At 36.5% G+C, this 246,809-nt stretch overlaps 2 protein-coding genes and 1 long non-coding RNA gene across 6 annotated transcripts; 1 reads left to right on the top strand and 2 right to left on the bottom strand.

Annotated features, from left to right (window-relative positions):
- The first annotated feature begins 15,695 nt into the window (after positions 1-15,695).
- Positions 15,696-236,520, top strand: Ppat-Dpck (Bifunctional Phosphopantetheine adenylyltransferase - Dephospho-CoA kinase). Of its 4 annotated transcripts, XM_081740327.1 has the most exons (8): positions 15,696-15,937; positions 21,823-22,375; positions 172,509-173,298; positions 184,387-184,535; positions 195,813-196,013; positions 206,034-206,288; positions 219,513-219,695; positions 236,191-236,520. In XM_081740327.1, exons 3-8 carry the CDS (start codon positions 172,599-172,601, stop codon positions 236,446-236,448), a joined length of 1,746 nt encoding a protein of 581 aa, XP_081596453.1. In that variant the 5' UTR covers positions 15,696-15,937; positions 21,823-22,375; positions 172,509-172,598; the 3' UTR covers positions 236,449-236,520. The 4 variants fall into 4 exon arrangements, with proteins under 4 accessions (XP_081596453.1, XP_081596455.1, XP_081596454.1 ...); XM_081740329.1 differs by lacking the exon at positions 21,823-22,375; XM_081740328.1 differs by lacking the exons at positions 15,696-15,937; positions 21,823-22,375 and adding an exon at positions 145,083-145,239.
- On the bottom strand, positions 107,618-114,824 carry LOC145671944 (uncharacterized). The gene is made up of 3 exons (XR_014128592.1): positions 114,170-114,824; positions 110,270-110,438; positions 107,618-108,375 (listed from the first exon to the last, which is right to left on the bottom strand). It is a non-coding gene; the product is annotated as an uncharacterized LOC145671944 (long non-coding RNA).
- LOC145671692 (zinc finger MYM-type protein 1-like) lies at positions 139,745-140,776 on the bottom strand. The gene has a single exon (XM_081740891.1). It carries the CDS (start codon positions 140,774-140,776, stop codon positions 139,745-139,747), a length of 1,032 nt encoding a protein of 343 aa, XP_081597017.1.
- Positions 236,521-246,809: the final 10,289 nt, after the last annotated feature.

Here is a 246,809-nt window from a genome sequence, read left to right as displayed (position 1 = left end):
AGGGGTCTTGTCCTTCACAGCTGGCCTGCCCCTTTCTCATTGGCAGTTGCGAGTCAGGTTTTCCGAACTGTTTACTTGTTCTCTCGAATTCGGAGACCCTTCACTGTTACTGCTAGACATCTGTCTAGATCCATCATTTTCTTCTACTCGATCGTTATTATAACTATTATTGTTATTGTAGTATCGATTTCCATTATTTCGATATCGATTTCCTCTTCCTCTAAATCGTCGATTTCGATTATTACCTCGAAACGAGTTCTGATTGTAATTATAATTATTAAAGTTCTGAGAATACTCCGGGTTCCTCTTTTCAGTCTGCTATCAACCGTTTTATTCTGATTAAAGTTTTGATTAGTTTTTATAACCTTCGCCTGTTTAATAAATGATCTCTTCCTAGAGGGAGGTTCAAACTCGGTACGCGGACCAGTAATCGAAGACAAGTTCCCAATCTGAATCATCAGATCAACTAAGTTCTGACTTGGATTAACAGATAATAATCTTACGTCATCGTAAGGTAAACTTCCCAAAATTAAACCTGAGAGTTCCTGAAAGTTAGGATTTTCGGTAATGTTATAGTACATTTCAACCAAGAAAATTCTAGCAAAGAGGAATATTTATTTTTGTCATACTTTAAAGATTGGAGATATCTTTTCTGCATCAGGTCGGTTTTCTCATTACAATACTGACTTTTGAATAGCCGGATACAGTCATCAAAAGAACGGCTTTCATGTAGGACAGACTGAATCCAGACTTCAGCTCCATCTCGCAAGCAACTTTGAAAAGCTCTAATCTTTTCAAAATCCGAAACGGAATATCTATCTATACAACGTTTGAAATTTCTGAGGAAAGCTCTAGACGCACCAGGACGAATTTCTCCACCAAAAGTAGGAAAATAAGTAAGATCTTTTAATGAGATCTGTTTAGATTCATAATCATATTGCTGACCAAAAATCCTAGACCATATAGAACCATTGTCAAAAGGACTTAAGTTGGACACATTATAGAAAGGTGTAGAACACTGGCTCAAAGGATTGATTGGATTACTAATGGAACTACCACAACTGGGTTGACTAAATGATGAGTATTTCGGGGTCGAGTGACTCGCATTCCAATTAGACATAGTGTAGACCGGAGAAATACTATTGCCAAAAACAGGCACGGTATTTCTACCAGTACTTGGAAAAGTATCGAAATTAAACGGGGACTTCATCGTCGGAACATTAGGGATAGGTTTAGAAAACCAAGAAGTATTAGTTGCTGTAGTAGCGCCATTAAATAACATTCCATCCGAATGTGAAGTCGGCCGATCACTATAATCAAACTTACTCTTTTCAGCAGACGTCCTATCCTTTCTGACATCTGTGAAACAAACTCTTTTAGGAGCAACACTATCGTCTCCCACTTCGGTCTCCATTTATTTCTTTCGAAACCGGAAACTTCGCTCTAGCTTCTTTAATTTCCTTCTGAAGCTGCTCATAACGAAGCTCGAGTTTTTGTTGCAAAACGGAGACTCTTTTAGTTAAGCTTCTCTGTTCATCACAAACCGATTCGAGAATAGTGGCAGTAGTTTCATAGCCTTCTTTAATCGAAGTTATCTCCTTGCTATTAGTATCAACTAATTCACGCAAATTTTGCAATTCACCTTGTAATTCTTCCGTTTTTTGATTTACTTTCAAGAGGTCACTCTCGACAATTTACAGTCGAGCCTCTTGTTCCAACTGGGATCCAGTTATTACATTTATTTGTTCGCGTAGTTTGTTCGATTCCTCGACTATTTCTTTGTGTACTTCTAATTTGACTTCGTTAATTTTCTCAGCTAAGATCAAAATTTCATCATGCTGCCTATCGAACTTTTCATTAAGCTTTTCGTTTTGTTTGACCAGTTTCTCATTCATATTTTGTAAGAATGCAAACAAACACGTTTCCATTGAACCCTCTGATCCACCAATAGGGGACGAAGTAACTACAAGGGGTTTCAGAACATCTTGTTCTTCGTTTTGGTTTGACTTAACCAAGCCACCATTTTCAAAAGATTTTTCGATTTTCCCATTTTCATTTGAGGGTTGGCAACCCTGACAAATCCATTGGTACGAATCCCGACTTACTAATTCAAACATAATATCGGATTCTTTTATCCCGACACAACGGAAGTGATACCATCGGGTACACTTTTCACACATGACTGAATCTTCCCGTTCAGCAGTTTCGGATGATACAGACTTAAAACTTTGATTACAGCACGCGTATTCTCTATCGGAATCGGAGCTAGCAACACTGCCCCCAACTGAAATTCGCTCAGACGTTGACATATTAACAAGTACACAACACTATCACAAAATATATCACTCAATATATATGTATATATCAGTACAATAGAATACTTCCCTTGGGAGAAACCAACACCAGTGCACGTCACCGAACAGTCTGCCTCACTCTCATTTTCTTTCTCTTCTCTCTCTCTCTGTTTTTTTCACTCTCCTTCCATCCACAATCCTACCGTCAGAAAAATCCTTGGCTGGTTCGCCAAAAATTGTAACAACTGCTACAATCTAAAAGCCTAGTTCAAGGGAAGTTTTATTTTTACCAATACGTAACGACCACCTCCCTTGAACTCACCTTCTTGATCCCTGATTCGAAGTCCTAGCAATTTCGAAAGGAATCGAGAAGGAAATCTATCGCGCAACGGAAAAATAATAAACGAAAACGGAAACAAAAGGAATGAAGAACCAGAAACTTACCTCCGGTGGATGCAGATTAGAATCGAGAGTAATAGCTCCACTCAACTCCTTTAATAAAGCTCATCTTAAACGTGTATGTATATATGAATATTTTACCTTAGTTATATTAAGTACTTTGGAAAAGAAAAAATTTCATTTTCAAATACGATTTATTAACAATGCTTCAACTCAGACTGGTGTGGTAATTAACCACACTACTACAATTAACGTAAGGTGCCAGTATATTCATTATAGTAGCATAACATTGTGGAGAAAAAAAAACTTTCAAGAGAACACATTTAGAATTCTGTCTGTCAATTTCATATCCAATTTGTTTACAATATCAACCATTATCAGATTTTATTGTTCACTTTTTTTTTAATAATAGAACTGTCCATAAACCAATAGTCGAAGTAGATTGTACTGTAAGGGTTAGAAACTATTACCTGCTCACTTCGTCACACCACTTAAGAGAAACAACTATATTACAGTCACAGAAAGCTAGATAAAGTTTAAGAATTTCACATCACTCGTCATAGGTACGACATAATAACAGAACAGAATGATTCTCGCCTGAGCGAGCGTCAGCTGAAAGAAGTGTTACCGCTTCCGGTTCAGTTTAGGTGCCGAAACACAATCAATATAGGAACGGAGGTAATATTTACTGACATCCCCGTTCGGCAGCTCCAACCATGGGCGCATTTTACTATCAATTATAATGTCATACAATTTATACGAAGTCAAATATAGTACACCTGACGGCTTAATCACCACTTCAGCATAATAGAACTCCTGTTCACACATTTCGCATAACTTCACATGCCGTAGCAACTCAAATGATAACATGTACAGTCGAACATTCACTGGGCTGACAACAATAACTAATGACTCGGACGTTTAGTAGTAATAATGTTCCCTGTCGGGCGGACAAGTTAATTGGACAGTAATAATAGACAATACTAGACAATCTGGATTATGTAGACAATGGACAAGATAGTATATAACACGCTTCGTAGAGGACAGTTGGATGAGACTTTGTGTATATATCAATTAGACAACATTGGACGAATGGACGAGATATACGTATATTCTTATAGACAGACAGTTACTGAACAGACAGCAATTCGACATAACGTAGCTGGGAATATCAGCCATCTAAGCAAAAGACACAATGTTCAGCTCGTTTAATATAGCATATGATAACCCGAAGGCGGACAAACTTATGGAGAAATATAGATGCTATTCAAACAATCTTTGTAAAATGGCAACCTTACCAAAGAAATCGTTTGGATTTTTCACATATAACAAGAAGCACTGATAAATACCATCAATATATATATTATTATACTCAAATTGGAACTATAATAAAAAATATTTATGTGATCTTATAATACAATTAACCCAACACTTGATAAACTTCGCAGTAGAGAGAGAGAGAGATATTAACACGTGTGGACTACGTAAAGAGAGGGCTGGCTAAGACTATTCGGGGCCGCGCACAGGCTAGGCCCCTTTGGGAGGAGGTTTCCCCCATAGGAACTCCTTACCCGGACATCGTGTCGTGTATACGATATACCTGTAAACTATACATTTTAGCACTCACAAATATTAATTTGTACTTCTAAAGAACACTAGCACTTTCGTTATCTTAACTCTAATAAACAACTGCAGGTTTTATTTTTAACTCTGATAAACCACCGTAGTTAATACGAAGAAAGAATAGTTTCATTCAGTATGTTCGTGTTCCAGAATAATTTAAGTGAACTAAATATATATCCGTTGACTTTAGTAGTTCTAGTTTTACTACTAAAGTTTCCAATAAAACAAGGTTAAGTTCACTTTACTTCAAGGCTCCCATGCGGAACAGTCATTGTAGATAAAGTTAGTCACGTTACCTGAAGTGCCGCTACCAGAAGAAGAAATAATTAATTTTGCGCCATTGTTCAGCTTACACGATAATCACCATGTGCGTGATCAACTTCCACTTTCGTATCCAAATTATTCACCTTTCGTCCACAATTTAGAGAAAGCCATATCTCTGTCGGCAACTATGCTCTTTAGAGAATCTTATTATATAGAATAGGACGACGAAATAGCTTCTAATACATCACAAATTACATTTCTTTTCACGAAAGAAAGGAAGCTCGAAACACTAGATCTGTCCGGCGTAGTTTAGAGTACACAGTATATATAAAGACAGTCATTTCACCGCGTTGCTTCTCTCTCATTCTCTCTATTGGAAATTTCGGTGTAATCTTTATTACAGCTTTATTAAATGAAATAAAGATAATTTGCATAAAATATAGACATTCATAAACAAAATATATAGTAAGAAAGAAAACTACAACCTTAATTTGAACTATAAATCAACGTTATAAACTGGCCTCATTCCGTAATGCTCCTATGCCTGTATATTCTTCTACTATGTATTAAGCAAAAAAAGAAGAAGAACACTAGCAAGACAACTCAACGAAAAGATATAAGATGAAGAAGAACTCTATAAGACAAAACAGTCTCAAACGCAGTATCTTTAATAAGAAAATACAGAGACAATTCTTATCGATTTATTCTGTTTCGGTTACAAGTGGATTTTATCGCAAAGTAGACAATCAAGATAGAAAGGACATATTGTGTTTATCGCTTGACGAGATAATTAAAAACCAGCAAGAAAACTGTGTGCCGTATCCATCACACACCAACGCAAAAATTGGAATTCTGCTGTTATTATGAAATAATAATAATAATACTATGAGTAATATACTCCCGAATTTATATTGGGCCTATTAACTTGTCTGTAACAAACAATGTATGTTACATTTACATTTATAAAGAACAATATAGGCTGATCGTGAATGTATATATAATGAAACTGCTAACAACATAGTATTGTCTCTATAACATCTCTTAGGTTTTTGCACCTGGTTATGTTTAAGCTGTTCACAAATAAAATGTATTTGAGGTGAATCACAAGACTGAAGAACAGAAATCAACTTCATCTATTGTGTTTAATACTACTTTTTTCTCAAGAAATTTCATTAAATCTTCTAAAATTTAGAGAACTTAGTTTTTGTAACCCTTTTGGAAGTAGAATTTTTCGCACTTCTGTTTGATGTACATATATATTAAACTCTAATGTATCGAATACTACAAGAGATCCTAAAATACAAGGTACTTTTTTTGTAAGATCAATATAACAAAATGATGTTTTTTGTGCACTAGTCACACACGCCCAATTTTCTGGAATACTCTCTTTATTATCAAGGAAGTAACACACTACATCTTTCCTTGAATTTATCGCCGTTTTAGCCACATATTCTTTATGTTCTACAATACTTTGTCTGATAGCTTCTTCCATGCGATCCCGCTCTTTCTCTTCCAACCTTTTTGATGTACCGGGAGTAGAGGAAAGATATTGTGGCAAGTTGGAAAAAATACTTGGCACTGCTCCTTCCTTGAACTTTGGTATTTTTTTCTAGGAAACACTTTCACTTCACCACCCACAACAAATGTATCGTGACGAATTATGTTAGATTCATGAAAATGTTTTATACATATCACTGGATTTTTTATCCTGATAAAATCGGTAGGTATTTTCCTAATCCATTGACTTCTTAATGGCTCTGAATTTGGGAGCAAAAAAGTGGTAACAGTGGAATCACTTTGCTCACTTTTATAATTAGACTTGCATCCACTCACGCTACAGTGACGAGGCATGATGATGGCAAGCAGATAGCCCACATAAATTCCTCGTTCAATCTATAAATAAAATTAAACAAGCGTCAGTGAAACATCTAAATACGATTTACAAACACGTGTATTTAGTACATTTTAAAAAGGAATATTATTAATATTACACGAACATACATATTTACTAAGTAAATCAGTCTTTTGAAGAAGAAAAAAGGCTGTTGTGTTATAAATGGCAGTAAAAATAATTAGTGATAGATTACATGACCGGTAACCACACAAATTTCTCGATGCCAGATCAATTGTCAATGATATACATATGTAGGGTCTCCCAGACAACATGCTACACAGCTTGTGGGTAGATTCTTCTTTGACCAAACTGGTTTAGTTTTCTTAATACCATTTTCTAGACCACGACTTCGTTTGTAAGATACAGGGTTGCCAATTGCGAGGCACCATTGACTATCAAAAATAGTAATTGCAATTGAAAACTGGGCAACAATGGTGATAATATATTGCAGCAAGGTGCTGTGTATACAATTAGTGCAATGAATACATGAAACATCAGTGACACGGTATTAAGAAAATCAATTTATTCCAAAGAATCTACCCACAAGCTGTGTAACATGTTATCTGGGACACCCTATATATATATTAATCATACATTGGAATATAACACCAAGAACTGAGCCATGAGTTATTTTAAACATACTCAGTTGCGCTCTTCTGATACATATGCTGATATAAGGGTTGGAAAAAACTGTTTTTTTATTTAAAAAAACAAAAAACCCGTTTTTTGTTTAAACCAGCCTTTTTGGTTTAAATAATTTGCTCTATGTATTTACATCCCACATGGACAGAAATAGGTTTGCTTCGCCTTGATGTTATGCAACAACCGGGTTATACTGGAAGGGGTCACGTAAGCTTAAGGCGGAATCCAAACCGCTTCTCGGCTTACATCCGAGACAAATTGTCCTCTATTTGAACTTGAAACCGCGACTAACTGGCCACAAATGCGATATGTCTGCCGACTCACTCGCGAAGGACTCCTGATTAAAAAAAAACATGTTGTACTGTTCTTTTAACTGTCAAGAGTCATTTCAGAAACTCAGAACACAAGTTAAACCAAGACAGAATTGTATATGGTCAATTTCAAAGTACTGAAGAGTACAGAAAAACAAATTTAGTCCACGTTAGTTCACTACGACTTTTATTAGTCGAAGTTAAGGAAATACAACGACTTAATTTGCATATCAGTAAGAAAAGTGAATCAAGATACGCATTATTTGAACCTACTTTGGCTCTGACTCATTTATACATAAATAGATACCAAATATACTTCTGATTTCAATAAATGCCTCTCGAAGGTTTGTAAGACCCCCCCCCCCAAAAAAAAGTACAGCATTTCGATGTATTTTATCAATAGTAAACATTATTAAAACGAAGCAATATTTAGATTTTTTCTTTGATTGCAATTGCATAACAATAATAACAAACTATAAAAAAAAATTACAAAAGAAACATTCATAACACAAAAGTTGCTTTTGTAGTATAATCTATTTGAGTAATGAAAGGGCCTGAATATAATAGGAGTTGTATACGGGAGTGAAACGTGATAACCCACAAATGTGCGTTCATCAAGATTTTACGAACACTTACACTTTTACGAATTTTTCGTTTTTTGGGTTAAACCAGTTTTTTTTTTCAGCTGGTTCAAACCAAGGTTTAAACCAGCCAATTCTCTGGCTGATATGTTCCTACAACATAACGTAGTATGAAATTTAAGAACGATTTGTTACATTCAGAAATAGACCTTGTAAATATAAGGAATTAATTTACGTTTGCATCAACTTGTGACGTGAAATTAATTAATTAATAATCACATGATTGGAACTGATTTTTAGTTTTTAAAAACTGAATATATATAATGGCACACCAACAAAGTATCCAGGTAGTACTCAATTTACGGAAACTGTTAGTGGGTAAAGAAGGAATAACATATTTATTGGTGTGGAAAACTTGTGTGCAATAATACGAAGTATTGTCATAGCTTACAGAAAGAGGTAATTTAAATCATATGTGCACGAAAGGCGTGTCTGTTTCAAGGCAAGACTTTAACAAGTAATTTGTATCGGTGGATTTCAGTTTCATGCGCATTCCCACAATCTCTTCGCGCCTCCTGAGTTGCGATAAGTACCATCGTGCTCAGTTTTTACCCGGATTCGAATCAAAACAAGTTTTCAAATTTGCATGGCGGATGTGGAGCGCGGTAATTTTGGCACCGGAAATTTTGGCACCAGTAGTTTTGACATGGTAATTTTGGCACCAGGAAACGAAGCAAACGGAAATTTTGGCACCATTTATAATTGAAGTACAGAAAATGTGAGAAAATGCTCTGAATGCAATAGATATTTAAATTCACATGTTATTAACTAGGACTGTTCCAGCACGACGAATCAAAGCAGTGACGAATGTCAATGACAAAATTTCTTTCTCCTGTAAAATTTATTTGCCTATAACTTTGGAATTGATGGACTGATTTGAGAAGTTTTCTGTAATTTATGGAAAACTGTATCTTCTTTGAGTTGCTGAAGACTGCACTATGTTCACTGCACTGGATTTGTATTATACTTTCAAGTGCAAACAGTAACAGCTGATTCGAACCATGGAAATTGAAGTTCAGAGAAAAAAAAATAGAAAATATTCTGGATATAATAGATATTTACGTTTACATGTTAATGACTAGAACTGTATCAGCACGAATAATGAAATCAGCGACGAATGTACAAACACCAGTAAAAGGTAATATTGGTAGCTTTATTAGGTATTCAAAGCAAGTCAAAATGGAAATTATTGAACTCAAGAAAACTTAAATACACACTTACGCAAGAAAAATTAACAAATCAATAAACGAATTTCAATAACACATGGTTTGCAATAATATATGGTTCACAATAATCCCATTTGTAAAACATTGCACCTTTTCTTTACATCTTTAACTTTTGTTGTGCACAACATTAAATAAAACAGCATGCAAAAATTCTTGTATGCTCTTTGTTCCAGCATTGTAGGCGAAGCACAAATTTTGAAGTCTTTTCTGCAAATGCTCATAGATCCGCTTCGTCTTCTTGGCTGGACGCTCCCCTACAGCAATCTGCAAAAGCAGTGTCGAGACAATGGCTTCATCCTGCTAGATGCATTGGATTAATTTCCAGATTGACGGATGAGAGACTCCAACCAGATGTTTGAACTTGTTATTCCAGGACTCGCACATGTTGTTTGTTCTCGGTTCGCTATTAAGTGTGACGTCGTGAACATTCCATCCTCCTGGAGTTTTCCATACAAGTTCTTTTCCTATGTTAAAATTTCTTCCGCGAATATCTTTCGAATGGACGGACAGCTTTAAGTGCAATATTCAGCAACTTAAAGCAGATATAGTTTTCGGTAAATTTCAGAAAACTACTCAAATCAGTTCATCAATTCCAAAGTTATAAGCAAAATAAATTCTACAGAAGAGAAAGAAATTTTGTCGCTGACTGTACATTCTTCACTGGTTTGATTCGTCGCGCTGGAGCAGTTCTAGTTAATAACATGTAAATTTAAATATCTATTACATTCAGAGTATTTTCTCACATTTTCTGTATTTCTATTATAAATGGTGCCAAAATTTCCGTTTGCTTTGTTTCTTGGTGCCAAAATTTCCGCCTTTCGGTGGATGTAGATGTCGCTAAAGTGAGTTCAAAAGAAACATCGTTTAGTACTAAAAAGTGGTTTTACCACAAAAATAATTTATTGATACAGGGTATCGTGTTGCCCTCATAATCCGCGACACAATTTGTCACCAACAACGTCATGAAAGGCAGTGAATATTCCAGAGATGATTATCCACGTAATTGCTTTCGTTCAACTTACTGATATACATGAATAATCAAACTAGAACTTAAAATTACTGAATGGACAGTAGCCTACGGAATTCTACCAATATTCGTTGTATTACTAACTCTGGTTTGATGTTTCTAAGCACCCTTAGCACTAATTACTTGTATCGAAAAAGAAAAGAAAAACATATTGGTAAGGTGGACTAGCAAAACAGGACTATGCCACAGTGGAACGAAAAAAATATCTACACCAAAATTTTCATTTCTTTGTCATTTTGTAGCTATTAAAATGTTAAAAGGACAACGTTATCTTAGTATACAAATGCAGTTAATTTGCAAAGTCGATAGTATGAATTAAGATTTTTTTTCTAAGTCTGATAGTAGTGGAGGGAAGTACCTAAAGTTAAGCCGTTTAAAATCAATAAATCGTATCTGGGAGTGAATACACATGGGAAAGTAAGTACGTTATGGTGGAACTATTTGACAAGGCGAAAGGCGGCTGAATACAAGCAAGGAACGAAATACAAGTAAGTGTATGTTAAGTTTTGGAAAACAGCCGTCTGCAATGGTCGCAACGCCAATTGTGTGTAACTTAAGGGCAGGAAAAAACTAACCCTGCGGGACTTCTAACCCCTTTCGCTCGCTCACCTACGTTTCGTAGCAGTTGTGGCCAAAATCTAGTGAAAAAATAGAAAAAAATCCGTCCATAAATATAAATTTGGTAGAGCCGTCTGCTAAAGTAATACTCTCTAATCTAGTCCACCATAACCTAACTTTATCTAACCTAATAAAAACAAAAAATAGCGAAGTTATAAAACTATATCATAACCTCAATTAACCTAGCCTACCGTAATCTACTAACTGAACCTAAGCTAACCCAGACCTTAACATAACTTAACGCAGTATCGTAAACTCCATTCAACTTTAAGATATAAAGAGAAAGTAGCAAAATTGTAACAATTTCTTAGAAAAAAGCCTGACCAGCTAAAACTACTTGAAGGCCAAATTTTCAAGGCACCACGTACGTTTTGATCATTTGAATCCACTCTAGACTTCGAAACTATTTCTGTAGATTTTTCCATACCACTGTCATTACTTTTATGGCCTTTTTCTCGTTGAATAGGTCCAACTTTTAAAGGCCTCCAAACTTGTGACTTTGCTCCCTTGTACTCGTACAACAAATAATACCACTTGTATTATAGTGACTACTTCCACGCGTGACTAGGCGAACACTTCAATAGTATCAAAAACTGTAATCATTTTTAACTTCCAAACAATATATTTTAAAACTAATTCTAACCAATAATTACCATTAAAATTCATATATTCACTGCCGCACTTCTTTCCTGTAATGTTGTCGGTTTTTGCTATATTCTGGACCTACTCAACGAGTCATAACCCCCTTTTATTTTCATCTCATTGACCAAAATTTCATTTTCTTTACTGTTTCACTTTCACAATAAAGCAACGTTTTCACTATGAATTAGCGAGAACAAAAACTAATATTGAGTTTAAAAAATATACATTTATATTGAAGTGGTTTTCTGTAAGGACTGCTCAATGAAAACGAGTTTCAAATCTTCACCAAAACAAGATTATAAAATAATAATCAAGTCATAAGAATGATTTTTGATAGAAGTTTTCGTAAGATTCATCCAGGAATTCGAGTTTAAGAAGAACAGTAGTAATCTGCTTAAATACCAGGTCTTTCAATATACTATCAAAAGTACAAGAAGTAGCTAATTATTATATACAATTTTCGTATTACACAATATTATCTAAACCCCAAATATCTTGCCCACTTGCAACTAAATTGCCCACTTTGAAATTCTCAAAAATTTGCAACAATACAATGTATCTACATCCAGCTACTAATGCAGAAATAATAAAACTGGTGAAGAAGATGAAAAGTAAATGATCAGCTGGCGTAGACGGCATGCCGCCAAGTATTGTAAAGAAAAGCATTAAATATATTGCTGACCCTCTGTGTTTCCTTATAAATATGTCGTTCTCAAGTGGAGAATTCCCTAGTATATTAAAAATTGCAAAAGTAAAACCAATATATAAAAAAGGCGACAAATCAGCGCTTGAAAATTATAGACCTATTTCGCTTCTCTCAATTTTCTAAAAAATCTTAGAAACCACAATGTGTGTCCGGCTAGCATCCTTTTTACTTAAACATGATCTAATAACACACGAGCAACATGGCTTCCTACAAGGGAAATCAATGGAAACCGCAATATATAACTTCGTGGAAAGTGTACATAAAAGTTTAGATATTAAGGAGAAATGCATAGGTGTTTTTCTGGATCTTTCGAAAGCATTTGACTTAGTGTCACATAGAAATCTTCTCTCAAAGCTACAAGATTACGGAATAAGAGGCATTGCATCCAAATGGTTTCAATCGTATCTGAAAAATCGGCAGCAAGTAGTGGAAATTACATATAATAACAGGGATTCAAACCAAGCTACACACTACATATCACAGAAACAAGAAATAACATGTGGAATGCCACAAGGATCCGTATTAGGGCCACTATTATTTTTGATATATATTAACGACCTACCAAGTAATATTGCTCCAGCAGAAGCATCCCTTTATGCAGATGACGCTAATATTATAGTAAACGGTAAAACAAATGAGGTTATTGAAGGTAGTGCAAACGAAATCCTTTGTAAACTGTCTCACTGGGTTAAAGAAAATAAGCTTATATTAAATATTGAAAAGACACAAGCAATCAATTTTCATCATATGCGCAACAAACATGCACAGCCTAAAAACATTGTAATTCAAAATAACGAGATAGAATATGTAAACTCAACTAAGTTCTTAGGAATTTGGATAGATAAAAATCTCTCCTGGGATGTGCAAATAACTAAGCTTAGTAAAAAATTAAACCAAATATATTTCTCAATTAAAGTACTTAAAAATGTTTTAAGAGAGTCTACTTTAAAAACAATTTATTTTGGATTATTCCAATCGAATTTAACATATGGTATTATATTTTGGGGAAATACACACAAGGCCAAAGTAATTTTTACGATACAGAAACGAATAATAAGAATGATGGCAACTGCTAAACCAAAAGATCACTGCAGACCAATATTTAAAAAACTTCGTATACTTCCAGTATCCTGTTTGTATATTTTAAATCTATTGATATTTGTAAAGAGACACCTACAAGGTATCCTTACGCGTGTAGAACAGCAACATGATCATGATACAAGAAACAAACAAAACTTTTCTATTGTAGAACACAGAACAGTATTATATGAAAAAGGGTGTAAATACGCGGGTATCATGCTTTACAATAAACTTCCGAAAGAAATAAAAACTCAGGACTCCGTCGCTAAATTAAAAAAAAAACTCCAGAAATATTTATTACAACATTGCTTTTACTCGGTAGAGGAATACATGAACTGCTAAGTGAATAGAAATGTTACATGATGTACAGTAAAGCAATGTCGCTCGCTTTTAGCATTAGATATTTGTTGGACGATTTCTAAATACACTGCAAGTAATAATTGCTAAGTTTATTTTTAACAATGACGTCATGTAAAATGTACAGTGTAATAAGATGTAAGAAGTAAGGCTTAATAATTAACCTAGTGTGTGTAATTTTCACTATTATTGTTTCTTTTACTTTTGTATTCATGTATAAATGACGTGTCCACTTCATATGCATTGTATTACAGTGCCAAATGTATGAAAACAGGACGAAATAAATACAATACAATACAGCACTATGTAAAACTCACGATTTGGAAGAAATTTAAGATTATTTAAGTATTAAATACAGTACCAAATAGTCGTCTATAAAATCTTATTAATATCAAATAAGTACACATGTGAACACAACCGAAACCTCAATCGTCGTCAGGTATCAACTTAACGGCCTACAAAAAACTATTATTAAATTACAATTTGAAACTTACCTTATCTTCAAGTTCTTCAAGAATGTTTCCTATTCTTGCAGTCAAAAATTGAAAATGTTTTTATTACAATTAACTTAAACACAATTCAAATCAAGCGCACTTCCATTAGCTCATAATGCACTATCAGCCATTATCGGACTAAGATTCTGACGTCATCTTCCAACGCCGTAGCCTGTTTTTCTCGCCAGCCTCGGTGTGTTGCTCCGGTTTTGTCAACTTAAGATCTCCCATGTGATCTGTGCTAGGGACTACGGCATTGGCTGTGGTAGTGGGTGCCTCGTGTCTGGTGGAACTCCGTGAGGAAGAAGGCTAAGTGGAACTTGTTATACACCTACACTACAGTTACACTTTCTGTTACATTTACACGTACATACCTTCCCTTCTTTTTTAGACGCTTTCCTTTTTCATTTTACACTTCCCATTTATCCTTTTTTTTTGCCCTGTTCATCTCGGCTTTTCGCCCTTTTTCCCTGTCTGAACATCTTTCCCGATTTTGACCTTCCTGACTTTGACTTTTTTCCTGACTTGTGCCATTTTTTCCCGACTGTGAGCTGTATTTTCTTCTATTTTGTTTTTGAATCATAAATCCTCTGTTTGAGGTACACATTTGACAATTTAGCATTTAAAGCACATTTGACTAGTAAGATGGTGCACCTACATATTTGACTGATAATCAGCGTTGCCAGATCTACCACAATCATGCTAGATCTAGCATAATTTGCATGACTTTAGCATCTAGCATCTTGCATATTCTAGCTAGCATAATTCAGCAAGTTTATCAAAAAGCCGTAAAACCTGGAGATGAGAAAGAAGTTGGTCGTGGGAAGAAAAAGAACGGGAGAAATGTATCTTCTTCCATTGATTCATACAGTCCGTAAACAGTCCGATATATATTCATACAAGCAGTCTTATTTTCCGAAGTAAGTTAGAAACGGGTTTGGGTTTTTTTTTTTTTTTTTTTTGTTGCTCCACCCAGGGTTTTCTAATCCTTTAACTGAGAGGCATGGGCGGAGCTATGGGGGCCATTCTCCCCTGAACCTGTTTACTTCACCATCTTTATTTCTGACTTCATGACAATCATTATTCCTGAAATGAAAGGTCCGAGACCGACCAAAAGTCTGCCTCCCCCCAGCAGACAATTCTCAACTCCGCTTATGCTGCGAGGTAATTTTCTTTCAAAATATGTAAACAAACACTTTGCATTCATTTATACGATATATCCGCCATTGAGCCTGGCAACGACTGCACTAGTTTAGTAAAGTTAAAGCTTTGGTGCGTGAAGTATTGAGTTCTATCCACGCATTCTTGCGCTCTGAGTATTTTAAGTTACGTTATCGTGTTTCAACTTCGTTTTTTTTTCTCTTTCTTTCAAAACTCTTGAATTAATAATTATGCGGACCTAGCATAATTTGACCGAATGTAGCATAATTTCGATCAGGTTTTGGAATCATTCCGAGCTGTGAGTCTGGCAACGCTGCTGATAATAGTCATACGACAAGACAAGACATGAATATACTAAGAAATAGCCAGAAACAGGTTGAAAACAGGAACGACTTCATCAATTTTAAGAGTAAGATTTGTGTTGGGGTGTATGCAAAAGCATTTTTTCTCTTTCTATGCGAAATTTCAGCCACAGTTTTGCATGGTGCTGAAACAAAAGCATCCCTGTACATGCAACCGAGAAAAAAGAAGTTTCGACTCAACCTAAAGAGAATAATGGTAATAATGACTTTTGTTTCTGTTACAGGAGTTCTGCTTTAATTTTGTTAGTATAGAAACGGAATCTATTTAGTTTTCTATGAAGTCGAAGTTTTCCTTTTTCTAGCCACTTCTGATTTTTGCTGTTTTTCGCGTGTGTATTTATATACTAAGCTTTGTTGGCGAATATTTTTAACACCTCGTATATTCTTTGAAATAGCCTATCATCTTAAATTAGAGATTTAATAGTACACAGTAAAAACACAGTAACAAAACATAGCGAACTCAAATCAATATTCTGTACCGGTATACGTATATGCTATCCCATACACTGGCAACCTTACAATTTTTTCGGAAGTCTATTACTTTTTCTGAAAGTTAGGGACGGTACCAACCTAATTTGTTTATAACAATTAAATAATTATTATGTTTATAATATCAGTAGTAGGGTCAAATTTAGAAAATCCACTTGCATATAAACTGTTTCAGTGGTGTAAAGGTATGTGGAATTTCTATAGACACCTAGCTGTTTTCCTTCATATTTACTCGCATAAAAATATTGTAAGTAAACATACATTTATGCGTAGTCTCTAAATAGAATAAAATGATAATAAGTGAAATTAATATCGTTCATTTTAGAGAATCATCTGGAGACGACCTGAAAAAAAAACTAATTTTATTTTGAAATCAGGATGTAACACAATGCAATTTTCCTCGTGTTTGTACATAAATTCCCGGCATATTCCCATTTTTAGGAACATTCTTGAAAAATATTTGCCCGGGAATTTACCACCATTATGGAAACTAGTGTCTAAAACGAACCAACTTATGTTAAGTGGCCAATAAAAAGCACGAATGCCACCTAACCGAGTCAAGACAGGAACGCAGCAGGTGGTGCTAGTTATGGATAACTTTCTGGGAAGATATTTTACGGGAAGATTCCCAAAAATGGGAATTTTCCGGGAATGTATGTACAATCTCGAAGAAAATTGTAATCTCTTACTATAATAACATTTCAAAATTAAATTTGTTTTTATATCACAGTATATTATTACTGTTGTCTCTAGAGCAGTCTTTTTAAAATGTATATTCTGGAGGGTATTATGTTATTTTATTAATATATTTAATTATATTTAGGGACCACGCATAAATGTATGTTTATTTATAATATGTTCTAGTGATGGGCAGTAAGAATATTCCCGCTGGGAAGGAATTTAAAAAATAGGAATGTTCCCGGGTTTTTTCCCTGGCCTATAAATTCCCGGGAAGGATTTTTTTCCATTTCTTTATCTTGCAAATTATAACAACCGTATGACTAATTACATTATTTTAATATATTATGATTTACTTCTAGGTTTTAGACAATTTGCAGGTTAAAAAGTTTAAAATTATTTTACTGTACTTTATATAACTAATAATATGAGTTTTTAAGTTCCATTTCCATGTACACTAAAAAAGTAGGGTAATCGTTTAGTATCGGGGGCCCAAAACTAGCAAAAAGTAGGACGATTTACGGAAGAATTGAGTTGATAGTGGTGTTAAAGTAAATAAAGTATCGAACACATTTTTTAGGGTAGATGGGGATTTGTACAAACAGTAAAGGTAAGTGAAAGTAATTTATGTGAGATTAGAAAGTGAATTTTTGGTAACAAAGATAGAAAACAACGTTGCCTGCGGGGCTCTAACCCGTCTACAGTCACTAACGCTCGCTCGGCAATGCTGTCTGAATTTAATGTTGGTAACGTAATTTAACGTTTGAAACTATAAAACAACCGCATCGGAATAGAATATCGCCAAAAAAAAAAAAAAAAAAAAGTAGGTGCCAAATCTGCCCCGCAAAGCTAAACAATATCCAAAAGTAGCAAAGTACTAGTTTTCAAATTATGAAAAGGAACCATTTTGTAGAGTAATGTAGAATTACGTAGAAAGAGAGACGAAGTACTATTAATAACCCTAAACCACCATTATTAATAGAAGTCGGTCTGCCTCCTGTCTCTGTCTCGGATTTCTCTTACATTTCATGTGAATTAACGCATGAAATTTCGAGAAATGGGCAGGAGGAAAGATCGTGTGTGGCAATATTACATGCAAAATTATAAAGATGAGAAAGTATATGCGAATATATAGTTATGCGCAGTTGTTGACAAAATAGTGAAACATGTCTCTTCTGGTAGTTACCCAACCAATTTGTTTTATAAAATTAAAAATTTAATATGTTCATAACATCAGTATTAGTGTCAAGTTTGAAATATCAACTTACGTGTAAATTTAAAGTATTGACGGTTTAAAAGTATGTACACTTGCTGTACCATTTTTGGAACATATTTACTTTCATAGAACATAGTGTAAATAATTATCCATTTATGCGTACTCTTTAAATATAAGAAAATATTAATAAAATAACATCGTTCAGAATACACATATTAATGACTCCTCTTTGGGACAACAGTAATAATATGCTGTGATATGAAAACGAATTAACTTTGAAATCATAATATAGTAATAGAATGTAATTTTATTTGCGGTTGTACATAAATACTCGGAAAATTCCCATATTTGGGAAACTTCCAAGGAATATTTCCATTTTTGGGAATTAACCCATCAATAGGTGCCTCCGAGCGACAGCGAGGGGTACTTCCGTAGAGAGCAAGTGCGTTACTGACGGGATACACGCATAAACGAGAACAGTGGAATAGCAGCTGGAATATAGAATACTTTCATTATTACTCAAAATTTATTTCAATATGCTCTCCATTGAAAGTAATTACTTCCTTTTACATTCTTATTCCGTCACAAAAGATGTTTCACGTTGTAGTTTACCTACAAATTTTCTAGTGGGTAGAACCGCCTGCTGGACTAAACTGCGAACTTGTGCTATGTGCCCACCAACAGCACTGATGTTATAGAACCGTCTTACGGAGGGCGAATCTCGTGATACTGCGTGGCACATAAGTGTGTTCGTAGAAGCAAGATCATTGCCAGTTTTAGTATAATCGCAAACAGTTATATTCCGCATTTTTTTAAATATTACGGTAAAATAGATTTTAAACATTTTGCCCATTCATCTAAACAGAAATATTTTCCTATATTAAATCATTTAGATCTCGGAACCTACAAAATCAAAAATTATGAGTTATACATATCTGGAAAGTTTTACGTTTTCTTTTTACTTTAGTGTATTACATTTTATCTTGCAACAATATTTCAATAATGGAAAATGCATTTTATATTATAAAATTCACAAAAAATGAACGGTTAATGACATGTACATGCAAAAAGGAAGTTTATGGACTATATTCTACTTACTGTATTTATTTATAGTAGTTTTTAAAAGAAAATCACCATTTTCACTCCAGTAAATTGTACATATTTATGATATGAAATATTTTTCATAAATGAAACAATTCAAAGCAAGTTTCTTTATAAATTACTACTTTTGTGGTGGAATTTTATGAGAGATGTGTTTTCCTGAGATGAGTCTGGTAATTGCATATCTTCCGCATGAGTCTCCTCATTTTAATAATCAGTTGATCAGGAATATTTTTCATAAATTAAAAGTAAATAGTTTCCTGGTGGCAGTTTTGTTGTCCAATATGCAAAAGTTTTCTAAAACCATTGAAACGCGTTAAATACCTATATATCAAAAAGATTACCGACAATTTTGCTGATCTTCTCTTCCAAGTTTAGCGGTATGATATCCTGAGACATATTTTCTCGCCATTTTTGCCTAAGACAACATACACATCGCTATGGGATAGGAACATCCACAGAATACTGAGGAGCATTTGCGCATCATCTAGTAACTAAATTTTCATCTATTAAATGTAGTATATAATCCAAGATTGCTAATTGCGTAAAATTATAAAAGAAAACATAAAAAAATAAATGTGAAATAAGTCTTTAACGTCAGTCTGTAAGTGCGGCCACTTCGTATATATACATGATTAGCACTGAGTGCTAGTATATCATGCGAGTAATTAACTGTAGCAGTGATAAGTTCAGAAAATTTTTCCTACACAATAAAAGAAATACTATGAGAGCACTTGTAACCCTAGTCGAGTCCCATCGGAAAGAATCCCACAGGGGCATTTCGTAGCTTCAGCTTGAACATTCGGTTTCAAAGGTAAGAGACTTCTTTAACGGTTGGGGGCGCGGTGGCTCAGTGGTAGAGCGTTCACCTCTGGTGCTTGGGGTCCCGGGTTCGATCCCAGCACCCGCCAGGTGAACTTTGTGGTGGACAAACACCGTGCTCGTGGGTTTTCTCGGGTTCTTCCGTTTCCTCCCGCTTTCTTCATTCCACCATTTCACTCATCTCTCATTATCACCGTCTCCTTTAGCATAATCGGCATAACCGTGAGACGTAAAACTCTAAGATTTCATTTCATTTTTTCCTTTAACGGTTTAGAGGGAGATTGTTTGACAACTATGATAGAAGGTACCAAAAGTCACGTCTGACTGAAACTAATATTTATAAAAGGAGAACATCATCATTTTCTATTGTTTAATTGTAATGTAGAAAAATGACAGATTTCTGCATCCAAATAAGAAGGATAACCATTTAAATTGCAAAGGATTTACTGGTAATATTTTTTTAGTAAAATGAATCTATTAAAAAAATTTTTTTAAGTAAAATTTAATATTTTTTGCACGTTTTTATTTCACTTGAAGTTTCAAAAGAAATGTAATTTGTCATTTGCATATATACCGATAGAACTGTTTGGTGTTAAGATTTGGTGATATTGATTGTAAAGTTTTAAATATCGAGAAACATTACTACATCCCGAAACTAAAATACCATAAGTGCAAATATCTTTTTATGAAAAGTTTCAGTTCAGTAAAAGTGCCGTATACGTACGGTCGTACTGTGTTTATTTTTTCGTTAATTTAAGGTAGATGTACGCTGGACTAAAAAGTTAAGTAGGTATATGCTTTTTTACATCCCTATATAAAGCTCTCTAGATGCTTTGTTTGTAGTCTGCTTATCTTCTGCACGAAAGACCGGTTCATTTTTGCTAGGAAGCCATGCAGTTAGTATCCAATAGTATCCAGTAGGTCCATGTTTCATATAACATTGGTACAAAAATGGACACTAAACAACAATGCAGCTAATCAATCAAGATATGCGATGTTACTAGAAAACTAACATAACGAATATCCAGTAATAATTAAACGCTGAAAAACAGAAAATAACGAAAACATGCAAAGACAACAAATTTAAACATGTAATAATAAGGACAAAATGAGTTTAACTAGAAATTTCTAATGCCACGCGCATTTAGTTAAAGACAAAAGGCCGTGAGAACAAGTAAATCTATCTTTAAATATTGCGGTACGTGCTAAAAATATAACCTGTTTCTAAATGGAAAATTTGTATAAAACTGCTTTCCGTATTTTATTTAAGAAATATAAAATAGTAACGTAGCAAAGCATGTTTTCGTTTTGGCGGGTTTTTTTTTCGTCAGTCAACATTGATCGTACGTTGAGAATTCCTAACTTTACTTTTAAAAATAAGATACAAAAACGAGAACCGTACTTCGATAAGATGTACCTATGTATAGTAAATATACAATAATATACATTAAAGATGATATAGGCTTATAATATACATGTATTTAAAGTAGAAGAAACAATACTGCAGGTTTTGCTTTAAGAAGGAAGAAAAAAATTGAGTATTGATCAATTATTTTCTATTTAGTTATGAGTATTTAAATATTTGTTATAAGTAGGAGCAAAATCTTGGATATTTTAAAATACTTGTTTCAGAACTTTTTATATCCCTAGTCTGATTCCAAACCTTTTCAGCGACTTATTGAATTTCAATTAAAGTAGAAATTACTGTTGTTTTATGAAGTCCCGCTTATATTTTTTCAAAGAGATAAATAATATTTTTTTATTATTGTTTTCAGATTTTTTTTTTGTTTGTTTCTTGAACATTCATTGTTAAAGGTTTCAAATTCCCAACCTGAACAGTTTCTATGCTATCAAAATGTCTTTTTCTTATTCCAACTTTGCTTGCAATAAATTTGGAATCAAAACAGAAAGTGATGCTTTTAAAGTTGAAATAAAAACAGAAAACGAGTTAGTTGAAGAATGTAATTATAAACAGTGTACTAGTAATACTAATGATCATAAAGATCCTCTTGCAATATGTGTGGAATATACGGAACGAGAAAGTGCAACGAAAGAAGAGAATATTGGTTCAGAAAGTAATGAGGATCAAAATTTATCAGATTGCAAGCTAACTTCTAAAACAATATATTTGAACAAGAGTTTATCAACAGCTGATGTGAATGCTATGAGTTTTCACAGTAACATCAAGCCAAAATCTTCCGATTTTACACACAACACAGAAGAGTCAGGCAGTTACATGTCTCGCACTATTGAAGATAAGAAGGAACAGGAAGAAGACAATCATGAAAATGGTAATCAAGAATCATATAGCAATGCTCCGGACCTGAGGTACGTTTAAATGCGTTTATTTCATCAGAGTTTTTCTTTTTCTTTCTTTTTTGTATATTTTTTTCAACACTTGCAGTAATTCATTACATATTCTTTTCTCCATTAGCTTTGTTAATAAAATCAAAATTATTTGAAGGCATAAGTGAACGCAACCTAACGCATAACTTTGTGAGACGTGAGACAGTTCAACACTGAAAAAAGTATGAAAGTTTAACGATAAATTGCTATAAACCTCCTCCTTTAGTCAAGCTTTGGGGGTTAGATTTGAATACTGACACGTTTATGAATAATTTCAAGCACAATTCTTCTCATAAACGAGTGTTCATAAGTAAAATGATCACTCAGTATATAAGCAATATATAACTTGGTGTCAAGCCTCAAGACTACTTGTTAGGAGTCTTCTGAAACACTAAGTGCAATAGAAAGTATATTTATTTTGCGGGTAGAAAATTCGATAATACGTTTATTGTAGTTAGCAGTACCTTACTGGCTTATCTATAACTTTCCCATCTCAGTCAAAATACTTTGAAGATACAAAAGCTGAAAGTTTTGTATTTATTTATCGGTTTTGAAAGTAACACTATTTCATATATAGAACACCCTAGTAAATAAGAATGCCTCATACAGACCACTGAAAGAAATTATTGACTTCTTAATTTTTTTAACGTTAGAGAACTTTTTCATTTATTATTATGATAGTTATTTTATTGATTTTATTGATTATATCACGAACGAAATCCTAATAGATTAACCAGAAATTCAGGTTTTTAAATACTTTAATATATGGCTTAACTAACTTCACTGCATAAAGTTCGTGTCTCAGAGGTTTATATCTTACAATGACGATTCTTATCATATGACCTACTACCGCTGGCAATGCTTATAGATAAAAGGGCTTTTCTGCAATTTTTGTGTAATATTCTCCGTAAAATAGCCTTAAGAAAGGCTTTCACTTGTTCCTTGAACACTGACTTATGAGGGCCATGGTGGCTCACTGGTAGAGTAATCACCTCCGGCACGCGGGGCTCATGGTTCTGTTCCAAATCCCGACAAGTAGTATGAACACCGTTTACTTGGATTTCTCGGAGTTAGTCCTTTTCTTCCGCTTTCGTCATTCCAAATTGGCGTTCGTCTCATCCTCATCTTCTCTCTGAGCCTGAGTGCATAAATATGGAACATTAAATTTTAAAGTGATCAAGAAAAGAGAAACCAAGAGAATTAAAATTCGATTATTGTCGATATATCCAATAGCATGAAAAAGAGAAGGAAGATGTGAATGATCTTTTTAACTATTATGCTGATTCGATTTTTTCAAACGAATAGAGTGTTTGGATACTTCGTACCACTTAGGTCAAGGCAGCAATATTTCATCTATAACGAAATATCATCAAGTCATAATTTAAGGTTTCATGCTTCTTGTTTAATGGTAATTCGTTAATATCATTGTATAATAAGAAATACTGTAAACGATGCGTATAGTAGTTTAATGAAATGGCAGAACACACACGCATACACTATTATTATAGTGTGCGATGTAATCCGTTTACAAAATAATTATTATATTCTTTGAATGATTTACAGTAAACAATTGATTTACTCAAATTTAAGATCTTCAGGTGAGAAATTAAGTTTTATTTTAAAGAATGTTTGTTTTGTATCTGTTCCCTGAGGAACAGTTCTAGTGTTATTTGCTAGAAGTGGGTTAATGGATAGTTGGAATAACCGAATGTATGTCTGTATTCTGCTGTACACGGGAGGAATGCAAGTTCTGTGTAGCTCAAGATCGTAAGAGATGAATATGGATTATATGAAAATATTCGTGGTTAAGTTTACAGCTATCAAGGGTTCCTGAGCTCTATGCTGAAGTAAAACAGTTTTTAATAGTTAAGAGAACATGGAAAAAATGAAATTATCTAAAAATTTCGGGTATAATGAATGACTTGTGTAGGAAATGATACAACTTTGCTACAAGCAGGTTTGTCTCTTGCGTTTATGCTAGGTATAACCAATATTCAATCCTGCTTATATCATATTGTCTGATCTGCTGTTGCCGTTGAGGAAGGGGACGTTTCAGTGATTATCCATGGGGGTCATTCCTTGTGTATTTCTTACTCTTTGTTTAATTTCAGACTCTTTCCTTTTTCTGTGTTTTATTGATGACATCACTAAAACTAGTGCTATATTTCATCTTTGGGTTGCTGCACACATTTCCTGACATAAATTTTGGTCAATTTTAGATTAGAGGGGTGAGTCGCATTCGATATGCCTCCGATTATTTTGTATTTCTCGTTACTGTTGTAATCAATAACAATTTCTGCCTCTAATTACGCAAAACTAATCAGATATCTTATGACATGATCTTTTGCATATTTGGGAATCAAAAATCATCATGTAATTGGCCAAGTCTTTCTCTGTGATTTTTAAAACAATGCTGTTTCTTATTCGTTGTCCGCTTACTTCTTGATATTTAAATTTTCGTATACTTTTGAGACGAGAACTTCGTGCTAGCTTCCGATTTATAAATCATCCCATAAGGCATTAGGCTACTTGTGTTTTAAGATTGAATTCATTACTTTTCCTTATGCAACAACGAAGTTTTGAACGATACTTTTTGCTGTTTTCATGTTTTTCGAACTACACTGGAACTTCTATAGTGACGTGTGTAGTTGTGAAGGTTTGTTGAGAAACTGCTTTTCAGCTTACCGAACACATGACTGGTGGTCTAGGCTTTTTAGGCACACTCTTGTCAGCTCTAATATATAATACCACTATTTTATATGGGAATGGTGAGATAGTACTGACAAAATACCAATAATGCACGTTGTACATGGTCGGAGATATGCACCGAGGAAATTTTTGTATGTTTTTGAAAGTGCTAAAATTTCCTCCCCAGCGCACACTGGAAATGATCACTCGTTGTCACAAATCCGAAAATGTAAAGCAACGAATTTAATATCGCAATGACACCCGAGATATTGCCAACTTCTTTCCGAGATTTTGTTCTCCACCAAGGATTACGAGCGTTGGGAGTTGATGTTAATGTTTCTCACTTAATAAGAGTACGTGCTTCTTTAAACAAAGTTAAAAGAGGTTTTAAAGTGTGTTTTTTGAAACTACATAGTGTATTACATATTTCCACATACATAGTATGGTTAGTATACATATGTGTGTGTGTGTGTGTCTGTCTGGGGGGTATAAGTTTGTCTGTATATATGTGATACATTCTGTCTTAAAAATTCCATAATCATATAGGCGTTTTCTGTTTTGTGATAATACTGTGCTCAGTTGGAAATCTTACATCAGTAAAGCTGAATTCTCTTCTTTTTTAATATACAAGACGAGACAATTGAATGGAGAAACCAAAGTCACATAAAACACATGAATATTTTTCCCAAGCGGCAATCTGTAATAAGACCTTAATGTATTGAAACTAACCGGATGTTTGGCGCCACCCCTTTTAGAACGGAATGAAACTAGAGAAAGTCTCAAGAAAGTACTTTCCCGTTTAAAACGAGACTGCTTCAATATCTTCAACACAATTATAAGGTAATAAGATCTTTTCAAAAATTAATGAAGTCTACATTTAAAAAAAAATAAAATTAATGATTTACTGAAATATTGTATTGATATTTGTTAATTTTGATATCGTAATTCTACGCTTATAGGAATTTATACTTACCAATTTGTATTCAGTATACATTGGAGTGCGAGAAGTGTCGCTCGGATTCTTCTTCCGAATGAGCACATCTTGTTGCAGGCCTTCCTCTTACCATTGTCACCGGTAAGGTACAAAATGGTTCAGATAGTTTCCCTTGAATTGTCCGTTCAATATTGTAACTTCATTAGACCTGAAGTGCACAAATAAATGTAAATAAATAAAATAAAGTAAAAACAAGCAAGCAGGTTCTGTGGAAACTTTCTGAAGTAGAATTCCTTCCGTCATTGCTGAGTATGGTACAAACTATCTTCATTGACATCGTATTTTCTTCCTGACCTATAATAGTCAGATGTTCATTTCAAATGTTGCAACGGACCAATTCAGGGCCAGTTGCTGGTTTGTTATATATTTGTATTATTATTTTAAATATATATATAGATATCAAAGTTATCTATCTATCTATCTATCTATCTATATATATATATATATATATATATATATATGTGGGTCCTATATCAGATAAAACGTCCAGTGCTTATAAATCTGAAATGGCTGAGAATAAGATGAAACAAAAACTGAGATAGGAAAATGTCATAGGGCGCATCACATGGTGCTGTCGTGGTGACCCTCAGAGCCCTCCAAGGGGGCCCAGGGGCCAACTTCAAATTTTCAAATGGGAACATGTATTGAATCATACCCCATTCAATAGTCCTTGAAATACGAAACAACTTTTGTAGGAAACAATTTTCGATTTGGGGCACCGTTTTCAGAATGGCCGCAAAAAGTCCTGTATCAGTTTGAAGTTGGCACCTGGGCCCCCTTCACGGAGTTTCCTGAGGGTCACCTCAACAACACCACTTGATATGCTTTATCATCGTTTCTATCTCAGTTTTTGTTTCATCTCTCTATTCTCAGCAGTTTCTGATTTAGGCATATAAGCACTGGACGTTTTATCTGATACAGACCACTTTTTGCGGCCATTTTGAAAACGGTAGCCCAAATCGAAAATTGTTTCCTACAAAAGTTGTTTCGTTTTTCAAGTACTATTGAATGAGGTATGATTCAATACGTGTTCCCATTTGAATATTTGAAGTTGGCCGCTAAGCCCCCTTGAAAGAGGGCCCTGGGGGTGTCCACAACAACACCATGTGATGTGCCCTATGACATTTTCCTATCAGTTTTTGTTTCATCTTTTTATTCTCAGCCGTTTCGTATTTATAAGCACTGGACTTTTTATCTGATATAGGACCCACTTTTTGCTGCCATTTAAAAACGGTGGCCCAAATCGAAAATTGTTTCCTACAAAAGTTGTTTCGTTTTTCAAGTACTATTGAATGAAGTATGATTCAATACGTCTTCCTATTTGAAAATTTGAAGTTGGCCTCTGGGCCCCCTTGAAGGAGGGCCCTGAGGGTCACCACAACACTATGTGATGCGCGCTTGACATTTTCCTATCTCAGTTTTTGTTTCATCTTTTTATTCTCAGTGGTTTCGGATTTATAAGCACTGGACGTTCTATCTGAAACACCCTGTATATATATATATATATATATATATATATATATATATATATATATATATATATATTGACAATCCAATCACTCTGTGCCTGATTTGGGGATGCTTTTAGAGTGAAACTGAGCGCCTTCCACTCACCATCTAGAATGAGTGGGAATATGATTTTATATTCGTGTGCGAGAGGTTAACTTAAGTTTTTATACCAACTGGGGATTAATACAAGACAATAATAAAACATTACTTCATTCGGGTAATAACAATTATATTTCTCATATATAAACTTTCAGACTGTAAGTGTTGTGATGTCTTAACTACGGATAATCGGAATATTTGCCAGACGAGTATTGCTATGATCGAGTATTGAGCCTTTGAGCCCTGAATAGGAGTTGCACATACCTGCTGGTTTCTGATGTTGCTCCAATGATGACCTAGGTGATGGACGTAGTTTCTCCAAGTTGATACTCCCAATCACTGGTTGACGTAGACGAGCATTGAGTTTGGTATTCTCCCAAATGCTAATGAAGACTCGAAGTTCTCAGTGGATACAATAATGTATTCTAAGATGACTGGCCGTTGACTATCATTTGACTGTCCTGCTGTCTTTGACTAAACTCTCAAAGACTGATCATGTAGATTACTAAGGACTAGTTCTCGCTGTTTCTAAAGACTGTTCCAAGACTGTGTCGAACTCTCTTCAACTTCCTAAGACTCCTCTAGACTGATCCTGAAACCTCTCGTCCTCCAGTTTTGTTCAACCTGGTCCAACTCCTGTCGTCTGCTGGACGGCACGTGCAACCCCCTTTCACTTGGAAAAACAAATTCTTTCCATGGGTCAAGACTCAAAAACTGCAACTCTCGACACACTCTGATTTCTCGATTCTAAGCAATTTCCTCATATCCGTGAATTTGTGAAATGTTCACAAAAGCTTACAATCTCTCTTTTTACAATGTACAGTATTTGGCCTATGCAAGAATTGACGCATTGTCTGCATTGCCTTCCTGCATTGGCAGACTCTCAGTGAAACATTTTATTCACATTCTATTTACAACATTTCGCTGACTGTTGGATAATAATATTCCGCAGCTTGCATTATACTTAATTTGTAACACTTATTTACCTTAACCTTAATATTCTATAAAATGCAATCTTTGCAACATAAACATTGATTAAAATAAAATTAAAATTATACATAATTTTCTATTTGAGAAACGAATACTGCCACATGTCCCCCCTCAAAATCTTGGTTGCTTCGGAAACCAAACTAGACCTCATAAGAGGGCGTTATTTTCATGATCTCCCTGTAGATATATAATATAAAACGAGTAATGAAACATAAATATGAACTTGAAATTGAGTAGGACATGTGTAAATATGTAGATTAATAATATAAACAATAATTGATTTTTCTTCACCCAAAACATTAACATTATAAATATATTTTAATCTTTAATCATTTTCTTAATTAATAAAATTATATGAAGCAAAACTTCTGAAATTGTATTCACAAAAGTATACGCTCACGGCATCTAGTGAGCTGTTACAGAACTATTTGATGATCATCACAAGTACTCTGTGCAAACATAGATACATGTATGTTCATTTGTAGATACTCTGAATTGCAATTAAGCTTTTTCAGGTGTTATATTTCAGGAATTTTCCATTACTTTTGCTGTCCATACGTGCCAACTCACGCATTTACTGGCAGTATTAGTAACGGTTGATGACTGTTCATTCCCCTTGTCATGTACTTCAGAATCTAGAAAACAAAACTTTTTAACACATTATTAAAACATATACACTGATGTTATCATTGTAGCACTTAAAAAAAATTGAAAATATAATTGTTTTATTTTCATCATAAAAACTAAACACTGAAATTTTAATGTTGAGGAAATAAAATTCTGCTGTAGTGCATTTGCTACACTGCGCTAGTTCCAGGTTAGTAACTGCAAACTCAGCAAGATTCAATCAAGGTTAAGATTATTTCCGCTCCAACGAATCTGTTTGCGCGTCGGTTCGGTTCGGTGAACACTGGCTGTTAATACGCACTACGAAATTTTAGTAATTTCGCCCAAATTATTGTATTTTCACAACACAATGACATCACATGGGAAGAAAAACTCTCTGTTGATGTCCTTCGGGCACTCGGTTTTTCCGTGTTTGTCGAAATTTCCAACAAAAACGTCGGTTTTCGTGGTTTCACTGTGTCCCATTAATGTATTAGTGTGTGCATCTTCTTCTTTCGTGGTGAGGTTCATGTGTGTGTTCTTCCATTCAGTTTCAGTGCTCTTACTACAACCTGCATTACTACGATCTGGCAAATTACTACAAATAGTGATATCAGTGCTTTGTGATATAGTTTTAAGTGTTGGTTTATTCTTATTCAATATTGTGGCGTAGAGTGGAGAAACTTGTGAAAGTACGTAAGTTTCTGACTCATCTCTACCACTTACTTCTAAATCTATAGTCGATCTTACATTATTTTTACTATTTCTTACACTATTTTCGTATTTTCTCTCTATCCTATTTAATCTTACCAAAATATAACACGTAATAATTACTATTACAACTAATACACTTCCTAAAACTACTGTTGATGTTAATAATAATATTGTATCGATGTCCATTCCCTTCGTTTTTTGGATATTATCTGAAATAGACGAGAAATAGATAAAGTCGGGATAGGCCTACTTAAAATCCGTAGAAAATGACATTTATTATAATTATTTAAATAATTAATATTCCTATCTTGTGTCTGCTTACACTTTTCGCGACAATAACTCGCATATTTTTTTTGAAGCAGTCTCATTTTGTTCTTTCTGTGTCTAGCACACTTGCTACTTTCTCAGTAATTCTCGTGCAAGACCGTTAAAACTCTAACTATGTGTGAAATCTATCTAACCATAAGTTGTAGAGCTTGTTTCACACTTAAAAACTCGTGTTTTCAGTCTTTTTCTACCATAAATATAGTACTAAATTATATACGCTATATCTCCGTATATTTAGACTTATATTTCTTCAAACGTACGTATTTATATAATTTAAACCTTATTTTAATCATCTACGTGATTAAATATCATTAATTATATTTAATAATAATTTTTCTGTAATTTTAAAAGTATATTTCATTGCTTTTACGCTCGGAATTAGCTGTACGCGGAGGATGCAAGATTCACTGCTTGGCTGGATAGCCACAGGAAGTTCGTATTCCTTCGAGTTCACTCGGAACTGTTCGTTTTTCGTCTGCAGTATTCTGTGAGGCCTGGAGTGGAAAGTAAATCTAGTCTCTCGCGGGGTTCTTGTTCATGTTTTCACCTCTTGGCGCTCAGAACTCCCAGAAAGTCTTTGACGCGAACGAATACTGAGTTCGATATGAACATTGCTCGTAGCGCTTGCAAATTAAAATCAACAATGAAATAAATAATTCCAATCATTATTTTCAATCAATATTGATTGATTATTACTAATTGTAGTGAAATATATTATTTTCTTTTCTTTTCTTTTCTAAAACTTATAAAATTTTAGGACTTTTAAAATAATTATTAAATATGTTATTATTACTTATACTAAACATTCTTCAATACTCTTTGTGAACTATTTCTTGCTTTATCTATGATTCTTCATAGATTTTAACCCTTTAATTCACAATGTAAATACTAAATAAAATTCATTTTTCATTATTTTCTATAAACAATCGTAGTATTTATGTACATATATTATCTATTACTACCATAATAGTAATCTATTACTATTTTGTCTATTCTTATCTATTATTAACTATTTCTATTATTATTATTACTAATGTTATTGCTTTCTACTCTTATTTTCCTTATCCCTTCTTGAATATTCTTGACTTTATCTATCCTTCTTCGATGTTACTATCCTAGATTTATCTAGGTTATCTATTCTCATCTATTTCTATCCTTATTTTCACTTTTTTTTCTTTTACACCTAAAACGGAAATGGGACATCGTTCGGTACCGTATTACAATATAATCTATTCGGTTGGGTAGTATGAACTATTATGGACTATTATAGACTATAGACTTTCTTTACTTGACTTCATACCTACATTTGGTGATGGTGTTTACTATTGGTGATGGCTGTTTGGTGAGTATGGAATGCATGATTTGTATACACTTTTGACACTTCCTACGTGTTTGTTTACATTCGACTTCATCATTTTTTTTCATGATTTACCAATTCTTAACTCAATTGTTTACAACGTTGTTTACAAACTTTTCGTGAATTTTCCCGTCCTAGTGCACAAAATATTTGAATAGTTTTATACAGTATGACATTAAATGATTTTATTGATATTGTTATTACGGTTCATTGTTTTCCAATTTATACTTTCTTATTGATTTATACAATCGACAATACAACGCTATTAAAGCAACGACTGAAACAACTAAAACTAATATAATGGCTGCTATTACGTACATCATGTAATTTGTTTTGATTATTAGCAGTGGTACAGTAGTATCCACTTTGAGTTTTAATAAATTTTCCGCTAGGCTATTGAGTTCTTCGTGGTGTAAACTGAAATTTAATTGCTTAAGCGTCCAATTTCCTATCAGACTTAGCTGTTTATTATTTACGCTTATTACTTTTTTCGTTGGAATCGCCAATTCTCCAAAAATTAAATTATCGAATGCACTGTATTCAATGAAATGAGAACAATTATTTCCAAAATTTACCTTCGTCGATGTGACTTCGTGATGTTTTCCTAGTTTAGTTACATATCCTTCTATCAATGATGAGTATAATACTCCAGCATGAGTGTATTTATATACTACCTTGCCTAGGTATTTCTCCGTTTGTTGTTGGCAACCACTTAGTGATCCGTTGAAAACAATGTTGTTCAAGCACTTAGCTTCGTCATCTAATGTTATCTGTTCACAGAAATACAAAAAGCTCTTGAATTCGCATTTCGATCGATCTAACGTATGATACATACCATTTGCTAAGTATACCACTTCCGGTAACTTGTAATATGTTCGAAAACTTTTCGTTAGGAAACCCATTGAAATCACATTAAACATCTTCGATACAGTATTTTCATAAACAATAGGCGTTTTTAGTAATAAGTCGATATTGTTTTCGTTATAGTTGTACTTCATCAAGTAAATTGATGACACTCGATAAAACATTCCTACGTCGAAACGATAAATAGAATGCTTCAAATATCGTGACTAGTTATAAATTTGTTCACATCAAAATTCGATATAGGACCCACTTTTTGCGGCCATTTAAAAACGGTGGCCCAAATCGAAAATTGTTTCCTACAAAAGTTGTTTCGTTTTTCAAGTACTATTGAATGAAGTATGATTCAATACGTGTTCCTATTTGAAAATTTGAAGTTGGCCTCTGGGCCCCCTTGAAGGAGGGCCCTGAGGGTCACCACAACATTATGTGATGCGCCCTTGACATTTTCCTATCTCAGTTTTTGTTTCATCTTTTTATTCTCAGTGATTTCGGATTTATAAGCACTGGACGTTCTATCTGAAACACCCTGTATATATATATATATATATATATATATATATATATATATATAAAGAAATTTTATATGTATCCTCGTGTATTTGTAATTACTAAATAGATATAAGATAAATCAGCACTGGTTTAAAGGTAACGAACAGCAAACTCAGTACTTATACAGCTGTTAAATCTAAAGACATGATCTCATTCAAAATTATTTCTCATTACTTCCTTTTCTAGTAAAGACTAGACAATATGAATGAAGAAACAAATTTATCATATTATTTTAATGTGACTTAAATCTACCATGCAAATCAACACGAATCATTCATTTCCATTTCATTCTTTTTCACTCGTTTTGTCTCAAAAACTGGTTTTAAAAAGAAGGCGAATTTAGTGGTTAGTTTCGCCAAAATCTCCTTTAAACCAAACTGCATGTAAATTTCACTCCATTATCTCATTAACACAATTCCATATCACTCTTCCATACTATCCAGTTGCAACAATTTCTGATCGAACTATACCCAATTCATTTACTTGGAACATTACCAAGTTCGCTGGCTGCATACTCCGGAGGAGCAAACATGCACAACTAGCGCTATGCAGCGGGAAGTATGAGAACTTCCAGCGATAGCTAACTTAGGGGCAACTGACACAACATTTAATGCTATTTCTCTTATTGTCGCTTACTATGGAGATTTTATTAAAATAATTTTTAATAATTTTTATTATTCGACTAAACGAAACACAAAATTTCCCCCGCAGGGCTAACAATTTCTGCTTTCCAGAAACAATAAACAAACCATAGGAGAATAAAAAATTATATAAATTACCAATTATCTTCCAAAATATATCGTTAATCCTCTTACAAATTTTCCTAAAATCGAAATTCATTACAAACAGCAATTCGACGTACGCAGAAGATGATGATGACTAGCTCTACTAACTTTCCTAGTCCCGAACTCGTGAATGTTTTTCTGAAGGAAAAACAAAATTAAACAAACACAAGAATTCACACATTATTATATACAAAACAATAATCTTAACTACAACATCTGATTTATTTAAGGGATTTTTAAAGCGATTTTAAGCACTAGGAACTTGAGTATTTTGAGTAACATAATGTTTTCAAAAACATGTCTCTTCAACCTAATAGTAGGATTCTCTACATTTCCTAGCCAAACCTTGTTCTGTGTAGGTTTAGCTAGGGCCATCCCAAGAAGACGATATTTTAGGGTTAAAGTGTTTTTCTACACACAATTTCATCGCTCTTTTAACAAACACAAGATCACCAATATGTATATCAACAGGGATATGTTTCTAAGAATAGATTTTCTCACTTCGTTTCCAAGCATTATGAATATTATTACTTATGGAAGCAAACTTCTCTACCTTATTCTGATCATCAACAAGAATTTCAAGATCTAACAACCATTTGATATCTAACGGATGATAAAATTTTGTCCCCATATAAATTGCACTAGGCGAAAACCCAGTAGTTTCGTTCATGCTGATGTTGATAGTGAACGCGATTAATTTAATAATTGGGCCCATTTTCTCTTTATCAACATACGAACGAATCAAGTTCTTCACTGACCTTACGGTTCTTTCAGCTTTATTCGGCGACGGGTTATAAGGGGATAATCTAACATCCTAAATACCATAAGAATATAAAAAGTGAGTGAAGAAATCTGACACAAAATAAGCTCCGTCTTGTAACACAGAACCTGGATACCCATATCTCGGACATAAATCTAATAAGTTTATTACAAATTGTTTTAGAATTTGTCTCAAGAGTTCTAAAAACACAAATCAAATAAAAGTATCGGTTACAATCAAAATATACTCATAACCAGAACTATTAGGCAGTCGGCTAGCTACGTCAATATGCCAAACATAATTAGGATGTTCAACTGTTCTTGTATAATAATTACTCACTGGTTTAGTAGTTTTTATCCTTGCATTTCTGACATACACAACAAATATTTACATAATTCTTAATATCAGAGTACATTGATGGCCATGTAAAGCGTGAAGACACCTTATTCGTAGTCTTTTTAATTGCCATGTGACCTCCCGGTACTTAAGAATTATGGGCGTACTCTAGAATTGAGTTTACTAATGAAGAAAGTAAAACAGCTCTAAAACCTTTTCCAGATTTACCTTTCATTACCTTAATAAGATATTATTTTGCAATTTATAACCACTTACCTCCTCTTTATTCTCTGGTTTACTAATAGTTTCTTCAATCGAGGATTTTTCCTTTGATGGTGTTATAAGGGAATACTGAAATCACGATACTTCCTAAAAATTACAAAAGACATACTTACACCTTTACCATTATCTTTAACAAGTTTTACAGTATCGTCATCTTTAGTGTAAAATTTTAAATGATTTCCAACACGGCTGAGGAAATCAGCGACACAATTTACCTTCGTCCGGATATGGACTATTCTAAATCTAAAACGAGCTATTTTTTCTAAAACTGTTCCATATCCCGCTTGACGTTTATGAATAGTTAGAAGCCAAGACAAGCTTTTACTACCGCTTTACACAACAAATGGATTAAATAAGTAGTACTCAAACCGTTCTAAGCAAAGGGTTAAGGCCTTAAGTTCCAATTCGTAAACATTCTTACTCCAATCAGTAGGTGAAATAGCTTTCGAGAACAGCGACAGTTCTTAAATTACCATGTTCGCCACACTGACTTAAAACTCCAGAAAAATGACGCAAACTACTATCCGAATGGACAACAAAGCTAGAATTCATATCAGCAACCTTCAAAACGACGTGCTCAAAAAAATCATCTTTTAATTTTTGAAGTGCTATATCATGATCTTTTGTCCACTTAAGTATTCTCTTAGAAGAACGTAATCCCTGCAGTGGAGCAATTAATTCAGAGTAATTTCTAACAAATATTGAAAAAAGGCAAAAAAAAAAACAGAATTTACTAACAGCCTTGCGATTTTTGGTTTTGGTATTTCCTGAATGGCTTTAATTCTTTCAGAATCTATACTCATTCCGTTTTCAAATGAAAACCCTAAATGCTTAATAGAATTTTTAAATAGGAAAGTTTTCTTAGGAGGAATAGTTATACCCCATTTTCTCAAACGAGAAAGAACTTCCTCTAATATTATCTTATGACTCTCTATATCAGTGCCAAACAGGAGAATATCATCATAGAATATCTCTAGATTTTTACCAATTTACCTATCAAGTGCCTTACTCATCAAATTACTCAATACAAACGAAAAAAAAACCCATAGGACAGACTTTGAATTGATAGATTTTTTTTGTCACAAATGCCGTATAGGGAAGACTCTTTTGTAAAGGTCAATTTAAAGAATGAAGATCGAAAACCAATTTTACTAAATACAGTATGATTAGAAATGCCAGATATAACGTTCTCCATGTTAGGAGACGGAAAGTTATTACAAATAACTCGTTTGTTAATTTCCCCATATGCCACGACCAAACGTTTACTATTATCTGACTTATCAGTTACTTCTATTTTATTTTCATAATTTTTAACACGACCAATTTTCTGAGTTATCACATTCTTATAATTTTCTAAAGAATCATTAACATACATCTGTAAGCTAGGATCCAACTCTAAAAGTTCAGGAGAAACCTTATAATTACCTAGTATTTCTTCCCGGTTTATCCCTTCAGGATGAAGAACAGAATAATCATAATAAACCTCCAACTCTGGGTCTGGTTCATTAGGAACAACTCCCTTGGACGTGGAAGCAGCAGTTTCCAGAAAACCAGGCTGTTGTAGATAATTAGCAGTTGAGGTACTAGGGGTAGACGATGCTTTCAGCGAACCTAGCTAGCGTGGTGGTTGCCTTCCACGATCCTCTATCCTGGAAGTAAACAGGGAAGAGCGAGAAGTTTCCGTAGACAACTGAGAGGCGTTCTGTATAGGAACGCTTAACCTTTTATTTTGAACTCTATATACGTTGTTACATATGTCTATGATAGCAAAGTATTTGGTGTGAAAAGTTTCCCAGTAAGATATCAAAATCATCAGTCAATAATATAAAACAGTTCAGAAAACAGCTGACGTTCCATTCGAAAATAAATACGCACTCTCTGGTTAAAAAAAATTTGCGTGCTTCCAAGACCCGTGGTTTGAAAATTCACATTCTCAAGTTTTAAACGACACATAGTTCGCAAATGTTGAAAATAACGTTGACTAATATAATTATTACTACTACCGGTATCTATTAAACAAGGTACAGCTTTACCTTTAATATAAATCAATACAGAAATAAAATTCTTTAACAGTTTTCCATCGATAAAGACATACTGGTTTCAGTAGAATTCTCAATTTTCGTTTCATTTACAATAAACAGTGGTTGGGATTGACCACCTTGTACTCTATTGAAACTGTCAGAATTGTTATAAAAATTCTTAAATTTTCTCATATTCCCAAATGAAGAATAATTTATTTTTGTACCTTGATAATTATCACCCATTTGTAATCCACTGGCTGTGTCTCCTTTATAACCTGAATATTGATCGCCAGGTTGATTAATATAACGTTTTTGTTTTGGTAACTGACGTACTTCACTTCGCATGCTACGAGCATTCAACATATGAGGAGGTTTCCGGGATGGTAACTGGTCTCGTTTGTTCCCGGTGGTTCGGTTCCTGAGCTTATAATAATCAGCTTTATACCGAAACAAGACATCATATCGAGCAGCTAAAGTCAATAAATTTTCAAAGGCAGTACGAAGTCTATGTTCCACTAAAAATTCATGCGTTTGAGGACTAACCATATTCACAATAAGACTACAAATAGCATTTTTCATCAAAATTCATATGAAGGACGTTAATGATAGATAATTTAGAATCAATAAAGTCATAAAGTGTCTCTTCACTCATAGTAGTATAGAAATAAAGTTTCACGAACTGAGTTCTAGCTATTGTAGAGATGAAACGCAGCATTATTCTTCTACAAACTGTCTCCCATGAGAGGGAATTTCCAACTAGAGATTGTACTATCTCCTGAATTTTCCCTTTAGTTCGAGAAGGACAGGGGACAAGTACTAAATCCAATGGAAAATCTCGTCCCCTGAGAAAACTGTGTAATCGTATAAAAAATTTAAAGGTTAACTCCGTATTCAAGCCATCTATCGCGGGTAGACTATTAATTTCTTCCATTAGAACATTATAGATGCTATCGAAGGCATGCTTCGAAAAATTAAATCGTAAATTATAGGTTAGTGGTGGTACATTTTCTGTCCTACCAGCCCCTCGTATATTCCGAGCACCGCTTCCCATATTTGGAGAAGCACAATAATACAGTACCATATTGCAAGAAACGAACAGTAATGTTCTAGGTACCTTATTATTTATATATGTTAACACGCATATATAATTATATGCCTCCGGAGATTCTCAGTACTAGTTGTTTTGCTACCTGAAGTATTTAGAGTTAAAAAATTAAATCCAAATCTATCTGATACAAAACAACCAGCACGGAAAACTAATGGACACACGTCGACTGAGCTCGTATGTTTGTAAGTGATATAGCAGGTTGCCAGGTATAATAGCAATTACAACATAACCTATTTCCCAAAACACATAACAATTTTATTACAATAGAAATAAATGCAATAACAAGAAACATATATGAAGTTTAAATAGCATTTGACCTCACTTAAGTCTGTTAAACAATTTTCTCAATAGGAAGTAACAAGTAGCTTGTAACTTTTTTTCCAAGTTGTTTTTCGACAGATAACGAAAGAGTATAAAATCTCCAGTCCTAAGAACAGTAAGGGAATAGGTTCTTAAAGCTACTACTGTCCTTCCTTGCTTATTTTTAAGGTTTGCTGCCTTTAATTTAGTAGTTAAGAGAAAAAATATTTCCAATAAGTTAGCAAACAGCAAACTCAGCTCTTATATAGCTGTTAAATCTAAAGACATGATCTCATTCAAAATTATTTCTCATTACTTCCTTTTCTAGTAAAGACTAGACAATATGAAAGAAGAAATAAAATTATCATAGTATTCTAATGTGACTTAAATCTACCATGCAAACCAACCCGAATCATTCATTTCCATTTCATTCTTTTTCACTCTTTTTGTTTCAAAAACTGGTTTTAAAAAGAAGACAAATTTAGTGGTTAGTTTCGCCAAAATCTCCTTTATACCAAACTGCAGGTAAATTTCACTCCATTATCTCATATTAACACAATTCCATGTCACTCTTCCATATTATCCAGTCGGAGCTATTTCTGATGGAACTATACCGAATTCGTTTACCTAGAACATTACGAAGTTCGCTTGCTGCACACTCCAGAGGAGCAAACAGGCACAACTAGCGCCATGCAGCGGGAAGTATGAGAACTTCCAGCGATAAGTAACTCAAGGCCAACTGACACAACATTTGAAGCTATTTCTCTTGTCGTTTACTATAGAGATATTGTTAATAATTTTTAACAAAATTTTTATTCGAATAAACAGCAGTGGGCAGCTGAGTCCACGGGAGTAGTTTTGAATTAAATCTGTTTGTTTTTCTGTCCAGTGGATATATAAATTTCCTTCTGCATAAATGTTAGCTCGCGATTTCACTTTAAGATTTTAAACAGGGCCTTTAGTGTTTGTAGTTTACATTAGAGACTTTGTAGGCTCCATGTTTCAGTCCAGTGGCTGGGCTCATTGCTTTTGAATTGGGGGACTCTGGGTTCGGGTAGGGTCTACGTGTGGCTATATAAGACCACACTGACAGATTGTTTAAAAACATATTTGGTTGCGCTCTAGAATGCTAGGGGAATGAAACGGGTGAATTTAACCTAATAATTTAGATCTGAGAGCTAATCTTAGAAGGCCTTTTATTGTAGTCGATTCCTCTATCCTCAACTGGACCTACTCCTAATTAATTTTGTTAGATAGAATCCCTTCTTGAGGAAAGTGTGTTTCTGGGCCATTTCTCGCATAGATATAGGTCTGGTAGTGGAAAACTGATGAAGGCACCTTTAGAATTTTTATTTGGTTCAGTTCATCATCTTCACAGAGTAAACGCTGATAAGTGTATTATTTAACATTTATATGTATTTTGTCTTAACGACAGAGACAGGAAAATTTTACATTTACTATAGCACGAAGTAATTCACTATTATTTTGGGGATTAGGATATAGAAATTCTTCAGTCCCCCTTAGTCTCCGGGAAGGCAAGTACAGGTTAATAATTTATCTATACGTCTTCAAAGTTATTAATCTTGATTCATTATCATTCTTTTTGTAATAAAGATACCTTATAGAGGAATCTGAAGACTTGATTTAAATTTGATTCTGGTATGCTAGTAGAAGTAAGAAAAACAGATTCTTCAGATTCCTACAAATAGGATGAATGATTAATTTAGCATTGGCTGAAAAGAAAGGTTGTTAAAGAATATTTATAAGAAATAGAATATATTTAACTTATTTCCTCGCTCTGCCTGCCTTGTGTAGATTAAAGTAGAAAGGAAAGAGACCTTGAACCATCCTGACTGAAAACGATCTTGCTGATATTAATTCAACGAAATTAGTGATACTACCATTCTCCTCCAGAGGAATATATATTTTGGATCAATTGATGTTAGCTGGAGGGTGTGATAATTACTTTAGATACTGTGAGTCTAGTAATAGCAGTAGAGAGGTTCTCTCGTAGCCACGAAGCAAACAGTGAGGTGCGTCTCACCTTGCAGTGTAATATATATATATATATATATATATCTTGGTATGTACTTGTGTAACTCACGATTTTTCGCATTTATTCCATGTTCCTCACGTTTATGGATAAAATGCGCTTATTAGCAAGTGGCGATAATAGAAGGTAATCCATCTGTAAAGATATTTGCAAACAATATAATAAAAAAATAAGCAAAAAATAAAATTATGCTCCGCTTTGTATCCTGGCAATCGTGTTTCGAGAAACTTTTGCAGTAGCGGAACACGATTGCGAAGGAAATTTTACAATTCCAGTAAATTGGATCGAGGAATTATCGAGTGTAGTAAAATATTGCATTTATTCGTTTAAACCTAGTGTCTAGTTTGTATGCCTAATACATGTTAGCTTATGTAACCAAGATGTCGCACGCAAATATAGAAAAAAGAAAATTCTTGAGTTGGACGTGAAACGCACCATATGCTAATAGGGTAATAAAAAGAAAGCAAACTAAAAATAGTCTCCGCAGTAAGGTGGGTAGAGTGGCGTACAACTATTCTTATACTGTGTTGACACCAGATCGAATTCCATCCCATCCTTTCTTTACAAAACATTGTAAGAAGTTCATAGTTTTCATGTTAATAAAAACCGAAACTATATAATCAGGAAATAATTTATTGTTATTTTCCTTTAATTGGCGTATTCATTATTAGAATACTATTGGCATCAGCAATTATTTTCAGTTTATGGTATTGTATGCTTACTTTTCTCTTCCTGTTTGGTCTACTTTCCACACAGCAGACGAACTGCAGCTCACTTTGGTTTTGTGTGAGTCACAAACCGAAAAAATCTTACATGACATGGACACTTTATACGATTGTATAGCTTCTTCACTCATTTTGTTTTCTTGGTGGAGAAAAAACAATTTTGCCTCTATCAAACTGTCGAAGATATATACAGACAGAATCAGTCATCTTAGTACCAAATATGATCAATCGTCATCAAATGGACAAGTTTGCCGTTACCTAAAAATAAATAGCAAATCATTGAAGTTCTTTTTCTTTAGCTTTTTGGCATATTAAAAATATATTTTCTTTATAAAACTATACTTTATAATGAAAGGAGTGCGATAGATAGGAAGTAAAGTATGATTTTTTTTTTGTATATATAAATAACTATTACAGGTTTGGGTGCGGGAAACACGAATAAACCATAATCTCGCTTATCGGACCTTCGCTTATTCGAGATACTTATTATCCGACATATGAAATCAGGTAAAAACAGCATCCATTGAGAAGTATTACAAGTGGTTTTAGTCTACTTTTTCCTAGCGCGCCCGTCTACACCATGACTCATATGTCTGTCATTCGGTGCAGGCGTGTATCCAGGCTTCCTGTTCACATTGAGCCCAACAAGAGTCCTCGTAAGCATGTAATTCTAATGTTTTAGAGATATCAATAATAATAAAAATAAAATGCAACAGTTTTGTTTTTTGTTAAACTTTCTCTTACTTTTCATTTATGACGCGGTTTTCTTTCAGCAAACTGCATTGTAGCAGAAAGACAATTGTCGGTTGCGTATATCTAACAAAAATAGCAAAAATTGAATGATTTTATCGTTCTAACCTATTAAAGTTTTAAATAAAACGGAAACTAAGATTTTTATCCTATTTAAATGTGTTATTTAATTCCACCCGTGATCAATGGCATTACGGTGTGTTCTCAGATTTAAAACGACTAGAACGCATTGCCCAAGGTGTGCACACTGACTCGATGTAATCTCATATAAAAAACAGAAAGGTAAAAGCAGGTTTACTAAAATGTGCTTGATTTTCAGGGCAGAAAACCCCCAGGCCTCCACGCTGGATATGTTTCTGACTCAGTGCTGTTCTTTTATTTGTTATAAAACTTGATTATCATTATCAATATCAGGTTCGTAATATGTAAAATTATTAGTGGTGTGCACAAAAACCGGTTTTTCGGTTTCTCCAAAACCTTTTTTTCACTGAATCGTGTCGGTTTTTCACCGGATCCGGTTTCCATCTTACACATCAGTTCCGTTTTCTTTTCAAAATTGGTTCTATTTCTGACCAGACTAGTGTTTTATTTTTCTCCGGAAATCCGATTCCGTTTCCACAGAAATAGAGTAATGGATTTTCCAAAAGTTTGCATCAAAACTAGTTTCTGTGAAAACTGAAACGGTTTTGAAGATAACTGAAATCGATTTCGGTGAAAAACCGGACCGGTTTTTGCAGTAAACCGAAATCTTGTTTAGTTTTAGTAGTTCTTTCCTTAACACGTCCATATTACCCGACATTCTGCCTGCCCGTTTATGTCGGATAAGCGAAACTGGTTTATTTCCAAATACAACATGTACATGAACTACAATTGTATCATCCTAAAATAGAGAATAATGTAAAATGCTTATATTAAAAGGTTAAAGCATGAAAGCTTAAATATTGTATTGGTAGCATGAGAAAAAAATCAAGAACAGTTCAATACGTTTTCTGAGTTACAGAAGTCATTCGTAATTTTCCTAAGGAAATCGAAACAAAAGAAACTGTCCCGAAATAAGTTTGACTGCATGACTGTTAAACATTTTTTGACGCTTTTTGACGATTTAAGTTGTCGATCCTTTCGATCCTGTTCGACCCTTTCAGGCCGAGTTTGATGGTCAACTATTTCCGATACTCAAAGTGCGACCACCAAAATAAAATGATAAAAAAAGGTCTGCCCCAGTCCTTTTCTCATCTGTGTTTAAAATTTGATTTGAATCGGATAAGCGATTTTTGCGAGATATGGCAAGATAGTGTCATTCATTTTTATTATATAGAGATACAGACAGAAATTTGTTCTCTGTTTACAATTTTATTATTGTTAATACTTTCTGAGAATATTCTTACATAATATGCATTCTGTCATCTCCACTTACTAATCGCGCAACTTTAATCAAATATGAAAGGGCAATGTAAATACATTCGAAGAACCATGAATTAGAGAATATGCTCAAAAATACCTTTCAACTATTTAAACCTATGAAGGTGACCATGCATAATACATACAACTCTATAGCAATTTAAGAGAAATGTCTTGACAAATGTGGAACGTAATATATTACAAGACGTTGGACCACCTTTGCCCTCAGAACAGCTCTGATCCGATGTAAAATGAACTCTTGAAGATCGTAAATGGTAACAAGTAAAATATTACACCGCCTCGTTTGCAATGCACCACTACGCTCCTTGAGAGGATGTAGGCGGAAATCTGCACCGGATTCTAGTATACTAAACACATATATTCAACTATGTTTAGATTTATTGATTGAACATGTGTCCAAATTCATCTTGATGTTCTTCAAACCACGCACCCCCAGCTTGAGCTGTGTGAATAGGCCTATTATCATCATAAAATAAGGCGTCATTCTAACAGCAATACCTAGACCATAGGATACACGCAGTCCCCTAGAATGGCGACTAATGACGGGCAGTGATATTACAAGTTAGTACCAGTCCAGAATCATCAGAAAATCTCGATATTTCGACCCTACAGTATCGGAGTTGTCTTCATGTTTCACCGTTGGGCAAAGACACTATGCATCATACGTTTCTTCAGGCGTCCGGCACACAAACATCACCCGTGCTTTGAAATAAGATGAATGATGACTCATTAGACCTTCATAGATTTTAACTCATTAGCAGTTCATGTTGCTTGTTACTAACATCATTGACATTTCCTGAGCCGATATGGTCCTTTATCAACAGTTTCGCTCGTGCAACCCAACTCTTTATTTCCATGTCTAGATAACTCGGAGTGGCCTCTAATTGTGAAAGCAGGTTGTGGGAGAAGTTGCTTGAGTTCTCAGTTTTTATATACTGGTGTCGCACGACGGTTCAGAACGTTGATCCGCTTTACTGCTCTGAATGTCCTGTCACTGAGAGTTTTGTTCGAACTCTCTTTCACTTCGCAGGTTTGTTGTTTTGTTGTGAGTCTGTAACCCGTGATTACTTTGACACTATCTTTCTCCACTCACCTAACATGCTTGCCACCCTTGTCACGCTCAGACTACATAACCAACCTGCAACAATACATTTTGAAATCAAAGAAGTCGCCTATTTTTTATTATCATCGTCCGTTTGTTTGATTGTATACTGCCGTTTTACTGTTTCTCTCGTAGTACACAGTTCGGTGTAGCTGGCTAGCTGGCAAGCAGACATCTCGCGTGTTTCCATTAAATTGATTCCGATCTGTAGGTGTAATATTCAACGTTATTTCAAAGTCTAGGAAGACAGTTATCGCTTGGTGAAGGCATATAAATGCTCCAAACGAAGATCCCAATAAACGCTCTCCGCAGAAAATAGCAGCAGGTATTTCCTCATTATTTAACCATCTAAATGAATGATTTTATTCAGTCATCCAGCCGATTCCTGTTATATGGGACTAAAAGAAATTCTGAGGTCAATAATGAAAATTAGGTTTCCATATTAAACATGAGATAATTTGTGAGAACTTCGATATTGTCAAATCAATGATCGGATATTACTTTATGAGTATAATTTTCCAAATTAATTATATACAATTTTAAAACATCTTACAATATGGTTTCTTAGGAAATATTTTTACTCTCAAGAATAAATTAGAAATAATAAACTGTGTCCTTTTTCCCGAAGAGTCTGAGTCTTGAAGTAGGCGGAATCTCTCAAATGTAGTGCCTAGAGCGGTTGTCTTACTTTTCCTACCTACCATTGGGGCAGTCTTGATTCGACTGGATCGTAAACGGATTATTCACAAGTCGAAGTCGGAAGATGCTCCCCATTTTTCGAAAACACCCTTGGCCGATTACAATCTGCCTCACGTGTGACGGGAGAAGATAACGATGAAATAATGAAATAAATCCATATAAAAATTTTTTCCCAAAATTTACATCTAATAATGTCAATTCTTGGTATTCCAGAACTGTAAATTAACCTATAGTCATGATTTATTTCTATCGTCGTTTTGATATGACAATGATGTGCCTGAACCTGTAACACAGGCTATTAATTATATATATATATATATATATATATATATATATATATATATATATATATATATATATATATATATATATATATATATCTTTGGTCAGATTTTAGTGTTTTACTTAACAATCTATCAATTAGCATCTGTGATTTCAGAGTTTTAGAGATTTCTTTTAATCTTTCACTTCTACTGCGGTTTGCAACTAACACCATTAGCATATCCTTTTTGCCATTTCCATAGAGTGAAGTCTGTCTTTCCCAGTATATTTCAAACAATAAATTGTTTACAGTGCCTTACTCCATTAATCAGAAGTGCATTGAATATTCGACAATTCTGTGAACTTTTCTTCCTAAGATCTTCCGCTTCCTGAGTTTACTTTTCTAAAATGAGAAAATAATAATCCTATTACAGTAGTACCGTTTATCTACAACGTTAACAAACATGGATTATTCTGCTTCCGTTTGTGCTTCTTAATATATTCTTTCAAGTGATTTCTGTACGAAATGAGATGTGGAGCAGCGAAAAAATACGAGTTTTTCAAGCTAAATATCAGTGATTCCAATCCACTTACAGACATTGTTTAAAACTTCTTTTTAATTAACATTATTTAGAATAACGGATTCATATTAATTTGTGTTTTAATTTAATATTTTAAAATTTAAAATTTAGCCGTTAAAAGGCTGATTAATTGTCCCGGAGAGTTCAGTATGAAGTTCAACATTCTTCTGCGTCAATTACTGCTTGAGGCCATCGTGGCATGCATTCTAGATTTTGATATGATTATAGCTTTCTACGAACTCTTTCTAAGCCTTTTCTACTAACCCCCACAAAATATCTTGTGTGCTTAAAGATTTTGAGGGCTACATATCTTCCATTATTATCTTAACTTCAGAGTACACGTTCTCGATAGTGTTCATATCAACCCCTCTGGGAGGCCAATCTAGGATATCAGGATGTGATTCACCAGAAAACCATCCTTGAACCAATCGATCGGAGATCTATCAAGTTGGAAATGGATTACTCCATCTGAATACGTACATCCTGTAAGATGTGTAAATTTTGCGCAGCTATTAATCTCCCCTCTACACGATGAAGTAATCCAAATCCATGAGAGGAGATAACTCCTCAAGACGACTTGTTTGTTTGACGACACTTTGTTTTAATTTTAATGAATGATATTTACATACAAAATTTGTAATTTAATACCTCAGTTTTAGCGTAGTGATTATGATATGTTCACCTTAAAATTTTACATACAAATACATTTAAAGTAATAACAGGATTTTCCCAATGGCTAAGGCGGGAGTTTCACGATTTATATATAATTCTAATTTTGTAACTATTTATCTTTTTGTCCTTTTGAAATGACTCTTGACAGTTATATTAACAAGTACGACTATGTAAAGATCAGTACAACGTATTTTTATCAGGAGTCCTTCGTGAGTGAGTGGGCAATCGCATTTGTTACCAATTAGTCCCGGTTTCGTGTCCAAAAGGACAATTTCTCTTGGATGTAAGTCGAGAAGCAGTTTGGATTCCGCTTTAAGCTTATGTGACCCCTTCCAGCATAACCTTGTTGTTGCATAATAACACCAAGGCGAAACAAACTAATTTCTGTCCATATCTAATATAAATACATAGAATAAATAATTTAAACCAAAAAAACCTGGTTTAAACAAAAAAAAACTGGTTTTTTGTTGTTTTTTTTAAATAAAAACCATGGTTTTTGCCAACCCTGCTAAGTACTATTATTTTGTATAAAATTCCCTTAAATCTTATTTCTAAATCGAAAGTTAAGAAGACTAAATTTGCTCTCATTATTATAGATCCATTTCAATTGATGCTGTTGAAATAGTTAGGGAAAGTGAGGAAGCCATATCATATATTTCGGTTGTACGCGGCACATTTGTGTGCTCAGCCAAGTAAACAGTCTGACGCAAAGTTCTACCTATTATTTACAAAAATATATGTCGAATTTCTTTTATTTATTATCAACGAGTCTTCCACGAGTCAGCTGTCTGTATACAGTTAAGCAGACGCTTGTGTCACATTGAGGAAATAATTGTTTACTTTAATAGGAATAGGGATGTGTTTTTTCTGTATTTTCTACCGGGAATAACTGCCCCTCAGCCAGAAAGCTAGGACAAGGAACAAAGTGAACCAGTGGGCTAACCACACACCAGCCAAAATCGTGAGTGCCTGTTTCTACGCCTAGGCACCCTACGGGCTGGTGCGTTCAGGGAGAAACAGAATTAACTTCAATATACATGCCTTAATAAATGTTAACTCATGTTCATAAATTATGTAAATTATCATTTCGTTTTCTGATTATTATTATTATACATTTCTTAAATATAAAGAGTAGAGTTTTAATTGAGCACGAATTTACAGTGAACAGTGGAGGAGGCTAAGGCGTTTGCTAGAATCGTTACAATATCGAACCCCGTGAAATACACTGGAAACCTGTCCGGAAGGCCCGAGCAATGTTCAACAGATAGTGTGTTGTACTGTTTCTTTTTCAATGCACGCCTGTATACGTACTTCAATACTCACCCGGAAAGACTATCGAAGGGGCAGATTATCCATGATCTGCAGTAAAAAACTGTCACGCACTGTATTTGACTAAGACTTCTCAATCCCTTGTTAGTAGGATAATTTTACGTGCAGAGCACTGATTAACTTGGTATTATACATTTCATTTTTTACCTTTGGATTTCGCAAAATTAGTTGGACATTTCAATATTAGTAACATTTCTTCGATATTTTCGTAAGGTATTATTTGTATGTAGGATTGATTAGCTTGGATAGGTTTTTCAAACACTCATTTTGTGCACCGAGTGTTAGCTATACCTTAACGTTGAAAGAAAATATACTAGCTGTCATCGGGAATCAAATTCAGGACCAATCCTCTTGAACTACTTGACCGCAACAAGGCACAGTTTTAAAACGTTTCAATTTTGTTTGGTAAATTGGGACTAAGTGTAACATTTAAAAATAAAGAAAGGCTACTTACCAAACGCAATAAACCTAATCGCTCGAATTTCCTACACTGAGTCGTGCTAGGCCCAAGCTGTTACTGATATTTTATTTGGGGAATACGAGTAAAATTATGTGCTTTCGAAAACTTTGTTCGAAGAAACTTTACGCCCAAAAGAAAAGCACTCATTGAGCATATTTGCGTTAGATTAAAACTATTAAGGAAATAATTGCTTGTGAACTATGAACAAAAGCGTCTTACTAATTTCTGAGAAAATAGTTAAAAAGTCAGCCCAGGCATAAACCGTCAATTGTGTATGTCTTTAGAATAAAGGACATTTTGTACTTTCATGAAATATTTGTTTATGAAATGCGAACAAAATTGCCTGAGTCATACTGGAAAAAAAACGCAGGGTTTTGTTGTATACTTCTTGCTCCAGTTTTTCACCCGACTATATATTTTAGAAGAATGGTAGAGTTATCGCCTTTACGTGTGTTATTCTTGTAAGTATTCGTGTTCCACGCTCTTAGACCTGTATAATTTATTTTTGTTCAAAGGAAGGATTCTTTAGTACTTACACGTACTTCTGATTCCATTTCATGCACTTGTGGGCACGACTTTTACAATAGAAAAAAAAGCAATTGTGTTAAAAGCAAAATCACACAAGAGCAATAATTTACATCAGTTCTTCTTTCGTGACAACCAGCTTTTCTATTTCATTGTCTGTAAAAGGTCATATTTTTTTGCTAAGATTGCAGAAGATCTGTCCGCGTATGTTTTTTCTTGTTATTGACTCACAAAAATCAAAATCAGTTGCAGTTGGTCTGTTGTGCGAAAACGGAGATGAGAGGAGAAACAGAAGACTATAAACTGAAAACAATCAGTCACCAATAGTACTCTAATCCTTAAAGAATAGGTGGTTACAGGAAAATATCAACAAGTTATTTCCTTATTATATTTTTTCGGTTGTGATGAATATGAAAATTATACACTTCCTATAATCTTTTGTAAAAGAAAAGGATGGGATGAGATAGAATTCGATCTGGTGTCATACAGTGGCGTATTTAAGGGGGCTTCCGGGCTAAAGCACTCCGAAATCTTACTATAGTTAAGTAAATGAAATCCCTTGCAGAATGTTCAAGTTTCCACGCGCAGCTCCTTTCCGAAAGTTAGCAAAGCCTCCCCGAATCAAAATCGTAAATACGCCACGGTGTCAAAACCGTATTAAAAAAATAGTCCCCCCCTCTATACATCTAACAACGGAGACTACTTTTACTTTTTCAGTTTTTAGCAATCTACTAACGTTTTTTGTCATGGTGAGTGCCCCTTCCGAAGTCAACACAGGAGTTCTGTTTTTAATCTATATTTTGGTGCGACATCTCGGTTACAAAAGCTAATTTATTTAGGCAGACTACTTAATCACTAGGTTTAATCTATAAATGCAATATTTTACTCCTTTTTATAGTTCCTTGATCTAATTTACTGGAAAATGTTCAAATCTCATTCACAGTCGTGTTCTGTAGGTCCCTCCAAAGCGCGTTATCCGGGGTACATAAAACGTAGCATAATTTAGTTGCTTGGTTATATTTTTATTTCCTTATATTTTGTTTGAAGTAACTCCATAGATTGTTTTATATTATCTTCATTTACTAGTAAGTTAATTTTATCGAAAAACTTAGGAAACGTGGGATAAATGCGAAAAATCGTGAGTTACAATATACGCGAATTGTTTCTGAATACGTGGTACGGTGTCTTGTTTGCTGAACGGTAATGATATTGAAATTTTTCGACAATTCTCGATCCCTTATTTCTATAAGATGTGAGTTAATAACTCATTAGTACGAGACCCCGGTATATCAAAATATTGCCAACGACGTCCTTGCTCTGCTTCACACTTAGGATACCATTACAGATGTTACAAAAGAAGTAATATCTCATTTTTCCTGTACATTAATTGCAAGGTTCGTTTTTATTTGTTTGATTTTATTTAGTTTTACACAAAAACTTGTGCTCGGTAGGCAAGAGGAAACTTTGACATACTCATTATAGTATAATCCGAACCACTTCCTTCTTTCAGCTGTACCCCTAGAGGGAATCTAACCCGGGATCAAAGTGAAACGTGGTAGATACTGGACCAAGCGTTTAGTAGCATGTGTTCGCATTTCCTTCATATTTAATATTGTTAATCTCTATTTCCATTTCCTTCTTTGATGGATTTATACAGGTTCCACATACATACTGTTTCAAGAAAAACTAGTACTTTTATTACACAAAAGAAAATTCCTCGTTCAGCAAAGAAGGTTAATATTCGTAACGAATTTTACAAATCATCGACACAATCTAATTTGTTAAAACCTTTACAAACACATTCTTTTGCAAAACCTCACATTTGCCATGAATGTGGAAAGGGATTTCGTTGAAAATCCAATTTGAGAAGTCACATGTTAATACATATAGGTGAGAAATCTCAAACTTGCGAAGAGTGTGGTAAGGGATTCACAAGAAAATCTAAATTGAGAACTCATATGTTGATACATACAGGTGAAAAACCTCACACCTGCATAGAGTGTGGGAAGGGATTTACTACTAAATCAGGTTTGAAGGCTCACATGTTAATTCATACAGGTGAAAAACCTCACACGTGCAGTGAGTGTGGTGAAGGTTATACCAGACAATCAAGTTTGAAAAATCACATGTTCAAACATACTGGTGATAAGCCGCATAGGTGCCAAGAGTGTGGAAAAGTATTTAAAAGAAAATCAAGTCTGTTTTTTCACATGAAATTTCATACAGGTGTGAAACATCACACGTGCAAAGCGTGTGGCATAGGATTTGTTTACATGTCACATTTGGCAAGACACATTTTAATACATACAAGTCTGAAATCTCATATGTGCCAATTGTGTGGTAAAGGATTTAGTCAAAAACGATATTTGACAGGGCACATGCTAATGCATAGCGCCGAAAAAACACTTAGCTGCGAAGACTGTGGAAGGAAATTTAGAAGGAAAACAAATTTGGAAATTCAAATGATAGTACATTTAGGTGAAAGAGCTTACACTTGCAGAGAGTGTGATAAGACGTTTGCTCGAAAAGAATCTTTGGCAACGCACATGTTCGTGCATACAGGTCAGAAACTGCATAGCTGCCAGGAGTGTGGGAAACAAGTTACTACAAAATCAAGTTTGAGAGCTCATATGTTAATCCATACAGGTGAGAAAACTCATATGTGCAATGACTGTGGAAAAGGATTTAATAAAAGATCAAATTTGAGAGCTCACATGTTCATACATACAGGCGAAAAAGCGCATACGTGCCGGGAGTGTGGAGAACGAATTACTACAAAACCAGGTTTGAGAGCTCACATGTTAATGCATACACGTGATAAAGCTCACACGTCCTGAGAGCGTATAATGTATTTCATGCAAAATCTAGTTGAGAACTTATATGATCATATATTCACGTAAAAAAAACTCACACCTGGAGAGATTTTGGAATGCCGTTTAGCCCCTAATCTGTATATGGCGAAACAATGTTCAAACTTACAGGTAAGAAACCGCATACGAGCCGAGAATGTGGAAAGGAATTTAGAAGAAAGTCAAAATTTAAACTTATATGTTAATTCATACAGGTGAGAAACACGTGCAAAGTGAGTGCAAAGGCATTCATTCAAAATCCACACTTAGCAGGATGCATGCGAATTCACACAGGTGAGAGGGCTCAAAAGGGTGTCGAAAAGGATTTAGTCGCAAATCGGAAATGACAACCACATTTTAATTCATACAGGTGAACTCACACGTGCCATATGTGTGCAAAGTGGTTTAGTAAAAAGTGATATTTGACAGGATACATCTTAACCCTTTCTCCTTGAATTTGTTTTGAAAGCAAGCTGTACAGCTCGGATTTATTTTGAGATATACCAAGCACTTGAGTCGGCCATTACAAATAATCGTAGCACTTATTTGGTTGGTTTCTGTGGGTTGTAACACTTAAAAACTATTCTCCCTTTGAACCGCACTGTACTTTCATCAATGCTTTCATTTTGTCCTTGCACAAAAAATTCCCTAAACTTGTCAAGATGAAAAGTAATCTTCTTTGTTTGGTTTAGGATTTAGTGTCATATTTAGTATTACACCCAAAAATGTCTTCAGTTGAAGAACTGTTATGTCATGCCAAGTGGACCAAATGGACCTTTTTGTATTGGCATTTCTATTTTAGACTTAGCATACCTGCTTGTTTCATTTTTAATTTTCTCAAGCAAAGTGTCACGAAAAATAATTGAAAAAATTCAATTTCTGTAATTGGCTTTCCAACAACTGGTGGTTGATACCCGCAATTTGCTGTGAAGTGTATTTCTGGAAAATGTGCGTCATTATTACCATAGGGAGTCCAATTGTTCCTTGTTAACACATCACCTGTCACTTGGTCATCATTTTCATTGTAATCGGAAGATTTATCACCACTCCTTTCTTCACTCAAAATATCATTATCTAAATATCCGCTACCACTATAACTGAAATCGCTATCTGAAGCTCCGAAAACACGTTGTATATCCTCGTCTCACAAACCTGGCCATCTTTGGTCTTTTTTTACATTTGTATATCGCTTTTCATTTTTGAAAATTGTCAGGAACAGCCGAGTAAGGAGTTGAATAGACGGCCAAAAGATGGCAGAAGTTGTCGACTAAATCATACAAGCGGGGCTCTGTCGACATGCCAGTAATTAAAGCGTCAAAATTAGTGCGGGGTAGCCCCGACATACGAGCGGAAAGGAAAATCTCGAATGTCGGGGCCCTCGCCGCATTCGAGAGAAAATGTTTAATACATAATGCTTAATATGTCTAAGCTTTAAAGGGTACCGAAAGGGATCTATTCTAAAATCACCATTGTCAAGGCACATACTAAAAAATTCATTTAACAGACCACATAAGCCCGAGTGTGTGGAAAATAATTTTATCGTATCTCAGATTTCGCAAATCACAATTTTTCTCATTCAAGTAGGATACAACATACGAGCCGAGAGTGTGGAAAGAATTTTACTCAAAAATCAAATATGGTAATCCACTTGCTGTTGAATGCAGGTAAGGACCTCATACGTGCGATGAGTGTGGTATAGGATTTAGTCAATAACTGCTTTTAGCATCACTTGTTAATACATAGAAGTAGAAAACCTTATAACTTCAAACAGCGTGGAGAATGATTTGGCAAAAAATCATATTTCAAAAGCCACAAATTAATACATACTGGTGAGATAACTCACACTTGCGAACAGTCTGGGAAAGGATTTAGAGGAAAAGGCATTTGACCATACACATCGTAATTCTAGTAGTGTAAACCTTTAATCATGCTAAGAGCGTAGACAGAGTTTTAGTCGAAAATCAGATTTCGGAAATCTGACGGGACTTGAGTAAAGGAGCTACCGATTGATGCATCCACGGTGAATGGCGCTCATCTTGATGGCCGCCATCTTGTATCCAGCTATTTTTTTAAATTGGAAGTAGGCATTTAACATCAATTAACTGTTTTCTGCAGAGGAGTGCAGCCCCGCAAGCAGAAATGCGTTATCATGTCCCGTTTGAAAGTTATGACGCCCCGAAGTTCACAGTTTTCTGTTTCCTTGCGGGGAGAGCGACATGGCACTAACGCTGCAAAAAAGACGTGACGCCTCCAATTTGACAGGTTTTTGTTTTCGTTGCAGATAGAGCGATGTGGCACTGACGAAGCAGAAAAGAATTGATATCATCCTAATGTCTGGGGAAAGAAGCAGCCGTGTGATTGCCCAGGACTTCAACGCGCGCCACTCCGAAAGACCTGTAATAAGCCATAACACCATTAGCTACCTCATTACGAAATTCAGTGTATCTTTTAACGTTGCCGACAGACCACGATAAGGTCCCCCGCGAACCGCGACAGATGATGAGACATCCACAATACTGGTTGCTGCGAGTGTGAAAAGTCTGAAGCGCAGCACATGACAATTATCAACGATAACAGGCGTACCACATGCTTCCGTGATGAGGATTCTCCATACGAACAAGTGGCATCTCTTCATGCTGCAGCTTGTCCACAACCTTTCAGAGAATGATCCAGACCGGTGCATAGAATTCGCCGAATGGGCTTTGTAACGATGTGACCGAGATCCGCATTTCCCAGTCAGCGTTCTCTTCACAGACGAGGCAAACTTTTATTTGGATGGCGAAGTGAATCCAAAGAACATGCGATATTGGTCGGATGCAAACCCACATGCGATCAATCCCTGCAAGATGGTTACCCCTGCTCATATCATGGTGTGGTGTGGTATATGGAACACGTCGCTCATAGGACCCTTATTCATTCCTGGTACCCTAAATGATGTCCGATATCTGGACATGTTACAAGAGTTGGTGTTTCCTTTGCTTCTCCGCCCTGATGCCACCTTTCCGTGATATTTTCAGCAAGATTGTAACCACCGCACTATGCGCTGCCTGTGCAGGAATGCTTGGATCTGCATTTTCGTTGACGTTGAATCGGTCGCCGAGGCCCTGTGGAGTGGCCAACCCGATCGCCGGACCTCACTCTCTTGGATTTTCTTTATGGGGGCACTTAAAACACCTGGTGTGTCAGGACAAAATTCGGGATGTTGCACACCTATAGGGACGTATTCCGGACGCCTGTGATAGCATCACCCCCGCCGTGTTGTTACGTGTTTCGGAGGACTGGATTAAGAGACTCCGGTTGCGTGTTCCAATGGAGGGCAGCATGTGGAGCACATCATGTAGGTGGGAATTTGGGGCGCCATAACTTTGGAACGGGACATGATAACGCATTTCTCCGTACGGGACTGCATTCTTCTGCAAAAAGCAGTGTTAATTCATGTGTCACATGCCTACCTTTCCATTTGAAAAAAAAATTACCTCGATCCAAGATGGCCGCAATTTACCACGCATGCATCAATCGGTAGCTCCTTTACCCAAGTCCGCCCTCCGCTAGTCAGATTTGCTTTAATCATGTTTGTTTCCAAAATAATCCACTGTACTAGGACTTATGGACCACCCTGTAACTTTATCAATATGAAGAATAACTTCATACTTTGTACGTTTATTGGGGTTTTCTCAAGTGAGATAAACTTATGTTTTGCTTAGTCTAACTTTTTTAATAGGAAGAATCACTTCGTGCTTCGTACACTGTTTGTTTATCTTAAGATTTTTGTAGAAAACAAACTAATTCAATAAAAAGGCATGTATGTCGATTTCCTACTTCGTGTATTTCAGCGGACTTTTTCCCCATTGCGATAGAACTTTTGCCCTCTATACTGGGGTAAAAGTCTGAATTTGTCCATCCCTTTTTAAATTGGTGTATGTTATTAAGTAATAAATTGGTAGGCTCTCTAGCACATTCAAAATATAGAGGAATGTTCAATTATACTTCTGTGCGAAATTCGTTATTTTACTGTTATATCTTTCAGCTCCAGCTCAATTCAAACGCCAAACTTCGGATTTTGCCCCCCCCCCTTTCTCTACTGACTAACCATGTACTGTCCATATACTTGTCTAGAATACTGTATTGTATATTTACTTACCTAATGAATTTCAATGGATTTACTATTGCTCTCTTCTAATATTGAGTATGAATATTTTATGTAGTTTAAAGAATTCCAATTTCAAATATATTTACAATACTTACTGACACGGTTGATTACCCATAAGAAAACAACACAATGTGGCTTCAGAAACAAAATACATCATATCTGCACTGGCATAAGATAAGCTTGCCAACAGCGAAAGAATTTCGGAAATCGGTTGAATAGGCTTTGGAAATTCCTTATATATAATGAAGCAAAAAATGACAACCCTAGCACCTAAGGGCTCATATTCCTGAATAAAATATAGCATACTACCACTGGCATTAAAAAAATTTTCCTACGGCGAAACATTTTTTAAAACCAGTTTACTAGTTTCTGAACATTTCCCTCTATACATAGAGAAACAAAAATTGACTTTCCCACCATCCGACAGCGAAAATTCCAGAATAAAGTTTAGTATACCATCATTTGCATTAGGTAAGCTTCTAACAGTAGAACAATTTCTAGAATCGGTTCTGTAAGTTCTGAAAATTTCTTATAAATAATGAATCAAAAACTAACACCACCAGCGCCCCAAGAGCACATTTCTAGCAAGAAAGTATAGCGTACCATATCGCATTAGACAGGCTTTCCAGCAGTGAAAGAATTTTTGAAAATAGTTTTGTTGTTTCTGAAAATCTCTCATATATATAAAGGAAAAAGAGGCCCCCTGAGCCCGAGAGTTCATTTTGCGCGATAAAATATAGCGTATCATCGCTGGCATTTGATGAGCTTTCTAACAGCAAAAGAATTTTTTAAACTGGTTTAGTAGTACCTGAAATTGCTTATATATAATGAATCAAAAATGTTACCTCAGTGCCCCAGGGCCCAGTTTTCGAGACAAAGTATAGCGTATCAGCACTGGCGCTGGACAAGCTTTCCAGCAGAGAGATAAGTTTTGAAATCAACTGAATAGTTTTATAAAATTTCTTATATATAACCGTGTTGGGTAAGCTGCTTGTAAAAATGTAACATCTTGCAAGTTACTTAGTTTCCCTTAAAACGCGTTACTTGTCGCAAAAAAGTTACTGTTACCATATTTCAAAAGTAATGCGTTACTTTTAGGTCCCAAACTTTAAATATATAAAAAATCTTATTACTTAAATTTTCAATACTACTACCATTATTATTATTATTATTATTATTATTATTATTATTATTATTATTATTATTGAACATTCTTATTTTCCCCAATCATCGTAAATGTTTAGACCTGTAAGTTGATAATATTAGCGCTGCTATATCCGTTCATAAGTACAGTTACTTTATTGGAAATTTGATGTGCTTTGCTGACTTTATAAACTCAATATTGCATGTTCTGAATCGCTTTATGTAGATGCAAGAACAAATTCTTACTTGACAGCTATATGAACATTTTTATATAATGTAACAGTGACTGGAGTGCCATACTGCGTTACCAAAATGACTGCTTATTATTATTCTGCCAAAGTAATTATATAATAATAAGAATGTTATGTACGACTGAATAGATAGTAGCATTTCACTATAATAAGATAACACATGAACTGGGGGTGAATCAAACTGGCCAGTAACTCTAAAATCGATACATGCTCTTGAAAACTAGTTGTTCTAAACATTATAATCAACGGGATTGTAGGATATGCAAACTGATCTGAAAGAACTCCTAAATTGCATACCATCAAGTGAAATGAAATCTTTCAGTTTTACGTCCCACGGTTATGCCGGTGAGGCTAAAAGAGACTGTGATTATGAGATGAATGAAATGGTGAAATGATGAAAATGGGAGGAAACGGGAGAACCCCGAGGAAACCCACGAACACGGTGTTTGTCCACCACAAAGTCCACACGGGGCGAGCTGGGATCGAACCAGTTACCCCAAGCACCGGAGGTGAAACTCTACCACTGAGCCGCGGCGCCCTCTAAATTGCATACCAACAACAAACTATTTTTCTAGTAATAAGTAGAATCCGGATTTTTATGTAATATTAACCCCCTAAATATGTACATAAATATGTAATAGAAATCGCTTTAAAATGTAAGAAATATGTAATATTATAAAAGAATATGTAATATTATTACATATGTCACACGTTTATAAAAACGTAATATTAACACACGTATGAGTATGCAATCTTTAACGAATTTTGAAAATAAAAAGGAAAATTACTAAACTTTGTCCTGCTTAATACCAGTCCCCCAATGAAATTAAATGCCTGAACAGCTGACACAGCCATACGTCACTGACGTGACTGATTGCAGGATAATAAAAATTAGACGCGAATGAAGATGTGAATCGGCTAGAGAGAAACAGGAAAACCCCGAGTAAAGCAATGCATACGGCAGTTGTACGTCAGAAATCTCATGTGGTTTGGTGTGGTCCCGTTTCAAATATAGAACCTTTTACACTAAATGCGCGTCCGTCTCCACGCCCGAATTATGAAATGAATTATACGCAATATACAAATTTAAATACTAAAAGCAACAAGACGAAATGTATTGTTTTATATATATTTCATGCAGGGAAAAGCAGTCTTATATTTTTAAACAATGCCAGCTGAACTAAGATTGAAGACTATTTCCACTAATGAACATTTTTAATTTGAAATAAAATACTTACAAAAGATGTGCCTGCCGTTCAACTGTGTGTTGTTGCCCAATGGGTTACAAGGTACATTTCCAAATAATCAGAAGTAAAATTTTGTCGGCGATCGGATAAAATATTCTTGTATGCAGAGAATGATCTCTCCACATCACATGAGTTAACAGAAGCGTATTTCAACAGGGGGATGTAGTTGGGGGAAATATATTCAGGGGCTCTTGTTTCACCACTGAGAATCTCACACATTGCCAGTAGGCTTTCGTAACTCGGGTTTTTTTTCAGTACTGCATTTAGTTTCTTTCGAACTTTTTCTCCTACATCTCCACACACAACTTCCAGCAGTTTCTTTGCATCCTCTATGATTTCCATGGATTCCAGAAGAGACAGCCCAACAGTTTCTAGCTTTTTAATTCTTGTGGGTAGCCAACCAAAATTGCTGTCTATATATGCGATATCACACGCTACTTTTGAGTCATTAAACAGTTTCTGAGCAATGCCAACTGACACAGCAGACTCCGATGAAAATGAATAAACAACAGGCTTTTTTTTTTAATGTTCATTGTTGAAATGTACTGCCTGTATCCAAGTGCCCCATCGCGTGAGCTCAGGTTCCGGAGGTATTAGCACGTCTGGCAGTTCATCTCTGTGAACTTGAACACGTTGCGGCACCTTAGCAAACATTTTTTTCGTGGAAGAAACTAGTTGATTTACTTCGCAAAAGTTGTCTCTCACCTCTCCAGCAACACGATGAAGAGCATGGGCCATACAGGTGAAATGAATTAAGTGAGGGTAAAATACTGTAAGTTCTCTAGCCGCTTTTAACATATACGATGCACTGTCTGTATAAAGGACAAGGACTTTTTCTTCCTGAACTCCTCCCGGCCACAACACTTTAAGACCATCGTTTACAAAGCGAGCAATCGTGGAATGATTCGTGCGTTCCAGCAATTTACTCGCAATAAGATAGGATTTAGATGGAGCATCTTCATTTAACTTTCCAATCACTAAATTTGCTACATAACGTTCCGAAACGTCTGTTGTTTCGTCCACAGAACTTCAAATACATCAACTACCTATTTCTGCCCTAATGGTATCTGTAGCTTCCCTATAACAAACTTCGAGATAACACTTTCGAAAAGTGGATTCGTCAGAAATTCGACGCCCGCAGTAGGACTTCTTCAGAAAAACGGTATTTTGGCACTTGAACTTTGTTCCAAGGAATGTTTGCTGCTACCATTACTTGACACAAGTCTTTGAAAAACTCACTCACTGAGGTATCTTGATGCATTTGTGTCCATAAACTTTTTTTTTTTTTTTTTTTTTTGTAGTTCGCAAATTTTTATTTCTTGCATGGAGTGCACTTCGTACAAGTTGTTGTAACTGAGATTTCATTGAACGTCCAATTTTTTTATCACACACTTGGCACAACACCACTTTGCCGTCCGTAGTAAACGCTTCATCGATAGTTACCCACGACCGCAATTTCGCGGATAAAGTTGAAGCAACCAGAGTGATTTCTAACTTCGACGTCAATACAGAACACGTGCATTTTGCAACTGCAATACTAAACTCTTGTCCTCCTGTCATTCAGTTGAACAAGCGAAGTTCTTTGAAAGCTTAGGTTACCTGCTGTTATATTGCCATTGTCATATATTGATTATTTTATTCAAATTTTCTACATTGTTCCGGGATAATCCTGTCGCTTTGGCACTGCTACTGTTTCTGGTAACAACAATTTTAATACATTTTTTTACCAACTTCGTTTCAAACTATATTAACACCACACAGAGAATTCCGCATGGACCAAAATAAATAATAGTATATCGGCACGTTAAGGTTGTACAGTGGTTGCATTGTAACGTCCCAGCCAAATTGTTGCTCTTTCTGACGGGCTGTTAAAAGTATATGCTGTCTGGCGTTTTCAGCTTAATATATGAGACTCTTTCTCTTGATAATTTACGGTCGTTTCCTTGGTTGCCGAATGTAGATGTCCAAGTGTATCGTTCTGTCCGCCAGCAAAAGCTTATGATGCACGATGACCTTCTAATCCTACAAAACGCACAGCATAACCTTCCTAGATGCCAGTATCGGCTTTGATAGGCATTCCGGACAGTCTCCTCACTTCGATAAGCATATTTTTCACATATTCTTCTAGGTTATCCACTTTTTGTACTTGTAAATAACAACTTCAGAAGTTGCTTTTATTTTTGTTTCAGTAGGAATTCATTGCTAGAGTTGCGCACTATTTGTGCCTTTATAAAATGGAACTGAGAAATGAAGCGGTTTTGCGAAAAATTCACACATCTTAATGACGCAATACTTTACGTCCTTATGGGCAAGTGCAGCAAGATTGTTTACTGACATAAGTTTCATGTTTTTTGTTAACATATTAGTGCAAAATACAATAAAAGTATGTTTCTAAAATTCAGGGCAGCTGCCTTCTACCTGTTCCCAGCCTGTTTTTGTCTACTGAGCATAGAGAAACTAATGAAATTTGCTAAGAGATAGAGGGAAGTACTAAACGCTTTTTCGTAGTTCATGGAAATCTGCCATCGATAAGATACTGCTGGTTTAACTGAGAGATGGTGGTCAGTGCATCGCGTCTCAGGTGTTAGTATGACTGGCTTCCTGGACCATAGTACGATACCTCTTTAATTCAGATAGCTTCCAATTTGCCTTAATGTGCAGAATCAGCACCAATTAATGTGTGGTGCCAACGGATAACGAAACCTAGATGCCAAGGTCGTGTGCACTAAAAATCTGCTAAGCAGGAAGTAGTATTATATCTTTAATTATCTTTTATTTTCTGCTTACTGCTTTCCATTTGTAAACACAACTAGCAAATTCGGATACATATGTCACAAACAAATCCAAAGAATGAAGAATACTGCATATAGTTAAACTTACAGCTTCTGCGTTTTCTATAGCATGATTATACATTGATTTTATGCGTGTGTATGTGATAAGTTATAATAAGGGGAATGTAACCAGTGAATCAAAATTGAAAACTCCAGGCGTACAAGGTTGTGGTACATAACCTCTGTTTGCGAACGGAGCCTAACTGGTTGAGTTCACCCATCAAATAGTGGTTTGCACTGCTTAAACAACGGGCTTCTATCCCGCTGAATTTCATTGGGATCCTACTAGTACTTGCCCAGAAATAAAGTATCATATGCAAGCTGAGGGGAACCTGTTCTTGGCCGAAGAGCTTCCAATATACTGGTTGTATTTTCTGGACATTGGTATATTTCCCCTCTTAATTTCCTTCAGATTCTTCAAGTAGTTACCGAGATCACAAAAAAAATCTAGGAATATGAATAGAGACGTGCTGAGCTAAACCTGTTCCTGGGTGAGCTTGGCCACCAAATATAACATATATTCCTTAGATATCGTACTACACACACATAGATAGATATGGGTTGATAAATAGATATAAGTGAAAGTATAACCGCACAAAGTTAGACCCGGTAACCTTACGCCGGGAGCTAAAGAAATAGTCTAACTTTATGATCAAAATAGAACACATTGCATGTAAGGAGAATGCACTTTTAATCTCACTGCACTAACAAAGGAAGCGTGACTCGTGTCAGCCTTCCCCTGGCTACGCCACTGTCTTGCAATATCAAACTTGTTACAACTAAGTAGCAAATTAAATAAGATTAACTTACATATCTCATTGTTTCAGTTCATATCAGTTTCAAAGTGCTGTAAGTATTGTATATTATGAGAGAAGTACGGAATGGAGCTATGTTCGAGATAATGTACCCTGTTTGTAATTAGGCTTGTAACACTATCAGTACATCACACACTCTCCGGTGAATTAATTTCTTATTTTTAACATGTATTTACGTCTTCCAGCCATATCGCGTCGCTCTGAATATAAAGAGAAAAAGCATTTTTTTCCTTCTGTATTTTCGCACCAAATCTTACAGAAATAAATTTGACCTAGCAGAAATTATAGACACTAGAGTTAAATCATAAAACTAAACAGTTTACAAGGTATTAAGCAACTTTCAAGGAAACAGTATTTCCACCATTGATTTTTTGACCGAGTTCCCTGATGTTAGAAAGAAATATTTTTCCAAGTGAAATAAATTGTATATACAAGTATATATATTACACTTGTATGTGTGTAAACTTATATTCATGTATTCGTGTTTTTGTGACTATTGCTTTCCCTTTCACCCAGTATGTCAAAGCTGGTACTAATGGTCCAACCTCATTTAATACTCGGTACTAAGTACGTCTTTAGCTTTACTGGTTCGAAGATGATAAGAAAGAACACTAATAGTCTCAATAGTAGAGGAACATTGTATCTCAGAGATAGAGCATGTACTGAGAATCGAGTACCAGGTAATTTATGACGACTGCATTCTGACCCAAGTACAGAAGAATTGCATTGTTAAATTAAAGAAGTCGTTTTCCTATTTAATTTTATTGACAAAAACTTAAAAAAATAAGGACAACAAGAAAATAACAAAGAAGATATACATTGTTAAGTTATGAGCGAATAATTTATGATATTACAACATTACTATGGCCGGTACAACCCCATCTTAGCTTCGATGCTGCTAGAAGGACGCGAAGTTAATTTACAATTAGTAACTTTGAGCATTTGTACCTGTAGCTTGTATTGGGGGAGTTCGAAAGAGTATTCCGATTAAAGGGTTTGGTCTTATTTCAAAGTCACGGTCTGATCCCGAGTGTAAACAGATTCCCAGGCGCTTCGATCCTAGTCACCAAGTGATGCAAAGAACATCTTTCTACATACCTGAACTGTAAAAACGCAGCAGGTACTGATCTTCACTCGTTCACTGCAAGGGATGCAACATAAAGAACCTGATCTCTTGGAGGTTCTTCGCTTATAAAGTAGGATCGTTCCACGCATTTCTTCGAGTTTCTGACGCAGCTCGCGAGTTGACGTCACGAGCTTAGACGAGCTTCAAGGAAAATTTCACTCGCATGCCCAATAGTGCCCAAGACTTCTAGTTTCTATGATTTGCTTTCCCATCACGCCGGGAAGGATGCGTTTCCTATACATGAATTAATACAGTTTTACTTTACTTTCGTTCAAATATATAATGTGTTTATTTACTCATCATTTAGGTGATGCCTACTAGACTAAAAGCACTAGCCCAACTCTGTGATTTGGGTAAATCAAAGGCAGGGTCATGCCACTAGTACATGCATGTGGTTTGGCGTCAAGGAAGCGTTCGATTGTCAATACCATTAATGCCTCTTTTGACTGTTCTTCCCTTCTCTCTTCTCTGTACACATACAAATAAAAAAGCGCGGGGCGACTCACACCATATTTTGAGTCCGACTTAGGACTTAGCGACAAATCTGTGTAACATATCCGCCGAGCTCGCTAAAAAAAACGACAAAAGAAATGCTAAAAGTTATCTTCCTAACAAGGATGCATGATTAGTCCCAATGGCGAGTTACTGGAGCGCAAGAGATTGATATAGAACAAGTTTTACCTAGGATCAGAGAAATCTAAAATTTTTACTTAGAATTTGGAGATCATAAAAGAATTAAATACAAGAAACGGGATTGTAAGATTTCATATCTTCAAATTCTAGTACCTTAGAAATTACAATGGATTCATTAGTAAAAGGATAGATTTGGGACACTTAAGTGTTTTTGATTAACCATACAGTATGAACTATGCGGTATGAGTATCGACTATTTAGAAAGATGAAACCTTACAATCGTAGTGTTTTTCTAGCAAGTTATTGCAAAAGGGTTTCTTATTGACTCAATGGCAATACCTTCTTACCAATGTTAATTTAAGATCTGAATGTTTACCTCCATTGTGATCCAAATATAAACAAGACAGTTAATGACATACTGCTAACCAAATGCAATTTTCGAGAATTAACCCTTTTGCTGATTACAGTTAAGTATGGTGATTGAGATTTCAGAGTTGAAAGAAAAAAAATGAGTGAGGAGTAATACATAGTTTGATCTATAGATATGTGTAACTACTTCCTTGTCTTTAGTAAACTGTACGCACCAAGTATGATTGATTGATCTCATAAAAAGCATTCCAAACTCAAAAAAAAGAAGAAAAAAAAGAAATCCAAGTACACTCAAGAAAGCGTGAAGCGCCTTAAAGTGTGATTGAATTACATAGTAAAATTGTAAGTACAAGTGCATTTTTTTAACTTGTAAGCGTTAACTGAAATTTGTATAGCATAAATCAAGTGAGGAACACACAAGATATCGATTATTACACTCAATTCTTAACCTCTTTTTAAGTTTGTGGGATTATACCTTACATCTCTGAAACAAAAAAAATTATGCTTTCCACTCTGTATATGATTTAGAACTAAAAGAATTTGTATAACACATCATTTTATTTAAAACAGGACTCAAAACGAATGTTGAAGTTTCATGGCATATATGTAATGTAAAGTGAATATAAATTGAATATAAACTGAACATAACACTATATATTACTAACTGAACATTACAGATTGTAGACATGCAACTTTGAACTAGGTAGGTTTCCACCTTGCCAATTAATCAAACTATGTTGAATTATGAACAACAAATATTTAAATAAAGGATTGCTTACTGTTTATTGTAGAATCAATATAGAAATGCCTGGAATTAAAATTAAATCTATTTCTATCCAAGAATGTATTTGCATGAACAACTATAATTATCCACATTGGATACAATAGGTGTGATACGCTACGATCTTACTGCATAACTATTGCCTATATCAGTACTAAATTCTTGTACTCTACGTAACGTTTCGAAAAGTCAGAGCAGTTTAGATTTTAAAAATCTGGCAACAATGTTTTGTAAGAGTTCTAACAATGAACCAATCACATTTAAGCAAAGAATCATCTCTAGTTAAAATACGAACGACAAAAATGACCCCCTCTTTCACCATTGTTAGAGAATAAATTAGTATGTATCCTTTCAGAAGCATACTAATTCAAGAACAAGATTCTGTACTCAATATCCACACGTGAACACACAAGGTAGACCCCTCCATCAAGGTAAGAACCATCTTACCCGTAAAAGGAAACAATAATATTTAAGGTGGTGGTCCGAGCCCTCCAAGGGAATATCATGGTACCTACAAGGGTGACTCAGGACGTCATACCATGTGACCTGAAAATTTGAATTTCTCGTGTGGGTGGGGCTAAGATCATGTGACCTCTATCAGCCAATTAGAATCGAGGTATCAAAGTACTCGTTAAAAGGATACCTTAAAAGGGAACGAATTTTGAAAAACGCAGGGGCCTAAAATTACATGATCTGTATCTACCAATCAACATCTAGGTTCCAAAGCACTCATCATACCCGTAAAAGGGAACAATTTTCAAAAATGCCAGTCATAGAAGAGAGTGAAGAATTTCCCCGCAGGGTGATTCATGACGTCATACTACGTGACCTACAAATTTGAATTCCCCGCGTTTGCAGGGCCTAAAGTCACCTCTATCAGCCAATCAGAATCGAAAAATGTTTTGCTGACTCGGCTCGATATACGCGGGGCCCTACTACTCAAGTTCGTCTCGTCTGCCCGGCTATAACTGCCTCAAATCCTTCCTCATGCATTCTTGGGAGTCACAGGTATCTTATCCCCTCGGTCGGCAGGACCCTCGTGTAATGGGAGTGCTAGCCCGGCGGTCCGCCCGGGAATAACTGCCTAAAACTCCTAATCATAATGCAAGAAAAAACTTGCAGGTATATGATCCAATGTTTCAATTTACACTGTCTCTCATGAAAGGTAAATAAGTTTAAAAAAATCATAAGTGAATGAATAAACATTTCCTTTAAATAAGCAGCTATTTAGTCACTTTCCGTTTGTCGTTTTACAAAAGTAAAGCAAAGCTATAAAGAAAGGGAAGTTGAGTATTCAAGTTCAAAGGAAGTTAACAAGAGAGACATTGAATTAATAATAAGTTTCATAATATGTAAAATTGACGTAGCAATTCGAGGGAAGTAGCTGTCAGTGATTAACACGTTGGCCGCCATGTTCATAATTTTGATGCACAAATAGTGGAGTGCAAAATACCCCGAAATATGGCTTGGCGGCTAACGTGTTAAAATTCCTATTATATCAGAGGAAATGGGTTGATTACACACTACTCTGATTTATGAGGCTACTGAAGAGACAAACAGAGTTTATAAATTAAAAATGAGATCTGCACAGAAAATAAAAGATAAACTCCTAGTTTTAGAACAATCCCATTGTCCTAAGACGCCCGCGGGCAAACACCGTTACGTATTGGATAAATGGAACAATCATTATTGTATTGAATGCGATAAAGTGAAAATGCACGGGCACTCTCCCTCTCAATTGGGCCGTTGGAAAAAGAATCCTTTCCCAAGATATTTTGACACGTGGAGTCAGCCTAAATATCGTGAACCAAAGACTCCTAGCCCGCAAACTTCTGACGCTTCGGCGAGTGGCTGAGAGTTAACGCGGCTGGCCGTATCTAGTTCTATACCGACTAGAAATGATACTGAAATGCCAAGTGTTGGTCCGAGCGATAAACCAACACCAGCACCTAGAAAAATATATGTTAATTCAGATATTGACGAAACACCACCCGGAGTGGATCCTACAATTCTAGTGAACGACCTAAATTTAAAAGACGAACTAGAAATTGCAGAATTAATAGCTGCAGGTCAGGAATGCCCTCAATTGAGATAAGATCGACATCAGATGTAGTGCCTGGTGTCTCCTCGAACCAAGGAAACTTAGATGATAATAATTTATCTGATTAAATAACTTAGTGTTAAGTACAGGAAATAAATATAGTGGTGTATCAAAAGAACCAGGTAGCCCAAAAACGCCGTTAGAAATGAGGAGTCCTGCTTTCCAATCTTTTCATGCTGGTAGTACTGATGAAACAGTTTATGCTGAGATAGGCCCCAGAACCATGTATGCTAATATAAACTCTGTACCACAAATCTCAGCGAGTAAAGAGCCGATTTACGGAAATATTGATCTCGAGCCACAGAGCTTAACGAATAAAGGGCCAATTTATGCGAATATCGGAACCGAACCAATGGAATTGAGAATTGAGAGTCATGACAAGAACGATGAATATAAATTGCTCTCTTTGACGCAACCTAAGGATGATGCGTTAATCAAACAAATTAGGCATTCTTTAGAAACGGAATTGTCTCCTGCATTAGGAAACCTAATTCGACCTTAACGAAACAATTACGGAACAAGAAAGTACAGGTTACAGTTGTTCGTCGCCAGGACGACGAAGAAGAGAAATTAGGTATTCTTTTTCAAGCTGACCCCTCAGCCCCCTTTGAAGATATTTTACCTGAGAAAAATGTAGTTGGGAAATTTGATGTGGAAATACAGACTGAGGCTTCGCAAAGGAAAGATGTTAGCGTTCAGACAGACTATAGGTTGCCTAAAATGATATAATTGACACCGACAAAGAGCTCTAATCGGACAACGGCTACTCAAACTTTTTCCCCGTTATGTTTGAAAATAGCCATACCCTGCAAGAGAAATTCCAATATTTGGATATTATAGATAATATACTTAATGTACTTAGTAAAGTTAGGTGGTCAAATGGAGATGTTAGTAGTGCAGATTCAGATGAGGGTGAGTCGTTGAAAGATGACTGATTGCGGTACGAACTACAGCAGTCACAAAACGGAGAAATAGCCCAATCTCAGGAAAATAGTTCGGAGTTAACTTCTGCGCCACCCCTGGAGGACAAATCGAAGCCTTCCCAGAAATCTGAAGAAGAACTCGGTTATGACCATTGGGCCCCTCCTACGGTTTCTACTCCCCGAGCAGTGACCCAGGACCCTCCTATGGATGACGCTGGTCAGAGAAATGGCGTCGTTGCCCCTGCTCCAGTTGAGAGGATGATAGACGTAGAGAAGAAAAATCATGATGCCCTCAACTCTGTTTACTCCGACCACCGAAAGGAAATCGAGGAAAAAGAAGACACCGATTCATGGTCCGAAAGTAGAATCAACGAGAATATTGGTAGAATTTTTGAATATGTGGAATTCGGTGCGTCAGTAATCGGTTTAGAGGAGATAGAAAATAGAGAAGTTCCATCAAACCCCCCATTTCATCACAGTGAATTAAACGACGAAACTAACAATTTTAATAACAATAGAGTACAAACTCCAGCTAGTGCTAGTCCTAAATCTAGTTCTCAGATTGAGGATAGCGAATCACCTGTTACTAAGGAAATGAAAAAAAATACCAACAAGTGGAAAAGTTAGATTCCTTACAGTTTGTTTCGCCACCTAGTAGCGTAGTTTCCCCACGACAGCGGTAGAAAAATTAGGATTCAGTGATGGAGAGGGGACAGAAATCGGTATTTCGCGCAAAGGATGGGACTTATACATCAGAATTTAGTCCGTAGCAAACCTCAGAATTAGAAAGTATAAGCTTAAGTGATACCGACTACAAGCTTATACTTTCTAATTCTGAGGTCAGAGTCAGAGCATTTCAATACCCCAGCTTCTTTAGACAGGTCGTTAGATATGAAAAAGGAGTATTCTTCTCATGTATGTAGAAAACATAGAATTTATAGCAAGCAAGAATCAAACTTTTTACCATTTTTTGAAATCAGACCCTGAAGTTAAACCTGAGATAAACTTAAAATCTGAACAAGAAATTAAAAATAGTCCAGCTACTGAGCCGACCACACAATATAATTATGAGAAACCTAAAATTTCCGATACATTAAAAACAGGCCAATTTATTACCGCTCTTCCCGAGGGTAACAACCAAAATTCTACAATTGGCGCTAAACCACATGAATTTAAGATCTTTCAAAATTTGGGATTCCCTTCTTTTTTGGTGATAAATATAAATGCGTGGAAAATTTTCTAAAAGAATATGAATTACCTGTCAGCATATACGAATGGTCAAACACAGAGATAGTGGATTATTTCTCTCATTGCCTCAAGGGAGAAGCTTTATCGTTCTATCTAGTAGATATGCCCAACCAACCATCCTTAAGTTACGACGAATTGAAGACGAAACTTCAAAAAACACTATCTAGTATTGCGTACACCGCAAGATTAGAATATGATTTTGAGACAAGGAAACAACACAATGAAAGTAGTTTGGCGTTTATTTATAAGTTGATGAAGGATTTGAAATTTTTACGAGGTCATATCAATGAAAGTGAAGTAATGAGTAAAAGTAGACACTTTGCTACCAGACGTCCTGCGTAAGCTGATGCTTCGAGTAGACGATAGTGACAATTTAGAACAATGCATGGAATACCTTAGAAAATATGAGACTGGTAAGCGTATGGTGAACCTTAGGGAAAACCCGGAAATAATATGGCAAAATACACTGGTAGATTAGTCTGCATTGAAGGCCGCCAACCTTCCATCTTTTATTGATATCTCTCATCTGTTGGCAGACTACATTAAAACGGAGCCTTTTAAAATGAGGTATTGAAACAATTTCCGGAAACGTTTTGGTTTTGGAGGAAGTGAGCTTTGTACGGTTAAATTAAGAGTAGGAAATGAATGCACGAGCGCCCTAATCGACATAGGAGCCATGGTCAGCTTGTTGACCTCCGACAACGTTCCTAAGAAGTACTTAACGCCTAAATTCACCAGGGGTTGGATTAGAATTAAGGGCGTAAACGCCCCAACTAGTGAATTACTACGGGTCGTGCGAGTACCGTGTTATCTTACGGACCATTTAGGAAATGCAGCTAGACGATACGCAGATTTTGGTGTGGTCCCGTCTAATTACTGCTCTTACCAAGCGATACTTGGTGCAGATTATATGCACTTCCACGTGTTGGCGCTTGCGCGAGATCATATGAGATTAGCTGATTCAGAGGGAAATAATATTCAGGACTTATATTTTGAAATGCAAAAGAACAAAAGTGTAATTCAAAACGCAAAAAGAAACAACTACATTTTACAATTTCTAACAGGTATGCACGAAGTTACATACAGGACGAGAATTTGAGTTACATGGGAGCAAACAAGCGAAATCACCAGAACAGCTGGAATATACATTCCAACTCAAGGAACTATTGGTCTAGCACCCCACTCCTCTCTCTGCGGCCAGAAATAAACAATATAAGAATGATACAGGTGGTAGTCCTCGAGGTCCCCCACGTTTCCCGGAGTCTCAGCTAACTGACCCATCTTTTTCAGACGACCCTGGTTCAATTAGGCAAATTTCGATGCACCAGCTGATGAAACTACATATGATGACACAACCCCCATTAAACGATCTCGCAGACGTCGTAGACGAAAAAGACTAAAATCAGAGGAGAAACAATCTTCCCCTCCTGATTCCAAGCTCGCTAATACCCTTGTACAGTGTCCGGCCTCCCGGAACAATGTACAGGAATTAGTGGCAGATAGCAAGAAATTAAATTTACAGGAATCGAGTTCGAGTTATGGCGTATGGCCTGAATCAGACTTGCCTATATAAAAAAAACTATTTTGGAAAGACACTTCTATTACACGACACACCACGTCGACTTCCGGTGCTCTGCAAGAAACGAAATTGCCTTTCAGGAACACCCAAAGTTTGAGTCGCACTCTAAGTGAGTCTACTCAAACGGAAGTTGCCAAGAGTCCAAAAGAGGACGCTAAAATAATACTTAAACCTAGGGGAACTACATCTAGTGTTACCCAATCATCTGCCCGTAATGCACCTCAGCACCAAACTACTAATGCTACAGGATCAGTGGTGCGAGTACCCTTACCCGAGAATTCAAATCGTATGGTAAACACATCGGCTATAGTTTCCAGAATTCGGCAGGACGTAGAATCTAATGTTCAAGTGAGAATGACCTCACCTTGTCATTTAAGAGCCGACTGTAACACACATTCAGTAACGCCAACTAACGCTACTACATCAGCTAATGATAAGCATTCTCAAGATCGATCTCAAGGAATTGGCAAAATTAATGGTAGCCCTCCGGATAATGACACAGAGTTTTTAGTGGTGACTATAACACAAGAGGCTGTAGAGCTCCCCATTTTTGATATTTCGTTACCGTCTGGTGTTCAGTTAGGATTTAGACGAGAATATTTTCTAAAAACAGACATGCCCCATCAGGATATATACTCCTGGCTTTTTAAACCTTCTAGTGGATTAATGGCTTGGTATCATTGCAAGTTTCCCAAGTTAACCGTGTAGGAAAATTTATGTCACTCTTATAGCATTAGATTCACCCCTAACTGGTGAATCTTTACCAACAGGATTATTCCTAGGTACATTTTCTCCATACCCTGCCGAGGATGTCGCCACAGATGGGTATAAGGAGCAACAACAGAATAAACCCCCTCAGAAAACACGCAAGCTAATTCGTCCACTAGTACCCATGATCTACCCCAAATGCACCATCCTACCTTAACTTTATCAGAACTTAATAATGTTCAGAATTCGAAAAAGGACAGCACCGGACAACTATATCCGGACTTACCTACACCATTGACTCCTCCATCTCTTTCTGAGTTCTTGAACAGCTCAGATGAGTGGGACATTGAAGATGGGTAGTCAATCTCTGACGAAGACGAAGAATTTATAGTTTGCGTACAAGTCGATTCAGTTAGGCCATCCTCGATTCCTAGACCTTGTTCTAGCAGAATTTTCGATAAGGCATTCAATATGTTACTGGGTCAACATTCTCCTAAAAGCAATAGTAAACATTCTGAGTCAGGACCCCTTGCGGAGTCCTAAATTATTCGAGATACATAAGAGCATAATGCAACCGTATACGTACCCTTGTTTCCGATTCTCCCACTAATCGGTATTTTCCTAGGGCTTGATATAGTAGTTGTGTTAACTTAAACCAAAAAGTTTTCCTTTTGGATTATAAGCCTGTTTCTAAATTCTTGGACAAAATAAAAAGGCAGTTGCACAAATTTTCAGGTTTGAGAGGCTACGTACTTAACCGTACACAGCGCTAGCTGTGAAATAGTAAGCATGCATGATAGATAGTGATCAGCCAATCAAATTGCATCAACAATAACTTTGCCAGTGTCAGATTACATCACCTTGTGATTAAATTTCAAAGTGTTGTAGCATGTATTGCCTTTCGTATATAAGTCATAAGATTCAATAAGATACCTATCAGATTTCTGAAAACTCAAGGTTAATTCAACCACCACCAATGATCAGACTAAGAGCTTAACTAAAGTTTAACGTATTGTTTCAAATTTCGCGCCTCATACTAAAGTTTTGTTTATCACAATTCCCAAATATAAAGAATACCTCTCTCGATATACCTAAATCTTAGAATTAATCATATAATGACATGTTGTAGTTAGGTCTCAATTAGGTCAATTGTTCATCTTAGCAGAACCAACTGTTGTCTAAAAACGTGTTATTTGATAACTTCCACGAATTTTCAAAAGGAAATGAATCCCTGTACACTACCTCATCAAGGTCAATCACATGGTATATCGTGTTGCTTACGTTTATATTTGGCCCATAGGCGGAAATAATCAAAACCAATGACGTAATTTCATTTTGACAATTCTCAAATTATCCTACAAAGTTTAAATGTGCCAATGTCTTGGACACCTAATCCCATCATAAGTCAATAACAAATCACGTGACCATACTCATATTTGACAATGATTTACCCAAAGAAAGAGATACCAGCCAATTCTAAGAACAATTACCAATTATTAATTTAAGAGTAAGAAATGTACCCCGCCCAAAATTTAAGATTGGTACATAAATACATCTGTGTCTTTGGAAAAGTAATAAATCCTGTACTCATTCAATAACAAAGCCGTATCAAGAAGATAAAATAAGTCAATAACCTTTAAAATTTGAATAGTTGGCCATAAGAGGGACACCAACATTTACAATGGATCCTAGAAAACGTTTACCGAATTTTGTTATTTGATAATTCCCAAATTTAAAAGGGGACATAAACATATAAAGGTAACAAATCTCTGTACATACCCATATAACGTGCTAAATCCTTATCAAAGGGGGTCAATAACCTCCGAAATTTGATTTTTGGTAGTTCTTTACCCATGAAAGGGAACAAGGTGGACCATCCAAATTTATAGTGGTACATATTGAAGTCCTGTACTATGATACCAAATGCTTATATTAAACCATTTCTAAAACTGAGTGGATGAGCCAAGATACCCCTCCCAAACTTTTAAAGGGGTGCATCAATGTACCCATGTTTTATGATAGGAAATGAACCCATATACATGAGCATATAACCATATAAGGTAATAAGGCATCATCAAAGGGGATAAATTGGGCCAAAAACCGAACACGTGGTACAACATATTGCTTATTTTTATATTTTGGATTTTTTTTACCCATGAAAGGAAACAAGGTGGAGCACCCAAATTTATCATGATACATGTTGAGGTCATGTACTGTGGTACCGAATGCTTAAATTGGAAAATTTCCAAAATTTAAGTGGTGGGCCATGGTACCCCTCCTTAAATTTAAAGGGGTGCATCAATGTACCTATGTTTTATGATAGGGAATGTACCCCTATACATGATCATATAGCCATATAAGGTAATAAGACCTCATCAAAGGGGATAAATTGGGCCAAAACAAAACACATGGTACAACGTATTGCTTACGTTTATATTTTGGCAATTTTGTACCCCTAAAGGGAACGAGGTGGACCATCCAAATTTATAGTGATCTATATTAGGCTTCTATACTATAATACCAAATATTTAAATTGGGCAATTTCCAAAATTAAAGGGTGGGGCAATGTACCCCTCCCAAAAATTTAAAGGTGTGCATCAATATACCCATATCTTATGATAGGGAATGGACACCTGTATACGCCCATATAACCATATAAGGTAATAGGACCTCATCGAAGGGGATAAATTGGGCCAAAAACCAAACACGTGGTTGTACTAAAGTTTGGCAATTTTATACCGCTAAAAGGGAACGAGGTGGACCACACAAATTTATAGTGACCTATATTAGGGTCCTATACTATAATACCAAATGTTTAAAATGGGCAATTTCCAAAATTAAAGGGTGGGCCGAGGTACCCCTCCCAAAAATTTAAAGGGGTGCACAAATGTACCTATGTCTTATGATAGGGAATGGACCCCTATACATGACCATATAACCATATAAGGTAATAGGATCTTATCCAAGGGGATAAATTAGGTCAAAACATATGACGCCCTCCCAGTTTTCGTAGTTCCAGCATCTGTAAGAAATATATAATTACTATACATTTTGGCACAAGATTGCAAGATTTTTTTAAAAATTTCAAATCGTCGCCATTTTGGATTTTTTTGTTTATTCCCGGTGATGTTTACACGCAACTAAGATGTTTTTAAAAGTTCGAATGCCGCTACTTTAACTTATATTAATGTATCATTCTGTTTCACGAATTATTACTTTTGTAAGTTTGCACGTCCGCCATTTTGATTTCTCATTTGATCATAGTGGCTAACAAACTTATCCTACCTATTTAAGCAACTAATATTAGTTTTAATCTAAAAGTACGCCAGTTATATTGTTCCTAATTCGTTGCACATATTGATCTATCTATATCTAGATCCAAAATATATTAACCTACATATGGACATTGTAACCACAAATATTGTCCGAAAACTTTTGAGCAATAATCTGTCTTCCGCATACAATTGGGTCGATCGCAAAGACAAAAATTCGTTCCGAGACCTAGCACACTGTCAAGTAGTCATGGGTAAGTTCTGGTACAATCGTGAGTAGTTCAGAGAATCTTAGTCTCTCTTGTGCAGGGGAATGATAATACTGATTCATAGCTTGAAATTTTAACAAATGAATATATAGATGAAGAATTCTCTTCGGTAGTAACTTTGACACAGAAAACTTCAATTGCAGCTCTATCTACTGTTATAATAGCTGTCGCAGTTGGTTTAAACTCAAATCTTGGATGTATGTTAACATTTAAGTCAATACAATATCGAAGGAATTCAAATTTTATTCGCAACTTCCTTTTCACAGTTGATGAGGGTATCTTTTAAATTGTTGTTTAGGGGTCGCGGTGGCTCAGTGGTAGAGCGTTCACCTCTGATGCTTGGGGTCCCGGATTCGATCCCAGCCCCCACCAAGTGAACTTTGTGGTGGCCAAACACCGTGAGTGTGGGTTTTCTTGGGGTTCTCCCGTTTCCTCCCACTTTATTCATTCCACCATTTCATTCATTACTCATTATCACCGTTTCCTTTAGCCTACCCGGCATAATCGTGGGACGTAAAACTCAAAGATTTCATTTTCATTTTTAAATTGTTAATATATACAGTCCAGCTTCCATTACTAGAGTGTCCTTAGTTTGAATTTTTGATTTTTCGAAGGAATTTCAGAGTACAATCGGAAAATTTAGTATTTTTTCTACTTATTGTGACAGTAAAATTGCTACAGAACAAGATCCACAATAATAAAAACTCTAAGAGACTGCTCAAGCGTTTTCGCATATTTTAGCGCTAATCTTCGTCTCGCACAGTGGAGCAAAATGGTGAAAGTGAACGAACCAAGTTCCTGTTCGAAGAAAGTATAAATTTTGCTGCGAAGAGCGTACCTGTTGCATTCCTTTTCATCGTCTTCCTCCACAGCGCTGAACGAAGAACAGTGTTAAGATATTCCGAAAACTTTGCCACAATAATACGGATTTTATTATTGTGGATCTTGTTCTTTGGTAGCTTCGCTGTCGCAGTAAGTAGAATATGTCATCACGATGAGGAATAGTTATTTTTATGGTGTTTTTTTTTAACTCAAAGCTTTATAAACGTCCGAAGGCTCCTCCAGATATCGAAAAATGAAATGAAATCTTTAAGTTTTACGTCCCACGGTTATGCCGGTTAGACTAAAGGAGACGGTGATGATGAGAGATGAGTGAAATGGTGGAATGAATAAAGTGGGAGGAAACGGGAGAACCCCGAGAAAACCCACGAGCACGGTGTTTGTCCACCACAAAGTTCACTTGGCGGGGGCTGGGATCGAACCCGGGACCCCAAGCACCAGAGGTGATCCAGATATCGAAGTTCGAATGGAATTCCTGAAACGGAATAATTCAATACCATTATACATACAGTATTTCTTACATTGGAGCGCAGACCTGAGTTCAATTCTCGGTCCCATTTATCCTGACGAATATTATTGTCATCAGGTTAATATAAGAATGGTACTCTGTGTAGCCAGAGTCCGCCTGTGCCAGAGTAGAATGATCCGTCTGTGGCAAACTCTTTTTATCATCGCACTTTCCTGTTTTGTTCCTCTCGGAGCAACAGGAGGCTAACACCACATTAATTTTATATTAATCTCTCTCTCTCTCGCTCTCGCTCTCTATGTATGTATGTTTGTATGTGTGTCTTTATTGGGTTGGTGTGTGTGTGTGTGTGAGAGAGAGAGAGAGACAGAAAGCGATTCATTTTATTGTGTTCCATATGTTATTTCCTGAATTCCACAACATAGTGAAATATGGAAACATGAAGTAAGATTGCAACACCCGAGTTCGGTTGGATTTAGCATGCCCACTTCGAAAGTCTGCTTCATGACTGACACGTCTCTCAAGGTGACGTTTCGGTTGTGCATTGTGCGCGATTTTCGCACTTTCAGATATTTCACGTTTATCCTTCCATATCTTGATATATCCTACAAAAAGTAGTTATAGATGTATAAATCGCATAAAACAAGGCAAAACAGATAATTGTAATGACAGTGTTTTTTGTAGATACAGTACACTTACATCCATCGTGTAAATTAACAACAGATGACGAAATTGCTCGTAGTATCATGAGCTTCTTGCTTCATACAAAAGAACGAGTGGAACCAGAAAATCATGCAAACAGAATTTTGGAGACTGCTTAATCAAAGCCATCTGAGGATACATCTTCATGTTCACATTCTTCTGACACTGGACATTCGTAACGAAAAGAAAAGAAGTTGGCCATAACAATTGTGTACTTTTTTTCTGCGGTCCTGAGATCTGTATATTACTTGACATTTTTGGATATGAGAAGAATTTTTGTTTTGTAAGTTGTGCTCTATATTTTGTGGTACGTGACCGCTTCTTGAAATCCTAGTTGAGTTATGATCAGTTTTGACTGAAGTTTTCTTTCTGATTATAAATTTTTGCTTTGTGACCAACAAACCAAATTTCTTGCTATTGTGTAAGAAAACCACTTTGGGCGAAGTGTAAAACGATATTGTTAAACCCCTTTCTTTGTAAGGACTGGAGCGTTACATATTTATATAGAGCGTGTTCGAATGACCATGGAAAGAATTTGAGAGGTGATTCCTGTCACCAAAAACGCGCCAAACTGAATTTCAGATGCCTATATTTTATAAAGTAACATACTTACAGAGTGCGGTTTGAAAGATCACTTTTAAAATCACAGCTGTTCTATGTAAAAATGCGTATTTTATAACTCTCCAATGAGTGTGTAACGAATTCCTCAGAGGGCTTGACGAACCATTCAATGGAATATATTGTCAGTTCGTCAAGTTCTTTCAGGAATCCGTTACACATGCATTATGGAGTTTTAAAACATGCGTTTTCACATAGAACAGGTGTGAGTTTAAAAGTGATCTTTCAAACTGCCCTCTCTAAGAAGGATACTTTTTGAAATACAGCTCTCTGAGATTCATTTTGTCAGTTATCATTATATTGCGAGCGGTGATAATGAATACAAATAATGTAAGTAAAAGGCTAATCGTCACCGCAAGAAACAAACCTCATTACTAGTTTATGTATATATAGGGTGATTCCGTTAGTCCGTACCAGGCCTTTAAATCGAAAACGGTCCGAGATATGTACAAACTGAAAAACACGTATCCCATTAGTTGCAAAGGACAACAGAGCGAAGTAAAAAGTTTCGTCCCAAGGTCCCCCGCAGGTTCCCCAACGGGGTACAACTCAAAATTGTCAAATGGAAAGAGGGGCCAAGTGGTATATCGCTTGAAAGCTCTTGTAAAAAGAAAGAAGCTACAACAAGTCCCGATTTACTACGATCACCCTATGCAACATGGCGGCGGGTCAAAATGTCATCAAAAGTTGCATTGAAAACAATATGGCCACCCCTATAAATCTGAAACGGGCAGCCAGACGTAAAAACTGAAAAACAAACGTCTCATTATTTCAAAAGTACAACATATCACGGTAACCAGTTCGAGATATCCAGGCAGGGTCCACCTTCAAATTAGCAGTTGTTTGATTGTGCTGGAGGGAAGACCCTGAACATTTTGAACAGCTATATTTCCTTGGTAACATACGTTTTCCGGGTACAATACTACGGAGACTGTTTAGTCCTCTTTCGTGACACTACTGAAAAGTGTTGTCTCGTCTCGTAGTCAACACTGGTAACATACACAGTATGGAAATGGAAGCGTTATGGTGGACAGGTAAGCATATTATATTGAAACGTCTAACGTTGTTCTAAGAATTAATTTACCATCGCATAACGTACAAAGGATATATTATATTTATCTTGGAGACGGCTGCTGTCCGTTATGTAACAGATGTGTAATTCACACAGCACGATTTACATCACGTTTTACCGAAATTGTCGTCCATGTACAGCAAGACAACGGTCCAGACGGCGATAATAATTATAGCCCACAGCTTCAAGCTCTGCCTCTCCTATGCTTCGAAATTCGGTCATTATACGTTGCCTCATATCTTCTGGTGTAGTTGGTCTATTCGTGTAAACAAGCTCCTTGAGTCGACCCCAGAAATAATAGTCCATGCACGTAAGGTCTGGAGAGCGAGGAGGGAAAGGAGTATTGGACCCTCTTCCTAACCAACGGTGCGGAAATAAAGTATTTAATGCACCTCTGCATATACGAATAGCATGTGCTGGACAACCATCCAATTGCATCCACATATTACGCCGCACATGAAGTGGGATGTTTTCCAGCAGTTGCGGTAGATTTTCTGTCAAGAATTGATGGAACAGAGCCGACGTTAAATTTCCCTCAATAAATTAGGGCCCAATTACATGTGTTCCAATGATACCACCCCACACATTGATGCTCCAACGTCTTTGTCGGTCGATCTGTAGTGTCCAGTGCGGATTCTCCGCAGCCTAATAATGCGCATTGTGTAGGTTGACCTGACCATCACTTGTAAATATTGCTTCGTCTGTCCACAGCACGTACGTACTGAAAAACGTTGGGTTTGTCCTCAGTTTCTGACGGGCCTAATTACAAAACTGGAGGCGCTTATTACGGTCGGCATCTTTTAGCACCTGGCACAAGGAGATATGATACGGGTGGCGTTTATGTTTCCACAGTATACACAGTACACTTGTTTGACTAATTCCGCGATCCCGGGCAATATCTCTTGAGGATGCATTAGGACGTACTTCGACAGCACCAAAACATCAATAACGACATCGTTGCCATCTACAATTGGAGCATGTTTGTGACCCCCATATTGAAGAGGTATGCGCCCTGTTTGTTTCAGACGATTTGCTAACCGTCGAAGTACATTATGGGAAATTGATTGTCGCTGGGGGAACCTTGCGTTATAAATTCGGGCTGCAGCTCTATAGTTTAGCCTACATTCCCCTAACACCATTAACATGTCAAATGCCTCCCCGTTCGTATATGGCATTGTTCCAATACAATGCTATCTTTAGCCGACACTGCACTAACACACGATATTAGGGTAGTACGTGCCACCTTCTACAATGAAATGGAAGCCTTGTGGCACACACACACACACACCTCAATTCGTAGCGTGTATTACTTTTGCACAGCACAAGTACTTCACTACAATTCGTACTAACGACCCTTCAGCAAAGCCTGCTCAACTTACTGTGGAACAAACTGTGTTCCAGCGTACCTCACGTTCGTGGCTTTCAATTCAAGGTTGTCTACGACTGTTTCTCTCGAAAGGCATATGTTTTGTACAACAAACATAAACCAGCAAACAGCACAATCCAGTTGCAGTAATCGTTATCAAAGATGTGTCTGTTTATTCATTTCGGTATTTCATTTGAAGTTATACGTTTCACGACATTAATGTCTCAGGAATTCCACTTTTACACAACGCATAGGGAAGAAAAGGGCAGGTAAGGACAGAGCAGGAACCTTGCGTCAATCCCATTATTCGCCTGTTGTTACTGAGGAACACTAAGCTTAAGATAGGTATACAGACGAACCAGGCTGTGACATCATTCAAACCTAGGTCGGAAATTGGAAGGAAAATGCATTCTCGAACGGAAATAACACAATAACGCGGAGAGGGTCGCAACGTGACACTCGGGGATTGGCAAGATTTATACGTCATTGGACAGCACACGGCAAGTCCAGAATACAGATCTATTTATACCGCCGTTTTCGGTTCTGGGCTGAATGCGGGCAAATGGTGCAAAACATGTCCCAGGGGAATGTTCCGTATAATTGCTGTACCCTGGAGAGTTATGGTGTGCATCATGGAAACAAATCATCGCGTAGTGCACACAGCCGAAATATTTCGTCCGTTGCACTGGCCAGTCGGGAGGATATAGTGTTCAATTTCCTTGATCCAATAGTATCGGAGGTCTGGGAGGGGAGAGACCACCCTAAGAAGCAACATCATAACTACCGACAAAGGGCTTTCAAACACACATCCTGTGCGGACAGCAAGGTCAAGATCTGGGAAGAGCCCCAGACCTCTTACAAAACAGATGCAGGAAACATTGGTAGAGCATGCTTGCCTCGTTCCACATCTCGAAGAATTCTGTGCAAGCAAAGTGAAAACAGTTGTTTTCTCCCGACCGACTAGTGTCATTGACTCAATATTTCGGCTGTGTGCACCACTCGCTGATGTGTTTTTATTATAAACACCACAACTCTCCAGGGCTACCGGACACTGTCCAGCAATTTTACCGCCAATTCCACTGGAATATGTGTTTTTTCACATTCATTTCAATACAACTTTTGATGACATTTTGACCCGCCGCCATGTTGCATAGGGTGATCGTAGCGAATCGGGACTTGTTGTAGCTTCTTTCTTATTACAAGAGCTTTCAAGCGATATACCACTTGACCCCTCTTTCCATTTGACAATTTTGAGTTGGACCCCGTCGGGGACCCTGAGGGGAACCCTGGGGTGAAATTTTTTACTTCGATCTGTTGTCTTTTGAACATCACGTGATACTTGTTTTTCAGTTTTTCCGTCTGGCTGCCCGTTTCAGATTTATAGGGGTGGCCAAATTGTTTTCAATGAACATTTTGATGACATTTTGACCCGCCGCCATTTTGCATAGGGTGATCGTAGAGAATCAGGACTTGTTGTAGCTTCTTTCTTTTTACAATAGCTTTCAAGCGATATACCACTTGACCCCTCTTTCCATTTGACAATTTTGAGTTGGACCCCATCTGGGACCCTGCGGGGGACCCTGGGACGAAACATTTTACTTCGCTCTGTTGTCCTTTGCAACTAATGGGATACGTGTTTTTCAGTTTGTACATATCTCGGACCGTTTTCGATTTAAAGGCCTGATACGGACTAACGGAAACACCCAATATATACAGGGTGGTAGGTAACTCCACCGACAAACTTTGGGAGGCGATTCCTTATACGAAATGAAAGAAAAAGGTTCTAATAAACATGGGCCGAAAAATGCCTCCTTTTAGAGTTGTGATCCATTGAAAATTCGAAAAATCGTTTATCAAAACTCCCTAACTTAGAATTTATAGGACCTATCCCAAGCGGTTTAAGAAATTACACAGGAACTAGTGTGTTCTCTATCTAAATATCCATGTTTTACTATCCTCCGTTATCGGTGAAAGGAACTGTAAAAAGGAAGTTGAAGTATAGGAATACTCCTTTAAGTACTAGTGGTGCGTTCGTTTCGCTGGTACCGGCGAATTCTGAAACATCGATATTTAGATAGAGCGTATACCAGTTCCTGTGTAATTCCTTAAGCCGCTTGGGATAGGCTCCATAGTTTCTAAGCCAGAATCTTTTGAAATGTGATTTTATGAATTTTCGGTAGTTCATAACTCTGAAAGGAGACGTTTTTCGACCCATGTTTATTAGAATTTTTTCTTTCATTTCGTATAAGGAATCGCCTCCCAAAGTTTGTCGGTGGAGTTACCTACCACCCTGTATATATATATATATATATATATATATATATATATATATATATATATATATATATATATATATATATATATATATATATATATATATATAATATGCTATTGTCCTCAAGACAGAGGCGAAATTCGAGGAAAGACAATTCTCTCAAGAGAAATAGATACACTTCTCGAAACGAGACAGCTCTTTCATGACAATTTTACCAGAGGAGACAGCACCAATCTGGAAATAGCGTGGAAAAAATGCAGAAAAAGGCATCATACTTCATTACTTTTACAAGACATTTGCGTTTCTTAATTTTATGCCGGGTTTATTTATTTTTTATTACCAACAATCGTTTCCCTAGTTATTCTGCTAAAGTATCGTTTGTATGAACCAGTGTCATAACTGAGGGGCCCTCAGGGCTTGCAGTGCGGGGAGGCCCGCAGGGTTTGGGGGCCCACCGCGAAGCAAATGCCAAGAACTATAGGCTACAAAAGTGAGCTGAATACGGAATATCCATTTCCCTGAACAACATTGTTTACTTTAGAAAAGAAAAATATGCTCTGGGTGAAAATGCATCAATTCTAGCAACATCAATTTAAAAAATCATCTTAGCACTTGAAGGTTAAGGGAAAATAATTTTTGCCTTTTTTCGGTGAGTATTAATTTTAATTGTAATTTTATTATATTACATGAATTTATTAACCAATGTCTTCTACAGAGACATAATATAGTGAGAAGTTAATGGGCATGGGAAGGGGGACCCAAAAATAATCCTGCGGAGGGGCCAACATTTTTGCGTTACGCTACTGGTATGAACCGTATTTCGATCACCTCGGGGGAATAGAAGACAGTGCCTAGTCATTTAGGCAATGTTTGATTCTATGCAGGCCCGTGCTGGGACACTAACGAGGGCGGTGGACAAGTCTACTAAAAGGGCGCCCAAACAAATACGACTATATATATCAAAATCGCCAAACTGTTTTAGCAACGTACATAGTAAGCTGTGAAAGCCTCGAAATCCTCTTCACTAGGGAAACACTTTCTAGTTTCTATAGATTAATAAAATTTTTGTCAAACAAAAAGAAGATAAATATATCAACTTAAAACAGCTCAATGGCCTATGGACACAAGAGGTTCAATGCCGCGATACTGGAACCAGTTTCTATATCCATCCTAACATTGTTCTATCTGCGCCTTGGTCTCCCTAATGGACGTTCACCTATTTGCATTTCCAGTTAAAATCTTGAAAGCGTTCCTAATTTCTTCCATTCTACATGACCTGCCTGTCTGAACCTCCTAGACTAGATGACCCTAACAATGTCTTGTGAACGATATAAATTATGCACTTCTTCGTTGTGAAATTTTCGCTGTTCATCATTCCCGATCCTCTTGGGTGCGAATATTGGTCTCAGAATCATGTTCTCAAATACTTTGAGTCTGCTTTTTCTCCTAAGCGTAAGAGACCATGTTTCGCAACCACACAATACACTGACATGATTATCGTTTTATGTATTTTAAGTTTCAAATTCCTGGACAGAATTCGCGACGACAAAAGATTTTTAACTGAATAATAACGCGTCTCCTTGTGTCAGGCCGTTCTCAACGTGAAAGTTCGTGAACAAGGATTTCCCTACTCGGACTTTACTTTGGTATTCATTTAAATATATCTTAATTAATCTAACTAACTTTTTCGGTATTCCAAATTCTGTAAGAATGTTCTACAATTTTTCCCTCCTAACCGAATGGTAGGCCATTCTAAAATCAATTAATAATTGATGTGCCGGGATATTGTATTTTCATTTCTTTTCGAGTCTTTGTCGAATTTTAAATATCTGGTCGAGAGTTGATCGATTTTAATTAAATCCGCACTGATAATCTCCAGGAATTTAATTTTCGTATGGAGTCAATCTTGCTAATAGACTGTTTTAGAGAATTTATAGGATGTTGACATCAGAGAAATGCCTCGATAAGTATTACAATCAGTTTTGTTGCTTTTCTTTTGAATTGGAGCAATGATTGATTCTTTCCACCCTTGTGGTAATTCCTACTTGTTCCAGATAAGGAGAATGAGTTTTACTTTTAGCTGGAGGGGAAAAATTGTGGAACAAAATATACAGTCAGCCAGTATTTCTTCTACACCAAGTGATTTGTGTTTCTTTAATTCCTTTATAGCGATTACTATTTCTGTTTGGTTAGTTTCTGGAATATACGGTTATATTGTATGCATTTCACTTTCTCCACTAACATTAGTTTTGGCTGCGTGTTAAGCAAACGGTTATAGAAATGTTTCCATCTATTCAGCATACTATATGCATAAGTGATAATTATTCCGCCGGTTTTCGTTAATATATAAGCCGTTGAGCCCTTCTTGAATTTGTTTATGCTCTCTAGATATCCCGAATATTTTTACTTTTACTATTATCTTCAAGTTCATTAATTTTAGCTTTCAAAAACTCGCGTTTCTTTGTTCTAAAAGTTTTGGAAGTTTTCCGCCAGATGACAACGAAATTTCATGTACCTATATCGTTCGGATTTTGTAGCCAATGCTGTTTCGCCGGTTTTCTCTTCTTTGGTACTTTAGTACATTCCTGATCGAACCACGGTTTGTTCTTTCGTTTCTCGCATGTCCCAGTTTTTCTTTTGCTGAAATTGTGATGCTGTCTAATTTTCAACTGAAGTATCCTGAACATAGTGTACTCCCAACCTTCTAAAACTGAGAATCTATTCGACATTTCAATCTGGTATCTCCTCTCATGTGGCTCTCCTCTAATGTCTTTAAATTAAACCTGTTCGTTTTCAGATATTGAGTATTTCCTTTATTCAGAGATAGTCTCTTTCTTATTATCGCTGCTACCAGGTAGTACAGTCAGCTGCTCTGAACAACCAAACATCAATTGTGCTAGGCTGTTTTCTTCTGTCTACTAAAACGTGTTAAATTTGATTATGTCTTTTTCCATGTGGTGAAGTCCAAGCAGATTTATGAATGTTGCGATGTGGGAATTCTGTACTCTTCACGATAAGGGTTTTGGATGTTGCAAAGTTCACGGGTCTAACGCCGTTGTCATTACTTTCCTTATGCAGGCTTTCATTCCCTCTAACAGTTTGAAAATATCTTCTCATCCTACCTTCACATTGAAATCCCTTATTAGAATTTTATATTGCATTGCGGGAGTGGTCAATTACCCGCTCTATTTCTTCGTAAAAAACTGCCGTTTATATCGTCATCTTCATTTTATGTTGGGGATTGTACATTTGAATTAATAAGATTCAAATGACCGCTGACCCTTAAGACAAGTAAAAGAAAATCTATCATTAACAAATCAACCCATGTAATTGCTAATACTATTCGTTTGCGAACGAAAACCCCTGTTCCTAGTTAGTAATTTTCAATTTCTTCCCCGTAAAAGAACGTAAAATTTCCGGACTAGACTACTAAATTTCCTTCCCATCTAACTTCCTGATATTGTACTAGGTCTATCCTCTATTTCTATAAGTCATTCGTTACGGATTTTAACGCGCCTGCCCTATAAAAAACTTCTTACATTCCATGTTCCAAATCTCATGTTCATTTACTTTGCTAAGTTCGTGCCAAGTCATCAGTCCTGACCCGAGGACTCTGAGAATATATCTAAACAGGTCTTTTTTTTTCTTTTACAGCATGAGGTTGATAACCTCGTACCAAATCTCCAAGCTGGAGGACCAGCGCTTGTGGCCTGTCCGCGACTGCTTATTCAGTATATTCGCAACTAACTTCTATATCAAGGCCGCCTTCTCGATCGGGAACCTGAAGACGCGCCATGCAGTGGTGACAGGAAGGCCACATTTCACGGAATTTAATATAGTTATATTTTAGAAATACAGTAGGTACTGATTATCCAAACACTGCTTTAAAACACACAGAATCAGCTAATATGCGCGGAGACTATGTAAGCTTCTATGCTGTAAAAATCGTAAATTAGAAAATGAAATGAAATTTAATTTTTTTGAGTTTTACGTCCCACGGTTATGCCGGTTAGGCTAAAGGAGACGGTGATAATGAGTAATGAATGAAATGGTGGAATGAAGAAAGTGGGAGGAAACGGGAGAACCCCATGAAAACCCACGCACACGGTGTTTGTCCACCACAAAGTTCACTTGGCGGGAGCAGGGTTTGAACCCGAGACCCCTAGCACCAGAGGTGAACGCTCTACCACTGAGCCACCGCGGCCCAATCGTAAATTAGAAACAGAGCCTAGTGTCAGTGTAGTATTTTATGAATGCTTCATAGTTTGATTGTCTGAACTATTCTTAATTTCTCACAATGTTTTGTTTTATAGATACGTAATTTTATACATATTTGTGTAAATGATTATACTCTTTACTTGTTCTCTGCCAATAGCAACTGTATGAATTTATAATACAAAACTGGTACACAGAAGAATAAAAATGATTTTTTTTTTAAATTATCTACTGTATAATGTGATATTTCGTTGTCCACCTTATGTAAAGGGCGCACTGTACCTTCACACTTTCTTTATTAACAGCCACTATTTGAATTTATTATACAAACCTGGTATACGAAACATGTAAATCGACTTATCTATAATGTGATGTAGGACTATCGCAGGGCACTTTACGTAAAGGGCGCACTGTACCCTTCACGGATTCTTTCCAACAGCAACTGTATATATTTATTGTACACAACTGTGTTATACAGAAGAATAAATAAAATCGTTCATCATTGATGTGGTTTCGCAAGGGCGCTTAGAGTAAAGGACCCAATGCGCCTTTCGCGAGTTCTTTAACAATAAAACTGTAAGAATTTATTATTCAAAATTTGTACCTGTATTTATACTGTAATGTTTCGGAGGGCGCACCAGGACATGTCCCGGTGGGTCAGCACGGGCCTGATTCTATGTAGTGTGATCGTTACAGTTTTTGAGTGAGGAGCGCTGCAACGTAGTGTAACTTATTATTATTATTATTATTATTATTATTATTATTATTATTATTATTATTATTATTATTATTATTATTATTATTATTATTATTATACATTATTTTAATTATTTTGCGTTAGTATAGTGTAGAACGTTCTTGTGTAACACTTCATAGTCTTGATGTAATATTTACATGTGGAGAATAGAATAGGTTCCAAAGCGTAAGTGTTTTGGATTAATATGTTGTAATAAAAGTGTACTTATATTTGGTGATAGGGCACACAGGAAAATTTTTAGATAGTATTTTTATTTGAAGTATCAAACGGGAACGTGCTCTGCCAGATATATCGAAATAGACACAGAGTTTAGTGACGTTACTGTTACCAAACCCCATTTATGTGATGCAGATCATTTTATTGTGCAGAGACTCAATGAAGAAAGAATTAAGGACTGCAGAAATCTCTTACCCATACACACCAATTAAACGACTTTATGGTCATATCAAAACGAGGTGAGGTATCAATACTTAGTTGCTTTCTGCTAACACAACAATAATAATAATAACGGGAACATACATTGACTGAGCAAAACTCATGGGATAGCAGGTCACCGATTCGCGGATGGACACCACTTGTGCTCAACGCCACCTACAGGGCTCCGCGACAGCTTCAGTTGTGTGTAAGACGTTGTCCGAACTGGCCCTATAAGTGATCCAATAAAATGCAACGTCGTCGTGAGTTGACGGCATTCGAACGTGACATGGTTTTAGGTGCCCGACGCATGGGACATTCGATTTCGGAGGTGGTGCAGGAATTCGGTTTCCCACGTTCAACCGTGTCGAGGGTGCACCGAGAATGAATGAAAGTGTTACAGTCCACAACAGACACCATACCGGGCGTCCAGAGGCCCTCAATGACCGAGACCAGCGACACCTGGGACGAGTGGTCAACAGAGACAGGTCAGCAACTGTGCAACAAATCACGGCCCAATTCAATACTGGCCGTTCTAGAAATGTCTCCCAGTGCACAATCCATCGGAACATGCGTGTCCTCGGGTATGGGAGCCGTTGCCCTACACGTGTGTCACTGCTAACCCCGCGTCATCGGACATTCCGGCGTGCATTTGCCACCAATCACCACGGATTGATACTGCAACAGTGGCGTAATGTCATATGGCCCGACGAGTCACGTCATCAACTGTACCATGCTGATGGGAGGCACCGTGTGTGGCACAGACCGCATGACGCGATGGATCTCGCATGCCAAGAGGGCGTAGTCCAGGAGGGTGGGGTATCAGTCATGGTGTGGGGTGCATTTTCCTGGTATGCAATGGGCTCCCTTGTTGTTCTGGAAGAAACATTGACTGGCTCGCGGTGCTCGAAGACCATCTCCACTCGTTTGTGATGTTTCAACACCCTGACGACATTGCGGTCTTTTAACAAGACAATGCTGGGCCACATCGCGCCAACATCGCCCGTGATTGGTTCGATGAGCATGCAAGTGGAATCCAACGACTGAGCTGGCCACCCAGAAGCCCTTATATAAACCCCATTGAGCATATCTGAGATGCTCTTGAACTCAGGCTCCGGACATTGGATCCTCAACTCACGAACAAGTCACAATTGGCTGCCGCTCTGCAGACTTTGTGGTGTCAACCAGAGTTGGCGTAGATCAATGAAGAAGTTGACCCACGACCCATTGACCTACAACCCATAGTCACCCACGATCCACTGACCCACTGTGACTCACGGTGACCAACGACCCACTCTAACCCACCACCCACCGTGACCCACTCTGACCCACCGAAACACATCGTCATAAACTCTGACACATGATCCACGGCCTCTTCTCTATTGACTAAAGAGTATACACTTGTAATAAAACCAGGTTGTGAAATTCTAACTAATCGGAGTTTAAGTTTGTACGGTCAATCGCACAAGCACCGCTGTTACAATAACTTGTTCTGGCCTTTACGATATAAAATGGTAAGATGTTTGTCATGAGTCAAATTATGATGAATTTCAATTAAATTATCATGGTATAATTATAGAAGCGAAGAAAGTATCAAGTGCATTTTGCACCTCTACTAAGAATTTGAACTGGGGTCCTCGAAGGTGATTATCAAGGAATGGAACAGGTGATAATTGAACGGTGCAATGTCCGGGAAGTATGGCGGATGCAATAGTATTTCCCATCCAAGGAGTAGAATGGTGTCCCGGATCACCCTAGTCACGTGGGGCTTAGCGTTGTCCTGTAACACAGGAGGACCGCTTTTAGATTCAGAAGTTCTGGATCCAGTGTTTAAAGTTTTTTCTTGAACACGGCTCAACTGCTAACAGTATACAGTTGCATTGATGCTCTTACCAGCTGGTAGCAGTTTCTGATGCACGGTGCCGCGAGCAGTCTACCAAACAAACAGGAGGACCTTCTGGTGTAGTGCTTGATTTGGCTGTTTTGGAACCGGTTCATGTGGTGCTAACCAATGATGACGGCGCCGTGGAGCTTTGTGCAGGACCCACTTCTCGTCACATGCCAACGCCCTGTCCAGAAATGGCTCCCTCCTCAGACGAGACAGCAAAGAAAGTGCAGGTGTCTGCTCGCGTTGCCTTCTGGCCCGGAGTCAAATCATATGGGATCCATCGACCCAATTTGTAGTGCTTCCCAAGTTGATGGAGGTGCTGCCGAATGGTTTCTCCACTCACACTGAATTGCAGTCCCAGTTCCTCATATGTTTGGCTACTGTTCGCCTCAGTTGATGCCTGAAGATCTTCATTTTGTACATGTGTTTATCTTCCAGCACGTGTTGCGTCTTCGAGTGCTTCGTCACCATCCTTAAGTTTGTTAAACCATCGCTGCACTGTCTTCGTGTTTGTTTTAACTTATTTGTTTTAACAATTGAAAAATAAAAAGATCAATAAAAGTAATAATAATAATACTTGACAACAGGGTTGGAAAATGCAGTTTTTTAAAAAAGAAAAGAACAAAACATGTTTAAAACATAAAAAAGGTATTCAAAATATTTTGAAACACACACACACACACAAACATTTTTCAAACATTTTGAACAGTTTTAAAACATGATTTTAAACATACTTCAAAGTCGTGTAATAATGTATTTATTAAGACATTTTTGCTCTTGCAACCGATTTTTTCATTTATTTTATTCTCGTTAAGACTACTCTGTGTTGGGTACAGAATATTTCAGCATAGATTAGTAATTCTCAACTTATTTCATATCACGACCCCCTTTTATTACACCCTCTTGCCAATAACTCTCATAAGTACTCATTTGGTTGTAATAAGCTTTATAGGTAGATTTTAAAATCTACCTACTATAGAGATTTCACACAATCTATCAATGTACAGGCAAAACAAAAGTCCTCGCCATCCCTGTGTATTGAGAACGGGTTGACGGAGAATGATGAAACTTGGAAGTGGTCTGACACATCAGATGCACAGGCGTGCGCGACGTGGGTGCCATGGGTGCCTTCGCACCCTATTAGACAAACTTTTTTATGTAGAATTATTACAAACTGAGAAGAGATTACGTGTAAATTATTTCCCGTCTGCATGTGTGCCGTGCGTCGCCGATGCAGCGTCGGGTGCAATGACGCTATCTTTTCTTAGGGGAAAGGGGGGGAGGACTACATTCCATATGGTGGTACTTTAGATCTGGCATTCACATTTCCAATGTCCTGCGCACGCTAGTGATCAGATGGTGCTATCAAGCATCATGGCGGACTCTTTGATTGGTATTCGAAATTTCAAATGCAAAAGGTGTCATGTTACACGTTTTAGGGATAGAATTTTACCAGAAATATGGTTGTGTGGTTCAGTGGTGCCCACCCCCCTCATGTCCATGACGCACCCCCCCTCAATTGCCTATCCGTAGGTGTTCTTCCATGAAAAAAAATCTTTTCGATTAATTTTTACACCCTCTCAAACATATTTGTATAGATTTTTAACCCCCCAAATATTTCAATGACGCAGTTTGCGTCATAGCCCCCCCTTGTGGGCACCCCTGGTGTGGTTATTTCAACCCTAAAGCAAGTCATTTTGGAGTTACTGCTTCTGAAAGTTTTCTAATTACGCTTTTAGAGGCTAAGCTCGCGTTTCGTAGAGACGAGTGTGATTTTTGTTGCAAAATTTGATTACTATTTCAGAACACTGATGCTAATTAAATTATATTAATATAATACATTTTCGAAAAATAATGTTTGAAGCACACTTCATGTTGTGCTAACTTTAGAATACTTTCTGCAAGCCTATGTAATTGCTTGTTTTTGGGTCAATAATTTATTGAAGAAAGGTCATATTTGGGGCGTTCAGAGCACAATGGATCCAAATCCATTTTCAATAAAGTTCAGTTTTGCTCAGCAAATGAATTCTATTTCAAAACGTAACATCTTCGCAGTCAAGAGTCCAAAACAAATGTAACTAAAACCATGCAAAAGGGCGTGGGATAATTTCATATGGCAGCCACTAGACAGGGGCGCCAATGGAAGAGGAGGGCAATCGCCCCCATCTCCGGAGCAGTAAGGCAGTTTTAGAAATCTTTCGATAAGCCAAGTCCAACAGAGCAAGCTTGAGGTCCTTACACCGAATAAATATGGAAAACATACAGATGTTTAAAACTGGAAAGTTGCTTAGGCCCAATTTCCAGAATTTTCAGCAGGCCCGAAGCTCAAAAGTAGAGCCACCTTGGAATCCTGGAATCCTTGGGCCAAAAAAATATATACAAGAGAGTAATATAGGCCTATAGCTCCTTACGGCCAATGGAAATGCATTATAACTGATAAAATCCCTATTTATGCGGTGTAAGGACTTCAATTTTTTTATGTTAGACTTTGCTCAGCAAAAGATTTTTAAATCAGCATTACTGCCCCCAAAATCTGAAATTCAGGGTAAGGGGTGGATGACCTCTAAACGAACGCCCCTATCTAGCGGCAGTTATATTAAATTCTAGATTGCATCTTGTCATGTAGTTCTTCTTTCTTTCATCTCGGATTCGTGGTTGTGAAAATATGACGTTTTATGTTGGTGTATTCTTTTGAACACATCCTGCATTTATTTAACATAATTATACATCAATGACTATGGCATTCGGAGCTTGACTTGTTATTCATTCCCACGCCACAGCGTACACAATATAATTTTAATATTTAAATATATGAGCAAAGAGAGGGAAATTAGCCCTTCTCCCCCATTCCATCAACGCTCTTAGCGGTTGTCCTATGAAACTCTAGTCCACACACTTTCACATGGTTTTTGTTTCATTTATTACGTACTCTTGGCTACGAAGATACTACGTTTGGTGAGCAAAAGTGTACCTTTCTGAAAATGGACTTGGACCCCTTGTGCTCTGAACGCCCCATATCTAAAAATATTTTACAAACATTGAATTGGAGCCAAATTTATCCTGCAACCCAAGTTTGTTCGAAACGTGTAAAATTAGTTTTAGTTTGATTGATTACAGACTTGCATCAGTAGCCAGACCTATATGAGACAGGGCTTTTTGTTTAAAGTGGAATTCGAACCACTAATTTTGAAAGTTTACGTCGGATCGCAGTCAAAAATCTTTACAGTAAATTCCGAGTCTCGTGCCTCTACCCTCAAAATTTAATGTTAAAAGGCCGAAAATTGCGCCCTGTAGCGTGGTGCATACATACAGACAGACGAACAAATTGAAATCAAATTGTCCCAGATACTGACGTTCGGCAGTGATGTTGCAATAAGTATCACGCTTTTAATGGTTAGTTACGCGGGCGACTGCCATACCTTGCACTTTCTCGCCTGGTCCCTTAATACAAGCTATGCCAAGGTGTAAAATGTTTAAGAAAATTTAGAACAAGGTGGGGAAGATGGGAGAAATAAAATTTTCATAATATAATGAAAAAGATATTGTTGATACAAAATTAATTCTTACCTGAAGTTTCCAGTTGCGTCTCAACCACATCACTAACGTTAGAATCATCAGAAGTAATTTTCGGATCAACACTTTTACCATTTGTTTGAGTTTCCAGTTTTTTCACAGCATTGCATTTTTCATAACGATTCTTCATTCTTTGAACTAAACCAACCATTTCTTTCTTACACGTTTTGCAACGAGCTCGTATGGTCAATTATTTATCTGATGGAGTTTGAATTACTTAATAAATTTGCTCCAAATGATGTCCTTTCTTCTTCCCGTAAAACTCATGTTAAACGATTAAAAGTTGTACGAAGGCTGAGAACCAACATATACTGTATCAACGAATGTCTGCGATGTTTTAATTTCAGAACCGCAATTTAGCAAATAACCTTTTGTTTATTTTCTGAATACAACACAAAAATTTGTTTCCATTATAATTATTTTATTTATGTTTTTAATATCAGTTCTACAAGTAGTCCAACCTTCAACTACGACACTTTCTCGCAATTTAACTCATAAGCATTTCAACAATGCAATAAACATTAAAAATAAGGGGAAAAAGAGACAAAATAAATTGTAGATCATCACATTGACCTGCTGTAGCCACGAGAAATCAAAACATTCACATGGGAAGAAAGTTTTCTGAATGGGAAGCCAATTTTGACAATTTTCTTTCTCTGGCAGTTTTTTTTTTTTTTTTTTTTACAAAAATAAAATAAAATAAAAATACACATATATTTAAAACAAGTCTTAAAAATACACGTGTTTGAAACAAAATGTTTAAAACGTATACAAAATTTGTTTTAAACAAAATCAATTGTTTAAAACAAGTTTTAATAGTTTGTTTTAAACATTCTGTTTTAAACAAAACAACCCTGCCTGACAGGAATACCGATTCGATAATAAACCATATTTCGTAATTTTATTTTAAACTTTTGAAATTAAAAATGGAGGCACTACAACAAATACAAATTGGATGACAACGCAGTGGTTTATAATTGCTTTATACATTGCAAATTCTGAAGAAAGAGCGTACTAGTACTTGAAACGAACAAAGATTGAATTTAAAAAAGTAATGATTCATCTTCCCTTTATTCATTAAGCAAGTAACAGTGTCATATGTATACCACATTATAGAGTTTGGTTTCTATGATATGATATTTTATGAATTATTACTGAAATCATAAGTGGTAGTAGGTTTATATCACTTCCGGTTTTAGTAGAGATATTAGAGTGGAGATGGAATATATTCTTAGGATGCTTAATTGATTGCAGAAAGCCGCTTCCTGCTACATGGTATCGTTTTCACTCTATTAAGATCAACGTTGAAAACGGACTCTTATCGTTTTTGCTGGATGTCGAGCAATATTGAGACCAAAAGTCGTAGTGGATTCTTACCACTTCCGGTTTTAAGTAGATACTTTGGGATGGAAATGATATGTGTTCTTAAAACGTTTAATCAATTGCAGGATTCTGCTTCTATTTATTACTGTTTTTACTCCATAGCGATCAACGTTAAATCTGCAAGTGGCTGATTTATGCTACTTTCGGTTCTATTAGAGAGATTACAGTGGAGAGGAATGTATTTTTGGAACGCTTACTTGATTACAGAATACTGCTTCTCGCTATTTACGTTATTACAGTTTTGGTTCAATAGGATTCAATGTTAAAACCGGAAGTAATTTATTTCTGTCACTTCCGGTTTGAACAGAGTATTGACAGAGAATGTGGTAATTATGTTTAGAATGTTTCATCGATTAAAGAAAAGTGCTTGTCATTGCCTGTTCTCGTTTTTGCTCCATGTATGTCTATTTTCAAACCGGAAGTTGTAAAATTCAAACACTTTGGGTTTTTAGTAGAGAGTTGAAGATAGAGACGTAATGTAATTTAATATGTAAAATTGAAAGTCACTATGTGACTTCGTATCTCTTGAGCCCCCGACCAATCTCGATCAAATTTTCAACCCCCGACCAATCTCGATCAAATTTTCAACCCCCGACCAATCTCGATCAAATTTTCAACTTACATGAGATCGTGGCAGGCCCGTGCTGGCGCAGCGAGACACCGGGACATGTCCCGGTGCGCTCTCCGAAACATCACATTATAAATAAGGTGCAATGTTTTAATATAATAAATTCTTACAATTGTTATTGGTAAATAACCCGTCATAAGTGCAGTGCTCTCTTTACTTAAGGCGCCCTTGCGAAACCACATCAAAGATAAACGGTTTTATTTATTCTTCTGTATGGCATAGTTCTATGCAATGAAAACATACTGTTACTGTTGGTAAAGAATCCATGAAAGGTACAGTGAGCCCTGCGAAACATCACATTATAGATAAGTGATTTTAGTTTTTGTTCAGTACACCAGTTCTGTATAGTAAATTCATATAGTGGCTATTGGTAAAAAAACCTGTGAAGGGTACAGTGCGCCCTTATAAAAGGCGACCTGCGAATAAATATATTCTTTTAATCCTTCTGTATACCAGTTTTGTATCATACATTCATACAGTTGCTTTTGGCAGAGAACAGGTAAAGAGTACAATCACTTTTTTAAAAAAATATGTATAAAGCCAGTAAAGCAATTAATATGTAGGTCTATTTGGTAAGGTAATACAGGAATTTTTTGTGCTGCTACTCATTTATTAAAAAAAGAAATATATCAGAAGCTAAGAGCAATCGATATAGCGCAGTTTAAACAATTCATTTTTTAAAAGAAAAAAGCTCTTTATTTACAAATTTGATTGTTCCTCTATGTTTTAGAGCAGTATTCGAATAATTAGTGCCTATTGTATTTTTATAGTATAGCTACATTGATTTATTGGTATATATTTAGCTTCATTTTGTTTTACATAAAATTATTACAAGAACTAAAAAGTGTTTCTCTAGAAAATACGTTTTCGTAGTTTAGCTATTTATGTTACTAAACAAATTTGGTGGTTTTAATACATAAAATGGCGCCCGTATATATACAGGGTGTACGTCGTTAATGATTGCTGACACCGAGATAAAACGAAAAATATACGCCAACCTGGGTGTAACACCCAAAAATTGGTCGGAAAAATGTATAAACAGCCATAACTCATGAACAAAACGTCGGATCGAAGTCGGGTAAAAGAATGTCCATCATTTTTAGTCGTAGATTCGATTAGCGTACAAGCAGATATAGTGCAGTGGCGATGCAAGGATGACTCCCAAAGAAACTGGAGTATTCCTTTTGAGTATTTTATCAAACGTTGAATGAGGGAAATGAACAACAAAGTACAAGATTTCAACAATCAAAAATAATAGTACATCGTTCAAGTTAGAACAACACTTAGAATTCGAAAGAAAAGAGATACACATGTGTGATTCATCTATTTTGTCTCAGTACAGAGTAAAGTCTCGGAAGAAGAATTTAAATGAAACGAAATCTTTAACGTATCACACTTATATTTTCTAGGCTAATGGTAAATGATAAATGATGATAAATGAACGGCTTCCTGTCCAAGTTACAAGTGTGTAAAAAATTGAAAAAATAACTTTGATCCAGATTAGATTTAAAACGATTCTGCATAGGACAGTCAGGCGGCATGTAAAGAAATATAACATGGGGTATCGAAAAATTCAAAGATCATATGTGATGAACGAGTGTACAAGGAATTCCCCACATGACCCTGAGATTCCAAATATTGTGTGAATATATATGGGGCAAAAGTAAGCTGCATTAAACGGTTTCCTCCACGTAATATGTAATTCCGTGGAATATGATACGGTACGTCTGTGCACAGAAGCAACAAAGATGGACGAAATACGGGATGTTGTACACGTTGCATAACGATACAAAGAAGTGCGCTGGAACAGTATACGTGATTTATCCGTTAGGTGAATTTTCTTCCAGGTATACTTTTGATGGCATTTTCCCCTCCCTTCGAGTTGGCAAACCTCAACTTTCCCCTGAGCTGTGAAAAACTACATTGCTATAGTGAATATACCAAAATAGCATCCTAGTGTAGCCCACTTACATTTTGATTTTGTCACTGCTGGAGAACTTTTCTAAAAGAAAGCTCGTTGGAATTATGTCCAAACAATGGGGAAGGTATTTTTTCGACGTTCTAATGTACCTTGGAGCTGAATGGAATACCTACACGGAAGAACACCTACGGAACTATCGTCCCTTGTGTGCCAATTGCGAGTGGCTCGTAGAAGGCTGTCTTGCAGTTTTGTTGTGGAATGGCATCATTTTAGCGTGGCTGAGTTGTAATAGGCATCTACGCAACTTGTGAGTGATATACATAGTCAGATGCTCTACTGTTACGTGTGGAATTGCTGTATAACAATTTGGGAAGTGTTGCTTTTAACGGTAGAGGGTTGTGTTCAGGTATTCATGGTCATGTAAAAGTGTAGATGTTGGTGCTTAAGCAAAATTGATTTGTTAATCTGTACACACCTGCGCAATGGCAGATTACCCTGTCCACGAGCTGACAAATATGCACCTCATTTATGGAGAAGCAAGGGGCAATAGCCCAGAGGTGGTGCGTTTATATTGTGACCGTCGCCCTCAAAAGAGAGTAACTTTCCTTGTATTTTTCCACGCCTCCATATTCGCCTTCGAGAGAGGGGTCTCTTCAATTTCTCCTACGTGAAATGGGAGGAAATCGCACTATATGGACAGTTGAACTTGAAGACAGTGTACGGCAAATGACCAGAGACCGTCTTGAAACTATCATGTGTAGGGCATAAAAATCTACATGCAACTTTAGTAAACGACCAGCAGCAGAAATTTGGTGTGGTATGGTGGAAATTTTGTGGTAGGATCTTATTTATTACCGGCCCGCCTGTGTGGGAGTAGGTACCTTTTATTATTATGTAATTTTCTCCCAAAATTGTTAGAACATGAGCCCTTGAACATAAGACAGCAGATGTGATTTCAGTATGACAGTGCACCTGCACATTTTGACAGGAATATACAGACTTGCCTAAATGAAACGTTCCCATATCGTTGGATTAGGAGAGAAAAACCTGTGTTATGACAACTTCGTTCATCCTACCTCACGCCGATTGATTTTTTTTCTAGGGGTACGTATGAAACGCCTTTTGTAAGCAACTCCGGCCACGACAGTCGAAGAACTTGTAGCTCGATTTAATATAGCTGCGGCAATCATCAACGAAATTTCAGATGTGTTTGACCGCACACGGAAAAATTTGCTTCGCCGATGTCATCTGTGCAATGCGGTCAACGGTCGACAATATCAGACTGTGAACTGTTATTCTTCACAGCTGTCTCGTGTACACATAGTGCATTGCACAAATACTGTACAAGGTAGCTCTGAATATTTCACAGCTATCCTACCTTGTACGAAACAGAATAAATCTGTAGTTTGAAACTGTATTTTTTTCTTTCATTGTGCAACACATGCGACAGCTTGAGCATCATCGAGTTTCATTCCTTCTGTACTCGGAGTTATTATCTTCCACGGAATTACGCATTACGAGGAGGAAATCTTTTAATGCAGCTTACTTTCGCCCAAATTGTGTTCACATAATTTGTGGGAATCACTGTCGTTATGTGAAGAACCCCTTATACTCTAGTTAGTCATACATGATCTTTTCCCCCCTGACTGTCTTATGCACAGTCGTTATAAACCTAATCTGGATCAAAATTATTTTTTTTACATTTTCATACACTCTTAAGTTGGACAGGAAGCCGTTCATTGACCATCCGTTACCATTAGCCTAGAAGTTATAACTATGATACGCTAAAGACTTCGTTTCATTTAAATTCTTCTTCCGAGAGTTTATTCTTCTTCCGAGTCCAGGAATCACCTCCAGACGTTCACTACATTAATAGAGTTACACCATATTATATACGGTGGCGAATATATATAATATGTATTCACGTTCCTATGGGCGCCCTTTTGGTAGACTTGTCCACCGTCTTCGTTAGTATCCTAGCACTTGCCCTAATCGTGCCCGGGATGTTTTTTTATTATTTGACTTTGACGATGCAACTTAGCGGAGGGAGAGGAGAAGGGATATTTAAAAATGATCGAAAATGACCGATATTAGTGTCGAATCTATAACTCTCGGGTTATATATATCATGATATAAAAGAATACCGATATTAGTGTCGATTACATAGTTTTGGGGGGTCACTGAGACGAACAGTAATGTACACGTTACACTGTTACTTGCTTAATGTATAAATGGAGGATGAAGGACTATTATTGGATCAAAAGATCCAATATATTTCAGGCAAAACATTTCTTGTAGGCTTTATATCTGGAGAACAACATATAGTGTACCCAAACCCAAACTATGACTTAACTCAGTATGTGCTTAATCCTGAAAAATATGAAAACTCGATTTAGGGGCATTCAAAGATTATGTTGCCCCTTATCCAAAAAATCTCATATATTTCATTCAATAAAAAACAATCTTGTACGTCTTATATCTGAAGAACTACATATAGTGTAGCCAAACCAAAACTATCACTTAACTCAGCATGTTGTGCTTATTCCGAAAGAAATACGAAACCTTGATTTAGGGGTCGTCCAAACATTTGTGGCCCCTGATCCAAAAAATCCAATATAGCCTATTTCATTCAATCAAAAATGGTCTTGTACGCCTTACATCTGGAGCATACATATAGTGTAGAAAACCCAAACTATCACTTAACTCAATATGATGTGCTTATTCCGTAAAAAATACGAAAACTCGATTTAGTGGCCGTTCAAAAATTGTGTAGCCCCTGATCCAAAAAATTAAATATATTTCATTCAATCAAAAGTTTTCTTGTACGTCTTATATCTGGAGAACTACATATAGTGTAGCCAAACCCAAACTATCACTTAACTCAGTATGATGTGTTTATTCCGTAAAAGTACAAAAAAAAAACTTGATTTAGGAGCCGTCCAAAATTTTTATGGGCCCTGTTCCAAAAAATCCAATTATTTCATTCAATCAATAATTTTCTTGTATGCCTTATATATGGAGAACTACATATAGTGTAACCAAACCCCCAAAGATATCTCTTAACGCAGTGTGATATGCTTATTCCGTAAAAAATATGAAAACACGATTTAGGAACCGTCTAAAAATTTTGTGGCCGGTGATAAAAAAAAATCCAAAATATTTCATTAAATCAAAATTTTTCTTTTACTCCTTATACCTGGAGAACTACATATCTGGAGAAAGCTCGATTTAGAGACCGTTCGAATATTTTGTGGCCCCTGATCCAAAAACTAATATTAGCCAAGATCGTAATATTTTAATCCATTTTTTTTTTTATCATTCCTAAAATTCTTGTTTTTATCCAATCTTTCTTTTAAACAGTATTTATTATTCTCTTTGTTCTCAATTTGTAATGTATATAACAATTATAAAGCATTGCTTATTATCCAATGTGTATTCGGTGTAGAGCTTCAATTTTCTCAGTTTCAAATAAAATAATGAAATATGATTTACTATCGAATTCATGAATTCGTGTCAGGTATTATTATTACTTTTATTGGTGTTTTCCTTTCTTTCAATTGTTAAAACAAGAAAATTAATTGCACTGCCATAAAATATGTGCGCTTTTCCAATAGGATAATAAGTGTTCATATAATTTTAAACTTTGAAATTAAGAATTGAAGCAATACAACAAATACAAATTGGATAACGAATGATGTATAATTGCTGTTTAGTAGCGTACTGAAAGAAAGGAATTTCGGAGTTTGAAACCACCCTTGAGCAAGGTATTATACAAAAGTAATTACGTTTATCATATATATATATATAATATACCGGGTGCGTCATTTATAATGTCAAACCTTGATGACGGAGAAACCAAAAGAGAGAGAGAAGCGAAACTTTACACGAAGCAACTATACAAAGGGACACATTGGTAGACGTATTATTTGACATCACCGGATGAACAGCCAACCCAATATAAACTTATGATTTTTTAAATGGAACGACCTAAATTGCATTTCATAATTGAATTTAACATTAAAAAGGAAGACGAAAGATATGCCACCCGCAGGTCAGTGTTGCAAACTTCTCGAGAAATAACGTTAAATATGTGTCACATATAAACGCCTTTTGCACACACAGGGAGTGAGGTAGACACTAGTTTTGCACAAAATATTTTGTTTCAACCACTTCTTCACGAATTCCTCAACGTTGAGGGAAAAAGTGGGAATTTGAGACAGCGTTACCAACTTCTACAGCGCAAAATTCTCAGCTTTTAGAAAATTACGAATATCTCTGTAAGTACTTGACTTATCGACTTCAAATAAACGTGAGAATGATTCTTATGACATACTAAATTGTCTTATAAATTTTAAATCGTAATGTACTTATGGCCTTTTTCGAGTTATTGCACCATATCCAAACTCGACTTTTGTCTTTTCTGTTATGTCAACACTGTTTAACGGACCCATCTAAACTTGGTGTCAATTTAAACCGTTCTGGCCAATATTTAAATTATTGTGCAAAACTAGTGTGTACCTCACTCTCTGTGTGTGTGCAAAAGGCGTTTAAATATGACACATATTTAACGTTATTTCTCGAGAAGTTTGCAATACTGACCTGCGGGTGGCATATCTTTCGTCTTCCTTTTTAATGTTAAATTCAATTATGAAATGCAATTTAGGTCGTTCCATTTAAAAAATCATAACTTTATATTGGGTTGGCTGTTCATCCGGTGATGTCAAGTAATACGTCTACCAATGTTCACCGGAGCACGTGCACCCCCCTCCGTTGTGAATAAGGGATGGTACGAGACCGAGACCGGCCTCTATAAATCAAGACGAGACCGAGACGAGACTTAGGTCAGTCTCGAAAGTCTCGGTCTCGTCTCGAATATTGATAAAATTTAAAATTGCCTTCACTCAAAATTTCTTTCGTCTCAGTATTAGACAATATGGGAAAGGTTGACCGGTGTACAGTCCTGTATTTAGGGCGTGTCTATCAGGCTCAAGCCTCTCCCGAAATAAATTTGTGATCATTTTTTCGCACTGCACGTACAGACAAATGTTTCTTACCCGTTCCCCAAACCTCTCCCGAAACAAAAAATCCACTCTCTCTCTCTCTCTCTCTCTCTATATATATATATATATATATATATATATATATATATATATATATATATATATATATAGTGTTTCAAAACAATACCGACAACGTTTCGGAGGTGATTCCTGACACCAAGATAAGACAAACAGTATAGATCAACCAGGGTGCACAAATGCTTCCTTTCGGAGTTATAGGCTTCCTAAAACATGAAAAAATGAACTTTAATGGTCCATAGCTCCAATACTATGGGATCTACGGTAGTCGGATCAAGACTTCACTTAGGAACTAATACGTGCCCTATCCAAAAATACATGTTTCAGAATCTTGCGGTACTCAGGCAACAATTTTCTTAGAGGGAGTTTGGCTAAGGGCATATAAGTTGAAGTACTCACCAACTACCTCTGTAAAAACTGTTGCAGAAGTACCGCAGGATACTGATACATGGATATTTGGATAGGGCACATACTAGTTCTTAGGTGAGGTCTTGACCCGACTACGGTAGATCCCATAGTATTGGAGCTATGGACCATTAAAGTTCATTTTTCTCATGCTTTCGGCAGCCTGTAACTCCGAAAGGAAGCATTTGTGCACCCAGGGTGGTTTATACTTTTTGTCTTATCTTGGTGTCAGGAATAACCTCCCAAACGTTGTCGGTGTTGTTTTGAAACACCCCGTACATATATATATATATAAAGATAGATAGATAGATAATATAAATAAAATATAGTTTGTGTGTTTGTCCGTCCATCTGTGTGAGGTCTGGGGCCAGACCAGTGGACCGAGAGTTGTCAAATTTTGGTCACGGATACCTTGATTCAGGCCCCAGACCAAGACGAAGTGTTTTTTTTTTTTTATTCAAACCAGAGAGTCTCAGGGGGTCACTTCTAAATTCACCCCATTCGGCTGCAGGCGGGGATTACCGAGACGTAAAAATATTAAAAACTGACAGATATTAGTCATATCCAAATTTTCGTGGTCACTGAGATCAATGGCGACACTTCCAGTAGCGATGACTTCAAATTCAGCTACCATTGTAAATGGGCCGGTGTCACCGGGGGGAATACCGAGATATGTAAAAAAAAAAAAAAAAAATCCAAAATGACAGATATTTGTGTCAAATCCATAGTTTTCGCGGTCGCTGAGATCAATAGTGACACTTCCATTAGCGATTACTTTCAAATTCAGCTACTATTGTATGCGACCCGGGGGGCCCCTAACAACACAATTACATAGCAGGCATATGTATATCATGTTTCCTCAGGAACATGGGAACGTTTCAAGTATGTGCCTTATGTACCTCTGAGAGAAAAATCATAGGGATGGCAAATGATAGTCACAGTCCATGTCCGTCCCTAGGCACATGCCTGACATGCACCTGGGGGACGTGCCTATGTTCTAGGTATGTTCCCCATGCCGTAAGCGTTAATGAACCACAAAATTACTCCCCCAAAATATGTTAAATCGCCTATATGCGTAATGTGTTTACATTAAGGAGAGTCTAAAAAACACTTTAAACAGGTAAAAAATATAACCCAGGGTGGGCGCGAACCACCAACCTTTGGATTACTAGCCGCGTGCTCTTCCGACTTAGCCACGAAAGTAATGAAGAGAGCGTCGCGTGTAGAGGGATAAATTGTTGAGGTCTTTTTGATTTGGCTAATCAGAGTGTTCCTTTAACCGCGTATATTCGACGATAACCGTTTGGGATCAGATAAAAATCTGTTCACCATATAATTTTATAACAAAATGACGAGTGTCTATTTACTTTATTTCATGGTTCTTACATATTCACTTTCAAATGATCGGCGACAGTTGCCATCTAATAAAGTTGATGCGTTTCTTGCTTCTAGTACACAATCTCTTAGAAAAAGAAGTAACAAATGCATCAAATGTGGGAGATGAATTTAGAACACCTAAATGGCGCATACCTAACACATCTTGTGCTGTTAGGGTATCTGAAACAGTATGTACCTAAAGGACATACCTAAAACATGACATATATATGTCCCAAGTGACGACATAGAAACAAATGATTGTTAGAGTGCGAAACTGAGCCAGGTATATAAATGCTATATTTATGGGACATAATTGCACATATCAATTAGGTGTAAAAAGTACCTAAAACTGTAAGTAGCTGAAGTACATACTTAGCACATGAATATCATATGTGTCAAATGTAGGGTACCTAAAAAGTAGTTGGGACACCTAAATGGCACATGCCTAGCAAATCTTGTGCTGTTGGGGGTACTTGCGGGGTGGTTACCGATTTATGTAAAAGTAGTAGAATGACCGATATTAGTGTCGAATTCATAGTTTTCGCGGTCGCTGAGATCAATGGTGATACTCCCACAAGCGTTGAGTTCCAAATACAGCCCCCATCGGCTGGGAACCAAGGGGTCTCAGGGGGCCTTTACCGAAACATGGAAAACTAGTATTGACTTATATTAGTGTCAAATTCAGTTTTCGCGGTCACTACCCAAGCGGCACACCGACGTCGAAAAGACGTGGTTTTATTGGTGTAAAACACCGTAAAATACACCGAACATGACGTGATTTACACGTCTTTTCCCACGTGGAAATGTCCGGGAATATGACGTGATTTTTATGACGTCTTTTACACGTGATAGAATATGACGTGATTTCTATGACGTCTTTTACACGTCATAGAAATTACGTGTAAATCACGTCTTTTTTACGTGGTTTTCACGTGTAAATCACGTCTTTTTTACACCCTTCATGTGAGTTGGGGGGGGGCGTTCTCGAAATGAGGCGGCGAGAAGCAAAGGTGTGTAAGTGACATTTGCAATAAAGTATGGATGTCTCAAAAATGGATTCTGCACAGCTAAATATACAAACTAGATGGTGAAGCTCGTCGCAGTCCAATAGAAAGTCTACCCATGAATGCTCTACGCCGAACTTCATTATACAGTTTGTATATTTTGCTGTGAAGAATCCATTTTAGATACATACATACTCTATTGAAAATGTCACTTACACTCCTTTGCTTCTCGCTGCCTCAAATGTCATGGAAGTCTGACAGGATTGTTCAGTTCCAAATGTCAAAACCATTAGAAATTGATGTGCATCCGCAGTTTTGACATTAGGAATTTCAATCCCATGTACTACCTCGATTATTCGCCACACTTTTGAGGCTATTTATCAGCCCCTATTCAACCGTTTTGCACCAAAGTTAGAGGTTAGGCTACTAGGGCTACCTAGTTTTGGCCCCGTAAATTTTGAAATAGATCGGTTGAATAGTGGTTGAAACAAATAACCCTGAAACTGTGTCGGATAATCGAGGTTCTACTATACATAGATTGAGATTCCTAATGTCAACACTGGATACACATCAATTTATGATTATTTGGACATATGGAACTGAATAATAATAATAATAATAATAATAATAATAATAATAATAATATCTACTCTAAAACACACAGCTTACAACACATTTTTTAAAAAAATGATAAAAAAAGAAAATATCATACTTTTTCTTTCTTCTTAACTGCGTACAGTTCTGAACTGATCTCTGGCCGCAACACTTTTCTTGGGTTAAGTAAAAACTCTACGAATAACAACTGGACAACGTTTATTATAAGTAAAAACAATAATGAAAATAAATTTAGCCTCGTGGCTGCTGCTTGATTTTTCACCATTGTGTTGTAATTTGCATAATAATTTACAAGCTCCTATACCAAATAAGCAAGACCACTGGGTTATTGTAATAAATAACAGATCAGGATAGACCCTAAGAACCCTAGATCTTGCCACAGCGAAATGCATCACCACCCTCTTTCGGAAGCACACATTGGGGAACGTCAAAGTATTGTGGTCTATTTGATTGGTCTGTAGGAAGATTTTGGAAATTTCGCTTCTCCGAAGGTTCGTATTATCTATGGATTGGGGATTTCCATATCCAATTGACCACCTCTAGTGTTGTTGATTTCTATTTTTTTAGTATTTGGATACTAGCCTATTGAATAGTAAATATTCGCCTCTTAATGTGTGGTATATTTATCTACACATTAAGAAACGAATATACAATAGCTGTCGAGGAATAATTATATACCTAATGCAACAGGAAAGAAACGGCAGCGCTTGCTCCACGAAAGGATAAATTTAAAGCCATACATTAAAAAGAAAACCGAGACGCATTGGATCGACTTGAAAAACATAAAAAAAAACCCTCGAATGTAAGACTCACCCTTGGCGAAAAAAAAAAGCCCTACATAACTTAAGAATGAGAAAAGACGAATAAACATGGTAAAAACAAAGAATGAAATGGAAAAATAAAGGAACATTGTACTTACAGTCCTAAGAAAATTAAATGAAATGAAATCTTTGAGTTTTACGTCCCACGCTTATACCGGTTAGGCTAAAGGAAACGGTGATAATGAGAAATGAATGAAATGGTGGAATGAAGAAAGTGGGAGGAAACGGGAGAACCCCGAGAAAACCCACGCACACGGTGTTTGTCCACTACAAAGTTCACTTGGCGGGGGCTGGGATCGAACCCCAAGCAAAAGAGGTGAACGCTCTACCACTGAGCCACCGCGGCCCTTAGTACTAAGAAGAATCCACTCATTTCGTCACTGGAATTTATTCATGTGCATTTACTAGTACCTTCTTCTTAATGAAATTACGGTACAACAAGTGCTTCCTTAAATTTTATAGCTATCCATTATTACGCTAGTATGCGCACACATACACACAAACACAACCACCCACATCCAACACACCCTCACACACACAAGAACAATGGGTTTTATTGACATTGCAAAATTTAGGACTAAACTTTTATAACTCCAATTTAAGACACCTTTATTTTGGAGGTGGAAAATCGAAAAAGAAAGTACATCTTAAAATTAATTAATCTCTGAGGGATGAAAGCGAAAACACATAACCATTAATTTGAATTCTACATTTATTAGTTATATGTACAATGTGCACGTTTTGTCGTATAAAATAATATTCATACTGTTTGTAATGCAACAAGAAACACTGATTGTCTATATTATTTGTAATACAAACAAGAAATATGTAGACAATGCATATCTGTTGGTTATAATCTAAAACTTACAGAGATCTTTTAATAATATAAAATAAAAAGAATTAAATTTTCCTATAAATTTCGTATGAAGGAAAACACCTTTCATAGTTATTGAAAGTACAGAAATACTGCATCATATCAAAAAAGCCTCACGTGCTTAAGTAGGTTAAAAATGGGGACTGCGGTAAGTATCCCACTTCTTCGTCTATTATATCAGTATCAGTTTCTTCCATCTTTTAGTTTTCGAAAGAGATGCCTTTACCTTGATTTCCAACAAAGCGAGGAGGAACAGGTCAACATGTTTCAAGCATGCCGAATCCTTTTCATCCGCAAACAACAAGGCAGATGGAAGTGAATATCTTTCTACTAACGTTTTGAAGATTTGTGGCAATTGTTCATTTGAAGATCTTTATTTTTACTCAAGAATGATAAGTGTCTTTAAGGCTAGTTTGCACAACGTAAACTTTGCTCTTTTTTCCGCGGGAGTTAAATTTCATCGCCAGCTCTTTGGAAACCAAGCATCAGAGAAAGGTCCCTTTTCCTCCCAACGATGACAAATAGGAACACTGAAACAGAAAAAAAAAATCATGAACAATCATAGTGCAATTTTTCAGGTGGAGAAAATTAAAAAAAAAAAAAAAAATACAATACGTCATGTGCAACTACAATCAATACGCAATAAAACGATTAGTTACTGCACTCGCTTGCATGAAGTCACTTATTCTCAAAAATCCACTTTTAACGGCCTTCCATACAGCGAAATTAAACTACCATTAATTTTAGTTATTCTGTAATAGCTTAACTTTTGATTTTATTGCAGCTGTTAACTCTGATTGTTCAGGAGGATCAAACAAGTTGGGGAATATAAAACTTTATATATACAGATACATGACAAATAATTCTGAAACACTCGTAGAAGCCTACATTACGTATGTTCTCATAATATAAAATGCCACTCTAAGACCAACTTTAGGATGTGAGCTAAAAGTGACGATCAAGTATATTGATACGATATTACAACTGATGCAAAAAAAAAAAAAAAAAAAACTTTGAGTTTTACGTCCTACAGTTATGTCGGCTAGGCTAAAGGAGACGGTGATGATGAAGACTGAATGAAATGGTGGAATGAAGAAAGTGGGAGAACCTCGAGTAAACCCACGCACACTGTGTTTGTCCACCACAAAGTTCACTTTGCGGGGACTGGGATCATAACTGATGCAGACTGATGTAGTAAGAATAGTTTTTATGGTATGAAACAAAGAACTTTCTAATAATAAAATAATATAGCTACTCATTTATCAAACACAACTAGACAACGATAGAAATTCCATGTATTATCTTTCACTACTGCTATGTAACCCCCAAAATGAAGTCAAAATTCCGCATTTACATATCGTGACAGAACTGCGCTATCGGATGCAGCAATCTGACAAGCTGTACACAGGTGGAACTAACCAGAAAAGGTATCCTTCTACTGTGATAAGAAATTTTATCCTGATTGGATACGATTTGATAAGTTAAATTTATGATGCAAGACGAAACATATATTAGCATTTCAAAATATGACAAAAAATAAAGTGAAAATTACAAACAAAATGGTGTATAACTTATGTATTCCGAAAAATAAAAAATTGTGAGCAAACGCCCCCTCACTTGTTACTGGAGTATTTTTAAAAAATAAGACTTCTAGAACCAGAATTCTGTCACAAGCAGTAGGGTGAAAATCGTCTCATTATTTGTTCTGAGCAGGGTTAGAAGTTGCGGCAGTTATTATTATTATTATTATTATTATTATTAATAACAATAATAATAATAATAAAAATAAAACTTCTCTTTGGTGAAAATTATATTTTACCCCTCTGTTGAGAAAAATATTTTCGGGAGGAGTACTTTTACCCATTGAAAAAAAAAAAAAAAAGCGCGAACACTATAACATGTGATGCATTCCATATTAAAGCTTTGCTTATATATAAATAAGTCAAATAAAATAATTGCTGAAGGAATAAAAATTAATAAACAAGGAAATCTTTAAAAATCTAAAATAATAAATAAATAAATAAATAGAGTGTATCTGAAGAAGACAAGGGTAGTTGCTGAAACAGTAACATTTAAATAAAATTGGCGCAGCTGTGGCTCGGTGATAGAGCGTTCACCTCTGGTACCTGGGGCCCCTGGTTCGATCCCAGCTCACTTCAAGCGGCTTTTCTTGGAGTTCTCCAATTTTTTCCCACATTCTTCATTCCACCATTTAATTCACTTCTCATCATCACCGACTCCCTTAGCCTCAGTGCCTGATCGTGGAACGTTAAATTGAATATTTCGTTTACATAAAAGTATTGCCTTGTTCAACAATTATTTTATTTTAGTTAAGTACTAATAAAATATTACTACTTTCTTTCTTTTCTTCTTACTCGGCATTTTCTTACATGGGTATTATAAAATAACATGTCAAAAACTCACCTGTCGCAACTTTGGTATGTATGTCATCCTCCACAGTGATATTTCTAGAGCAGCTCGACGAGCAGAAAGGGGTCAGAGTTACGGCTTTCAAGTTCAGTTAAGAAAGATTCCGTGCTAGGTGGTCTGCTGTTGATCAATTCATCATTTGCAGGAGCATTGGCCACACGCTCTGGAAAGTGGGAGTACATGCAAGGCTTATTTTGGCAAATAACATGTATTTACAGCTAGGCTTATTACAACGACTAAATACATTTAACATGAAATGAAGCAGTTTAATTTCATGTAAACAGTAAAGTGAGTTTCTACTGCATTTTGTATTAAAAAAAAAAAAAAAAAAACTGAGAGCTTATAGAGGAAAATGAGTTGGCAGGAAAATATCAGCCATAAATTTCACATGCTTTCTGTTCTGGATATTTTCAGCGTAAAGGACGGTGTGAAGAAGAGTCTGAAATCGTCTCAACCTCGGTGCAGGAATGGTCACTTCTTAAATGGAAAGATACGTAAAATAAATATTGACAAACTTGTGGACAGATAGATTTTATGGATTATTGTCTGCACGTTGTTAACAAGAACCAGGGATCGGAAAATCTTTGAGTTTTACGTCCCACGCTTATGCCGATTAGGCTAAAGGAGACGGTGATGATGAGTAATGGATGAAATGGTGGAATAAAGAAAGTGGGAGGAAACGGGAGAACCCCGAGAAAACCCACGCACACGGTGTTTGTCCACCACAAAGTTCACTTGGCGGGGCTGGGATCGAACCCGGCACCCCAAGCACCAGAGGTGAACGCTCTACCACTGAGCCACCGCGGCCCCATAAGAAGCAGGGATCGGATTTGAGAACGGAGTGAGAGCGAAAAATATCGCATCTTGAACACAAAGAACACAAATGACTACCTGCGTTTTCGAACGCGGACATTTTTTGACCAAAAACACCAAGACAAGTAATTTCTTGCTATGTATTGCTTCATTTAAATTCTGCAACGTGTAAAAAAAAAAAAAAAAAAACTTACATTTATAATACAAGCTTGAAAAAATCAAGAGCTCCAATTCTGGGGTAGGTTTTATTTTTTTTTAAATAAAAAATATCCTACTCTGGGAGGGGCAGCAGATATGTAAGCCCCGAAGCAATGAGGTATTTTTTTTTTTTTTTACTGATGGGGCTGCAGTGCCTGTGGTAGAGCGTTCACTTCTAGTGCGTGGGATCTCTGGTTCGATCCCAGCTCGTGCCAAGTGGGCTTTGTGGTGGACAAACACCATGTGCCTGAGTTTTCTCGACATTCTCCCGTTTTCGCCCACTTTCTTCATAACACCATTTTTCACATTTCATTATCACCATCTTCCTTAGGCTCGGTGCCTTTCCTGGGGCGTGAAACTAAATATTTAATTTCATTTCTTTTTAATGATGAGGAATTGGTGTTCTAACTGAAAGCAGGTTTTTGACCCAAAGAGACTTCCATTGTTAATGCGCAGCCCCCAACCACGCTCCCTTAATAAGACATTTGGTTTCCTTTGAATCGTTTCACGATTAGCAGTGGAAATCATAATAATATAGTCATGTAAGGATACTTAATTGAGCTGGAATATATTTTTTTGAACTTCAGTGGCAACATTGATAAGTATCCATCATCATATGCTGGCACTGAAGTAAGTACTGTAATCTAAAATGCGAGGGAGCTGTCTACTCAATTAATGAACAAAATATTCGAACAGTCAAAAACCCGTTACATTATTATGATTTCCACACCGAATTCTGTAGCACAGTTACGGTAGCCAAGTGTCTTGTGAGGGTGTGTAGGGCGATGCTTGCAGTTTGAGAGTGCTCTCAACTGGAGTAATATCCTCCCACTGATTATGCACATATACAAGGGGGGCACTAATTTAGCAAACGGGTCTACCAAATATTCATCGATTTTGTGGATTTTTCACTAAATTTAAGACAGTAGTGCTACAAAAGGCTAAACAAAACATAACTGAGTGAGCGAAGGGGTTAGAACTTCCATAGGGCTCGTTGTTTCTAACTCTGAAGTCATACACGATTGGCATTGCAACAATTACCGAGGGTCATTTCCCAAAGGGGTTCACTCGAGCAGTCGGTTCTACCTAACAGGAAATTCATAGGTAACATACGATGTGAAACATATTTTTGTGAAGGAATGAAAGTGTGAATGTAAGTAATTAATGTCAGTACACAGCAAATTGAAATGAATTTTGGGCATTATTCGGGCAGACGGTTCTACCAAATTTTGACATATTTCTTACAGTTTCATATCAGGTTAGAACAATGCATTTCTCTTAGCAGAGCATTAACTAAATCAGAAGCTCCATTAGTGCTTGCAGATTGACTTCAGGCCTCAGTACAAATACAGCGTGGACGTAAAGCGTAACAATTTCAGTGAATAAAACATGAACCAATTTATATCAACTCCCCACTAAAAAGCAGGAATAATATATAACCGAGTCAGGGTAGGAGCACAGCAACAGGGTCCGAGCGGCAGCGACGGGATGCGTCCGTAGGGAACAGGCGCGTTAGCGACGGGGAATATACGTCTAAACGAGAATAGTGGAAGAGCACACTTACATATACAATACTTTCACTGATCACTTAAAATTCAATTCAATATGCTGTACACTGACAGTAATTACTTATATTCACACTCTTATTCCTTCATGAAAAATGTTTCTTATAATATTTTACCTATAAATTTTCTATTTGGTAGAACCGTCTGCTCGAGTGAAGGCGCATTTTGAGTGATAGTGAAAGCATTGTAAACGTAAATGTGCTTTTCCACTATTCTTCTTTACGCGCATAGTCCCCGTCGCTGACGTGCCTGTTCCCTAGGAACGCACCCCCTCTTTGCCGCTCGGGCCCTCTTGCTGTGCTCCTGCACTGATTCCAATAGAATGCATTTGTGCTTTTTAGTGGGCACCTAGCAAAAGTTGTTTCGTGTTTTATGCACTGTACTTAATATGCCACGCGTCGGGAAGGTTCTAGAACACAAGTTCCCCCATATAGGTTAACAACTAGATTGGTTCTTTTCTGTACCAAAGTTTAACATTTAATTCACATGTATTGTTGAGCGAGCGTCAGCGAGTGAAGGCGGGTTAGAGCCCCGCACGGCACGTTCTTTTCTGTCTTTGTTACAATTAAGTGGGAAGGGGGACCTGTGTTCTAGAACCTTGCCCCATGCGTCTACTCTATATTTATACTAACCCCTGTGAAGGCAATCTGCAATTAGTAATGGAGCTCCTCATTTAGTGCATATTCTGCTATAGGAAATACAATGCTCTAACCTAACCTGAAAATGTAAGAAATGTATCAAAATTTAGTAGAACCGTCTGTTCCAGTAATGCCTCCAAAAGCATACATTTACTGCCATCTCGTTGTTTCCTTGTATTTAGCAATCTTTCGCCTTGGCAAATAGTACCACAATGCGTGCAGTTTTTATTATACGGATCCATAGTATAAGTAGTAGTAGTAGGAACGGGTTAGAAGAAGCCCCGCGGAGGTTGGTTGGTCCTGTTCTCGACATGAAATAGGCAAACTTTTCGTACATTTTACAATCTATGGATCTGTATAGTAAAACTGCACCACAGAATGACATACTTTCCCATGCATACTCACTCCCATATACGGTTTATTGAGAATAATAAAACATACATTATCATTTTACTACTTTCACTATAGTATTCTACCTAAAATATTTAATTTGATACAGGCGTCTGCAAATGTTAACCTAATGGAGGTATCCTCGTTCTTTCTACGGTATTTTAATACACTGTAATAAGAAACCATAGGCAACGCTGTATGAGGAGCTAATCTTCACAATTATAATACTCAATCTGCTGAATTTTACACAGAATGCACCTAGATAGGAATAGGATAGGAATTATACTTACTTGTCTTAAAGCTGACCTTTATCACAGGTGCCTTTAACAAAACACATTATGTATATTCACATACCATCAAAACACGATTCTGCAAATGGCTCACGATTCCCAGCATGCACTGCTCGCAGTTACAGTACGGGGAACGTCCGCGCTTTTTAGCACCTAAAAAAGACGTCTATTTTTGGTGATGTTCGACACGTGATTCTTTGTACCATTCTGGCACGTGATAAACACGTACAATTTAGTCATGTTTGACACGTCATTTTTGTTACCATTTTGGTACGTGATAAAGACGTTCAAAATTTTCAAAAGACGTCATTTTGAATTCGAACCCCAAAAAAAGACGTGTTTATGACGTGACTGTGCTACTTGGGTAAGGTTAATGGTGAAACTCGGATCGCATTAACTTCCAAATTAATCCCATTCGGCTTTGGGCCGGGGGTCACCGGGATAATATCGAGAAATGTAAAAATAATCCAAAATTACCGATATTAGTGTCAAATTCATAGTTTTGGCGGTCGCTAAGATGAATGGTGATACTCCCACTGGCGTTGACTTTCAAATACAGCTAGAGATGGGCAGAATCGAGTACTTTTGAGAATCGAGTACGTACTCGATTCTGCAGGGAGAGAATCGATTCTGGACTCGGATCGGAATCGGTTTTCTTCATAATCCCCCCCCCCCAGCGCGATCTTGCGATCTAACGGTACTTAAGTGGCAAACAATTCGTATTCAAAGTTAAGTAATAACAATTTGAAGTAGTTGGCATTGTAATTATATATATATATATATATATATATATATATATATATATAATATGGTATGATTTTAGTTAATAAAGTACACATGTCTTTTTCACGATTAGCAACACGAATTAGAAGAATCATTTTATATTGCCCGCCCTCTTTTTTATGCATAGCTAAGTTCATTGTTTATCCTCCTTTTCACATCTATTTGCATCCCCGTTGTTTCTATGCACTGAATCCCACGCTTTGTAACACGCAAGCACACGAGGCTAACTGAAGTTCACTCGCCAAGTGTCGCCAAGCGAGTGGGTGGAGTTCTGGTGCATGCTGTTCACTCTACGGTGCATGCTGTTCAAAGGATTTCGGAATCAATTCCAGCCAATCAGAGCAAGCGTAGGGAATCGAGTACGGAGCTCAGAACTCATTTATGAGAAAACAATTCCGAGCACAAACAGAATCGATTCTGGATTCAGATGTCCTGGACTCGGTTTGTGAAAAGTGAGCACAAGCAGAATCGAGACCAGCTGTGCTCAGAATGGAAGTACAGGAAAGCAGATGCTCTATAAGCCTATTTGTTGGTTACTGGTCAGTCAGACTTGAATAAAGGGACAAAATTAACACAATCAATGGTACCAATATACAAGATAATTACAATTTCTAAATTGCAGGTATTCCATACGTGTATTTTAACACATACATTTGCTAAAATTATTGTAGCCTTCATTCTATGAATGGCTTTATCCCGCCAGATAATAACGTTCAACAGAATGATACGTGGTCAGTACCAAAGACGTACGCAGGGTGGGTTCTTGGGGTTCGGACCCCCTCCCCGAAATCTCGATCTGTCTGTAAATTTAATATAATTTTAGGGGTAATTTTACAAATTTTAATATAATTTATTCTCATATTGAATTTGAACGCACCAGGAAAAGCTTTGGACCCCCTCAAAATAAATTCCTGCATACGTCGCTAGTCAGTACAACGACTCAGTATCATTTATTGTTTTCGACTAATTCAGTGGCGGTTGTAGCCCTCGGTCCCCCAGTTTTTGAGTGACAAAAATAATTTAAGCTATTATTTATGTATTTTTGAAAGTGTATAGTAAACTCATGACATACATATCATAGTCTGAGGTCTTGCTGGCCCCCACAGTTTTTAATTTCTGGAAAAGATTCTGGACTCATTACCGGTACTCACAATTCACAAGTTAAAATACAATCATAATAATAATAATGAATCATGGGAATTATGAGATATGTAGTAAGTCCAGAGTTGAATTACTCATGCAGCATTTGTGGTAGGTACTGCAAATCCTAGCACAAATCAACGGCGGATCTGGCCTGGGGTCGGGGGGCTTAGGCCTCCCCCCAGTTTTCTGAGTGACAAAAATAATTTAAGCTATTATTTATATACATTGAAAGTTTATAGTAAACTTATAGTATGCCTATCATAGTCTGAGACCTGGTAGCCCCCCCCCCTCCGTTTTTACCTTCTAGATCCGAAACTGCCACAAATGCCATACGAATGCTATACAGCTGCTTATAATTATAAAGAAAGATACAGGGAACTAGGAATAACTACAGCTGCGATCAAAATTGCACTTCTGTGCTAAAAGAAGTGAGTTTTGTGGTGGATAAACACTGTGTGTGGGTTTTATTGGGGTTCTCTTGTTTCCACCCACTTTTGTCATTCCACTATTATTATTTTATTATTATCCACCTCATTATTACCGTATCTCTTAGCCTCGGTTCACGCTCGCAGGATGTTAAACTAAATAATAATAATAATAATAATAATAATCGATTACGAGTTGAGTTCATTTATGAAACATAGTTTATTCTGAGTTGGTTGAATGTAAGAATGATTAGTTATAATTAAATCGTCCATCTTGCAATACGTTACAGGGAAACTGAGCTGATATCGTAATTTAATTCGATTCTACTTTTTCGTGTAGGCCTATAGGTAATTACTTCGTTCTTCCCGATATTCATTGATTGATCGATTGGTTTAATTTTAATGCGCTTTTTCACAACCCAAGCTGATATCGAAAGTATTGTTTAAAGTAGGATACAAATTTATGCGAGTTACAGGGATAGCATTTTCACTTGTTGTAATGACATTACACTCATCTGCTGGGTAGGGGCGTATTTTCATCCTATGTAAAAATAGTTATAAGCTAATAACATCTTGTGTTAGGTACGGGGCGTTTCGGCTGAGTGAATGCGTAATTGGTCACAGAGATGTTAAAGAAATTTGACGCATGTTGTCAATTACCTCAGCTAGAAAGATATTATTTATACTCGTATTTGCTAAAATCTTCCTTTATTCTGTTATGGAATATTTTCTTCCTCGATTTAAAATTCTCTTCAACTGAATCGGACAAACTTAGGTAATAAATCCTGGCTCTCCAATGTGAATAAACAAACATTCTACGCTATATTAAAAAAAAATGCCTATCATATGCACAGAAGCATGTTGCAATTCGCTGTGCCGCATTTGTTGCTACCATACTTCTTATCTTACTGTTTCTGCTGGACTCGATTCTTACTCCTTCCATGGCTTGCTTTACTGGCCTTCTCCTCCCTCCGCTGATAACAAGACGAAACAAGGAGTACGCTACTTTAGTGAATTCAGTCGAAGCTCTTTACGCTGCGTAAGGGTTAGTTTCCTATCAGTTGGTATATGAATAGCAGAAATGTGTTCTGTATACGCAGCTTGTTGAATGCACTGTCAGGGAGGTGAGCCACTGATTGAGCATAATAAAACCGAATACAGAACCGATCCAGAATCGAATCCAGAAAGCGCGTACATGAAGTCATGAACGTAGGATCACCAACGCAGGCCACTAAATGAGAATACTTAAACCGAATCCAGAATCGAGTCCAGAGAAACCGAGCACAGAGAATCGAGTACAGTAAGGAATCGAGTGGAATCGATTCTTGGACTCGATTCTGCCCATCTCTAAATACGGCCCCCATCGGCTGGGAACCAGATGGTGTCAGGGGGTGTTTACCAGGATATGTAACAGTAATAAAAATGGCAGATATATTTTTCTTCCGTTGTTCTGTTTGTTTACATAGATATTTTATCTGGCCCGTGCAAAGAATGGGCATTTCAGCTAGTGTATATATAAACCCTAGTGATACTGCAATTCCATAGTATAATTCGTTTTCCAGACACGAGTCGTTGACACATTTGCATTTTGATCGGCCATATTGAGTTCAATACGTCAACGTCCGCGAAATTTCAAACCAATAGATGTGTAGTGTTCATACATATATCAGTCTGCAAAACATTAAGTCAATCTGCCCATGGGAAGTGGATGAGAGATTGCTTGCAAAAGTCGATTGGCATGACCTTCGGGCGGTCATATTGGATTTATCCTTTGCTGTCGGCCCGGCATATTTCACCAATATTCCTTCATGGCCCTCCTCTATCTAAATATATGCGCAGTTTCCGGATCCCCGATTCTTGGGAGAGAACCTTTACTTGTTAGGCCTGGTATACATTTTAGATTAAAACCGTACTTAATTGTAAGTTCTAATTACATTTCACTTGTTTTAGTTTGACCATCGACCGCTTCAAACTCGATCCATACCATTTAGCTACACTGAAAAAAGCCAAGTCCAGATATAAGAAGAAAACGAGGATAAAATGCTTTCTGTTGGAACACCATGACAAGACGGTGATGTCAATTGTAATACTGGGTGCAACACCCTTATTTCATGTGACTACGTACACTCATGTCCAAAATGATTAGCGCATATCTATAACTATTTTCTTGTAAGAATATAATTTGGTAACGATTTTGCAGGATACTTTTAATACTGATACTATGTGTATAATCGGGAAATGTATATTTATGGTAAATTTCATAGGAAAAGAATTTAAAATACGAAAATTAGAATGAGTAAAACAAAATGTTGCTAAATGGACAAGAAAGTTTTATTTTCGTTTTATTGTTCTTATTTACTGCTCTCTTGACATGAAATTTTCCACATACATGTCTTTGCCGATTATACACATAGTAACATTATAAGAAATACCGGGCGAATTCGTTATCGAATTATATTTCTACAACATCATATTTATAGACATGCGACAATAATTTTGGACATGAGTGTACGTCAGTAAGTGAGAGTATCAATTACACCTGTGAAAACAGTAAGCAGCGCTCTCACTTACTGACTATGTCGCCATAGAAATGAGACTGTTTCACCCAGTATTACGATTGACACCACTGTCTTGTCATAGTGTTCCCAACAGAAAGCATATTATCCTCGTTTTCTCTTGAAATCTGGACTTCACTTTTTTTTCAGTGTATATGCAATTATTCAAAGACTTACAGTTAGTAATATGCATTGTGTTGATTTTTGGGTTGGTTTGTTTTAGTTTAACGTCCCACGGTTATGCAACGGCGGCTAAAGGAGACGTGGAGCTACTGATTATAGTGGAACCACTTCAGTCGTTCAACTGTACACTGAGAAAAATCCATTATCCGGACAGCGGTATATTGTACAAATACAAGGATTCGTTACGTTTACTAAGGAAATCTGTACGGAGCGTACTTTATCCATATACTACATAGGTACTGCCTTTTACTCGCTTAGATATTACATCATGTCGCTGCAGGATGTCTGACATCTCACAATCTTCCGTATTTTACATACGAATACGTATGTTAAATACTTCAGCTATATGTTATATACGTCCATCTGTGTGTGAGATCCAGACCGCCTATAGACACTCTTTCTTTCGAAATGGCTGACGTCATTGAACTACCGTCTTTTGCTTGCGAAACGAGGTTGTTTACAAACGGAAAAGAAGAGAGGAAGGAAACAAGTGCTTGGGTAAGTACACTAGTTAACTATTACTTTAGTTAAATATTCCATTAATTATATATTCTTTTAGTGTAACTTGCTTTAATATAGTACTAAGTAAGTAATGTAGTTTATGAATACAATTCTTACTATTGTAAAACTCGTTAATGATTGAGGACAATGGAATGGGTGAATCTGAATTTTGAGAAATCTTTGAATATTAATGTTTTGAAACATTTTACATTTCAAGGTAGCAAAATGAATGTTATGTGTTTATTCATTCCGTTTTATATGTGACGATTTATTACTTGGAGCAGTTTTACTACAGGGCTGCTTAACATAATTGCATAACTAAAGGAAGAAAACGGCCTGGGACCTATATGTTAGGTACCACTCCGGCATTTGCCTGCTGTGAATGAGCAAAAGCCAAGGAAACCTCATTCAGGATGGCTGGACTTAAAATCTTTTGATACTTTTTCGACCGAGTTCCCCCACCGGGAACGAACCCGGGACCGTTCGCACCGAAGGCGAGAGCGTTAGCGAATACGCTACGCGGGGCCACTAGTGTAGTTTAGAAAACTCATTTTTACTAGGATATTTGCAAGATTTTTTTTTCTTTTAGTTTAACGCCCCATGATTGTACATCAATGTAAGAGAGAAGGTGACGATGAGATACATGATAATGGTGGAATCAAGAAAATGTAAGGAAACTGGAAAGTCTTAAGAATAACCACAACTACAGTGTTCACCAAAAGCCTATTTGTCGGGAGCAGGAATCGAACCAGGGACCTACCGCGTCAGAGGTAAGCGCTCTCAGAGCTTTCTTTTGTTTAAAGAACTTGTTTACAATGAAATATATATATATATATATATATATATATATATATATATATATATATATATATATATAACGAAGATATTGACATATTTTACAGCCTCACTGAAATTTTTAAAAAAAAAGTAGTCAGGGAGAGCTTACTTGTCAGGTTTTTATTTTTTAATTTAATTTATTTTTATTTATTTATTTTTGCTTTGTTATGTTCCCTAGTTAATTAATGTTTGGGTTACTGAAAATTAAAACCTTTTTAGTATTATTGTTATGTCATCACTTTGGAACCAAAACGTTAGATTTTTTTCTTGTGTTTTCATATAGGAAGTTGGTGAGTTTGTGCCTTAGCACTGGTTTGGTTTCTAGAACGTAATTGAAGGTCATGTTGAGTTGAGTCTTGGTGGGTTTGAGTTCGTGAAGTGTCAGGCACTGCTTGTGCCCCTGTCTTCTGTTTGTGATGTTTCCTGGCTTTGGGCTGTGACGTATTTATGTTGAGGAGTACCAACGCAGGCCGCGTGATATACAGGTAGCTACAACACAGCTTCAACAGTTAACGAGTGCCAGGTCTTTGAATTTCAGCTTTCGTTACGGCGTGACTAATGCAGTATAGTGCTAGATTGAAATTCTATGGGTGGTAAAAACGGTATGGTAAGAAATACAACGTAATTGTTATTAGTTTAATTAGTGTTTCTTCATAGTATTGTTTCACTATTTCTAGAAGGAATTAAGTATTAACGAAGTAATGAATAAGCAAAAGCACACATTGATTGACGTTTACTATTTCTCATACTCCATTGAGAATGTTTTGATCCTCAATTGCGCAAACATCCAGTGTGCGTTTATTTTCTTTCTTTTTTGGGGGGTTTACACTGCCTCACAGATGAGCTCCCTCGTGGCTAAGTGGTTAATGAACACGCCTTTGGCGTGGGACACCCGGGTTCGATTCCCGGCCGGGGGCCGCGGTGGCTCAGTGGTAGAGCGTTCACCTCTGGTGCTTGGGGTCCCGGATTCGATCCTAGCCCTGCCAAGTGAACCTTGTGGTGGACAAACACCGTGTGCGTGGGTTTTCTCGGGGTTCTCCCATTTCCTCCCACTTACTTCATTCCACCATTTAATTCATTGCTCATCATCAGCGTCTCCCTTAGCCTAACCGGCATAACTGTGGGACGTAAAACTCAAAGGTTTCATTTCATTTTTTCTTAATCTCTTGCACCGACCGACCGATCTCGATCAAATTTCCAACGTAGATGCGGTTCTGGCCTGGGAGTGTTTTTAGCTATTTACTTTGACAGAACTTAGGGGAGGGGGAGGAGGGGGACAGAAAAAATAAATGACTTAATTTACTTTGAAGTGTAAAAGTGCGAGCGTTTTCTTCTCTCTCTCTCTCTCTCTGTCTCTCTCTCTCTCTCTTCACTCCTCCAGTCTCCTCTCACTTTTAGGGCCGCGGTGGCTCAGTGGTAGAGCGTTCACCTCTGGTGCTTGGGATCACGGATTCGATCCTAGCCCCGCCAAGTGAACCTTGTGGTGGACAAACACCGTGTGCGTGGATTTTCTCGGGGTTCTCCCATTTCCTCCCACTTACTTCATTCCACCATTTCATTCATTTCTCATAATCACCGTCTCCTTTAGCCTAACCGGCATAACCGTGGGACGTAAAACTCAAAGATTTCATTTCATTTTTTCCTCTCACTTTGATTTCATGATTTCGCACTCTGATGAAAAGTATTAAATACCGCCAGGAAAAGTACTAATATATAACCTCTCTTTTAGGCGCCCCTCCAACCACGCGCCCGGGACACGTGCTTTGCTTGCTCGCCCATAGCTGCGGCTCTGTGAGCTACATAAGTAACATACAATGCTTACGTAATACTTTGGGTCATAAGTACTATTAAGAAAGGAAGAATTGCATTTTTTTAACTTTGGGAAAGGAGCTACTATGGGATTAAAGATAAGGTAGGAAAGGCAACACATTCCAGTCTATGCTTTCACCCAGCAGACATATTGTTTGGAACCAAAAAAATGTGACTTTTGGAATCTTGTACTTAGGTTCACAGCGGAAGCGACGAAATAACTTGAATCATCCATTGTAGCTCTCCCCGCAACCAGTTTCTAAAATGTTGGCAATAAGTTTGCGAAACGAGAGGTGACGACTCGAATTTTGGGTGAAAAGTCGCTATAAGAAATAATCGAGAAATTCATTGTCTATAAGCATTGTAAAAGTTGTAGATGTAAACTAAACAATATGTTCTACTCACTGGCGCAAATCCAGGGGGGGATGACGGATACATGTCCCCTCCAATCTTGGAACTGAGGGGGACTTCTCCCAAATAATCCGATTTGAAATGTGTTTTTTGGGAGAAATTTGATGATTTTTGTCCGATTGCTACAAAGGAACGTGAGATGTCCCCCAGAATAAGCCTCAAATCTGCAGCCTCCTAACGCTAAAGACAACTCTGATCCTCCACAACATTGTTTTTCAACTTCATAAGTATTTTGGACATCGCCAAAAAAAGTATGGTAACGGTCTTACCCCCCCTCCCCCCCAATGTTGAAGACAGATTTGCGCCGCTGGTTCTATTCACATCTTTGTAAACAGGGCGCAACCAATCCTTTAATTCAGGGATCATTTCAGGCTGTTTCGGGTACTTTTGTTCATGTTGTGGTCAAAATAGTTCCGAAATAATTAACACTACAGTACTTACGTTAAGCAATTTTTTGTAAAAGAAAAAGTGCAGAATAATTAAAAGACCCCAGAGGACAAATATAACAAACACCTTCTTCGCCTTTTTTCACGCATCTATAGCTAATCTTGTTGCTATCGGTAATGATGTATTACGTGTGTCTCTCAACGGAAACTCTGCGAACTAAAGGACATCAAGTTTGTAGTTATTCTTCGTTAGAGGGCAAGGGTAACATAACAATGCAGGATTGTGGAGTAGTGAGTACGCTGTATTTCCAAACTCTTCATCACTTGCGCTGATTAAAACAAACAAACAGAAAAAAAGAACGTAAAAACTGTTTTGAACTAATAATGCTTCTCTACAGATGAACATTTTGTTTGCAGCAAAAAGTCGCTAAATGTGTAAGTAGGTAAATCGTTATTTAAAAATCACCCAAAAAAGTCTCCAATCGGAATTTTTTTTTTTTTGTCGTTATCGTAGGGCGACCATACGTCCCGTTTTGACCGGGACAGTCCCGTTTTAGGGGCGTGTCGCGGCCGTCCCGTCAGTAGATGGAAAAAAGTAGTATTCGTCCCGTTTTATGTAAATGAAAGAAGTAAATAACAAACCCAGTACCTTTACTCCTTTTAAAAGTATTAATAATAACAAAGCGGCAAAAATTGAACTGAAAATCCCTATATTAAACATACTCTATAGTTCGCAGTACTGCTCGAAAGGCAGCAGAGGTTTTAGCAGTTGGTTGTGTGTTAAACAAACTTCAACGTATCTTTCCTTTTTCATAAGTACCCGCTCTGTAACGAAGAGAGAGAGGGGGAACTCTGATATCAAGGCACTGATAAGAACAAAGGTAGATCTAAAAGTCTAGTGTTGCAAGAACCTGTCCCGTTTTTAACTGAAAATTTTATGGTCACCCTGCGCTATCGTTGAGGTCGAATTCCCCTTATTTAGCGACTTTACCCAAAATTGGCAACATTGACCCCCACCGAACAACACCCCGTCATCTTGAGCCTAGCCAGCATAATAGTGGGACGTAAAACTTAAAGATTTCATTTCGAACAACACTCCCAGAAACCTACTGTTATACTATTCTCAAACCACCCTTTCGTACAGTTCTCCCTATTCGAAAAAAAAAAAATGTAAATAGCAGTGTTCATACATAAATATGGAACTCAATTTCCCTGAATTTTGCAGGTTTTCCAGGTATTAATTTTGCAATTTCCAGGTCTAGTGGAAGAAACTAATAGTACGAGAACACATAAATTTTAAGAATACTATATTTATATATTTGAGAATGGCCACCCTTCTCCCCAATGAACGATTGCAATTAAATATTGAGTCACAAGAAAATAAATAATTAAAATAAATAAAATTTAAGTTGAAAAATATTAAGTTGAGAAGCCTACTAAGGGAATTATATAATACTTTTGTTCCATACTTGAATACATTCAAAATATACAAAAAAATATTGGCTTGGGGAAGAAAAAAGGGCCCGCGAGATTTTAACTGATTCTTGTAGTACTCGACGACAGAAATAGATTACTGAAAGAATTTTCAAAATCGGCACAGGCAAACATGAAGAAAATCGCATTTTCAGGTACCGGTTCAAAATGAGAAGAAAAAAGGACCGCGAGATTTTAACTGATTCTTGTAGTACTCGACGAGAGAAATCGATTAGTGAAGGAATGTTCAAAATCGGCGCAGGCAAGCATGAAAAAAAAATCCCACTTTCATATACCGGTTCAAAATGGGGAAGAAAAAAGGGCCCGCGAGATTTTAACTGATTCTTGTAGTACTCGACGACAGAAATAGATTACTGAAAGAATTTTCAAAATCGGCACAGGCAAACATGATGAAAATCGCATTTTCAGGTACCGGTTCAAAATGGGAAGAAAAAAGGGCCCGCGAGATTTTAACTGATTCTTGTAGTACTCGTCGAGAGAAATCGACTAGTGAAGGAATTTTCAAAATCGGCGCAGGCAAGCATGAAGAAAATTGCATTTTCATGTACCGGTTCAAAATGGGGAAGAAAAAAGGACCGCGAGATTTTAACTGATTCTTGTAGTACTCGACGAGAGAAATCGATTAGTGAAGGAATGTTCAAAATCGGCGCAGGCAAGCATGAAGAAAATCGCATTTTCATGTACCGGTTCAAAATGGGGAAGAAAAAAGGGCCCGCGAGATTTTAACTGATTCTTGTAGTACTCGAAGACAGAAATAGATTACTGAAAGAATTTTCAAAATCGGCACAGGCAAACATGAAGAAAATCGCATTTTCAGGTACCGGTTCAAAATGGGGAAGGAACAAGGTCCCGCGAGTTTGAACCGCTACGATGTATGTTCACGAATGTGCCCGTCTTCTCAAATTTAGTTAATTACTGTGACACTGAAACATGTGACACAGAGTCACATTGTGGATGACTCTGCAATCGGCAACCACTGCACATATACTCCTCCCGCCCCACAGTTTGATTATTTCGATCCATTCCTCACGTGCTAACGGCATGGTTCAACATCTGCAAGAAAGAGGTAAATGTAACGTTCAATTGGCAATAGCTTTTCACCAAATTAAGCTGCATGAAATCTGATTGCATATTTGACATACTGAGAAAATTCTAGCCCGTGGCCATATGTATCACATATCCCACCAGTTCATAAAAATTTTGAACACAAAATTACGGTCGTCCGTGTGACGTACTCCCAAAAGGCCTAATGTGTATCACCCACCTCACATTCAATGAAACCACATCCGTGTAGAATTAAGAAAGGAACCTCTTATGATGTATACAGGATGTCTCAAACGTTCCCTGACATAGGGTAACTCTGTTATTATCAGAGTTACGACAAAATGTAAGAGGAAAAACATCTCGAAATATGACGTTTTCAATCTAAAGTGAACACTTTTTTAAAAAATCGGACAAGATGAATGTGCTGTATACTCTTTATGCACCCAATTTTAAATGAAAATGCAACGTTGTCATTTACCTGGACCCACGACATAGGTGAATGAAGTTACTGTTTGAAACGGGGGCTGGCCATCGACATGTTAGCGTAAAAGACAGTAACTTCACTCACTTCTGTTGTGGGTCCAGGTAAATGGCAACGTTGCATTTTCATTTCACATTGGGCGCATAGAGAGTGTACAGCGCAAACGGGTCATCCGATTTTAAAAATTCCTTCACTTTAGATTGAAAACATCATAATTGGATATGCTTTTCCCTCCTACATTCTGTTGTAACTCTGATAATAACAGAGTTACCCTATGTCAGGGGACTTTTGAGACACCCTGTATACCTTATTTAATGTATGTTTGATGTCACTATAACTGTAGTATAATTTAGTTTGTTTAAATTTACAATTTAATACAAGTAGATTCGGATTTACATGCGTAGGATTTTGTATGCATCTAACTAATGAATTCTTTTATTTTTATGCTTAACTTAGTAACTTGGCTTTGGACTGCAACTGATTATTGTAACCCATTATTGCTTGAGAAGAAACAAGATATCCGAATCTTCATTTGGAGAAATCAAAGGTCTATTGGAAAGCTGGGGATTACAATCATTAATTTCTACATTTCAAGGTGCGTAGTAAATTATATATTGTGTTTATTGTTAAATTACTATTATTGGGTTTAGAATCAATGAAGCACTTCATGATATTTTATGGGGATCAAGATGGGTGCCGGATAGATAAGTATTTGAGCGTCAGGCTCTTATTTCTTTTCAATTTAATATTTAATCAATGATTATTTTTCTCCCTCATTATTCCACCAAATCGTATTCCAAGATCATATATCCATTTTTGTTCGATATATCCATATTTTTGATCTCTTTCATATTTCTATATTTTCGATTTTTGATATTGTTTATATTTCGATATTGCTGTATTTTTCGATATTTCGAACAAGTTTCGATAGTTTGTCGACATCGATTATCTATATCTAAATTCGGATATCCCAAAGCCCTATCGAGCACCCTCCGAAATGAAGTTTTTGGCTATGGACCTGATTAGGGATGCGCACGAGACAAGACGAGACAATTTTTGTTACGAAATTCGAGACAAGATAGAGCTTTTCCAATAGAAACGGATCCAGTTTTCGAGACGAGACAACTTTCGCGGCACCTTTTCGAGAGGAGACAACCTCAAATCTTTTCTCTTGCGCATCCCTAGACTTGATCATGAGTTATCAAAAAAAAAAAATGTTAATGAGAAATAACATGTAAATACAATATAGGTAGCTAAAACATTTTTGTTTTCATTCTTCAGTAATGCATTGTTATTAATCTCAGGGGGGGCGGTGGCTCAGTGGTAGAGCGTTCACCTCCGGTGCTTGGGGTCCCTGGTTCGATCCCAACTCGCGCCGTGTGGACTTTGTGGTGGACAAACACCTTGCTCGTGGGTTTTCTCGGGGTTCTCCCGTTTCCTCCCACTTTGTTCATTCCACCATTTCACTCATTTCTCATTATCACCGTCTCCTTATCCTAACCGGCATAACCGTGGGACGTTAAACTTAAAGATTTCATTTTTTATTAATCTCAGCATTTTATAGTGTATTCTTAAGCTTAAGGTGATGTATAATTAAATTTTGAATTCAGTTAACTTATTTTGTTTCTCAGATTGTTTTTAAAATGTATGTACAATTGTTTATGTTCATTCTCGAGAGTTTAAAGTGACGTATAGTTATTAAACATAGTATTTAATATTGTACTCTTAACGTGGAAGTGATATACAGTTAACTTTTGTATTCAGTTAACATTTTTCTTTCTGAAATTGCTTTAAAAAGTATGTAAAAACGTTTTTATTTTCTTTCTTGAGTGCTAAAAGTGATGCAAAGTTATTAAGCTTACTACTTTATATTGTATTCTCAACCCTAAACTGATACACAGTGCGTTTTTGAATAAATTGTCAAGTTATTTGAGTGATGAACACTGGTAGAAAATCCTGACTACTACTGGAACATTTTGATTTTAAGGTGACGACTACTGGTGCAAGGATTTTAAAATATTGTTTTTCCTTCAAGGGCTACTCCTTTTTAAATTCTGACTACATGGTCACTATAGGAAGGATCAGTGAGTCTTTCCAACTATGGTACAGCTCCGACAGATTCACGATGCTCAGAGAAGAGACAAAATAGTATGTTTTCAAACTTAAAGTGAGAACCACTGGCGTTTTTACCTTGCTATGCAAAAGTAAGTGAGTACTCCAATGGGGTTCCAATGCGGTACCTAATTTCTGCATTTTAGATATATGGAAATACATGTCTCTAAAATGTAAAGAACTGATTTTTTTAGGGGGGGGAATAAACTATAGGTACAGGGCCGGCGAGAGGGGAGGGCAGGAGGGGCCAGAGCCCTGGGGCCCAGGGCCCCAAAGGGGGCCCGGCGGCCGAGGATAAAGAATTACTAAATGTTGTATATTCTTGCTCAGTTCGCTTCCAAGGAGTGTGCTCTTTGTGTAATAATTTTTGTGTACTGTGGTCTTGCAAAGAAATGACAGGTGACCAGATCCAAGAACAAGCAGCTGCACTAGTCCAGCGATACCCAAAAGATTTAGGAGATGATCTTTCTGATGAACTGCATAGCCTGAAATTGATATATTCGGCCAATTTTGGTGAGAAAACGCTTTCACCATGGGATCTCCTAAATAACATCAAAACTTTGAACCTAGAAACTTTATTTCCAAATCTGACAGTGGCCCTTCGTATATTCCCCACAATCCCTGCTACCGTTGCTAGTGCAGAGCGCTCCTTCTCTCTGTTAAATAGAGTAAAAAATGTTTTACGTTCTACAGTATGTCAAGACAGATTATCAAGCTTAGGCTTGTTGGCAGTGGAGACAGAACTTGTCAAGTGTACCAAACTGGAAGCTATCATTGATGAATTCGCCCTGAAAAAGGCCAGAAAGGGAATTTTGTTGTAACTATACGTAGAAAAGGATACATTGTAACTGTAAAAGTTGTCTAGTATTAACGCATATAATAAATTTCTCCTACAGACAATTACTATTAATATCACCTTATTAATCACACTATAGTTAATTTGAGCAATATTTCATTGAAATAACTAAATTAGGCCTAATGCCTCATGTCTCTAATTAAGGAAGACTAACTGCATAGCTTACTTCTATATAATTATTTCTAGCAACAACTAGTGCAAAGATATTCATAGTACAGGATAGGTTGGATGGTTTCTCAACTTTTATTAACTATTTAATACGTTCTTTTTGTATTTCCTTCACAAATTAGTTTGTTTTGAGCATTTGATTGAGCATTGGGGGAGAACGTTTGCTATTACAAATAGATAAGTTACTTTTTTCTGTATTTTGATACCGTTGTATTAAATATATTATTTTTTATTCATTTTATTTTTGAAGCCTTCAAAAATCTTAGAACCAACAACTATAGGGTGTAAACAAAATCATAAATAGTAAATTAATGAGGTTTTTTTTTGTTGTTGTTGTTCTTTTGTTTTGTTTTCAGCGAACAGTGAACATAGGCTAGGTTCAGAGTTCTTATTATTCACTTATTTGGAGATATAGCAATACTGTTTACCATGTAAATTAAACGCATTAATGGTCTAATAAAGACTTCAAAATAAGCCGTAATGTTCATTTTAGTTTACCTCCGTCCAGAGTGGTAAGTACGTAAAAGCTTATAAGGGGAAGTGTAAGGGGCCCGGGATTGCTCAGCCCCGGGGCCCGCGACCGCTCTCGCCGGCCCTGTATAGGTATGTGGGGCTTGCATACTTGACGCTACAATTCGGAAATTGAATTAAAATATGACTAACGGCTATCAAGATGTTGTCAAATAAAGGGAGGACCAACACAGTTAAGGGGTTTTCGTGTTAGATGCTAAAATTTCCGAAATCGGTCATGGAAAGTTAATAAACACCAGTAGCAATTTCATCTTAAAGTAATTAGATATCTTCATGGGGTGTTAGAACATCATGGAGTCTACCAAAATTAAATTTTAAAAGCTTTTGAAAATATAATCTGACATTTGTAAACAGTATTTGAAATATGTATTTACCCAAAACTTCCAGCTAGTACATCTAACATCTGGAGAAACACTGTGAAATAAAAGCTTGAAATTTCGGAAACAATTATTGGTCGCAACAAAATTAAATAAGATGGTACTTCTATGGGTTAAATCAGTACCTCAGTACAATTTCGATCGAAAGATTAGTTCAGTCCTAGGTTTTCTTCAGGCAATTCCAAGGGTTCATCGAGCTGTGCAAAAGAATGAAAATTCGCTGTCAATATCTAAGATAGTAAATAAGATATAAGGAATTATATATTTTATGACGTGAAAATAGAGATCTTTATGGATTTGTACTTTTGGGTCTTTCCTAAAAGAAAAAAATTCAGAAAACTACTGTATATACCTTAATAGACAATTCAGTGGGCGGGGACACAGTAGCTTAGTGGTAGGGTATTTAACTAATCTTTTTTTTTTTTTTTTTTTGCAGAAACTATTGGAGTATTCACTTAACCCATAGAAATACGATCATACTTAACTCCCTATTTAATTTTAAAATTAAATAAAAGGAAATATTTCAGTGTAGCGACCCACGATTATGCATTTTAGTCTCAGGGAGATTATGATTAAAGCAAGTGAATGTTGTTGACAGAATTGATGGAATGCAAAGGTGGGAGGAGAGTACCCCGAGAAAACCCACGAATACGATGTCCACTACAAACTGACTTGGCCGTGGATCGAACCAAGAACCCAATACACCAGAGGTAAGCACTCTACCACTAAGCCACTGTGCCCCCGCCCATTTAATTGTCTATTAAGGTATATACGGTTGTTTTCTGAAATTTCTTCTTCTTACAGCAAATACTCAAAAGTACAAATCCATGTGGGTCTCTATTTTTACGACGTCATAAAATACATAATTCCTTATATCTCGCTTGCTATATTAGATATTGACAAAAAATGTTCACTTTATTTCAGAGCCCGATGAACGCTTGGAATTGTCCAAAGAAAATTTAGAGCTGAATTAATCTTTCGATCGAAATTGTACTGACGAGTCTGAGGTTCTCACTTAACCCATATAAGTACCATCTTATTTAACTTTTGTTAGAATCAATAATTGTTTTCTGAAATTTCAAGATCTAATACGCTTTTATTGTATGGTGTCTCTCTAGCTGCTAGATATACTAGCTGGAACTTTTAGGTAAATACATATTTCTAATACTCTTTACAAATGTCAAAATATATTTTACAAAACTTTTAAAATTTAATCTTGGTAGACCCCATGATGTTCTTAAACTCCATGGAAATACCTAATTATTTTAAGATGAAATTGCTACTGATGCTTATTAACTTTACATGACCGGTTTCGGAAATTTTACCACCTAACACGAAAACCCCATAACTATATGGATCCTCCCTTTATTTGACAATATCTTGATAGTCATATTTTAATTAATTTTCTAAATTGTACTGTCTAATATGCAAGCTCCACGTACCTATGGTGTCGCTTTTTATTTCACCATATTTCGGTAACTGTTAGGCGTACCGACTTGCGGTTTCGGTAAACACACACCTCTAACGTTCTTTAAAACGTTATTAAGACATATTTTAGAATATTTAGAAATGAGAGTTCTGGGAATATCATGGTACCCGAAAACCCCCATCAGGGCGTGTGTGTAGTGTATTTAATTGAAACTACTTTTGAGGTTGTTGTAAGCCCTCGTAATTACGTTTCCGAAACTGCACCATCTAGTACGCAAACTCCACAGTTCTGTAGTGTCGCTCTTTATTTTCCCATATCTCGATATCCATAAGGCTTACCGAGTTGAGGTTTTCGGTAAACAGATGTCAGTTCCTTACATTTTAGAGACATATATTTTCATATATCTAAAAAATACAGACATTAGGTACCCCATGGTAGCCCGAACACCATTGAGGTACCCACTTACTTTTGAATGGTAATACATTTTGAGTTGTTGTTCAGCATCAATAAACACTTCATAGTTTTTCTACGTGCAACCCAAAAGTCCATACCTGACCGAACAGATTTTGTCCATTTAATCTCAAAAATGTTAAGATACTTTGTATTGTTAAGTACAACCAAATTAAGCACACTGAATATAACATTTTAAATATTTTCTGATTTTTGTTGCAGGTATTTCGTGCATCAAACCAGGATTCTGCTTGAAAGACAGTCAAAAGAAGCAGTGTAGGTTGTGGCTAAAAGTACGCCCTTTCTGAAGACAGACTCAGTTGTACTTACATTATTTTGTACGAATATATAACCCTAATAAAGATACTGTACTACAAATTATTTCTTTCTTCCATAAATTATAATAAAATATTATCTCTGTTTAAAGAAAATGATTGTTAATGTTAAGTCATTTTAATTCTTTTTCTCTGTAATAAGAACATTATCCCTAGCAATATTTTTTATCTTTGTGCTATTGCGATTGGATGAAGTAAAATTCTATACGAAGCACTATTATTTCAGACATGCATTAATAACTAATGTATTGTTCTGTATGTAAGACAATGTGTATACTGAACATGTCTAGCGAAGGTGTTGTTTTAATACAGAATCTATAACTCAGCTTTTCAGTTGTCAACTTTATTGGGAATCCGAAGAAAGAAGTTAAACAAAAAAAAAAAAAAAAAAAATGTTGGACTTACCAGCGTGTGTGTGTTCGAATTCTGGACTAATCCAAATTATCCAGAGAAATCATTATATATTTCTTTGTTGCTATTTCAGATGTATCCTTTATCCAAGTCGTATGAAACGGAGACTTCATACATCGCTATACTTTGTATGAACTATGTTCCGTATTTACTTAATCACTTTGTAACTTTCTCTAGTGTTGACAAGGCCGCAGGTGTCAATCGAATAGTTTAGTGTTTCACTCATGTCACCTTGTGACTAAGGTACGTCCTGTCGGTATATATATGGTACTGGGTTCAATTAGCGATAAAATACATTTTTAGCGTTAAACAAATGCAAAAATCTACACGAAATGAGATACCGTGATCTCTGACTTACGGATAACACCAAGCAACTAATGGTACTGAGTGTGATTGAGTTTACTAATTACTATTTGGCTAAAATCAGTGTTCCTTTATCTATAGTTCTTTTCGTGCTTTGAATTGCAAAGTTTGAAATAACCGTTTTAAATTATTGTGTATATATATCTTCCGAGTAATTCTGAGAATCATTGCTCTTTCTTTAAGCAATGTATGAGACTGTTAAATTGCTCTTTCCTTAAAATGTTGCACTAAGAAGGATGCATCCAGGAAAGTCCAAATTTGCAGAATGTCTATAGCAGGGAAGAATAAATATGTTTAGTCGATGGCTGCACAACGCCTCCGCTGTCACCACGTTGTCACACAGCGAATACAGCGAACGTTTAAGAGTATTCTGCACTTACTATTAGGTATCGGCCTGGGAACTTTGGCGCATCTACCCAGTCTCCTTCTTGGTGTTTCATTTTTAATGGCGAGTACTGAGTAGGAATAATATTGTAAGCGAATGCGTTTCCGGCTGACACCACACTTTTAATTATTGCGACATTAAAAAAAAAAAAAAAAAAAAAAAAACTGTTAATTAAAATGTACAGAGAAGTTATTTCTGGAAAATTCTATTCAGGCCTCTTGTGGTAACAACTGCACTTTAGTAGAAGATACTATTAAGGAAAAGAATGAGGTAAAATAATCTTTATATCGTACAAGCAATGGATGATAACAGCTTAATAAATGATTGTACGTAAATCTTGTTTGAGTTTGAATATAGGATTGTATAAGGCTGTGCATTTTGCATTATTATTGAGGTGCTGCAACTAACTAACTGCAAACCATATGATAAATTCTTACAGTAATATATCACATATTGATTTACTCTGTATGGAAACGAAAATAGTTTAATATATGGTTAACCTCCTTTGTGCCAGGGGCGGATCCAGAGGGGGGCGATCGGGGCGATGGCCCCCCCCCACAAGAGGAAACTTTCTTATTTTATATATAAATAAACCCATCCATAACAAGTTTGGAGCTCTTAAAAGTAGCAGTATTACCGCCGACCGCCCCCCCCCCAGAAGTCCGTCCTGGATCCGCCCCTGCTTTGTGCCCATAATTTTAAAATTAACGCTTGTGTCACTTTTCAACACTTGACTTTGCAGTAGCTTTCCAACGAATTAGCAGGAAGCCCAAACTTATAGGACACCCTGCAGGTAAATACATTTCTTTGGACAGTTTCACTGCTCCAAACTAAGATTTGAAAAGTGTAGTATTGTTAATTTTATTATTATTGGCACAAAGGAGATCAACCATATTTTAAGCTATTTTTGTTTTCATACAGAGTAAAACAATATTTGACAACATTACAGTAAGAATGTATCATGCACTTTGCAGTATGTTGCAGCACTTTAATAATGGTGCACTATACGTACACTCTAGATCCTGCATATGTCCGATCCATACATTACAAGAAGGCAATACGTATTCGATACAGGTAAAATCTGTATATTTCATATGGACAACCTATTAGCTATATACATCCAATCTATACATTACATATGGCCAACCTGTACGCGACATACGTATAATCTATATGCTGCATGCAGACAGTCTGTAAGCTACATATATGCACTCTGTATGGTGCATACGGATATTCTGTATGCTGTATCTGGACAAGCTGTGTGCGACATAAGGAAAATCTGTATAATACATACGTACAATACGTATACTGTATCTAGTCGTACGTATGGGGCACAAGTACAATATAGATGCTGTCTCGGGGTTGAACGCAAGAAACATACGTACAGAACGTATATTGCATACTTCTTGAAATCATGCTCCGTCCTGATAGTCAGTGTATGTCGTCATTATTAACCCACATGCTACATACGACCCTGACGTCACAAAGCTAGATATTACCTCCGTATATACTTGTTACTGCAGATAACGTCACACGAATGACGTCATTGCACTTGTGCAGACAGTACGTATAATGCATACTTTTTCAGCTATACGTTTGCTGCAGGATGTTATATACGGTTGTACGTTAAGTCCAGAAACTACAGGAATTACGAATGTAACCTACGTTTTTAAGTATGCCACCTACATTTTTTTTTCTCAGTGTACCCACACCGGGAATCGAACTTGGCACCACGCGAATTGTGATCAAACGTGCTGCTTACGGCTGTGCTGTAGTCAAGCGTGCTGTAGCCTGCTTACGTCTCTGCGTAACATCATTGAAATTCTATGGTTAATCAGAGCAAAAAATAAATAAAATAAAGTTAATATAAATAGTTTTAAAACTTTTTTACACTTCACATAAACTACTGCGAAGAGTAGTACAAAGAGTAAAACTAGGTATTTCCAAAAGGAAACAAATTATTGTTATGTCCTACTTAGATGAGTAACAATAACTCTGTGGGCCCCCACAGCTGATTTCGTAGCCACCGTGGAACGACATTTTTCCTGGCGTACAAAGAGATAGATCTGCAGTATTCATGACAATTTATTTCAATTATAGCACTAAATTCTTCAATTTCTTAGGTATTATCCTTTCTTTATTTCTCAGAGTAGAAATTTTGTAAGCCTGGTTGGGTTTTTCGACGCCCTTATGGGTGAGGACTCCGGGACACTGTCCCAGTTGCTCTGGATATATGCTTATGTAATGCATTACGACCTTATGAACTTGTATAAGAAACAGAATGTACTTAAATTGAGACGCGAACTATGCGAAATATCGGACTTTGAATCTAAGTTGTTTGGTGATCTAACCCAAGACCACACATAGCAAAGGTGAGTGCCTTAGCTCCCTCCATAAGATTCAGGAAGTTCGTGTTATAAAGTGTAAATTAAACACGGAGATGTGATACGCTAATAAAGCATTTGTTTAATTAGAAACAAAATACCGTATATTGTAGTAATAATTTACCCTATTTGTTAAGATCATGAATGTTATATTCTGTTTTTAAAATGACAGTCAAAGCAGAATGTATTGGACAATAAATGAGATATTGTAAAATTTCAGTTTCGGTTCGATTTAATACATTCGTGCTGCTGTGTTGCGTTATCCGTTAGGAGGTATTGATCAATTCTGATTCAAAGGAAGGAAATAAACTACTGTATAGTACTGAAGTTAATTTAATAGAGTTCAATTGTATAGGCTATATGAAACAAAGTCTATTGGTAAAAAGTGAAATATGGGTTACTATTAGGGTTTTATCCCAGATATGATAGACCCACTGATGATTGAACCTAGAACACACGCATGGAAAGCATTAGCGCTAGCAAATTAGCTATGAAGAGGTACAGTGTACCCAGGGCCGGCGGAAGGGGAAAATATCACCCGGGCAAAGAATCCATATGGCGCCCACTACAACCCATTGGTATTACTGAGTTTAAATTTGCTATGCTATCTTACAGATAGCTGCTTTTAAAGGATAACCCCTTGAACTCTATAACTATAAGAATCAATTATCAAACTGAGTAAGATCTTAACTTTTGTCAGTTAAATACACAGAGTAAGTTTTGGTTAACGATATACGAAACAATTATTTACACATGAGCAGGGCCGCCCACAGGGGGGATGTATGGCGCAAGCTGCGCCATTGAGAAAAATTTTGGGGGGGATTTTACTCTACTTTCGAACTAGCAATTTTACTGTCGGAATAGCATTAAAACACGATTTTGAGAAGCTAATTTTCAAAAATTTTCCGGGGTGAACCCCGTACCCCCTGTTTCGATACTCGGTGAATGAAGTACCGCGCAAGTAGCCGTATGAAAGGAAAGGTTGGTTCGTTTTAAGAGAGAAGGGCCGCCCACAGGAAGGATGAATGGCGCAAGTTGTGCCATCGAGAAAAAATTGGGGGGAATAAAAAAATTGGGAAAGAATTTTACTCTAATGTCGAATAAGTAATTTTGCTGTCGTCAGAATAACATTGGAACACGATGCGATTATTTTTTTTTAAATCTCGAGAATGAATTCCCCGACCCCCTGCTTAGAAACTCTATGAATGAAGTACTGCGCAAGTTGCTATATGAAAGGATGGCGCCAAGTTCTGGTGAATAACAATTACAAACACTCAAGGAATCACTTTCAGATTCAGATTTGAAACTTGCCTATGTTGTCTGTTGAAAATTATAAAGTAGTTTGACATAGTTGTGAGCTAGTGGTAACCATACAGACAACACCCAAGTTTCAAATCTAAATTTGAAGTGAGCCAGTGAGTGTTTGTAACTGTTGTCCACCAGAACTTGGCGCCAATTTTTGTGATTTTAATTCTTATTAAGGCCACTCGTACTTGGCTCTTTTACAGGAATGTTTTTTGTTGGATATCACTTCTTTTTGTAGGCTAATTTCGAGGATAACATTTTCTTTTGGTATCAAACTCAATAACTTGTAACTTGCATCTTACTTTTCATGTACAAGGGAATTAAATCAATATTTTGTAAAGAAAAAAATAATACTACTAATTGTAAAAAAAGAATTCCTGTGCCATACACAGTGTGTAAAAGCTTTTATTCCCTTCAATATCCTTATAGAACATATTTAGTACTAGCAGCGTTCACCCCGCTTCGCTGCGGTCACCCCGGAACGCAATAAACTTTGTTACTTAGATAATTTTTACTTTTTCGCTTTCAAGTGATATGATAAAAACCATAGAAGATTGCAGTAAATGTTAACATTATATCGCCTGTCATTTATGTTAACCCGCCCCGCTTCGCTGCGGTCACCCCAACCCGCCCCGCTTCGCTGCGGTCATCCCGGAACGCAATAAACTTTGTTACTTAGATAATTTTTACTTTTTCGCTTTCAAGTGATTTATAGCGCCTGTCAGTTATGTTAACCCGCCGAGTCACAGGGTCATGCGGGTTGCATATAAATACGTTTATTTTTATACCTATGATGAACTAATAACAAAGGATTTGTACGTATGGACACCTGAATGGTCAATTATCTCAAGACACTGGTAATTGAAAATTAAAGTGATATGATAAAAACCATCTAGGGTCCAAATCCTAACAACCCCCCAAAAATGAAAGAAATCGGTTCAGCCGTATTAGCGTGATGAGCGGACAAAGGATTTTGTGCGTTCTCTTTTATATATATAGATTGTACACTACCAAGATTACTAATAAAAGTAATGCCATTTTTATAATTACTACTGCCCCCACTACTACTACAAGCATTCTATAATACTACTACAGGAAATAAAAACAACAACAAAAATAACAATTACTAGTACTATAAAAATTACTGTTACACTGGGCAATTGTTTTTAGAGGACTTGAGTTTTGAGGAGGGAAGAGATTATTAGTTTTTGGGGGGAGTGCGCCATCAGCTTTGGGGGGGATGGGCACCCCTGCACATGAGCATGCAAAATATTCTACGTCACTAATTAGAAATTTACAGAACGATTCAAGAAACAACGATTTATATAAAATTGAGATTGATGATGCGATAGAGCATTTATTTACACATGTATACATAAATAACCTTGTTAACTGCGAAAGAGAACACATATATGATCAAAAGAACATACAAATATATTTTGTAACAGCATTGTACAAAGATTTCGTAATACAAATAATACAACCAGTAATATAATTTTATATCTTTATACAGTTTTAATGCAAATTGTCCTTTGACTTGTTTACAATGCTAAGTATAGTTAACTTTTCGTGCCTTTTTCTCTGCAAAGTCTTTTAATTAAAGTATCAGTGTCAAGCTCACACAGAACATCACATTCAATAGACATCATAGAAAGGCCTACAAGACGCTCTTGCGTCATCGTTGATCGTAGGTAGTTCTTTATAAGTTTCAACTTGGAGAAACTTCTTTCTGCTGAAGCTACACTTACAGAAATAGTTAGTAATATTCTTAGATCAATAGTTGCATTTGGAAATAACCCAATAATGGAGTTCTTGCAAATATATGTAAATACTTGCAACGGTTTGCTCCCACTTTCAGAACCGAGAAATGAAGATAAAAGTAAGAGCTCTTGATATAACTGAAATCCGTCAATATCACAGTGATCTTTGTCTCTTAAAGATAGTTGTAAGTCCTTGCAACACTAGTAAATACTCTTTGTCCATTATTGGATGGATGTCATATAAAAATCCAAATATTTCGCTGTGCTGCTTCAGTTGTTGAAATCTTTCATTCAGGGAACAGATAATTGTGTCAAATGTGCAAAAATATAAGTTACATTTAAACGCACTGTATGGATCATTAATCGGTTCGTCTTCAGATTCATACAAAAATTGTCGTTTGACTTTTCTAGGTCGGAGTTTTGGTTCATTCTCAAATTGTGGTTGAATGTCGAGCTGTTCAGCAATTACTTTGGCATCAACCAAAATATTCTGGAAACCTTTATCACTTCGCATGTTCTCAAGGCGACACTTGGTTTTTTTAAGCAGATCAACTGCTTGCTGAATGTCTACTGATTCTTGTTGGAAAACATGGCTAACCACATTAACACAAGAAAGAACTTCATACCAAAACACCACAACACAAACGAACTTAAAATTCAGGAGCTTCCTAGCCAGGGAACAGCCTTATTTTTGCCCATAATGTCTATCTTTGAGTCCTTTGATGCTTCGAAAAGAGCATCGTAAATTTCTCCTAACTGGTAGCGAAACGATTTGACAGCATCAATACAACTCTCCCATCTAGTATCACTAAGAGGTTTCAAAGTGAAATTGGATATATGTTTTTCCAGAACAGACCAACGATATGTGGAACTAGAAAAATAATTGCATACTTCTTGCAATAAAGCAAAAAAAAAAAAAAATATTACAGCCTTACTACAGCACATTGCAGAATTATTCACAACCAAATACAATGAATGGGAGCTACAAGGGACAAAAAATGCTCGACTATTTAGATCTAATATTCGTTTTTGAACGCCTGAGTGCTTTCCTTTCATTTTGGCACCGTTATCATACCCTTGGCCACGCATGTTTGAGAGAGGAATTTTCAGTTTTTCTAATTCTTCCAAAATAGTGGTAGTTAGTCCTTCTCCTGAAGAATCATTTATGCACAAAAATCCAAAAAAATGTTCTTCAATGGATGGTTCCTTACCCAGTTCTACCTTCACGAAACGAACAATTAGTGTCATTTCCTCTGTATGATTTACGTCTGGTGTACAATCTAATATTACGGAATAATAGGTCGCTTTCATTAGATCAGTCAAAATTTTATCCTTTATTTTTGACACAAGGAGTTCAATTATTTCATTTTGAATGTCCTTGCTCAAATAATGTACCTGTGTCTCTTTACATGTTATTCGTCGCAAATGCTCAGCCATAGTAACATCAAACTGTGCAATACACTCAACTAGTTTGAGAAAATTGCCGTTGTTTCTTGAGTAAATAGTGTCATTTTGACCACGAAATGCCAAGTTCTGGGAAGCACGAAACTGAATTATACACAGCAGTCGTTTGAGAACCTCTTTCCAATGCTCAGTTTCATTGCGAATAATTGCTTGGTTTTCAGCGTCAACTGTTTTACCTGACTGTAATCGGTTTGCAAGTTCAAACCACGATTGGAAAGCATTCATGTGAGTCAAAAATCTATCATAGTCTGATAACAGTCAGGACATATGCTTCTAATCCGAAAAACCTTCACGAGAAGAGAGTGACATCGTAGTACCACCGAAAAGACGGCAACAGAAACAAAATATTGCATTCTTAGTCACTGAATAAATAAGCCAACTACGAGCAACTTCTTCTCCATTGTGCAGACGTCTTTTGTAGTTACTTGTAGTAAATCGCCGATCCTCGCTGTTTACTGGGAACTCTCGTTTGGAGACTTGAACTGGACCTCGTCTAACAAGTATCTGACGCATTCCGTCCGTAATATGTTCTGGCCAATTTCCTGGATCATCAAGATCGATTGATTGTGATTCCAACACCTGAAAAAAAAAAAAGAGTCAGTAGAAAATAATGTTAAATTTATTTTAAACATTGTCTTCTAACAAAGAATAAGTGACTAAAACTTGAATGGAATTTTTAAAATTGTGTTCATAATTTTTAAAGGTGGCTTGCACCGAAGGTGGGGTGGGGGGTGGGGGATATTCAAGCAGCTAGATCATCCGGGGATAAACACAAAACTTAGGATGGCGCATGACCAATAAGCCTCCGATAGATGTGAGATATAAATAAATAAAGAGGGGGAGGGGAAAAGTTTAATAATAATTGAAGTAAATAAATAAATAAATAAATAAATACAGGTTTCGTGCGAATATAAGACGTCCACGTCATGTTATTTTGTATACATAGGAGAATCTGCCCAGGATTTCTGAAGCCCTACCCAGGATTCTCGGTTTCAGCATTGAAGTGCTGTAATGTGGTTAAATGCCTTGACCCTGATTGGCTCCACAAATGCATCTTACGAAGTTGAATCAGTAATGAACGATCAGATCAACCGGGATAAAAACATGTTCGTGGCTGACTTAACCTAAGAAATATGCAACTTTGAAAACAACATTTCTTTGAACATTATTCTTAGCAAGTTTGTATTTCTTACTATCTGTATTTTCTTTAAAATATGCGCATTATTATACACTAATTAAAACTAAACTCTGTTTTTTAAGCTCCGAAACACCACTGACTGTGTCCTTTTTTTCTTTCTCTTTAAATGTGGTGGGTTGGTATGTGATAAGTTAGTTGACTTGCATCGTAATGTTTTGGGGCTTTCTGGATTAGAGTTCGGTACATTATATTATTTGAAGAGCTTTCCGATTTCCTTGCGATGCTCAATATAAAAAGCCTTGGGGGATAGAATCTGCTAACTCTTGCATCAAATGTGAGCCTGCTAGTCATTCAACCACTAAGGCAATAAATATTACATATTATTATTTTTTTAAAAAAATGTTATCCCATATGTCTTCCGTCAAAGAAACTTGAACGGAATACAGTGATATTATGCACCTAGACACAAGAAATGAATTCCAAAAATTGAGTAAGTGTGACCCTAAAGATGTTTTTGATTGATTGTTTATATATTTGGCATGTTATAATTTAATTGGTGTCTCCGCAGAACGACTGGTTAAGCTCATCGCCTTATAACTAAAGGAGCTCGGGTTCGATTCTCGGTGAGGACACAAGTGGTTTGGATCCCGCCCTTAGAACGTCATCATCATCCCATGGAAAGCAATGCAAAGCCACCATGGTTTCACCTTGCTGAGAGACACTCGGGGTCAAACACATGCCTCCGGGAAGAACACCAATCATCATCATAAAATAATAACTAATAGCAGGCAAATTATGAGCTTTCTTACATTACAGTACAAAAGCATATACAGTTTGAACCTCAGTATTTTCATTTTTCCAACAGATTAAAAAAATAATTACAGTAAAATGTATGTGGCCAAACTATAGTCTGTTAAAAGATTTTTTAAAAAATGTCAGTTAGTGAAAAGTCTCTAATCAGTTCTACTGCTTGGTTATTTGTTACAAAAATAATAATTCGATTTATATCCCGAGTTCAGGTCGAAATGACCCATTCATCTACAACACCCATCAAATTAAACCAAAGTTGCTTCATGGAAAGTAAGTGAAACATAGTGAATTTAATCCCACTAGCTAATATATATATATATATATATATATATATATATATATATATATATATATATATATATATATATATATATATATATATATATATAAGCTAGGCCTTCATGAACATATTGGTACAAGATATTTAGAAACAATTGTCGGTCTGTCGAATTTATAATCTATGCCTGTCGAATTGCAATGTACTCTAATAATAAAAGTAATTATGTTTCACTGCATTTCCTCTTATATTTTACACAATGCTGTAATTACGTGATATTCAACCAACATGCAATTGTATGTTTATTCAAATAACAAAATGTTTAACTTACGTCTATTACAATTTCCTGTGGAAATGCTAATCCATCTTCGTTTCGTATATCAATTGTTTCAGATTTCAATTGTTCTTCTTCCTCCTGCGAAATGCTCGTAATCGATCGATCCACATGTGGAAAGGAAAGAACTATACGTTACAAATAAAGTTTCTTTTCTTAAAAGAAAAAATATATTTAATTTGTATTCTAAAGGTGAAGAAAATGCATAAATGATAAAATAACTGCGTATAAATATTAAATCTACATATTCCGTGTTCACTGTGAAAAAGTACAGTTAGAAAAACAAAAAATGGGGCGATTCTTACAGAATCTAGGTAAGAATGGCCTCATTTTTTCTTTTGCTAACTGTACATAACAATTAAATTCTCTCCGTATTCATTAACAACTTTGTGTTGTGAAAATCATCAAGAATCAGCGCATTCATAAAATAGATGCGGATTCCCGGCGGGAACTCATGTGGTTCGGATTGCACGTTAATCAGTAGGTCCACGTCTCATATAGCCTCGCTGCTGAACGGGACGTAAAACTCAAAATCAACTCAACTCAACTCATAAAATAGATGCGAATGCATTCAAATTAGCTGCCGAAGCCCGAACACTTTTTTTAAGTCACGTTAATCGTATTGGATAGAAACATAATCTATATAGTCTTACACTGGTATATGTTACTTATTTACGATATGTTTATGAAATAATCGAAATCGAAATTCAGGAGACAAAAGAAGAACACGCACACCATGAAACGTGCACTACATGTACATGACTTCTGATTTATAATTTTCTTTCACGAGACATTTGACAGTACAAACAGGACTAATTTCTTTTTGGTTGCCGATAACTCAATATTGTTTGTGTGTATTGTTAGAGCGACCGACATAGCTTTGTCGCAAGGAGTGCAATTGTCAGCACCGCGGCGGTTGTAAGTGTCAGAGCGTGTTATTGTTGCTCAAAACTCCCAACTCTCAACAATAGCCTTTAGCTTTGTCAGCGGAGATTTTTTTTATAGACAAATAAGGTGAAGGGATGAAGGGATTTCCTTTATAGGAGATTCAAAAAGAAACCGGGGTTGTTATAAAGAGTGAGGCCTATGGCATGAGGTAGTAACCAATGTTGCTACACAATTTATGAAAAAGTTAATTTTTAGTTCACCGTTTACAATAACATAAATTTAGAAAGGATTTTGGCGCCCCCAAACTCCCCTAAAATTTGGCGCCCCGGGCGGTTGCCCGGCTCGCCCGGCCCTTCCGCCGGTACTGAGTGTACCATAATTGTCAAGAATGAAGGCAAAAAATGAAGAAGCAAAAACGACAGACTGTACGTTAATAATATTTTCACAATTTTAATTTCACACTATTTATTTCGAGACTTTCGAGACGAGACCGAGATTTGGTCCTCGAAACCGAGATCGAGACAAGCATCTGTTGACCGAGACGGTGATTTTTGACTCGAGACGAGACCGAGACTGCAAAGTCTCGTCTCGTCTCGTCTCGTCTCGTCTCGATACCATCCCTAATGAAATCCGAAATGTTGTGCCGCACAAGCTAAACCGTACCTAAAAGGTTACTGCTGCTTTAGATTAATTAGTCACATGTGATTATCTTCGTCAACTACTACGTCCTAATCAGAAACTCTAAATACACTTTCGACAACCATCCGTTAGTCAAACTCGTAGTAGGGCATTAATCAAACCTCGATACGACTCTCCATAACGCCCTAAAAGGTTTTTATAAGATTCTCTCGGGGCGTTATTCTTTTTTTAAAAAAAAAAACTTTTTATACTTAAAAATAAGGGTAGTTTATTAGAGGATGAAAATTAAAATTTGCGATTTTCTCAAAAATGGCTCTAACAATTTCGTTCATATTACATAAACCAACGTTCCAGTCCTTACTATCCCGAAAGAGTCGTTTTTTGTGTAGCTGATAATGCCCATACCTGGCAACCTTGCTGCCATCGTCAGATGTCAGAAATTGTAAGTCGTAAAGTGAACGTTAGAGGCGCTAATTTCGTTTTGTTTACGCTAATTTGTTATGCCATATGATAAGCGAACACGGACCTAGGAAATGACTTTGCAAATATCGAAACTAGCAGCAGTTGATTTATCGTGCAGTCTAAAGTGTCAACTGTTTTGTGTGGGTGCATTTTCACATATATATGAGGTATAGTTGTGGGATTAAAGTTGTTTTTAAGTGCTTGTAGATAGATGATTATATTGTGGTATTGTTTATATATACCTGTACAGCAAAATCCCTTTTAACTACTGAAATAATGCCGTGTTTTCTGTGTTAACAACTAGCTATAGCCTGTATGTGCAATAATTGCAAGATAGTCGAGGCCGTGAATCAGCTTTGCCTGAAGAGTCATATACAACAGCAGTATAGCAAATGTTCCACTAATTACAGTTGCGTGCAGAACATTTATTTATTAACTAGCAATGAATTTTAGTTATAAAGTGTATATCAAAATCATTATACAGGGGATGAGTATGCTAAAGGAGAGTGAGAAGAATTGATGCCGATCTGCAAGGATCTTTGCCGATCAGATTATTCAATAGATGTAAGTTAAGAATGTCAGGGCCATTAGCGCTTGAGTATAGAACGTCACAAACAGTAAGACTGTTGGTGCAGATTTAGGATGTCGGTGGCTATATTTGATATGTGTATGGATAAAAGTTATTAATTCACAAAGGGAAAAAAATGGGGGTTGCAATTAAATTTGGATGATGCACACACCGAGTATACGCGACAATCACATGACACTAACAATAATAATTAAGTCAAGTCTTTACTTTAGGCAAGGCAGTGACAATAACCGATTCATCTGAACCGGTTCCTGCAGTTTCAGTTACAGTTCCGTAAAACGAAAGACAGAAAACAACGCGCCCTGCGAGGCTTAACCCGCCTTCAATCGCTGACGCTCGCTCGGCAATACTATGTGTATCAGGAAATAATATTAACGGTGACAGCATATCACTGCCTTGCTCAAAGTAAAGTTACCATAATAATTTTGTTTAGAGGTACCCCTCCAATTTTAAACCTACAAAAAGGCAATTGAATCATTAAAAATTGTTAGGTTACGCTAGGTTAGATTAGGAGCTCATTCGTGGCTAAGCGGTTAGCGTACGCGCCTTTGGCGTGGGTGACCCAGGTTCGATTCCTGGCGGGAGCTCATGTGTTTCGGATTCTATGTTAATCAGTAAGTCCATGTCTCATATTGCCTCGCTGCTGAGCGGGATGTTAAACTCAAAATCCAATCCAAGCTAGGTTAGATTAGGTTATCCGGTAAGACTTTAGAACAGTGACTGGAACCGTTCCCCTAGAAGCTTCAACTATCACTTAATTTAAAGTGTTGCCGGTATTTTAGTTTAGGTTCCAGTGAATGTTCTACTCAAAGTAAAGACTTACCCGTTACTCTTTCACTATATTCAACGCACCGATTCGCAATGTTATATGGTTGTTGATTGTCAATACCTTCCCATACATTCTACATTGTGTTTTCAAATTCGGTGATCCGTGGTTCTCATAAAAATTTAATTGATTCTCTTCATTATTATATAATTATGTAAAACTCAGTAGATGCACGTGTCATATAGCCTCGCTGCTGAGCGAGATGTTACTTAAAATGAACTCAATGCAGAAATACTACATTCAACGTACCGATTCGCCATGTTATACGACTACCATGTCCTGAATCATCTGCATGATGTAACAAATGGAAATGGAAGTGGACGTTCCGTCTGCTAGTTTAGGCACACCCACTCAAATTAATTGTTGAAACATTATTATACTTTTACTAATTTCCTTCTTATTGTCCTCCAAAAGATTTGAGAAGCATTTACTATCTCCCCAAATCCATGCCAGCTCCAGAGCCGGTAGTATGACACATAACCCAAACTAATCACTATCAAGTGAGCCAGAGTCGCATTCAAGTGGTTGTGGGAGAAACTAAATAATATCCAAGATTTCTGTTGGACAACGTAACAATACCCGACTTCACACAGATGATGGTGAAGAGGGCCCTTAGAAGTAATACATGGTTTGAGTATAAATACAGCCAGGTTTGGCTGGTTTAAACCAACAAACGAAAAATGTTTGTAAAAGTGTAAGTGTTCGTAAAATCTTGATGAACACACATTTGTTGGTTATCACGTTTCACTCCCGTATATTATTCGTATTATATTCGGACCTAAATTCTCCATTCATTACTCAAATAGATTATAGTACAAAAGCAACTTTTTGTTTTATTATAAGTTTATGACTGTTTCTTTTCTGATTTTTTTATAGTTTGCTATTATTGTTACGCAACTGCAATCAGAGAAAAATTCTAAATATTTTTTTCGTTTTAATAATGTTTACAATTGATAAAATACATCGAAATGCCGTATTTTTTGGCGGGGGGGGGGGAGGCGTCATGCAAACCCTATGAGAATCACTTATTGAAATTAGCAGTATCTTTGATATTCACTTATGTATAAATGGGTCAGAGCCAAAGTGAACTCAAATAATTCTTATCTTTATTCACTTTTCTTACTGATATGCAAATTAAGTCATTGTTCTCTTTCACTTGCAATAATAAAAGTGGCAGTGAACTAACTTGCACTAAATTAATTCTTCTGTACTCAGCAGTATTTTCAAATTGTCCATATGCAATTCTGTATAATGGTTTCACTTGTGCAACTGTTCATTTTTTGTTCTTTTGAAATGACTCTTGACAATTATATTAACAAGTATGTAAAGATCAGTACAACGTATTTTTATGAGGAGTCCTTCGTGAGTGAGTCGGAAGACGTATCGCATTTGTGGTCAATTAGTCTCCGGTTTTGAGTTCAAATGGAGAACAATTTCTCTCGGATGTAAGCCGAGAAGCGGCCTGTATTCCGCTTTAAGCTTATGTGAACCCTTCCAGTATAACCCGGTTGTGTTACATCACCAAGGCAGGGTGGAAAAAAATCATGATTTTTACTTAAAAAATCATTTTTGTTGATTTTTTTATTTAAATCGATTTTTTTTTATTTAAATCAAATCTTTCTCCTCGTAAATTACAAGTCGCGAACTGAAGAAAAAGCATTAGGAATTAGTATTAAATGCTAATTATGCCATTTAAGTGAAAGTATTAGGGCTGAATTTTGAACTAATCCCCAATTGTTAACCTCTGTTAATCCCAATGTTTCTTAACCCTTTTAAATTTTGGCTTGTTTTAAAAGGGAAATTATGGACTTTCAGTCAAGCAGCTACAACATCATCCCTATTTATCCTAGGATCATGATTCATACCTCATTCTCTTCAGAATAGAACAGCCTTTGAAACTGTAACATTCACATTTGCCTATCATGTCCCTGAAGCGGGAAATTGAGAAAATGGGATTTTTCAGTTTTTTTTTTTTAAATTTTGTTCCCCTCTCGACTCCCTTTGTGTTAACGCACATATCTCAAATCAACTGGGAAATACTAAGGGGTGTACTAAACGTGTGTATAAAATTTCAAGCTATCTTGAATAGTAAGGGCGGGGAAAATATTTGACAATGAGCTAAAAATATCCCCACAATGCCCCAGATAACCCGCATGTAATAAAAAAAAATCCTCAGACATCTCTATTTATCCTAGGGTGGTGATTTGTACATTATTCTCTTCAGAATAAAAAAGAATTTCAATCGTACCATTCAAATGTCTTCATCGTGTATCTGGGGCGGAAAAATCACGAAAAAAAGGGATTTTCTGTTAAAAATATCCTATTTTACTTTCTACCCCTCTGGACCAAGGTAGAGATCTGAAATACTGAAAAATACTAAAGGGTGCATTGAATAAATGTGCAAAATTTCAATCTTCCAGGTGCAAAAGTAAGCCCGCGAAAAATATCCCCCAAATACCCCAGATTCCCGTATAAAACAGGATCTCAGGTAACAGTTTCCTGAAACATCTGTATTTATCCTAGGATCAAGATTCGTACGTCATTCTCTTCAGAATAAAACAGCCGTTCAAACGATACCATTCATATGTCTCCATCTGAATCGCGGAAAAAGCTATTTAGTTAAAAATATCTTTTTTCTTTCTTTTTTTTTACATTTTCCCCTCTGGACCCCCCTGTTTTCACGCAGAGATCTGAAAACATCTGAAAAATACTAAGGGGTGCACTGAACGAGTGTGCAAAATTTCAGTCTTTTGAATGCAAAATGTAAGCCTGCCAAAAAATAAGAATAATAGGCATAACAAAAAATACCCTTTGAAATTTATGATGTCATTACACACTATATCTCGACGCAGAAAGGCATGAAAGCATATGTAACATGTTCTACAATGTCTTCAGTCTTGAGAAAAAAAAAAGGGAAAAAAAGTTTATTGGTACTTTTTTAATCGAATAATGAAGATTCGCTTTTTAATAGAATAAAAATAGGTAATATAATTTAAAAGGTTAAGCATTAAGGAAAAGTATAGCAACGTTTATCAAAATGTCACTTTTTTTCACCAAAGTTACTGATATTTGGTAGGGGCATATTTAAAAAAATGGAACTAGCTTGTAGCACGAAGTACATAAATTTCGCCTAAAGTTATAGATCTTTAAAAAAATCGGCGAGGGGATAGGACCATAGGACCCCTCTAAATACATCCTATTATCTGGGAACAAACAAGCAGAGGCGCGCGCAAAAGAATTTCCGTCTTAAATGTCGATTTCCCCGTTGGAATAGTTAATGATTTAGAAACCCAAACCCATTGATACGAATAGAAGAAAGCAGTATTGCTCCGTTACCCGTTCAAAACGGGATTTTCCCTAATCATCCTGTGCATGACATTTGTTTTCATACTATGCTGTACATACTGTACATTTGAGTCTCATTGTATTTTGATTATTAACTTTCGTAACCGAAATAACAGAACAGAAAAGGGATTTTACTTATTTTCACTTTAAATTATTTTATTTCGGAATTTGATTTAAATCAAATCGTGATTTAAATCAATCCACCCTGCACCAAGGTGAACTTATTTCTGTCCATATGTGATATAGATAAATAGAGCACATTATTTAAACCAAAAAAGCCTGGTTTAAATCAGAAAAACCGGCTTTTTTGGTTTTTTCGATAAAAACCATGGATTTTGCCAACCATGAATACAGCCTTTAGATATGCGGCATAGAAGCTTCAGTGAAAAAACCAAACCAACCTGTGCTGGATGCTTACTAAAAAAGGAATGCTATCTAATCCGAGTTTGGGCAGGGCTAAGCTGGTAGCCTCGCGCGGAGGCGCGTTTGAAGGGAGCACGCGCATCAGCGACTGTGGGTATGCGTGCAAGCAAGAGTAGTGAAAACTTATTTTTTTTTTTTTTTTCGATGGTACGAGTTCCTATTGCAATTGTAATTGTTTCACACTAGTAACGCTACAGTTGTCAACATAATATAGCTACAACTTTGTACACTTTCCTAAACACTCCGCCTAATAAGTCATCTTTCATATGCGATAATTTATTTCAACCGTCGTATAGTATTGTAATGATTTTACACTTGTAAACATAAAATACAGCTGTATGCCGTATTATTTAATTCTGCCGGGTGCAGAAATTTGTTTTATATACATGTCTTTCCATGCAGAGTGTTGAATTTTAATTGTACATTTTGCAAAATGTGCTGTGCCCATTCTTGACCAACGCACATTACGTAACGTTTTGCATGATCGTCATGTGGAAAGTCTGCGTTTTAGTTCGCGACAATAGGAGTAGCAGTTATAATTTATTTTTGCATTGCAGTGTACAACTTTTCGGAAGACTGGTGCAAAACGGCGCCCATAGTGTAATTTCGTATTGTGAGAAAAGGAAATGAACTTAGAAAATGGATCGTAACAAACTCAGAAGTAAGGTGAACATACGAAGGAAATCTGTTTCGCAAAGAGTAAGCTGTAAAGACAAGGACACGAAAAAGACAGGTTTTGATTTCTGTAATATGTCGGTACTTTTGTACTGCATCCAGTGTATTGTACCGTTTCAGTGTCGGTATCAAATTTTTTGCCTATAATGATTGCAATGTACGAATATTTTGCCTTTCAAACTGCCGCGTTCTCGTTCATTCATCCCTTTTACCTTTAATAATATTCATTATCCTAAGTAAATAATTTTACGATTTTGTAGAATACATAAGTTATTCAGTTATACATATCGTTTTGTCAGTTTTGGTTCGAAATTCTTTAGATGAGTTTTCATATATCTTCCATTCTTTAAGTGAGTGTTGGCATTCATCGCTTCTTTTAATGTAATTGCACGAAATTAAAAGTGATTGTTTATCCGTCATCGGTTTACTTACAGATTCTTTACGTGGGTTCTCTTTTAAAAAGTGGTGACACTTTTTGTGGTATCGTGCTTCAGGTGCAACAAGGTCACTCATACTTAACAGACAGGCTTTTATTTTTCTCCCCAGTCATCATTCCATTCTCCACAAGTTTGTAATAAATTTTCTTTGATTTCTAATGCTGCTACTATGCAAGTTCCCTTCCTACGAAGTAACGCAGTTTTAGAATCTATTACGGCCGTGTTCTCACAGATAAAACAGTTTGTCTTTCCAATCAGATTTCTCTACTAAACTGCAGAGAGAAAGGGACAATCTTGAAGTGGTAGATGCATCCAGATTTGAATGCTCTTGTAGCTTTAATATTTGACGCCGCTTTTAATTTTGCCACATGCTTTCAAGCACTCAAGAACTCGTTTCTCCTTCCAATTCTTCACACATATCATCCTTCCATGTAACACAAACCTCGATAGTTGTCTTCAAAATTAAACTGGGGGGTGCGGTGGCTCAGTGGTAGAACGTTCACCTCCGGTGCTTGAGATCCCTGGTTCGATCCCAGCTCGCGCCGTGTGGACTTTATGGTGGATAAACACCATGTTCGTAAGTTTTCTCGGGGTTCTCCCACTTTCTTCATTCCACTATTTCATTCATTTCTCATCATCACCATCTCCTTTAGCTTATACGGCATAATCGTGGAACGTAAAACTGAAAAGATTTCATTTCAAAATTAAACTGAAATGAAATCTTTCAGCTTAACGTCCTGCGTTATCCCCGTTAGGCTGAGAAAGACGATGATTAAGGCAAGTCAATGATGACGGTAAAATTGGTGAATGAGAATGTGGGAGGAAACGGGAGTATTCAAGAAAATCCACATACATGATGTTGTCCGCCGCAAACTTACTTGACGGAGATCGAACCAGGAACCTCAAACACCAGTGGTAATCTCTCTACTATTGAGCCACCGTGTCTCCTCCTAGTTGTCTTCAATTCTTTCGTAATGACAATAGCGTCTCAAGGTTTTTCAAGTTTTTTTTTAAATGGCAAATTAAAATCTTCAGTTTTATTGTTGGTAACAGTTTTAAGTTCATATCAAAAATAGATTGCCCTTTTAAAGTATACGATATGCAAATTAAAATTCACGAAACGAAGCAGTCGAGCCTGGAGTAATCGTGAACCATTCTAGTATTTTGAGAAGTATGAAGGCCAAAATATTACTAAATACCATTCATCGCATCATAAGTAAGCTTATTTTACAATTTCTAAACCAAACAAACCTAACTTTACTTAACCTGAAGTCATTAATATGTAAGGTGAAATAGACTTAAATCCGATTAAACTACTCCCTGAGCAAAGCAATACATTTATTGTAAAATTATTTGCGTGGAACAGTTTCGCTAACTATCCTGTTGGTTTCATCATATTATCTATCTGAGTAGTTTAAGTCGGATTTAAGGTGAATCAACTAAAAGGAAACCTTCCCAATAACTCAAAACACACTGATTAAAACTAAGTTAGGTTTTGCTTTAAGAATTGCAAAGTAAACTTACTTATGATACGATTAATTATATTTAGTAACGTTTCACCCCTTGTATCCTATCAAATACTAGATCATCTTTTTGAATGATAACTTTGAATAATTAATATTGATGAATAAGTCCGAATTATAATCATGATTTAAATTACTTCGAAATGCGGTTGAGCTCCCTCGTGCTTGTAGGTTGCGTACGCGCCTTTGATGCGGAAGACTGGGGTTCGATTCCCGGCGGGACCTCATTTGGTTCGGATCCCACGTTAAGGTGTAAGTCTACGTATCCTATAGCCTTCCTGCTGAACGGTGGGCCGCGATGATTCAGTGGCAGAGCATTCACCTCTGGTGCATGGGGTTATTTGTTCGATCCTAGCTCGCGGCAACTGAGCTCTGTGGTGGACAAACACCATGTGCGTGGGTTTCTCGGAGTTCTTCCGTTACCTCCCACTTTCTGCATTCCATTATTTCATTAATTTCTCATCATCACGATCTCCATTAGCCTAGCCGGCATAATCGTAAGACGTAAGGCTTGAAGATTTCATTTCATTAAACTAACTCACTCTATGACCTATGGAACACGGAGGTTCAATGCCGCGTTCACAAAAGCTCTCCGCCGATCTCTATCCTTAGCCAACTAGATCCAGTTTCTACTTTGTATTCCTATCTCTGCGAAATCCATCTTAATATTGTCCTCCCATTTGCGCCTAGGTCTTTCTAATGGTCGTTTTCCGATTGGTCCTTCTAGTCAAGACTTTGAAAGCGTTTCTACTTTCTTCCATCCTAGCTACATCACCTGCCCATCTAAGCCTCCTAGCCTTGATGACTCTAACAATGTTTGGTAAACCATATAAATTATGTAGTTCCTCGTTATGAAGTTTCCGCCATTCCCCATTCCCGTTCCTCTTGGGTTCGAATATTCGTCGCAGTATCTTGTTCTCAAATACTTTCAGTCTATTTTCTTCTCTCAGAGTAAGCAACCATGTTTCGCAACCATATAGAACAACAGGCATGATTATCGTTTTATATATTTTAAGCCTCAAATTCCTCGACAGAATTCGCGACGACAAGAGATTTTAAGCTGAATAATAACACGAATTCCCTGCTTTTAGTCGACATTTAATTTTTTCGTGAATAAGATTTTCGTCTGTTAATATTGATCCTAGATATTTGAAAGTATCCACTTTATCAAAAGTATTATTTAATATTTTAATGCATTCATAATTTGCCGTATTACGGTCCTGACGAACTTCCATGTATTTAGTTTTCTCTGCATTTACTTCTAAACCAGATATGCAAATAAGCAACGAAATTTTACTCGCCCAAAAAAAAAAAAAAAAAAAAAAAAAAAAAAAGCCACTAGCTCGCACCGATAATCCACTCATCCCGGGCGAGTGGGCGAGCGGTTATTTGCATTCCTGTTCTAAACCCATGTCCCTGCAAGCGTTTAATATGATCTGTGCATTTCTTTCTATTGTTTGCCTGTCATCCCCTATTAAATTTACATCATCAGCATATGTCATAATCTGGTGAATACGTTAAACTCTAGGCCCTGGTTGCTACCTTTGATTTACCTTATAATGTATTCCAGATAATGGCGACAACGCATCTCCTTGTTTCAGGCCATTTTCGACGTGAAAGTTCGTGACACAAATTTTCCTACCCGGATATTACTTTGGAATTCATTTAAACATATGTTGATTAATCTAATTAGCTTTTTCGGTATTCTAAGTTCTGTAAGAACGTTGTATAATGTTTCTCTCCTATCCAGGTCGTAAGCCTTTCTAAAATCAATAAATAGTTGATGTACCGGGGTATTGTATTCCCACTTCTTTTTGAGTTTGGCGAATGGTAAGTATTTGGTCAATAGTTGATCGATTTCGTCTAAATCCGCACTGATAATCTCCAATAATTTCATCTGCGTTTGGGTCAATCTTGCTAATAGAATATTTGAAAGAATTTTATAGGATGTTGACAGAAGAAAAATGCCTCGATAATTATTACAGTCAGTTTTGTCGCCTTTCTTGTGAATTGGGACAATGATTGATTCTTTCAACTCTTGTGGCAATTCTTCCTTGTTCCAGATAAGAAGAATGAGTTTGTGTATCTTGTTCCACAATTTTTCGCCTCCAGCTAAAATTAACTCAGCCGGAATTTCGTCTACACCCGGAGATTTGTGATTTTTCTTTAATTTCGTTATAGGGGTTTCTATTCGGTTGGGTTCTGAAATATACGGTTCTGCGGTGTGTATCTCCTTTCCTCCACGCACATTAGTTTTTGGTTGCGTGTTCAGCAAATCGGCAAAGAAATCTTTCCATCTATTTAAGATGCTATCCGTATCAGTGAGAACTGTTCCGTCAGCTTTCTTTAATACATAAGCACGAGGTTGATAGCCTTTCTTAAATTCGCTGATCCCCTTATACATGCCACGAATATTTTCATTTTTACTGTTATCTTCAAGTTCCTTAATTTTAGCTTTCAAAAAATCGCGTTTCTGTGTTCTAAAAGTATTAGAAGTTTCCCGCCTGATGTCTACGAAATTTTGTGTAGTTACTTCATTCGGGTTTTATAGCCAACGTAATTTTGCCTGTTTTCTCTTCTCTGCTAGTTTAATTCATTCCTGGTCGAACCATGGTTTGTTCAGGGTTTGCCCAAGTGGACCTGGCCCGAATGGATCCACCTAAAAAAACCCACCTGGGTTTATGAGCTTTTTGTTAGTATTTTATTGATAGAATTAAGGTGATCACATTGAAAGTAATTTTTATCAGACTTTGGACTTTCCTTGGCGAATTAGATGCTTTCACGTTAAGGTTACAACAACATTCAACATAAGATCTTCATAAAGTTCTGAATGCATTAAGCGTATAAAAAAGACCTTGCCTTAGCTTCAGATAATTATAGAACATATTAATGTATGAATTATGCTTATAGCCTATTTGAGATAAAATATGCAATTTTATATTTTAGAAAATACTTTCCGTGAATAATGTGCTCGCCGACTCGCGACGCCGAGGGACGTTATCCCCCATACGTTTGATGGGTGTAAGGCTATGGATGCCGGTACTACCAGTAAATATGTAGTGCATTAGTAAAACTATTAGTATTACTTTTTATTACCTTTGATGGTAACACAAGTATTCTTCAGTAAAATTTGGTTTTCCAGCAACAGCAATTTATTCCAGTTATTTGTTTCTACTCTTCAAATAAGCATTCTGTAGAATCAACACCAGCAATAGCGTAAAAATTCGTGTCAAATTTAAGAAGCATAATACTCACAAGGAAGGGTCACGCAGTGGCTCCGCTGAGATCCGAACGAGACAATTGTGTTTGCATTTGATATGTTATAATTAGACGAATCCCAAAGTTATACGTGCCACCGGGCGGAATGTCGTGAGTTACAACGTATTTTGTAATATAAAAGCTACAAAGCTGGCAGAATAGTTTGAACCGAGTCATTTGTTCGGAAACAGTTGGGTAAATGAAAAACTCGGCCAACACGTATCCCATCATTTTCAACGACAAACATTTTTGGGGTAAAAACTTTGACCCAGGGTTCCCCGCAGGGTCCCAGACGGGGTCCAACTCAAAATTTTCAAATGGCAAAGGGGGTTAAGTAGCACATCATTTGAAAGCTGTTGTAAAATGAAAGAAAATGCAGTAAGTCTCGTCTCTCTACGACAACCCTGTGCAAAATGGCGGCGGGTCAAAATGTAAACAAAAACTTAATTGAAAAGTCCATGGTTATCCCTATAAATCGGAAACGGTAAGACAAATATGAAAATAGGAAAGGGAGTGTGGCATTATTTTCAAAGTACAACAATTTGAGTTAAAGCGTCTTGTCCCAGGGTGCCAACAGGGTCACAAGTGGGGTCCAACTAAAAAGTTTTAAATGGCAAGAGAGGTTAAGAAGCTCATCGTTTGCAAGATCTTGTTAAATGAAAGTAGATGGATCAAGTCTTGACTTTCTACGACAACCCTGTGCAAAATTGCGGCTGGTCAAAATGTAAACAAAAGCTTAATTGAAAAACTATGGCCACCTTGAATCCAAGATGGCCGCTTAAAACCTATGTCATTCATAGTAGAAATCTAAATCTCTATTTTTCTCTATTATGTATTTTGAAATAATAGGAAGACTAAAGAACAATTGAATTTCGATTCACTTCAACTATTATTTCATTCGGTAACAACACATATATATTTTGTTCTTAATGCACGTTCGTCACGGTTCTCTGGACATTATTTACTTGAGTATAACGAATATGCGATGAACACACAACTCTGATTTCCTACTCATACTGCTAAACAAAAGTTGAATATCTTCGGGTATTTTTCTAATTTTGTCATACGTAGTTCATACAGAAAGAACTTGGTGCACCAGTAGGTCGGGGGCTCTATTGTAACGTATTCGTGATGGTTACATTTGTATGTCATTCGTTGGTTTGATCGCAATACTTCAAGCAATACCAAATATACAAAAAAAATATCATTTGCAAGATTGGCGAGTAGTACCAAACATGTATAAGTCATTTCAGTACATCGAGCTGCGTCAAACTTTGTTGGTTTGGTCACTGTATTCCAAGAAATAACATATTTATATACAAACTCATTTTTCACGCTGGCAGCCACATTGGATTACAGATTATACTCTTTGATATTTTGTGGATATCTACTATTAACCATTAACGTTCGCTTCTCCAACACCAGTGGTGTGAGCTGGATATGCGTTCGATACATAGTGTGGCATTTTGAACTCAGGATGTTGCGTTTTTGAACATTTTGCATATTTTAGTCACTTACTAATCAACATTAATGCCAAATTTGTTTTCGTAGCTTCAGCAGTTTGGTACGCTAATCCTTTCGATATAGGTTTGAAGCGGCCCTCTTGGATTCAAGGTGGCAATAGATTTTCAATTAAGCTTTTGTTTACATTTTGACCCACCGCAATTTTGGACAGGGTTGTTGTAGAAAGTCGAGATACGCTCCGTCTTCTTTCACTTAACAACAGCTTTAAAACGATGTCCTACCTCTCTTGCCATTTGAAACTTTTTAGTTGGATCCCACCTGGGACCATGTGGGGACCCTGGGACTAGACGTTTTCACTTTAATCGTTGTACTTTGAAAATAATGCCACACATCCTTTCCTGTTTTCACATTTGTCTTACCGTTTCCGATTTATAGGGATGACCATGGACTTTTCAATTAGTTTTCGTTTACACTTTGACACACCGCCATTTTGCACAGGGTTGTTGTAGAGAGTCGAGACTTGCTGCATTTTCTTTCATTTTACAACAGCTTTCAAATGATGTACCACTTAACCCCCCTTGCTATTTGAAAATTTTGAGTTGGACCTCGTCTGGGACCCTGCGGGGGACCCTGGGACAAAGTTTTTACCCCAAAAATGTTTGTCGTTGAAAATGATGGGATACGTGTTGGCCCAGTTTTCCACTTACTCAACCGTTTTCGAACAAATGACCCGGTTCAAACTATTATGCCAGGTAAATTTTTTGTAGTTCTTACATTACAAAATATGTTGTAACTCACGATATTCCGCTCGGTGGCACGTATAACTTGGGAATTCATCTAGTTATAACATATCAAATGCAAACACAATTGTCTCGTTCGGATCTCAGCGGAGCCACTGCGTGACCCTTCCTTGTCAGAGTTCCGAAAACCACGTAACACTTACTATTTCAAGTACTAATTTAAAGCTTAAGTGCTAGTGGAAGTTTCGATGTACAGCGAAGAAAGCGTGCATTTTCGAGGGGGAAAAGCGGCGCGAAAGAAATACTCGAGAAATTCCCACAGTTGAACACATAAAGCATTGGAACTGAATACTTAAACAATAAAATTATTTATTTTACGCTGGAAAATATTTAATTTCATTTAAGACATTTTGGAACATTTACTTTATAAAATGTGATTTATATATTTGTTAATTGTTTTAAATTAATTTTCTGGAAAGAATCGTCTTGCAACAAGTGCTCAGGAAATTCCCGTAATTGAACGCACAAAGTATCGGAAGTGAACTTCACAAATAAAACTATTTATTTTACACTAAAAAATATTTTAATTTCATTTAAGACATTTTGAAACATTTATCTTATAAAACATGAGTTATATATTTGTTTTAAATTAATATACAGGGTGGCCCAAAAGTAGGTATACTGTACCGTACTGATCAGCTTATTAGATTCTATACCATTTCTTGTTGTTATACATGTTTCTTTATTATTTATTCTTAATGTGTTTCTACATACATCTTCAGGTAGGAAGAGTCGAAACAAATAAACCCATAAACTAGAATGTTATACTTGATCAATGCACGGGTGTATACCTACTTTTGGGCCACCCTTGGTGTTCATGTTTGGCGAACGTCACTGAGGTTCCTAGAATGATCCCATCTACATTTGTTCGTTCGTCTGCCTGTACCACATATACTACAGGGTACCACTTTCCGTCTTTTAAGTTTAAATTTTCAGGGTACAACCACAAGGCACACTAAATTTCCTATACAGATTTTGGCGGCATACCAACGTAAAATTTTAAAATGGCGGCAAATTTTTTTCACACTACAAAGCGCAGTTTACTGTGTTTTAAGTTGAAATTTTCAGAGTAAAAGCACGAGACACTCTAAATTAGCTGTTTATAATTTGGCGACGATCGAACATAAAATTTCAAAATGGCAGTCAATTTTTCAAAACAGTAGTGAATAGAAAATTGTTGCAAGTTGTGACAACGATAATCTTGAAATATAAATCACATTTTAACACTTTTACATCAAAGGCATTGAAATATTTCGAAAAAAATCAATTAAACCTGAAAATACCCGGTAAAACCCATATGGATCCAGGTGAGTTGGTCTTTTTTTTTTTTAAAAAAAAAAAAACGTTTTTTCAAACCCTGGGTTTGTTCCTACGTATTTCCGCGTGTCCCAATTTTTGTTTTGCTGAAATTTTAATGCTATCTCTAATTTCAATCCAAGTGTCCTCAACACTAGTGCACTCCGAATCTTCTATAGCCGAGAATCTATTCGAAACTTCAATCTAGTATTCCTGTCTTACCTGGCTCTCATCTAATATCTTTAAATTAAATCCCTCCGTTTTCGGACATAGAATATTTCCTTTATTCAACGATAATCTCTCTCTTATTGTCGCTGCTACCAGGTAGTGATCAGTGTCACAATCAGCCCTTCTAAACGACCGGATATCAATTATGCTAGATTGCCTTCTTCTATCTACTAAAACGTGATCAATTTGATTATGTGTTTTTTCGTCTGGTGAGGTCCAAGTGTATTTACGAACGTCGCTATGTGGGAATTTTGTACTCTTCACGATTAGGTTTTTGCATGTTGCAAAGTTCACGAGTGTAACACAGGGTTTGAAAAACACGGTTTAAAAAAAAAGCCCATATGGGTTTTTTCGGGTTTAATTGGGTTTTTTCGAAATATTTCAACGCCTTTGGGGTAAAAGTGTTAAAATGTGATTTATATTTCAAGATTATCATTGTCACAACTTGCAAAAAATTTCTATTCATTGCTGTTTTGAAAAATGACCGTAATTTAGAAATTTTATGCTGGATTGCCGGCAAAATATATACAGCTAATTTAGAGTGTCTTGTGCTTCTACTCTGAAAATTTCAACTTAAAAAAACCGAAAATTGCGGCGTAGATACTCGCTATTTTGTAAAAAATGGCCGCCATTTTGAAATTTTATGTTGGTATGCCGCCAAAATCTGTACAGGAAATTTAATGCGTCTCGTGCTTGTACACTGAAAATTTAAACTTAAAAGATGAAAGTGGTACCCTGTTGTATGTGTGGTACAGGCAAACGAACAAACAAATGTAGATCGAATCATCCCAATAGCCTCTGACATTCGCCAAATATGAACACCAAATATGTTAATTTAAAACAAATCTATAACTCATATTTTATAAAATAAATCAGGGTGTCTACTAAAATTCCAAAATGAAATTTCGTGACTTTTTCGTGACCTTTTCTTTTCAAAACCACAAAATTTAGTAACCTTCTCAAGAGCGATTGGGGTGCGAATTGGGTCAAAATTTTCAATCATGCGATAGAAGCGTGCTTCGCTTGTGATTTGGTACCGTCTACAGCAGACCATAGACATTTTTGGTGGTAAATACTTACATTTGTACAGATAAAAAAAAAATCGTGACCCAAAAGCTAAATTTCGTGACTTTTTCTTGACTTTCATGACCGTTTTTTGATTTCGTGACTTTCGTGACCGCTAGACACCCTGTAAATGTCTCAAAATGTCTTAAATAAAATTAAATATTTTCTAGCGTAAAATAAATGGTTTTATTGTTGAAGTTTACTTCCGATACTTTCTGCGTTCAATTACGGGAATTTCCCGAGCACTTGTTGCAAGGCCTTCTCCCAGAAAATTAAAACAATTAACAAATATGCAGGGTGTTTCAAAACAACACCGACAAAGTTTGGGAGGTGATTCCTGACACCAAGATAAGACAAAAAGTATAGATCAACCTAGGTGCACAAATGCTTCCTTTCGGAGTTATAAGCTGCCGAAAACCCGAAAAAAAAATGAACTTTAAAGCTCCATAGCTCCACAACTATGAACCTACCAAAGTCGGGTCAAGATTTCACTTAGAAACTAATACGTGCTCTATCCAAAAATACATGTTTCTGAATCCTGCGGCAGAACCGCAACAATTTTTATTGCGGTAGTTGGTGAGTACTTCAAATTATATGCCCGTAGCAAAACTCCCTCTATAAAAGTTCTTGCGTGAATACCGCAGGATTCTGAAACATGTATTTTTGGATAGTGCACATCTTAGTTCCTAAATGAAGTCTTGACCTGACTACGGTAGGTCCCAAAGTTTTGGCGCTATAGACCTTTAAAGTTCATCTTTTCATATTGTCGGCAGCCTATAAGTTCGAAAGGAAGCATGTATGCACCCAGGTTGGTCTATACTTTTTGTCTTATCTTGGTTCAGGAATCACCTCCCAAACATTTTCGGTGTTGTTTTAAAACACGCTGTATAATTCATATTTCATAAAGTAAATGTTTCAATATGTCGTAAATGAAACTAAATATCTCACAGCGTATAATAATTAGTTTCATTAGGAGCGTGCTGGCTCAGTGGTAGAGCGTTCACCTCCGGTGATTGGGGTCTCTAGTTTGATCCCAGCTCGCGCCGTGTAAACTGTGGTGGACAAACACCTTGTTTGTGGGTTTTCTCGGGGTTCTCTCGTTTCCTCCCACTTTATTCATTCCACCATTTCATTCATTTCTCATAATTACCGTTTCCTTTAGCCTAACCGACATAACGGTGGGACGTAAAACAAAGATTTCATTTCAGTTTTTTCAAATAGTTTTATTGTTGAAGTATTCAGTTCCGATGCTCTGTGCGTTCGATTACGGGAATTTCCCGAGTACTTCTTTCGCGACGAAGGTTTTTATTATTATTATTATTATTTGGAAAATGCAAGCTTTCTTTACTGTACATCGAAACTCCCACTAGTACGGAAGTTTGAATCCAGCACTTGAAATAGTAAGCGTTAAGTACTCTTCGAAACTCCGAGCATTAAGCTTCTTAAATTTGACAAGAATTTTTACGCAGTTGCTGGTGTTGATTCTACGGAATGCTTATTTGAAAAGTGGCAACAAATAACTGAACTAAACTGTTGTTGTTTGAAAACCAAATTTTACTGAAGAATACATGTGTTACCATCAATGGTAATAAAAAAAATAATACTAACAGCTTTATTAATATACTACATATTTACTAGTAGTACCAGTACCAATGATCCTAAACCCATCAGACGTATGAGGGATAACGTCCTTCGGCGTCGCCGAGTGGGCAGAGCACACTATTCACGGGAAGTATTTTCTAAAATATAAAATTGCATATTTTATTCAAATAGGCAACAAGCACAATCCATACATTAATTTGTTCTATAATTATCTTAATCTAAGGTACGGCTTTTTTTTATCCATTCAGTGCATTCAGAACTTTATAAAGGTCTCTCGTTGAATGTTGTATACCTTAACGTGAAAGTACCTAATTCGCCCAAGTCCAAAATCTGATAAAAATCACTTCCAATGTGATTACCAATGTGTGTACCAATAATATACTAACGAAAAGCTCAAAAACCCGGGTGGGGGCTGGGCCCACTTGGACAAACCCTGGTCTAACACCGTTGTCATTACTTTCCTTATGCAGACTTTTATTCCCTATAATCGGTTTGAAAATATCCTCTCGTCCTACCTTCGCATTGAAATCCCCTAATAGAATTTTCATATGATATCGCGGTAGTTGGTCAAATATTGGTTCCACTTCTTCGTAAAAACTGTCTTTTATATCGTCATCCTTATCTCCTGTTGGGTCATGTACATTTAAAACAATAATATCACACCACCGACCCTCAAGAGTAATAAAAGAAAGTCTGTCAGTAACAAATTCAACCCACTTAATTGCTGGTAATATTCGTTTGTGAACGAAAAACCCTGTTCCTAATTGGTGATTCTTATTTCCTTCCCCGTAAAATTTCGTAAAACTCCCGGAATCCACAAATCATTTCATTTCATTCCGGATTTCATTTCATTTTCACTGCTAAACAATACCCTAAACTGAAATCAAATTGGAATACAGTTTTAATACTCGACAATAAGATGATAAATTAAAAGCACATTCACTCTTGTAAAAATAAAATAGATGAAAGCTTCCATGGTGAGAATGGAATTTCATTGTGAAGAAACTTCATTTCAATGACAAGAAAGTTTCTATTTAACTGCAAGAAAGTAAATGACACGTTGAGTTTTGTGAAGCATGCCTGATAGTGACCCGAATTTTAACTTATAAATAGGTCCTGAACGTAGATTTAAAACGATGTTCGAATTAAGGATGAAGAAGGCGAGGAAATACCCAAACTTTCCAATTTTGTACAAATTTATTAATTTGAACTTTTGGTTTAAGAACATTATGATGCATTTCATACTGGGACGTCTTAGAGACAGAAAATCCACGAGCTCACATGGTAGGGCCTGGGATTCAACCAGGGTCCCTTGGGACTAGAGGTGAACTCTCTACAAGTGAGTTACCGTGTTCTGAAACCAAAGAGAAAAAAAATGAAAAAAAATAAATCTTTGAGTTTTACGTCCCACGGTTATGCCGGTGAGGCTAAAGGAGACGGTGATTATGAGAAATGAATGAAATGGTGGAATGAAGAAAGTGGGAGGAAACGGGAGAACCCCGAGAAAACCCACGCACACGGTGTTTGTCCACCACAAAGTTCACTTGGCGGGAGCAGGGTTTGAACCCGGAACCCTGAAACCAAAGAGATAGAAAAGAAGGAATGAGAAGACAAAATATAGAAGAAGGAAGAACAAAGAAAGAGGAAATAGAAACGAGAGTGAGAGGTTTAACGCAAAGGAAGTTTCTACGTTTTTCCATTTTTTTTCTAAAGTATCCAAAAATAACTTTTCAAGCGAAAACGTGTACGCAATTAGATTAATCTAGCATGTGTTGTGTTCATATAAGTATTCCAACTTTAAGTATAAATACATACTTATTTCCATACGGCGTAACAAATCGACTGTTCGCAATAGACATATCAATAACAGAGATTTCCTAAGAAAATCGAGAATAAATAGTTTAATTTTAAAATTTAGTTTAGAAGGTATGTACAAAAAATTGTATGCACTCAAAATGCTACTTCAGTGAATTGGTTAATTTATTTTCCTATTATGAATAATTATCATAAACACAAACAGTATTGGTATAAATTAATGTAACATTAGCACTTATGATGTAAACAGAGACGTCATTTGAGGAGGTAGGAGTTTGAGAAATGCATGCTTTCTAATAAATTGTATTTTAATAAAAGAAGTGAAATTCCTGTGTTAATGGACAGTCTCCCTCCCCCATCGTCTGACAAAATCTGAATTGATGTCAGTAGTTGTAAACTACACAAAACACTCCACTATGTTGACAAATTGGCTTCCAGCAAACTAGACATGTACACGTATACGAGTAAAAGCGCAGCCCTCCGACGAACTCCCTTTATAAAAATTGTTGCGTGAGTACCTTAGGATTCTGAAGCATGAGTTTTTGGATAGCGCACGTATTAGTTCCTAAATGAAGTCTTGACCCGACTACGGTAGATCCCATAAATCCCATAATTTTGGAGCTATGGACCTTTAAAGTTCATTTTTTCAGGTTTCAATCTATAAATTTTCATACATTCACACACACACACACATATATATATATCCTGTTTCAAAAATAATATACGTATTTCGAATGCATATATTTATTGAACTTTAAGACATAGGAATATGAAATTTTACACACATATTTACGAACCTCTCAAGTTCAAATCACAATATCACACGAACAATATCACATCGATACTCAAATTCCCCCCATACTCGGGAAGCATGTCCTGCGTCACTGATGTTATGGCAGTACGGATCCGGTTCTTCAACTCTTCCAGGTTCTGTGGGAGTGGTGGTACATAAACGTTGTCTTTAACGAAACCCCACAGGAAGAAGTCACAGCGTGCCAAATCCGGTGACCGTGGAGGACAGCTAAGACATGCTAAGTCGCCAGCTCCTTGACGACCAATCCGACGGTTCGGTAGAGTTTTATTCAGATATTCACGCACTTGGCGACTCCAGTGAGAAGGTGCCCCGTCTTGTTGAAAAATGAAGTTGTCTTCGTGCAGCCTCGGAAACAACCAGTTTTGTAACATAGCGAGATACTGCTGACTGTTAACCGTGTTTCCATTAAAGAAGAATGGGCCGTAAACAGATAATCGGGATATCACACAAAACACATTGACTTTGGGCGAATCTCGTACATGTTCAATGACTGTATGTGGGTTCTGTAGGCCCCAAATCGAACATTTTGTTTGTTTACCTGACCACTAACACGGAAAGTCGCTTCATCACTGAACACGATGCGTTGTGCAAAAGTGTTATCATTGTCAATAGCATCCAAAATCTCGTTAAAAATGCCACACGTTTGGGTTTGTCATCAGGACGCAGAGCTTGTAACATCTGTAACTTGTACGGCTTCATAACCAACCGACGTCTCATAACACGCCAAATTGTTGTTGTCGGCACTTGTAACTCCCGACTGGCACGACGACTTGATTTTGAAGGACTACGTTGGAAAGCAGTTTGAATTCGTGCTACATTTTCTTCAGGAACATGAGGGCGGCCAGGACTCTCTCCTTTACATACACATCCTATATCTACAAACTGTCGATACCATCTGCGAATGTTCCACCCATTCGGAGGATCAATTTAGTACCTCAACTTGAAACGTCTTTGCACTGTAATCACGGAATTGCACTTCGCAAACTCCAGAATACAAAATGATTTCTGCTGCGGAGTAGCCATTTTAAACATATGACTTACCAAACAAAACAGAAGACAACTGACATCTAGCGGCTATTAATATAAACTAGACTATGTATTCGTTTCTCCAATAGCCGAGCCGAGGTGCAGCGATCGATAGTTTGGACAAAATTCTTCGTAATACGTATATTCTTTTTGAAACATGGTATATATATATATATATATATATATATATATATATATATATATATATATATATATATATATATATATATACTCTGTGAAAGTTAAAGAAACACTGTATAACTTTTGTTTGAAGTATTTATTCAAATAATTCCAAATAAAAAGTTAAATTATAAGAAGCTGTACAACAGCAAAAAATATAACGTTTTACATGTTTGAGCGAATATCTGTTAAAGTATTAGGTCTATCGAAAAATTGTCAAGAGGCATTTTTTCAGATCGTAATTCAAGGGAAAAGACTGTAAAACAATTTTAGAGATACGGTCTGTAATAACGAAGATAAAAGGGGATAATCGAAAAGCTTGCAAATTGGATATTAAAGGGGAGGGGAAAGCACCGGGGGAAGGATGGGGACTTCTGGTCAAATACATCTCTAGTTGGGTCCTAAAAACTGACAGAAGTTCAACTTGGTTTTCGTTACAATCAATTTTTTTTTTTTCTTCGCTTCCTGGACCATAATTTTCATAGATTTATAATTGAATCATGTATTATAGTCTTGAGTATCATGTTTAGAAAAGATGAATTGTAAACAAAGAACTTGGAGGTACAAGAAAAGAAAAAGGTATAAACTAAAACTGAAACCGAACATAAGGACTGGCTATTGAGAATTGTGTGTAAATGTGATATATATATATATATATATATATATATATTAAAATTTTAAATTGTTTTTAGCATGTGATTACGAATAGCTACTCTTACCATTTCCTGTGATTCATAGTTAAGAATCGTGTATCACAGGACGTGACATTCTTGTCTTCTTAGGCAGTTGAATATTCGGTCACTGACATTCGGAGTGAAGGAAATATTAAGGTAGTTCGATACTAAACAACGAGCGTGGTATTATGATAAATGTTTGTATTTTCCAGTCATTTATTTATTATGAATATCCTAAGGGAGGAATGATTCAAAATTTATGCCAAACATTCATCTCACGAGCCTATCAAGTTAGAAGATGGAGCTCGGTGTATAAACTCCTTATTGAAAGAAGAAAAGAAAAAAATGCACACAGTAACACGTGGAGATATTTTCAAGTTGAGTTCTTCTCCTGAGTATTATTTCAACAAACTGCTAACTTTTTACAAATAAGGTTCATTTTTTTCTTTTTTTTATGTATTATATCGACATTTTCGGTAGTTTTATCATTTTCTGATTAATGTAAACAAAACGCTATCAAAAGAAAATAATAAGTTAATAGAGATTTCCAAATTATAGTAATATAGATAATGCTTTCGCTTATAAATTATAGAAACCTGTCGGTTTTGCTTTGTGCGTCCGTCATCTTGGAGTCTCTTTCATATATGTTTTGTGAAAGAATAATTAATAACTTCAATTAGAATTTAGAAATTGCACAGATTATTTAAACTAAAACAATAAATTAGACCCAAATAAATTCAATTGTCACTTATTACTTGCGAAAAGCTTAATAAGCAAGATGTACCAAGTAATAACTAACTAACTCCATGGCCTATTGAACTCGAAGGTTCAATGGCGCGTTCACAAAAGCTCTCCATTGACTTCTATCCTTAGCCCACTGGATCCGGATCTATTTTGTATTCCTACTTCTGCGAAATCCATCTTAATATTGTCCTCCCATCTACGCCTAGGTCTTCCTAATGGTCGTTTTCCGATTGGTCTTCTAGTTAAAACTTTGAAAGCATTCCTACTTTCTTCCATTCTCGCTACATGACCTGCCCACTTGAGCGTCCTCGACTTGATGACCCTAACAATGTTTGGTAAACCATATAAAATATGTAGTTCCTCGTTATCAAGTTTCCGCCATTCCCCATTTCCGTTCCTCTTGCGTCCGAATATTCGTCTCAAGGTCTTGTTTTCAAATACTTTCAGTCTGTGTTCTTCCCTCAGTGTACCAAATAACAATAATATTAACAAAACAATTGATAAATGTAAAAATTACAGGCAATATAATACGTTAGGAGAAATTATAACAAATAAAGCATCATGGAACAAAATCTGTAACGAAAAAAAAAAATGAAATGAAATCTTTGAGTTTTACGTCCCACGGTTAGGCTAAAGGAGACGGTGAAGATGAGAAATGAATGAAATGGTGGAATGAAGAAAGTGGGAGGAAACGGGAGAGCCCCGAGGAAACCCACGCACACGGTCTGAAACGATCATAATCGGTGCGTTGCACAATAAATTAAATAAATGTAGGAACGTGTGATAATCACACCTCAATAAATAATGAGATATAAAAGGTTCTGATATCTCAGTTACGTGTCATCGTACTTCAACATCTTTCTTTTTATTATTATTATTATTAGACTGTCTCGAAACTTCTGTGCTCTTCTTCCGCGTGTATTATTCTGTTACATTGCTTAAACTATAACATGATGAGGGGATTTTCAGTCTAAAAAATCCCATAACTCGAATAAAATACTTTTCAAAATGAATACCTATACAATTTCATTTTACACTTCCGAGTTCATAATCATCATAGTCAACTATTTTCAGTTCACTGCTGAATGAAGATCTATCCAACTCTTCATAGGAATAATCGATCTTAGGCACATCTTTTCCACGTTACTCCGTATTGCTTCGTGATTTCGTCATACACCTTGTATGAGAACGTTTCTTAGGTCGTAACATGTCTTTTGGTATACAGTCAAGAATTGCTTTTGTCCATCGATCATAATTTCTTCTTGCAATATGTCCAGCTCACTCCCACTTGAGTGCCTCTATTTCCATTTTAATATCCATCATTCCTGTCATGTTTCTGATCTATATGATTCGTTTAACTATGTTTGGTAGTAATTCCTAACATAGAGGATATCTTTCGATGCTTTGTTATAAAGTCTGGAGACGGTGAATGTCTAGTTTTGTTGGTATCCACGTCTCCAATCCATATGTCAAAGCAGGCAGAATACATCAAGGTTCCTACTCGTCCTGGAAATGCTGAAAAACCTGGAAATGTCCTTGAAATTGCATTTGTGTCCTTGAAATTTACAAAATAATTATAATGAAGATTTTAATTGATTGCTACTTTTGTTTGACATTCCTGTTTTTGTGCTGAATATTAATTTGTCATGATCCTGCATGTGTAGGTCGTTGGTGGGCTTTCTTTCTCTCAACAGAATAATTGACTAAAGAGAACTTCTCTCTTCTTCTTTCATCCACTAGTGAACTTCTCTCTTCTTTCATCCACTAGTCTGTCAATTCATTCTTGGATGTCGTCTTCACTAGCACTATCGTCCAGAAACTGTGCTTCGTACGACCACTATCAACCCTGTATAATCAATCTATTATCGCAACAGTACTTACTTTTCAATAAAATTTCATAGGAATGCTATTTGTGACAATTTCATATCCAGGTGAAACTCAATTCCTAATTGTTTGTAAATTTGTTCGGTGCACAATTAAAATGTAATGTAGAAAGAACGAAAATACATGTGCTGGATGTGGGTGGATCGGCTGGCTATAAGGGGAGTTGGGAGGCCACCGGAAAAAGAATCAGCACATTACGTTCCGCTTTGTGTACTTAATTAGTGTGTACAAACACCATGTGCGTGGGTTTTCTTGGGGTTCTCCCGTTTCCTCCCACTTTCTTCATTCCAGCATTTCATTCATCACTCATCATCACCGTCTCCTTTAGCCTAACCGGCATAATCGTGGGACGTAAAACAAAGATTTCATTTCATTTTTAATTATTGTGTATTAATAATGTACTTGCATTAATATTCACTGCATAAGCTACTGTATTTTTCATTTTACTGTTGTGAGTTTTGAACCTACAGTTGCAAGCCTGTTTTGTCTTCCTGTATCGAAATCCTGGAAAATTGGTGATTTGTCCTGGAAATGTCCTGGAATTATTTTTGGGAAAGAGAGTGGGAACCCTGATAGATTCATTAAGAATTTTACAGTTTAGCATTAACTCTTCAATATAAAACTATATCTTCTGGATGCACTCCAGCCTAACTTAAAAATACATCGGTTAATATCTTCTGTCTCAGATAGACGTAAGTATACACTTCTGTTCACTTGTCCTACACTTCCGAGTCACCTACGACAAAAATGCTCCTCTTGAAAAACAGTTACAAAGTGGAAAAGTATTTATCAAATGTTTGTGCACTGAAAATGTGCTCCAATTATACTGGTAATGACCAGTATAATTATGAATTGTAGAAATGTATTTCACATAGGTTAAATATGTTGATTATTTTACTAATATAGATGCATTAACATTCACTCGTTTCTCCTACAAAATCTTCGACAAGTTGCAGAACAAATAAATTACTGATGTCGCAGATGCTGTAGAAATCAGTTTTTATTACGTATTTTCGATCCTTGGGCCCAGGGGAACTAATCAAATTTATTTGATTAGCTAGTCTATTGGAAACTAGAATAAATTTTATATTTTATGTTTAGAACCCTCATTTTCGACACTGTCTTTAGTTGTTTTTTAACTCTTAATTATGTCGTCAGATTCTGTCTAAATTCCTTTTGTCAAATGTTAAACAGGGATTATTGGTTCTTATAAAGAATGCTTGGCAGTGTACACCATAGGATACATGTTTATAGATTAAAAATAAGTATTGACATTGTGGCCGTAATTGAGAAGAAAGCTATTCCTGTTGTGAGTTCCGCAGTTTTGTTTAAACGTTTAAAAGCGTTGATTTTTTTAAATTAGATTATAAAAAAGCTCATTTTAATAATAAGTAAAGAGTTAGATGTTCAAGCTGGAATTTTACATGTCAGAAATGTTGTGAAAGACCCTTACAGATTTTTAGAAATTCAGTATCCTTTGAAATGTTGTCAGATTTTCAATGTAGAGTTTCAAACTTAAGTACGATTGTTTTTACCTCCAGCAGAAGCAGTACTTATTTTAACTTACAAGGAACGATTCAAGAACACTCCCACGATTTGAAAAACACACTACTGTAATTGGTCTATAATAACTGTTTGACGATTTGATTCCTGCAGATGCCTTCAAACGCCTGAGGTGGGCATAGGTTTTCATTTTAAAAGGTGTTTCTATTTGTGTCAAGTGAAAAATCCCCCCATGATGTCGTAAGTATAGTAGCGCATCGGAGTAATACACACCGGAGAAGGAGGTGAGGGAGTTGTTGAAACAGTTTGGGTTGAAAAAATTTAATACAGCTATGTTAATGTAAGATACCTTTGTCTTTTCAGTACTACATATGCATGCTATAGCATCCATTTGTGAGTAAGGTTTCAAATTAATTAACTATGTGTTAAAAGTTTCAAATAGTTTATAGAATTGCCCTACAGATGGCATTAGTGTAAAAGTAAATGAATATCTGTTGCTGTGTGTGGAGCATTGGACTGAAAATTTTGTTAAGTGTAGTAAGCTTAAGTATTCGTTAATTTGAAAAACATCTTTAGAAATCTAAAACAGCTTCTCAGAATAATGTTACTTCAGAAGTAGAGTTACTTTCACACCAGTGCCCTCTGTACAATAAATCTATCATAGCTGAAAACTGCTACACTGTCCAAATAACATTATGCATCTGGATGGACTATACAGTTGTTTTAAAATGATTTGAACGGTTTCAAATAAATAAATAAATATATTGTGCAAACTAATTAAAATTTTACAAGTTTTATCGGTTTGTAATGCAGAAACTCTCAGATACTCACTAAGAGCCATTTTATCACCCTGCATACATCAACTCGGTAATCCAATTCCTTTCAGACCCGTTAGCATGTTTTCATCAACATTTTTCGCTGTAGCACTAATTCTCTCTTGCAGGTCACGGATATCTTGGGATTCTTTGATTTTGATTCTTTACAAATTTTGAACGAAGCTCACGTTGAACACTCATAACATACCGAGCAACGTGAAATTGCAGGGCGCAAAATGCTTTTTTGCAACATGTCATTCTGCCACCTGACGAAAGTATTTCAATACAGTTTTAATCAGTAATGGCATTTTAACGCTCGTGGAATGATGTCTTATCTTTCAAATCATTTTGAAACACGCTGTTTGTGGTAAAAGTAGTGTACCAACATTGCGATCATTGCTCCTTATTTTTTTTATTTTTCAGGGCTATTCAGTCGTTGTGGGGCATTATTTAGAAGCCATATAATATTGTAACGTTTCGTTAGATCAAATTTATAATAAAATCTTAAGTAGAATGACGGCGCAGACAGGTCTTCTTGTTCTAACAAACCCTAACAAAGTAGCTCGTATACTTCAGGCAGTGACAAGGCATGTTCGAAACACACTATATGTGCATCTACTACCAGGCCAAAGTCAACTAGGACCTGCCATTGCTGCAGAAGCTAAAGTGACAGCTAGCTCGAATCAAATGTCTACCATAACTAATATGATATTCGGACTTTACTCACACGCCTCAGTTATATGCCATCACTTAGATGTACGTGTTCTTTTAGCTGGACTAAAGGATCCATTCCTTTCTACGGTGACAACGAAACGAGAGATTGAAGTTGTGTTTTTGGACAGAGTGTATAACATAATGGATGTCGATAATTTTATGGAAACATACGTGCCTAGTAAAACAGATACGTATAAAGTGTTAACTGTGGAAGATGGTGCTAAAGAAAATTCAATGGTTGTACGAAGGTTAAGAAGGTCAGATGACATAGATGAACAAGAATCGAGTGAAAGTCTAGTGGAATTAGATGAAAAATCGTTGTTACCTGCGTGTTTTAATTTGAATAGACATTACGAGTGTAATTTTGCATGTGAATATGTTGCATTAGGAGGAACATTCGACCACCTTCATAATGGACACAAAATATTGCTCTCGGAAGCGTTGTTGCGGTGTACAAAGGAGCTGACAGTGGGAGTAACTGACGGAAATATGAATAAAAGTAAGTAATTAGTAACTTTAGATACCTACTTTTTGAAAATATAGAAGTTACCAAAGAAACATCTAAAATTCGTTGGAGTCGTCGTCTTTTTTTTTTTTTTTTTTTTTCGTACCATAACCTGTAACAGAATACTTTGTACGTGGTTTGTCCAATAAGTACACGAACTGATGTCATAAACACTGTATTTTACAAATTTAGGGTACAACAATCTTATCCCCTTCAAAATACTCCGCATTTGTACTAATACACTTGTCTCACCCCGTATCCATTGTTGGAAACATCCCAGGAAGTCTTCAGAAGTAAGACTCTTCAGGTACCTTGTCATTTCTCGTTTTATCATCATCACGTCCTTCCAGTGCTGCCCCCGCATGACCATTTTACATTCCGGAAACAAAACGAAATCGCAGGGGGTTATGCCTGGTGAGTATAGAGAGTGATCTAGCGTTGCGATCGAATTATGGGTCAGAAACTCGCGCACAATCACTGATGAATGTGCAGACGCATTCCTCGTCGCCCTCACAGAAGCGTTTGATCCACTTGAAAAGAGCTGTTTTGATCAGCCCGTTATTTCCATAAACAGTCCCCAACATTTCATGAATTTCTGAGATTTTTTTCTCAGTTTCACCATAGATTTCATGTGGATTTGTTGTTCCATATGCTCATTAATATCCATCGTCGACACGAACAAAAACAGGACACCACAAAACCAAAGCCACCTCAAGTTGTACGCTCGCCTCGGCAGTCTGGCGATTTCTGCCGCTCCAGCGGGTTCCCTGTCAACAGAGCAGCAAGTGCGCATGTCCTAACTTCAACTCAAAGTCACCCTACGAACTCTGTTGTGTATTTATTGGACAAACTACATATAACGCGAGTTTTGTTCTAACGTAGTTTTAATTATTCATTACCTCCAGAACGAAAGACCACTACCAGATAGGCCTAATACAAAAATATATATACAGGGTGAGTCAAAATAAGTGTTACGAGCCAATATACAATACAGAGGGGCCTAAAAATGATTCAAACACGAGGTTTCCCCCGCCCGTTTTGGTGGGAAGGGGGTGTACGTGAAATTTTCAAATGGGAACATAGGTCGAGTGATACCTCGTTCGAAAGAGCTTGGAAAATTGAACAATTTTTGTAGGAAACAATTTTTTATATGGGCCACCGTTTTCAAGATGGCCCCCAAAAATGGTCCTATGGAGATAAAATTTCCAGTATTTATAAATCAGAAACGGCTGACTAAAAAACGATGAAACAAAAAATGAAAAAGGAAAAAGCCATAGGCAACGTGGAATGCTATTGTTGCGGTGTCCCATCATGGAGCCCCAGGACCAACTTAAAAATTTCGAATGGGAACATAGGTTGAGTGATACCTTGTTTGATAGATCGTGGAAAACCAAACAGTTTATTACTATATTATTACACAAAATTTGTTTTGATTTCGGGCAAGTCTGTTTCAAAATGGCCGCCGAAAATGATTCCTCATTCAGATACGAAGCGCAGTGTTCAAATTGAGTGTTACACGCCAATATCCCGCGAACTATGTATCAAATAGGAAAAGTGTTAAGAGTCAATTTACAATACGTACGGTTTAAAATATGGGTTAAACACAAGGTTCCCCCGCCCCCCAAGTGGAATTTTCAAATGGCAATATAGGGCGAGTGATACCTTCTTTGATAGATAGTAAAATACCAAACAGGTTAGTACAAAATTAGGACCTCGTGTTTACTTTTTTTTTAGTCCTGTCTGTATTGTACATTGACTCTTTAACATATTTCTTATTTGATGCATAGTTCGCTGGTTATTGGCTTGTAACATTCAGTTTGAACACTGCCCTTTGTATCTGAATGGGAAACCATTTTCAGCGGCCATTTTGAAACAGGCTTGCCCGAAATCAAAAGAAGTTTTGTACTAAGCTGTTTAATTTTCCACGATCTATCAAAATTTCAATTTTCCAACGAGGTATCACTTGACCTATATTCCCATTTGAAAATTTCACGTACACCCCCCGCCCCCCAAAATGGGGGCAGGGTGAACCTCGTGTTTGACTTATTTTTGGGCCCCTTTGTATTGTATATTGATTCTTAATATTTTTCTTACTTGATGTATAGTTCGCGAGATATTGGCTTGTAATACTTATTTGCCTCACCCTGTATACAGGGTGGCCCAAAAGTAGGTATAGAGTACCGTACTGATCAGCTAATTGCATTCTATATCATTTCTATTGTTATCCATGTTTCTTTATTATTTATTCTTAGTGTGTTTTTATGTGCATCTTAAGCTCGAAAGAGCCGAAACAAATAAACCCCTGAACTACAGTAGAACGTTATACTTGATCAATGCAGGGATGTATACCTACTTTTAGGCCACCCTGTATAAACAAACTCATATAAACAACAGCACAATATATGTTAATAGATCAATGCTGTGAATCATATAACTAACAACTGAAAATCATAAAAAGCAAAATAAAATTTCCAAAGGTCTGTTATGAAAATACAAAATTTAAATTAATTGAGAACTAAATTAATTGAAAGTATCAATTAACGCAGATGTAAAATTAGATTACTAAAGTCAAAGAAAATTGAAAAAACAAAATTTAATAAGTGAATAATAAGTCAAATGAAATAAACTAAAACAAAGATTAACTAATATAGCAAATAAATAGTAGCGACAACAAAGCAAAGCATAAATGTTAGCGCAACCATAAAAATGTAATTTTGAAAAAAAAAATAGCAAGGAACAAAATAAAATATAAACTTACGTATAAATAATTATAAAATCATTAATAAATCAATGAAACAAGTCACATCTGGTGTAAATAAATAGTCAATATCGAGATTATGTTAAAAGTCAAAACGAGGGTACATCATGTTGAACGTATCAAGTAAATTGTATCCAATCAGAAAAAAGATTATCCAGAAATAAATTTATCAATCAGTATTACGTACGCATACAAAGTCAAGTCCAGAATAAATAAAAATAGTTTCTATTGAGATAAGTCAAAATAGAGATTAATAGAATTTGGCCTGATTCTAGTAAAATTACAAGATCTTGGTTCATGACAATAGTTACCATAAGTAAAAGAAATATACAGAAATTGGATGGAATTAATCTCTCCCGGGTAAAATCATAGAATACTGTCTATATCGAAAAAAGAAATCAGGTAAAAATTCATGTAGAGACCATAAAATAAATGATTTAACCCTAGAACAGTGGTTCTCAAAGTGGGGTCCGCGGGACTTAGCCAGAGGTCCGCAAGGCCTAAAACTTAAAATGTGTTGTAATAAAGTGGAATTCACCGCTGCTATGCAAGAAGTATTTTTAAGATTAAGAAACTGCAGCTGTGGACAGTACGAGTACAAAACAATAATTATTCATCATTTCCAGGGCGGAAGGATTTCATTGACTCTTCAAGTGAAAAACTCTGCTGAAATGCACAAAACACTTGTAGGACACTTGAAAGCATTAGCTGCAAGTTTTCGAGAATATTTCTCTGTACCACAACCTGGTAATGGTTGAATTGAAAATCCCTTCATTAATGTAGAAATCCATGACATACAAGGTATGAATCTCTAACACAGAACAAGAACAACTGTTGAAACTATCCTGCAAAACTTCACAAAAAACGTTTTCAAAGAAGCTTTGGTTGCGTGTGTGCTGTGAGTATGAAGAGTTGTCTGAAAGTGCATTGCAACATTTGATGCCTTTCCCTACTACTTACTTATGTGAGCAGATCTTTTCTGCTCTTTGCAGTATTAAAACCTTAAAGCGAAATCGTCTTAATGTCGAATCAAACAAAGATTGATGATGACAAAACTTATTCCAGATTTCAGTGTAATTATGGGAAAACACAAAGAATTTCATTCCTCACATTAGTGACCCCACATTTGAGAACATTATTTATTAAGTGGATTTTTTTTTTTTTTTTTTTTTTTTTTTTTTTTTTTTTTTTTAAGACAAAGATTTTCAGTCTTGAAAGTTACTGCATTTTCAACTGAAATTTCGTTCACTAGGAAACAATCATGAATCTTTAGAATAAATTACTTATTCAGGGTGTCTATCGGTCACGAAAGTCAAGAAATCAGAAAACGGTCATGAAAGTCATGAAAAGGTCACTAAATTTAGATTTTGGGTCATGATTTTGTTAACTGTACAAATGTAAGTACAGATTGGAAAATTTTGTTCTGTGAAACGTCAAAATTCACCATTAAAAATTCTATGGCCGGCTTTAGACGCTACCAAATCGCAAGCAAAGTACGTTTCTATCGCATGGATGAAAATTCGGCCTAACTCGCACCCAAATTCGCTCTTGAAAATATTAGAAAATTCTATGATTTGGTGAAGAAAAGGTCACGAAAAAGTCACGAAATTTCATTTTGGACTTTTAGTAGATACCCTGTTATTGCATTATTTTTCTTGATCTTTTTCTTGTCAGTGGTAATTCTAATTAATATTTTTTAATACCATGTAAAATTTCAGATAGCATTGCAAGGGGGTCCGCAGATCCCTTTCCAAATGGATATTCGGTCCGCGCTATCGGAAAGTTTGAGAACCACTGCCCTAGAAAGTCCGTGCTCCCATCTGCTACGTGAAGAACTAAAGAGGGGTTACGTAGCTTTCAGAGTATATTTGTTCAGTTTGTGTTAACGTGTTGAATTAAATTTCAAAAAAGAAAATTTTCAAGGAATTATGTTTTTTATTTGTATATATAAAAAAAGAGAGGGTTGAACACAGTGCGTAAAACTGGTTATACAGAGTGGCCCAAAAGTAGGTATACAGACCTGCATCGATCAAGTGTAACATTTTAATTTATTAAGATAATGAATTTATTTGCTTTGGTTTGTTTCGAGCTTAAGATATAAGTGAATATAAATTAAGAACAAATAATGAAGAAACTAAGTCAATTCCTGTATGGATAACAATAACTAAATAATATAAAATGTCAATGACGGATCAGTACGGAACTGTATACCTACTTTTGGGCCTCCCTGTATATTATACCAAATATCTTATAATACTCTGAAGAAAACCAGTATTATAACTAACACTCGACAAGTTCTATGAAAGCCTAAGTGTTTAGATAAAGGAGAAAAGTGACATTTTCAAAAAGTAATACAAGTTTTAGATATAAAATAACGAATTAATGGAATTTTGGGGAAAAGAGATGGATAAAACCTGTAACCAAGAGGGTCAAATCGGCCCGCGCACCATGATTTATTTTTTTACAAAAAAAAAAAAAAAAAAAAAAAAAAAAAACAGTATATTCCAGTTGAAAAAAAAACTAAAATAAAACTTTCATCAAAAGAAACAACAACAGAAAAACAGAGAATCCTGAATCCATATAAACTAAATAAAAACGAAACTTGCGGGCAAAATTTACCCTCCCCTCCTCCTGGTCTTTCTGGTGTTAAGATGGCACAAGCTAAGAAAGTTCCAAGCTTTAATTTAAGTAAAATGGCGCGACACTAAAGAAAATAGTAACTTATGCAGGAACAGGAAACATACGACCTCAAAAAAGTTTTTTTTTCCTTCTTTTTTTAATACCAATAATGAAAGTACGTGGCAATAATGAACTGTGCAGGAGTACAAAATGTACTTATCTAAAAATACAGAAACAGTAGAACACTCCTGATAACAATAATAAAAAAGGAAAATATTGTATATCCTGTGACATAACCTTAAAAAAGGAAAAATATTGTATACCCTGTGACATAACCTTTTATTTCTACAAGCAGAAAACACACATAAATATAACCCAATATGCTCATTAGAACATCAAAACAATGACTTGTGGCTCAGTACTAGAATTATTTTTATGATCATGTCGAAGAATAGTATCGTTTATCCGTATAATTATTCATTTATCTCATAATAACTCACATATTATTATTATATTTGTGTCGTGGCTATTTGTGTAATCTTCTATATATTAAAATGCTAGATTTATATGTTTGTCTCCCAAGAAAAGTCTATTTGTTTGTCTCCAATTTTTTCTACTTGTCTCCAATCTTTTCGACAAGGAAATATCGGAAACCATAAGTGCTAGAAACATGCCGTTTTCGCTGGTCGATTCCAAATTTTCTTTAGATTGTCCAGTTCTAATTGAATATTTAAAAAACATGGCCATTATTTCTTTTTTACATTGTTTAGGAGTACACGGAAAGTGTTGAAATTTTAAAAAGGTAAAACATAATATCTTATTCCAACACTACATAATAGTATATGGGAGTAGTGTATCTCTCAGACGTTTTTTCGTGCCCAAATGATAATGGAAAACGAAGGATAACCATTTCTCCAGTCTAAGATGAATCTTTATTGTTTGGAGTGTTTTGTCCAATAAAGATCATATATCACTGACACTGTAATTAATTGAGTGTTTAATGTATTTGCTTATTACATACTGAATGCAAGAAGAAAGAAAACACTAATCATATAGGAATTAGAGACTCCAACTGGAAGTAGACTGAATCTTGCAAACAGTGCGAGATACTGAAAAAGATAATTGAAAAATCTCCCTTTTGTAATACCTCTTGCCGATTTTTAAAGGAATCGAAAAAATCTCCCCTTTATGATATCCCTTGCTGATTTTTATCAAGACTTCTTTCACTTGTGCCTGTAAAGGGGCATGTACAGATGTTTTGAGAAATGACAAAAAGATTCATACTCATGTGTGAATGATGCGCTGTGTAGAGAGCGCAGGTTCAGCTAGTATAATAATTATACTTATCTAAACTTAACACATGGCACGCTAGCAAAACTTGGCGTAAAACAACAATAAATATTGCCAACATTTGAACCATACCCGGTTCATAGAACAGCAATAAACAAACGTGCGCACATGAAATGGGCTAGCGGCAAGAAAACAAAAAAGCTTGAAGAAATAAGTAACTAAAACAGTCTCATGAAACGACACAAAGCACTGGCAAGGGTACGCAAGGGTATACTTAACTAAACGATAATCAAATAAAATAATGGGCACCAAAGTCAAGAAATAAGCGGGCTGCTCTAATGCAGCAAACAAAGCTTAAAATTCTAGAGTCAAAAAAGAACTCTCGGCAACAACAAAACTAAAAAAAAAAAAGCGGTGCCGAAAACCAAGCCAAATTTAATAAAAGATTGCAAAAGAAGAATAAAAATAACCAAAAATTTATAGTCAGGAATAAATTCTTTCTTGTCCTAATTACCAAACTAATAAAAATAATGACAAAAGAAAACGTCTAAATTATCAGTATACAAACTTCTGACTAAAAGAGTCATATGGAGACGCATACAAATTAATAAGGTAATCCAACTGAGAGGGAGAAGAAGAAAAAAAAAAAGAATAATAATAATAATAATAATAATAAGACATAATGTTACTGTATGCATGTTAATTAAAACGGAAGTCTAAAAGCACACATATAGTATGAAACAGAGAACGGAAATGCTGATGCATCATCCTCAAGGTTACCAGACTGGTAACAAGAGTAACGTTAACTGAGAATTTGATTCAAAATTAAACTGGTATAATCACATTGAAATCACGGCAGCTAGTGTAACAAAGGGTATATACATGTTGAGAAAATTAAGAAGTTGCGTTAGTTTGAAAATCTTAAGAATTGTTTACTTTGCCCAAATCCACAGCTTTCTATCATATGGTACTATTCTTTGGGGTGGATCTAGTAACATTTATAAGCTTTTAAAGCTGCAAAAGAAAGCTGTCAGATTGTTATGTAGTCTTCCTTCTCGTAGTCACTGCAAACCTAGTTTCAAGCTACTCAAAATAATGACTCTTCCTGCTATTTTTGTTTTTCAATGTTTAATGTATGTAAAAGAGAATAGAGATAACTTCCCTGAACATTCCAGGTATCATTCATATAACACAAGATACAAAGATAATATAATGGCAGTGTATTACAATTATACCAAAACACAAAAGAGTTTTATTGGCACGTCCGCAAAATTATTCAACTCTCTCCCAAAAGCCGAAGTGGGTACTTTTAAAAGTAAACTCAAATCACTCTTATTAGATAATCCAATATATGATATAGAAGAGTTTTACGAAATTACAAAGCAATTAAAGTGAATAATTGAAGAACTATGAGAGAAATAAATAGACATGCATAGTACGAGTAGTTATCTATTGTATTGTGTAGTGATCGTTATTCTTTGTATTGGAATTACAATTGATATGTATTACAGTTATATCTTTATATATTTTTTTTCTTTCTTTTCTGTATCCATATTTGTAAATATTATGTATCCATTTTTTTTTCCTTTTGTAAATATTGTATATGCATTTTAATCTGTAACTTTAAGATCTGACGATTGTAATGCTTTAGATGTCCTCTGAAGTTTCTGCAATAAAGACGATATGAATATGAATACGAATATGAATACAAGTCAAAGTACAACACTGATCTAAGACAACATGAGTGAGAGTGAACAGACTTTGATCCTTGAGAGAAAAGCCGATTGAAATTACACCGAACAATTAAATCCTAACAGTAATAAAAATTATTCCTTCTTAAGAGAAAAAAGGAAAACACACAAGAATAGCACTAATTATTGATATTGACAATAAACAAAATTAAACTATAAATATTAAATATAAAATTCAAACGCAATAACACCACCAATAAATATTAATAATAATATTCATGAGAGTACGAGGGTAGCACGAAAAGTAAATGGGTCCAATAACATAATGACGACGAAATAAAATAACTCAAATGACAGAAAACCATATACGTAATAAAAACTAAAACTACTTAAATAAGCGAATAAGATACTAAAAATAAATTATACACCCAAATTAAACAACAGTAAACACAACGATTCTAAATTAAACTTAATAAAGGCAATCCCTTCTCAAAGTTTGGCGAACAGCCAAGAATTTCGCTGCCTAAACAGTTCACCAAAAGCAGATAAATCCAACAAAACATTGCCGTGTGAAATCACAAAAGGAGCTTGCTTATTAAACCTGGTTAATGGCTGAATCAAGTCTGCAATTTGAATAGCTGGGCTGCATTTCAAACGTTTTATGAACTTTTGTAATCGACGATCAACTTCTCTTTGGTCCACAATTAGCCCTAAATATGGCAGATAGTTAGGTTCTGATGACATCATTTCGGTACATCTGTGTTGAAGTTACGCGTGAACATAGACACAACGTATACATAAACAGCTCAAATTGAGAACCCCCTCCTTTTCTGTAAGTCAGTTAAAACCCATCTCATCCCAAATGCTAACTGAGTTCAAAAATTCATTTTGAGCTGTTTAAACCGTTTTCTCACTTTGGCCATTTTATGAATTCAAAATAGGAGTTTAAAATATAGCATTATAGAAAGTACCCCTCCTTCGCCGTTGGAAGCGAAACGCTGAGGCACGTTAGAACTTATTTTTAATAAAAAGTGTATATTCGAGTTTCATCTGCCTAACTTGAGAAGTTCGTGAAGTATTCTTCTCTTGGCATAAATTTTTGAACTCCTCACACCCACCCATCCACATTTTAATGGAAGTAAAATTATAAAAACCCAGCTCGAAGTAGGTACTAACTATATCCAAAAATTCATGTCAAGCGGTTGGCCCGTTTTCGCGTTATGCGATACAAGCAAAATCATTTCCATTTTTACTTATGTGTTTGTAATATATGAATCAACTGCTCGGAAACAAAAAAAGCTGGTACCGGTAGTTAAGAAAAGGCATTAAAAAGCGAAAAGTTTCGTTACATTCTCAAACAACTTTTTTTTTCTAATACCTGGTAATGAAGAGATGAAAGTTCGATTATTATTTGTGTGAAAGATAATCTGATTGGTTTTGAATCTATAAAAGCGTTCCACTCTAATTGACTAATGCATATAAAAACTGTTGATGATAGCATTGTCGTAACAGGTAGACATTTCTGAACGTGCCTGATACATACAGAAAACATGGTAATGATATTCTGTTTTCTTGACTTAATCTATATAAACATGTCACAACTGTAGCTGATTTATATTGCTAGTATTATACGCAGTGGAATGTCTACCATTCAAAGAAAGAAAAAAAGTTTTAACCTACACTTTCATAGTAAAATAGTAATTCTAATTACATCTATGCATTAGTATTTTACGAAGAACATTTAAACAGTGCTGCTCTTCCACCTTGTGTACTAAGCAAATTGATAACAGTAAGACGTATAGAGTATGTAGTGATGTGTATTTCATATGTGCCATTTACTGCATGTGTAAATATAGTATACAACAATGTAGATGATGTGTTAACACATGTGTAATTTCTTTCATCCTGGATTGTTTTCGTTAGTGTACCTCTTCGTGCCCAGGTAACCAACGCATATTAATTGTTCTAAAAATGTCGCTTACGAACTACATAGCACTATTCTGCAAGTCAAAATAAAGCGAAAAATATATGCAGTTGTATACCTCTCAGGTCCTCGTCTGAAGACGAGAATTGCACTATGTGGCAACGTCGCAGGTGAAGAACCATAGAGTAGAACTACCAATGCATTAAATAGTTACAAAGATTCTTTCCAAGTGGCAGTTAAAGTCGGATAGACGTTAACATTACAATCGATGTAACGCTTGATGGATTCGTAGAGTAATATTAGTGGTTCCAAGTTCCCACATGTTTTTTTCAGTAGCTGCTGAAGGAGGCACCAGAGAATATACCGTTGTTTTTGCTTTATTTTGGCTTGTAGAATAGCACTCGGTTGTTCGTGGGCGCTATTCTAGAACACCCGATATGCTGTCTATGCGTGTAGCGACGACTTCAATCCTCGTACTAGCCTCGGATACAATCTCTAGTATGGTACGGATCTCACCTAAAATCAGTAGATCCCTTCTTATATAGTCTTGGTACTGAAAAGAGCCGTTAAAACTCAGTCAGTAACCTTTAGTGTTAATGGTGGAATTCACTATAATTCAACGATTTAGCTAAACAAAGTATTGTAGTATTGTACACAAGGCAAAAGAGCTGTATTCTTGACTTGTTTAGTCATAATATAGCTATTCAAGCGCTTGATAGGTATTAATAACTAGGATATAAGCGTTTCTTGAATTTTGTTAGATATTTATTACTGCTATTAATATTATCCGAAATTTCCAGACAAAAAGCTTCGAGAATTGATAGCTCCGTGCACGGAACGTATAGAGACCGTAAGAAGCTTTTTGGAAGATGTAGATCCTACTGTTGATCACAACGTTGTCCCGATCTATGATCCATTAGGACCAACAAAGGATGATCCACGGTTGCAGGTAATTCATTGAAATTCATTTATAAATACTTACCGTGTAATCTCAATATCTCTCTCTCTCTCTCTCTCTCTCTCTCTCTCTCTCTCTCTCTCTCTCTCTCTCTCTCTCGCTCTCTCGCTCTCTCCCTCTCTCGCTCTCTCCCTCTCTCTCTCTCTCTCGCTCTCGCGCTCTCTCCCCTTTTTTTTAATAGTACGCAGTAGGATCTTTCGTTTAAACACTTCATCAGATAGAAATGGGAAGAAATAGGAAAAAATTAAAGAATAAAACATGAAATCCACCTGGGAGCATGGTAGCTCAGTGGTAGAGCGCTTACCTTTGGTTTGTGTGGAGTTCTCGGTTCGATCCCCGGCCAGGTAAGTTTGTGGTGGAAAACATCGTGTCCGTGGGTTTTCTTGGGGTACTTTCGTTTACTCCCACATTTTATTCCATCAATACTTCCATCGTTATTTACTTATCGTAATCATCGTCTCCCTTCTCCTAACAGGCATAAACGTGGAACGTTAAACTCAAAAGAAAGATGGAGTCCATGTGGATGCTTCACAACTTTCTCTATGTTCTTTAACTCTTTTGAGGCAGGTGTGGCATATAAACACATGAATTCCTAACAGCCGTTCCTGAAAGGTTAATTTTCCTTTTCTCCGTACTTCTTCCTATCTAATAAAACATTTTAGTGAAAGTCACAGGACAGTCATTTATCTCGCCAGTGTATGACGTAGCAGCTTTTACGATCTGAGGTAACAGAAAGAAAGCAGAAAAGGGAAAGGAACGAAATAAAACAAGTAAATAACTAAATTTGTCATTATAATGTCTCACAGTTATGCCATGTAGGGTGAAGCAGACGATAATGATGAGAATGAAAAAAAAGCGGGAGGAAACTGAAGAATTTCAAGAAAACCCACGCCAATAGCGTTTGTCCACCACAAAGCACACTTGACACGAGCTGCAGTCAAAACAAGGGCCCCGCGCACTAGAGATGAACGCTCTAGAACTGAGACACCGCGACTCGAAATAGAACAAGTGTTAGGAGTGTTCAAATACTCATAATTTCACGAGTAGTGTATCTGCAAAACCATTGATTACTCCTGAATTTGCTGTTCACCACTGGCTTTTATCAACGCTAAGTTTGCTACCTTCTGTTTGCTCTGTGTGAGGAGTTTACTCAGACCCCAAGGAGCTAACTGTGACTCACGGACCATTCAGTTGAAAATATGTTCGTAGTGTGTACTGACTTAAAGTGTACTTTTTTAGTGTATGTGTTTATTTTTCAGTACTTTTCGGCATGGGTGCCTATCGACCCCTAGGTTTGGACGCAATTCCCTTCCAAATTTACCATTGTGCTTCCCCTTCCCTAAATTTATAATTCGTTAGTTTCATTGTACAATTTTTCAATTAAAATCACCCCCCTCTCCAAGTAATCTCATACCTACAACTGCGCCCTAAAACCCACCTGTGGGACTCTTACTTTTCGTTCATTTATTTTCTATCCCGCTTTGGGATTGTTGAAATACAAGTTTGAGTAACTTGAGCACTAAGGAGCATATATTAATGTTCTGCAGTGACCGATAGTTATTCAGGGAATATGATACGGTCCCACTAAGGATTATAACCTGCTATCTTAGAATCACTAGACCCAGTAAGCCAATATCAATGCATAAAGTATCTAATTCTCGTTACAATTATTTAATAGCTCACACCAGAACTACATCTGCTATAGCATACAAATATCTCAAAAGTAGCATCATGCAGGTCCATTACTATAAACGACCAGTTATTTCAAACACATGTACATCCACAGTCCTTCAATTCTTGTTTACGCGAAAAACATCTCAGAATCTACTCCCTTAGTGGCTCATCTTATACAGAGTATGTGACCAATTCTCAAACCATTTAGCCCTCGCCATAATACTATCTTTATTCAACAGAGACATAGTTATCAAAGTAATGGAAAAATCTCATCACTTGATTAATACAACGTTGTACCTCCTTTAGCCTGTATGATATGAAGGTAACCAAGAAAGTTTCGTCGCTTTTTCAACCATCACCTTCGAACATCAATATGTCACCTAAGACATACCTGGAAGATCAAAAATAGTCTCCATCAGCATCAATAACCTTCTGCCAACGTTTTGGAAGCCTGTGGATTCCATTGCGGTGGAACTTGATGGGCCGTGGAGTGAAGAAGGTACAAGGTATCCAAAAAAGTTTTTGCCGAATTCAGAGTCCGCACAGAGTCTACGTTGGAGCACAAAATACTCACGGTTACGTCTCGAAGTAATCGCCATCTGTGTCCAGCACCTTCTGCCAACGTTCCTGCAATTGTACAATGCCATGGTGATAAAAGTCAGCGGTCTTGGAAGCAAAGAAGTCCAAGCGATCCGCAGGTCTCTCTCATTTTCAAATTGTCTCCCACGAAGGTAATTGTCCCGGGAATGAAACAGGTGGTAATCTGTAGGGTAAAGGTCAAAGGAATATGGTGGATGACACAGAGTTTCCCAACCAAGTAGCAGAATGGTTTCCCGCGTCCTTTTTGCCACGTGTGGTTTTGCATTATCGTGAAGGACCAGCACACCTTTGCGATTAAGCAATGCCGGCTCCTTTTCCTGCAATACACGGTGCACTCGTTGCAACTGCTGGGAGTAGATATCCGCATTGATGGTTTGGCCTGGTGGTAGGAGCTCATAATGAATCACATGGCGATAATTCCACCATACGCACAGCATTACCTTCTTGGGATGCAGAAGTGGTCTTGAGGTGTGTGGAATGCGTCACGTGGCGACAACCAATGTCGAGTACACTTGGGTGTGTTATAAAGGACCCACTTTTCGTCACCAGTGATCAATCGATCAAATATCGGTGTATTCTGGTGCTTGGAGAGCAAGGATAAACTGGCTTCAATTTGCTGTCGTTTGTTGATCGGTAACAATGTGTGTGTATGTCTTCCCTATGCGATGCAGGTGCAGTCTGACTGTTTCCATCGATACATTAAACCTTTCAGGAAGCTCCTGACATGTAAGACATGAGTAGATAAGAGATGGCGCTGTAAACACAAAGTATTGGGGAGCTTTGCTCTCATTTTTTATTCAATTTTAACTATTTACAATTCATTACTTTGGACAATTTTATTATTTGTTACAATTTTAATATATTATATGCATTTTCAATATTTTTATACGCCGCTTATCCTTCTGTATTATTACATTAATAGTGTGATAAACAATTTTATTTAAAACAGGCAAATTCGGCCATCTTGGCTCGTGCCATTTTAATACATTTACTTATTTGAAACAATTTATAATTAAAAACAAATATAGTGACATAGTCCACAATGCCCTAATGGCTGGGACTTCCTTTATAAATCTCCCGTAAGGGAGGTGACTGAAAGAAAGAAAGACTACTGTCCTCCTCGATGGCTGTCTTCAGGGCGTCGTCATCCAACACATGTGGTCGTCCACTGCGGTGCTCATCACTCAAGCCCAAATCGCCGGTCCGGAATTTTTGAAACCACTGTCGGGCGGTGCGTTCATTCACGGCATTCTCCCCAAACGCCTGGCATATGCGGCGACGTGATGAAGCCGCTGATAGGCCTACCTTGAAGTCATACAGCAAACACCCCCTAATGATTTGCTTCGACACCTCCATTTCACTGTGCCACTTGACGAGCTGTAGTGTGCCCAACGAACGTCTACTGATGTCGGTCCGTGCTCCTTACCTCCTTATCGCGTCGCACTCACATGACTAACGTCATAGCATGTCTGTGACCCTCGAACAACAAGGCCATCACAAACGGCAAGAACTTATTTTGACACCTTATATCAAGTGCATTTTGCACCTCTACTCGTACTGGCGTTCTCTGTGTTTGTCCAAGGAATGGAACAGGTGTAATCGGACGGTGTAATATCCGGGTAGTATGTCGGATGCAATAGTGTTTCCAATCCAAGGCGTAGAATGGTATCCTGGGTCATCCTAGCCACGTGGGGCTTAGTGTTGTTCTGTAACAGGACCCCTTTGCGAAAAAGAAGTGCTGGCTCCCGAGTTCTGAGTTTTTCTCGAACACGGCTCGACTCCTTAACAGTACACAGTTGCATTGATCCTCTAACCAGCTGGTAGCAGTTCCCGGTGCACGATGCTGCGAGCAGTCCACCAAACCCACTGGAGTACAGGTCTAGTGCCGCCTTCTTCTGGTACAGTGCTGGTTGCGACTTTTGGAACCAGTTCATGAGATACTAACCATGATGACGGTGCCGTGGGGCTTCATACAGGACCCACTTCTCATCACATGTCAACACCCTGTCCAGAAATGGCTCCTTCCTCAGACGAGACAGCAAAGAAACACAGGTGTTGCTCGCGTTGCCTTCTGGTCCGGAGTCAAATCATGTGGGACCCATCGTTCCAACTTGTGCTTTCCAAGTTGATGGAAGTGCTGCCAATTGATATCTCCACTCACACTGAATTGTAGTCCCAGTTCCTCACATGTCTGTTCGCCTCAATCGCTACCTGAAGATCTTCATTTTGTACTTGTGTTGGCCTTCCGGCATATGGTGCGTCTTCAAGTGTTTCGTCACCGTCCGTAAACTTGTTAAACCACCGCTTCACTATCTGCGTAGTCACGACACCCTCACCAAAGACCTGGCATATCTTCGCCCCGCTGCAGCGGTGTTCGACTCCAGTATGAACTTGTATAGCATACACGCCCTTACGACGCTGTGTGGAGGTCCCATGTTCACTCTGTCCTTACGCAAGTTCGTGGTGTAACTGAACTGCCACAACGAGGTAGTATGTTGGATACACCCACATCAACAACTGACCTTCGCCTTATCTTCATTCACATTCAACTCACGGTGTGAGGGCGAATTGAATAGACTTCCACAAAACGCGACAGAACTTTCTTGGTTACCTTTATAGTTTCTTTTTGTTGTGTTCCATAGTTATGCCTTGTAGACTGAGACGCATGCTCAGAGAAAGTAAATGATTGTAAAAAAAAAAAAAAAAAAAAAAAAAAAAAAAAAATACTGCTGGAGTGAGAATGTGGGAGGAAACGGAAGAACTCAAGAAATCCATGGACCCCTAGTAGTAGAGATTACAGTTTGTATCCTCCAGCATATAAATTCTGAATCACTTCCAAAGAAATAGTGGACCATTTTTCATTCACTACAGCGTTAAATCACAACAGCAAAAGTAGAGGAGAAAATCTGCATCCGACTCGCTCTAAAACTGATCATAGATGTTGATTAATAACAAGTGTGTTTCGTTTCACAGTATGGAACCAAAGTAAACTTCCAAACTATGCCACTAATTCTAAGAGAGGAATAAAATTAAAGATAGAACATGTTCCTCAAACGTTGAATCGATATTTTAATAAAGCCGTTATTCAGCCGTTTTTGTTCTATGGCGACATTGAAAGTAGAGCGTTCACCGATGACACGATCCCAGCTTGCGCCAAGTAGGTTTTGTGGTGGAAAACACCGTGCGTATGGGTTTTCTCGAGGTTCTCCCGTTTCCTTCCACTTTCTTCATTCCACCATTTCATTGGTTTTCATCATCGATTCCTTTAGTCTACATGGCATAATCGTGGGACGTGGCACTGATTTTTCAGCCGTTGTAGGTGTCTGACCAATATAATAGTAGACTGATTATAGACTCAGTTGTCCAAGCACAACAGATTCTGATAGTACAGTCCATGTGGTCGATTGGTTAAGGATTGTCCTCAAGAGTGAAAGCGTATTACTGCTCGGGCTGCATGACGTAATGATCAACGTAAGGACACGGAAACTTGATTCGATTTCCGGTCTTCTACCACATTTTTCACTCCTGAATTTCATTGAATTCACGCCTGTTAAGGATCAGGCGTGAGGAAAATCGGTTGTTTTGTCCAATTACGAGTGTTGCACTGAAAGTTTCGCCGAACTAATAGAAAGACGACAGTCAGAATGCAAATATTTTCTATTGCTTTTGAAAGTGCTCACCCCTCAAAGGAATAGGCAATACATTTGTCCACTTGAATAAACCAATTGTTGAAGCAGATGGCACTCAGCTCAGCGGTAAGTACCTCAGAAACGTGCATTTTGTATATTTGCACTGCCTCTTATCATCTTAAAACTCACTGTTCTTGCATTTTATTTTTGATTGTTGGAAACAAGAAAAATCTGGGGGACTAGGTTTGGTGAATAAGCAGGATGAGACAAGTTCGTCACTTTCACTGTTAAGAAATTCCAGGATTTGAGCTGCTCTCTCTCTCTCTCTCTGTGTGTGTGTGTGTGTCGTGTCGTGTCGTGTCTGTGTCTGTATATATATATATATATATATATATATATATATATATATATATATATATATATATATATATATATATATATATATATATATATATATATATATATATATATATATATATATATATATATATACACTTGCTTTGTCATGATGCGACGTCTGGGGTTTGACCCAAACAAATGGCACTGTACCCTCAACATTAATTGTTCTGCAATTCCGTAAGGCAATAGTAGAAATGTGTCCAGATTTTCCGAAGAATGAAGCAGCCATTTTCTTTGCAACACTTTGTCAACAAAGGACTGTTGTTGGTTTTGACTCATTTTGGGTTCATATAAATAGATCCACGTTTCTGTGATGCGACGCACCTGTGAAACACACAAGAGTTAATTTGACGCTTTTGCTTTGAACCGTTTGAGCATACTTTTGCGCCGCATCACATGGGCGTCTTTTTGCTCGTGAGTGAAATTGTGGGTCTTCCAACGAGAGCATAATTTTCTCTCTCTTTCTCTCGATGCCCTTCTCTTTCCTTCTTTCCTCTTTTCTAATTTCACACATAAATAATAGAGAATTGTTTGTATTTGACTCATGCCAATACCTGAATGTTCTTGAGTTTTACTGTATGTCATATGTCGATCACACTCAATTAACCCCAAACACAATGTCGGTTTCCTCTTCACTTTGCCTTTTGCTGGGCGACCTTCAACAAACGTAGCATTCACTCGACTGACAGACACATTGTTATTACTTTAAACGCTGTCAAAAGTCATAATAAATCATTGCACAAAAATGCTCGTTGGTCAAATTCATTTTTTTTTCTCCATCAACTTCTTCACTTCAAACTGGTTCTGTGAAACAAAACGCATTCATTGTTAGCTGAGAAGCTACTTGTGTATTGAAAACATACAGTGGTAGATCTAGCCCGGGGCCTAGAGGTCTAAACCCCCCAATTTTTTGAGTGACAAAAGTAATTGAAACTATTATTTGTATATTTTTGAAAGTTTATAGTAAGCGTTGTCTTTTATTCTTTACTGAAAAATTTTTGAAACATTATATATATAGTTTTAGTTGCAGTTTTTCTGTTATTCAATGTGTAAAACAATACTTGAAATCCACAATGTCAACGACCAACCTAGCCATAATATCCATCGGGAGAGAGTTGAATGGGAAACTTCTGCAGGACCCATGAAAAATTGTAAACTCAAGATATACCTGTCGTAGTCTGGGTTCTGGCTTCCCTTTCCCCCCCCCCTCCCCCCTCAGTTTTTACCTTCTAGATCCGGCACTGAACGCATATCATACTTCACAAATATAACAATTCCCAACGTGTTGCAAGTTCTTCAATAGTAAATTTCCGAAACTTGCAGTACAACCCTCATACACAGAGGTTGTTTCCGATTCATAGGGACGATATCAAGATGTACTTACCTCAAGCAAACTTCATGACGCCATTACCGATGATGATCTATATAGTGGACCTATTCTGGGTTGCTTAACATCGAAATTTCCATTGAAAGAGGCTAGCACGTATCATGGATGTGTTCAACCGCAACCACTCCTAAACTTTCTACAGTCAGCGGTACGGACTCTCCGCTATGCCAAGGCCCGTTTCAGCTTTGAGGAGGCCCAAGATTTTGAGAATGGCCATCAGTGAACATTTGGAGATTTCACTGAGGTGTGAGTTAACGGAATGAGACGGATACCAGTTGTTTCTTCCATTTGTGGAAGAAAGAGAACCGTCGAATGAGGTGTATGGCTGGGGCTGGGTATGTTGTCTGGGTACAACCGTACCCGATTTGTATCCCTTCCATACAGACGAAGAATGTCATGGCAGTGTTAGGACCTTATACTCTGATCAAAATAAGAAATCAGTTGGCACTTGTATTGTGCTACTACCACATCGTGAGTATTACGCCGAGACTCCGCTGTGCTTTCTCCACTTCGGTTGGCAGACACTTCTGAACATATGTTACAAGACAGTAGCATTGTAATATTGTTGTCGCTTTCTACAGACATTCTCCACTTGTAATTACCACCATGATGTTGATTGGCTCCTCTATCGGTGACTGTAATAATCCCTTGTCTTAATTTCTCTTCTCAACACATAAATAACAAAAGCATCTCTTTCTGTAATGCTAATATGCAGTCTTGAAAACATTTAAAAGTTACGGGTTGCATAAACATTAAGCAAAAATATTTAGATATTTTTATCCTGATTATAAAAGTTACTCTAATTCCTAATAGTTGTCGCTAGATGCACTACGTCCTCTCTAACACCAAGAAATGTCGCTAGCATGCAGACAAGCCGAAGGCTTGGAGGAAACAACTAGTAATAATAATTGAAATTCATCTAAGCATTTTTGGCAACGCGGTATATCTTGTAACTTTCTGTTGTAACAAAAGCCGACAACGGTGAAAACTTGCCAAAACTTTCCCTACATTCACTATTGGAAGTTTTTAATACCATGTTCTCTAGAAATTTCTACATGGCCTGTTACAGTCTTTGAGATGTACACTCATGTCCAAAATAATTGTCGCATATCTATAACTGTCTTATTGTAAGAATATAATTTGATAATGATTTTGCAGGGTACTTTTAATACTGCTACTATGTGTATAAACGGGAAATGTATATTTGTGGTAAATTTAATAGGAAAAGAATTACAAATACGATAATTGGAATGAGTAAAACAAAATGTTGCAAAATGGACAAGAATGTCTATTTTCGTTTTATTGTTCTTATTTACTGCTCTTTTGACATGAAATTTGCCACAGACATGCCTTTGTCGATACATACTAACATTATAAGAAACACCGGGCGAATCCGTTATCAAATTATATGCCTACAACAACATATTTATAGACATGCGACAATAATTTTCGACATGAGTGTACACGAGGTGTGGCTAGAAAAAAACCGGACTGATACTACAAAATCTTTTATTGGACATTTTGCACAATGGGAACTCTATCACCTTCAAAGTACTCCCCTTCACGATCCTTACATCGTTCCATACGATTCTTCCATTGTTGGAAGCAGTGTTGCCAGTCATTTTTTTCTTTTTGAAATCATGTTCATGATATTCGTCACCTTTCTTTCCACACCTTCTACTGTCTCAAATCTGGCTCCTTTCAGGGCTGACTTCATAGTGGGAAATAAAAAAAGGGTCACACGGGGCAAGATCCGGCGCATATGGCGGGTGATCTAACACTGGAATGCCATGTTTTTAGCCAAAAATATCTTAACTGATAGGGCCGTATGAACAGAAGAATTGTCTTGGTGCAGAATCCATGACTTCGTTTGCCACAAATCAGGTCGTACCCTTCGTCGTCTTCTTACTCGCTCACGAAGGGTTATCAGAACATCAAGATAATAATGTTGGTTTACAGTTTGACCCTCGGGTACTCAATAAACGTACACGATCCCATGGATGTTGAGAAAAACAATCGTCATGGCTTTGGATTTCGACTTGCTCATTCGAGCTTTCTTCTGGCGTGGAGAACTCGGGCTCTTCCAATGCATTGATTGGCACTTTGTTTCAGGATCGTACGTGAAAAACCACGATTCATCACACGTAATCACTCCATCTAGAAATGTAGGATCCTTTTCAATGTTTGTTAAAATGTCAGTACAAATGTTCACTCGAGCGTCTTTCTGTTCCATGTCAGGTTTCTTGGCACCAATTTTGAACGCACTTTACTCATGTTCAAATTCTCATGTAAAGTTTGACAAACACTTTCTTTGTCTATTCATCTGATGTCAGCAACAGCTCTAATGCTCAATCGACGATCTTTCCGAATCACATCACTCACTTTTTGAATGTTCGTTTCTGTTCTCGACGTGCAAGGTCGTCCTGGACGCGGGTCGTCTGTGATCATTTCCCGTCCCTCTTTAAAACGTTTGAACCACTCAAACACTTGTGTTTGTGATAAGCAATAATCTCCGTACACTGATTTTAACATATCATACGTTTCTGTTGCGGACTTTCCCAGCTTGCATAGAAATTTCACATTAGCACGCTGTTCCATTTTAACACTCAGCGTTTTTCCGATGGAGCACAGACGTACATTCCGCTTTGTACAAAGACCACAGCAAAACTGATTGACCTGCATCCAGGGCAGTCTGTCATTCAGTAGGTAGGGTATCGTGCTAGAGAATCATGCATTGCTTTTACCTTCATGTACCCGTTGTTTGCCAGTAGCTAAATCAATCCGTTTTTTTTTTTTTTTTTCGTAGCCATACCTCGCATATTTAAGTCAGTATGAGAATGTATTTAATCCTATGATATTCGTGGAGCCTTTGGCGATTGGTACGACGTTCTGCGATGTGTTTTGGCAAGGGTTTTTGTAGATTGTGATGTAAACCGTCTTGAGGGATGCTCCATCACGGTTTTCAATACCTCTTTGTATAGCTGAGTTCTTCCCTGTAACGAGAGTCTGCACTTTCTTGATAGCAGGAAGCGAGTTGACTTGTTTCTGCCCTACAAGAATCGTTCCACTCCTCGCCTTTCATGTTCCTTTAATACATATGATGTTTCATTCTTTCACACGGTGGATCCACGTTCACTACATATCTTGATTATGGAACTAAAACTGCATTTGGCATCGGAAATTGCCGTTATGTACCTTCCCTGGAGGGGACCATCTTTTGTGATATTCTTCAAACCGAATGTTCACCATATATGTCACAGATAATCTAAGGTCCAATGTATGTATAAGACTGTTAATGTTTTTCACTTTGCGCTAGGTGGCGCTACTATCACTAGTGAAAATCATCACTTTAGATCGTAAACAGCCTCTGCAGAACATGTACCTATCTATTCAAATCTAATGCACATGTTTACCAAGAGTACAAGTAAAAATATCCTAATTCTGCTTATTAAAGATTAGTACAGTGCAAATTCAGTTCCAAACTGATATTTAATTAAGAGTACTCGTAAATACGATATTCCATAATTTAATGTAGCATTAAAATCTTAAGGTCGTAACTGATTATTTTATCTCTTTCAGATGTTAGTTGTGAGTCCAGAGACGTTGCGCGGTGGCACAAAAGTGAACGATACGCGTGTATCAAATGGACTGAGTGGTTTGGCCATCCACACGATTCCTCTTCTGAAGGAAAACTCAAAATATTCCGATGAGGAAGAAGATAAAGTTAGCTCCAGTTCTCAAAGAATGAGGCTCCTGGGAGAAAGACTACGAACTCCAGAGGTTAGAGGACGAGTTGACCAGTACATGTTGTAGGTTAAAGTCAGTTTTTTTTTTCTTTTTTTTTCTAACGTTTCCACATTAGAAATATTCGCAAATTGCATTAAAAATAAGATAGTAAGGTAGCTAAAAAAAATGCAAAATTAAATCCAAGTCCCAAATAATAATAAGTAACCTAAATCTACGCTAGATTTGAAGTATGTGAAATGCAAAACTCATTACAAAGATAGAAGAAAAGAAAAAAAATGCTGTGCAATATCACACCAAATTGTACATATCTAATTTGCTAGAAGATAATCACTGGTCGTTGAATGGTAAATGTTTAATGTGTTTTTAAAGATCTCAAATGATTGCTGGTGTTTAATTGTTTTAGGCAATGCTTCTATGCCCTTAGGCCTGATATAGAGAAATATCCCTCTACTAGTTTTAGTTTGTGCCTTGGTATGTGAAATTTTTCACTATTACGATTCAGATAAGAATGAACATCTAACCGATGTGTGATCTTACGATGAAAATATTGAGGACGTTTCATTCTCAGAATTTTATGAATGAAATAGCAATAACGCAGGTATCTTCGTCTTGATATTATCAGAATATTATTGGTATTCCACATAGGTAATTAAAAAAAAAAAAAAAAAAAGGATTAACAAATAGTCAAACAAAGGTAGAATAAGTACATTCGTTAAGTACAGTTTTACAGGAAAAGTTAAGTTCTTTCACTTTGTAAAGGTGGCGTAATAGAGTAATTGTTTTATTACACTGATTAGAAGTGTTCTTATTCCAATTTAGTTCTTCATCTAATAGCAATCGCAAAATTTTCATATGAGTAGAATTAAAAATATACGAATCTACAGTTTGTATCCTTATATTCGGTACACTGATGTCGTCCAATTGTTGTGAAGTTCCTAGGATACTATATGCACATTTAGAGGGGTTAATAATTTGATTGTTGCAGATACTGAGTCGCTGTTTAAAAGCTCAACTATTTGCATAATGTTGTGGAGATGAAGTAATAAATCTACTGCGTAACAATGGGCAGAGGAGTATTTAATTGAAGTTAGAGGTCAGCAGTATACAGGGAAAACAACAATGGACCCAAAATAGATCCCTGAGGCACTCTCTTGTTAACACTAAAGAGCTCAGACATAGAAAACTTAATGTTATTAGATACATTTGTTGCTGTCTACACGATAAGCAAGATTGAAACCCTTTTGACACTAGTAAAGATAGGTTACAAAATCTAAGTTTAGCCAAACATATCTTATAATTTACATCAAAAGCTTTAGTTAGGTCTAACAAGACCAAAATTGTTATCTGAGAGCCATCAAAAATATGAAATATTGATAACTTCAGTCATTGATTTAGCGGTACCATCAGCGAAATCCAGACGGAATAATAGGAATAATAGGAATAATAATAATAATAATAATAATAATAATAATAATAATTATTATTATTATTATTATTATTATTATTATTATTATTATTATTATTATTATTATTATTATTATTATTATTATTATTATTAACATATTCCATCATCTGCTGAAACACTATCTTTCTAAGACTTTTGACATTACCGGTAAAATGGTCATTGGACGATCATTTGCAGATTTTACTTGAGACTTCTTATATAATGGCAGTATTTTAACGTTTTCCAAGCACCGGGGAACCATGCATTTACTAAATATATATATACAGGGTGTCCGAGAAGTCCTTCCCTGATTACAGAAATTGATAACTCAGGCTAGAAATAAGATAGAAATATGAAACTGGTGTTGAATTGTTTACAAACTATAAAAGTTTTGGTCACATCAGTACACTTCCACATGAGCACCCTTGGTAGCACGTAGCACATCTAGGCGATATTCAATCTGCTGCGGTCCGTGTCTGCTGAGGTTCTTGGTCGACCAGACCTCTGAAGGTCAGCAACCGACCCTGTGTTCTTGAACTTCTCATACCAGGCTTTAATGCTCTTGACATCAGGTGGAGTCCTCCCAAATGTTGTCTGGAACTGTCTCTGCACCGTGGTTGGTGATCGTGTCTCATGGTACCACAGGACACACTGTGCCTTCTCCTGGTTGGTTGGCATGGCTTCTTGGGCTTCTTACTTATGTACTACAAACCTAAAACAAAAAAATTGAGACTTGGTAAAACAGAACAAACCTAACACAGACAAAAACTTTTATAGTTTGTAAACAATTCAACACCAGTTTCATATTTCTATCTTATTTCTAGCCTGAGTTATCAAATTCTGTAATCAGGGAAGGACTTCTCGGACACCCGATATATATATATATATATATAATAAGAAGTAAGGGAGGTAATAAAAATTACAATGCTGGCTGAAGTATTTTTATAGTTATTTCATCAAATCCTGCTGCTGCACTAGACTTTATACTGTATAGTACTTTCCTTACGTAATAACCATGTAATTCGTCAGGTGTCCTACTCGAATTCTTATACATATTACTGGCTTCGTAGCCATGATATAAACAAGTTGTATGAAACTTCTATTCTTTCGATGTTCATATACCGCTTTTTTCTTTCCTTCTATTTTTTGAATCACTTGTTTTCTTCTTTGTACCTGTGTTTCTTGATTCTGCGATCAGTTCATATTTTCAGCGAACTATAGTCCCACACCTAGATTTCTTCTTAATTTTCTTAATACTATGCTTAGGTTTTTTATTCTTAGTAGTATTCTAGACAGTGGCGTATTTACGATTTTGTTTCGGGGGGGGGGGGGGATTTGCCTGAAAATGAGAAAATTCTGCAAGATATTTCATATACTTTACTATAGTAAGTAAGATTTCGGGAGGGGCTTAAGCCCGGAAGCCCTCCCTCTAAATACGCTACTGATTCCAGAGTTATTGTCTTGACCAATGATACTTGAAGTATTGACAAGCTGTTAAAACTATTTGGAAGTGAAAATACAGAAGAAGCATTAATTAGTAGAATTAAATTTTTCTTCTACAACTTTTCATTGAAAAATTCTCCTTTGATATCATTGTATGGCGTTATTATTTTCTCGATCTAGACTCTGGAGTAACTCTCATCAGTAGGTAGGTGTTGATCGTGTACATTTGCAAAGTTTGTGCCAGATCCAGGACACTTTCGGCTTCTAATTTCACTAGAACTGAAGCAGCAATGACAGAGCGAGATCGTGATTGTTTTTCGATGTGCACTTCGAAACTTGGTTGTTCCATCTCTGCTTCAACCGATTGTAGGGCACACGATGGAACAAAATAATATAAGTCTGCACACCTAAAGCAGCACTTACCTTATGCTGGATATACTCCCTTTCTATGAGATAGTTTACATTTACAGTATAGTAAGCTTTTTATTTATAGTTTTACTAACTAATTCGGTTCATCTCAGCTTCCAACAGCGTAAATCCATCACCTTACTGACATATATAATAAACATCAACACATAGCTGTAACTATATAACAACATATTGCAAATGTTCTTCTCAATAATAGCCGAACACCTTGTCCAATCATTTTTACCACTTCAAATAGTTACCCTGTTGAATATCGTAGCCAACAATCGAACGTTATAATTTGTATAAATATAACAAGTTAACTCCATCCAAGTGTTTTTAAATTTTACTAAACTGTTTCAGCAATTTCTGCGCTTTCGTCAGTAGCTCTGGGAAACTCACAAGAAAGTATAATTACTGTCATATGCTCAGGGTATATTTTTTCGAGAAGTAAATCTTAACCTTGCGCCACAAACGTTGTTCCTATTTAGGTTGCATAGATGACCGAAATGTAGGGAAAATAAAATCCTAAATACGAACAACGTTTGTAAGGTAAAATAGTTTTCACATAAAAGTAGTTTCACTTCTCAGAATGTCATATCCTTAGAAAATAATTTTAGAGTGAGACTTTTTCCTTCAAGCGATATGGAGTTCGCAGTTTCACAACAAGGGACGCCAGCTAGAAATAAGTAGGAGCCTTGTTAATAATAATTAACAGCCCTGAGCCTGCTCCAACACCATCTGTTAACAACTAGCGGAACTAAATCCTGCTCTGCAATGAACACGTGGTCAACATATCGCGCCGTCCTGCCTCGAATAGGTATATCAGGAACTTTCTGGACTTAGTAGCTTTCACGTCTTTAGTCACATGAGTCCCTAGTTTGCCTCATGACGCTGGGTGGACGTCGAAAATTGGGGTGCGCCGGCTGAGAATCGAATCCGGAACCACGCAGACGTGAGTCCAACGTTCTAACCACTGCGGAGCCCCTATTGTTTACAAAGTTACAATCTTGTTCAAAAGATACGTGTGTTTTCCCAAAATTTCAATGAAAACTTTTGCAGTCCTCAGCAGCATTTTTACAGAAGTATCTACTGTAACTTCTGCTCCAATCGTATTGGCATCAATCGTTTTGATATAGAAGCATCCAACAAACACCCTTCCTCTAGATACTAATAACCTCACTGTTATTAATACAAACTGCACCCATAAATATCTGAACTTTCATAGAACCACTCTGAATATTTTCGTGAAAATACTCAAAAATTTCCAGGTTGGTGCCGACTTCAGATTATAAACAGTACTAATCATCTACTTGTGAATAAGGTAATGCACGCAATACATTTCCTACTGCTGTGGCTCATCACAAGTGTATACAAACTAACACTTCATTATCACATTTTTTGTATGTATAATTGTTTGATATACTTCCACTTGTTGTTTTAAACAATGCCTTAATTAGAATTCCTCTAAAAACAAATTATCTCATACATTTCCCTATGATTCTGTAAAACAGCAAGCATTTAAAGTAAGTAGTTTGCTGGTTAATAATGTCCAGATAAATATTAATTTTTAAAGAAACAAATGAATTGATAACCTGTAGGTTAAATTGTAGAAGAGTTGCGGATTAAATTTTTAGTAAATTGTTACACTAAAATTTCAATTATGTCTTCGATCAATACTGTAGTATTACAACATATTTCTTCACAAATACCATAAATTGTCAGTATTTTCTTATACCAAAGTTTTTTTTTTTTTTTTTTTTTTTTTTCTTAGCGCTTTGTTAGAATTCAATGTATTTCATAATTATCTTATCAGTGGTTTCTCATAGACTATTAGCCATTGTTATTGGAATTTCGTTTTCCTTTAACCTGCCGCTGAAATGATTTGAGAAGTACTTGTCGAAAAATATTCGTCCTTCATTCAACAGAATTACAAATGTTCACTTGGACTAATCTCGGTATAGTCTGTAATTTAGCAATTGCCGAAATTTTCAATGGGACTGCCGTCTTCCTCAGCGACATTTTCTTAAATCATCTACAGCAAACTTATCGCATAACATGGCCCCCATTGCTGATGGTATGTATGAAAACAAAAAAATTTCTTCTAGTAATAAAAATATATACAAATATCTCGATGTTATCAGTAACAAAAGTTGCATTTTTAAAAATCTGAATTTCGACCTAGAAAATTGCCACTATCCAGTCTCAAGTTGACAACCGTATAGTATATCTGTATCGTTCAGGAAAGCTTTGAGTAATTTTAAAAGTACGGCTTGTTGCTAATAATATGGATGTACGACCTACTTATACGCCGCTGAGGAGGATGTAATTCCTATTGAAAATTTCGGCAGTTACTAAATGACAGACGTAAACCAAGATCAGTTCAAGTGAATATTTGTCATTATACTTCAGTGTAGTCCGTTGAGAACTATGAATGCGTTAATTTAGCTTAAAATATCTTTTTGTTTGCAAAAAGTTGATTCTGACATGGTTTTAAAGGCAATTCGTAGTTTCCCCAGTGGTTCTGCGTCAGGAATAGATGGACTGACACCACAACATCTAAAGGACTTAACTTCTAAATCCGCTGGTGATTCAGCATATATTTTACTTAATTCGATCACGAAACTAGTAAATCTAATTTTAAATGGAAAAGTGGATCAGGATGTATGCAAATTTCTTTTTGGAGCTAATTTGTGTGCATTAAGAAAAAAAGATGGTGGAATTAGGCCCATTGCAGTAGGATGTGTTCTCAGAAGATTGTCTTCTAAGTTAGCTGTATCATTAGTTTATAGCAAATGCAATATTCATTTACAACCTCATCAGCTCGGCTTCGCAACCAAAAAAGGAAATGAGGCAATCATACATGCTACTAAAACACATATCAAAACCAACGAAAGTACAAACAAGGTGATCTTAAAAATCGATTACAAAAACGCTTTTAATTCGGTCGAAAGAGATTCTATATTGAAAGAAGTGAAGCTGGTTGTACCCGATTTATATCCATATGTGTGGGAAAGCTATGCTAATCCATCCCTGTTATTTTATGGAGACAAAACAGTTACGTCACAGGTAGGATGTCAACAGGGTGATCCTACATGTCCGATGATTTTTAGTTTGGCCATCCATCCAATAGTGCGCAGTTTATCTTCAGAATTAAACTTGTTTTACCTAGATGATGGAACCTTGGGAGGTTCACCAGAAACAGTAATACAGGACCTAAATACTTTAATCAATGAATCTGAAAAGATAGGTTTACAAGTAAATCCATGCAAGTGTGAATTATTATTCATATCGGGAAAAGTTGATCCTGTCACTGAAGCCAAGTTTCAGACATTGTTGCCTGGAATACGGACAATACAAACCCATGAGTTGTCATTACTAGGGACGCCACTCCACGAGGATGGCTATGTTCATAAATTTGAAGAGCATTTAAATAGTATGAAAATAATAATGGACAAATTGAAACAGTTGCCTGCACATATAGCTTATTTTCTTCTAAAAAACTGTTTAGGCATTCCATAACTGACATATTTTCTACGCACCACTCCAACGTGGACCATGCCATATGTTGTCCTTCAACTAGACAACTTACTGAAAAGGGGTTTAGAATCAATTATTAATTATACATTAAACGAAAGTCAGTGGAGGCAAGCAAGTTTACCCATACGACTACGTGGTTTAAGCATACGAAAAGTATCTGATTTGAGCTTTCCTGCTTTTTTGTCTTCGTGCCATGGAGCAGTTTCACTCGTCTCCAACATTTTACATAACACAGTTGATGAAGTGAAAATTGCCCATTTGACAGAGGCACTAGAGATATGGAAAGACACTTATAACGAAATTCCAGAGACAAAAAGAATACAAAGGAAATGGGATGACATATTATTAAATCAGATAAGAGAAAGGGAAATAGTTTCAGAAAATCCTGTTGATACTGCCCGTCTTAAAGCGCTTCACAAGAAAGATTCCGGAGCATGGTTGCAAGCTACACCCTCAAAAAACATAGGAACATTTATGGAAAATAATATCTTTCAAATAAGTGTAGCCTTACGCCTTGGCATAAATATTTGTCATGAATTCACGTGTGTATGTCAGAATCAAATGGATGCTAAAGGTCTACATGCTTTAAGTTGCATTAGAAGCAATGGGGGATTTTCACGCCACGGAGAATTAAACCGAATAGTAAAGCGAACTCTCGCCAGCATAGACATTCCTAGCATTTTGGAACCAACAGGAATGTTACGGGATGATGGCAAAGACCAGACGGAATTACTTTAATTCCATGGAAAAGAGGCCAGTCTAGTGTGGGATGTTACATGCTTAGACACTTTCGCACCCTCATACATAACATTAACCAGCGAGGAAGCAGAGGCAGCTACTGAAACCATGGATGTTTTTAGTAAAGAAACAAGTAAATTTTTGACAAATTTGGGGTCAGCTTTAATTAATAAGTCAGGTGACCCTAGAAGCAAACATTTCCTGTTCCAACGGGTAAGCCTTGCCATTCAAAGAGGCAACGCAATAAGTGTTTTCAATTCATTCCCATTCACACACAAAATGGATGAATTTTTTTATTTAAATAAATCCTAAAATATTTTGCTTAAAAAAAATTACCGTATTGTAAGTTTGGTTGAGAATTGTCAAGAATTATACATGAGAAGCTCAGAATAGTACACGTGTACAAGATGTTCAACATGTACCGTTAAAAAATTAAATACACATTGTTTATAATACAATGATTAGGAAAAAAAAATTAAATTTGAATGTTGGAATTAAAACGTAAAATTTGTTTTCTAATAATCATTTATGTCCAATATTTTTGAGGTTATATGAAATCCTACTGAAAAATGTAATATAGTATATGTAAAATTATATCAAAATGTCTTAAAATATTGAGTATTTTGCAATAAATAAAATATTACATTGTATACTTTGTACTAATACAGAAACGAAACATGACAATTTGAAATCTGTTTTCTATATTTTTTGCGGTACCAAAATATTTAATGAAAAATGACTTACGTATGAGATTATGAGATTCATAATTTAGTCGCAAGGCGGCACAAAGAGCCTGCTGCGGTAATACTTTCTTGTGGTAACAGTTTAAGCTAATTGATACCTGCGGCGGTAAAATTTAAATATTTATGTCCCAATGTTGACTATGAAAATTCATGTCACGGCGTTGAAGTGGTAACACCTCTCATCCTATACTTTTCCACTATTTACTTTTAATACTTTACTACGTAAGACACTCTTATTAATTTATTATTAGCTTAATGACACTTAACTGCCGAATGGTGTTTCTTGCCTGTGGCATTAATTTGGTGAAGAAGAACATTGATTATATGGGATAGGATTTCAGCCAGCATTCCCCAACGATGCCTTAGTGACCTCTAACAACATGGAAAATTTGGTGTAGATTGTTGTAAGACCCTAGGAGGAGAGTTCTGACAAAATAAAAAAAAAAATTAAAAAAAACGTGTAGGTGAACCGTAAAGAACCTCACTTGCTGAGCGCAACTATTACATACGTTGTGGGTTATTATTTTAAGTTCTCCGATAGGTCCTAGGTCTCCAATAGGCTATTTTAGGTTCTACGTCCAAATCACAATAAAAAATGAACTTTAGAGAGCTTTCGAGAAAAGCGTAATATTAACAACCATAAAAATGGGAATTGGAGTTTTCAGGATTGGAGTGCAGATCATTAACAAGATCAGGTATGCAGATGATAACGGTTATTGTAACTAGAACCGAAGAAGGACAGGAGATTATTGACAAAATAGTTGGTACTTGGGAAACTATATGGAACGGAAATAAACATGGAAAAAAAATCGAAAGTCGTGACAAAATACCGTGGAAATGCACCCTTACGGGTTAGAGTAGAACAGAGAGAACTTGAAAAGATCGATTATTTCAAATATCTGGAAAGTATTTTGACGAAAGACGTACTCCACCAAGGAGGTCAGATCAAGAATTGCCACAGCCAAACAAGCATTCAACAAGAAAAGGTCACTCTTAACTAGCAGCCTTAATATTGGGCTAAGAAAGAAATTGGTCAAGTGCTATATATGGAGTATTGGACTTTATGGTTCAGAGACTTGGACATTACGGAAGTTAGAAAAGAAATATTTAAAGAGCGTGGAGATGTGGTGTTGGAAGAGGATGGAGAAGACAAAATAGACAGAGAGAGTAACAAACGAAGATGTTTTAAAATGAATCGGAGAGAAGATGATGCTGCTAGCCACCAATTGGATTGGACACATCTTGCGAAGAAATTGTCTTCTTTATATTGCCATAGAAGGAAAGGTGGAAGGAAAGCGAGGAATAGGAAGAAAAAGAACGCAAGTGATCGATTATTTGAAAAATAGAAGAAAATATTGGGAGTTAAAAGAGAAAGCTGAAAATCGAGAAACGTGGAAGAAACATTTCCAAGTCCAAATTGAAAATTAAGAAGAAAAAACAAACATTAGACCCAGGACCTGCCAAAAGGCAGGATACTTAATAATAATAATAATAATAAACCATTTATGTGCCTTGGGAATCCTAATCGGATGATTATTTTTCTGGTATAATTTCGGTAGCAAATCCTTTTGCCTTTCCTGCCAGGCACTAAATGAAATGTGATAGATTGTATATATGTTCTGTGTGTGAAAGCTAATGTTAAAAGAATGAAATATTACAATCACCTATATGAATATGCTTATTTTCGTAGAGTTGAAACGCCATTTTTAAAAAAAAGTACATATTATAATTTTATTTCAGCCTAAACCTCACCTTCCGACGCTTCCGTATGTGATTGGTCTGACAGGTGGAATAGCAAGTGGGAAATCGGCCATTGCCCAACGCCTAGCTGATCTTGGTGCTGGAGTTATTTACTGTGATAGACTAGGACATAATGTGTACAAAAGAGGGAAACCCTGCTACCAAAGGCTCGTTAGTGTGTTTGGAACTGGCATACTTGATCCAGAATCAGAGATAAACAGAAGAGCTTTAAGTGAACTTGTTTTTGGTGACAAGGTAAGCTTTTCAATCATTTGTGTCATGCGGATAATAATAAAAATTCTCCTCTTTAATAAACATTACATAGGACCAGAGTTGGTTGGTTTAAACCAAATAGTGAAAAAAAGAACGAAAAATGCTTTAAATCGTGTAAACTGCATGGTGACGCTTCCACATATCAAACGAACTGCATTAGTTTTATCTGCTTTTCACCTTTTAATCAAGGCGTCCTATGTTCAATGCTCGGTCGAACCACAACTCTTCTTTCAAGTGTAAACCAAGTAGCAGTTCGGATGTCACTTTAAGCGAAAGTCTTCTCCTTGATAACCTCGGTATTACATAAAAATGTTAAGCGTAAACATATGAAACGAAACCAAATTGTATATTTCTGCTTGCTTGAATGCCTGTTGTTTTATAAAGAAGCAAAGGTTACTTAAAGATATTGATAGAAATTGGCAAAATTTATCGACTGTCTACGTAGCTTTCAACATTCGCTTGGATTGGACTTTCAGCTTTAATTTTATTAAATGATACGTACATACTAAATTTAGAACTTAATACTTCAGTTTTAGCGTACTGATTATGTTACGTTGAATGTAAAATTTTACATGCAAAGGAATAACGGGAATATCCCATTATTGCTATACATTTAAAGTAATAACAGGATTTTCCTGGTGGCTAAGGCTGAAGTTTCCCGAGTTAAGAAATTTACTGACCGGACCACCCAACTTTATAATGAAACGGGACAGTCCTGATTTCCGAATAAGCAAATATACTATTGGTGTTGGAGCAAAGCGGGTGGAACTTCCATTCTGCTGTGCCAGGTCCAAAAGGAGGAAATTTCTCTCGAATGTATGCTGAAAAGCCTTTGGATTCCGCTTTAAGCTTATATGACTCCTTCCGGCATAACCCGGTTGTTGCATAATAACACCATGGCGAAACAAACTTATTTCTGTTCATATGTAATATAAATACACAGAGCAAATTATTTAAACTAAAAAAACGGGATTAACCCCCCTCAAAAAAATAAAACGGGTTCTTTGTTGTTGTTTTCTCTTTTTAAAAAAAAAAAAAACATTATTCTTACCAACCCTGCATAGGACACACTGAATATCATGCGTACGTAGTTCCCAGTTTAATCTGTGATGAGAGTGTACGTGGTTTAGATCAACATTTAACTGAAATTTCACTGTCATACAGCCTCATTTTTTATGGGGGACGTTAACACTTTGAGTGATGGGCTCTAAAGTGCAGGCTTTCCCAAGAATGCTGGGCTGTTTTGCAACATTTTAAAAAATTATATCTCAAAATCTAGAACAACTAAAATAATACAACATGCACCGTGTGAAAGCTTAGACCTTGCTGTTTATCCTTATATGTAATATTCTGTATTCCAGCTACAAAACCATTATAAATCACAAATAACATGTATACGTACTGCAAGGAAAATGAATGCGAATATGAGAATTATTATCTCAAGGTTATTCACCTTACATATTTAATATTTCTGTTGCTACATTGTCTGGATCAAGATTTGAAGCTTTCCTGGCGGCGTATATGATAAAGTTCTTCTCGGGCAATCAGCCAGGTGAAAACTGGTGGATAGGCCAACGTTTCGAGAACGATGACAGTTCTCGAAACGTTGGCCTATCCACCAGTTTTCACCTGGCTAATTGCCCGAGAAGAACTTTATCGTTGTCTGGATCATTCTCATAATCGTCCAATAACTCTCCTTCAAACAAATCACCATCCCTGTCGCTCAATTCCGCCTCTAAACTGAAGCGTATTGAATCGTCGGTCAAACAATAATCACTTTTTTTTAACCCTAGCGATAACAAAAGTATTAATTACGATCTTCACGCCATCTACTGACGAAATTCCGAACTACGAAGTCCAACGGATATTTCAAAACTGCTGACTCCGGATAATAAAGGGAGGAAAACCATTGAAATACATTTTGAATCACATCACGTATGAATACGGAATCCGCAGTCTACGAAAGATGAGCTACTCCGTAAAAATACGGAATTAGCGCTCAAAATGTTAAGAGTATTGCATCTTCCAAGAAAGACTTATTTCTTCCACGGGTGTCTATTTGCTTGTAGGAAACAGTGTGGTTCGGTAATTGAGCACTAACTTTTGGTGCTAGTTTCGATCATAGACGTAGCCAAAATTATTCCAAGTAGGGGATGTGTCATAAGTATAATAGTACATATTATTATTTCCTTGTTTTTCGCAGAAGAAATGTTCATTTCTTTTCTCTCTTTAACATTATCCCTCTGTACTCAATCATGTTCTCCCCCTCCTTCAGGTTCAGATTCCAAATACAAAATTCCGGTATTCTATCTTCCCTGGAATATGTCAGTTTGCCTTTACATCAAAATAATAATGTATTTGGATGTTTTACCATCACCACCACCAATTTGCCCCGCCTGCACACACACTTAAATATCTTGTATTGCAGTGTGTAGCACAATATCCGTTTCTAGGAGTCTCTAGATATGTAAGTATTGCAATCGGGGATCTCATCCGGGTTTCTCGTTCAATGCGATTATGGTGCGGTACTTCCAACAGTCGTTTATATGTTCTCTTCTGGCTTCGGTTAGCTTTGCACAATTAGATGAACATCCAAATCGCTAGAATTAACATCAGATTATATTTAATTTCAATAATAATTCCTTCGTCACTTTCTCTTTGCTGGATAAGTATTCAATCTAGCCTATTCACGTCTTCTAAACATTTAAAAAAATGTAATGTCATACAAATAAATTAAATCCCCTCCTCCACACACAAATAATGTTACGACTCCAAGATTTAAGAAAACTAAAACGCTTTCCATATCAGTAGTACAGGGTGTTCCAAAATGAATGTCGTGGTTTTAAAGCTTTTTAGTATTTATTACAATTAACTTAAAATAACTTACAATTATAAATAATACATCAAAGGAAAGAGTAACTTAAATAGTTTTGTACGCATGCAGACGTATGCACTGTTTCCTCTGTCTGCCATTAGAAAGCGCTAGTGGCAAAGATGGCAACTAGGTAAGCATAAAGCTTTTTGTGTTTTACATTTTGCAAAGACTGAATCTGTACTTACAATGCAACGTACTTTCAGTATTAAGTTTAATTGCAATCCACCAAGTGATAATAACATCCGTAGATAGTATCATCAGTTTGAAAACACCGGCTGTCTGTGCAAAGGGAAGAGTACGAAACGACCAAGAGTGACTGAAGAACGTGTTTAATCTTTCACGTATAGCCCCAAGAAATCAGTTTGAAAGGTTAGTCGTGAACTAGCAATTCCAATAGCGTCTGTGTGGAGAATTTTAAGGAGATTGAGAAATAAAAAAAAAAAAAAGAAAAAAGAAAAAGAAAAGAAAAAAAGAAAGAGAGAGAGAGAGAATTGAAAGCAGTTGTTGCAGCAATTACTCCAAACACACTGATCAAGGTTTGAGAACTCGCCTATCGACTCAGTGTGTGCCGTGTGACGAATGTTACTCACATTGAACACCTGTAGCAAAAACTATTTGAGTTGCTCTTTTATTTGATGTATTATTTATAATTGTACGTGAAATGAAATAAATACTTCAAAACCTTAAAACTCCGATATTCATTGTGAAACACCCTGTATACAAAACTCAATTAGAGGAGTTACAATCCTTAGGAACCCTTCATTCGATACGCCACTGGGTTCGTTCTCAGGGCTTGTGAGTTTGTGGTGACTAGCAGCATGTTTGTAGACCTTCTCAGGGTTCTCCCGTTTTTTCCTACTACGTTCTCTGTTCACCGTTATTTCATACTCCTTCACTGTTATTTATCATCCATCTGTTTGAGCCCAAAGGCCATAACCGTGGAACATTGAATTATTCATTTCATTTCTGTATCTGTATGCTTTTAGTATGAGAACAAAATCGGTAAATATAATCTTTCACCACCTTGTCATGTAATGCAGCCGGAATCCCGAATTACTGGTACTTTTGATGTTGCCTTTCACACTAAACAATGTAAATACACACCCATACACGAAGTTAGCTGTTTTGTAGAGAGAATAGTAGATAGTCACACAGTAAAATGTGTATGTTCATCATTGACTATAGTTTCCGTTTTATCTTCCCGTTAGTTTCGTAATCGACTCTCACCCAGTTAGCCTGTGTATGGTCTCGTCACTGTGCCATCAGTAGCGTACCAGTAATAACGTGTAGCAACAATTCCAGTGAATTAAGTGTTGTAACGGCATAATACAGGAACAAGGAGTGGGTCAACCACAGAGGACTAACTGGCGTCGAGAACAGACTAGGTGGGCGAGCGGGGCGGTCGCCGTGGGTGCTGATAGAAAGAGGCGACCAACGAGCAAGAAGAAAGTCAAAAAAAGTATTGGAAATGAATGACGATGCGTCGCCCCGAAAAGATATTGGCACTATATTAAATCAGTATTGTTATCGGTTTGCAAAGAAATAGATTTGATAAAAATGTTCTTGTTCATTTCCCTGGCAATCCAGACGTTTCAGTAAGAGTCACGATAAGTTTTTACTTATAACGTAAAGGAAGTTATATAATTTGTTAGTGATGATGTGACTTACAAGGTGCCGAGTAATCACTTCTATTGTATGCATCAGCGTTTTCAAAATCAGAAACGGTCAAAGTTTGAAATACTTGTTCGGCATTTTAGTGGTGATGAGTTTGCTTAGTTAATCATGCTTTTCTACCCAATCGGATTAATCACGACAGTCAGAATGAAGGTATGAAAATGAAATGAGTGAAGAGACACTCAAGTTGCTGTTTGCTTGCGAATATTAAAAATCAAGGTAAACAAGGGGAATAATATTATTTTCGAACTTGAAGCAGCTGTAGAATAGGGGCTTAAGGGCCCAGAACTTAACCCAACGAATTTGTCTTTTCCAAAGACTGATCACCACCAGTGATTTTTTTTAATTCATTGATATATGAAATGCTTCCAATTTGAAGGAATATATTGGGATCATTTCTGTCGCCAGGATATTTTTTGTGCATACATATCTAGTTGTGTGATATTTTTATCTATCTACATACATACAAATCATGTACACCCTTTATACGTATATATTTTGTAAACTACTTTTTACGATGCTTTCCATCCTAGAATGAGACCCTACTACTGGACAAATATGACCTAATCATTAAAATGGATCTGGAGTCAATTTTGAACTGCTCCTTAAGCGACGAATCTTGGATTCAAACATACTTACCTGTGGAATTAGGGGCTCTTGGTATTCAACGATCCGAGGATATGGCGATTCCTTCCGTTTTAGCGTGCTACCACGGATCTCTTCGTTTAGTCGAGGCTCTCCTTCCGCCAGGTTACCACCTGGACCCAGATGGCACAGTTCAGATGGCTCTACCAAATGGAAAAATTTAACAGATACAGATCTTCCAGAAATTAACAAAAGAGGTTCTCAGGCATCTTGGTGTACACCAATTGCATTGCATTTCCATGAACTTCTTTTACAGTCAGTTATTGCTCCAGAGGATAAAACCAGAATTCGTGCTGCCTCATCGCTACATGCTGGGGCATGGTTGAATGCAATACCTGCTTACAGCTATAACTTTTACTATTAAAAATAACTATTTCCAAACTAAGCTACTCTTTATTTACGGATACGGGTACATGCACACAAACTTCAAAAGTACTTTACTAATTTTTATCCCCATACTACTAAATAATATTCTTCACAGTACTTATGACAAGCCCACTTGCATACTCCAACTTCATTGTTGCTCACATGAACTCTTCACTCATGCGAAAGCCGGCCATCCTCAAGCCCCACCACAGACTATTGACAGTACCCTCACACTCTTCCACGTTCTTCACAGATTATTGACTATTACACTCTTCCACATTCTTCACATATTCACTATTAGTACCCTCCCCACCATTAGGTCTTCATACGACTAATGAAACATTTCGAATCGCTGTCGCCTTAAGATTAGGTTCAGCTGTTTGTGAGTCACATTGGTGTTCAGCTTGCGGGAATCAAGTTAACCAACGTGGTCTGCATGGTCTTTCATGCATGAAGAATATGGGTAAACACGCTAGACACTCCTCTGTTAATGATATTTTACAAGCCCTTACCACAGCTGGAATTCCTTTCATACGTGATCTTGCAGGCTGTTGTCGTTCAGATGGTAAACGACCTGATGGCATGACATTAGTTCCATGGATGAGAGGCAGATAACTAGTATGGGACTTTACATATTCAGATACATTTGCCCATTGAAGTCTCCCATTAGCTGTTATGAATGTTGGAACTGTTGCTAGTCGTAGAAAGGTAGAAAAGCAAAGGAAATACAACCACCTCCGTGATAAATTTATTTTTACCTCAATTGCCATCGAGACACGTGGTGCCTGGAGATCTCCAAGACGCTTTCATTAGAGAAGTAGGCAGACGCATTTCTATCGTTACTGGAGTTCGTTCAACGTCTTTCCCAATTCAACGCACAGCTATTGCTATCCAACGTGGCAACGTGTCGTCGGTTCTTGGCACTTTACCACATGGAAGGGAACTAGATGAGGTGTTTCTTCTCTAACATAAAGGACAACACTGAACATTTATACAACTGGACGACATAATGTACAAATAAGGTAATTACATAAATGAAACCGAAGAACAGCAGAGGAACTTAGAAAAGAGAAAAGACTGCTTAGCTTTTATATAAACTTTATGTACAAAATCTTGTATGTAAACAAGTACTTGTTTCCTGATGCGACAAATTATCTATATATATTTAAAATTATAGTGTTTAAACTTATAAAAATCACTTAAATGTAAAATTCAGAAAAAATAACAATGAAATAATATAATGAATTTAAAGTTAAATTTTTAATATAGATATATTTGTGTGTGTGTGTTAGTGTATTTTTAATATGTTAATTAATAATAAGTAACCTTAAATTCAGAACTTTCATTCATTAAAAAATTAAGTAATTACTATAATTTTAAACATATGCAGTAGTCAAACAAACTATATTTTGGATTTTAAATACAAACATTAAACATATTCTTTATGTCCACTGATCAATATTGAGAAACTCGGAAAGAAGGTTCCTTCTGAATTTCCGTTACAGTTCACAAATTGGTACATTGTAAATACTCGTAACTTTCCATAGCTGTTCTCCAAGTGGACCTGTATATAATCAAAGGTAGTTTTGTCAAGTTTAACAGAAAGTCCAAAATAAGCCTCTTGAAAAGAGCTCGTATTTGTTAGCTGTTGCAATGGTCTGTCCCAGAAGCTTGATCAAAATTGAGCGTAGCATAACAACATAAGCTGCTTCTCTTATATGTAATAAATAAATAAATAAAAAGAGAAGAAAAGCTTGATAAGGTGAATGTAGGGGGCGCCGAATTCTACTTCGCCCCCGGGTTCTGTAATTTCTAGCTACGGCTCTAGTCGAGGGCCGTACGAGACAATGTACAACATTTTCACAGGAACTGAATAGCCATATTCAGTTTATAAAATCGTTCGTCGTACACTGATGTCATAGGAAGATAAAACTGTTATAACGGTAACCAAAATATTTACTCACTAAAGAAAAGCAGAAAAATTTATTTATTTACCATTTTAGTGGAACACTTGACCAGTCTGCCAATGTCCGGTGGTACACTCTACATTGGATGTTCCAACGCGGAGGATGTTTTCAAGGCGGATATCAGTTATCTAAGAAAAACTTTCAGCTTAGTTTAAGAGATTACGTAAGAAATTTATTTTCAATAACGAGCCAGGTGGACCGGGTTCCACATGGCTGCATTATAATCAAGTTTTCTCTTATTTATTTTAAGAATCAGTGAGATGACATATTTGCTCTGTACGCAGCTGTACTTTGATAGGGAATTCATTTTTTGTTTCATTCTCATAAAAATGTAATGTATGTTACGCTGATCAGTTTGTCTTCCTTTTTCCCATTTCTACGTTTATTTTAGTTAACTTCTACTATATCATTGTGTATGTAATTAATAATGGTTAGAAGAATGCAATTTTATTTTCACAGAGATCTCTTATAAAAGAAAATATACAAATATTTTTGTTCGTTATCAGTGTATAAGGAACAATGTTGCAGTATTTGTGATTGCTTCTTCTAGTTAATATCAGGTAGTCTAAATAGTATTGAGCATTTGTTTGGAGCTCAAAATGTGATGTGAAAATAACATTATGAAACCACATGTACGCCATTTTATTTGGTGACCTTCTGCCCTATTCCCGCCAACACTATAATTTCGTTGCTGTAGGACTTCTGTAGTTTTGGGTCAAAAAATTATGATACATGGTTTTCACAGGCCTCTTTTGAAACTATATTAACTCCATTCAAGGAGTTCTGAAGAGACCGAGACAAATTATAATATGACGGTGCTAAGTTCGGGCTATATGATGAATGCCTTAAAATATCCCAGCGAAGTTCTCTTAATTTTTGACGGGTCGTTAAAGATGTACGGTCTGGCATTGTCAACGTGGTATACGACACCCTTTCTTGTTGACCAATTCTGGCCATTTCTTTTGAATTGCTAGGCGCACTCACGTTAATTGTCTGCAGTACAGGTCCCAGTCTCTATTTGTTCTGTCCGGCAGTAGTAGCTCGTAATATGTGATGCCCTTGCAATCCCACTTAACTCTCAGTAAAACCTCCCTGGGCAACAGTATAGGCTTTACCACAGACTATAAAGCTTCGACCACAATCTTTTTGCACATTGCTATCGTAGGTTATCACTAAGGCCCGGATTTTTATGTTTTTACATATTTTTTCCTTTGTATGTACGCTGGTGAAAATATGAAATGTTCGCAAATTACGAAGTAAGGAGCCATATAAACCAAAATCACGTTACATATTTTTACATATTTTGAAGTCTGTTACATATTTTCCGTCTACTGTACATATTTTTAAATAAATTCAGTTTTCAGGCTCCTTTTCGCTAATTTTCTTTAAATAATACGCAAATAACAATAGGCCTATATATGTAATAATAACTCAAAAAGTACTTTATTTAATTATCTGTATTTTTTCTCTCACTTTGTTCAACCGATCTGCATTGAGGGAAAGCTGGGTTAAACCAAATCGTACACTCTACAATATTAAAAAAAAAGTCGTCAGTTATTGCTTTGAATCCTGAAAAAAAAAAATCTGTTTTCTTATATATAAATAAAGAAAATAATATAAGGATTTTTGTGCTTATCGCCTTTGCAAGCAGACGCCACTCGGATGTGTGCCAACAAAACAAACTAAAACGCATACAGTTGGCTGGCTTTCTCACCTTTTTTTGTATGTGCAACCTGTACGGAAACACAAGAAACACATTGTGCAGGGAGAAACAGGTGCGAAAATTGACCGAAAGTTCCAGTCAGTTTTGAAGAGGAATCCAGGATACCTAACATTGAGGACTGCATGCAGGATATTGGATGGAGAAAAACGGAGGCCCCTGAGGAAATCAGTCCTGGAAAATGTCATTTGCTGAAGTTCGCGCCTGTCACTTCCTGCGACGTGGAGAGGTCTTTCTCAGCCTATAAAAGGATCCTGACTAACCAACGATTCTCTTTAGCTCCTGAACAATTGGAAAAGTATGTAGTAGTTCATTGAGCATCAGCAAAGTAAGCGCTTTTTTTTCTAAGATTTTTTTTTTTATTATATACAATAATGTGGTTTTCATTTTTTCTGAGACAATTTCATTTGTTACTAGTAAAAGCTTGAAGTATCTGTGGCAAGTTAGAGAATTTTTCGAATACCATCATATAAAATACTTAGTGGTTCATGGTGCGCTCCGAAAGTAAGCGCTCGTTATTTTAAATATTTTTTTTTCTATTTCGATATTCAATAATGTGATTTTCATTTCCCTACTGGACAATTTCATTCCTTTTTTTTAAAAAAAATGAACGTATTTGTGTCAAGTTAGTAACACTAAGTGTTTGATTATGCAATTCATTATATAAAATATTTAGTGGTTTATTTTTCGTCTGGAAAGTAAGCGCTTTTTGTTTTGAAGATTTTTTCTATTTTGATATACAATAATGTGTTTTTAATATTGTGTCTACAAAGTCTATTTGTTCCTTGTTAAAGCTTGAACGTATCTATCGAAAGTTAGTGAAGTTTTCAAACGCGCAGTTATAAATTTGAAAGTTCCAAAGGTAAGCGTTCTTTCTTTTAAATATTTTTTTCTCTTTTGATATTCAATAATGAGATTTTCATTTCTCCACGAGACAATTTTATTTGTTTTTAGTGAAAATTTGAACGTATCAGTGACAAGTTAGTGACAAAGTTTTTCCATTGCGTAAAATTATTTAGTGGTTCATTGTTCGTCCCAAAAGTAAGTGCCTTTTGTTTAAATAAATATTTTTTTGTGTTTATACGTTCAATAATGTGATTTTTAAATTTCTTTATACATATTTTCATTTTTTCTTCTGAAAATTTGTACGTATCTGTAGGAAGTTATTTACACTTGTTAAGTTTTTATTACATAAATATGTTACAGTATATTAATTAGCTAAGAAAATAGCACAGACACAAAATAAACACGAAAAAATATTTTTACATATTTTCATATTTTTAACATATTTCTTACATATTTCATTGATTTTTGCTACATATTTATGTACATATTTCGGTACTTTGGACTACATAAAAATCCGTGCCTTAGTTATCACTTTTCATCACTCGTGATTAACCGCTTCAGACATGGCTCTAGTTCGTTACGTTTCAGCAGAGATTAATTCGATCGAGTAAATGTTTTGGGGTTAGACCATGTGGCACTCAAACGTCGAGCTTCTTTCTCCAAATGATGGAAAACTATTTGGTAATAGACGTTTAGGTCATTGGTAATGTTATCACTGCTTACATGACGCTCATGTTCCACTTTTGTCAGAATACCCTCTACTTCTGCTGTAATTGCCACTGTGAGGAGCATCTTCGACATCGAAATTTCCAGAACGAAATCGACTGATTCATCTTTTGGCTGTTATTTTTGGCAACATATCTTACTCATAAACAGCACAAATTTCTTCAAGAACGTGAAGAATATAGGATGAAAATAAATGTTAGAAAGACTAAATCCATGGTGATTGGAACGAAGTGATCGGTGTCAAATAGAGAAGTAGGAGCGGAGGTAATAAAACAGGTGACTAGTTTTGTCTGACAAGTAACACTTCCCAAGTGTAACACTCCTATTTGTAAAAAATTGCCAGGTAAATACTACACATAAAATAAAAGAATATATATATCCCCCCTCCAAAATGTGATTATGAAATATCAGAGATGCTATTTGTGCAATGAAATCGGCCTTTCATGCAAAATAAAATCGTAAAATGTAGCACAGTTTTGCGAAAATTTCAGTTATCTTCACAGCGCTATACCTTACGTCTGATGATCAATAAGAATTTCACATCTACTATTCAACTGTCATCTGTCGTTAGACGGCACCCGCTACGACCCATACACCGTGGGATTTGGGATACCAACACCATCTCGTGCGTAAAACATTCCAAACTTTTAGACTACGTAATATACGAAGGATCTTTCCTACTTGGCCTAAACTTTTGTTTCTAGCAATTTTACTTTGAAGTAAATGCCTCTTATTACTGTGTTAGACAATACTGGAATCTTAGGCTACTAAGTTTTCTTTCATTTTCTTTTCTTTTCTTTTTTTTTTTTTTTTTTTTCGTTGCCATGATAACTTCCACATTTGATACAAAATAGCTAATATTATGTATGTGTTGACTTGAAGAATAAAGCGCATTTTGTTGGCCCTTGAATAAAGAGAAGAAAATGACTCATAAAATGTCTCGTTGAGTTTGGGGGTTTAGCGTCCTGTTCAGCACCACGGCTATATAAGATGTGGAGCTACAGCATAACGTAGGATCTGAACCACATGTTTCCGCCGAGAATCGAACCCTGGTCTCTCACGCCAAAGAGGCGTATGCTAACCATATAGCCACGAAGAAGCTGATAAATTGTTTCGTGTGGAGTATTGTAGTTCAAAGAGCAAACACATGGATACTATGCAAAAGCATTAAAAAAACAAATATGGATGTGGAAAGGAATGGAGAGAATTGGCTAGGTCGAACGAAAATCGAAAAATAACGTGTTACAAATAGTAGGGTAGAAAAGAACAACTTCAGATGTAATTAAAAAGATGATGAGATATTGAGAAAGAAGTGTATTATGAGAGTCATGATAGAAGGAACGGTAGAAGGAAAAAGAAGAGGGGGAGAAAGAGGCTACAGCTGATGGAGTGTATTTAAAAGGAGAAAATTCCTACGTCAGGATGAACAGATTAACTGCACATTTTGGTTCATAGAAACTTCACAGATGCTGCAAGTGATCTGCAAATAATGGCAGAATATCTATGGTTAAATAAAGTAGTGTAATTCTTGTGCAAGAAAGATATAAGTGACAGTGAGGCATAGTTTGGTAAGTCTTGTATATTGCGTTCTTCAAGATGTTTAAATAAGATAATCAATGCGTTGACAATGAACCACTTAATGAATGACTGGTAACTGCTTAAAAGCATTTGATAATTATTCATTGTTACTATATATGGAGTCCAACACACACGCACTGTAATACGCGAGGGCTGTCGTGGTGCCGAAAATAAACGAAAAAGTGACGCATTAATAGCGAGAGAACCGAGAATTACATGAAATAAAAATCCAGCTCAAATATGAACGTCCTCGTATTATTTTTTTGTATCAAATATATTTGTTTGGGAATGCGCGTAGACACAAAAACAAACGAACCGATACACATTCCCAAATTATTTAAAGAAACTGATCGATTGGCTTGTGTAGTTGCTAGAGCATTTCTATTTCAAGTGTGTCCCTGCTGGTGCTGCTGTCGATGTGTATTTTCCCGTACTTTCCTCGAAAGAGAAGAGACATGTTGCTGCGGCCGAGATCCTTCAAAAGTTGGATGCGGGCAGGGTTCTCTCCCCAAAGCAAAGGGAAGGTTTCCTCCGTAGGATGTTGGCGGGGGGTGGGGCCGAAGTATGTTTCACTTTTTTTTTCCCCGAGGGCATACTTGAAATATAAAGGCTGTTGCAATATTGGATACCTCTCCATTGCATGAAGTAACTTCACACTTAAATGACTCCAGCTTTATTAATGAAAGAACATATATATAGCATGTAGAGGAGATATAAAGATTTGCTAGTGACTGTGCAAGGATTTTACAATAGAAGTTAAATACAGTAGTAAGTGTAACAAAGAGTGATTTTGTTTCGTTTTCTCACAGGAGAAGCTAACAAAGCTCAACACCATTGTATGGCCTGAGATCTTCAAGGAAGTTGAGAGATGTGTGAATATGCTACATGAAGCTGGAAAGAAGATAATTGTTGTGGAAGCAGCGCTTCTGCTCGAAGCCGGTTGGGATGCGTCGTGCCATGAAGTATGGGTGGTGATTATTCCTCCTGAAGAGGTAAATATGCTTTACTTTTTTATTTAAAGTAAATAAATAAATAATACTACATTAAATATAAATCAGAGAATGAAATTGATAATATTACTACGAAATAAAGACAGTAGTTCTAAAATGGAATGGAATCTTTGAGTTTTACGTCCCACGGTTATGCCGGTTAGGCTAAAGGAGACGGTGATGATGAGAGATGAGTGAAATGGTGGAATGAAGAAAGTGGGAGGAAACGGGAGAACCCCGAGAAAACCCACGAGCACGGTAGTTCTAAAATGATATTAAACTACACAGAACTGTCTTCTCTAGCAACACTCACTCTTCAGCACTATTTGTTTCTTTTTCTTTTTTTTTTTTTTAACATTCTGGTTATATAGTCTTTTTGTTTGATTAGTGTTTTCCAAAGTTTATTTTTATTGCTTCTCTGCATTAAAGCTATTCGCCTAAAGGAAGCAGTAATAAACTTCAAATATGGAGGACAGTGTAATCCAGTTCTCTCCCTTTCTTTCGTTTTTCTTCATTTTTCTTTCTTTTTCTTTTCTTCTGCTCTTTTTTTCTCTTTCTTTCCTTTCCTTTCTCTTTCTCTCTCTCTCTCGCTCACCTCCTCTCTGTAAGTGTATTTTGGGGTTAACTTTTATGTTTCTGGTTTTCTGTTTTACCGCTCATATTTCTCCCGCTATTTTTTTTTTTCTTTTACTTGCAAAGAAGTCCTTCAACGCCGTCAGGTCTTCTTTAGAATTTTATTATTAAAAAAAAAAAAAAAAAAAAAACTATACTGATGTCAGGGCTCATAGGAAGTCACTTTTTTAAATAAAAGTTTTTTTCAAGTTGGTCACTAAAAGTTACTTTTTGGGGTGGTAAAGTGACTTTCGTGTGATTTGGGTTTTTCATTGGCAGTTTTCTAAGAAAAATATAAAAATAAATGGAAAAAGACAGAAACTGTTTACACTCTTCTGAAAGTTTCAGTACTTGCTGCCGCATGTGGAACAGCTTTATTCTCACTTCAGCTTTTATTCTTTCTAAACCACAGTGGATGCTTAAGCTCTCAAGCTGGGGTTGAGATCCCTTCTGTGTCTATTCTTTCTTCTATCATGATAGTCTTTTAGTTTTCTCTCTTAATAGTTAACGCTCCGCTCAACGTTGTGAGTGTGTTTCATCATGTTCGTCTTGTGTCTTGCTTCTTGTATATTATTCTTAAGAGTAGGTGATGAATTTGAATATTTCATGGCTGTGAGAACTTTCAATGCGAAGTTAAATATAATGTCTGGGATGAAGAAATTCGGAAATAGGCCAGAACTGGTTCCACTTACTCAGAAGCTTCTTACATCTGCTAAGTCTGCTCACCGTAACTACAAAGCATACTTAGAAAACCTAAGAAAGGAGGAAGCTCAAAAAGAAGTAAAGAAGAAAAGATGAAACAAAACAACAAACAAAGAGAGAGGTGACGGAGAAATTGACAAAGGAAAAAGGGGGCATGACGAGATTTTGGTCACTTTTTCGTGTGCTTTTGTCATTTTTCAACTATTTACCAGACCACTATGAACCCTGTGATGTGAAATCTGTTAACTTGGCCATGTCTCTAAGTTGGCTACCAGCTTAAATTGACCTCAGTGTTACGGAACTTGCATTTTCCCACAAAGTGTCCAGTACTAACTACTTTGTAAGTTCGTCTATCTTGGAACGTGATCGCATAGAACCATTGTTATTTCTATGATGTGAGTGATAGATTTACATTTGCGTATTGGATCCCTGAAGATTTGGCAGTATACGCGATCTTACCCTTACAAATACCTTTTACTGTTATATTTGGAAGGACAGTGAACCCAAAGGAAAAAACTTGTCCATTGAAATAACTTCCCAAAAAGACAGAAAGCGATGTACTGTTAATATTACTTACGTTTAGTGTCGGCGCGTGTATAAGAAGAAACTCTCCATTCTTATTTCACATTAGTCCAATCCACACGTGGATATTTAACATGCGTCGTATATTTTCATCATCTGTTCAAAGGCTTTTGCTTCTGGGAAAGTTGCGAGAAATTTATAACAAATGACGGTTGGGTTCATGTTTCAGTGCAAAAAGAAGGAAAAGTATGATCAAAATTCGGTACCGCTCTTCGGTGGTAAAAGCTCAGTAGAAGGGTGAATCTGTTTGTGAACCGGCCGGTAGGAGTAAGACGACATCAGTGTTCCAGGTTTTTCTGGAATTAGCAATTCAATAAAGAATGTAGCGTATTCTAGGTAATTAGTATGTAGAAATTATAACGTAATTAAATAATTAAATAGAATCGTTAGTCGACATTTAAATAATAGCGAACTCAGATAAATATGTATTACATCTAATGCTTTTTATAACCCTGAAATAATTTTTTACTATATATTATTTGGTAAGTTGGTTCGGACCTTAATATACACAATACGGCAATGTGAAATCAAGACTGATTTTTTCTCAATATGAAGCGCAGCTATGCAAGTAAGATGTGGTGAAAACAAAAGACGAATGTTATATGTAAAACTAATACTAAGTACACCTTGTCTCAAAAAGGTTGAGCGCATTCTTTATTGGTGTTTTGAGGCAAAAATTTTCTAAGTCCAGCTTCGGGTATCTTCGCGAAAAAGTAAGCCAGGTTCGAACCTCCAAGCCAGCCTTTGCAATCGGGAAAAAGTTTGCAGATGTGTTTTTCTTCTTTTAAATATAATAAGACTTGTTACCAAGTGTTTAAAAAAGCAACATTGATTGAAATACTTAATGATACAATATTTCGAAACCTTTTATTAATGTGACCACATGCTTGTTTGTCATTTAGCTCTCTATACGTAATGGAGCATTTAAATACGTTAAAGAATCTTTCCATATGTAAAAGAATGCTTAAAGTTAAGAAATAGAACATAATTATCGCCTGAGTACTAAAATAAAAGTCAAAGTAGAACAGAAACAGCGTTTGTAATGGATATGAATGTCATAATTATCTTGAGATCCGTTACACATCGCTAGAAGCTTAGTTCTAGAAGTCCTTGTGTTAGCTCATTGGTAAGCTGTCGAATTTCAAATCATAAGGTTGTGAGTTCGAATCCCATCTGGATCAATACTATTTTTAAAATTATATTTTCCGTAATGCATGAAAAATTATATAAAATAATTACATTAAAATACATAAGTCGTTTATATATAACATAATAATTGCAGAACATTGTAATTATTATGTTTAAAATATAACATCTGAGATAATTTTCACAGTAGGTCGGTATTATATATGAGGATGTAAATACAAGTTAAGAAACTCGTTCAATAGCAATAAATAAATCATGTAGTGTATTTATTTGCAGCTATTTGTCATATAGAGAGTAATTCTCAACATTCATAATATAGAATGTCATTTATGTTCTTGAAAAGTTATTCGATGCATAAACAGAGGGTATAAACAGAGAATCCAAAGTCGGAACGCTCGCAAAAAAATTCATGAACCCCAAAGGTCACGTGAGCAGACTGGAATTGTCCTTATGAAGCATGCCACAGCAGAAAGTCTTTACATAGATTTTCAATTCAATTCCTGATATATGCTTTTGCAATGTGGAAGTGGTGATGCCTTGAATCGCCCTCTCTCGCTCGCTCGCTCGCTCACTCTCTCTCTATTTATACAGAATATAAAAGTGGATTTATGTGTATGTTTCAACATAATTCTGATATATCTAGAGCAATTTTAACTATATTTCTTACAGTCTGGAAATGGAGTACTGTCGGGATACATATCAAAAATGCTAGAAACGGGTCGATATTATTATTGAATCCATAGTTTCGTGGTCGCTTAGGTGAATAGCTCTACTTTCAATTCAAGTCCAATTAAGCTCCCATTAGCACCCAGGGTGGTTACGTAGCGACATAAAGATATCGAAATCAACCGATATTAGAATCGAATCGTAAGTTTTCAGCGCCGCTAACAGTGCAGCATTTCCCATTAGTCCACATTAGTCCCATTGCCTAGAGGGCAACATATTTGCAGAGTGCAAATTTTAAAACTTGAATAATATTTTAATTTTTTCCGTATGAAAAAGTTAAAAATCATGAGCAAATATACTATTTCACGAACAATCCTCTTTTACTATCCTAATATGTTTAATAATAGCGTAAGAAATGTAATAGTAATTCAGAACATGTTTCACAGTTGTTATTTTTTCTTACATAGTTGTAGCTGTAGCATGTAGTGAGTGGAATTTAACTGTAATAAATTCACTAATTAACCATATTCGAATTAAGTTTTATTTTTAAGTTCGGAATGAAGGGGCGGAGAAATATAGAGTTATTGGGGGCACCGAGCTTTTCTACATTTTACTTTCAAGATCTCCATTTTTCTTTTGTCATTTGTTCCTAATAAAAAAAAGTTCAGTCACTTTTGGATTGTCATAGGATAGTAGGAGTTGGATTTTGGGATGCAGCCTGTGAGTTTCTAGAGGAGCTAACTGCTTGAAAAAATATTTTTGAATCATTTGTAACATATGAAATAAGGATATGTATCATAAAAAATTGAAAGTAACTATGTCTGCGTAATCATCACGGTCAAATTGCAAAGTCAAATGAATTGACGTTTGGTATATAATCAGGCTCCAATCCCAACTGGGAAGTTATCATACGCGTGTCACTTTCATTATAATACATATCCTTAGGGGGAGTAGAAGTCCGAATTTTTGCGAAAAATTTAGTATCTCACAAGCCGTTCAACTGAGAGCTGAAATTCAGCATATAACTCTATTAAAAATAAAGAGAATATGCCCTGGCATTTTCTAAAATTGTCTTTTATGAGCTGGGGGACGGGGGTGCATTTTCTATATATTGGAAATTGGTAGTGGGTTGATTTGTAAAAATAATCGAAAACGATTGATATTAGTTGAGAAAAAAATTGAGTAATGCAAACTAAAGTTCTTTTTGAATTTTATACCTACTGCTTTCTATTTATAATTGCTGAAGCTGGTGTTTAATATATGGAGCGTTCCGAGCATAAGGCAATCAAGCCATAAAGTTAGAGAAAAATGGCCATAAAATTTGTATTCTAAACTTAATTACATGGGCATTTTCAATTAGTACGGCATGCTTAATTATATAGAAAATAAGTTTCTCTCTCTCTTGTTTTTTTTTTTTTTTTTTTTTTTTTTTTTTTTTACGTTGGTCTACTTTTCCTTGATTCGAAACTTTTAAATTTCACCCTATTTTCTACTGAAATGTGTCTGTAAGGCAACAAAGAAATAATTACATATGATAAATTTAAATTAATTTTAATTCGGAAGATGAGAAACACTTTGCCATTATATATCGTAAAGGTCAGACCCACCAGTATTGTAACAAAGAGGTGCTTGAGCCAATGACGGTAGAAATTCAAACTCCGATAAGTGATAATTTCACAGTCTTGTTTTATTACAAGTGTAATCTCTTTAGTCAATGGAGAGGAGGACGTGGGCCATCGGTCAGAGTTGATGTCGATGGGTTTTGGTGGGTCGGAGTTGGTCGCAATGGTTCAGAGTGGTTCATAGTTGGTGGTGGGTCAGAGTGGATCACGATGCTTGATGGGTCAGAGTGGGCCAATGGGTCATTTGGGTAGTGGGTCATAGTGGGTCATGGTGGGTCGTGGATCAAATTTTCATTGACCCACACCATCTCTGGTTAAAATTGTACTAAAGATAAGAGGCACCGAAGATGCATGTCGGCTATTCTGCTCAAATTTTGCGCATGGATAGTACTCCACCACAAAGCAATAAATCTGAAACGGTTCACGGTATGACCTCCTAGAACTCGAGATGTAGGGGTTTGTCTGATTGGCTAAATTAAGACGTCAATGATTTATCCTTCAACAACCAAGCTTTTTATGATCGTTTCCGTGGGGAAGTCAGAAGAACACGTGCCTAGTAATCGTAATATTGATAGTTCGCGTCCACCCCGGGGTATTTGTTTTGTGTTTTTTTGTTTCACCTAAATATAAACAAATCACACATATAGGCATTTTAACATATTTTGGGAGAGTAATTTTGTGGTTCGTTGGCGTTTCATCGCGTCTCTGCCGCTGGTAGTAAAGTTTTCAAAATGGAACTTGGGCCATCACGGATCGTCGCTGCGGGGCCACCAATTTCTGGCGAGAGGTTAATAGTTGACCATCTGTAGTCCACCGACGCTTACAGCTTAGGGTAATGAACGATGTCCTTGCCTTGTAGACTTCATGACTACCGACGTCGGCAGTCAACTAGCTTTTAGTATTCCTTTACTAACCATCTATCGTTCATGTTTGTACACGGTGTTGTTGTCATAATAATAATAATAATAATAATAATAATAATAATAATAATAATAATAATAATAATAATAATAATAATAATAATAATAATAATTATTATTATTATTATTATTATTATTATTATTATTATTATTATTATTATTATTATTATTATTATTATTATTATTATTATTATTATTATTTGTAGTAACAGTAGTATAATTGATGATAGAATAATTATTGTCTATGTATTGTCTAGGTAGGACTACACACAGGATTTGGCTCGTTTTGGTTCGACTTGACTCTAATCCGAGTCGAGTTGGAAGATATTTTTCGCACCGAGTCCAAGAGTAGACCTCAAAGATGTCTGTTTCGAGTCGAGTCGAGTTTCAAAGAAAAGTCGTTCGTGCCCATCCCTACTAATGAGAGCTTAATCGGAGTTAAGCGAAATTGAAAGTCTCACTATTTATCTAAGCGACCCCGAAAACTATGAATCTAATATCGATCATTTTCTAGCAATCTTTTATATGTATCCCCCTCCCATTCACCATAGGTAACCCGACAGCACTCTTTTTGAAACTATAAGAAATGTGGTTAAAATTACTCTAGGCCAGTGGTTCTCAATCTAATTCCTATCACGATCCCCTTTTATCACACGCTCTTGCCAGCGACCCTTTTATAATTTGTTTTATAATAAGCTTGTGTGGGATTTTTAACATACCTATTTCTATAATAGTAGAATCCATTTTTTTGTTTTTTTTTTTTTTTTTTTTTTGTTTATAGTGAACAGTGCCATGGAAAATCATTGCCCGGGGCGAGAGTATAGTACGATGTCACCGTATATATGAGTGACGTCGACAGACTAGCTACGAAGCGCCACCATGGTTGGCACGAAGCTCAATAACATTTTCAAAATAAACCCTACCTTTCCTTAATTTTGAGCACATTTTATTACGTTTTTCCTTCTATTTTACACATGTGCACATGCACTTTCCTAACTTGAGTAACACACTTCCTCCGAAATGTGTGGCCCCTCTTTTCGGCGCCCGGCACTGACAGTGGATACAGTAACTGTAATATCTATATTCCCAACGACGAAGGTGCTGGTTCAAGATGGATGTTAAACTCCTTCATTGAAGAGGCCATTAACGTATCCGATCTAAGCCCACAACTTCTTAACCAAATAATAGAATGATCATGCGACAAGTCTTTGCAACTGGTTTTCTGTAACGAAGACTTGGACAAGTTCTGCCTGATGAGGAGAGAAGAATATCCTGGTCTGGTGATTGCTGCTTTAAAAGTAATAATTCCATTTGCTATATCGTACTTATGCGAAAGTGTGTTTTTTTATGGTAAACATTAAAACAAAGATAAGAAATCGCTTATCAGTTGAAAATGGCTTGATAATATTCGTCATGAAGATTGAACCGGGCATTGCAGCACTAGTGAAATTACACCATGCTTAGGTATCTCATTAGGTTTTAATTTTAATTGTATTTCAATGTGCAGGTTTTGTTTCATGTGTATTTTTCTAGTATTTCTATATACAGTTCTCATTAGTTTTATATCATACCTCTTTGATTTAAATTCATTTTTAAACAACTCTACTAACTAACTAACTCTATGGCCTATGGAACCCGGAGGTTCAATGCCGCGTTCACAAAAGCTCTACACTGACTTCTATCCTTAGCCAATTGGATCCAGTTTCTACTTTGTATTCTTATCTCAGCGAGATCCATCTTAATATTGTCCTCCCATCTGCCCCTAGGTCTTCCTAATGGTCGTTTTCCGTTTGGTCTTCCAGTCAAGACTTTCAAAGCGTTTCTACTTTCTTCCATTCTAGCTACCTGACCTGCCCACCTAAGCCTCCTAGACTTGACGACCCTAACAATGTTGGGTAACCGTATAAATTATGTAGTTCCTCGTTATGAAGTTTCCGCCATTCCCCATTCCCGTTCCTCTTGGGTCCGAATATTCGTCTAAGGATCTTGTTCTCAAATACTTTCAGTCTATGTTCTCCCCTCAGAGTAAGCGACCATGTTTCGCAACCATACAGAACAACAGGCATGATTATCGTTTTGTATATTTTAAGCTTCAAATTTCTCGACAGAATTCGCGACGACAAGAGACTTTGAACCGAATAGTAACACGAATTCTACACCCTTTGAAAATGTTCAGTAGACTTATTTTTTATTGTTCTTTACAGTGTGTATAAAAAATAAAAGTATGCCTATCAGAACAAAATTAAAAATAATATTTAAAAATAATTTCTGGTATTAGATTCTAACTATATTTATCTCTTCCGCCTATCTTCGCGATCCCCTAGGGGCCGCGACTCCCAGGTTGAGAAACCCTGCTCTAGGCATACATGAGTTATGATGGAACATAGATACATACACTTTCATATGTATAAATGTAGATAAGAGAGAGTTAAGAGAGAGCGATTAAGGAATTACCGCTCTCAATCTCTTCACTTTACTTTTGCGATTCGTGAATTTCTTACGTGACAGTTTGGGGCTAGCTAGTTTTTTGTCTTGAACCACGATCCGATTTTCGATATGCTCTACCTAAATGCTGTAATGTGAATATTGAGAAGTTATCTGCAATGAAAGTAGCTGCAAATAAATATATTACATAACTTATTTATTGCTATTACACGATTTTTTTAAATTTGTATTCAATATTCACACATAACACACCGACGTTCTGTGAATACCTCAGATGTTATATTTTAAAGATAAGAATTACTTATGTCGTGAAATGAAATGAATATATATATTCAACTGATATATAAAACTGATGATATGAATATATATATACAACTGATGAATTGTAATGTAACTATTTTACATAATTTTCATGCATTGAGGAAAGTAGAATATCATAAAGGAATCTCACCTGAACGGCTATCGAACTCACGATTTAAACGCTCGGTGGTGTACCACTGAGCTAACATGACCGCTTTTCGGAAGCTGCTTCTGAAATATAACTGACTTCATACGTAAATGCTCTTTTCCGTATGGAAATCACAATGACGAAACGAGAGTGTGAATACATAGTCTCGAAATATTGTATCATTAAGTATTTCAATCAATGTTACTTTTTTCTACACTTAATACCATTTCAACATGTCTTATTATATTTAACAGAAGGAAAAACATATCTGTACATCTTTTCCCGATTACTAAGGTTGGCTTAGGAGGTTCGAACCAGCAGCTTTAGTTTACTGTTTTCCGAAGACACCCGAAGTTGGACTTCGAAAGTGTTCGTCTCAAAACAGCTATAATCATATCGCTCAATCTGTTTGGTATATGGTATATGTTTTTATACGTGTAAAGTCAGTATAACAATTCATTCTTTAAACAGCTTTTCGTATGTATTAATATTCCTTTATAAAAACTGATTTTATTATTATTATTACGGCGCACCATTTTCAGATTTCTTTCGCGAGACGTTGACCAAGTCGTTCGCCACCAGCGTTGCCAGACTCACAGCTCGGAATTATTCCAAAACCTGATCGAACTTATGCTAGATTCAGTCAAATTATGCTAGATCCTCATAATTACTAATTGAGGAGTTTAAAAAAAAACAAAGTTGAGATACGATAACGTAACTTAAAACACACAGAGAGCAAGAATGCATGGATAGAACTCAATACTCCACGCACCAAAATTTTAAGTCAACTAAATTACTGCAGTCGTTGCCAAACTCAATGGCGTATATATCGTATAAATGAATGCAAAGTTTTTGTTTACATATTTTGAAAGAAAATTACTTCGCAGCATAAGCGGAGTTGGGAATCGTCTGCTGGGGGAGGGGGCAGATTTTTGGTCGGTCTCGGAGCTGTCATTTCAGGAATAAATATGATCATGAAGTCAGAAGTAAAGATGGTGAAGTTGTCAAAAAGTTGGGGGGAGAATGGCCCCCATAGCTCCGCCCATGCCTCGGAGTTAAAGGATTAGAAAACCCTGGGTGGAGCCACACACACACACACACACAAAAAAAAAAAAAAAAACAAAGCCGTTCCGAACTTACTTAGGAAAATAAGACTACCTGTATGGTTTACCGAGTGTATGAATCAATGGAAGAGGATACATTTCTGCCGTTCTTTTTCTTCCCACGACCAACTTCTCCAGGTTTTACGGCTTTTTGATAACTTGCTGAAATTGTGCTAGATTTGGGCAGGATGCTAAAAGCAAGATGCTAGGCGCTAGAGACATGCAAATTATGCTAGATCTAGCATCATTATGCTAGATCTGGCAACGCTGTTCCCCACAATAGGCGTGTCGTGCAAGTAACCAATCACACGTCAGGTACTAGCTTTTACCTATTGCTTTCTTCTCACAGCTCAGAACATTGGTAACTATGGATAGACGTACAGCAGTAATTACTTTATGGGAGTTGGAAGGTTATTCTGCAACTGCAGCTAGCAGGCGAGTAGATGTCCCGGCCTCTACAGGAAGGCAATGGATTCGGAAATATGGTGCTACAGGTCAGACTGGTAATTTACGATCTCCTGGTCGTCCGCATGTGTCAACCGAAGCCCAAGATGCGAGATTAGTAAACGAAGCCCAGTTAGACCCACTAAGGACGTCTAGACAGATAAGGGAAGCTTCTCTCTTTCCTGGTAGTAAGCATACAGCTCTGCGAAGGCTTCGTCATGCTGGGTTACGTGGCCGTGTTGCTGCCGTGAAGGAAAAACTCTCAGACGACCACAAAATTTACCGTCTCGCGTTTGCACAGGTGAATGTGGGTCTCAATTGGGAAAACGTAGTTTTCTCAGATGAATCCATATTCACAACATCAAAGGAGGGACGCCGTTTTGTGTATCGTCCGAGAGGCACCCGATATGACCATGGATATGTGGCTGCTTGCAATCGCAGTGGCCATGTATCTATTTTATCTTGGGGTTGGATTTCCAGTCGCGGAGCAGGACAGCTTCATAGAATTGAAGGACATCTGGACAATGCTCAGTAGTTAGACATTATCGGTAATATCATGGTGCCATCTGTACGAGTATTTCAGCCTGATAGTGTAATTCAGTTCCAGCAATACCAGTCGCCAATACATAATTCCCGTGTGGTTCAGGAATGGTTCGCAGGGCACCCTGAGATTGATTTAATCGACTGGCCGCCTCGTGGAGCAGACCTCAATCTCATGGAAAATATGTGAGCAGAAGTGAAGCGTACTTTAAGGGAAAGTTGGCCTGAGGCAGATCCACCAAGAACTCAGGATGACCTGTGGCATCTTGTTTCCGAAGCATGGCTGGAGGTAGGGGAAGGAGATAGATTTGTCACCCATGTAATAGATTCCATGCCCAGAAGAATGGAGCGTGTAATAAATTCAGAAGGGTCTTGGACACAATATTAATGTCCCCGCCTTAACTCCCGAAAACAGCCCTTTTCAGGGCTACCTAAACGCTTCTGAAAATATTTCTAGAAGTAAACCACTCCTTGTATCCGATTTCTGTGTAATCCTACTAACAAAAGAATGATAATTAGCTGTAGGCTTTGAACTCAAGACCTCTTCAGTGGCAAGTCCGTACTCTACCAGTGAGCTAACATGAACACGTAAACCTAACCTGAAGAAACACGACTTTCAATTTCTGGTATTCGATGACAATGATGCTCATATACTTTGCAAATGTTGTATTCAACTTGGGATATTCCGCAACACACACACACACATAAACAAAGCGAAAGAGAGAGAGAGAGAGAGAGAGAGATGAATACACAAAAGCATATTCAACGTATTCGAATGAGACTCTAAGTAACGACATTCCGTTCTAAAGAGAATTTGTGCTTCTTCCCGTGACGTTAAGGGGATCGGGAAAAGTTATGTGTCTTGAAGCAGGATACGACTTTGGATACTCTGTTTATACACTTTCTATATCCGTAGGAATATACTGTATTTCACGAATATAAATAACATACTGTAATGAGAATATTGAGAAGATAAATCTGTATGACAAATAGCTGCAAATAAATACACTACATAACTTATTTATTGCTATTAAACGATTTTCCTAACTTGTATTTAACATTCTCATATATAATAACGACCTACTGTGAAAATTATCTCAGATGTTATATTTTAAACATAATAATTACAATGTTCTGCAATTATTATGTTATATATAAACAACTTATGTATTTTAATGTAATTATTTTATATAATTTTTCATGCATTGCGGAAAATATAATTTTAAAAAAAGTATTGATCCAGATGGGATTCGAACTCACAACCTTATGATTTGAAATCCGACAGCTTACCAATGAGCTAACACAAGGACTTCTAAAACTAAGCTTCTAGCGATGTATAACGGATCTCAAGATAATTATGACATTCATATCCATTACAAACGCTGTTTCTGTTCTACTTTGACTTTTATTTTAGTACTCAGGCGATAATTATGTTCTATTTCTTAACTTTGAGCATTCTTTTACATATGGAAAGATTCTTTAACGTATTTAAATGCTCCATTACGTATAGAGAGCTAAATGACAAACAAGCATGTGGTCACATTAATAAAAGGTTTCGAAATATTGTATCATTAAGTATTTCAATCAATGTTGCTTTTTTAAACACTTGGTAACAAGTCTTATTATATTTAAAAGAAGAAAAACACATCTGCAAACTTTTTCCCGATTGCAAAGGCTGGCTTGGAGGTTCGAACCTGGCTTACTTTTTCCCGAAGATACCCGAAGCTGGACTTTGAAAATTTTTGCCTCAAAACACCAATAAAGAATGCGCTCAACCTTTTTGAGACAAGGTGTACATTAATTTTGACTGACAGTTACATGTATGGGCGGGACAAGTGTAGATTGTGTTACTAAATTGCATCGTGAGTTCAACATGGAGCAAGGACTGAACATCAAGTATTGTATGCGTCTGGGTAAGACTGCTACAGAAACTTATCAGATAATGCAACAGGCGTATGGGGCCACTTTTTTTTATCCCGTGTGTCATTTGTTGTATTTGCATGGTACAGGCGTTTCAGGAAAGGACGGGAGGTAATTGAAGACGACGAACATCCGTGTACAGCATAAACAGTAAGAATAGTGGTGGGCACAAAAATCGGTTTTTAGGAAAACCGAAACTGATTTTTGGAAATTAAATATATATATATATATTTTACGCCGAAAACGGTTCGGTTTCGGTTTTCAAAACCGGTTCCGGTTTTCTCCAAAAACCGATTCGCGTTTTACTGAAACCGGTTTCGGTTTTCTCCAAAACTGGTGCAGTTTTTCATCGAAACTGGTTCTGTTTCTGACCTGAATAGTGTTTCTTTGTTCTCCGGAAACCGATTCCGTTTCCACAGAAATAGTTTTGTGTTTTCCAAAGCAGTTTTAGATTTTTAGTTTTTACTAAAACCAGTGCGATTTCTGCCGAAGCCGGTTCCTTCTTATGAGAACTTATATATGTTTTAGATTTTGAAATCGGTTTAGTTTTCAATCAAAATTGGGTTATCAGTTTCGGTGAAAACCGAACCGGATTTTTGAGAAAACCTAAACCGGTTTCGGTGAAAAACCGAACTGGTTTTGGAGAAGACCGAAATATCGGTTTTTCTAGAAACCGGTGTCCGGTTTTATAAAAAACCGGTTTTGCCCATCCCTAGTAAGAACACAGGAGTTAGTGGAAGAAATGAGGACACTGATAACGTAAGACCCAAATGTGACACTACGAATCCTCACTGAGGCGTTGCACTTGAATAAAGCCCGTCTCACACGGATCTGAACTAAGGCCTCAATCCAGGCTACAACTTAACAATGTTGCTTAACTCAAACTTCCATACAATTTCTTTTATCCTGAGGTGATGTAGGGGTCTCAGACGATCCTTAAAACTAGGTAGGTTTTACCAGCAGAGCGTCTCGTGGTCGGTGTATTAAACAGACAAAAACACTTGAAGAATGTGTTACGCACAGAGCAATCAACTGTCGTAATTGTAAATATTATTGTTTATCTATTTCAGAATATGAGTTCATCCGAAGATGAAATAGCCGTAGCAGTGATATCTGCTCCGTTGTTGAGACAAAATCCGCCCACCCCTCCCCCAAAAAAAACGAGAGAGAAAGAGTAAAGAGGAGCTGCTGGTCAGGGAGTGAATTCTTCGCCTCAATAATGCACAGTAAAGCACCGTATTTTCAATGGTGAATAATGAACTACATAGAGAAGATCCTCGTTCCTACAAAAAAAAAAAAAAAAAAAAAAATCAACAGAGTAGACTATTCAGAATTCTATACGCTATTGAAATTACTAACTCCGAAAATTCGGCAGCGAGATACGAACAAGAGGAAGTCTGCATCAGCTGAAAAAAGGTCTGTAGATTGTACATAAGAAATTTGTGCCTACAGGACAGATAGTTAATGCCTCCTTTTACCTTGAAGTATGGAAGTAGTTACTGCGATGTATCACACATGTAAGGCCCGAGTATCGGGGTAATGTTCAGTGGCATCTGCTTTACGATAATACCCCAAATCAAAAGGCAGTAATTGTGCAAGACTTGAAGAATGTCTGCTATCCTGTCGTTTTTGTATCGGTTTTCATAACAGGAAGGGATCACTATGGTTCAGTGGTTGAGCGTTTACCACTGGTGGTACTAATTACAACTTGAAGAATGTATTTTCGTAGTAACTAAGAACCTAATTCAAAAATAAGTAATAATTGTACGTGTTATTATTGGTGAAGACATTTAAAAATGAACATTGGAGTACATTGTCCAGATGATAATTATGATAAAATCACTCATTTGAAGACAATGTGTTTAAAAACAGTGGCGGCAATAACGGCCCCGCAGATCCAACGGTACACGAAGCCCCCTCAAGGGATTGGTTTCTTTCTATGCTCATTAGGGAACCACCCATAAGTGTTACACAATTTTAACACCTCATATATGATGTGGGTGAGAGTTCAGACGTATAATGATTTTTTTAAAGTTCTCATATTCCATGTAGAAAGTAAATTTCTCAAGTTTAACATACCATGATTATGCCTGTTAGACTAAGAGAGAAATTTAGAAAATAGTGTACGTGATGCTTTTATGGGTGCAAATAATAAAATATGATCAGCATTGCAACCAGTTTTAAAATTATGCATATCCCCGTCCCAGACATACACATCGACATAGTATCAAACAATCCTCGAAATATTTTATTTCAAGATTTCGCTTCGTGTTTCTATGAAACTGAACTATTAACAATTTACTCGTAGTATATGGAGTGAATTCACCTATTACGTATAAATTTGCTCTGTGTGCCATTAAAGAAGAAAATGAGAGTTTACAGTACTTTTAGTCTTAGAAACAGGAAATATGTAATATTTGTGTCTTACATTAGAATGTAAAGAATGGCTGAAGGAAAATCGCTGGAAGCCCTAAAGCTAAAGGGGGAAATTCCGTGGGAGGACCCAAAGCTAGTTTCGCCTGCTCTAGTTAAAAAGATGTAACTTGTTTTTCTCAATTCGAAACGAAGCGTCTTCCTTCTCTATTCCAGCTTCACTTGAATTGTTTTCACTAGATAATACTGTTCTGTATTTCGTATTTATGACGAGTATCTTTTGCTCTACGTTTCCGTAGTGCTATTCCGGTATGTTTTAAAGACATTTTCATCTCGCGAGTCATCGTACTCCTCGCATTCAAACAAACAGTGTCTCTTGTTTTCCACACTGTCCTCATTTCATATTCGTCCTTCTCCTCCCATTTCCGTGCAGTCAGTTTAATTGTGGTGATTGCCCTTCTATCTTCTCTCGAGAGGTTGACATATGCTTCTCTCCCTCCTGTTTTACATTTAGTTTGTAGTTCTAGTGATGGTTTTGTTGCATATTCGTTTAATAATCTATGTGTAACTATTTCCGTCATCGCGTTTTTAATCCTTTTGATTGCTGCTCATGCGCTAATACCGCATTTATTCTCCATACTGATTCCTGTAAACCAAATTCTTGAACTTATTGGTAATACCTGTTAACCAGTTATTCTGATTTGTTTCTTTCTCTTGCGCCTCGAGGCAAGCCTGTTGTAAGAGTTTGTTTGTGGTTTTACTTCTTAAATTTATCCAATATTTAAATATTTCCATTTTCGTAAATATTCTGGGTAACCAGCCTGTTTATAGGAGTGCCGAGCAAGTCAGAGCCGCTTGTGACATAAGTTAATGCTATATATTATATAGTAAGCAGTGTATTTTTTTTTATTTGTTATTTTTTATTTTTATTTTTATTTTTTTTTAACTTACGATTTAATCGATTTATTGTTGTAGGCTTTAAAAAGGTTACAAGAACGTAACCAGTTAAGTGAGGAGGATGCCCAGAGTCGCTTAGATGCTCAGCCGTCTAATGAAGAACGCATTGGCAAAGCTGATGTTGTGCTCTCCACCCTCTGGTCTCCTGCATTCACCCAGCAGCAAGTGGAAAAAGCCTGGAAGCTTCTTCTTGAGTATCTTCAGAGCATAGGCGTGGACAACAATGGACAACCGGCCGATGTGGAGGACAACCTTAGTCATAGATCGTCTTTGTGAAATATGTAAATATGTAAATGATTACTTCTGTGGTTATGTAAAAAATAAATTTTTAATTCTTAACTGGTGCAAGTGAACATATCTTTTCTTTTCCCTTTTGTATTAGGTTTGCCCTGGAATTTCATATACAAGGAGTGTTCTGAAAGTAAGGTTACAAAGCGTGCAGTGGAACGTGTATATATTATTTCATACAACCAATACAGCCAACAAATAGTACATACATCGTCATCCTCATAGGTATTCTGCCTTTATTGGCAAGTCACTTGCTGCAACTGAAAAGCTTCTATGCTCCACGGTCTTGCGCTTACCCCTTCGTCTTCACCTACGCTTTTTCTGTTTTGAAATCGTCCATCAAATGCAGTCTCCTTCGCCCTCCCTCTCTTTCCTGCCACCATACAGTGCGTTATTTTTCGACATAGTCTCCGTATCGCTTAAGGTACTTGTTGCATCGTGGGATGAGTTTGAAGACTTCCTCCTGGTAAAAATCCTGTCCTTGCGTGTTCAGCCATGTTGTCACGAAGTGTTTCACTTCCTCGTCTGAAGCGAAGCGACGTCCTCTTAGGTGCTCCTTTAAATACGGGAATAGGTGAAAGTCACTTGGAGCCGTAATGTGATCCTCGTGTTGTTCTGAGTCTGTTGTTGCGCGAGCTGTGCTCAAATTTTTTGATGCTGCGCTGAGTCGACCACTGCGCCCTACGTTTTCTCTACCAGCCGCAAAATTTCGATACCATTCTGCGACATCCTGACGAGATATTGCAGTCTTTCTGTAAACCTCTACCAGCTGCCGGTGAATTTCATTTGCGGTTACATGATTCACCCACAGAAATCGAATAAGTGAGCGAACTTCTCCGCGAGACCAGTTTTCCAAACGAGTCACCATTTGTGTTACCTACAAGTAGCACCGTAGGTAGCGGGTGGCTGAAACTCTGCAGTTGCCAGCTCTATGTATTAAAATTATCACACACTCCTCATTCTTCTATATCAGACGAAATTCCAGAAATATCGGCCTTGTAACCTTAGTTTTTGATCCTTCCTCGTAGTTATTTAAAAAAAAGATAAGTATAATGTATACTACTGTGCAAAACTTAAAAACGCGAAGCCCGATAGCATGTTGCCAGAGGTCTTCCACACGTACACAGGGGGGCAAGATGTTGCATAGCGTGATTGTAGCACCGAATGGGTCTGCTTCTTCAACACGAAGGTGTTAAGTGCATTATGGTGGTCCGGAGACATTTTGAGTGAGTCCACCTGAGAAGAATCGTAGGGAAACTGGAAGAAGGATGAACTGTGACTAGTGGAGTCTAGGAGTTTGGCATTGCCCACAGCATTGTTTCACGTGCCTGAGCTGCCTACTGCAGCCAATGCTATCCGAAACAGGGGTAGTAGTCGACCACGGTCAACTACAGCAGCAATACAGCTACCTTTGCCGGACGGCCATAACTTGTATTCCGTTGACGCCCGCACATCGGCGGCATTATGTGCGATGATTCCAAGATCATAAGAATTGGACCGAGAATTAGTGGGGTCGCGTTCTGTTGTCAGATGAAAGCAGGCTCAGTCTGAATAGTGATTCTGGACGTACATTCATTTGACGAGAAGTGGGAGCACGTAATATACCTAGGAACATTGTCGAACGTGATCAGTTTTGTAGTCTAGTAGGAAGGCATAATGTTGCATGGGTATACCGACCTCCCAAATTTTTAACGTGATACACTCACCAGTCAACGCTATTATAACACTGCACTTCAACACGTGCGTCTTTTCAGAGTTGCAGTCGGCGTCAATTTCTTTATGGACGATAATATGCGACCGCACTGAACAGCACAGGTGGCGGAGCTCTTGGAACGAGAGAATATTCAGCGAATGGATTGGCCTGCCTGTCCCTCCGACTTCAATCCCATCGAGCACGTTTGAGATGCTACGAAGAAACATCTTGCAGCATGTCCAGATGCACCAAGGACCACTCAGCTGTTGTCAACAGCGCTGACGGAGTAATAGAACTCCATACCACAAGTCATTAACAAGTTTGTAAGCAGCATGAGAGCACGTTGCAGAACATATATCGCTGTCCGTGATGTGCACATCGTTTTAAGGACCACCGTATAGCACTGGTAGGGTTTGACATTTGTAACCTTTAAGAAAAAGGTCACGGACTTTTATAAATATTTTCGCTGAAGCTACAGGTATTTTGACTTCCTGCTAGTATATTCTTAATACATATTTTGTAGTTGCTATTGCTAGATATTCCTTTTCACAGATTTTAACAGTTCTTATACCAGCAGTACTCTTGCTTTGACAGATAGTCAAGCAAAGAAAAGCAATTCAAACTTACAAGAACAAGTTCCGATGTTGAGTCGTACTCCTTAAAATTATTATTATTTTTTTTTTTTTTAACACGGAAAACAAACTGCTGAGTAGTCCGGTGGATTGCATGCTTTTTGTTTGTTCAATAGACACAGATTCAATACTCGGCAAGAGTACCTAGAAAGAAACTAATTTCAAACTGCAGATCTCTTCTCAACGCATAGCTGTTAATATGTTTTATGAATAATACGAGGGAGGATCAAATCAAAACCTTAAAAGTGCAATAAATGTTAGAATGTAACAATGAAAAGGTAATCTTACCTCTTATTTTTCAACGTAGTCCCCTTGACGTTCAATCCAAGTATTCGACCGTTTCGGAAGTGCATGGACACCTCGGTGCAAAAATTCTTTTGATCGAGATTGTAGCCACTCGTGCACCGCATTTTTCACCTCTTCATCACTATTGAAATGTTTGCCGCCCATCGCTTCTTTGAGTGGTCCAAACAAATGAGTCACTGGGCAGTGGCGGCGTAAGGCAAACTGGGGCCCGGGGCCAGTCAAGTAGATCGGGGCCCCTTTTCGAACAATCGTGATTTATACACTTCTACGTTTGACATTCATTTACATAACCATTCTTTCTGTATACTCCTCTCCCTTTCCCGTTGGTGTGTGTGTTTAGATCATTTTAATCTGGGATATATTAAACAAATGGGGGTGACATTCAGAATCCCTGTCTAATTTTCAAATGCTTAGAACCGCCTTCAGGCTGGTATCTAAAAATAAAACTGGACCTAGGCTATCATTGCATATTTTTTTCTTTTTTATTCATTTTCAATCAAAGGACACGATAGAAAAAGGATTAGAGATACAAGTGTAACGGAAACTACAATCCACGACAAAAATAGCATAATCTTAAGAACAAACAAAACGTAACAATCAATAATCCTACACCTATATTAGCCTAGTATATAGCCTATATCACCTATATTAGCCGTACTATAATTAGATGGAATAGTGGAAGTAATGCTCCTAACAATACATTTAGAGTCAAATTTACGTACGGAACGTAACAATGAGCTGATATTGCAAAAATTGCAAATAATAATATAACCAATGCGCTTTCTAAATGTAAGCTGTATGTTTTCTAGAATATTTTTGTTCGGTTCTCGCCTTTGGTGTTTCTCCTTCACAATTTCTCATATGGTTGTTTATTCATAGTTTCTCCCTGTCTGAATTTATGCTAGATGGATTTTATTTGATTAGATTTTTCTTCTACAATTAGCCCCATTCACTTTGACATTCGATTTCTCTCCAGTGATCATACACAATACTCAAATACTTTTCTTTTCCTTTAACGAACTATCCGTAAATAATGGATAGAATAGATTTCTCCCCTGCGTGTCTTCTTCATTCATCTTCTACTAGGTTTCTCTCCAGTGATAATGTACGGTCTATTTAGATCCACTGCTTTTGCCGAAGTATCAATGAACAGTTAAGCACTAGAATATTTCTCTCTTGCTTGTCCTTTCTACTATTGTTTCCAGATTTTACACTTGTTTTATGATTATATTATTTTGTATTTAATAGTTCAGTCATGTTTATATTCTGTCACTTATGACTATTTCCATTACCACTTACTAACGTACTTAGTGTTATAATATATTGTAACAAAAATTCCTGAATATATTGAATAATTGGGGATATACAATAGATTAAATATGTAAGCACAGAATTCCTCTACGGGTTATACCATCCTACTTTTCAATACCACCTATCACCAGTCAACTGACAAATCTTGATGGCTTTTATTACTCTTTTAGTATTTTTGTATTTTTATTTTTGTACTTTTATTGCCTTTACTTCAAACATGAAACTGCTTTTGACAGTAGTTCCACTACCATATTAGCTGTGTTCCACCAACATTCAGAATGATACCTTCCTTGCTTTGGTAGCTGCGAAAGTCTCAACTATAGTATCAAAATCCAAAGTGGATGCTATTTCATTTTTGATAGAAAGAATCTCTAGATTCGTGAATCTTTCTTGACTCATTGTTGAATGCAAGTAAGATTTTATCAATTTCATTTTGCTGAAAGTCCTTTCACATTATACGACAGATACAGGCAGTGTTATCAAAATCTGAAGAACGGTTCCCAATCTTTCGTAAATTTCAAGCCCCATTGAAGATACATATTTCAGGATGCCTTGTGGGGAAAAGTCAAGTTGTTCTTTAGCTTTCTGAGTACACCTTAGTGAACGGATTATATCCTTACAATCCTGAAATAATTTTAAGCCATCCTGGTCATTCGGGTAGAACAAAACGAAATCATAGCAACATGGTTTTAGCCTTTCTTTGCTCTCATCATCTAACTATTGCACAAAGTTGGCCATAGAACACAGGAATACAAATCTGTCTTTCAGTTCATGCATCTGAGTAAAATGATCCTACATTTGTTGTCTCATCTCATCTAGAATTTCATTGATAGAGCTCTTCACTTTGGCCTGTGCAGTCAGGGGTTCATTCTTTGCTTCTCCAGGCATGCATCTCCTTCTTCTACTGTGTGTACCCACAGTTATGTTCCATACCCTGCAACTTCGTTCAGCTGAGGATAAGATTTCCTTGCCCAGCTCAAGTCTCCAGGTGTCAACCAGGCTCTGTAACTGAATAAGAGTTTGATTGAAACTCATATCCTGAGATTGACGGCATTTTTGGATCCGATCAATATAGAGAGATTTGCAGACCAGAAATATAGCAAAGCGATGAAGGTAAATGACTGGATGCTTGCAAGAAGAAGACCAGCATCTCCTCTAATATCAAGCGTTTCAATCGAAGTATCACACAAATCTTCCAACAGATTAATTACTTCAATCCAATTGAGTAGAAAGTGATTTTAAAGATTCTGCTTTTGAACTCCATCTTGTGTCAGTTTCATGTTTCAGACCAATCTTTATATGATTTTACAGCGCATTCTATCCGTGAGTAGATCTATTGAAGAATACCAACAAACGTTCCATTGCTCAAAACAAAGTGACCGCCAGAACGTTAACGTGCGCAGCATGTAAGCCACAAGGTTCAATGAATTATTGTTACGAGGAACGAAAATGGCCAAAGGACTTATATTCCGTATCAAAGTTGGAACTCTTGTTTTCTTATTGAACATTTTCTTCACTCTAAATTTGTGGGCTGAAATGTAAATTCATACGCCAAAAAAGCAAAGAGCAGAAATGGGGAAAACAGTGAATCAGCGACTATAGCGTCTGCACCAAAGAGCTTTTAGTTAGCAACATAATGCTAGTACCTACCCTAATAAAGCATTGTGTACGTTGATCCCTTCTTTCTACCCTTCTATTGAAATGATATACGAAAAATAAATAAATAAACAGTGATATTTTAGGAAGCAGGCTAGCAGACGGGGCCCCATTACTTGCATCGTAAGACCTTACAAAGTAAACAACACGATATACTTTGACTTTCTTTTATTATATTTTAATCCACATTCAGCTTTTTCCTTTAAATTTCTCTGAGGTTATTGAACAGAATGAAACTTATATTTTATTCGTATTTCAATTCACATACATTGTTTCCTTTAAGTTTCTTTGGGGCCCCAAGAGAGTGAAACTTTTATTTTATTATTTTTTCACCTACATTCAAATTTTTCTTTAATTTTCTTGGGGGCCTCAAGAAATTGAAACGTTTGTTTTATTTTTCTACCTGCATTCAGCCTTTTCCTTTAAAATTCTTTTGGGGCCCCCAAGAGTATGAAACCTTTACTTTATTTTTCACCTATATTCAGAGTTTTCTCCTTTAAATCTCTTTGAGAGCCTCCAGGATAATGAAACTTTTATTTTATTTATTTTTAATCTACATTCAGTTTTCTCTTTAAATTCCTTTCGGATCCCCAAGAGCGTGAGGCCCGAAGCTTTCAACTTATACGGAAATCCAGCATTGAATAGCTTTATTCGAGAGATATTTGTGTTGTTTCATGCGTTATTTGGTGTAATATTGATTGACAATTAATTGCATTTACATTTAGGGAAGGTATGGATTATAAACCTTGACGGCCCTTCTAGTGATGAGCGCAAGAGTCTTGGTCTTGCAGTTTTTGCAAGAGTCTTGCATGCAAGACCAAGACCAAGACCAAGACCAAGACCAAGACCAAGACCAAGACCAAGACCACGAATAGCGGTGCAAGACCAAGACCAAGACCAAGGTGTGCAAGAACAAGACCAAGACCAAGACCACGAATAGCGGTGCAAGACCAAGACCAAGACCAAGGTGTGCAAGAACAAGACCAAGACCAAGACCATACCTGCAAGACCAAGACCAAGACCAAGACTCTTGCGCAAGAGTCTTGCACAAGTACTGGTACTACTTGAATATTTTTATACAATATAAAAAAGGAGAAAATTCATTACATCTTTACTTGAATATTTTGACTTCAGTAAAAGTGACACTAGAGTGAATGTGTTCCCAGTAGTATTATGCAATCCGTGTGAGTCGATCTGCCCTTGTAGCATATAGCTACAGTATATCGTTTCCTGAATTGGTTGTTCGCGTTTTCTGTAGATATTGCTCGTTCTCAAGCCACACAGGTGTCATCTTGCGCCATGTAAGCTATTTTAGTGGACAAACATCGTGTGCGTGGGTTTTCTTAGGTTTTTTCCGTTTCCTTCTAGTTTCTTCATTCCACCATTTCAGTCTTTTTTCATCACCACCGTCTCCCTTAGCGTTGGTGCATTACTGTGGGACGTTAAACTAGATACTTCATTTCATTTCAAAGCATACTAGTGGTGTTCTTCTTCCAAAACTGAAGAGAAATGTAGTATTGAACATCAGTAATTCCGTACACCATAGGTGCTGACTACATGAGTATGGCCTTGGCTATGAAACTCAAGCATCCGTTGTAAATTTTTAATGTGTGCTCATAAAATTAATATCGAAATAACATTTTCATGACATTGACAAAAATTTAGTGCATGTGACCGCAAGTTTGATTTCATGGGCAGATGCTTATACGTTGAATAATTGTTTATTCATATAATTTTTAGCCTCCTTAGGTATACGGCACATCGGGGATTGAGCGATAAAACATTACACAACAACAGTAAATCTATATTATAAAATTGAAAGTGACTATGCTTGTGACTCCCAATCTCTTGAACACTCTTGAACCACCAGCTCGAGATCGATCAAATTTTCAATATAGATCAGGTTTGGGCCTGGAATGTTATTTATCAGTTCACTTTGAAGGAGCAACGTATGGGAGGAGGAGGAGGGGGGGAGGTATACAAAAATCAAAATAAATAAAAATAAAAGTGACTAAGTTTGTGACTTAATAATTCTTGAACCACCAGACCGACCTTAATCAAATTTTTAACATGTATGAGGTGCTTAACTGGAAAGTTTTTTATAGTTTCATTTTGATGGTAGAACCTAGGGGAGGAGGAGGGGAGGGGAGGTATATATAAAAATAAATAAAACTTAATAACTCTTAAAACACCCGACCGATCTCGATCAAATTTTCAACATAGATGAAGCTCAGACCTTTCACGATTTTTGTCATTTTACTTTGACGGTGCAACATAGGGGATGGGGAGGAGGGAGATATATGTAAAAAATAAAAGTATAAGTGACTGTATTTGTGACTTCATCACTCTTGAACCAGCCAATCGATCTTAATGAAATTTTCAACATAGATGAGGTTCGGACTTGGGGTGTTTTGTATCATATCACTTTGATAGTAGAACTAAAGATAGGAGGAGGGGAGAGGAAGTGTACAAAAATAAATAAAACTTAATAACTCTTGAATCACCCAACCGATCTCGATCACATTTTCAACATAGATGAATTTCGGACCTGAGATGGTTTCTGTCATATCACTTTGACGATGGAGCTTAGGGGCCGGGGAGAGGAGAGATATTTATAAATGATCGAAAATGACCGATATTAGAGTGGAGTCTATAGTTTTCGGGGTCGCTGAGATAAACAATGACACTTCCGATGCTGTTTAAATCCAAATTTAGCCCCTAGCTTGGCGATGGGAGGAGAGATATCTAAAAATGATCGAAAATTAATATTAGTGTCGAATTCATAGTTTTTGGGGTCACGAAAGTGAAGAGTGATACTTCCGATCCCGTTTAAATGCAAATTCAGCACCGCAACTTGGGGAAGGGGGAAGAAGGAGATATATAAAAATTATTGAAAATGACCATTATTATCAATGTCAAATTCATGGTTTTCGAGGTCATTGAGATGAACAGTGACACTTCCGATGCCGTGCCTTGCAACATGGGGGAGGAGGAGATATATAAATTTATTGAAAATGACCGATATTAGTGCCGAATCCATAGTTTTCGGTGTCTCTAAGATGAAGGGTGATGTTTCTGATGCCGTTTAAACCCAAATTCAGCCCCGCAACTTGGGGAGGAGGGGGAGAGAAATATAAAAATAATCGAAAATGACCGATATCAGAAAGCGCTTAGTAATAATGAAAAGTGACTGATTAACGAAACATATTATTATTATTATTATTATTATTATTATTATTATTATTATTATTATTATTATTTAAAATTTAACCCAACGAAGTTTGTAATTGATGCTAGTAATCCATATTCACAAGTGAGACTGATTTTATACAGTTATTTTAAATAACTTGTAGTTTGATGTCGTTATTTTGTATTTCTAGTATAGGTCAAAAGTATTTATACAAATTGAGTTTATAGAAAAGACATAGACAGACAGACAGATGAGTCGTTTTTAGTTTTCACTTAAATTATTCTAAAATATTAAGTTTTGATTATAATAATTATTTTACTTTTTCTCTCTTTTTTGTCGATATGCTAAACATATCATCATAACCATCACCAAAGCTATTCTGCCATTATCGGCTGGTTGCTTGCTGCAACTGAGAAACCTCGATATACAGTGGTCCTCAGCTAGTCTCTTCGTCTTAATGTAGCAATTTTCTTAATATCTTCCTTCAACTACAATTTCCTTTTCTCCCTCTCTTTCCTTTCACCATACCCTCTAGCACGTCCTCCACAGCCAATATCCCAACCAGTTCCTCTTTCTCCTCTTATCAATATCTAAAATTATTCTTTTTTCTCCTACTGCTAACATTTCTAACACCTTCTCATTCGTTTTCCGTTCAACACAGCTAATTCTCTCCATTTTTCTCCATGCCCAGGTTTCGAAAGTCTGTAATTTTTTTCCATCGCTTTTGCGTAATGTCCATGTTTCTGCCCCATTGGAATCAGTAAAACAAAATCTCAATATTTAATTATAAGTTTGTTTAACACAAAAATTAGTTAATGTGGTTGAAAAGAAAAATCTGACGCCTTTAGAGTGTAAAAATAATTTTGCATTTCATGGTATTTCAATTATCTGTACCGTTTTGATTTTCTTTCATTCGTCTCAGGGGTAGCCTCCCCAGTTTCGGAACCTGTGGAGTGTTGGATCTGTTAAAAAATGTAAAAAGATTAGCGAAGCGTGGGCACCCAATAAAAAAATAAAGGTCATCACTTATGTTGTAAACTATTATCATACTTACACGAAGATAAAGTATGTTACATTTAAAAACATATATTGTATTTCCGTTACTATTGGAGCATTGTAGAATTTATTATCCCTTATATCCAGAGTACAATTTACCTACGAAAAACATAAGATTTCTTAAAAGCAAAACTTGCAAGACTCTTGCAAGCAAGACCAAGACTGGGTGTGCAAGACCAAGACCAAGACCAAGACTGGGTATGCAAGACCAAGACCAAGACCAAGACCGAAGGTTCCAGTGCAAGACCAAGACCAAGACTGGGTGTGCAAGACCAAGACCAAGACTAAGACCAAGACCACCCCGGTCTTGGTCTTGGTCTTGCATTTGCTCATCACTACCTTCTACGGCTCATGCTAAAAATAAGCCTTAGTAATTATTTTTTACCTACCCGTCGGGGGCCCCCACAATGTGGGGCCCGGGGCGGGGGCACCGCTCGCCCCGCCCTTACGCCGCTACTGTCACTGGGGGCAAGGTCTGGTGAATAGGGTGGATGAATGAGACACT

This window comes from Thermobia domestica, chromosome 15 (assembly GCF_964235325.1).
Source record: "Thermobia domestica chromosome 15, izTheDome1.hap1.1, whole genome shotgun sequence".
Classification (NCBI taxonomy): Eukaryota; Metazoa; Arthropoda; class Insecta; order Zygentoma; family Lepismatidae; genus Thermobia; species Thermobia domestica.
This window is presented reverse-complemented; position numbering and strand designations above follow the sequence as displayed.

Excerpts from the sequence above, each read along its gene's own strand:
- LOC145671692 (XM_081740891.1), bottom strand. The coding sequence starts at position 140,776 with ATGAATGCTTTCCAATCGTGGTTTGAACTTGCAAACCGATTACAGTCA.
- Ppat-Dpck (XM_081740329.1), top strand. The coding sequence starts at position 172,599 with ATGACGGCGCAGACAGGTCTTCTTGTTCTAACAAACCCTAACAAAGTA. Across the intron at positions 184,536-195,812 it reads AGGATGATCCACGGTTGCAG|ATGTTAGTTGTGAGTCCAGA; the intron begins GTAATTCATTGA and ends TATCTCTTTCAG. Across the intron at positions 219,696-236,190 it reads TGATTATTCCTCCTGAAGAG|GCTTTAAAAAGGTTACAAGA; the intron begins GTAAATATGCTT and ends TTATTGTTGTAG.